This window comes from Peromyscus eremicus, chromosome 4, assembly GCF_949786415.1.
Source record: "Peromyscus eremicus chromosome 4, PerEre_H2_v1, whole genome shotgun sequence".
NCBI lineage: Eukaryota > Metazoa > Chordata > Mammalia > Rodentia > Cricetidae > Peromyscus > Peromyscus eremicus.
In genome coordinates this window covers 66,816,148-67,059,940 of record NC_081419.1, presented here as the reverse complement: position 1 = coordinate 67,059,940, position 243,793 = coordinate 66,816,148, and the positions used below count along the sequence as shown (strand labels likewise).

Here is a 243,793-nt window from a genome sequence, read left to right as displayed (position 1 = left end):
AGGAAAGAGCTTCCAGAACTTGCTAATGGCACTTGAGAGACTGAGGCAGGAGGGTCACCTTGGGTTTGAGGCCAGCCTGGCCTATACGGAGTGAGACCCCGTCGTCACAATGAACAAACAAGCCAACAAAGCCAGGAGCAGCAGCTCATGCTTGCACTCCTAGAACTTGGGAAGCCGAGGGAGGAGACCTTTCCATACAAGTTTGAGGCTAGCCTCTTCTACATAGCAAGATCTGGGCCATCCAGAGGCACACAATAAAACCCATCTGAGGTTGGGGCAGGATGCAAAAGAGAGAGGGAAGGGAACAGAGGGGAGAGAGGAAGAGAAGCAAAAGGGAAAGAAAGATTGAGGATGGGTTGAAGTGATGAGATGTACTTCAAAATGACCCACAACTTGTGGTTCTAGAATAGGACCTTAGTAATACTTGGAAACATGTGATAAGGTGTATAGCTTAGCTGATAGTGTTTTTTAGTGTTAGCTTCTGCATCCCTGATTACACAGTTAATTTTTGTTTTTGTTTTTGTTTTTCGAGACAGGGTTTCTCTGTGTAGCTTTGTGCCTTTCCTGGATCTCTCTCTGTAGACCAGGCTGGCCTGGAACTCACAAAGATCTGCCTGCCTCTGCCTCCCGAGTGCTGGGATTAAAGGCGTGTGCCACCACCGCCCAGCATACACAGTAATTTTGAGACCAGCCTGGGCTACAGTAAGACCCTGTCTCAAAAATATAACCACAGTTGGGGTGGTGGGCTGAAAAGAAGTCTAGCAGTTAAAAGTTCTTACAGCTCTTGCAAAGGACCAGAGTTCGGTTTCCAGCAACTACGTTGGGCGGTCCCCTGTAACTCCAGCTCCAGGGGATCTGATGCCCTCATCTGGCCTCTGAGGGCACTGCACTCATATGCACATACCCACACACAGGCATACATATATATAATTTTAAAAATAATAAAATAAATTTAAAAAATCTCTCTCATGCAATACATCCCAACTGCAGTCTTTCCCTCCCTCCACTCTTCCTAGTCCCCCCCCCCCCAACTCAGATCCACTTCTCTTCCATTTCCCTTCAGAAAAGAGCAGCCCTCCCAGGGTTATCAACTGAACACAGTATAGCAAGTTACAATAAGACCAGGCACAAACCATCATATCAGAGCCGGGCGAAGCAACCCAATAGGAGGAAAAGGGTCCCAAGAGCATGAAAGAGTCAAAGACACCCCACTCCCACTGTTAGATGTGCCACAAAAACATCAAGCTAACAACCATAACATATTTGCAGAGGGCCAGATGCAGACCCATGCAGGCTCTGTGGTTGCTGATTCAGTCTCTGTGAGCACCTATGAGCCCTGCTTAGTTGAGTCTATGGGCTGTGTTCTCTTGGTGTCCTAAACCCCTCTGGCTCCTACAGTTCTTCCTCCCCATCTTCCACAGGGTTCCCTGAGCTCCAAGGATGGATATCTCCAGTTTGGGCTCTCTCTCTGCTTAATGTTTGGCTGTGGGTCTCTGTACTTGCTCCTGTCAACTGCTGGAGGAAGCCTCTCTAATGACAATTGGGCTAGGCATCAATCTATCATTAGGAATCATTTTATTGATTTTTTTTTCTATCATAATCTCCAGGCTATCTAGCCTCCGGTTCCTTGTCATCCAGGCAGTGTCCAGCATGGGCTCCCTTTGATGATGTGGGCCTCAAATTAGATCAGTCACTGGTTGGCCATTCCCACAAGTTCTGCACCCCCATTACCCCAGCACATCTTGCAGATTGTAGTTCGAAAGGTTTTGTGGCTGGGTTGGTCTCCCAGTCCCACCACTGGAAGTTGCCTGTTTACAGAAAATGACCGGTTCAGGCTCCTTATCCTCCATTACTAGGAGTCCTCACTAGGGTTACCCTCATAGAATTTTGGGAGTTTCTACCGCACTACATTTCCACATTGCCCCCCAAATGCTCTCCAACTCCAGTTGTTTGTCTCCACACTCTCGTCTTCTATTTCCCCTCCCATCTTGCCTGTTCCCTTAATCTTAAAAATAATAATGGGAGCCGGGCGGTGGTGGCGCACGCCTTTAATCCCAGTACTTGGGAGGCAGAGCCAGGCGGATCTCTGTGATTTCGAGGCCAGCTTGGACTACCAAGTGAGTTCCAGGAAAGGCGCAAAGCTACACAGAGAAACCCTGTCTCGAAAAACCAAAAAAAAAAAAATTAATAATAATAATAATAATAATAATAATAATAATAATAATGGGAGTGTGCATTAGAATTTCAGGCATGGACCACCATTCCTGGCTTTCATTGTCTCATTTCAAAGTTCTTAATTACATCTGCAAGACCCTTTTTCTAAATAAGTTAGCATTCACAGGCTCTGGGGAATAGGGTGTACACTTATCTTTCCAGAAACTAATCAGTTAAGCCACTGTGCAAGGCTTACTAGGAAGCAGAAGCTGCTGGTCTTGGAAAGCTCATCAAATTTCTTCTTGAGCTTTAAAGATAGGCAGATTTCACAAGTTGTCTTTATGAAGTTTCACAAGTGTGCCTCTTTTTTTTTTTAATTTTTATTTTGCAATACAATTCAGTTCTACATATCAGCCACGGATTCCCTTGTTCTCCCCCCTCCCGCCCCCCTCACCTTCCCCCCAGCCCGCCCCCCATTCCCATCTTCTCCAGGGCAAAGCCTTCTTTTCATAATGGATCAGAGGCCCTCATGCTGCCAACTCAAAGGTGGCTTGGTCATCTATCTAGACTGCCTATAATCATAATAAAACTCTTCAATTCTGAGCCCGTATGAAATAGACAGAGTTAAGAATAAAGGAACAGCTCTTTCCATTCTGCTGCCGCCATGCCATCCAGACTGAGGAAGACCCGGAAACTCCGGGGCCACGTGAGCCACGGCCACGGCCGCATCGGTTAACACCGCAAGCACCCAGGAGGCCGCGGTAATTAATGCTGGAGGCATGCATCACCACAGGATCGACTTCGACAAATATCATCCAGGTTACTTTGGGAAAGTTGGTATGAGGCATTACCACTTAAAGAGGGACCAGAGCTTCTGTCCGACTGTCAACCTGGATAAATTGTGGACACTGGTCAGTGAGCAGACACGCGTCAATGCTGCAAAGAACAAGACTGGAGCTGCTCCCATCATCGATGTTGTGCGATCAGGCTACTACAAAGTTCTGGGGAAGGGAAAGCTCCCTAAGCAGCCTGTCATCGTGAAAGCCAAATTTTTCAGCAGAAGAGCTGAAGAGAAGATAAAGGGTGTTGGAGGTGCCTGTGTCCTGGTGGCTTGAAGCCACCCAGGGAGGTTAAATTAAATGCTAACATTAAAAAAAAAGAATAAAGGAACAGTAAATGTGTCTGTGAGCCAGATGCGTGGTGAATATCTGTAATCTCAGAAATTGAGAGATAGAGATAAAAGGATCAAAAATTTGAGGCTAGGCTTGGCTATATAGCAAGTTCAAAGCCTACCTGGGAGACTTAAGACCCTGTCTCAAAATTCAAAGTAAGCAGAGGCTAGGGAGATGGCTCAGTAGTTAAAAGCACTGCCTGATCTTCCAGGGGACCCAGATACAATCTCGGCACCCATGTGGCAGCTAGCAACCATCTCTCATTTCATTTTGTTCTAGGGAATCCTGTGCCCTCTTCTGGCCCCCTTGGACACAACATGCACGTGATGCCCAGACACATGAAAGCAAAACACTCACATACATAGAATAAATCTAAGTAAATAGTATTCGTGTACCCACTCAGAAGTTGGCATTTCAGAAAGACATATGTAGATTTGCAGAAAACCACTTGTTTTAGTTTCTTTCTTAAAAAATATTTAAATTTTTCTATTTATGTGTGTGTGTATGGTTATGTGAATGGATGCCATGTATGTGGTGCCTGTAGAGGTCAGAAGAGGGAGGGATACTTCAGAGCTGTTGTGTAGTTACAGGCAGTTGTGAGACACCATGTATGGGGCTGGGAATTGAACCTGGGTCCTCTAGAAGAGCAGGAAGTGTTCTTAACTGCTGAGTCAGCTCTCCAACCCTTAGTTTCCTCTCTGTTGCTATGATGAAATATTCTGACAAAAGCAACTTAAGAGAGAAAGGGCTTCTCCTAGTTCACAGTCTGTGGTGGTGGGGAAGGCAAGGAAGACATCAAGACCTCGAGGCCCAGCTCCCAGGTGATTCTGTGGTGTTGACAATAGCACTAACCACTGGACCACCTGGCTAAAGGCCTCACCAGTAAGAACCACAACTAATGAAGCAAATCACTCTTTCCTCTGCATTGAGAAACTTACTGGAGTGGTTTGGGCAGGTTTAATTGTCACATGGTCCAGGAGTTACAATGTCCTAGTAGGGACAGGAGCCAAGGCAGGGCAGTGGAAAGGGGAGTGGGAAGATGGAATTCGAAGGAATGTAAACGCCGTTCTCCCAGCCCCGCTAGCATGTGACTCGTCTCCCATAGGAAACAAAGAAACATTTTCCTTTCTGTTATTTGGGATTTCTGCAGTCCTTGGAAGAGAACTTTGGGTTGGAAGAGTAGAAGGCATCACAGAATTCAACCCCTGTCGTGATGGCTAACCCACCCCACTTCAGAATGACCTTGAACCTTGTATTGGTTAGTTTTATGTCAACTTGACACAAACTAGAGTATTTGGGAAGGAAGATTATCAAGTGGAAAGATGCCTCCATAAGATTGGCCTGTAGACCGGGGGTGGGGGGTGGGGGGGGGGGTGGCGTATGCCTTTAATCCCAGCACTTGGGAGGCATAGGCAAGAGGATCTCTGAATTCGAGGCCAGTCTGGTCTACAGAGCGAGTTCTAGGACAGCCAGTGCTACACAGAGAAATCCTGTCTCCAAAAAAAAGCCTATAGGCAAATCTGTGGAGCATTTGCTTGATTAATGATTAATGTGGGAAGGCTTTGTGGTGCCAACCCTGGGCAAGTGGTATAAGAAAGCAAGCTGAGCAAGCCATGGGGACTGGGGACAGCGCCAGCAAACAGTGTTTCTTCATGGCCTCAGCTTCAGTCTCTGCCTTGAGTTCCTGCCCTGACTTTTTTTTGTGGATTTTTGTTTGTTTGTTTGTTTGTTTGTTTTTGGTTTTTTTGGTATTTTGAGACAGGGGTTCTCTGCATAGTCCTGGCTGTCCTGGATCTCACTCTGTAGACCAGGTTGGACTCAGACTCAAAGATCTACCTGCCTCTGCCTCCCCAGTGCTGGGATTACAGGTGTGCACCATACCGTCCTACTGTCCTGACTTTTTTATAAACCCCTTCCTCCCCAAGGAAGTTGCTTTTGGTAATGTATTGTATAGCAGTTTCTGCCAAGATTGAAACAATCCATCTTTCAGGGAAGCTCCTCAAGACAGAACAACTCAAAACAGCTTCAGGGCTGGTCCTGGTGGCACATACCTGTAATCCTAGCAGAGACAAGCAGATTTCTAACTTCCAGGACAGCCTGGTCTACGGTGTGAGTTCCAGGACAGCCAAGGCTACACAGAGAAACTCTGTCTCAAGAAAGAAATGATACGGACTGGAGAGATGGCTCAGAGGTTAAGAGCACTGCTTACTCTTCCAAAGGTCCTGAGTTCAATTCCCAGCAACCACATGGTGGCTCACAACCATCTGTAATGAAATCTGGCGCCCTCTTCTGGCCTGCAGGGATATGTGCAGACAGAACACTGTATATATAATAAATAAATAAATCCTTAAAAGAAAGAAAGAAATGATACATAGCTTCAGGAAGTCCCTGAAACTGACCAGATTCACAAGGTTCTCTTTCTCAGAGTAAGTAAAAGGCTAAAAGACATTCTCAGACAGGCCGAGCTGCCCGGAAGAGGGTTAAAGCAACTGAGTCACTTGGAAGGGACATTCACCAACCTGTTGAGCTGCCTACAGGCTGTGCAGTGTGCCCCCAGCTTTGTAGCAAGCCAGTAAGTAGCATCCCTTCATGGCCTCTGCCATTAGCTCCTGCCTCCAGGATCCGGTCCTGTTTGAGTTCCTGTCTTGACTTCCTTCAGTTATGAACAGTAATACAGAAGTGTAAGTCAAGTAAACCCTTTCCTCTCCAACTTGCTTTTGGTCATGGTGTTTCATCGCAGCGGTAGAAACCCTGACTAAGACAAACGCTTGATTGGGAGATTGTATAAAAACTTCCATTTGAAGCACGTTACTGTTTGCAAAATACTTTACGTAATTATTAGCACTGAGGCTATTGCTGTGCATGGCTGCCTGGAGGAGATCCTGGGCACACTTACCGTGCCGTTTCATGGCAGGATATTAAGTCAGTGTGTGGACAGTGCCTCACTCCCCCACAGTAAAGACTGAAGGTGTTCATTTATTTTTTCATTTGTTTTTTTACATAGTACCCAAAATTATGAATTGTGTGCATGTAATTTTGTTTTTGTGGCATAGGGGATCAAACCTAGCACTTTATGCATGCTAAGTACATGCTATACCACTCAGGTATTTTCCCAGCCCAAAAATGATCTCTCTATTTATATATACATAAACACACACACACACACACACACACACATATATAATGCATGGAAATGTACTTATATGTCATGTGTATTTAGCAATCTCTTAATATACTTTTATAAACCATGTACAGAAATGGGTAATTCAAAATAGTTTGAGAAAAGATGAAGGAAATAAACTATAATCATTTTAATTGTTACTTAAATGTACCAACTATTTAGGAAGGTTGCTTAAGTAGAGAAGCTTTTGTTTCAGATTTTGTTTTACCTGTTTTTTTCTTTCTTAGTTCTTTGTTTGTGGGTTTGGTTTTGTTGAGACAGGGTCTCATAGAGCCCAGGCCTCCCACCTTCATTTCCCAAGTGGAGAGGCCGGGACAGGACTCTCCTACGCTACGTGTCCTTTCCTACGCTCACTGTCTGGTCACTTGAGACTGGGTCTCACAGGGTGGGAAGCTCACTGTGTCAGCCAGGCTGAGAAACCAGACAGCCCTCAAGATCTGCCTGTGTGAGCCTCTCAGTGCTACTGAGGTTGGGAGAAGCATGTTCGGCCATACGCAGTTTTTTGAATGTTTAAAGATTTGAACTACAAGTTCAAACTACAAACGAGTCCTCTTGCCCACTGAGCCGTATACCCGGCATTTTTTGTTTCCTTCCCGCTTTCTTCTCTTTCTTTCTCTTCTTCCTCTTCCTTCTCTTCTTTTTCCTCTTCCTTCTCTTCCCCTCCTTCCTCACCTCTTCCTGGAACTGTTCATATGTCCTCAAATTCACTACCCTCCTGCATCAGCTTTTTCCAGGCACTCGGATTATAGGTAGAGAAGCATTTTTTTAATCTACATTTTCTAACTTTTGTGATAAAATAATGTAAAGTCGGCCTGGGTCTAAGAGGACCTCATTTTGATGCTTCACTTGATAACTGCCATAGCTAGAAAAGCTATGCAGATCCAAACTGAAAGTCATCATTAGATGTTCTTAATGTCTTCATTGTCTTTAATGTTGGGGAGAGATGGCTCAGCAGTTAAGAGGACTTGCTGCCCTTGCAGAGGACCAGTTATCCACAACCACCCGTAACTCTAGTTCTAGGGGATTGGCTGCCCTCTTCTGACTTGTAAGGCACCAGATATGCATGTGGTGCGCATACATACATGTAGCTAAAACACTCAAACGTGTAAAATAAATACATGTAAAAAAGTTGTGTGTGCGCACATGTGTATATGTATAACGGCCTCAACTGTCATTCCTTGGGATTTGAGACAATGAGTCTATCATTAGAACCAGGAGCTTACTAGTTAGGTGAGGTTGCCTGGTCAACAGGCACCAGGGAGCCTTCTGCCTCTGCTTCCCCAACACTGGGGTTACAAGTGAGTGCCAACATGCCTAGCATTTTCTGTGGGTGCTGGAGATCTGAATTCAGGTCCTCAAGTTCTCACAGTTAGTGTTTCTCTGACTGAGCTATCACTCTAGCCCCAATTAAAAATATTTTCAATAGTTAGGGGATGGTGGTACATGTCTTTAATCTCATCACTCAGGATACAGGGGCAGGCGGATCTCTGAGTTTCAGGACATCCAGAACTGTTACATAGAGAACCCTGTCTCAAAAAACCCAAAAGTTAATAAATAAAATAAAGTATTTTCAACAAAAAATATTCAAAGAAATTTTCAATAAGATGGCTAGTAAATTTTTTTTAGCTTTAATATCTGACTTATTGTTTCCAAAATTATAGTGTTTAATCTCACATTCAATATTCCCAGAGGATTCAGGGTCTCATTTAATATTATTAGGAATTTGTTCATATTTGGACATTTAAACATGTAGTAGAGATGCCAAACAACAAGAACTCTGGATGCTTGAGTTCTGCTTAGTCTGCTTCCTGTTCTTTAGGAGGAATTTGAGTGTTCTGCAAGCTTTGCAGAACGCTGCAGCCTGTCATTTACAAACCACTGCCTGCAGTCGGGGTGTGTGGGAAGCCTCTCCCAGCATCTGTGTGGCTCACAGGAGGCTTTGCAGATTCAGCAGCACTGGGGTTCATAGACAGCCTGAGTGGAGTTGGAGTCATGTATCAGCCTGCTCCAGGACAATGATTCCTACCAGATGAACACCTCCCACAGGTGGTCTGAAATCTTGCTTTTTGCTGCCTGCATGGCAACTCACAAGATCACAGATTTTAAACCTGGGAGGGAAGCAACAGTTCTCCTCCTTCCCCTCCAATCAGGTCCTGATGTGGAAACCAAAGCACAGAAGAGGGAAGTGATGAGTTGCAGGTAAAGTCTAAGCACGGCTTTCATCCACTCTGCTCTATCTGTTCTAGAAAACACTCCAAAGAAGCCACGTGTTGTTGTGCAGATCAAAGACACGGGTATTATTTAGGGCCATACCCATGGTCAGCCCATGGTCAGCCCAGCTTCCAGTGTGAGTGAACACGAGACCATGATTTGCTGCAACTAGCAGCTTTGAAAGAACTGCTTTGTGGTCCCCTATAGTAAAAGTAGTATCAAAAAAAAAAAAAAAAAGAATGCACACACACACACACATAAGTAAAAGTAGTATCAAAAAAATGCACACACACACACACACACACACACACACACACACACACACACAAACACAAAAAAAAAACAAACCAAAAAAAACCCCAAGCTTCTACAAATGAGTTTCATGGCCACAGCCTGACACTGGAGCAACACTACACTGTGTACCCCTTTATCAGATTACCATCTTGAAGATACACATATAAAATACACTTGTGCATCCTGCATCTGGTGGCTCATCAGCTGGGAATGAATGACATCAGGCCACCAGGCAGAGGTTTTATTGTGAAATGAGGAAACAAAGCACACTCTGGGTTAAAGGTGCCTCAAAACCACAACCTGAAACCAAGCGTTTTGTTGGTGTGTGCAAGGCAGGTTTCCATTTGCTCACAATTAGTTCTAGCCATCATGGAAAATATCCCAGTTCTAAAAACCAGATTCTGGGAAAACCTGGCACTAAGTGTTTCTGTTGTTCATGAATCAAACACAGCTCACTATCCCCTTCTGGTCTTTCATTTCCTGTTCTCTCTGCTGGAACACCTTCCCCTTTTCCTCTCCAGTCTTTTACAGTTTTGTAATTCTCTTTCGTGTGTATAGGTGTTGCCTGCATGTGTGTCTGTGTACCACATGTCCTGAGAAGGACAGAACCGGAAGTCACAGATTGCTGTGAGTGTTGATGTGGGTGCTAGAAATTGAACCTGAATTCTTTGGAAGAGCAGCCAATTGCTCTTAACCCAGGCTGGCCTTAAACTCATGGTCCTCCTGCCTCTACCTTCCAAATGCTGAGATTACAAGACAGACAATGAGTTCAAGGCCAGGGTGGGTGGCATGAGTCTCTGTCTCAAAAGGGTGGCAAGCAAGCAAGCTTAGCAGGTAAAGCACCTGTGTTCGCTCCCCAGAACCCCTGTAAAGGAGAGACCCAACTCCACACTGGCCTCTGAGCTCTGCACAGGAATGTGGAGCACATTCACTCATGCACACAATTCTCACTGACAATTTTCTTTTTATGAAATCTCTCCTGTGTGTATGAGTGTTGCCTGTATGTATGTCTGTAGAGCACTTGAGTGTCTGGTCCCCTTGAAGGCCAAAGAGAGCATCGGATCCCCTGGAACTGGAGCTACAGACAGTAGTGAGCTCTCCTGTAAGTGCTGGGAGTCCTCTGGAAGAGCAGCCAGGGCTCTTGACTGCTGAGTCATTTCTCTGGCCCTAATAATAAACTTTTAGAAAATAACCCTGTTGCGTGTCACTTTCTTCCCCCATACTTTAGCCTTTCCCATTTTCACAACGGAGAATGCGTATTACAGGGAAGGTGTTAGATCAGGAGCTGGAGGTGATGTGAAAATAAAAGGAAGCGGCCATCTCCAGAAGCAGAGTTGTTCTTGTAAATGAAGGGCTGCATGCAGTCTCTCCAAGGAAATGAGAGTGCCCAGTGGCCTGGAGCGTCTTGGCATTTTATCGGATAGAAAAGGGGGAGCTTTGGGGATGGAAGGGTCCATCTACAGGTCAGTTCCCCTGCAGTCTGGAAGGGTAGGGTATGTGAGTCTCCTTATTAGAAGTTTCCACGGTGCTCCCTGTCAAGCCAACTTTCCAAGTTTCTCAGTCCCCCTGGGGCTTTTAGGTGATTGACCTTCAGAAGATGGGACATGGCTCTAAGAGGGGGTTGTCCAGTGTTGGATGCTTTGGGGGAAGAGTTCAAGGAAGGAAGGCTTTGCTCTGGATGGAGACCTTGAGGAAACAGGTGTAATCCTCTGGTTAACTATTGACGGTTTCAGAACGTGCTACTCCCAAATGTACCACTTTGGCATAGTGGTTATTTTGAGCTAAGGGTACATAAAACACAGCAGGAAAGCTTCTAATCACACACACAGAAACACAGACACATATCCATCTAAAGCCAAATCAAGATATTTCCTATGAGAAAAGCATCCCCTCCTTGAACCAGAAAGATGGCATTCTCTTTCTTTTGTTTGTTGTTATTTTTGCTTTTGGGTTCCATTGTCGTTTGTTTTGAGACAGGGCCACATTGTATAGCCTAGTCTGGTATGGAACTCACTGTGTTACCCAGGCTAGACTCAAACTCGAGTAATTCTCCTGCCTTGGCCTGGGTGGGATACAGGCATATGCCACCATGCCTGAGTAAGAAAATAACATTATAGGCCAGGAGGTGGTGGTGCAAGCCTTTAATCCCAGTACTCGGTGGGCAGAGGTAGGTGAGTGTGAGTTCAAGGCCAACCTGGTCTACAGAGTGAATTCCAGGACAGCCAGAACTACACAGAGAAAGCGTATCTTGAAAAACAAAAACAAAGAAAACAAACAACAAAAAAGAAAAAGAAAATAACATTATAAGCCAGATGTGGTGGCACACACCTTTTTGTTTGTTCGTTTTTGTTTTTGTTTTTGTTTTCCCGAGACAGGGTTTCTCTGTGTAGCTTTGCAACTTTCCTGGAACTCACTCTGTAGCCCAGGCTGGCCTTGAACTCATGGAGATCTGCCTGGCTCTTCCTCCTGAGTGCTGGGATCAAAGGTGTGTGCCACTTGGCCACACAGCTGCCATGACAGGTTTAGGGGCCCAGACACAGCTTCTGTGACAGGCTTACTGGCAGGCAACACCCAGATCCAGGAAAGCCTTAAGCTGATACCACCCAGGGATGTACCCAGGGGTGAGGAAGTACCTGACATCCCAAACATTCCAACCATTAGATAAGGTGGCCAGGTGTCCTTGAGTCTAGCACACACCTATTTTTTGTTTTACAGATACCCCTAGATAATTGTCAGCCAATCAGGGTCCTGGACCCTGGAAATCCCCTCACCCCAACCTCTGCTATGATAAAAACTCTGCCCCACCTGAGCTCAGGGCTCTCTGCTCTCACGGCTGTGTGGGACAGACAGAGGGACCAAGCTCTGGAGCTTGAAATAAAGGTTCTTTTTACATGCAAGGATTCGGTCTCGGTGGTGGTCTTTTGGGGGTCCCCGCGATCTGGGCATAACACTTCCTACGTTTTTGAAATATACAGCATATGACAGTAAACTACAGTTACCATAGCACACCAGGTTTTCTCACTCTTATCTGACCCCTGTTACAGTGTAGTCCAGGCTAACTCTTCTGCCTCAGCCTCCTCAATCCTGGGAGTTACAGACCTGACACATGCCACCACCTGTCCTTCCTTACCGTATCCGTGAGGTGAAATACATCTGTAAAGTGAGAGCAAACAAGCAAAAGCTGTGGTTGGCTAAGCATAAGCAGTTTTCTTAGTGAGCAAAACAGAGAAATATTTGGCTATTTCCACATTTTTAGACACTTCGATCTTTTTGTTTGTTTTGTTTTGTTTTTTTGAGACAGAGTTTCTCTGTGTTGCCCTGGCTGTCCTAGAACTCACTTTGTAGACCAAATTGGCCTCGAACTCAGAGATCCACTTGCCTTTGCCTCCCGAGTGCTGAGATTAAAATCCACCACCCCGGGGCTGGATCTTTACTCTTCTTAGGATATGAACAGTCTACTTTTACAGGTACAACACATAGACATTCCAGTTCTTAGGGAGTTAAACAAGCCTTCCCAGCCGGCTCCACTTGTTACCCCACGTGCCCCGCCTTCCCGGAAGAGGCGGGGCCGCTAGGGGCGGAGCGGGCTCGAGGGGGCGGGGCGGTCTGGGGGCAGTTCCGGGGGCGGGGCGGGGCCCTGGGTAGCCGTCCCGAGGGGGCGGGGCGGTTCCGAGGGGCGGGGCGGTCCTGAGGAGGCGGGGCGAGGCTAAAAGGGAAGCTGCCCTAGGAGCGTTTGGCGCGAAGTTACCTTAGCTGGGCTACCTGCGTCGGCGCTGCTTCGTACGTAGTCTCTTCCTGTCCTTTCCTCAGAGGCTGTTTAGTCCTCGCTTCGTAATTTTGCCACTGGGCTTGAGAGCTCCTCACGGAGTACGCCATGGCTCCCAAGAAATGCCCAGAAACCCAGAAGCCCCCAGACGTTGCGGTGCGCCTCAAGAGCAAAAGCCGCAGAAGTCCTCAGGAGCTGGAGACCGAAGCCAAGAAGCTGCGTGTGCAGGGTCCCGGTACGGCCTGTGCTGCTGCCTTAGCTTCCCGCTGGTTCAGGGTGCTCACGCCAGAGGCCGAAGCTGGGTGGAGGGTGCTTATGTCTAGGATCCTGGAGCAGTTCCTGGTCCCCGTCGCCTCAGGCTGTGATTTATTTGGGAGGTCTGGGGTTCGAACCCAGGCCTCGAGTACGCAAAGCAAGTGGTTTGCCCCAGAGCTATACGCTTCAGACTGCATTTTAATTGCCAGTTCATTGACACCAGAGAGTTAAGTTTAACCGCCCCCCCTCTGCACGCCAAGTGACAGGAAGAAGCAGATGAGCTCCATCACTGTAGATCCACAGTGCCCACTCTTCTTTATTCCAGAAGTTTTACACACACATCGTTTCAAAGTAATCCTGCCTTCCTTAGCCCCGTGGTTGCTGAATTTCCAGTCAGTGTTGTTAGCTCTATGGCCTTGAGTTTCAGCTGAGAGTCTGAAATCCCATCCCTCCTTTCTTCAGGAAGCTCATTCTCAGAGGTTTACCAGGGCTTGAACCTGGGGCTGTAGGAATGTTCTAAGTTGATGGAGTAGTTTTTATCCATCAGAGGAGAGGAAGATTGGGTCCACGAATTGGTGATTCAGAATTGCTTTATTCTCGTTATACTCTAGTTTACCTCCCCCTCCCTGGAAGCAACCTAGTCAGTTTAGAGCTTATCTAAACCCTACTGGATCCTTCTGGTTTCTCCTTAAGTAACAGTTGCTTGTTATATTATTATTATTTTTTTAAAAATATGGAGTCTTACTGTGTAGCCCAAGCTGGCCTCAAATTCAAGCTGTTTCTGCTGCAGCCTTCAGAGTGCTAGGATTACAGTTATACACTGCTGTATTTGGATACCTCTTACATTATTTTAATATAAAATTAAACAAACGTCTTTCCTAAGCAATTGCTTCTTGCTGCCCTATGTGGTATGTGATTTTAAGATTGTCTCTCAACTCCTACTAATTATGTCATCCCACACAAGAAAAGTCTGCAGTGTACTTTACTGTGTATCTCTTTGGCTCAGCTTCTAGGAACCCTGCAAGGTCATACCCAGGTTAACTTCAGAATCACTGTTTGGAAGGGTGTTTTGGAGAAGGGTTATGACTTCTTTATTGGGTTGAGTGAGACTCACCAGTGCATGGAAAAGGCTTTTAGGAAATGATCAGACAGATTGGCTGTACTGAGTGAAATAGCAAAGGGTTCCAGGGGAAGAGCCTTTCCTGGGGTTGTGGAGAGGAAAACGTGTGTGCGTTCCTTCTTGGCAGTTTCTAACAGGAAATGTGAGTCGTGCTGCCTTTTGGCAGAGTTGTCTCGCCTGCAGATCCCTCCACGGAGTAGCAGCATCATCAAGGATCTTTACCACCATAAGTTGGGCAAAGCCAGCTGGCCATCACTACAGCAGGTGAGATGTTTCCTGTCTGAGGTGCTCAAAGGTTTTCAACTATTGCAAGCTCTAACTAGATTAAAAAAAAAGATTGGTTCAGCAGACTGTCAGAATGGTCAGGCCACCTGGCTATGATGACTGGCCTACTGAACACTAGTCAAGGAGAAAAAGTTTTACCCTGTAAATATCCCGGCTGGAATGCATTCTGCCCTCTTGTTTCCAGGATTAGTTCACATACATTGCAGATATTCCATGCACAAGACTAGAGAAGACTTAATGTTTACTCATGAAGGAGCCAGAGAGTGACAGTTTACCCAGGACCTGACTTAATTTTTATTTATGTTTCTGAGACAAGATCTCACTATGTAGCCTTGGCTTGCCTGGATCTCTGTATGTAGACCTGGCTGGGTTCAGTCTGACAGAAATGCACCTGCCTCTGCCTCCTGAATACTGGAGTTAAAGGCCTGTGCCACATCCCAGCTCCGGACATGAGTTTGTATTCAGTGAATTCAGATTAATTCTATTTTCTCTGTATTAGGGTCTCCAGAAGTCCTTTTTGCACTCTCTGGCTTCTTACCGGGTATTCCAAAAAGCTGCCCCCTTTGACAGGAGGACTACATCCTTGGTCTGGCACCCGACTCATCCCAGTACCCTGGCTGTGGGCTCCAAAGGGGGAGACATCATGATCTGGAACTTTGGCATAAAGGACAAACCTGTCTTCATTAAAGGGGTGAGTGGTTCCAGGTGTCAGATGGTTGCAATGTATAACTGTTTATTGGAGGAATGGAAGGAGTGATATCTAGCAAGGTGGTTGGGAGCCAAAGGAAGTGGGTGTTTTTTTCCAAACTTATAAATGGTAACAAAACTCAAATATGTTTGAATACTGGCCTTTAAAATATTAAAAGGTATAGACTAATCATTCATAGAGTCTCTGTTCCTCTTCCTCCTCCTCTTTTTCTTTCTTTCTTTCTTTCTTTCTTTCTTTCTTTCTTTCTTTCTTTCTTTCTTTCTTTTTTTTGGTTTTTCAAGACAGGGTTTCTCTGTGTAGCTTTGTGCCTTTCCTGGAACTTGCTCTGTAGACCAGGCTGGCCTTGAACTCACAGAGATCCGCCTGGCTCTGCCTCCCGAGAGCTGGGATCAAAGGCGTGCGCCACCACCGCCCAGCCTCTTTTTCTTCTTAATCTTCTTTTTGAGATAGAGTTTCACTGTGTAGCCTTGACTGTCCTGAAAAGCATTATATAGATCAGGCTTGCCTCGAATTCATGGAGATCTGCCTGCCTCAGCCATGCCCTCCTGTATCCCTTCTTACTTAGTCTCAGTTTGTCTGTCTCTTCTGTGTTAGTTTTTCGTTACTCTGACAGTACCCTCGAGAAATGACTTAAAGGATGAAAGACAGTTGTAGAGATTCCATGCTTGTTGGCTCTAGTTTATCTGGGCGTGTGCGCATCGTGATAGAAGAGCATTGTAGAGCAGAGCTGCGCATCTCATCACCGTCAGGAAGCAGAGAGACATTGATTCCTGACCTGGAGGAAGCGATGCATTTGAAATGCATGTCCCCCAGTGGCCGGCTTCCTGCAGCCAGGCTCCATGTCCTCCTAGCCCATTTAGTTTGAAGCCCATTAATAAATTAAGGCAGTGATGAAGTTGGCACCCTCACCATGCAGTCACCTTTCAATGCCATCACCTGGAGACCAGACCTTCAATATATGAGCCTTGGGGGCGGGGCACAATTCATACCCAAACCGTAGCACTTCCTGTGGTTCAGGTACACCAGCTACTTCTATTCCTTTTGTTTTTCCCTTGGGCTGGAGTTCTCTTTTCTGTAGTTTTCTCTTGGCTGGCTCTCACTTACAGTTCAAGTCTCCACTTAATCTGCTTTTCCCTTTTTTTTTTTTTTAAGATTTTATTTATTTATTTATTTATTTATTTTTTTGGTGTGTGAATGTTTTTCCTGCATGTATGTATGTGTACCACATACATACCGGGTGCCTTCAGAGGCCAGAAGTGGGCATCAGATCCTTTGGAACTGGAGTTATATAGATGGTTGTGGGCTGCCATATGAGTGCTGAGAACCAAACCTGGGTCTTCTGCAAGAGCAGTAAGTGCTTCTAACAGCTGAGGCATCTCTCCAGCTCCTAATCTGCCTTCTAATTATTTAATTATTTATTTTTGAAACAGGGTTTCACTATGTAGCTTTGGCTGGCTCAGAACTATGTAGACCAAGTTTGCCTTGAATTCATTGAGACCCATCTGCCTCTGCCTCAAGAGTGCTGGTATTAAAGGCACATACCACCATGACTGGATTGATTTGCCTTGTTAAAGAGCAAGTAGCCCCCACCCCACCCAATCATTACCCCACCAGTAATTGCCCGGCTTCACATGTCCCTTAAATACTTACCAGTATTTGAAATATTGTATTTCTCTATCTTTGCCCATTGGAAATAGTCACGATGGCAGGGACCTTGTCTTTCTATTTTGTCGCCATATCCTCAGGGCCTAGAACAGCCTTTGGCCGAGAGTAGCTGCTTTGTATTTGTTGACTGAATGAGGAGCTTGAAGAACACCTGGACAAAGGGATATAAAACAACTAACAATGCCGATCGATGCCTAATGCTCTTGAACACAAAAGGAGAGCCCCCGTGAGTTAGAGATGATGGTGATGGCTTCATGGATGACTGAGGAAGAGTACTTAATCAGGAGAGAATAAGGAAGGCATGGTGCTCAGGTGTCAGTCAAGATTTGAAGATTTGGTGCAGTTTTTAGGTGTTTTGTTGTCCCACCACCTGCCCCTGCTTCTACTGTTAGGGCTCAAAGGCAAACCTACCACAGAACTACATCTTGACACCCGCCACTTAAGTTTTTATTGTTTACTTTGTATTTGTTTGGTTTGATTTGGGTTTTTTGTTTGTTTTTTGTTTGTTTGTTTTTATTTGTTTGTTTTGAGACAGGGTCTTTCTTTTTTTTTTTTTTTTTTCTGTAAAGAGAAATTTATTTATTTCACAGACTGAGGAGCTAGGAATCCAAACAGGATGTCACTGGGGCTGGCAGTGTCCCACCTTAATGGGAAGCCTTGTGTCTCTGCACATAGACTCTTCTCCCTCCCCAACTATGTCAGGGACTCTGTCCTTAGGGCTCCACTCCGATGATTCTAATCACTTCCCAAAGGTCCGTTTCTAGATACCACAGTCTGATTCAGTTTCTACCCTCTCGCTGCTGTTAGTGCAAGATTTAGAGGAAGAAAGGCCTTGAGACAGGGTCTTTCTATGTAGCTCTAGCTGGCCTGGAACTTTCTATTTAGACCAGGCTGGACTCAAACTCATTGAGATTATCTACCTCTGCCTAATGTGTACTGGAACTAGAGGTATGTGCCACCATGCCTGGCTATTTGATTTGCTGGAAAAAAGGGTCTCATTTTATTCCAGGCTGGCCTTGACCTTTCTGTGTAGCTAAGGATGACTTTGAATCTCTGACGATTCTTCTATATCCATCTCTCAAGGGTGTGCAATTATAGGGGTGTACCACCATGCTCACCAGTCCCCTTAGAAATGGTCTAAGATGCTAAAGTTTATCTTCAGTTGCTGAGATATCTGTTGGGGACTAAGGGGGTCCAGCCCCTCGATAGTCTCTTTCCAGGGTCCAGGAAGAATCTACAACCAGCTGATAATTACTCTTTGAAGAAAAGAAATGAATCTATGTACACGAAATTCCTTATTATTCTCTCTCTACAAGCTTATACTCTGCTCTCATTTTTAGCTCCTTTCTTGCCCAATTTCTCTTTACATTTATCTGTTGTCCCCTCTAGGTTCTATCTTAATTTCTTCATCTTAGTTCTGCCCCATCTAGGTTCTCATCTATCTAGTTCTTTCCCATATCAGCTCCTCTCCCATCTCCTTTCTCTCTCATCTTGTTCTCTCTCATCCTGTTCTTCCTCATCTGGCTCTTCCTCATCTTCCATCTCGTTTCTCTAGTACTCTCTTCTAGCCCTTCAACCTAGTTCTTCCCCATCTCAGTTTGTTCCTCTCAAGTTCTTACCCATCTAGTTCTTCCATTCTCTTTTCTCTTCTCCATCCCGTGCCCTGGAAGTTCTGGTATATATACACTTACAAGCAGTAACCCCTTGGCAGTGCAAAGCCAGGCTTCCAGGGTCAAACAGAGGGGTGATAAGAATCACACAGAGGGGCAATAACTGTTAATTACCATTTGCAACCCCAAAGGGAAGTGACCAATGGGGAAATGAAGTAACTAAAGGCTAAATTCAGGTAATAGCTAAGAAGAGGGATCTTATGTGCTCAACTATAGTCTTAAACGTGATTGGTAGAAAATGTTAAAAATCTGTGAGTTGCTAGGTCAATGGGAGAAAATAAAACTGCCTTCTTTTTTCCTGTGGCTCCTATCTGTCCAAGCTATCTGCCATTTTTCTGCAGGGTGGGGGAAAGTGTGCTTGGTCACTAGGCAACCTGTGTACAGCTAGATGCCTCTGGTGATAGTTAAAGGGAGATCTGGAACTAGAGGTAAGATTTGGGAAAGGAGGAAGTTAAGCTTAGTTGGCACATCCGCCAGGCCTTCTCAAACAGGTAGCCTGGATGCTTAAGTCTGTTCTTAGAGAGTACAGAGGTATCTCTGATAAGGTACTTTCCTCCATCTGGGGATGGACCTGGCCGGATGCTGCCAATGATGATAATTACAGGGAGGCTTGAACTGGGGTTCAGGCTGAGCATAGCTGTTAGCACAGAAGGTTATCTAAATATTCCCAGAAGTGGTTAGGTAAGGAGTTAGAGGTATATAAAGTTAGTAAGGCTGTAAGAAAGGAGGGTCCGAGCTGAATTGTGTAAAGCTATTACTTTACGTCCACCTGACCTAGGCGGTGTCTCCTTGTGGAATTTACCTTAAATCAGGAGACTTGCATGTGGACTGTTATTTCTGTTAGTCCTTGAAAGTGGCTAAGGGAGATATCTGATTCCAGAGAAAGCCTTTCCTGAGGCTGTTCTCCAAATACCTTGAATGTGTATGTCCAGAGAGTGATCAGTCCACACTGTTAGCCCTTCTTAGGGAAAAATCAACTGGGAAAACTATGAAGGCACACATGATTTTCATAACAGAATACAGATGATATATAACAAGCCAAATAACACCAAAAGCTTCTTGGAATTTGGCTTCCTCTGGAGGAATTCCTTGACTTTGCCATAACCAGCTGAATTCTTATGATACATTCCTGCAGCAGATATCGGCTCTCTAGGACATCTGCCTTGTCTGGCTGGTAGCTGACATTGGAGAGTTGTACTATAAAAAGTGACTTTTGGCTGGGCGGGGGTAGTGCACGCCTTTAATCCTGGTACTGGGGATGCAGAGGCAGGTGAATCTCTGTGAGTTCGAGGCCAGCTTGGTCTACAAAGTGAGTTCCAGGACAGGCTCCAGAAGGTACACAGAGAAACCCTGTAACACGAATCTTAAAAGGTCTTATTAATAAAAACAAACCCGGAGCCAGGTATTGGGGTGAACGCTGAATGATCAGAGAAACAGAACAAGCCACATCCAACCTCACCTCGCCAATTCCTCAGCTGATCTTGTTTCCTCAGACTGGAAGCCTCTGAATCCTCATCTGAATGGATCTCAGCTGAACTGCTGCTAAAAGCCTAAAAGCTTAACAAGGGCTCTATTTCCTGGTCCTCACACCTTATATACCTTTCTGCTTCCTGCCATCACTTCCTGGGATTAAAGGCATGTGTCACCATGCCTGGCTGTTTCCAGTGTGGCTTTGAACTCACAGAGATCTGGATGGATCTCTGCCTCCCAAGTGATAGGATTAAAGGTGTGTGCGCCACCATTTTCTGGTCTCTATATCTAGTGACCGTTCTGTTGCCTGACCCCGGATAAGTTTATTAGGGTGCACAGTATATTGGGGGACACAATATCACTACAAAACCCTGTCTTGAAAAACAAAAAAAAAAAACAAAAAAAGGTGACTTTCTAGTTTTAGAATTAAGTAAAAAAACTCCACAGACCTCAAGAAGTGAAACAGGTTGTGGGGGGGGGTGGTGGATATATAGTTAGTAGTAAAGAGACAGTTTTTTTTTGTTTTGTTTTGTTTTGTTTTGTTTTTTGAGACAGGGTTTCTCTGTGTAGCTTTGCGCCTTTCCTGGAACTCACTTTGTAGACCAGGCTGGCCTCGAACTCACAGAGATCCGCCTGGCTCTGCCTCCCGAGTGCTGGGATTAAAGGCGTGCGCCACCACCGCCCGGCTTAAAACTTTAAATTTTTTTTTTTAAGATTTATTTATTATGTATACAGTGTTATGTCTGCAGGCCAGAAGAGGGCACCAGATCTCATTACGGATGGTTGTGAGCACCATGTGGTTGCTGGGAATTGAACTCAGGACCTCTGGAAGAGCAGTCAGTGCTCTTAACCTCTGAGCCATCTCTTCAGCCCCTAGTAAAGAGACAGTTTTAATGCAAAAATGGAAGTCCTAAATTTTTGGATATGGTTGTTTTTTCCTTTTTCAAATAAAGCCTGAAAGTATATGTATGGTCTTTATATATGTGCTGTATGGTTTTTGTTGTTTGTTTATTTGGTTTTGGTTTTCTTTCTTTTTTTATTTGGTTATTTTAAGACAGGGTTTCTCTGTGTAGCCCTGGCTGTCCTAGAACTCACTTTGTAGACCAGGCTGGCTTCAAACTCATTGAGATCTGCCTGCCTCTGCCTCCTAAGTGCTGTGATTAAAGGCGTGCGCCACCACAGCTTGGTTTTCTTTTCTTTTCTTTTTTTTTTTTTTTTGAGACAAGGTCTTATTATGTAGCCCTTGATGGCTTGAAACTTGTTAGGTAGACCAGGCTGTCCTGGACCTCACAGAGATCTATCTGCCTCTCTCTCCAGAGTAGAGGAATTAAAGGCATGTGCTACTATGTCCAGCTATCATTGTTTGAGATCAGATCTGCTAGTAGCCCACACTGGCCTTGAATTCCCTCCTTTTCCTACCTCCTAATTTTAAAAAGTTACACATGGACATAACATCAAAGTACCATTTTTAAAATTATTTTTCAATTGTCTTCAAATAATAGAAAATACCTTATTAACCACTTTATTTTCTTTCTTGAGACAAGGTCTCACTATGTTTCCCTGGCTGGCCCTAAACTTCTAGGTTCCAGTGATTCCTAAATAGATGAGACTTGGACTAGCTCACTGTACCTAGCCTATCCCTGGCACTAGTTAACTAGTCTTCAGAGGTTTTAAATATTTTTGTGGCTAAATAAGATAAAGCACACACCTTACTTACATTCTAGCTTACCATTTCTCCAACTCTAGTTTAGAATTGGAAAAGGTGAAGTTGTATCCCAGATGAGGCCTCTTTAAGTGGGAGGCTTTGGGAAGCAGCTCATGGGAAAGGCCAGCTTGGACAGGCATGGGAGACCAGGAGTCAGGGTCTAAGATGGGTGTCAAGAGGACAAGTGCAGAATTTAGAAGGAAGATGGCCAGATGAGTGCTGAGGAAAGGGCTGTGTAGATTTTCTGCCCCTCTAACAGCGTGGGTAACAAGAAGGGGAAGTTTAAATTTAAGCCAGAACAAAGAATTCCGGCAGGAGATTTCCCTGCCCCCCAGGAATCTAGGACATGGGAGTAGAGAAACGTGGTTCACCTGGAGGTGATAAGCAGTAGTCTAAAATATTCTAGGGGACAGCATCCTGACTAAAAGGAGAATGACGGCTGCCTCGAGCTTGTGCCAGACTGAGCTTGCTTTTGTTTCCACACACACACCCCACCCCACTTTTTCTTGTAGAAGAGGGTGTTGAAGGGGTGCACACATGCTAAGCATACATCTATCCCTGAGCCACACCCCCAACCCCCTGCATCACCTTTATTATACATTTATATTGTTATATATGCCCAGAACCAGAGTTTCCTTACACTGCCATGGAGACCGGTTTGAGCATTTGGAGTTTGTGCCTCACAGGGAGCTAGCTTGGAGCAGAGAAAAGGTATGTTAGTGTTTGTGTACCCCCAGATGCTGATAGAAGGTTGCTTGAGAACAGTTACAGGGTAACAGCAGGGCCATGGTTTGTCACTTCAGTGATCCTGGCTCTGATCTTAACATCTTTCAAACCCTTGGTGAGGAACTATGCATTACATTTTCAAAATGAAGAAATCCTTAATGTATTCTTGTAAAACTTATGTCCATTATAAAATTCAGGTAATAGAAGTTTATAGATTTAAGTAAATATCCAAAATCCCCATTTTTGAACATTTCTTTGTGCGTGTATACACTATCACACACATCCATTCATCTCTTCTAGTATTAGCACATAAATATTCTATCATAGAACATTGCGGTTTACTTATTATGTCAAATACTTCCCCAGTACATCATACTACACTAGTACCTAGGTTGGCCTTGAACTTACTGTGTAAGGATGACTCTGAACTTCTGATCCTCCCTGCCTCAACTAGGATTACAAACATGTGTCATCATACCTGGCTCTGTAATTTTACTTTTTTTCTCTTTCCTTCCTTCCTCCCTCCTTTCCTTCCTTCCTTCCCTTTCTTTCCCTTTCCTTTCCTTCCTCCTTTCCTTCCTTCCCTTTCCTTCCCTTCCCTTCTCTTTCCTTTCCTTTCCTTTCCTTCTTTCTTTCTGTCTTTCCTTCCCCTTCCCCTTTCCCTTCCTTCCTTCCTTCTCCCCCTCCTCCTTCTTTGTCATTGGCAATGCCTTTCATTTTAGTGTCTGCAGTGTAATGCAGACCTCATCAAATGAGTTGGGAAGTACTCTCTCAGCTTCAGTTTTCTGGGTTTGTAGACTTGGTACTATTTCTTCTTTAATTCTGTATATATATATATATATATATATATATATATATATATATATATATGGTGTAGGTGAGTGTACATGTGCATATGGATGCTCACACACATATGTGTGGAGGCTAGGAGTCAACCTTGGGTGTCTTCCTCAGTCACTCTCCACTTTAATTTTTGAGACATAGTCTCTCACTGAACCAGGAGCTCACCAGTGTGGATAGGATGGTGGCAATGAGTTCAGAGCTACAAAATGAGATCTTGTCTCAAAAAAGAAAAGAAAAAGACAAAAGTGACAACAACCCCCACCCCAAAACTACTATTGAATTCATTTCTTTATATTCTTTTTTTTTTTTTTTTTTTTTTTTGGTTTTTCGAGACAGGGTTTCTCTGTGTAGCTTTGCGCCTTTTCCTGGAACTCACTTGGTAGCCCAGGCTGGCCTCGAACTCACAGAGATCCGCCTGGCTCTGCCTCCCGAGTGCTGGGATTAAAGGCGTGCGCCACCACCGCCCGGCGTCATTTCTTTATATTCTTGCTCCTCTCCTTGGAAACTACTGATCTGCTTTCTCTCCCTATAGATTAATTTACATTTTCTTGAAATTTCTTTTTTTTTTTTAAAGATTTATTTATTTATTATGTATACAGTATTCTGCCTGCACGTATCCCTGCAGGCCAGAAGAGGGCGCCAGATCTCATCGCAGATGGTTGTGAGCCTCCATGTGGTTGCTGGGATTTGAACTCAGGACCTTTAGAAGAGCAAGCAGTGCCCATAACCTCTGAACCATCTCTCCAGCCCTTCTTGAAATTTCTTATTTATTTATTTTTTTCCCAAGACAGAATCTCTCTGTGTAACTTTGGCTGTCCTGGAACTAACTCTCTGTAGACCAGGCTGGCCTTGAATTCAGATCACCTGCCTCTGCCTCCCGAGTGCTGGGATTAAAGGTGTATGCCACTGTGCCCAGCTGAAAATTCTTATATAGATAGTCATAGAAAATATACGCTTGATTTTTTGGTTTAGCTGTTTTTACTTGATTTGAGATGCATCTGCCTTTCTATGTGTATCCATAGTTTTTTTTTTTCCTTTCTGGATAGTGTTCCATTATAATAATACATTATAATTTGTCCATTACCTGTTGAAGAATGTTTATATTTTTCCAGTTTTTGATTGCTACAAATAAAAGTGCTATGACTGTTCATGTACAGTATTTGTATGGAAATATTTCTTTTCTTTAGTAAATACTTTGGACTGGTGTGGCTGGGTTTAGTGTAGAAATCTTTTTGTGTGTGCTCTTGAGACCAGGTGTCTCTATATAACTCAAGCTGGTCTTGAACCAACAGTCCCGAGGCCAGCTATAGTGTGGAAATCTTTTACAGGTGTGTGGAGGTTATGGGGGATTGAATCCCAGGCCTTGTGCATGCTAAGCTACTCTTACTAAGCTACAATCCACCCTCCCTTTTTTAATAATGTAAAGTACAATATTTTTTTAGATTTATTTGTTTTATTTTTTATGCATATGAGTGTTTTGTCTACATGAATATATGTGTGCCACATGCATCCTGGTGTCAGGAGGTCAAAAGGGACTTTATTCCCTGGAACTGGAATTACGAATAGTTGTGAGCCACCAGGTGGTGCTGGAATTCAAATCTGGGTCTTCTGTAAGAACAAGTGCTCTTAACTGCTGAACCGGCTCTCTAGCCTACCTCACAACCCTATTTTTGAGATAGGGTCTCTATGTAGCCCAGGCTGTCCCAGAACTACCTATGTAGAATAGGTTGACCCGGAACTCACAGAGATTGCCTGTCTCTGCCTCCTGAGTACTGGGATCAAAGGTGTGCGTCACCATGCGAACTCCAAAGATTTTATTTTTTGAGACAGGATTTCCTTGTGTAACAGCCCTGGCTGTCCTGGAACTCACTCTGTAGACCAGGCTGGCCTACAGATCCACCTGCCTCTGCCTCTGCCTCTGCCTCTGGAGTGCTGGGACTAAAGGCATATGCCACCACCACTTGGCAAAGATTTTTAATTGTAGAAAACATATTTGTCACCAGGCAGTGGTGGCGCATGCCTTTAATCCCAGCACTCGGAAGGCAGAGCCAGGGGGATCTCTGTGAGTTCGAGGCCAGCCTGGTCTACAGAGTGAGTTCTAGGAAAGGCGCAAAGCTACACAGAGAAACCCTGTCTGGAAAAACCAAAAAGAAAAAAAAAAAAAAAAGAAAACATATTTGTCTATCTATTGTTACTTCCAAAGCCCTTCATGCTTTTGTGTGATCTACATTTCTTCTTGGAAACATCTTCCTCTGTCTGAACAAAATCCTTTACTATTTTCTGTAATATAGATTAATTGATGATGAAATTTTTCCATTTCTATTTGCCTAAAAGAGAATTTTGCTGTATTTTTAAGGAAGGTGTTTTTATTATATATAGAATTCTAGGCCTGTATGGTGGTGCACGACTTTGACCCCAGCACTCAGGGGGCAGAGGCAGGTGGATCTCCGTGAGCTGGAGGCCAGCCTAATCTACAAAGCAAGTTCCAGGGCAGCTAGGGCGGTTACACAGAGAAACCCTGTCTGAAAAAACCAACCAAACAAAAAGAATTCTAGTTCCATAATTTTTAGAAAATCAATTAAAAATTTTACCTTTAGTTATTGTTTTTCTGTGAGAAAGAGTACTCAAATATATGAAAATCAGAGGACAGCTTGCGGGAGTCGGTTCTCTCCTCCACATGTGGGGTCTGGGGATTGAACTCGGGTCATCAGTCTCGGCAGCAGCGAGTACTGCCTTTACCTACTGAGTAGTCCCACCAGCCCTACAATTACCTTTTAATTGACAAATAAAAAATTGATATATTTATGTTGCACAATGTGTTGTTCATTCATTTTTCTTTCAGTATTTCAAATATGTTTTCTTTTTTTTCTTAGTTTTACTTTTATTATTTTATTTTAAAATTATGTGCATGTACGTGTGTTTCTATGTGGATATTTGTATATGAGTGCAGGTGCTCTCATAGTCCAGAAGGCATCAGATCCTTTGGAGTAAGAGTTACATACAGGTGCTTGTAAGCTGCTCAAGGTGGGTACCGGGAACCAAACTCAGGTCCTCTTCAAGAACTTTTAACTGCTGAGCCATCTCCAGCCCCTTCAAAGATGCTTTCTAATGAGAAGTTTGCCACCAATCTTATAAATATCTCTATATGAATATTTTTCTGGCTCCTTTAAAAATAGTCCTCGCCGGGCAGTGGTGGCGCACGCCTTTAATCCCAGCACTCGGGAGGCAGAGCCAGGCGGATCTCTGTGAGTTCGAGGCCAGCCTGGGCTACCAAGTGAGTTCCAGGAAAGGCGCAAAGCTACACAGAGAAACCCTGTCTCGAAAAAAAACCAAAAAAAAAAAAAAAAAATAGTCCTCATGTAACCCATGCATGGTGGCACACTCCTGCAATCCTAGCTCTTGAAAGGTGAAAGAGGACCAGGAGTTTAAGGTCAGTCTCAGTCTACAGACTGATTTGGAGGCCAACCTGGCTACATGAAACCCCCGCCTCAAAAAAATAAAAGGAAGCCAGTGGTAGTGGCGAATGCCTTTGATTCCAGAACTCGGGAAGCAGGGGCAGGAGAATCTATGAATTTGAGGCCAGCCTGGTCTACACAGCAAGCTCCAGGACAGCCAGGGCTACATGGAGAAACTCTGTCTCAAAAAAACAAAAATAAATCAATAAAAATAAGACAAACAAAAAATTGTGATATGCTTCTTAATTTTCCAAGTTTTTCTTGCAGTCATTGAGTGTCAATCTCTGGGTTTGTAGTTGGCACTAGATTTGGCAATTTTCAGGTCACTTTTCTTCCAATAGTTTCTCCCTCTTTTCTCCTTCTCCTCATTGTTACCCCTTTTCTACTCCTTCTCCCATCTGCCCACCTCTGCCTCCTGAGTGTTGGGATTAAAGGCATGTGTCACCATGCCTTGAACTTATTTTTTTAATTGAAAAAATGATTTTATACAATATATTTTGGTCATGTTTTCTCTTTCCTCAATTTCTCCCCACCTCCCTACCTCACCAACTTTGCTGTTTCTTAAAAACAAGCAACCCCCCCTGCAAAACATACACACACAAAAATGGAAAAATAAACAAGCAAAAGACCAATAAGATAACAACAACAACAAGAAAAGCCCAAACAGGCAAGCATAGTGGTGCATGCCTTTAATCCAGCACTTAGGAGGCAGACTCAGGCAGAACTTTGTGAGTTCAGGGCCAACCTGGTCTACATAGTGAGTTTCAGGACTGCCAGAGCTATATAATTAGACCCTGTCTAAAAGAAAAAAAAAAAAAAGCCAACCAAATCAAAACAAGACAAAAAGTCTACAAAAATACTCTTTAGTTCATTTTGTGTTGGCCAGCTACTCCTGGGCATGAGGCCTGCCCTGAAGTGTGGCTAGTGTACCCAGTAGATACCCTTTATATTGAGAATGGCTTATAGTGTCATTTCACAGCCTGTAATCTCAGCACTCAGGAAGCAAAGACAGGAGGAGAGTAAAAACCCAGCCCTTTTCATCGGTGATGGAATTATACATTGTTTTGAAGGTAGATTTTCTCCAACTAATTCCTGGTGTTTTTATTTCCTCTAACTTTGTGTAATTGCTTCACATACATTTACACATTAATACTCAGCCAAAGACTGGAAGAAGGTCTCCGAGAGTGTTTGTTCTCTGCCTCCCCAGGACTCTGCCACATTGACAGTCTATCTGCCCATCTCCCTGAGACGTGGAGGCTTTTGTTCTCCCTCCCTAGCCTGGATATATTCTCCAGCAGTAAGCTGGCACAGTTACAGGCCAACCTCATTACTTTTCCATCCTTTTTTGTCTGCCTGTTGTGCATAGTCTTAAAACTTGTTTCATATATTTTGTTCATTTTTCTAATTGTGTAAAGTATGAGGATTATTTGATTCCTGATACTAACATGGCTAGAAGCAGAAATCTACACTTATTAATTGTCATAGTTTATCTGAAGATTTAAATGTTTTTCCTACTCAGGGGCTGGTGAGATGACTCAATGGGTAATGAGGACAGATGTTCAAATCTCCAGCAGGTGGCATTGTATCCCGCCTATAATCCCAGTCTTGGAAGGCAGAGACACATACCCTGGAACATGAGTTCTAGGGTCCAGTGAGAGACTCTGCCTCAACATGTAAGGTAGAAAGCAATAGAGGAAGATGACATACATCAGCCTCTGGTCTCTGCACACATGTGTGTACATATATACACACAAAAATTAAATATCTTCCTACTCAGGCCAAGCTAGGGATGTATATATATCTCCATCATCCCAACTGCTCTGGAGGCAAAGGCAGGAGAATCATTTGAGCTTGTAGTGAGATCCTCTGCATTTTTGTGTTTTGTTTGAGACAAGGTCTCACTATGTAGCCCTGACTAGCCTAGAACATGCTATGTAGACCAGGCTGGCCTTGAACTATAGTGATCTACCAGCCTCTGCCTCCCAAGTGGTGGCATTAAAGGGATGCACCAACACTCCAGCTGATCAGTATAGCTCTTCATCTCATTTGTGTGTGCGTATATGTGTGTGTGTGTGTGTGTGTGAAGGCCGAATATCAAACTCAAGTGTCAATCTTTAGGAGCTGTCCACCTTAGTTTTTATTTTTAATGTAAATTTATTATTATTATTGTGTGTATATGAGTGTGGGCATGTACATGTACATGATCATGGTGTATGGGTAGAGGTCAGAGGACAGTTTGTTGTTTCTGCCTTGCTGTGTACTGCAGGCAGTTCTGTTACCACCTTGCTGTAGGAATGCTGAGATTAAAGCTGTGTGCCAGAGCATCCAGATTTTCTACATGGAATCCAGGGATCAAACGCAGGTCATCAGGCTTGCTCAGCTCTACCTTACTTTTCCTACTGTACCATCATACTGTCCCCACTGTGTTTTTATGAGACAGGGTCTCTGAGTGGCCTGAAGCTTACCAATTAGGGTAGGCTAGACCAGCTGGCCAGTGAGTTCCAAGGATCTCTTCTATGCCTTCCAGTGCTAGTTTGCAAGTGAGCATCATCATCCCGGCTTTTTATACAGGTGCCAGGTGTTGAACGCAGTTTTCATGCTTGTGCAGCAAGTCCTTTCGTGACAGAGAGCCATCCCTCCCTCCTTTTTTATTGATACGGTTTCAGCATGTAGCTCAAGTTGATCTCACTCATGGCAGACTTCCTGCCTTAGCCTCTCAAGTGCTGGGGTTACAGGGTGCACAACCACACCTAACAAAACTCTCTTTAAAACATTTTGTTTTTCCTTTGGGCTGGAGAGATGGCTCAGAGGTGAAGAGCACTTGTGGCTCCTGAAGAAGATCTGGGATCCGTTCCCAGTTCCCACATGGTGGCTCACAACCATCCATAACTCCAGTTCCAGGGAAGTCAACACCCTTTTCTGACTTCCAGGAGCATCAGGTATGCACATGGTATACATGCATAGATGCCGGCAAAATGTTCATAAAATAAATCTGAAGGTTTTGTTTGTTTGTTTGTTTGTTTTCTGTGTGGGGCTGGAGAGATGGCTCAGCAGTTAAGAGCACCGGCTGCCCCTATGAGGATTTGGGTTCAGTTCTCAGCTATGATGTGGGGGCTCACAGCCATCTAAAACTCTAGTTCCAGAGCATTTGACCCCTCTTCTGGCCTCACTGTCACCAGGCACACACATGGTACAAGGACATACATACAGGACAAACACTCATACACATGATAATAAAGTAATAATAAAAAAACTGCAGCTCAACATTTAATTTTTCCCTATATAATCTTATTACCTACACATGATAAAAGTTTCTTTTTTTTAATAAAAGTTTGATTTTTTTCTTTGCCACTCTAGCACTATTTATCCCAATTCTTTCTTTGACATAGACCTCTAGTATGTTGGTAAATATGTGGCTCTGGCATACATCCTTGTCATTTTCTTTTTTTTAAAATTAGGTTCACTTTATTTTATTATTATTACTATTGTTATTTTTTATGAATGTTTATTTTTATTTAAAGGGGGTTGATTATAGATGCAATCTCTAAAGAGGAAAAGGGGATACAGATATGACAGGATGAAAGGGTAGATTATTGAATCTTCTTTTAAAAGGCAACAACTTGTTTGAAATGTTTTACATTGCTGTGGATTTTAGTTTACTGATACAAATTTAAAGTTAATTTTGTTATACTGTATATATATTTCTACTCTTGTTTAAGGTATTATGTTTGTACAACTCATTTAAAATTGTAATATATAATTAAGAAATAGAGATTAATAATTAGTCATCTATGATAATCAAACTTACAGTCATGGTAGTTAAGTTTTTTTTTTTTGAACATAAAAACAGGCTATAATTCAAAAGTCCAGGGTTATTTGAAACTGGAAAATATTTTCTCTGTAGAAAATAGTAAAGCCGGGCGGTGGTGGCACACGCCTTTAATCCCAGCACTGGGGAGGCAGAACCAGGTGGATCTCTGTGAGTTCGAGGCCAGCCTGGGGTACAGAGTGAGTTCCAGGACAGGCTCCAAAGCTACACAGAGAAACCCTGTCTCGAAAAACCAAAAAAAAAGAAAAAGAAAAAGAAGTGAAAATGATAACATTTCCCAATAAGCCCTTTTAAGCCAAATAATAGCTGAATTATACATATAAATATTGATTAGATTCTGGGATACAGAAGAAACCTATCTTCATCTGTTCAGAGAGCTATGCTTTACTTAAGTTGTGTAAGTGAGATTCCTATTCATCTTCCCCTTCACTGTTTGATTTATGGCAGACATTTTTCTATAGGTTAATCCATAATCTAGAAAGATTTTAGCCTCCCCTCCTGAAAGTATAGCCAGCATTTTCTTTCATCAGCTTGATACGGTACAAATTATTATCCTTATAGTGAAATGTTTCACTAAAGCTTGCCCAGTGATTGGGCAAACCCAAAACTTATTATAGGCCACAGTCATCCTAGGGTCCCCCCGCCCCCCAGTACCCTCCCTGGATCTATGGGTTGCAATCTGATTGTCTTTTACTTTATATCTAGTATTCACTTATGAGTGAGTACATACCATGTTTGTCCTTCTGAGTTTGGATTACCTCACTGAGGGTGATATTTTCTAGTTCCATCCATTTTTCTGCAAATTTCATGCTGTCATTGTTTTTCTCTGCTGGGTAGTACAACATTGTGTATATGTACCACATTTTCTTAATCTATTCTTCAGTTGACGGGCATCTAGGTTGTTTCCAGGTTCTGGCTATTATGAATAATGCTGCTGTGAACATAGTTGAACATGTATCTTTGTGGTATGATTGAACATTCCTTGGGTATATGCCCAAGAGTGGTATGGCTAGGTCTTGAGGTAGTTCCATTCCCAATTTTCTGAGAAACCGCCATACTGATTTCCACAGTGGTTGTACAAGTTTGTACTCCAACCAACAAAGGAGGAGTGTTTCCCTTACTCCACATCCTCTCCAACATAGACTGTCATCCGTGTTTTGTTTTGTTTTTTAAAGATTTATTTTTTTATTATATATACAACATTCTGTCTTCATGTATCCTGCACTCCAGAAGAGGGCACCAGATCTCATTATAGATGGCTGTGAGCCACCGTGTGGGTGCTGGGAATTGAACTCAGGACCTCTGGAAGAGCAGCCAGTGCTCTTAACCTCTGAGCCATCTCTCCAGCTGTCATCAGTGTTTTTGATCTTTGCCATTCTGACAGGTGTAAGGTGGTATCTTAGAGTCATTTTGATTTGCATTTCTCTGATGACTAAGGATGTTGAGCATTTCCTTAAACATCTTTCAGCCATTTGATATTCTTCTTTTGAGAATTCTCTGTTTAGCTCTGTAGCCCATTTTTTTAATTGGATTGTTCAGTATTTTGATGTCTAGTTTCTTGAGTTCTTTATATACTTTGGAGATCAGCTCTCTCTCAGATGTGGGGTTGGTGAAGATCTTTTCCCATTCTGTCGGCTGTCTTTTTGTCTTATTGACTGTGTCCTTTACCCTACAAAAGCTTCTCAGTTTCAAGAGGTCCCATTTATTAATTGTTGCTCTCAGTGTCTGTGCTACTGGTATTATATTTAGGAAGTGGTCTCCTGTGCCAATGCATTCAAGAGCACTTCCTACTTTCTCTTCTATCAAGTTCAGTGTAACTGGATTTATGTTGAGGTCTTTGATCCACTTGGACTTGAGTTTTGTGCATGGTGACAGATACGGATCTATTTGCAATCTTCTACATGTTGACATCCAGTTATGCCAGCACAATTGTTAAAGATACTTTCTTTTTTTCCATTGTATAGTTTTGGCTTGTTTGTCAAAAATCAGGTGTTCGTATGTGTGCGGATTAATGTCAGGGTCTTCAGTTCGATTCCATTGGTCCGTATGTTGGTTTTTATGCCAGTACCAAGCTGTTTTTATTACTATAGTTCTATAGTAGAGCTTGAGGTCAGGAATGGTGATGCCTCCAGAGGTTGCTTTATTGTACAGGATTCTTTTAGCTTTCCTGGGTCTTTTGTTTTTCCATATGAAGTTGAGTATTGTTTTTTCCAAGTCTGTGAAGAACTCTATTGGGATTTTGTTGAGGATTGCATTGAATCTGTAGATTGCTTTTGGGCTACAGAGCCATTTTTACTATGTTAATCCTACCTAGTGAGCATGGGACATCTTTGCATTTTCTGATATCTTCTTCAATTTCTTTCTTCAGACTTAAAGTTCTTATCATACAAGTCCTTCACTTGTTTAGTTAGTGTTACCCCAAGGTATTTTATATTATTTGTGGCTATTGTAAAGGGTGATGTTTCTCTGATTTCTTTCTCAGCCCTTTTATCATTTGTATATAGGAGGGCTACTGATTTTTTTGAGTTGATCTTGTTTCCTGCCACATTACTGAAGGAGTTTATCAGCTGTAGAAGTTCCCTGGTAGAATTTTTGGGGTCATTTATGTATACTATATCATCTGCAAATAGTGAAAGTTTGACTTCTTCCTTTCCAGTTTCTATCCCTTTGATCTTCTTTTGTTGTCTTATTGCTCTAGCTAGAACTTCAAGTACTATATTGAATAAATATAGGGAGATTGCACAGCCTTGTCTTGTTCTTGATTTTAGTGGAATCACTTTGAGTTTTTCTCCGTTTAATTTGATGGTGGCTGTTGACTTGCTGTAAATTGCCTTTATTATGTTTAGGTATGTTCCTTGTATTCCTGACCTCTCCAAGACCTTTATCATGAAGAGGTGTTGGATTTTGTCAAAGGCTTTTTCAGCATCTAATGAGATGATCATGTGGTTTTTTTCTTTCAGTTTGTTTATATGGTGTATCACATTAGCAGATTTTTGTATGTTGAACCATCCTTGCATCCCTGGGATGAAGTCTACTTGGTCATGGTGGATAATTGTTTTGATGTGTACTTAGATTTGGTTAGCCAGTATTTTTTTTTTTTTTTTTTTTTTTTTTGGTTTTTCGAGACAGGGTTTCTCTGTGTAGCTTTGCGCCTTTCCTGGAACTCACTTGGTAGCCCAGGCTGGCCTCGAACTCACAGAGATCCACCTGGCTCTGCCTCCCGAGTGCTGGGATTAAAGGCGTGCGCCACCACCGCCCGGCTGGTTAGCCAGTATTTTATTAAGTATTTTTGCATCAATGTTCATGAGGGAGATTGGTCTGTAATTCTCTTTCTTTTTTGCATCTTTGTGTGGCTTGGATATCAGGGTAACTGTAGCCTCATAAAAAGAGTTTAGTAATGTTCCTTCTGTTTCTATTGTGTGGAACAATTTGAAGAGTATTGGTACTAGTTCTCCTTTGAAAATCTGGTAGAATTCTGTGCTGAAACCATCTGGTCCTGGGCTTTTTTTGATTGGGAGATTTTTAATGACTGTTTCTATTTCTTTAGGGGTTATTGGTCTATTTAAATAGTTTATATGGTCTTGATTTAACTTTGGTATGTGGTACCTATCCAGAAAATTGTCCATTTCTTTCAGATTTTCTAATTTTGTGGAGTACAGGTTTTTGAAGTATGACCTGATGATTCTCTGGATTTCCTCGTTGTCTGTTGTTATTATCTCCCTTTTTATTTCTGATTTTGTTAATTTGGATGCTCTCTCTCTGCCTTTTGGTTAGTCTGGATAAGGGCTTGTCTGTCTTATTGATTTTCTCAAAGAACCAACTCTTTGTTTCATTGATTCTTTGTATTGTTCTCTTTGTTTCTATTTTTATTTTACTTATTTATTTATTTATTTTTTGGTTTTTCGAAACAGAGTTTCTCTGTGTAGCTTTGCGCCTTTCCTGGAACTCACTTGGTAGCCCAGGCTGGCCTCGAACTCACAGAGATCCGCCTGGCTCTGCCTCCCGAGTGCTGGGATTAAAGGCGTGTGCCACCATTTTTGTTTCTATTTTATTGATTTCAGCTCTCAATTTGATTATTTCCTGGCGTCTATTCCTCCTGGGTGAGTTTGCTTCTTTTTGTTCTAGAGTTTTCAGGTGTGCTGTTAAGTCGCTAGTGTGAGATTTCTTTATATTCTTTATGTGGGCATTTAGTGCTATGAATTTTCCTCTTAGCACTGCTTTCATAGTGTCTCATAAATTTGGGTGTGTTGTACTTTCATTTTCATTGAATTCTAGGAAATCTTTAATTTCTTTCTTTATTTCTTCCTTGACCCATTGGTGCTTCAGTTGGGCATTATTCAGTTTCCATGAGATTGTAGGCTTTCTATAATTTTTGTTGTTGTTGAACTCTAACTTTAAGGCCTGGTGGTCCAATAAAATACAGGAGGTTATTCCAATGTTTTTGTATCTGTTGAGATTTGCTTTGTGACCCAGCATGTGGTCAGTTTTTGAGAAGGTTCCATGGGGTGCTGGGAAGAAGGTATATTCTTTTTTTTTTTTTTCCTGGAGCTGAAGACCGAACCCAGGGCCTTGCACTTGCTAGGCAAGCGCTCTACCACTGAACTAAATCCCCCCCCCTTTTTTTTTGGAGATAGGGTTTCTCTGTGTAGCTTTGCGCCTTTCCTGGAACTTACTCTGTAGATCAGCCTCGAACTCACAGAGATCCGCCTGCCTCTACCTCCCAAGTGCTGGGATTAAAGGTGTGCACCACCACTTCCCGAAATAATTATTTTCTTTCTTTCTTTCTTCCTTTCTTTCTTTCTTTCTTTCTTTCTTTCTTTCTTTCTTTCTTTCTTTCTTTCTTTCTTTCTTTCTTTCTTTCTTCAAGACAAGGTTTCTCTGTGTAGCTTTGTGCCTTTCCTGGAACTCTGTAGCCCAGACTGGCCTCGAACTCACAGAGATCCACCTGCCTCTGCCTCCCTAGTGCTGGGATTAAAGGCGTGCGCCACCACTGCCCGGCAAGAAGGTATATTCTTTTGTGTTAGGGTGGAATGTTCGGTAGATATCTATTAAGTCCATTTGAGTCATAACATCTGTTAGGTCCTTTATTTCTCTGTTAAGTTTCAGTCTGGTAGATCTGTCTTTTGGTGAGAGTGGTGTGTTGAAATCTCCCACTACTGTGTGGGGTTTGATGTGCAATTTAAGCTTTAGTAATGTTTCTTTTACAAATGTGGGTGCCTTTTTATTTGGGGCATAAATGTTCAGAGTTGAGACTTCATCTTGGTGGATTTTCCCTGTGATAAATATGTAATGTCCTTCCTGATCTCTTTTGATTGATTTTAGTTTGAAGTCTATTTTATTAGATATTAGGATAGCTACACCAGCTTGCTTCTTAAGTCCATTTGATTGGAAAGCCTTTTCCCATCGTTTTACTCTGAGGTAGTATCTGTCTTTGAAGTTTAGGTGTGTTTCTTGTATGCAGCAGAAGGATGGATCCTGTTTTTGTATCCATTCTGTTAGCCTGTGTCTTTTTATAGGTGAGTTGAGACCATTGATATTGATGGATATTAATGACCAGTGATTGTTAATTCCTGTTATTTTTTGGTGGTAGTGTTGTGTTTCCCTTCTTTGGTATTTGTTGGTGTGGGATTATCTATTGCCTGAGTTTTCATGGGGTGTGTCTAATTTCCTTAGGTTGGATTTTTTCTTCTAGTGCTTTCTGTAGGACTGGATTTGTGGATAGATATTGTTTAAATTTGGTTTTATCATGGAATATTTTGTTTACTCCATCTATGATGATTGAGAGTTTTGCTGGGTATAATAGTCTGGGTTGCCATCCATGGTCTCTTAGTGTCTGCATAGTGTTTGTCCAGGACCTTTCATAGTCTCCATTGAGAAGTCTGGTGTTATTCTGATGGGTCTACCTTTATATTTATGCTGCTTGGCCTTTTTCCTTTGTGGTTCTTAATATTTTTTCTTTATTCTGTATATTTAGTGGTTTGATTATTATGTGGCGAGGGGACTTTTTTTTTTTTTTTTTGATCCAGCCTATTTGGTGTTCTGTAAGCTTCTTGTATCTTCATAGGTATTTCTTTCTTTAAGTTGGGAAACTTTTCTTTTATGATTTTGTTGAATATATTTTCTGTGCCTTTGAGTTGGTATTCTTCTCCTTCTTCTATCCCTATTATTCCTAGGTTTGGTCTTTTCATGGTGTCCCACATTTCCTGGACATTTTGTGTTACAACTTTTTTGGCTTTAGTGTTTTCTTTGACTGACTAATCTATTTTTTTCTATTGTGTCTTCAACGTCAGAGATTCTCCTTTCCATCTCTTGCATTCTGTTGGTTATGCTTGCATCTGTAGTTCCTGTTCGTTTAGTCAGATTTTCTATTTCCAGCATTCCCTCAGTCTGTGTCTTCTTTATTGTCTCGATTTCAATTTTTAAATCTTGAATTGTTTCCTTCATCTGTTTAATTGCTTTTTCTTGGCTTTCTTTGATTTCTTCCAGTTTTTTGTTTGTTTTCTTTTTTTCATTTTGTTAAGAGAATTTTTTATTTCCTCTTTAAGGGCCTCTATCATCTTCTTAAAGTCATTTTTAAGATTGATTTCTTCTGCTTCTTCTGCCTTGGTATGTTCAGGTCTTGCAGGTATAGAACCAGTAGGTTTTGATGGTGTCATATAGGTCTTTATGTTGTTGCCTGTATTTTTGCACTGGCGTCTACTCATCTCTTCCTCTGCTTGGTGTAGGCGATGTCTGTGTCTGAGGGTACCTCTCTTGTTCCAAATGGTAGTCTTGGTCCACTGGGAGTTCTTGGTCTAATCGGTGCTGATGGACGCTGTTTCTCTGGGAGCAGCTTAGTCCAATCAGTGTTAGTGGGTTCTGTCTCAGGGAGCAGCTGTTCCCAATTGGTGCAGGGTAGGCTTATGGCTCTGGTGGTTGTTGGTGTCTCATAGGATGGTTTTCTTGGTGAGGGGGCAGGGAAAGAAGCTGCTGTCCAGTCCCTGGGGCTCCAATGGCTGGGGGGAGGGGCACGTAATGTGCCCTTGGGACCTGGGGGCTAGAGACCTGGTCTGCTGGTCTGGAGATGGGGCCTTACCTATTCCCAGTTGGTGTAGGGTGGGCTTATGACTCCCGTGACCTGGTTCGGTGGCTGGATGGCTCCTTCTCTTGTGTTCTCGGGTGGCACTCTGCTCACTCGCCAACTCCTCAGCTGATCTTGTTTCCTCAGACTGGCCACTGAACCATCTTGCTAATCCTGTTGAAGACTTGGTATGATTGAGGCCAAAGCTTTTCTCATTGTTGTCATTTACTTTTTTAATTTTTCATTTAAGATAATCTTGCCAGGTGTGGTGGTGCACACTTTTTGTTGTTGTTGTTGTTGTTGTTGTTGTTGTTTTGTTTTTCGAAACAGGGTTTCTCTGTGTAGTTTTGGTGCCTTTCCTGGAACTCACTCTGTAAACCAGGCTGGCCTCGAACTCACAGAGATCCACCTGGCTCTGCCTCCAGTGCTGGGATTAAAGGTGTGCACCATCAGCCGGGCAGTGGTGGTGCACACCTTTAATCCCAGCACTTGGGAGGCAGAGGCAGGCAGAGCTCTGTGAGTTCAAGGCCAGCTTGGTCTACAGAGTGAGTTTCAGGACAGCCAGAGCTGTTACACAGAGAAACCCTGTCTCAAAAAACAAACAAACAAACAAACAAACAAAAACCAAAACAAATCTGACTAGCCCAAGATGGTCTTAAGCTTGCAGTCCTCCTGAATGCCACCGTGCCTGGCCTTCTCTGATAAGGCTGGATAATATTCCATTACACACCCACATTCCTACATTTTCCTTTGCTTTCTTTCTTTCTCTCTTTCTCTCTTTCTTTCTTTCTTTCTTTCTCCCTTCCTTCCTTCTTTCTTTTTTTTCTTTTTCTTCGTTTCTTCCATAAATTTTATTCCTTTATAAGTGTGTGTGTGTGTGTGTGTGTGTGTGTGTGTGTACAGTGCCCTCAGAGGCCAGGATAGGGTGTAAAATCCCCTGGAACTGGAATTAAAGACAGTTGTGAACTACTATGTGGGTGCTGGAAATTGAACCCAGGTCCTCTTCAAGAGCAGCCAGTGCTCTTAACAGCTGAACCATCCCTCCAGCCTCAGTCCCACATTTTCTTATAGAATGGCATTTGAATTTATTCCACCATTTGCCTATTTTGAATGATGTTGTAATGAAGATAGGTGTGTGCATAGTGTTAGGGTCCTGGAGAAGTCCCACAAAAGACCACCATCCACATGCAATCAGCAAGAACGTTTATTATTCCAACATGCTGGGGCCTGCCATCCCACACAAAGGCAAGATGGTGAAGATCCTAAGAGAGACGTCTGAGCTCCTTTTAAGCACAGCTGAAGGGGAGTTCCTAGGGCAGTTAGGTCATTTTAGATATGATTGGCTCAAGCAAGTGGCAATCATATCAGTACATTCTGATTGGCCAGGGCTAGTTATAGGCTGGTCATGGCTACAGTTTTCCATTTTGGGGCAGGCCTGGACAGATCCCAGGCTTTGTCCTTGAGCTGCTGTGGAGGCTGGCTGGCCTAGTTCGTACTGACTGTGGGGACTAGCTCAGTGGCCCAGGCTTGGTGCATCCTACCTCCCTGTCCCTGTTGTCAGGTGATTAATTACCTTTTGTTCATGGCTTCCTTAGAAACCGCCTGTCCAGTCTCAGGAAACTGAAATTGAGGCCTAATATCTGAGAGAAGACTGAGCATCCTGTTACGCTGTCTGCTCAGTCCTCTCAATAGCTCTTTGAGATAACCTGTGTTCTGTTCTTTGGGATGTATACCCAGAAGTGGGATTGCTGGATCAAATGTTAATGCTACTTTTTGAGGAACCCCTATACTGTTCTCAATAGTGGCTACACCATCTTACATTACATTGCCACCATGAGTGTGCAAGATGGCATAGAAGCCATGATCAGAATATATTATATTTTTTAAAATCTATTTTTGGGCTGGAGAGATGGCTCAATGGTTAAGAGCACTGGCTGCTTTTCTGGAGGTCCTGGGTTCAATTCCCAGCAACCACATCATGACATCTATAATGGGATTTGATACCCTCTTCTGTCATGCAGGCATTCATGCAGACACTGTATACTTAATCAATCAATCAATCAATCTAGATTTTAAAAAATCTATTTTGGCCAGGCAGCAGTGGCGCACGCTTTTAATCCCAGCACTCAGGAGGCAGAGGCAGGTGGATCTCTGTGAGTTTGAGGCCAGTCTTGTTTACAGAGCGAGTCCCAGGAAAGGCACCAAAACTACACAGAGAAACCCTGTCTCAAAAAACCAAAAATAAACAAACAAACAAATAAATAAATAATTTTTAAAAAATCTATTTTGGGGCTGGAGAGATGGCTCAGTTGTTAAGAGCACTAACTGCTCTTCCAGAGGTCCTGAGTTATTCCTAGCAGCCACAGGTGGATTACGACTGTCTATAATGGAATTTGATGCCCTCTTCTGGCATGCAGGCATACATGCAGACTGAGCACTCAAACCAAAAACAAAAAAGATAAATATTTTTTTAAAAAATCTATTTTCAATAAAAATAAAATAAAAATAAAGAATACACAAGAATTCCAGTTCCTCCAAATCCTCCCCAACGTTAGTTATTTTCCATTCCTTTGAGGGTGGCATTGTAAGGTGTGTGAGGTGGTAGCATTGTAGCTTCCTTTGTGTTTCTCTAGATGATGTTGAATTTCTTCTCATATGTTTGTTGGACATCTGTGTGTCCTCTTAGTTGGATATTTGGTTTTTGTTGTTAAGTTATGGTTTTTGAGTTAATAGACGTTTTAATGGATATTAACCTCTTCTCAAGTTTATGACTTCCAAGTATTTTCTCGAGTTCTATAGATTCCTTTTTCACTCTTAACTGTTTCCTTTGATGCTTGACAAAATTCTGTTTATTGTTTTTTGGGAAACAAGTTCTCATTGTTTTAGAAATAAGGCCCAGGATGGCCTTGAATTCCTGGTTGGTGCTGGGATTACAGGCTCATGCCACCATGCCTGGCTTGATTAATTTCTTTCCTTCTTTTGGTTTTTCCAGACAGAGCTTCTCTGTGTAACATTGGCTGTCCTGGAACTTGCTCTATAAACCAGACTGGCTTCAAACTCACAGAGATCTGCTTGCCTCTGCCTCATTGAAGGCATGTGCTGCCACTACCACTCTTATTGTATCTGTTATTTTATTTATTTGAGACAGTCCATTAGCCCTGGCTGTCCTGGAACTCACTATGTAGATCAGGCAGGCCTTGAACTCACAGAGATCTGCCTGTGTCTGCCTATAGAGTGCTGGGATTAAAGGCATGTGTTCCCATGCCTGTTTTTTTTTTTTCATTTGTTTGTTTTTTGTTTTTTATTTGTTTATTTATTTATTTATGTGTGTGTCTGTGTGAGTGTATCCTATGCGTCCAGGAGTGCCTGTGGAGGCCAGAAAAGGGCATTGGGTCCCCTGGAGCTGGAGTTACAGGCCATCTGAGCCGTCCTACATGGGTGCTAGGAACTGAACTCTAGTCCTCTAGACGAGCAGTAGGTGCTCTTCACCACTAAGCCATCTCTCTCGCCTCTATAAAAACAGGTGTTACTCCTCCCCCTTTTTAATTTGTGGGGGTGTGGGTGGGATCCAGCCCAGGGCCTTGTGCTTACTGGGCAAGTGCTCTCACACTTGCCGTACCTCCAGACTCCTCACGTTTGTGTCATCACTGCCCAGAATGTCTGGAAGGAAAGAACACCGATCATTTCCTGCCCTACAAACCTTACCACTCTTCTGAGCTGACCCTCTTCTGAAAAGAGCACACTGTGATTTCCAGAGGTTCAGTTTAAGGGGGTAAATGTGATAAAGTAGGAGAGCCTGAGGGAGCTTTTGTGGGGTTAACAGAAAGTTTCTGCATCTTTTTTTTTTTTTTTTTTTTTTTTTTAAAGATTTATTTATTTATTATGTATACAGTGTTCTGTCTGCACGCCAGAAGAGGGCACCAGATCTCATTACAGATGGTTGTGAGCCACCATGTGGTTGCTGGGAATTGAACTCAGGACCTTTGGAAGAACAAGCAGTACTCTTAACCTCCGAGCCATCTCTCCAGCCCAAGTTTCTGCATCTTAATTTTGGGGGTGGGTAGGCTATTCAGTGTCTTTGTTGAAATTCACAGAACTGTGTACCAGAACCAGTTATGTTTGCTACCTGAAAATATAAAAGTCAAAATTAAGCCATAAAAAATAAAGAGAAGCCGGGCAGTGGTGGCGCACGCCTTTAATCCCAGCACTCGGGAGGCAGAGCCAGGCAGATCTCTGTGAGTTCGAGGCCAGCCTGGTCTACAGAGCGAGATCCAGGACAGGCACCAAACCTACACAGAGAAAATACATAAAGAGTATACTAACATCAGATATCTAAGCTGACCTTGGTGTTTCTGCCTTAGTGCATTCATGTGCCCAGGCCTGATTCCTCACTTGTGGCTCATCATCACTCACTGGCTTTTCCCTTCCTCATGTTAGATTGGAGCTGGAGGAAGCATCACTGGGCTGAAGTTTAACCACCTCAATTCCAACCAGTTTTTTGCTTCCTCAATGGAGGGAACAACCAGGCTGCAGGATTTTAAAGGCAACACTCTCCGAGTTTACACCAGCTCAAACTCTTGCAAGTGAGTAGTTTAACCAGTAAGGAAATAGCTTCTATGCTCTAGATGCAGTTCTGCAGAGAACATACCCAGCCCCATTTCTGTTGCTCAGACCGGGCCCAGGGAAGACAGGGTACTAGCCACTTTGTGGCACCCCTTTTCTTCTTTAGACTGGCTGCTCTGACTTTTGTCCAAGTGGGTCATTGCACTAGGAATGTGCTCTGGATCCTCAGCTCTTGTCTTTGAGGGAAGGATTTAATCACTTCTGTAAGTCATGTCCATATTGAACTAGGCCTTTACTTTCACTGGAGAAGTAGTCAACAGGTCATTTGCTTAGAAAGGCATTTACAGAATAGTGCAGGAATTAAGAACTGAAGTTTAGCCATGTGTGTTGGCACATGCCTTTAATGCCAGCACTTGGGAGGCAGAGGCTGGTGGATTACTGAGTTCAAGGTCAGCCTGGTCTACATAGTGAGTGCCAGGCCACCAGGACTAAGTGAGGGCCTATCTTAGAAAGAAAGAAAGGGCCAGGCGGCGGCGGTGGTGCACATCTTTAATCCCAGCACTCGGGAGGCAGAGCAATGCGGATCTCTGTGAGTTTGAGGCCAGACTGGTCTACAGAAAGGAGAAAAAGAAATGCAAGTTTATTGCCCTCCATTTTCTGGGGTGTAATGGCTGTACTGTTTCCTTGATGGAAATGCTACTGAGTAGAAGAACCCTCTTCAAAGAACAAGTAGCTTGAGAAATTACAAATGCAAGTCCCTTTGTTTCTAGCCAGAGACACAGTTCTGTAAGGAATGATGAGTGAGAGTGTGCAGTGGGTCTAACCAGCTGGAGTGTTGTTCTGGCTGCCCCACGAGGCTGAGAAAGAAGCACACCATCAGGAGAGGGACTGGCCAGACTTGGGGTTCTGGCTGTGAATTTGGACCCATGAAGTAGCGCTTCTCAGTCTCTTGACTTTCACATGGTTTTCAAGAGGAAATGGTTTCTGGTTGTATTTGATGTTTCCCTGAGTGCTCAGAAGGGGGCAGATGTCCACTTCTCGCCATCTGTGAGGAACAGAGCTGGACAGGTCCGAAGAGTGAAGAGCAATGAGTGTGGGAGCAGTGAACAGGCCTCTTGAGAACCCGGGCTGTGGGGAGCAAGCTAGCCTTCGGATGTGCTTTACGGCTTAGGTTTGGCTGCTTCGGGGACTAGCTGAGGATTCCGGGCCCAGCAATAACTGGACCAGTTTCTGAGCTCTGTCACCCTCACCCCTTCTTTCCCCCGGTAGACACGGCTGAGTGTCCTTCCCTGGAAATTTACAGCTCGACAGTTACTCATTGAGTCAACACATATTTGTTGAATGCCTGTTAGATACCGGAGCTGCAACCGGAGCTGGACAGTAACAACCGTAACTATCTCGGTCTCAGTCTTACAGCACTCTCTCCCTCTAGGGTCTGGTTTTGCAGCCTCGATGTTTCTGCCAAGAGCCATGTGGTGGTCACAGGAGACAATTTGGGACACGTGATCCTGCTGAACACAGATGGCAAGGAGGTGGGTACTATGTGGCCCACTCCTGCTCCCCAGCCCCTCTTTGGTTCTGTGTCTCCACCTGAACCAAACTTTTCTCTGCAGCTTTGGAATCTCAGAATGCACAAAAAGAAAGTAGCCCATGTGGCCCTGAATCCCTGCTGTGATTGGCTTCTGGCCACAGCATCCATAGATCAAACAGTGAAAATCTGGGACCTGCGCCAGATTAAAGGGAAAGCCAGCTTCCTCTACTCACTGCCTCACAAGTATCCTGTCAATGCAGGTGTGACATCCGGAACCTCATCTTTCTTATGGACCCTGTCTTTCTCACCACTACCCCCCAACTCAATCCTTTACTCCACCCTTACTAAGCTGGTGTCTAGGACTCTTTCTGGCTCTGGTTGCTCCTTTGACGGTGGAGTTTCTATACTATTTTTGTTCATAGTCTAGATTGACCCCTCCTACCCTAACCTGGAAGGGAATGGAACTTCAGAAGGTTAGGATACCAGGGGCTTAGGGTTCCTTCAGCTGAAGGGCTTTTCACTTTGTCAGCCTGCTTTAGCCCGGATGGAGCCCGGCTCCTGACTACTGACCAGAACAATGAGATTCGGGTTTACTCTGCCTCCCAGTGGGATAGCCCCCTGAGCCTGATCACCCATCCTCACCGTCATTTTCAGCACCTTACACCCATCAAGGTGAGTGACAAATGGAAGGGTCCATGGTGATGGACATGGGCCAGATCTTTCCAAGCTGGGGAGAGGGTCACATATGCAGCCTACAAACTCAGCTGTTGTTTCCCACACACACGCGCACGCGCGCGCACACACACACACACACACACACACACGCACGCACGCACGCACGCACGCACGCACACACGCATGCACGCACGCACGCACAATCCCTTATTCTTTGGCTCTAGCTGCTCCTTTTATCCCATTTCTGTAATTCCATTGAGAGGTCTCTCTGTCTGTTTTTCAGGTAGGGTCTTACTATAGTAGCCCTGGGTGGCCTGGAACTTGCTCCATAGACCAGGCTAGTCTTGACCTAGTAGAGATCACCTGCTTTTATCTCCCAAGAGTTTTGTATCAAAGGCAAGCACCACCATCCACACCAGTCACCCATTGAGTTTTCTTAGTATATCTGATAAACTAATTTCCTAAGTTTTCAGACCAGCATTGACCTTACTGTGGCATTTCTATGACCTTGACCCTTTGTTCTGTCCTCTGTTTCAGTTACCCATGTATACAGCTGACCCATAAACGAACCCAACCTTCTTGGACTGTCTTGCAGGTTTAAGTGGTTCCTAATAATAGAAATAAGACCCTTAGTTTCCCAAATTAGACCTCTGTTTCATCTGTAAGTGAAAATAGCATTTAACTGATAGGGTTTTGTGAGGATGAGTCAGGATACATAAAACATTGGACACCATTCCTAGCACTTAATAAATAACTTAGTATCTCACATACTCAAATCAAACCCAAAATAAACAATATTAAGAACTTTTCTACTGGGAGACAGAAGCAGGTGATCTCCATGAGTTCAAGGACAGCCTGGTCTACAGAGAGTGTTCCAGGATAGCCAAGGCTACACAGAGAAACCCTGTCTTGAAGCAAATAAACAAACAACAAAACAAAACAATTCTTCTGAAACCAGGTGTAGTGGTGCATGCCTTTAATCTCAGCACTTGGGAGGCAGAGGCAGGTGGATCTATGTGAGTTCAAAGCCAGCCATGACTATATATTGAGATCCTGTCACACACACTAATAGATTTTTTTCTGGGGATGTTGCTCAATGAGAGTACTTACATATAGCTTGCACAGTGCCCTAGGGAAGGAGGAGGGCACATGAAATCAGGTGTAGTGGTACTCACTGGTAATCCTAGCACCTGGCGGGTAGAAGCAGGAGGGTCAGGAGTTCAAGGCCAGTTATTGCTCTTGATAGATAGGCTGTGCCCCATCTATCCCAGTGATGCCAACATCCACCTGTGATTTTTTTTTTCTTGCAACTACTTTTTTTTTTTGGGGGGGGGGAATATTTTTACTAGGTTGATTGAGGTGGGAAGACTCCACGATGGGTGGTACCATTCCCTGGACTAAGATCCTGAGATTGATTGATTGATTGATTGATTGATTGATTATGTCGAATGCTGTTTATTGAAGGAGGGAAGAGGTCTTAAATACAGGCTTACAGCACAATGGGAGAACCCCGGAGGGCAGAGCAGAAGTTCCCTACAGATGTTTTACAATCTTGCATCTAAGCTGTTAACGCCCATTATGCAGGATACACAGACAAGGAACTTCCCTTAAGCATTCAGGAGGGTGGAACCCGGCAGGGAATTAGCATAGGGAGGATATGAAGATCAAGGTCAGCAAGCCAGGCAACAGTTACCCAAAACGGGGACTAGAGCCCTACAGGTCCCCCTTTTACTAAAAAATGAGCTTCTGACTTAGGTTTGCAACTACTTCTAAGCCACTCCATGTACCAATTCTTCTCTTAAATATTATTTAATGTGTATGGATATTTTATCTGCATGTATGTCCGTGTACCATGGACACAACTGGTGCCCTAAGAGGTCAGAAGATGGCATGGGATCCCCTGGAACTGAGTTACAGTTGGTTGTGAGCTGACGTTGTGGGTACTAGGAAACCTATGTCCTCTGGAAGAGCAGCCAGTGCTCTTAATCATCGAGTTGTCTCCAGTCCACTTGTCTCTCCCTCCTCTTTTCCTTCTGTCTTCCTTCTTTCAGAACTGCCTTGAAGGCACACAAGGAGCACACACCTATAATCCTGCACTTTAGGTTGAGGGAGGATTGCAGGCTTGAGGACTGCCTGGGCTGTACAGTACAACCCCTGTCTCCAAAAAATCAAGAACTGTTTTGAAATTAGGAATTAGAAGCCCACCCAATTCTGTCACACCACTAACTGCCAGATTCATTTTGAATAATGTGAACCAAGGAATGCACGTTTCCTTTCCTTTTCCCTTCCCACTAGCACTTCACACCCAAGTCTTCGTTATGTGCGGACAGAGGAGGATTAGGAGTGCAGTCACCTCGAACCCAAGTCCTATTTGGTGGTGTTCACCAGAGGCTTTTTTGCTTTGTTATAGGTTTATCTCTTAGGTTTAACTTTGTTAAAGTCTTAACAAAGCTGATGTGAAAACATTTGTTAAGAGCCAGAGGTGTTCAGTGGTAAAGCCCTTGCCTAGCATGGACAGGGCCCTGGGTTCAGTCCCCAGAATTGCAAAAAATAAAACAAACAAACAAAAAACCAGCAACAACACAACAAAAATGTCCAAGTTGGTATGACCTTAAGCACATGCAGGAGAGGAGTGGGAGAAGAGACGGCTCAGTGGTTAAGAGCATATGCTGCTCTCGCAGAGGACCCGGGTTCAGTTCCTGAGTACCTACCTGGCAACTCACAAGTGTCTGTTACTCCAGTTCCAGCTGATCCAGAGCCCTGTTTTGGCCTCTGCAGGTACACATGCAGAACACTTATATACACGCAAGCAAAACACTCATACACAAAATACGTAAATCTTCATCGGATGGTACACACATTTTTTTCCATTCTTTTTTTTTTCTTTTCTTTTTTTTTTTTTTTTTTTTTTTTTTTTCCCACACAGAGTTTCTCTGTGTAACCCCGGCTGTCATGAAACTAGTTCTGTAGACCAGGCTGGCCTTGAACTTACAGAGATCCACCTGCTTCTGCCTCCCAAGTGCTGGGATTAAAGATGTCTACTGCCACCGCTCCACCCCACCTCTGGATGGTGCATGCATTTAATCCCAGTAGTTTAAGGCCATTCTGATACATACATAGAGTATGACATTATCAAAAAAATAAAATATAGACTGGGCAGTGCTGGCCCACACCTTTAATCCCAGCACTCGAGGCAGAGGCCGGTGGATCTCTGTGAGTTTTAGGCTAGCTTGGTCTACAGAGCAAGTTCCAGGACAGCCAAGGCTGTCCTGAGAAACTTTTCAAAAATTAAAAACACTTACTTATTGATTTTGTGTGTGTGACTATACACTCATGCCACAGTGGGCAAAGTGGTCAGAGTTGGTTTTCCCCTCCCACCACATAGGCCCTGGAGATCAAACTCAGGGTATCTGCTGAGTCATCTAGCCAGCCATGTTTGTCTTATATGCAGTATTAGGTTCTTCTTGGCCTATTAATGGTTAAAAAGAACTGGGAAAAAATAGGCATATACACACATGTATATATATATATATATATATATATATATATATATATTACACACAACTCATATGTGTATGATGTGTATGTGGGATTAAACCCACAGCCTCCTGTATGCAATGTAAGTGCTCTGCCATAGAGCTAGATATCCAGCCCTTAAAGAATATTTTGTGTGTGGAGGCCAGAGGTTGACATCAGGTGTCTTCCTCAGTTGTTCTCCACCTATTTTTGAGACAGGGTCTCTCATGAACCTGGAACTCACTGATTTGGCTGAACTAGATGGCTATCAAGTTCCGGGTATCCTGTCTCCACCTCCCCAGGTGGGATTACAGGTGCATCATGACAAGATTTTATGTGGGTGCTGGGGATCCAAACTCAGTTCTGCCTGTGTTGCAAGCCCATTACCAACTGAGCCATCTCCCCTGGCTTCAAAAATACTGATGTCTCTCTTTACATTCTGACTAACCTCTCCATTTCCTAGGCAACCTGGCATCCAAGACACAACCTCATTGTTGTGGGCCGATACCCAGATCCTAATCTCGAAAGTTGCGTTCCCTATGAACTAAGGACAATAGATGTGTTTGATGGAAGCTCGGGGGAAATGATGTGCCAGCTCTACGATCCAGGATATTCTGGTATCACTTCGGTGAGACTTGGACCCTCAGTGATGGGAGGAAGCGGGAAGTCGAGCTGCCTTCCTGATCAGAATTAGTCCCCATGTACCCTTCTGCCTCTGTACTGCCTTCACCCCAACTCCACACTGATATTCTTACCTCTGCAGCTCAATGAGTTCAATCCTATGGGTGACACACTGGCCTCTGCTATGGGTGAGTAGAAGCACCTGTATCTCAGCCTGTAAGACTGACCCTACCCCTAGGTTTTAGTGGAGGCTAAATTCACCCTGGCCCTGCCCTATTCATGCCAGGGCAGTAGGCAGTAGAGACATCTGGGAAACAGTGGTCTCTGGCCCAGATCACCCATCTGGCTTTATGTTGGTCAAGACAATGTCAGGCTCCCATCCAGTCTGCTAGCTCCCCATGACATCCCCCAGCTCTGAGACTAATAACAGAAGGTGTCGGTCAGACTTGTTGTTCCTTCTAGGTTATCATATTCTCATTTGGAGCCATGAGGAGGCCAGGTCACAGAAAGACCATGAAAGACAATGAAGAAGGTGTGAGCCAGCAGCAGCTGGAGCCCACAAGTGGGAAGAAGTTCTGTGAGAGGAGGCAGCTATTTGTTAAGGGACCAGAAGTCCCCAGCTCTCAGGGCTGCCGGGGGACACCTGTGGCGTGGGACACTGTGGGACTAAGACAACTGGCATGTTACTGCTCTAGACTTTGATCCAGAAACAGAGCAAACCACTGCCCTAAGGGTCCCCGCTGTGTTTAGCCTACAGCCACAGTACATCTCTTTTTTCTGATGTGTGGTAGCAGAACAGGCAGAGAATTTTTAAAAATTTATGTTCAATCTTAACGTGGCCAATAAAAGTATATCCTTTGTACATCAACTGAAAAACCCAAAGCCAGCTGGGCTTCTTAGCAGACCTGGTACAACCTGGTAAGAGTGCTACTTGGATGTCGGAAATGGGGAGAAAAGAAAGGCACAGAGGCAGCACTCACAGTCAAACTTCATTTCTCCGAGACACTTCAGCCCTCGGGGGGCCACAGTCAACAGTCCAGTCACCCCTGCACTCACTTCAGGGAGGGTCACTTCACGATGTGTTTCTCTGCTGCCTGTGCCCTCCACTTCTCCAGGTATAGAACAAGTATCCTTCAGACCTCCTGAGACACCTGCTCAGGCCAAGGGTTGACGCTAACAGTAGCCTCAGCCACAGGGAAGCTTTGCTGTTGGACGACCCAGTTCCTTGATGGCCACATTTTATGCTCCCACTGATTCACAGTTTTTGCCTCTGAAAAAGTACCAAGGGACAATGTCCTCTAAGCCATTGCCAAAGATGTGGGCTAGAGACGAAGGCGTGGTGGGAGAGCAAGGCAGGCCAAGCACCGGCCTCTTCGGCTTTGTTTTTTTGTCCCAGGTCCTGAGTGAAAGCTGAATGCTAGTCTGTATCTCAGGTCCTTAGGGAGTATAGAAGAGGCAGATCCCATTGGAGAAGGCCAGTGTCCAACATAGTACATGGTAAACATCAGGCATGGAGGTGGTGAGCCTGAGGTGTCATGCGCCCAGCCGGGCCTCCCTCATTCATTTGGGCTTAAGTAATCAGGGGGGCTAAACCCAGGGACTCCTGTCCGTGGGCTGGGATCAGCAATAGTCATGAGCGAGGACTCAGCCCACCTCCCCTAGGAGGCGGAGGGAAGGGGACTGAGTGGTTGTCAAGCATGGTCTTCCCTGTCTGCAACATGGTGGTAGCCAGGAGGCTGGGCCTGCATGCGGAAGAGGACCGTGAGGAGTAGCACTATGAGGAGGAAGAGGATGGAGCCGCAGACAGCCAAGGCCACAATCACCTCTGCCAGGGGAGGGAGAAGAAAGGTAACATTAGTATTCATCCAACAAATAGAGAGCACTACCCCATGCCAGGGACTCTTCACAAAACGTGGATATACACGGGTGGTCAAGACAACCTGCTCTTACGGAGTTTACATTCTAGAGAAGCGATCTTTTGATGGCGATGACACATTAGTGATGCTATATGAGCAAGATGAGTCACTCAGAAAAGAAATCACTGAGGAAAGAGGAGCAGAGACCTGGGGTCGAAAAGTAAAACAGATCAGAGAGTGGAGTGCTGGGGTGGGGGTAGAAGGACAAGCAAGTACAAAAGACCCTGGTACTGGACTAGGATCGGGGTTCTGGATTCAGCAAGAAAATACCACTGGAGCAGAGTAAGCAAGGGGCACTAGGAAAGAGGAGACAACCAGACCAAGCAGAGGCTGTGTGGTCATGGTAGAGAACTTGGGTTTGGTGTGTGATTAACACATACACACACACATTTAAAAAAAAAAAATGCATGGTCTCATATAGCCCAGGCTGTTTTGTAACTGGCTATGTAGTAGAAAACGACCTTAAACTTCAAATCCTCCTGAGTGCTGGAATTAAAGGTATGCAACACCACACCCAGCTTATACAGTGCTGGGGATTGAACTCAGGGTTTCTTCCCTGTGTGCTAGGCAAGTGCTCTTTCTAACAACTGAGCTACACCTCTAGCCTCAGTTTATATTTCTTTTTTTTTTTTTATTTTTTTTTATAAAATTTATTTATTATATATACAGTGTTCTGCCTGCAGGCCAGAAGAGGGCGCCATATCTCATTACAGATGGTTGTGAGCCACCATGTGGTTGCTGGGAATTGAACTCAGGACCTCTGGAAGAACAGCCAGTGCCCTTAACCACTGAGCCATCTCTCCAGCCCAGTTTATATTTCTTAAGAGATTGACTGCTGCCTTGAGACTGGTAGGGACAAGAATAGAACCAGAAGGAACGTTAGGTTTTGAGCAGTTCAGGCAAGAACTGATAGTGTTAGGGCGGAGAAGCAAGAGCTCAGTATCTGAGAAGCTGAATCTGCTAGTGGACTGGGTGGTGGAGTACGAGGGAGAGAATGCCCAGCGTTCCACTGTGCGACTATGAGACTGATGGGGCATCTATTAAATTGAGGACTTAAGACGAACCGAGGGGAGGAGACGCTGTTTTAGACGGTTTAGGTGCCTTATATGACACCCACGTAGAGAAGAGGCCTCCCTCAGGGTAGCAGTAGCTGGGGGAGAGTCTAACTCAGAAGTCATAATAATAGTAAGTCACACTACACAAGTGGAACTTAACTTGCCATGGAGATAAGGTAGGGGAGCCATGGGCTTGGATGAGGTGCCAGGAGTCAGGACAGACAGGAAAAGAGCTAGGGACAAGCCTCAGGCCAGTCATTGTTTAGTGAAGAGGAAGAACGGTAAGGAAGATGTAGTAAGTGAAAATCAGAGGTCATGAAAACGCTACTGTTCTGCAGTGCTGGGTAGGGGAATGGATCCAGGGTTTCACATGTTAGCCACGGCTTCTACCACTGAGCTATGTCTGCAGCACTCAAAGAGCATGTTTAAGGAAGGAGAGACAGCTATGACTTCTGCTGAGAAGTGAGAGAAACTGACCGAGAACCGTCATTTCGGCAACAGCTTTGTTGAAGCAAAAGATGACACCAAACTGTTTAATGTCAGTCTGAGGAAGTAAAGCCAGAACGTAGGCAACTCTTGGAAGGATTTTACCCAAAGGGATCAGAGAGAGAGAGAGAGAGTGAGTCTCAGAAGTCTTTGTTAAGCTTTGCAATGGGAGTGATCCAGTGGAGAAGAGAACATGTTCTCAAGGAAGGGGAGACGAGACCCAAAGAGTGTAAGTGGAGAGACTGCACCTGAGTACTAGCGTATACAAGCAGGTAAGCTGGGAGAATGACAGTTCTTTCCTGGTGACTCTTATTTTCTCAGTAATAAGAGTATCACCCGAGGGTGAAGAATGGGGAGAATATATAAATATGGTATTAGGGTTGAAGAAGCTGTCCAGGGAAAGGCAGGAAGATGGCTGGAGATATGACTGCTCCCTGAAGACTTGTGGACGTGATTTTTTGTTTGTTTGTTTTGGTTTTTGTTTTTGTTTTTTGAGACAAGGTTTCTCTGTATAGTTTTTGGTGCCTGTCCTGGATCTTGCTCTGTAGCCCAGGCTGGCCTCTAACTCACAGAGATCCACCTGGCTCTGCCTCCCGAGTGCTGGGATTACAGGAGTGTGCCACCACCGCCCGGCTGTGGACGTGATCTTAACACTCACCCAGGACAGGATGAGCACAGAGCAGGTGGCAGCTCACCTGTGTCTGCAGTATCACTTGTTAGCTGGCACTCCTTCTGCCAGTCCTTGGGTATGACAGGCTCTGTGAGGCGGAGGAAGTCCTGTAGTGGGCAGCGGTGAGGGCAGCCAGGCAGGATCAGAGGCCAGGGTGCCTTCTTACTGTCATTCCGAAAGTACATCTCCACGGAGAAATTCCTGAAGAGTTGACAGGAGGCAAGATGGGGGATGCTCACCATGCCCATACCTGAGTCTCTGGGCTGCCTTCAGCCGTCTTAAGTGCCCCTTTAGGGGACACCCTGGTAGTTCCACTTACCCATTGTCTTCCTGATACAGTTCAAATATGTGGCAGGAAGCATAGGGGGCTTGTTTCCCGTTGTAGACATTCAGGGCCATTTGCAGAGCAACCAGGGTGGTATCATGCTGTAGGGAGAGGGAATGCCCAGAAGACTGGTTGCTCCTCTACATCCCCGGGAACTGAATCGGGGAAAGTACCCGGTTCCTGGCTTGACACTTGAGTGTTGGGGGATTTGGAGCTTACCGCAGAGTAAACCAGAAGCTTAGGGAATTGGGAGGTAGTTGCCATCAGTGTCAGGTTCTTCAGTATCTGAGCCAGCAGAACTCCTGAAGAAGAGAAATCCCGAGTGTCAGTGTCTTGAACCGTCCTCGTCTGCTAGTCTGTCTGATCACCAACCCAGAGGACTCTTCCAGTTCATGGAGACCTTACTGGAACTCTACACCACCAACCGCCATGAATTGTCAGGCTGACATAGGACACAGCTAAAGCAAGCTGTCAGTATTTAAACACGGGTGTGAAAACCTGAGCCAGGAGGCCCTGATCACGACTGATTTACAGTGTGCACACAGTGTAAACTTAAGACTGCTTCACAGCACACAAGAGGGTGCTCACGCCAGGGCAACTGCTGTATGCAGGCTCTGAAAACGGCAGTGTCCAAGGTTTGAGAAGGCATGCCCTTGAATGCTTAAATGAAGTAACTGGCACACGTTATTTCCCTCAACCTTTTCTCCAAAGGCCTTAGCAGTTCTCTGGAGGGAGGCATGCAGTTAGGAAAGAGAGGAAAGGTCTTCTGACATGGGTGAAACTTAAGGGAATGGCAGGCCAGGTGTGGTGGCGCACACCTTTAATCCCAGTACTCAGGAGGCAGAGCCAGGCGGATCTCTGTGAGTTCGAGGCCAGCCTGGTCTACATACAGAGTTCAAGCTGGCCTGGCCTGAGCTACATACTGAGACCTGTGACTCAGGCTAAATGTCTGAGGACCAGGAGATCTGGGTGACTAGCAGGGATGGCAAAGGGGAGATCTGCTTTTGAAAGAGCAGAGAATCATCTTAGGCAGAACAGTGTGTGAGAAGCTCCCACAGAAGATTGTCAGTGCTGGAGAGTTTGGGAGGGTGGTGACATGCTGTCTGTGTCACTCACCCCCCTGAAGTCGGGCCTTCTGTACTTGCTCGTGGATCCCGAAGAGGAAGAGGAAGCTGAAATCCTTTAGCTGGCTCAGACGGTGCACCGTTTGGGGTGAGGCCCAGGGTGGCAGGAGCAGCCCATGTGTCTGCTGTGTATCGCAGCGGGCAGGTTAGCTCCCTAGGCCTAGGCCAGAGCCTCTCCAGGGGTGGCTTTCTTCCCCAGGTGGGGAAGGTGCCTGTGTGTGTGAGGGAGGAAGAGGAGGGCAGAGGTGAGGCGGAGGGGTCACTGCAGACATGGCAGGCAGCAGGGTATTGGAAAGGACGCTCAAGCGGGAAGAGCGGACTCAGCAGAAGGAAATCTCACAGCACTGAGCTCTGGATGGAGAAGGGTGCAGACTGCTGACAACTGGTAAACCATTTCCCACTCTGCGGTTCTTTTTACCCGTGAGGGAAGTTCCCAGGTTACATAAGCACTGGCCTGCTGGGCCCTCCCGTGGGGTTGACAGTAGCCAACCAACGTGCTCCGCTGCCCTAGAGATCTGGACCTGCTGAGGAGAGAAGAGCAATCCCAACAGGCACCCAGGTCAGCTCACCTCACAAAAGAGTGTGTCATAAACATTCCAGATGGTCTCTAGGGTCAGGTTCGTAAGCCCTGTCTCATTGGCCACCATGTCCAGAAATTGCTATGAAAAATGGGTCAGGAGATCAGTACTGTTGTGGGGAAAGAGCAGTCTGATGACTTACACCTCAGCCCCCACTCACTGCATTCTGAATACTCCTGTTCTGATACTCTGGTGTCTGCCGAGTCTCATTCTGCAGCTGTTCATAACGGGGACACGGGCCCAACGGAAACTTCAGCAACTGCAAATTAAGGGGGAAACGGGGCAGAGGAGTCTGGGATCAGTATCAGTAGGCCCATAATCATAGTTGTCCCCTCACCACTTCTTCAGAAGGGCTGATCAGTCTTACCCTGTCTTCAGTGATGGGCACAGTGTGAACAGGGATAGGCTGCCATGAAATGTTAGGGTTGAAGCGCTGCACTTCACTGGGAGGGAAGAGTCCAGCCAGGTTGGCCTGAGCACTCATGAGAGATCGGTCAAAGTCAGTGCTTCGGACATAAACCTGTGGATTGGCAACATGAATCTGTCTGTGTGTGTAAAAGCACTCTGGCTGCTCACTAGAGCCCCAGGGAGAACCTGCTCTGGATGGTTACTCAGCACGTTATAAACTTACCATGCATACACAGCTTGTCTGGATCTTAGGGAAGATCCAGGTCCTGTTCCTCAAGGCCCCAAACATTCAGTTATAAGCTACAATTCAGTCTGTGGGAATGAGCAGGCTGGCCTCAAACTCACAGTGATCCATCCACCCGCCTTTGTCTCCACAGTGCTGGGATTAAAGGTATGTGCCTCTAATTCCAGCCTGGTATATACTCTTAATCCCAGAATTTGAGAGGCAGAGGCAGGAGGCTCTCTGAGTTCAAGACTAGCCAGGGCTACATAATGAGAGCCTGTCTAAAAATTAAACAAAAGCAACACCAGAGTCGTAATGATGGATACCACTCCTCACCACACTCCCTTTCCCCCTTTATGAATGAACTTAGAGACCAGGGAGGGGGGGAAAAAGGAACAGAGAGAGGTGGCTTGTGAAAAGAGAGGAAGAAAATAGGGAAGGGCGAGCTCAGGGCAGAGCTGAGTCTTTGGGGAACAGTACCATGTAGAGGGCCGAGACAGCTGTGGCTGAAAGCAGTAAGCACAGAACAGCTCTCTCCATCCCTGGGGTAAGCAGAGGACCTCAGAAGCCAGCACACTTGCCAGTTTTCACTACCCCCCTTTATCTTGGCTCTGCCTGGGACTCCCCTATAAGCTCCAAGAAGACAGAGCTCATAACTCTATGATGAAAAGCACTAACACAGAGCTTGCCCCTTGGATGACAATAAATGTCTTGGATAGAAAGCTTATTTGTTGTTTCACAGAAAGTACTTTACCAAACCCTTCCTTATGCCTGAGTTGGACCCTTGGCCAGTTTTGTCTCTTCCCAGACAAGCAGAGACAATTCAGACTCCAGAGCAGTATTCTAGACAGCTCTTAGATGTTTTGTCTAGGGACCAAAATTTCAGGAGGGAAGCCAGAATGCCTAGCCTCACCCTTAGATTCTCTAAGGTCAGAAGATAATCCAAAGATCCCATTCCTCATGCTGATCAAGCTCCCAGTCTTACCTCTTGGCGGTGGTAAGAGGTGTTCAGAAAGCCTTGGTAGCGCTGCCTCAGAGCCTGGCCTAGCTCCCAGTGCTGCTGCATCCCCTCCTGCGGGCAAACCTAAAGGTTAGGACAATGCAAAGGGAAGAAGGGCTGGCTCACAGGCCCTATGGCATTTAAGATCCTTCCCTTGGCAAGGAGGGAGTTTGATCTCAAAAGTTAAGTGGTCAGTTGTGAATGACATTGTCCTGGGCACAGAGGATTGTTAAGAAATCTGGTCACTGGGCTGGAGAGATGGCTCAGAGGTTAAGAGCACTGGCTGCTCATCCAGAGGACATGGGTTCAATTCCCAGCACCCACATGGCAGCTCACAACTGTCTATAACTCTGGTTCCATGGGATCTGGCACCCTCACACAGATCTACATGTAGGCAAAACACCAACGCACATAAAATTAAAAAATGAATTATTAAAAAAGAAAGAAAGAAAGCTGGTCATACCCAGAGAAATAACTCAGTGTGCTTAGCATAGACAAGGTCCTGGGTTTGATTTCCAAAAACCACAAAAACAAAACAACCGCAAAATAGAAATCTGGTCCATCAGAACCATGTGGGAAACTAGCAGTTCAGGGAGGCTCAGTTTCTGCGCTCCAGACGTGACCCACTCTATAGTACATCCTGAGGCCTTGTAGATTGGCTTCTGACCCACCTTGGTTAGCTGACCAAACCCCTGGGGCCATTTCTCTTCCTGATAGGGGTCCTTGGGATATGTCTTCACTGGTGACCGATCTCCATGTCGATACAGCTGAGTAAAGAAAATGGTTTGTCTACAGATCAGAAGGGTCTTCTGGTTAAGGACAGGGCCCACCTCTGCCCATGTCAGAAAAGGAAATCTCATTCCCTCTGGGAAGCCTTTCCACTAAGCAATGAAAAGAGAACCCCAGTTCAGGAGATTCCTAGCAAGGCCATGCAATGTAACCCGAAATAATAGGCAAAGCCAAAAAGCACAGGTAGAAAAGAAGAATTAGTGCAAGCAATGCATTCTGGGGGAGGAGGCGGGCAACGACTGGGAAAACAAAGATCATCAAAGTCGTCCCTATGGGTGACTCTCAACCTTTTAACTACACTCCCATCCTTAGGAGGAAGCATCCCAGGGAAGAATATCCTCTAACATTACTTGTTTGCCCTGCCCTGCAAAATTGCCTAGGGCTCCAGATCAATTCTGAATCCAGCCTTGCAACCCACCACGGGCCAGCTGCTTCCTAAACCGGTTCTTTCTCCTTGAGAAGTGAGAACCCCGACCCCAGAGCACAAGCCCTGCCCCTCCCTCGACCAGCCGGCCTTTGCCCTTTCAGCTTTGGCGAACCCGTCGATGACTCCGTCACCCATTACCAAGGTAACAAAGCGCAGACTCCGGGCTTGGGTGGGTGGCATCACCGTTAGGCACATGCCAAGAAGAAACTGGAGAAGAGCAGCCTGGCTCCAACCAGACTGCCTGCCCGCCATCACCGTTGTTGGCTGTGCAGCAAAGCGGCCGGAACGCCTTGGGCGGTACCTGCTGCAGACGCCCGGATGCATTCGTAAGAACACTTGCCGGAAGTGCATCTTCGCCATCTTTCTAACGGCAGGCGGGGTGTGTGTGAGAAAGACTAGCGGGCGAAGGCGAAATCTGGGAGGGAATGCTCACGGAGAAGGTTTCCGATCGGCAGTGATGGACGAGCTTGGGAATGTAGCGCGATATTCCGGACAGAACTGGCTTCAGGACCTCGTTTTTGTAGAGGCCCTAGGTCAGGCTTGCCTCTTCCTCTCCCAGGCTGGTGGTGCTTGCCCTGGGCAGGGTCTTAGTCTGGAGAGCGAGCGCCTCCTCTGAGGAGTGATCCCGGAGCCTCAGCTGGTGCAGAACTGGGGTGAGGTGTGGGGAAGTATAGGGCCTCACTTTCTACGCCTGTCTTCTGTGTGTAGTTTGAGCCTTAGCTCTGGCACGGTTTCCCTAAGTGGTCTTGTTTGGGGTGTAGGGTACTGCATGTAAACAGACCTTTGGACTCCCTGTGGCTTTGGGCGTGGTCCAGTCTAGTCTACCATTCATTTCCTGAACAAACCTTTAGTTGCTCTCTCACTCCCCACTTTTATCCCTTTCCCTGTGTTTTTCCAATTCTAAATTAAATTAGGCTCAAAACATCATGTTTCCTCTCAGGGGACTTGGGTTGTATAGGATGTTCAGATTTCCCAAACCCATTGCATCGAATTCCTAGGGGAAGAATTTCAGACAACTGGGGCTGTAGTTTGATGCAGGCATGTAACTGTGGAATTTCCACAGAATCAGAGGATTTAGGGACAGGTAGCCAGCCTGGGTTCCAGATTTTGTGACTCCAAACCTTATAATGACACAGTACAGGTCAGATCTTAGGCCCTCGGTGTGCTTCGATGCAGATCTTCCTACCAGAAGCAAACTCCCCTCAAATTATCTGCCAACAAATCTGATGAGAACTTACTGTCCCAGGACTCCAGGTCAAATTGTGTACTGACTGCCTAAACTTTACTTCCAAAGTCAACCTTGACAGAGACCAAGTGAGCAGAGTAAGAAGGCTTGAAAACTAGTTTTTAACTAAAAACAAAACACACACAGAAAAAACAAACCCCTAGCCAGGAGGTGGTGACACACGTCTTTAGTTTCAGCACACAAGAAGACAGAGGCAGGCAGGTCTCTTGAGTTTGAGGCCAGCCTGGCCTACAGAAAAAGTTCCAGGACGTCCAGGGCTACACAGAGAAACTGTCTCCAAAAACCAAAAAAACATAACAACAAACAAACAAAACAAAACATTTTCTGTGTATGGGTGTTTCTCACCTGCACGTCTATCTGTGAAACGTGTGTACAGTGCCCTCCAAGGCCAGAAGGCATCTGATTCCCTATAGATTATGGGTTTTTGTTTGTTTGTTTTTTCCAGAGCTGAGGATCGAACCCAGGGCCTTGCCTTGCTAGACAAGCGCTCTACCACTGAGCTAAACCCCCAACTCCTCCCTAGAGATTATGAAGAGCCGTGTGGGTGCTGGGAATAAAACTTGGATGTTCTGGCAGAGTAACCAGTTCTCTTAACAACTAAGCCATCCCACCAGCCTTTTTTGTTTTGGTTTTTGTTTGTTTGTTTTGTTGTTGTTTTTCGAAGCAGGGCTCTCTGTGTAGCCCTGGCTGTCCTGGAACTCACTCTGTAGACCAGGCTGGCCTTGAACTCCAAGATCCCCCTACCTCTGCCTCCAGCATGCTGGGATTAAAGGCGTACACCACCACACCCAGCTAGTTCTTAACTTTCTTAACCGCAGGTTCCCTAGTTCTTAACTTTCTTAACCACAGGTTCCCTTATAAGTCACATGAAAAATTAGCCCTTTAATGTGAACATACAATACAGTTTTGCATATAATCTCAAGTGATTCACAAAGATCCTCCATATGTTTATGAGATTAGGAAGCCAATCCAGAGAGAAGTGATTTGCCTAAGCTTACACAGTTAAGAGAATGGACTGAAATTCAAACTTGCTTGGTTTTGTTATTTGTCTTTTGAGACAGGTTCCCCTATAACCCAGGCTGGCCTCACACCTCTGACCCTCCGGCCCGCACCTGCTGAGTACTAGAATCACAAGTGTGTGCTGCCCAACTCAGTAGTCTTCTTTCCCCGGGTTCCCTCCCTTTCTTTCAGATAGGATTGGGATCTTGCCATGTAACCCAGGCTAGCTTTGACCTTTCATTCCTGCCTTATCTCCTAAAGGTCCAAAGCATATGCTGCCACACCTAGTTTGAAATGGAAGTGTCCTGATTTCTAGTATATAATCAGTTGTTTGGTTTTTTTTTTTTTTAAAGTATCTATGTATGTGTTGCATGTGTAGAGGTCAGACACAGCTCTCAGGAGTCCATGCTCTCCTTCTACAGTGTGGGTTCTAAAGACTGAACTCAGGTGGTCAGACTTGACAGCAAGTCCCTTCCCTGCTGAGCCATCTCACCAACCCACAACCTTAACATAAAATGGGCTATGGTGGTACATGCTTCTACTTCCAGACAGCGGCAGGTGGATCTCTGTGAGTTTGAGGCCAGGCCGGCATAGTTAGTTCTAGGACAGTCAGGGCTACACAGAGAAACCCTGTCTTGAAAAAAAAAATAAATAAAGAATGCTTCACAAATTTTCTTGTCATTTTTTTGTGCAAGGCCTATGCAAATCGTTCAGTATTGTTCCAATTTTAGTATATGTACTGCCAAGAAGAGCACTGTAATGGACAGTTTCTTACAGGCTGTTCAATCAGACTGCATATATGGGAGTCCCAAAGTACCTTGAGATTTTTAGCAAAAGAAACCTTTCACATAAGTGGCATCAAATAAAACATGACTAACTGACAAGTGCATAAGTGGGAGTTTTGTGTTTGTTTTGAGACAAGGTCTCATTTTGTAGGTCAGGCAGGCCTACGACTTAAAATCCTTTTTCCACTACTTCTCGGGTACTGGTATTATAGGCAGGCTCCTCCACATTCATCTCAGGGAGTTGTTTTAAGACTATTTTGTTATCCCAGCACATGGCAGATTGATGCAGGAAGATCAGGAGTTCAAGGACAGATTCAGTTACATAGCAAGTTCAAGGCCAGGCTAGGCTACAGGAGACCTTTTAGTATAACTTTTACTCTGCAAAATTATCCAGGCCATTGTGCTTTCAGAATGTAAATCTATAGCTCTCCAAATAGAATAAAAATCCTTCAGGCTTTGCCTTTCTTCCCCTTGCTCAAGTATGTCGGTCCCCTTTGTGTCTGTCTGTAAGCATGTGTAGGAAGGATTGGTGAAGCAGATGTTATTTCAATCTTTGTAGTGTGAAATGATTTCAGGATAATATGGGCACTGAACATTGATGGTAGGAGCAAAGCTTTACTTTTGTGATTTCTCAGCCTTTGCATTATTTTCTACAGATGATTTGAAGTTATCCTCACCTTGGTTTCTTACAGTTGGAAAAAGAAAACATCATGTACATGGATAGATATTTGCGGCCCTATTTCAGACCAAATAAATCTGCTGTGGGATGTCTTTCTGTACGCTGTGAATATGTGTTACTCTGATTGGTTGATAAATAAAGCTGCATTGGCCTATGGCAGGGCAGGATGGAGCCAAGTGGGAAAATCCAAGGGAGATAGTAGTGAAAAGAAAAAAAGGAGAGTGGGGAAGACACTGCTAGCCGCCACCAGGAGAAGCAAGATGTAAAAGTACCAGCTACATAAATCAGTTTCTGAAAGTGAGGTCAAGTTTGAGAGCAATTGCTCTACTCTGTGTTGGCAGATGCAGACCTAAATACAGGTGAGTTAACCATCTCTTTTTCTCATTTTTGGAGACAGTCTTGTATAATGGGATAAAGTAGGTTTGCTTATTTTATTTTAGTTTGAATTTGAGCATGAGCTTATTTTTTACTTCTGTGCTTACATGTGTGTATGCACATGAGTGCAGGTGCTCATGGAGGCCAGCAGAGGGCATCTGATCTCTGGAGCTGAAGTTACAGGTGGTTGTGAGCCACCCAGCATGAGTACAGGGATGTGTTCTGCCTTTCTATATCATGTCTGAACATATGGGGTTAGGAAACGGGTTCCCAGGTTCTTCTTTATTTTGTGATTAGGAGATTGGACAGAAGTCAACGTGAGCAGGTTCCCAGGGCTCTGGAAGATGGTTCCCTCACTTTCTACTCAACTAGAGCACTGAAAGAAGGACCCAGAAACAGTAACTGCCCCAGCCCACCTCTGCAACCCTTACTTTATGGCCTGCTTAGAGGGAAAGATTACCTTTGAGGGAGTTATTTACTAGTACATTTGGCCAGGGCCTGGTAAATGCTGCTATTTCTAAGCCTAGAAGCAACCTTTGGAAGTTTGGGGTGGAGGAATCAGAGATGTGACTTGTAAGATTTCCCAAGGATGTTCCCAGGGATGTTGCTTTCTGTAAGAGCCAAGAAAACATGGGAAAAGCCATAGGACTGGGATGCCTTGGCCTTAATTACACTGTGGGTTGATGGAACTGTGCCATGAGGGTGGGGCTGGTAAAGTAGGACATGTGTGCTTCTAGCTGCTGGTCACCTGATTGCTTGCCCTGGCTTGGGGCAGAAGTCCCAGTGGTCAGCCACTGGAAAGTCTGTGGAGATACCATCAACAGGTTTTAGCCTTCCCCATTTTCCCCCTCTCCCTTCTCTTGGTGCCGAGCTCCTCCACCACCTGAATCCTGAAGGGGTGGGTGGCTGTGGTGGCGAGGTACTGGCAATGTTGCCTCTTTTACAGGAAACAGCTGCACTGCCTCCCTGCCTGGCTTGGGGGAGGACCTGCTTGTTCAGCAGCTGTCTCTAGCCTGGGTCAGTGGGCTCCAGACTGGGTTGTGTATGTGTCTTCCTGGGGCCTAGGAAGCACCCTGGGAAGCGATTAGGGAGTGGGGAAGGAGCGGGAATAGGAATGGATGAGGGAGACATTTTTTTAACCCCTAGAAAAGGTCACTGGGCTTCAGGCCAATGTTACATCTCATGTTCCTTGAAATGAGGTATATCAGGGACATCTCTGAGTGTGCCACTATGCTGGGACATGGGCAAGGGGAGAGAGCTGGATACCTGAAGGGTGCTGGGACTGAGCAGTCCCAGTCTCTGTGGCTGCTGTCCTTGGTTTCTACTTTCCCAGGACGACAGGCCTTGTGAAAATAGGGGAAGGAACACATGAGAAGAATGGACAGCCTTGTGCTCATGATTCATAACTGTCCAGACCAGGGTGGAGGCCTTGTGAGGGGACGACCTTGTGACGAGAAGGAACAAGAGCCAGAGGCAGAAGCTGAAGATGGGGGCTGCCAGAGGGGCTTTTTCTGACTGTGAAAAACGAGTGCATGGGCAGATTTCGCAACACTCCCACGGCCCGCCGCTGTCTTCTTACACGTGTTCCCAGGCTCGGCCTGTTCCCTTGGCTCAGCCTGTGCTTCCTCTCAGCTTTCACCAAACCCCCTTTCTACTTCAGTTTTCTCGTCCTTCCCCACCCTGTTCTTTCGGGCCCGCCCCCACAACCATGTTCACTCTTGCCCTCTTTCCTCTGTTTTCTTCCCTCATGCCCTCCCTGTTCATCTCCGTTCCTGGTCCCTCTGGCGCTTGTCTGGCCCCTGTCCTATCCTTTAATGTGGACCCATGGGAATTGGAGTTCACAGCAAAACAGGAAGGGCCTGTGAGCAGGAAACTGGGAATGGGGCAGGGGGTGAACAGCCAGCAGTAACCTCGACTCCTGCTTCTCACATCTGAATTGAAGCATTTGCAGAGCCCTGCAGCCCACCAGCCCTGAGCCCACCAGCCCTGCAGCCCACCAGCCCTGCCGCCCACCAGCCCTGCCGCCCACCAGCCCTGCTGATCACCAGCCCTGCTGATCACCAGCCCTGCAGCCCACCAGCCCTGCAGCCCACCAGCCCTGCAGCCCGCCAGCCCTGCAGCCCGCCAGCCCTGCAGCCCGCCAGCCCTGCAGCCCGCCAGCCCTGCAGCCCGCCAGCCCTGCAGCCCGCCAGCCCTGCAGCCCGCCAGCCCTGCTGATCACCAGCCCTGCAGCCCACCAGCCCTGCAGCCCACCAGCCCTGCAGCCCACCAGCCCTGCAGCCCACCAGCCCTGCAGCCCACCAGCCCTGCAGCCCACCAGCCCTGCAGTCCACCAGCCCTGCAGTCCACCAGCCCTGCAGTCCACCAGCCCTAGCTTCTTCCATCTCAGAACTTTTCCTCAGACCCGAGAATGCTCTAGACTCGAACACAGGAAGAAAAGATCAGTGGGCCTGGAGGAAGGACATCTGGATTCTGACCTCAGCTTGGCCACTAACTGTGTGGTCTTGGGCAAGCTCTCAAGAGAGCATCAGTAAATGCTGTAAAATGGAGTCATTTACCCTTTCTGCCTCTCCCTTGGAGTTGCGCTCAGGAGCCAAAGAATAGTGAGGAGTTTGTATATGGAAACCAAGATTCAAAGGGTTGACCGTGTTATAGGTTCAAGGTGATGGCAGACAAACCTCTAAAGGAATCGGAGGGGAATGATAACCCCGCCCATCCTTGAACATTAATGACACACTGTGCTGATTCTTCTTTTATGAACATTAGTGTTTTGCCTGCATTTATGTCTGTTTGAGGGTGTTGGGTTCCTTGGAACTGGAGTTACAGACAGTTGAGAGCTGCCATGTGGGTGCTGGGAATTGAACTTGGGACCTTTGAAAGAGCACTCAGTGCTCTTAACCTCAGAGCCATCTCTCCAGGCCCCATTGTGCTGATTTTTATTCTCACATTGATCTTATGTGTCAAAACTATTATTATCCCCACTCAAAGAGAGGTTCAGAGACATTAACTTGAGCAGTCAAGATCAGACAAGGGAATGGGGACGAAGTCCTGCCAAGGAGTGCTTTCCTGGCATAAGCTGTAGCCCCAGCCCTGAGGTTTGAACCCAGAACCCAAATGAGAAATGATTCTGCTGAGTTGAAATAAACTCAAGCTAAAAAGTATGGGATAGGCCGGGCGGTGGTGGCGCACGCCTTTAATCCCAGCACTCGGGAGGCAGAGCCAGGAGGATCTCTGTGAGTTCGAGGCCAGCCTGGGCTACCAAGTGAGTCCCAGGAAAGGCGCAAAGCTACACAGAGAAACCCTGTCTCGAAAAACCAAAAAAAAAAAAAAAAAAAAAAAAAGTATGGGATAGAAGAGGCACATATTTTTCTTCGTTTGTTTACTTATCATTTAACAAACAGAAACATAGTATCTACTGTGTTTCCTCTCTAAGCCAGCTGCTGATCCCCTTGGGAGATTAAATCAATGAAACTTGATGTGCTCCTTCAGGGCTGAATCTCCTGTCCCAGGCAGCAAGGCAGGAAAGCTATGGCTGTAGATTCTGTAGCTCATGACACCACCCCAGATGGGACTGCTCTCTAGATAGGCGACCTGCTTATCTGTGGAGATCTGTACTGGGCAGGCCCCCTGGGTTGCTAGCATCTGCTCTTCTCCCAGGCCTCTGTCGCCTGACCTCTTCCCTTCCCTGTCCCCCCTCAGGGCACACAGACTCAAGCTCACTTGAAGGCCCAGCACCTGCCTGTCTTCACCCTTGGAGTACTACCCGCTTGGCTCAGTCCTGGGGCTAGTGGGGAGAGCTTGGCGCCTTCCCAGAGGCAGGGGAGGAGGGAGGCTGGGAACACAGGCTGGGCCTTGGTGTCGCAATTCCGGGCCGTGCCGGGACCTTTGCTCTGCGAGGTGTCTATGGGGGGAGGGGGGAGGGAACGCTGACTCTGGAGGCTGCTGGGATTAGGGTGGGGGTGCCTGAGAAGCAGTCCTTCTGTACCAGCAAAGAGCTCCCGGGTGAGGAGAGGAAGGAGAGACATGGAACTGGGCCGGTCTGCGGGGAAACGCGACAGTCTTGGTAGAGGGTAGGGGACAAGGTGGCGCCGGCTAAGGGGGTGGCCGGCTGGGGAGGAGTCAGCCTGGTGGGGAAGCTACCTCGTGGGCGGGGGCCTAAGGAGACTAAGGGCTCCGGGTCGCGGGGAGGAAGGACCCCTTGTCAGTCCCTCCCCTCAGCCTTTTCCTACTTTACTGCTTGTCCCTGCCGGCCCCTGTGGGCTCAGCTCTAGTCACTGACTGCCCGCTGAGGCCTCCAGGGCCGGGCACTGCAACACCCTTGTTCTCCAGCAAGGGGGCTCCAGAGACCAAGCAGCCTGCAAGTCTGGTGACCTGGGGATTGGTTTATCTGGTCGGCTCCTAGATAGTGGCCCCCAGGGCTCTGTCCTTGCATCCGGGTTGGGGAGCGATGGGATGGGAAGATATTCTTAGGAAGAATCTCTGGGGAAAATGAGGAATAATGATAACAGGGTTCCGGGCAGGGATAGAGTTTTACTGGGTCTCAAAAGAACTGGAGGGGTTCTGGGAGAGGAGGCCCTGTACTGGGGAGAGTCTTGTGATGCGAACTTTATGCTGGGACTTCAGAAATATTCTAACAAGCAGACTCAGAGTGAGCTTGGATCCAGTCTCGTGGTCCTGCTATCTGGCTCTCTCTACTGTTAGAGAAGGTGGGTGCAGAGAACATAGAACAGTCCTGAGACCTCAGACAATTCAAGATTCTGCTCTTGGTGCTACCACCCCCACCTGTGTGGCCATAGGCGGTTTCTTTAACCTCTTTGAACCTTGGTTTCCTTATCTTTAAAATGGATTTAAGAACAGTCCTGATAAACCGGGCGGTGGTGGCGCACACCTTTAATCCCAGCACCCAGGAGGCAGAGCCAGATGATTTCTGTGAGTTTGAGACCAGCCTGGTCTACAGAGCAAGTTCCAGGACAGCCAAGGCTATACAGAAAAACCCTGTCTTGAAAAACCAAAATAAAGAAAGAGAGAATAGTCCTGACAAGCTGGAGGTATCGTTCAATGGCAGGCAGACCATTGCCTAGCCTGCATGAAGTTCTGGGTTCAATCTCCCGAACTGAAAAAAATAATATAAAAAGTCCTGACTTCTTAGGGATATAACAAAGAAGGCTTCACAAGGATAATTCATGATAAGTGAATGTCAGCTGATAATCTGAGGATGGATGGAAGGTAGCACAGAAGGGAGCCTGGTTCTGGAAGTGTAACCTGGGTCATTCCTGCAGGACAGTGTCTTGGTAATGTCCAGGGCTCCAGGAAGAGATGTCCTTGTGGCTGGAGGCTCCAGGACCTGGTGTTTGTCCTGGTAAGCTGCTTTATTCAAACCTTCTCTCTGAGCCGAGGCCTCTGGCTCCTCTCCTAGCCCAGGAATCAGCCCCCTTCACTGCCTGCATCCCGCACTTCTTAGCAGCACAAGCCAGATCTGTTCTTAGTGTTACTTGCCTCAGACCCTTTGCCCTGGTTCTAGTGTTTGTTCGTGAAGTCCTCGGTCTAGATTTGCTTCTGGGGAGAGCCGACATGTCTCATGCTTAGCTCTCACTGGAGAGTTCTGTCTGATCTAGGAAATAGATGCTCTCCAGCACCCCCGAGGGGACAAAGCTTAGCATCTTCATCTAAGATCTTTTTTTTTTTTTTTTTCTTTTCTTTTTTGGTTTTTCGAGACAGGATTTCTCTGTGTAGCTTTGGAGCCTGTCCTGGAACTCGCTCTGTAGACCAGGCTGGCTTTGAACTCACAGAGATCCACCTGGCTCTGCCTCCCGAGTGCTGGATTAAAGGTGTGCGCCACCACCGCCCAGCTTCATCTGAGATCTTGTGCAAAGGACTGAAACTGACTAGTCCTAGATTCCACATGATCCTGGAATCTGAAAGCATGAGCTGGGGCTTGGGTGCCTTCTTTTTCTGTTTGTTATTTTTTTCGAGACAGGGTTCCTCTGTGTAGCGTGACTGTCCTGGAACTCACTGTGTGGACCAGACTGGCTTCAAACTCAGAGATCCACCCGCCTCTACCTCCCAGAGATTGAAGGTGTGTGCCACCACTCCTGGCTAGCTTAGCTGCCTTCTAAGGGTAGAGTTAAATTCATAGCCAAGACATTTGGGGATGGAGTCTGGATAGGACATGAACCCATCCATACTCGCTTTGTGCCTCTTTTTGGGCTCAGACTCTGCAACGGAATTATGGAAGGCAGAACCCCAAGATGCAAGAGACCAGGGAGGCGGCAGCTGCATCCTCAGGGAGGAAGCTAGGATGGCCCAGTCTGCCGGAAGTGCTTTGAGGATGGGGTTGGAGGCAGCAGAGTCCACAGCCCTGCTCCCCAGGGCAGAGACCTTTACAGAGCCTACAGGTAAGAAGCACCCGGATTTGGAGAAGGTAGGGGCTCCCTAGATCTGAGAGGGGAACTCTGGGGTCCTTTGCCTTCTAAGGTCACAGTTAAATCCCACGTGACTCTGGTGTGAATTTGGTCTGTATCTGAGCCTCAGTTTCTTTGTGATTTGAAATTAACCCTCATGATTGTCCTGAGGATCAATGCTTATAAATTGCTCATGCAGTACCTAGGACATAATAGTCCTTGGTAAAGGACAGCAACTGTTATAGATTAAGCCAGGCACTGTGGCATGCCCTGGTAATTCAAGCTACTCTGGAGGCTGAGGCAAGATCACTTGAGCCTAGGAGTTCAAAAGTTCAAAGCCAACCTAGGCTATATATTGTGAATCTGAGAGATGGGGGAGGAAGGGAGAGAGGGGGGGGGAGAGGGAGAGAGAGAGAGAGAGAGAGAGAGAGAGAGAGAGAGAGAGAGAGAGAATATCATTCAATGAAGGGAAGAGAATAAAGAGTGCCCAGCCAGGAGTGATCAAGGAAGGATCTTGTGTCTGTATCCAGAGCTTCGTCCACAAAAGCGGAAAAAGGGGCCAGCCCCCAAAATGCTGGGGAATGAGCTGTGCAGTGTATGTGGGGACAAGGCCTCTGGCTTCCACTACAACGTGCTGAGCTGCGAGGGCTGCAAGGGATTCTTCCGCCGCAGTGTCATCAAGGGAGCGCGCTACGTTTGCCACAGCGGTGGCCACTGCCCCATGGACACCTACATGCGGAGGAAGTGCCAGGAATGTCGGCTGCGCAAATGCCTCCAGGCGGGCATGCGGGAGGAGTGTAAGTGTCTGGAGCAGGAATTGGGAAGAGCTGATGGGAGACTATTGACGCCCTGTTGTGAAGCAGATAGATGCTTACTCCTGCGGGGCTCTCCCGAGTGTGGGTTAAAACTCCCTTAACCAGGCATAGTGGCAGCATAGGGAAGCCGAGGTGGATCTCTGAGTTCAAGGCCAGCCTGGTCTACAGAGTGAGTTCAGGAACAGCCAAGAGCTACATAGTGAGACCCTGTCTTGAAAAACAAACAAACAAAAAACACCGAAACAAAAACAAAACAAAAAAGAAAGAAAAGAAAAAGAAACACCTTCCTTGCTTTCACACACATTTTGTTCCTGGAGCATAAAACCGTCCATCCCCCCCTTCCCCATCGCTGCCTCTTGTTCACCCTTACCCCGCTTCCTACTTCACATCGGGCCCTGTCTTTAGGTGTCTTGTCAGAAGAACAGATCCGTTTGAAGAAACTGAAGCGGCAAGAAGAAGAGCAGACTCAAGCCACGTCAGTGTCCCCCAGGGTTTCCTCAGCTCCCCAAGTCCTGCCACAGCTCAGCCCGGAGCAACTGGGCATGATTGAGAAGCTGGTTGCTGCCCAGCAACAGTGTAACAGACGCTCCTTTTCTGACCGACTGCGAGTCACGGTACTTGATGACCTGGGGCGAGGTGGCTGTGCCCGAGGCACCAGCTAACTTGCTCTCTGACTCACAGCAATTTGCTTTTTTCCTTCCTTGCCCACCCTGGGTAGCCTTGGCCCGTCACGCCTGACCCTCAGAGCCGGGAAGCCCGACAACAGCGCTTTGCCCATTTTACTGAGCTGGCCATCGTGTCTGTGCAGGAGATCGTTGACTTTGCCAAGCAGCTCCCTGGCTTCCTGCAGCTCAGCAGGGAGGACCAGATCGCCTTGCTGAAGACCTCTGCGATTGAGGTGGCTGAGAGGGAATGGGATGAAGGGAGAACCAGAGTAGGCTTATCTTTGGGGACCTCCAGAGATCCAGCTTGGAGAGTCCGAGCCATTGGGGAAGGGAGTCAACCTCCTTCCAAGGGCCACATACCAAGAGCGGCCCCTTCGTGCCTGTTTGAAAGCTGCCGCTTGTGTGCAGGTGATGCTTCTGGAGACGTCACGGAGGTACAACCCTGGGAGTGAGAGCATCACCTTCCTCAAGGACTTCAGTTACAACCGGGAAGACTTTGCCAAAGCAGGTGAGATCTAAGATGGCCAGGGCACTGGCGCTTTCCATCATGGGGCCCATCAGGAGAGCCGTGGACCTGACGTTTGGGCGGTTATACAGTGAGGACACCACTTGTTTTTCCAAGAGAGAAGTTTGGGATGTTGATCAGTCACTTCAGCTGCTCCAAACAGACCTCTGTCCACTGACACATCTGAGGTTTTTGTAAGCATCTTCTTGGAGGGGACCAGGCCCGGCAGAGCGCAGGGGTGGGGTGGGGGTTCACTCTTGCTTTAACCAATGAAGCTCTACTTAAATCTGCGTTGTGCTTCTGCTGAAAAGTTGAAAATATTGTATAGCTAAGAAAGCGTTTTGAAAACCACTGTATCAGCTTTTTGAGACAAAAGGCAAGAAACCTTTTTCAGATAATGCTCTTTAAGATCACGCAGGCTCAGGGGAGCCTTACTCTCTTTCTGTCTCCCACCCAGTGAGCTGAACAACCAGGGCTGAAGCATGACAAACATGCAGAATAGGAGAGCTGTAGGATCAAATCCATTGTTTCCTCTGGATCGGGTGGAGGTGATGCTGGGGTCTGATGCTGCTCAGTGCTAAGCAGTGGAGGGTTCTCTTATTCAGCTGTTGGGGTTGCTTCTGATGAGACAGGTGGGGCTGGGAAAGGATGCAAGTCTGGAGGAGTGGGGCTGGGAAAGGATGGCAGAAGTCTGGAGGAGACTGAGGACTTGGCAGCTGAGAGATCAGGCCGTGAAACACAGCGAACATTGTGCCTGTTCTCAGGACCCATAGTTCAGGAAGCTATCACTGGCATCTGGTGGCTCAGGCTAACCCCTGAGCCCCTTGTCCCAATGTGGCCCTTCTAGGAAGGCCTCCCTTAACTGCAGGGGAAGGCAAGGCTCTGTCAGCCCTGCTGTGCTTCTTTGTTTTCTGAATGTCGGGGTACTTAGTGGGCAATATGAAGGTGCCGTCCAGACTTAAAACCAGCCCTGCCCCTCTTTCCCACCAAACCCCCCTCAAACGGTTGCTGCCTTAGACTTCCTTAACCCTTGCCTCTGTCAGGACGCGCTCCTTTCTGATCCCTTCCTGTTCTTTCAGCACTCGTGGACTTGTGCTATCTGAATCGGCACCTATTTATAAGATTTCTTTATTTAAGCAGTTTTGATGTCATCGTGTTTTTCATTTCTCATTTTATCAGTGTGTTTTTGGGAAAAAGGAACAGAAGGCTCTTTTTATTTTTTCTTTCTTCTCTTTTTAACCACTTTTTTAATGTTTGTCTATCTTGTTTTTCTCTCTCACTCTGTGTGTGTGTGTGTGTGTGTGTGTGTGTGTGTCCTGCTTTTCTTTCCCCAGAGGCTCTGTTTTGTCAAGTCTCTCCCAGCCCCATCCACTGCCATATGTTGCGTACAATGGCTGACTAATGTGAGCCAATCTCATGTGAGGGATTCCTCCAGCGAGCACTAGCAGACCCTCACCAGAGCACAGCACAATTCCAGAACCTTCTCTTTTTCTTTGTATGGGGGGCTTTTGAGCATATTTTGGAGCTTAAAATTTCATCAAGAAATGCTTTATAAAATGAAGCTGGCCTCTTGACTAGATCAACACATAACGCTGGATAGACATCAGGGTGAAAGTACAGGAAGTGACTCATCAAGAGACCTGGATGGGAAAGCGTAGCAGATGGCTGCTGAAAGAGATCTGAGAAAGCCTAGAAAACAGTGTGGGGCCGAGACATTGACAATGGAGGGGAAGACATGTTCAGCAGGTGCCTGGCTATAGGTCAGGGGTTGTTGCATACTCATTGTCTTCCCTGAAAGAAGACTGGTTGATTATTATTGGGTTTTGTTGTTGTTGTTTTAAGTGGGGAGACAAATATGAAGATCAGTGGTTCAAGTCCATAGGCTGGAGAAGTAGTGTGCATCTGTAACCCCTGTGCTGGGGAGCAGGCAGAGACAGGCGGATGCTCAGGGCTAAATGGTTAGCCAGTCTAGACTAAATGGCTTGCTCCAGGGTTAGTGAGAGTCTGTTCAGACAAAGTGGAAAGCAATGAGGAAGACATCGGAGGTTCACTTCCGGCCTCCACATCGCAAATGGGCATGTGCACCCCCTTTCCACGTACATGAACACACACACAAGTTCAAGGCCATCCTTGGCTAGCCTGGGGACTATATGAGACATTGTCATAAAACAACAACAAAAAACAAAACAAAACAAAAAACAAAACAAACCCAAAAACAAAAACCAAGGTAGAAGCCAGGCATGGTGGCACATGCCTTTAATCCCAACACTCAGGAGGCAGAGAGAGGAAGATTTATTTGAGTTCTAGGCCAGCCTGGTCTATATAGAGTTCCAGGACAACTAAAGGCTATGTAGAGAGACCCTGTCTCATTACACACACAAAAAAAGGTCAACCAAGCTCAGTTGGTAGAGTGTTTTGCCTAAGTGAGGGCCTGGATTCAACTCCCAGTACCACATAAACTGGCTGTGGTAGTGAATATTCATAATAGTACCGCTCATAAGGCCTGAGGTCCAGTCACCCTCAGCTACATAGTGAATTTGAGGCCAGCCTGGGCTCTAAGGGACCTTATCACAAAAATGAAGTCTTTTTAAAAATTTAATGAAGCCAGGCAGTGGCGGTGCACGCCTTTGATACCAGCACTCAGGAGGCAGAGGCAAGTGGATCTCTGTGAGTTCAAGGCCAGCCTAGGCTACAGAGTGAGTTCAGGAAAGGCACAAAGCTACACAGAGAAACCCTGTCTCAAAACAAACAAACAAAAAATTTAATGAACACATAGTAGATACCACATATACATTTATTATTCTAAAAAGTTTAGAAGGTAAATCTTATTATCTCCAGATTACAGGTGGGGACTCTAAGGCACAGATAGGTTAAATAACTTACCACTTCACCCAGCTTAGTAAGTAGCAGATTCAGGGGAGTCAAATCCTGGCAGTCTCGAACTGCAGTCCACACCCTGAGCCACATTCTATCCAAGATGTGCTCTATCAGCTGTAGCCTAGTATTCAGATAAGGCCATTTGCCAGCCAAAAAGGGCTTCTTTATAAGCAAAGTAAAAGATATCTATTTCTAGAAACATGACATCCTTGAGAATCCTAATAATTGTTGTTTAATGCAATACTTTTCATGCTAACCCTTCTGCATACTTACTTTATCATGTAACCATCTGTATTAGTTAATTTTTTCAGTTTCTTGACAAAATACCGGCCAAAAGCAACTTAAGGAAGGAAGGGTTGGGGCTGGAGAGATGGCTCAGAGGCTAAGCGCACTGGCTGCTCTTCCAGAGGTCCTGAGTTCAATTCCCAGCACCCACATGGTGGCTCACAACCATCTGTAATGGGATCTGATGCCCTCTTCTGGCCTGCAGGCATTCATGCACACAGACACTGTATTCCTAATAAATAAATCTTTTTTAAAAAAGAAGGAAGGTTATATTGGCCCCTGGCTTGAGCATGTAGTTCACCATGGGGATAGGTGTAGCAGTAGATGTAGAGCAGTGGTTCTCAACCTTCCTAATGCTTCAACCTTAACTGTAGTTTTGCTACTGTTATGAATCATAATATAAATATCTGATATGCAGGATATCTGATATGCGACCCCCAAGGGGTCACAGCCCACAGTTGAGAACCCCTGATGTAGATAGTCACATGGGATCCACAGTCGGGAAGCAGAGACAGATGAATCGAGTGCTCAGCTTTACTTTTATTCAGTCCCTCACAGACATGCCTAGAGGTCCGTTTTCCGAGTGATTTCAGAGTCTGTCAAATTGACAACCAAGTAACCATCACACCATCGTGATAGGTTTTTGTTTTGTTTTGAGATAGGATCTTGCTATGTGGCCCAAACTGGTTGAAACTTGGAATCCCCTTGCCTCAGTCTTTCAAGTGCTGGAATTACATTCACGCACTACCATTCCCAGCAGACTGGTTTTGCTCGCCAGTTTCCACCTGACTCAAATTTCACAGAGGAGATGTAGAGAAGTTAAGAAGCTTGTTCTTGCCCAGCAGAAACCTGGAGACCTTTCAGTGACTTCCTAGCAGTCCCCCCACATTGAGTTGGAGGATGTTCTCCCCGGGCCCGCCACAACCCTCAGTGTCCCTTCCTCCCCAGGGCTTCAGGTGGAGTTCATCAATCCCATCTTTGAGTTCTCCCGAGCCATGAATGAACTGCAGCTCAACGATGCCGAGTTTGCCTTGCTCATCGCCATCAGCATCTTCTCTGCAGGTGCGGAGGAGGGCCAAGAGGGAAACCGAGTCAGAGACCTTCACCCAGGAGGGCAGGAAGCCTGGGTGTGGAGGACCCTGCTGTGTTACTGTGGATGGGAGGTTGGGTGGGATGTGTCCCTATTTGGGAGTTGTGATTTGGGGTATGGAACCAAGACCTCAGCCAGACCTGCTCCTCAACTTTGTTGGTGACCTATAGACCGGCCCAACGTGCAGGACCAGCTCCAGGTAGAGAGGCTGCAACACACGTATGTGGAGGCCCTGCATGCCTATGTCTCCATCAACCACCCCCACGTGAGTCTCCTCAGTGCCTTTTTCTTCTGCTCTTCAGGCCCCTTTTCAGATATCCACTTTCTTTCAAGACTCTTGCTTACACCTAGCATGGGCAGTTCTTTACCTTTCTTTCTCAAAATTTCCCTGCCCCAGCTCACCTTCTCTAGGGAAGAGCAACAGCTAGACTTCTTTCTTTCTTTCTCTCTTTCTTTTTTCCAGGACCGACTGATGTTCCCACGGATGCTAATGAAGTTGGTGAGCCTCCGGACTTTGAGCAGCGTCCATTCAGAGCAAGTGTTTGCGCTTCGCCTGCAGGACAAAAAGCTTCCCCCGCTTCTGTCTGAGATCTGGGATGTCCACGAATGACGGTTCTTCCTCCATGTCCTCTGTGCTTTGGGACACACGACTGAGGCTTACGGACTGCTTTCTAGAGGTGGAGCAGACTGAGAAGGGCGAACATTCCTGGGAGCTGGGTGAAGGAGATCCTTGCGTGGCATTAAAGGAGAGTCAAAGGGTTGGGTGTTTTGTGGCTGCTGGGCAGTTGGGGACCTACTATCGTAGTGCACATCTGAAGACCTTATTGACCTAACCAAATAAACTAGCCAGGAAGGCCACTTTGCAAGGGTTCTTCAGGGCCCTGCCCATCTTGTCTCTACCACTTCCTGTTTTTCCCCATAGGGCCCCAAAGAAATTCTCCACTCTCATTCTGCAGCCAGGCTGTAACTGCCTCAGGGCTGTTTCACCAACAGGTCTGGCACTTGGAACAGAAAGGCCAAGATAGGGAAACCAGTTTCTGGATCGAGGGTAGGGGTGCTGCGGTGGAGGAAGCCTGTGTCCATTAGAACCTGCCTCCACATTCAGGAGAGGAACAAAAATCACAAGTGACAGCTTTTGTTCACTAGGCCCGCGGCATAAGAGAAATGTTTAGGCTTTGGTGCACCTTCCCCTTTAATGATCAAGGCAGAAGCAGGTGCTCTTACTGTCTGGGGAGGAGTCGGAGCTTCAGCAATAACTCAGCAGTACACTTCACGTGTGTGTGTAACGTCTCACTTTTAACACTGGCATCTGAAAAGGAGTACAGCCTTAAAGACCCCGGGCCGGGTAATACTTCCCTTCGGGCTCTGGGCCCTGGGGGACTCGAAGAAAAGTCCCCGGAGGCTCGTGGAGGATGACCAGTGTTTGAGTTGTCAAAAGGATTGGACTCCATTTCCCAGCGGGCATCGCGGCACCGTTCTCGTTTCCCCCTACCTTGGTGTAGGTGATACCTGGCAGCGCCAGCCTGAAGTGCCCCCGCCATCCAGAATTGGTAGAGTCCAGCGGCCGACTAGTTGGCTTTCCTGCCGGGGCGGCTGGGCACGTCCAAACAGAGTGCAGGGGGAGCCAGATGAGGTTTGAAGAAACCGTCAGAAAGTCTTAGGGGCAGTTTATTTCACGAAGTACCTTCATATTAAACACTGTTTCGTCAAGACGGGCTCTATAACCAAGTCGCATTAAAAGCTGTCTGCGCAACCAAAACAAAACGTGTTCCTTTGGGTCCTCCCCTTAGCACCTCCCGGCACTGGGCTGGCCCAGTGCTTCCCATCGCGTTCCCACTCCCACAGCGATAGGTGTGTGCGTAGCCGCCGTCCTCCCTGCGCTTCCCCGGTGTGGTGCTTCCCCGGGCTGCGAATGGTACGGCCCCGGCCCCCTCGGCCTCCCCCTCCGGCAGCGGGTCTGAGTGGTACGCGCCCCCCGGTGCAGACGCGGAACTGGCGCCCGCTCGCCGCGGCGCCGGGCTCGGAAGCCGAGAGCGCTCCGCGCCGGGGAGACGTCAGGCGGGCCTGACAGGTTCCTGGGATCTGGGGAGGTGGGGAAGAGCGCGCCGTGGGGAGCCCTGGGTGGGTCTTGGAGCGGAAAGCGGCCGCCGAGGGAAGGGTCTCGGAGGCGGCCCCGGAGGAGCGAGCGCGAGGGGGCGTGGAGCCTGCTGAGAAAGTGAGGCGGGGGCCCGAGGCGGGGCGCCCGGGCTGCCGAGGGGCCGCGGGCTCGCGCTCGGCTCCGCTCCTCCGGTGCGGCTGGCGATGCGGGTTCCCGGGTGGGGACGAGGAGCTGTCCAGCAGGTGAGGGGGCGAGCAGAGCTGTCCAGCCCCGGGCCCGAGGAAGGCACCAGCGCCTGGCGCGTGTGCGCCTGCGTGCGCACGCCTTATTTTTGATTAGCGTTTGGAGAACCACGTTTGGTTCGCTAATATATACATCTATATTTACATTTCGTTCTTCAGTATTGACTTGCTGAAGACTAGGCACACCATTTCATCTCTGCTGCAACTGCTCCCCTCTCCATCCTCCCGCAGCTCCATTCTTCCTCGTGCTCTCTCTCTCCTCCTTCCTCAGTCCTAGCCATCCCTGGCTTCGCTGCTCCAGTTCTCCCCCACGCTGGACCAGTCTGCTGATGAGCTTGCAAGGTCACTGCCTGGGGAGGAAGGAGGAAGGGGAGGAAGCCTCCCGTTTGGCTCACGTCAGCGAAGATATCATATCGTTCTTGGGTCGGGTTTCTGTGGTTTTCAGTATGAGATCCTGCCCCAAATGAGGGACGAATCCACAGGGTTCGGTGGTGTGGCCATTGTAGGCTGAAAAGGCATAGATTACCTAAAGGTGTGTGGATTCTAGCCGTGGGCGCTGATGTCGGAGTACAGCAAAAGGAATGCACTTGGAGATTTGGACTACAGTGGGGCAGGAGCTAGGGCTCTACATTAGTAAATAGGATTGAAGCAAGAGGCAGAGTCTGAGCCTGATGGGTTATGAAGACTACATGAGTTATAGGTGTTGTTAGAGGAGGATCTGGCGTCTGTGGGGAAGGCAGAGAAGGAGAACAGCCTTGATTATCTCTGTAGTCTGAGTATCTAAAGTCAGTGGCTATAGATGGGATAGGAATTAAGGCTAAAAATATCCTACCACTGCTAGCTAGGATCATGCCGAGATCTCGGGTTATTGAAACTCTGAACGAGATGAAGAGTGTAGAGTACGACAGTTGGGCTTGAGTTGGGAGAGGGGCTTCACCTCACTAATATTAGGAAGGCCCCCGAAACTAATTCACTAGCAGGAGGAAGCTTCAGCACCACTTTCGGGATTTTAGCCAGAAGATGCTTCTAGTTTTCAGTGTAGACCTTCATAAGGGCTCAGCCTACAGCTCAGGTCCTACAATTCTGGTTTGCGATAAGGTGCTGGAAATAGGTCTTGTTTGTAGCTAGATTTTTCTATGTAGAACACATGACTTTCACCTGTATCCCATTCTATAGCTTTGTTTCTCTCTTTCATTTCTCTTAGGAGAAGGGGAGCTCAGCTCTATAAAGGGCGCCTTGCTTCTGCAGTATACTCATGGCAATGATAGTTGGGAGAATCCAAGGACTGTTTGGGATTAGTAAGAGTGATGAACCCCAGAAATGACTGAATGTGTGGCATGCTCAGAAACGTGGTGCTGAAGAGCTATTTCTATTAAAAGCTGCAAGTGGGATTTAAAACACACACACACACACACACACACAGAAGTGAAGATAACCTGATTCTTAGTAGATGCTGTCAATGGACTAGGAGTCTCCAGAGTTAGGAAGAATGAACTGTTATGGGCCACGGCTGACTTTGGAGTAGCAGCTGCTAGCACCGTTCGGTCACCAAGCAGGGGAGGGCCTATGGCTCTGCTATAAATAGTGCTGGGAGCCGGAGTCGCTATGGAGACCAAACTGAATCCTATTACCTATGGGTCCTGTATTGGGAGCAAGGAGGAAAGAGGGGAGAGCATTTTGAGGACACCGAGGGTATTGTAAATAGGTCTTACTTATGGGTAGAGGAGGTAAAAAGAACTCATCACCTAAATCAAATAGTGCCCTCAGTATTACAGGCAACGTGTGTGTCTGCAATATGGGAGTGTGCACAGCAAGTGGAGTGGAGTGTTTAGGTGTGTGTGGTAGTGTAATAGGAGTGTGTGTGTGTGTGTGTGTGCATGTGCATACAGTGAACATGGTCTCAGTGTGGCCATAGAAGCAAAACCTTGGAGCATTGGAAATACCCTATACTGGAGCAAAACATTTTGTTTAGAAGTCTGTGAAAATCTAATAGGAAATATAGATTCATTAAAAAATATATTTATTTATTTCATGTGTGTAAGTGCACTCCGTGAGCGCAATGCTGAGAAGAGTGAGTTTCCCTGGAGTTAGAGTCACAGGCAGTTATGAGCCATCCAACGTGGGTACTCAAAACTGAGCCTGGGTCTTCTGAAAGAGCCACACACGAGTGGTCTTAACTGTGGAGCCATTTCTCTGGCTCCAGGAAAGAATCGATTTTCAATATGTTTAGAAATTCCCTTGAACACCCCTCCCCCATACTTGCAGAACCCCTAGTATTTTCAGTCCCTAATTTGTAATCTCTTCAAGATAGAGAAAGATCAGGCCTCCCGGGAACATACTGTTTTACTGACTCTGATCCCAAGAGCAGACTAGACAAGAGCTAGTAGTTCAGCACCAAGGGCAGAGGTAATAGCAATGGCTGCTGGCCCCCTTTCTGCCTTGAACTGGGAAAACTGGTCAGAGATGAGTCAGTTGGGACATGGACATTTTTCATGTGAGATCACATGAGCTAGAATACCCAGCTATTGTTACTGTCTGCGTGCAATTAACTGGAAAGTCTATATGATAGTTACCCATCAAGCTGAAAGCTGCTTAGTGAGACAGAATAATTAGGTTTCCATCTAGACAGAAAAGCACAGATTAGTGCTATTCAAAGAGTCTGGTTTGATCTTGATCACCGCTGGAGTAGTCCTGAAAGCGACTTTTTTGTTATCATAATTATTCAGTCTAGATTAGACTGTCTGGGTCTGTTTTTCAGAAGCAGAGCCCCGGGAACGAGGCTGGAAATGAGCTCGTTAGTGCTGAGCCCTTATTTCTCCAGCCCCTCTTCCTTCTCCTTCCTGTGGTGCTAAGGATGGAAACCAGGGCATCATACATACTAGATAAGGGCTCGACCACTGAGCTACACCCTCAACCCCTGTTCTACTTGAAATTTGACTCTCAGAGTCTCTTTGACTCTGGGAGCCCACAAACCTAGACAGCCACCAGTGTAAGCAAGTGTCAGATTCTCTCCTGAGTACTGAAGTGGAAGGCCTTCTGACCTGGGCCCCTGGCGGAGATGAAACTGAGAGGGATGATTCCCTTAGGCATAGCAATGCATATTTATCAGTACTCTTCCCCTGTTGGATTTTTCAGATTCTATCAGAATTCTTCCTGGGAGTGCTGACTTCTTGCTCAGTGCCCCGAAGTTTCTCTGCGATGAACTGACAAATTGGAACCATGGTGCAAAAGAAGTTCTGCCCTCGGTTACTTGACTATCTGGTGATCGTAGGGGCAAGGTAACAAGAAGACCGACACTTGTCTTGTTCTCTGGGGTGGCCTCAGTTATTCCCGGACCTTATTTTCATGTTGCTTTGCATATCTTATTCCTCCCTATGGTCTTACCCTGACGGGAGCTTTGATGTTGGCAGGGCAAGCCACACAGTTGGGTGGTGTGAGAATGTCAGTCTGGACAGAGATAACAGAACTCAGCTTTGTTTTGTTTTGTTTGAGATAAGATTTCTCTGTGTAGTCCTGGCTGACCTGGAACTAGCTCTGTAGACCAGGCTAGCCTCGAACTCAAAGATCCAGCTGCCTCTGACTCTTGAGTGCTGGTACTAAAGGCTTGTGCCACCACACTCAGCTCAAAAACTCAGCTTTGAACTTACGTCTTTGGATTGGTGAGATGGCTCTGGGTAATGGTGCTTACTACCAAACGTAATGAGCCGAATTAAATTCCTGGGACCCATATGGTGGAAGGAGAGAAATTTCTCCTGCAAGGTATCCTCAGACCTCCACTTATGTTCTAGAGTATACATGCTGCCCCTCCTAAGTAAATACATGCTAAATTTTTTTAAGTCATACTCTGTGATTTTGAGCAAGTATACTCTTTGTAGCCAAGTTTTCATGGATTATACGAAGGAGAAAGCACACTTTACTCCTTCTCTGCCTGCACATATTCTTGTGGTAATTTGTTAGCTAAGGCGCTTTGAAGGGTACTGATCATCTTTGGGTGTTGGTGATTTTATTGTTGAAACTTCCAAGATAGCATCTTCCTGACAGCGCATACTCCAGTCTGCCAGTTAAACTTGGCAAGCACTCCCCAGATAGCCAAGGTGCTATAATTAGCTTACTTTATCCCAAAGTATCTTTGCGCTTTATTTGTTGGTTGTGGTTAATGTGTGATGGTGTGTTATCTGCTTTTGGGCTGCTGAGTGTGTCTTTCTGTCCTTCAGGCACCCAAGCAGTGATAGTGTGGCTCAGACTCCTGAACTCCTGCGGCGGTACCCACTAGAGGATCACCCCGAGTTTCCCCTGCCCCCAGATGTGGTGTTCTTTTGCCAGCCGGAGGGCTGTCTGAGTGTGCGACAGCGACGCATGAGCCTTCGAGATGATACCTCTTTTGTCTTCACCCTCACCGACAAGGACACCGGCGTCACCCGCTACGGCATCTGTGTTAACTTCTACCGCTCCTTCCAAAAGCGAATGCCGAAGGAAAAGGCAGAAGGGGCAGCAGGACCCCGCGGGAAGGAAGGAACTCACGTCCCCTGTGCCTCAGAAGAGGTCAGCACTGAGAGCACAGAGAAGAGTGCCTCAACCTTGCAGCCTCCAAGTGCTGACTCCACGCCTGACGTGAACCAGTCTCCTCGGGGCAAACGGCAGCGTGCAAAAGGGGGCAGCCGCTCCCGCAACAGCACTCTGACATCCCTGTGTGTGCTCAGCCACTACCCCTTCTTCTCTACCTTCAGAGAGTGTCTCTATACTCTGAAGCGTCTGGTCGACTGCTGTAGTGAACGGCTGCTAGGCAAGAAACTGGGCATCCCACGAGGCGTGCAGAGGTAGGATTTGCTGCTTATGCTTGGAAGAAAGGGGGGCCGTTCAGATAGTAGTATGATTAGTCTGTGCTCCTTTAGGACTGCTCAAACAGGTTGGTCCCAATCTAAAGACTGCTGAGAGTTGGACCGCCCACTGTAGTCTTAGTTCAAGAAATGCTGAGGAGTTTGGTGTTCGATGGTGGACGTGGCATTGAGTTCTATCACATAGACCATTCTACACCTGTTTTTGTCATCATCCGTACCCTCGGGTCCCCTCTGAGATTAGAGAGTGGGCTTTCCTAATAGTACCCCTCTTCCAGTTATTATTGCGGTTTGATGGGGTTGCAGCGGTATCAGCTGCTAACGTTTCTGTGTCTGAGTCTTGCTGTGTGCTTGCTCCTCAGGGACACTATGTGGCGAATCTTTACTGGATCACTGCTAGTGGAGGAGAAGTCAAGTGCCCTTCTGCACGACCTTCGAGAGATCGAGGCCTGGATCTACCGGTTGCTACGTTCCCCAGTTCCTGTCTCTGGGCAGAAGCGAGTGGACATTGAGGTCTTACCCCAGGAACTCCAGCCAGCTCTGACGTTCGCTCTTCCAGACCCCTCCCGATTCACCCTGGTAGATTTCCCACTTCACCTTCCCTTGGAACTTCTGGGTGTGGATGCTTGTCTTCAGGTGCTAACTTGCATCCTGTTGGAGCACAAGGTGAGAGGGCCAGCTCTGTAGACCTTTCTAGAGAGAGCTATACAACCTGTTGGGAGCTAGATCCTGAGTTTGTGGAGGACAGGAACTGTGTGTCCTTTCCATCTTTTTATTTCCAGGAGGTCATGCAATGGCAGGTTTAGAGCAGGTGTTTGAATGAGTCGAATTGCAATATTGATGTCGTGTGGAATGCTTCGTAGAGTTATCCTTTGTTATGCTGAGTTCATTCTCTGGGGATGGTAGCAGTAGTTCTATTTCAGTGTGTAGTCCTGGGGTGGGGAGGGGCAGAATTAAGAAGGTTGAGTCAAGGGAGGATTACCACAGTGTTTTGGTTGGAAGGTGACTGACAGGGCAGGGACCAGAGCCATGGCGATTGTGGAGATAAGCAGCGGCGGCTGCAGGCTTGGTGAGCCTGAGACTGACGTGTTGGGAGCTGTTTACTGGCAAAGCCTGTTTCCCTCTGCTGAGTGACTTACGGTGTGGCCGTGTGGCCGTGCAGGTGGTGCTACAGTCTCGAGACTACAACGCACTCTCCATGTCTGTGATGGCGTTTGTGGCGATGATCTACCCACTGGAGTACATGTTTCCTGTCATCCCTCTGCTCCCCACCTGCATGGCGTCGGCCGAGCAGGTGAGGCTCGTGGTGTCTTCCCTCTGTGCTGTCCCTGGCTTCTCAAGGGAGAAGGCACAGCACCAAAGAGGACCGGTCCTCTGCCCTCATAACTTCCTAGTCTGCAGTTTTGGATGGATTTGAACCGGATATGTGGTAAAACAATGCTATTTGAAGTTTGGTTGGTTACAGTTAGCGATGATCGATTCCTTGCTGTGGAGCTGTAGGTGTTAATATACTGAAATGCACTGTTAGCTTTCTAAAATCAGAAAAATTCTAAAGTTTGCAATACATCTAGCTGCAAGAATTTGGGGGAAGGGCTTGTCTGAATTTCCTTATCTGGGGAATTCTAACTTGATCAAATGCTCACAATAGATTTTGTCTTTGTTTCTGTCCCTCTTTTACCTTCTCCACAGCTGCTCTTGGCTCCAACCCCGTACATCATTGGAGTTCCTGCCAGCTTCTTCCTCTACAAGCTAGACTTCAAAATGCCTGATGATGTGTGGCTAGTAGATTTGGACAGCAATCGGGTGAGGCATTGGACTAAGGAATTAATTAGGGTCATGTTCTAGGCCCAGTTATGTGTGATAACTGTTGTTTGGATTATTTCTATTACATTACTCATTAAACAATTTTTTTTCTAATGTGACTTTGACTTTAGTGGGCAGATAGGCCATTGGCTATAGAATTTAGTCTGGCCTGAATTAAGAGCTCCTCCTGCATGCTCCAAGAGCCACAGGACGGTTATTTTTTGTATATGTCATTGTGTAGAGTGTAGATAATCAGGTAATAGTTTTCCTATAAGTTTCAAGGAAGAAGCTGTTTCCAGCACACATTTAAAAATATATTAACATTGGGCTGGAGAGATGGCTCAGCCGTTAAAGGCTAGGCTCACAACCAAAAATATATTAACATTCTGTGATGTGAGCATATTAAAACTCTGGTAGAAAGCCTATCCTGTGTTCATTATTAAATTTTAGAAAATAAAATTAAATGTAGGACCAGGCCAGCCAGGTGGTTTAACAGGTAAAGGCACTTGCCTCCAACTCTGACAACCTGAATTCAATACCCAGGACCCACATGGTAGAAAGAGAGACTTGACCCATTTGTCCCCTGTCCTCCACACATGTGACGTGGGACACCTCCTCCCTTCAAATACAAATACATGTAAAAAGGAAAAAAAGTAAGTACAGGGGCTAGAGAGACGGCTCAGCAGTTAAGAGCACTTGCTGATCTTTTGGAGGACCTGAGTTCACTTCTCATCACTCACTTCAGGTGGCTCAAACCCTCTGTAACTCCCGCTTTAGGGAGTTTGATGCCTCTGACTTCTGCTAACGTGCATACACGTAATTAAACATAATGAAAGTAAGTCTTAAAATAAAGTAAATGGGACTGGAGAGATGGCTCAGCTGTTAAAAGCACTGGCTATTCTTCCTGAGGTCCTGAGTTCAATCAAAGTCCAGCAACCACATGGTGGCTCGCAACCTTCCTTAATAAGATCTATTACCCTCTTCTGGTTTGAAGGCATACCTGCAGACAGAACACTGTAGACATAATAAAATAAACATTAAAAAAATTATTTAAAAAAATAAATAAAGTAAATGTAAAGAAGAAAATATCCATAGTCTTATTATTCAGAGATAGCCACCAATGTTATTTAGGTATATTTCTTTTCAGGCATGTAGATAGAGCTCATACATGTATACATAGCTCTCATATGTATAGGATAACATATGATAATATTGTGTGTATCAAATCTCCCTGGGCATGTTATTTGCTCTTATGTAAGCAGAGCTCCTGGACAGTTCATTCTAAGATCATGTGTTTTTCTCTTTTCTCTGCGGCAGGTGATTGCCCCTACCAATGCAGAAGTGCTACCTGTCCTGCCAGAACCGGAGTCATTAGAGCTGAAGAAACACTTGAAGCAGGTAGGTGAGGAAGGGAAGGAAAGAAGGGGAGGGGTCCACAGATGGTTCAGCAGGTGATGGCACCTGCCACCGCCTCTGACGGCTGGGACCCACAGCTGGAAGGAGAGAACCTACCTGCTCCTGCTCCGGCAAGTCGATCTCTGAGCTCCGCAGGTGCGCCGTGGCAAACAGGCACCCACACCTGTACACACACCCAACACAGAATAAATGAAGAGGTCATAAAATGTTTAAATAAAGGCAGTGATAGATGATAAAAGGGTCCTATAGGCAGGGAGCCGGTCCAAGAACCTCCACGTGGGATAGACCTTCTTCACCTTAAACGGGCTTAAGGAGAGGTCCATCCGAATTTCGTGTAGAAAGATGAATCTTAAAAGGTTCTGATTCACTGTTTGCTCTGTTACCCTGTAATGTACATGAGACTATGTACATGGATGCTTCCGGTCAGGGTGGTGGCACTCGCCTGTAATCCCAGCATTCAGGCTGACCAGGGGACTTGTGAGTTTGAGGTCAGCCTGGCCTGCATGGCAAGACAAACTCAACCCAAACAAACAAAACGAAAACCACCATTTTCTGTTGTTTGTCGTCTTTGTCTTTGTAGCCCTCCTTCAGCCTTATAAGGTGGAAGTCAGAAGTTTGGACAAACTTGCTTGTGAAATCAATTCCAAAGTCCCTAGAGATAAATCCCTGTCTTTGTGTAAAGCCCTTCCACCCTTTTTATTGACTGATGCTTTTTCTTCTGCATGCTAAACACAGTACCTGAAGGTAAAACATGACGCAGCACCCTTCCCTTCCCCTGATGTACGTGTTAGGTAGGACCGCCAGTAGGTAACACTGCTTAGTAGTCGTCCCGGTCTCATTTGAAGGCTCTTGGGAAGTCTTTTTTCTGTGTTGTCTGAAGTACCTAGTAGTTCCTCTAGAAGCTAGAGTCTAGATGGTATTGAATGGAGCGGGGTCATTCTGCATCATTCCTCTCACTTTCCCTTTCTTAACCTTGCTGATGTAACATGATGCCTTGTTTCAGCAGAGCCTGGGGAGGGTTGCAAGTTCAGAAGTTCTCCAGCTGTCTTCACTTGCTGTGTCTTTCATTCTTGATGACTGCTTAAGAATGGCTAATATAGGCGGCGGTGGTGGCACACGTCTATAATCCCAGCACTCGGGAGGCAGAAGCAGGCAGATGTCTGTGAGTTTGAGGCCAGCCTGGTCTACAGAGTGAGATCCAGGACAGGCTCCAAAGCTACACAGAGAAACCCTGTCTGGAAAAAAAAAAAAATGAATGGCTAAAGTGGAGCCAGCCTTGGTGGTGCACGCCTTTAATCCCAGCACTCGGGAGGCAGAGGCAGGCGGATCTCTGTGAGTTTGAGGCCAGCCTGGTCTACAGAACGAGGTCCAGGACAGCCAGGGTTATGTAATGAAACTTTGTCTCAAAAAGAGAAGAGGGAGGGAAAAGAGAGTGAGAAAAAGAAAGAAAGTGAGAGAGAGAGAGAGAGGCTAACGTGAAGAGCGAGCGCTGTTTGAATTTATGCCAGCTTACCACTGTGTAGTGCATGGAGCGGCAGCATCAGCAACACCTGGCCTTAAAGCACAGCATCGCCCCAGATGTGCTGATTCCAAATACACTGTAACACCAGCCCAGAGGATTCCTCAGCTCACCCACATTGAAAAACACTGAGGGTTTAGTTAAATGGTTTTCAAAGTGCACCACAGAGCCCCTCAGAGGCTGATCTAAGCTGGGAACCTGAGACTGTTTTTGTTTGTTTTTGTTCTACTGTTTTGGGGGCGTTGTTTTTTTCATAGTTGTGGCTGTCGTGGAGAGGCTCTGGGTTTTTGTTGTTTTGTTAGGTTTGTTTGTTTTTTGGGGTTTTTTGTTTGTTTGTTTGTTTGTTTTCCAGACAGTTTCTCTGTGTAGTTCTGGCTGTCCTGGAACTCTGTAGACCAGGCTGGCCTCAAACTTAGAGACTTGCCTTCCTTTGCTTCTCGAGTGCTAGGATTAAAGGCGTGCACCACCACCGACTGGCAAGGCTCCGGTTTTTTATATCCTTCTAAATAGCTCTGTTTTTATAGTTCACTTGTTAATATTTCTTTGTATATTTCAATTTGAAAAGTAATTCTTGGCTAAAATAAAGAGAAACTGTTGTCTTGGAGGTCAGTTTTATTTAAAATGCCTTGAGCTTGGTCCTCGAGATGGACAGCTACATAATTCTGGCTATTTTCTAAAAGCTAAATTATTTGGATTCTTTTTTTTTTTCTTCAAAGATACAGACTCTAAAATGAGTTGGGCGTGATTTTCAAACAAGCACAGTTCTTTGTAGAGAATTTTGTGAGCAGAGTGACAGGTAGAAGACTTTAAAACAGCCCTTTCCTCGGAGCTGAGGTTGGCGGCCTAAGAACCTGACTTACGTGAGGACTTTTGGTTGTTCCCAGGCTCTAGCCAGCATGAGTCTCAACACCCAGCCTATTCTCAATCTGGAGAAGTTCCATGAGGGCCAGGAGATCCCACTTCTCTTGGGAAGGCCTTCCAATGACCTCCAGTCTACACCTTCCACTGAATTCAATCCCCTCATTTATGGCAATGACGTAGATTCAGTGGATGTTGCAACAAGGTAAGACCATAAGTTCCTAAGTTTGTTTCCATGCTCTCTTGATTTTGGAGGAGACCACTTCCCAGAGCCAGATTCACTTCATATATAAAATGTGTGTGATATCTGGTTATATTTCCTCCCTTAGCAAAAGTAAGGAGAAGAGCTAGTTCATAATGTCAGCATGAAGAGAAAGGCTGATGTTCTTTAAGATCTCTCCCGATGGTGCTGGTGGGAACCTGTTAAACGATGGTGTTAGGAGGTGGCCGAGACCTTGGATCATGGCTGTCCTGACGACACAGGCTGTGGGTCTTGGATTATCTCACCACCCCCTTCTTTCCCAGGGTGGCCATGGTGCGTTTCTTCAACTCTGCTAACGTGCTGCAGGGCTTCCAGATGCACACACGTACCCTGCGACTCTTCCCCCGACCTGTGGTAGCTTTCCAAGCTGGCTCCTTCCTGGCCTCACGTCCCCGACAGACTCCCTTTGCTGAGAAACTGGCCAGGACTCAAGCTGTGGAGTACTTTGGAGAATGGATCCTGAACCCTTCTAACTACGCCTTCCAACGGATTCACAACAGTGAGTCCGCCGGCTTTCTGCTCGCGCCTCGTTGTCTCCGCCCTTGATGGCGTCCTTTGCTTCCCCCCTTCCTTTCTATTGCTTTACACTCCCCGATTTTCCTCTCTACCGCTCACTAGTGTCCTCTTTGGGCAGATATGTTTGATCCAGCCCTGATTGGTGACAAGCCGAAGTGGTATGCCCACCAGCTGCAGCCCATCCATTATCGAGTCTACGACGGCAACTCTCAGCTGGCTGAGGCCCTGAGTGTGCCACCAGAGCGTGATTCCGATTCTGACCCCACTGATGACAGGTGAGAAGTCCCTCGTGTAGGAGGCAAAAATGTCATAGCAGTTGTAGATGTGAGTCTCTGAAGCTTTGCATTATGTTTTAGTTGATTTTCTGCTTTAGAAGAGATGGATTTAGTGTGTGTGTGTGTGTGTGTGTGTGTGTGTGTGTGTGTGTATCTAGTGAGTGTATGTGTGTGTGTGCTCTCTAGTGTGTGTGTAAGCCAGAAGAGGGTATAGGATCCCTCAGAACTGAGTTGTAGGAGTTTGTGGCACACCTAACTTTTTAGGTGGGTGCTGGGATCTGAACTCTGGTCCTCATGATTGTGTGGCAAGCTCTCCTCACCACTGGGGCCATCATCTCTGCAGCCCGTTTCTTCTCCTTTGAATATTTTAAAGTTATTATTTGACAGCTTCACACATATATGCGATATATCTTGGTCATGTCACCTCCTCCTCCCTCCCGCTCCTCCTCCCTCCCGCTCCTCCTCCCTCCCGCTCCTCCTCCCTCCCGCTCCTCCTCCTCCTCCCTCCCGCTCCTCCTCCCTCCCGCTCCTCCTCCCTCCCGCTCCTCCTCCCTCCCGCTCCTCCCTCCTCCTTGTTGTGTTTGTGGTGTTCTTTGTTTGCTTCTGTTGTTTGAGATAGGATCCCATGTGGTCCACACTGTCCTCTGACTCAGTATGTAGTTAGTGATGATCCTCCTGCCTCTACTCCTGGAATGCTGGGGTTATAGGTGTACAGCACCACACCCAGTTGATGTGCTACTGGGAATCAAATCCAGTGCCTCCTGCTTGCTGGGAAGGCTCTCTACCACCTCAGCTACGTCCCCAGTCCTTTGTTTGGTAGGTCACTTATTGTGGGTTGTTTATTTTTATTACTTATTTAATTTCTTATTTTATATGTTTAAGTGTCTTGCCTGATGTGCGTGCCTGGTGTTCATGAACTAGATCCCTTAGAACTAGAATTACTGTAAGGAGTCTTTATCTGTCCTGCCAGCCGGCTCTCAAGTAATGACATGGAGATTTATTATTAATTATGGAAGCTTGGCCTTATCTTAGGCTTGCTTTTAACTAGCTCTTGTAACTTAAATTAACCCATTTCTATCCATCTACATTCTGTCACGTACCACCCATCCTGTTTCTCCATGTCTCCTGGTGTCTCTCATGTTCCTAGATTCATCTCCTACTTCCTCTCTCTCTACCTGGAAGTCCTGCCTATACCTCTTGCCTAGCTATTGGCCATTCAGCTCTTTATGAAACCAGTCACAGCAATATATCTTCACACAGTGTACAAATATCCCACAACAAGTTACAAATGTTTATAAGCGTCCATGTGGGTGCTGGGAACAGAACCTGGGTCTTCTGGAAATGCAGCAAACGTTGCTAACTACTGAGCCATCTCTCCAGCCCCTTGTTTTGTATTTTGAGACAGAGTTTCACTGTGTAGTCTAGGATGGCCTCACACTCACACAGTTCTCCCACCTCAAAGTCTGGAATTACAGCTTAAGCCACCGTAATGTACTCTAGTTTCCTTGACATCCTTATTTCATCTTGTACCCTGGCCTTGAGTTAACTGTGCTCCCTTCTCATTGTTCTAAATACTGATTGTGATCCTTTTTCTTTCTTTTTGTAAAATGTGCATTGATGTCCTGCCTGCCTGTGTGTCTGTGTGAAGGTGTCAGATCCCCTGGAACTGGAGTTACAGACAGTTATGAACTGTCATGTGGGTGCTGGGAATTGAACCTGGATCCTCTGGAAAAGCAACCAGTGCTCTTAACCACTGAGCCATCTCTCCAACCTCCCAATTGTGGATTCTTTTGTCCTCTCCTTTCTGATTTTCTTTGTTTCTGTTTTATTTTGAGAAAAGGTCTCATGTGTCCTAGGCTGGATTAAAATTACTAAGGATAGCCTTGAACTTCTAACCCTATTGTCTCTACGTTCTAAGTTTTGGTATTATAGGAGTGCACTGCCATGCATGGTTTATATGGTGTTAGAGTTGAACCCAGGTCTTCCTGCATGCTAGGCAGGCACTCTACCCACACTGAGTCACACCTTCAGCTTCTTTTCTTTAAAAAAATTTTTTTAAACAATTAATGTGATGTGTGTGTGTGTGTGTGTGTGTGTGTGTGTGTGCGTGTGTGTGCGTGTGCGCGCGTGGGCGCGTGTGTGTGTGTGTGTGTGTGTGTGTGTGTGTGTGTGTGTGTGCATTTGTGTGGCCCTGTGTGTATATGGAGATCAGAGGACAACTTGGAAGAGTTGGTTCTCTCCCACCACGCGGGCCCCAGGGATCAAACTCAGGTTGTCAGCTTGGCGTCCCGAGTCACCTGGACCGGCCCGCTCTTCCTTCCTGTCTCACTCTTTCTACTTTGCAGTGGCAGTGACAGTATGGACTACGATGACTCAAGCTCTTCTTACTCCTCCCTTGGGGACTTCGTCAGTGAAATGATGAAATGTGACATCAATGGTGATACTCCCAGTGAGTAAACTTGGGAAGACTGACCCTTACCAGGCAGGGGTCGGGTTTCGGGGCTGAGGTGGTCTGTGCTTGTCTCTCTTGGTAGATGTGGATCCTCTGACACACGCAGCCCTGGGAGATGCCAGTGAAGTGGAGATCGATGAGCTGCAGCCCCAGAAGGAGGGAGAGGAGCCTGGCCCAGACAGTGAGAGCTCTCAGGGAAAGCCTCCGCTGCGCTCCAGCCCCAGCGCTGCCGCCCAGGGCGCCCACTCTGTACGTGAGGACTTAGGGGGCTGGCTGGTGAGAGGCTGTGGGCCCCCATCTGTTAGGAACACTTTACTGCAGCTGTTTGTCTCTTTCCGTGTTCTTCCCTCCTTGTCTCTATAACCCTCTGACCCAAAGCCTCCGGGATGTAGCTTTAACCCCGAAGAAGGCCATCGGACTTCTTGTAAGCTGTTATCTGCTTACATAGTCTGTAAGTCCAGAGACCAAGAATATCGTAGCTCTTCTCCATTTCATAAGCCAGGAGTCGGACAGATCTGGTCTCTCCCACCGAACTGAGACTACGGGAAGGCATCACTGGGCATCAGGTGACCACTTTTCATTTAATGTGACCCCCAGGAACATGCTGATTCTACAGAGGTGGAGGATAAGGCGGCAGCAGGAAGCTCCAGGCCCCTCGCTCCTGTGCCTCCCAGCAATGGCAAATCTGCTGTGGACAGGAGACAGGCAGAGCCCGGAGAGGGGTCAGTGTGCCCGCGAGCCTACGACAATGCACACTTCCAGCCCCAGTATGGCTCCCCCGCTGAGGAAGATGACGATGAGCAGGGGGAAAGCTACACTCCCCGATTCAGCCAACATGTCAGTGGCAATCGGTGAGAGCCTGGGAATCCTTTGTCGACGGGTGACCCTGGGTGACTCTCGCTATCCCGCCATCCCCGGAGGGTGGTTCTTTGAACTAAGGACTTAGAAATTATGGGACAAGAACAGTCACTGCAGTGTAGCGTAAGACCCACTCCCAAGATCAGGTCCCCTGCCTGGGACTCATGGGTGCCACTGTGCGTTCAAGGGCTCCAAAGCTGCTGCGGCCCAACAGCCTGAAACTGGCAAGCGACTCGGACGCAGAGTCGGACTCTCGAGCAAGCTCTCCCAACTCCACTGTCTCTAACAACAGCACCGAGGGCTTCGGGGGCATCATGTCTTTTGCCAGTGAGTACCTCAAGCCCTCTCATGCCTCTGCTCCCTTTTCCTTTTGGTACATGTCGCTTAGAGCTTGAGATGTAGGGCTAGGTTGACGCCCTGGTACATGCCTTTAATCCCAGCACTCGGAAGGCAGAGCCAGGCGATCTCTGTGAGTTCAAGGCCAGCCTGGTCTAGAAAGCGAGATCCAGGACAAGCACCAAAACTACACAGAGAAACCCTGTCTCGAAAAACAAAAACAAACAAAAAAATTACCTTTAGCCTATGAGGGCTAGAATAGAATCACTTATAGACTGTATTCTGACTAACGAGAGCCACCATAAAGGATGGTTGTCATTGTAAGTGTCCTTAGGACCCAGGTAGAAATATCTCTTCAGATCAAAAGCATATGAACCACTGGCTTTCATGCAGTCTTAGCAGTAAATGAGACTTAGACATTATTACAGGAGGAAGCCAGAGAAAATTATTATTGGGTTTGGAGCAGACCTGGCCCTTTCCTTGTTTACCCTAAGTTACACACCATTGTTTCTGAGATCGAGCAGAGGTTATCTGATCAAGCCATTGGGATGCTGTTTGAGAGGAGGGAGGTGAAGGTGATGCTATAGTTACTAGCTGGGATGCTCAGAATGTCTGTCCTGTTAGCTCATGGCTTTCATCCCCTCCCCTCTGCAGGCAGCCTGTATCGGAACCACAGTACAAGCTTCAGTCTTTCAAACCTCACACTGCCCACCAAAGGTGCCCGGGAGAAGACAACACCGTTCCCCAGCCTGAAAGGTACCCGCAGCCTTTCTTTCGTCAAACCAGGTTTCCCTGAGAGACATGTCAGGTGTATAGATGTTTGTTAGGAGCCCTGTGTACCATGAATCATCTGACCTGGCCGTTGCCTCATACTGCTTATCATGGCTTTCACTGCACACCGTAGACGCCAAGTGGTTGCAGATAGAAATCATCTCTGTAGCTGGAGGAGGCCCTGTTATCTCAGTAGGACAAGAGCAGCTTGGGATTACCTACCTCTGCTTTGGGGAGGACCCTATCAGAAAGAAGTATGTGCTAACACAGGGAAAATCAGCTGCCCCCAGTCTTCTTCAGATTCCCACTGCATGAACTTGGGTAAACACTTTCTCAAGGAGCAAGTCCACAGGAGGATGATTATGGGCAGTCTAGCAATATTATAGAATCTAGCCATTTACTGTGGCTTCATGCCAACTTTTGGTCCAGCAGTGGTATTGATTGGCTTCTAGGGTCAGACCATATTTCCATTTCATCTATGATCTTTGTAGCTTGAGGGGCTTTTCTTAATTTAATTTGACTTTTGTTTGTTATCTATGGATATTGATAACAAATTATAGAAGTAAGTTATTATTAATTAATTAATTAGTAAATTAATTATAGAAGTAAGTACAGTGAGAAGTAACCATTTTATTGACACAGGGTCTTCCTCTGTCGAGCTCCTCAGACTTACAGCCCACCTCCCTGAAGCTCCCTAGTGCTAAGGTTATAGACCTGTACCACCCATCACCTCCAGCTAGAGATATCAGGAGCCTAAGGAATGGTCTTTAGTGGGGCGGGGTTGTGGGGTAGGTGGGTGGAAGGAGGTTAGAGTAGTGATACAGAAAACTAACTCGTATTGCTACCGTGACTCCTCAGTGGATGGTAGATTAGGGATAGAAAGGTGTGCCAGCCTCTCTGGCTCTCATCTGGAACATCTGAAGGGACGAGTAATTGAAACTCCTTCATTGCATGCGACGCTTCATCTCATGTGCTGCACTTAGCCTTTCTCCCCATCCTCACCACCGCACCCCTACTTCCCACGACAGCATCTGCAAGCTGTCTCCTCCCTGTGGGTACCCACAGCCCCTCAGGATCCCTGTGCTAGATATCTCTCAAAACCCATCGTTCCTTCTTTCATGCATGTGCCTGGTTAGTATCTGAAGGCCCTCTGTGTCATTTACCTTGTCCCTGGCTTTGAGAGGTCCCAGGCCTAAGAATGGGCTTTCTTAGAGCCTTGGTTATCTCTTGATCCCTTGGCTTCCAGCTTTGATGTGCCCAAGAACCAAGGTTGTATGCACTCTGCATGCTTTGCGAGAGTGCTCAGGTGATCTGACTTACTGCTCCATCATGGGGTACAGGGGTTCAAGGATTGTGGTGCACCTACTAATTGTGTATTTTTGTCCCAGTATTTGGGCTAAATACTCTAATGGAGATTGTTACTGAAGCCGGCCCTGGGAGTGGTGAAGGTGGGTCTTCCCCGTGAGCTGTGCATGACTTTTTTTTTTACCCCTAGCATCTTCTCTGCCTGCCTGAGGGCCTCCTCATGGAGCAAGCGACGTCACATGAGTGACCTGCCTTGCCTATCCCCCACGACACCCATGCAGCCCATGGGGCATGCTGCTGGTGCATGTGGAGTGGCCTGAATCTCCATCCCTACCTCCTGCACATTGCCATGGCTGCTTTCTACCTGTGTGTGATGTTCTGGTGCCACCCAGCCCAGAGCTGCTGGAGAATGGGTGTGGACTATGGCAACCCAGTGGTATGATAGTGTGAGCCCCTGGACTGGGCCAGTCATGTGCCTCATTCCCACCTTCCCTACTGTAGGAAACAGGAGGGCCTTGGTGGACCAGAAGTCATCTGTCATTAAACACAGCCCAACCGTGAAAAGAGAGCCTCCATCACCCCAGGGCCGGTCCAGCAATTCTAGGTAATGAATGGCAGAGCGGCTTTGTTTTGTTTTAAGTTTTGAGACTGTGTCATGTTGTCTACCTTGCTTGCCTCAAACTCAGTATGTAGCTGAGGATGACCCTGAACTGATCTCTATTTCCAGTCCCCAAGTGCTCAGGTTATAGGCATGCACCACCACACTCAAGTAGCAGAACAGTTTTAAAGTTCTCAGGTAGAGGTAATATTTCTTCTTTTTAAAGTTGCTCAAGATTGGGAGAGCAACTCTCAAAACAGTAGATTTAATCAGTTTTTGGTTAGCACTCCCCCCTCCCCCTTTTTTTTTCTTGTGGTTTTTCGAGACAGGGTTTCTCTGCATAGCCCTGGCTGTTCTGGAACTAACTCTGTAACTCTGTAGACCAGGCTGGCCTCAAACTCAGAGATCTGCCTGCTTCTGCCTCCCAAGTGCTGGGATTAAAGGCATATGCTACCCCTGCCCAGCTAGCACTTCCCATTTTTAACCAGTCCACAGGCAACATTAGTGGTTTAAGGTGTGGAGAAACGTGAGATTGTAGGATTGTAGGAGTTGGCAAACAAGATCCTTGGGGAGATAGGGGTGAGGCGGCCATTTGGGAGACTTAGCTCTGTGCTTTGCCCTGGGGTAAACATCTTGTCTGGTGAAAGAGGGGATGCTCTGCGAAGGATCAGATGACCACAGAAGTGGTTTGTGGGCCCTGCAGCGAGAACCAGCAGTTCCTGAAGGAAGTGGTACACAGTGTGCTGGATGGCCAGGGCGTAGGCTGGCTCAATATGAAAAAGGTACGCCGGCTGCTGGAGAGCGAGCAGCTTCGAGTCTTTGTGCTGAGCAAGCTGAACCGTGCAGTGCAGTCAGAGGACGATGCCCGGCAGGATGTCATCCAGGATGTGGTAAGTATGTGGGCTAGGGAGTCGGAATCAGCTGGGCAGAAGGGTGTGGATGCTAAAGAAAGGTTGCTAGCTCTGGGTCCTGGCTGTCGTTGCAGGAGATCAGTCGGAAGGTGTACAAGGGAATGCTAGACCTCCTCAAGTGCACGGTCCTCAGTCTCGAGCAGTCCTACGCCCATGCAGGTCTGGGCGGCATGGCCAGCATCTTCGGGCTTTTGGAGATTGCTCAGACCCACTACTATAGCAAAGGTAGGGATCCTGCTTGCTGGCTCCACGTCGCTTCCCCGTGCCACGCTCTCACTGTCCCTCCTCAGGACTGTTTCTGGCCTGTTTATATGTAGGAACTCCTTTCCTACCATGAGGAGTAAGGCCTCAGCGTTCTTCCCATGTGCTAACTGCTGCACATCCCCCTGTATTCTGGCTTCTTCCCTCTCGTTTTTCCTGACTATCTGACTCCTCTCTGATGCCTCCTTCAGCCACTTCCTGTGTGTCTTCCTTTCCTCAGACCCAGACAAACGGAAGAGAAGTCCAACAGAGAACGTAAATACCCCTGTTGGCAAGGATCCTGGTCTGGCTGGGCGGGGGGACCCCAAGGCTATGGCACAGCTAAGGGTCCCTCAGCTGGGTCCTCGGGCACCAAGTGCCACAGGAAAGGGCCCTAAAGAACTGGATACCAGAAGTTTAAAGGAAGAGAATTTTGTAGCATCTGTTGGTATGTATCCTTGCGTGGGATGTGTCGAAGTGGTCTTGGCTTCTTGGACATCTTTCCTTTCTCTCAGTTCATCCAGAACCCTGACTTTCTCTTCCCCATGCTCGCTTTTAGAGAGGGGGAGGGGTTTTGTCCATTTCCAGTAGCATTTTCTCGTACGTGTCTGTCCTCCTGCTTGCTCTCCAGCCACCTCACCAGCATCTTCGAGGATGGAGTAACGCGAGTTCGCTTAGAGACCCGTGTGATGCAGTGCAGGGAGTCTGAGCCATATTCTCCGTCCCTTTTTTATTACATCTGAATTTCTTCACATAGAGAAAACGTGTTGCTGGAAACTATTAGGAAATTTATAGACACATCTTTGGGATGTAAAATTATGACCATCTGGGTTCTGCGTCCAGTTTCCCCCATCCAAGCATTATACTGCTCTGGAATGTGTTCCTTCAGGCATGTTTGGTTCCTAGACTCCAAGGCCATAGATTTCTGAACTGACTCTTCTTTCTGTCTTCCCACCCCAGACTCGATTCAGAACTTGCTTATGTCTGGTGTTTCTCCACTTGCTGTCTGTCTGGTGTCACCTCTTTGGCTGACTCCTGCTTGACCTTAAGTAATCTAGGCTACTTTCTCTTTGATTCTCGGTCCCCGGTCTCTATGCTGCACTAAACCGATACTTCTTTGCCATGGCCTCTAGCCATTGCCATAAGTTCTCACAGGAATGAACCAGATCTCTTAGGACATCTCTGATTCTCTGGTTGGCGAATATTCTCCCAGAAGCAGTAGTAAAGCTTGGCTTTCTCCTGCCTGGCATGATGTTCCAGAAAAAAATACTGACCTGTTGTCCTGTAAGTCTTGAATCTACTTGGACAGTTGACTTCCCTATCAGGATCTCTATCACCTCATCTGGGAAATGAAGAGATTATACCTAATAAACTCTGAAGTTCCTTCCGGGGGTGGGGGTGGGGGGCTATGATTGGTATTCCCTGTGCTTTGTTTGACTGAGAAGCAGTCTTGGCCATTTTCTGTTCTCTGTTACTTCTACTGGAAGCATTTCTCCTAGATAGTGACTAAGGATGGGTCTCTGGGTTGAGCAGGCAATAGTTCTGAGGGTGAATTGTTTCTGGGGTTTTTGGTTTGTTTTTTGTTGTTGTTGGTAGCATCAGGAGGAATGCCGATCAAATGCTTGATCTAGTCCTTGTGCAGTCCAGTGTGTCAAGCAAATTTCTGTTCATGTTTCTGAAATTCTTCGACTACTTGACATGATTGTCTCTTATATATAATTTGTAAGCATGGCTATTGCTCAGCCCATTTGACAGCGATATCATGGTGTGTTGGGAGTCCGCTGATCTGTCTCCAGCCTGCTTAGGGTCCAGTTTCTCATACAAGAGCCCTTCCAGCTCCAAGATTCTGCAGAGTGTTTACATTGGAAATAGGGTTAGAAATTTAGAGTCTTTAGTTCATGATTTGGGGTGGTGGAGGGGGGCAAAATATGGATCTCTTGATTCCTCAACCCTACTCAAATAAAGATATCTTTGTATCTCTTAACCAGTAATGCAGTGGTGTCTGAAGCGGAATGAACTCGGGTGGGGGCTCTGGTCCTCTGACAAGCCTCTGACTCTCTGTCTCTCTCTCCTGCTTGCATTGCGTCTGGGGTAGAATTGTGGAACAAGCACCAGGAAGTGAAAAAGCAAAAGGCTTTGGAAAAACAGAGTAAGGAACAAACGCCCTTTCCTGTCCCCCAGTCTCCCATACCTGCCAACTTCCCAGGCCCAATTGGGGCGGGTTCCCTCTGTCAGTTCCACCCCACATTTGTTCTTGGGTGGTATTTGGAGGAAGAGTTGTAAAGACAGGACAGAGGATTCTTGGGGCAGGTGGTGTGTGAATCCTAGGTGTATGGCTTGTGAGCTGCTCCTCGTCCCTCCCTTCGTTGGCCATCAGGAGTCTACATGTAAAATACCTACACTGGTTTTCTATTGCCGCGCGCTGGTGGGACGTACTTCCGCCGGTGGGACGTACTTCCGCCGATGCAGCCCCTCCTTGGCTGGTACCTCCCTCACCTCTAGGCCTGTGGGCGCAGTTGGCAGAGATGGTTGCTGTCCCTCTGTGTTGAGTCTGTAGCTTCCCAGCTCTCTAGTGGCTTGCCTAGGCACACGTTCTTGCTTTCTGTCGTTCTGTCCTTCTGCCATACCATTGGGGTGGGTGAGTTAAAATAGGTAAAATGGGGGCTTGTTGTTGTTGTTGTTTTGTTTTGTTTTGTCTCAAATGTAGATGGTGTAGGGTGGGGGTAGGCAGTGCCCAGGGAAACAGTGTTTCTTTCTCTCTTTTGCCCTAACCTTTTCTGGCCTCTTTGGACACCTTTGTCAGGAATCACTGAGCATCCTGGGAACACTTTAATAGTCTCAGGCACAGGTGGAACTCTGACTTTGGGTGCCCTGGAATGGGGTTTGTTTGTGGGACGTTTTGTTTTAGGATGATTTGCTCTGGATTTTCTCAGGTTGAGAAGATGGCTGCAGAGACCCTTGGCCAGGTCTAATGGACAACTTGGTTCTTAAGGCTTCTGGGGACTTCTAGTGGGTCCCAGTGGTGGGCAGGGGCAGTTCCTGGGAAGTGACTGGGATGTGAGGAACAGGTCTGGAGCAGGCTCTGCTGCTGTCCCACTCTCTTCACCAGCCTGCCCCAAGCTTCTGCATATTGCATGACAGAAATCTTCCCCTACTCAGGGCCGGAGGTAATCAAGCCTGCCTTTGACCTTGGTGAGACAGAGGAGAAAAAGTCCCAGATCAGCGCAGACAGTGGTGTGAGCCTGACATCTGCTTCCCAGGTTTGTGACAGTCCTGAAAACTGTCAGGACTAATTACTATCTCAGAGTTCTACACACACACACACCACACACACACACACACACACACACACACACACACGCACGCACGCACACCCGCACGCACGCACGCACGCACACACACACGCACGCACGCGCGCACACACACACACACGCGCACACACACACACACACGCACGCACACACACCCACACACACACACACACACCCACACACACACACACACACACACGCACGCACGCACACCCACCCACACACACACACACACACACACACACACGCACACGCGCACACACACACACACACACGCACACACCCACACACGCACACACACGCACGCACGCACGCACGCACGCGCACACACACCCACACACACACACACACACACGCACACACCCACACACCCACACACGCGCACGCACACACACACACACACACGCACACACACACACGCACGCACACACACGCACACACACACACATTGGCAGTGGGAATTAAGTTCAGGGTATACATTCTAGGTAAAGACTACCACTAAGTTATACCACTAACCCTTAAAATACTTCTTACAGTCAACAAAAGAAAGAGACAATCTAAATATAACCAATAATAGGGAATAATTAAATAAGTATAATAGAGTCATGGAATGCAATACTGCTATTTTGTGTTTTCAAAAATTTAGCAACACAGCATGATTAAAATATATGTACATATGAGATACATACACACACACACACACACACACACACACATATATATATATATATATGATACATATATGACGGGGGTGTCTTACTGTGTAGCCCTGGCTGGCCTAGAACTTAGTATGTAGACCAGGCTGTCCTTGAACTCACAGATCTGCTTATCTCTATCTCCCAAGTGCTAGTATTAATGTGCTACTCTGCCCAACTTCAACTTAGTTTTTAAAAAATATGTCTAGAAAAAACTAAAAGCCTAACAGGAAATATACTAAAAGTAGACATTAATTTGGGTAGTAGATTTATGACTTATTCTTATTGCATTATTCTTTCTTTTGTTTTCCACAGTGAGCATGTATTTATTTAATGTGTCATTTTATTGTGTAAGTTACATACATTGCAGCTAAGAAAAGAATCAGTTGCTCAGGACCTCTCTAGAAACAATACAGGTGTCCCCTTGTCTCATTTCAGAGGACTGATCAAGACTCTGTCATCGGTGTGAGTCCAGCTGTTATGATCCGAAGCTCAAGTCAGGATTCTGAAGTTAGCACCGTGGTAGGGGGATACCACATTGGCTTCTTTGTGGGTGGCTGTGGGGTCTCCTGGGAAGGGTCCCTTCCCTTTGGACGCTGTTCTTAGTCAGGTCAGCTTGACTCTCATGAGTGTGCACAGAATGTCACTCATCTTCTAAAGGGGAGTTCTAGGAGGCTGTTCGACACACCTGAAAAATGACTCTTCAGTGGTGTATACGGGGTTCTAACTGGCATCGGGAGCCCTTCTCTGGGGACTCTCCCTTACTACGTTTTGTCTTTTCTAGGTGAGTAACAGTTCTGGAGAGACCCTTGGAGCAGACAGCGACCTGAGCAGTACTGCAGGGGACGGGCCAGGCGGAGAAGGCAGCGCTCACTTGACCAGTTCCCGGGCCACTCTGTCGGACAGTGAGATTGAAACCAACGCTGCCACGAGCACCATCTTTGTAAGCTTTATTTACTAGCAAAAGACTCTCTTTAATGGGAGAGGAAGGCGGTTTAGTACAGACTGAAAAGGTAAGAGACAATGAGAGGAAAAAAGTAGGGCTGGAGATGCGATTCGGTGGCAGACTACTTACTGAGCATGTGCATGGTGCTGCGGAGGAAAGGGGAGAACTGCCATAGTCATCCAGTATGTCCGCTGCAGCTGGGATGCCTCTTCTCCCTCCCTCCCTCCCTCCCTCCCTCCCTCCCTCCCTCCCTCCCTCCCTCCCCTCCTCTCCCCTCCCCTCCCCTCCCCTCCCCTCCCCTCCCCTCCCCTCCTCCTCCCCTTCCTTTTTGAGACAGTCTTACTGTGTAACCCAGGGTGGCCTCAAGCCTATGATCCTTCTGTTTCAGTCTCACAAGTGCTGGGATTACAAGTGTGTGCCCCCATACACAAATGAAATAAATCAGTTCTTTTTTTGTTTTGTTTTGTTTTTGGAGACAGGGTTTCTCCGTGTAGCTTTGTGCCTTTCCTGGATCTCACTCTGTAGCCCAGGCTGGCCTCGAACTCACAGAGATCCACCTGGCTCTGCCTCCTGAGTGCTGGGATTAAAGGCGTGCGCCACCACTGCCCAGTGTACTGGTAGGTTTTGCTGAAGGAGGTGGAGGCAGAAGGATCACTCAGTTCTTACCTCGCCCCTCTGCTTTGCAGCATCCACCTGCCTCTTTCGATAGCGTTAACTACTCTGATACCTGTGCCACTTTATGAAGATAACAGTGGTCCTTCAGTATGCCTGTGCCTAGTAGAGCCAATGGAGGCCGGGATAGGCTCAAGAGTTAAAGAGTTAGCAGAGGCACTCAAGTTACGGGGCTTGACTCTGAGTCTACACAGACTGTTTTAGTAAAGTGTTTAAAAAAATCCTTCCAGCTGGGCATGGCGGCTCGTGCCTGTAATCCTTCTTCTCAGGAGGCTGAAGGAGAAGGATTTTAAGTTTGAGGCCAGCCTACATGGTAAGACCTTGTCAAAAAAGGGGTGGGGCACTGAGAGGTGGTAAAGGCTCTTACCCTTCAAGCTTTGACAACCTAGTTCCAACTTTGGAACCTCATGGTGAAAAGAGAAAACTCCTGAAAGATGTTCTCTGGCCTCCACATGCATGCCATGGCACATTTGTAAATCCTCTCCCCAGCCACACATGTGCAAAATGAATAAGTTACTTTAAAAAGTCTTTTAAAGCATTTTTAGGGCTGGAGAGATGGCTCAGTGGTTAAGAGCACCGACTGCTCTTCCAGAGGACCTGGATTCAATTCTCAGCACCCTATGGCAGCTCACACCTGTCTGTAACTCCCATTCCAGGGGATCCGATGCCCTCATACATACATACATACATACATACATACATACATACATACATACATGCAGGCAAAGCACCAATGCATATGAAATCAAAATAAATAAATCATAGCCGGCAGTGGTGGCATACGCCTTTAATCCCAGCACTTGGGAGGCAGAGCAGGTGGATCTCTGTGAGTTGGAGGCCAGCCTGGTCTACAAAGCAAGTTCCAGGACAGCCAGGGCTACACAGAGAAAACCCTGTCTCAAAAAATAAAAAAAATAAAAAAAAAAAGAAAGTTTTTAAAAACTTCCTTCATTGTGCGTTGACTCTGGATGTTAAATCATTCCTGTGGGATGCTCATCAGTGTATGCTACTTTTTCTGGCCCTTCCTACCACACAGCCTTAATTGTCCTGTGCTGGTGAACAAGGGGTATTTGCACAGTTGAGGTGAGAAAGGTTACTTAAATTTCTTGGCTCACTAAAGGCTTTTCTTGTATGATTTGTGTGTGTATAATGTAGAAAGTAATGGAAGGAAACTCCTGATATCCACTTGGGTCCTTACACACTCAGACACTTAAATATACATGTGAATATGCATGTGCACACATTAAATAAACAAACTAATTAATTTAACCATTTCTCCAGTCCTGTGAGGTAAATATTATAATGTTCCTATTATAGACAAAGAAAATGATTCTCAGCAATTAAAAAATTAATAAAAAGTAGGGACCCGAACCTTGGCCAGTCTGACTTCAAACTCTGTGTTCTTTCTACTGTGTCATGCTACTACAAAGGCTTTACCTTGTTTTGTGGGGTGAGGGTGCCAGACAGTATCTCATGTGGCCCACGCTGGCCTCAAACTTGCTATAAAGCTAAAGTTGGCCTTGAACTACTGATCCTCCTTTCCCAACCTCCCACAAGCTGGATTAGAGGCATGCCCAGCTCTAAGAGAAAGCATCACAGAGACTAAAGAATAAAGAGGAGTCAGGATGAGCCCTTCACTTCTTGCTTTAGGAAGCAGTAACAGAAAACAGGATTATCAGAATGACTTTTAGCCAAACATAGTAGCAGAGGCAGGGATAATTGTGTTGTTAATGGATGTTTACTTAGTGCGTGAGCCTTTCAGTAAGGTGCCTGGTTTATTTTGTCTCTATCTGTCTGGCATCTGACCTACTTTGTCTTTCTAGGGTAAAGCCCATAGCTTGAAGCCAAAGGAGAAGCTGGCTAGCAGTCCAGTTCGTTCTTCCGAAGACGTAAGCCAGCGCGTCTATCTCTATGAGGGACTACTAGGTAAGGAATAGACTGGCAGGGCCCCTTGCGTTGGAGGAAAGCTGGGCTCAGCCATGGGAGAAGGTAGCGCCAAAGGCTGCCGCGTGCCTTTCTGCTAATGTCAATTCTGACATCAGATAGCATTTTAAACTCCTTGTTAATATTTATTTATTTATGGGGGTGGCATGTGCTGTGCACACATGTGGAGGTCAGAGGACTTGTAGAAGTTGGTTCTTTATTTCTTCCTCCCATGTGGGCTCCAGGAATTGAACCCAGGTCATCAGGCTTGACAGCGAGCACCTTACCGACTGAGCCATCTCACTAGTCCAGAGAGCATTTTAAAATCTAAACCAAGGAATCTGTGGGATAAGCAGGGGCTGAAAACTAGATGACATTGGGTTTTGGTGTTAATCAACAGGCTATGTCTCTCTGTCTCCTTCTTTCCTCTTGCTACCGTGTCCCTTCCTGCTCACACGTTGGCAGGAAGGGACAAAGGATCGATGTGGGACCAGTTAGAGGATGCTGCTATGGAGACCTTTTCTATAAGTAACTGCTTTTCTTTGTGTGATGTGTTCTTTCTTCCTGCCTGGGAAGGGCTGGGCTTCGCTTGGAGGCCTCTTGGGTTGGTGGCAAAATGTATTAGATCTGGGAGAAAGGTTTGGTTTCCATTGCCCTAGGATTTGGAATGACCTTGTTTTATCTGGGGCTTACTACCTTTTCATTTGTCAGCTATATTCTTGAAATGTTAAGTAAGCCATGCCCCCACCCAAGAAATAACATTATTCTACACAGGCAAAGAGCGTTCTACTTTATGGGACCAAATGCAATTCTGGGAAGATGCATTCTTAGATGCTGTGATGTTGGAAAGAGAAGGGATGGGTATGGACCAGGGTCCTCAGGAAATGATCGACAGGTATGGGACTTAGGAAAGACATGAGAATACCCCTATTCAGTTCTTTCCACTGTCTTTTGTGGTCTTCCACCTGAGACTAGCTTGTGCCTGGTCTTCTGCCTAGGTACCTGTCCCTAGGAGAACATGACCGGAAGCGCCTGGAGGATGATGAAGATCGTTTACTGGCCACACTTTTACACAACCTCATATCCTATATGCTACTGATGAAGGTAATGTTGAATTTGCTTTTGTCCAGCTCTCACTGGACATAAGCTCTATTGCCTAAATTCTGGGACAGTTGAGAAGCTGTCAAAGTATCTGACTGTGGTTCTCCTCCTAACTGAAAGTCCAAGGCCTCTGTCCAGCTTGCACACTATCCATTTAACTGGAGCTACCAGGCTTTTGTTAACGAATGTTATAAAGGTAATTGATTATCACTTGTTACTTGTCTACTTTTAATTTTATATGTATTCCCTTTGTGAAGTTGTTTTAGGATGTAATAAAGCTCCCCACAGAGTGCAACTGATTTAATTCATTTTTTCCAGTAGTATATTATAAACCCTTCAGGGGCTCAGAATTTATTTCCAGCGCCAGCCCTTTGTCCATGCATACTTTTTTTATTGCTGGAAAAAGCTGCCTAACTAGGCATGGTAGTCATGCCAGTAAACAAGGCACTTGGGAGGTAGAGGCAGGAGGATCAGGAATTCAAGGCCAGCCTTGGCTATAAGTTCAAAACCAAATAAAACTATGTAAAATCTTGTCAAAAAATAAAAAAAAATACCCATTATTAACAAATGATAAGTCCTAGTTTGAGTTGTTTGTGCTTTTTGTCTTAGCTGTGGAAAAGTATGTTACCAAGCAGAAGAGTTCTTCTCTGAAAGAGAATGGGTTCAGGTGGGTGGTGGCAAAAAATGGTTGTGAGAACGAGCCTCCTCGAGTTTCTCCTGTCCTCCCTAGCCTCTAACATTAAAGGGATCAGTTGCCCAAATACGGAGATGGTTCTGTAAGCTCTTTGACTTGATTGATCTTGTGTCTTAGTTAGGTTCCTGTTACTGTTATAAGCACTATGGCCAAAAGCAGCATGGGAACGAGAGGGCTTGTTGGCTCACTGGTCACAGTTCATCAGTGGAAGCTGAGGCAGGAACCTGGAGGCAGGAGCTGATGCAAACACTCTGGAGAAGTGCTGCTTATTGGCTTGCTCAGCCTGTGGCCTTTGTTTGGCTGTTTGGTTGGTTTAGTTTTTTGACACAGGGTTTCTCTGTGTAGCTCTGGCTGTCCTAGAACACACTCTGTAGACCAGGCTGGCCTGGAACTCACAGAGATCCCCCTGCCTCTGCCTTCCAAGTGCTGGGATTAAAGGCGTGTGCCACCACCGCCTGGCTCAACCTGCTTTCTTGTATACCCTAGAACCACTTGCCAAGGAGGGCACTGCCAACGGTGTGCTGGGCTCCCTCACATCAATCGTTGATCAAAAAATGCCCCACAGGCTTACCTGCAGGCCAGTCTTACGGAGGCATTTTCTCCATGGAGAGCCCTCTTCCCACATAACTCTAGCTTGTGTCAAATGGACAACAAACTAATCAGCATTTCTTGTATTGCGAGTTTCCTCTATGCTTGAATTCTGTTGAACAGAATACACAGCTGCAAATGTTCTGCCAGGGTCAGTGATACAATTTTTCAGAATTCCATTTCTCTCAGATAGATACGTGGAAACTTAGACATTGTCTTGCCTCTGCCTCAGTTGGGAAGAGAGCAGATCCTTTGCTAAGACCCGTGTCTTACATTCTTGTTCACTTTCCAGGTGAACAAGAATGACATCAGGAAGAAAGTGCGGCGTCTGATGGGAAAGTCCCACATTGGCCTTGTGTACAGCCAACAAATCAATGAGGTGCTCGATCAGCTGACCAATCTGGTGAGCATACCCAGCCATCCCTTGGGCTCCTTCCGCTCTGCTTGTCATCCTTCCCTGCTGCAGAGCTCCCACATGGAACATTGCTGGCCGTGTCACCATGCAGTCCGGTTAATCACTAGTTTCAAGAACGGGGCAGTAGTCCGGGGAAGGTTTTAGCCCTTCTGTTCAGTGTTGGGACTGAGTACTCCAACTATCATAGATAGCAGTTTCCATGGAAAGTCTGTGGACCTCTGGGGACCTACGAGATGAAGTGTGTTCTCACCACAACACTAAAATGCCTCTTTAAAAAACAAGACAGGGTTTCTCTGTGTAGCTTTGCGCCTTTCCTGGATCTCGCTCGGTAGCCCAGGCTGGCCTCGAACTCACAGAGATCCTGCCTCTGCCTCCTGAGTGCTGGGATTAAAGGAGTGCGCCACCAATACCCAGCTAAAATGCCTCTTTTAACTGGTTAATATTTGCACCAGAACTGCAAAATCAGTCTTGTATAGACTGCTGGCACATTACTGTCATGACTAAACTATGTGAGTCCCACCTTCACTTCCATGCATTCTGTTTTTAAAAAAAGACAATTTTATAAACTTGGCGTGGTGGTGCACGCTCTTAATCCCAGCACTCAGGAGGCCAGCCTGGTCTACAGAGCAAGTTCTCGGATAGCCAGGGCTACACAGAGAAACCCTGTCTCTGAGGGGGAAAAAAAAAGACAGTTTTGGGTTGGTGCTATGGCTCAGTAGGTAAAGGCACTTGCTGCTAACCCTGACAACCTGAGTTTGATCCCTGGGACCCACACAGTAGAAGAAGACCAACTCTTGCCAGCTGTTCTCTGGCCTGCCACGAGCTTCATGGCACATGCATGCCCCCACACAGACAGACCTACTCACCCACCCACACCCACACCCACACAAAATGAGGGAATGAATTAATAAGTAAATAAAATGAGTTCAAGGGTCAGAGCTTAAGAGCAGCACTGGCTGCTCCTCCAGAGAACCTGGGTCCAATTCCCAGCACCACATGGCCGCTCACAACTGTGACTCCAGTTCTAGAGGACTTAACACCCTCGGCGTCTGACCTCTGAGAGCATGCACACCAGCCATGCACACACTGCACATAAATACTAATACACATTAAAATAATAAAATCCAGCACTCGGGAGGCAGAGGCAGCAGATCTCTGAGTTCAAGACCAGCCTGGTCTACAAAGCCAGTTCCAGGAGAGGCTCCAAAGCTACACAGAGAAACCTTGTCTCAAAAAACAAACAAACAAATTAAATTAAATTAAATTTAAAAAAAAACCCACAATGTCTTTCATGCTGAACACTAGTGATCCTATTACTCGGATTGATTTATTTTTAGCCTGAAACTGTGTTTTACAATTTTTTAAAATTTTATTATTTTATATGTATCTAATTTGTCTATGTATGTCTGTGCAACATGTGTGTTCCTGGTGCCCAAGGAGTACAAAAGAGCGTGTAGGATCCCCTGGGATTGGAGTTACAGCCAGTTGTTAGCCATCATGTAGGTGATGGGATTCAAACCCCAGTCCTCTGGAGGAATAGCAAGTGCTATTAACTGCTGAGCTATCTCTCTGGGCCCTGAAACTGACTTTTTAAAAATTACAGTTTAATCCCAGCACTTGGGAGTCAGAGGCAGATGGATCTCTGTGAGTTCGAGGCCAGCCTGGGCTACAGAGCGAGTTCCCGGACAATCAGGACTGTTATACAGAGAAACCCTGTCTCAAAAACAAACAAAAGCAAAAACAACAAAAATCCCTACTGGTTGGGACTGGAGAGAGTACACACTGCTCTTGCAGAGGGCCTTGGCTTGATTCCCAGCACCCTCATGGTGGTTCACAACCACCTGTAGTTCCAGTTCCAGGGGATCCGATGCTGACTTTTGGCCTGTGTGTGCACCAGGGACATATGTGTGCACATGTGTACATGCAGGCAAAACACTCATACACATAAAATAAAAATGAATTAAAAATAAAATAAAAATCAAAAAGCCAGTTTCACTTATGAATGTCCTTGATAAATAAGTAAAAAATTACATTTATTAAATTTTAATAATCACTTATATGTCTTTTTAATATTCTCTATAATAAAATGGGAAGTATACATAAAGCATTTCTACTGCAAACCCAGTGTGTTGGTTATTGTGAGGAGAAGCAATCTGTGACAGATGAAATATTAGCTTTGTCCATGAAACACCATTTTCTCTATGACTATTAGGTTGAGTTGGCAGACTTTTTTTCTAAAAGCAATACGGTGAACCAGTTCTTTTAAGGTGGACAATTGACAATATTTGTGGCCAATGATAAGAGTCAATTTTTTTAAATGAAAATGAGAATTTTGGAAGAATTTTTGGATATGAAGCTTTTCTTTCTTTCTTTTTTTTTTTTTTTTTTTTTTGGTTTTTCGAGACAGGGTTTCTCTTTTTAGTCCTGGCTGTCCTAGAACCAGGCTGGCCTCGAACTCACAGAGATCCACCTGGCTCTGCCTCCCGAGTGCTGGGATTAAAGACGTGTGGCCCGGCCTTTCTTTCTTTTTTCTTTTCTTTTCTTTTTTTTTTTTTTTAAGACAGAGTTTCGTTAAATAGTCCTGGCTGGCCTGCAACTCACTATGTAGACCAAGCCAGCCTCAAAGTCACAGAGATCCACCCACTTTTGCCTCCCAAGTGGTGAGATTAAAGGTATACACCACTACGCCTGGCCAGCTGTCTAGTATTTTAAGGCTTTTTTAATAAGATTGATGATGTTTTTTTTAAATATGATATAATGAGGTATTAATATTTGGTTAGTATCTTTCTAATATACTGTGTGATATTACAAATACAAATAAGGGTTCCACTCAAAGTGTAGGGTAAGCAGGTGAACTTTACTGTAACAGTATAAACCATTCATCAGTGTGTTTTCAGATTCACATTGCAGCTCTAAGAAACCACCACTTCTCAGCTGCTGCTGATAATGCTGCTAATCCCAGTGCTTGGGAGGCAGAGGACTGTTGCATTGAGTTTGAGGCCAGCCTGGTCTAGAGATCAAGTTCTAGACCAGCAGGGCATAGTAGCAAAGAAGAATACACCTGCTTACCTGAAGAGGCCTTTAGAAATCCCCCTTTCCAGTGCTCACCTGTGAGGTCACATTTTCTTTATGTTCCTTAGCCTAAGTCACACACTCAGTAGCGTGAGTGCAGAAGCAGGTGTATGGATTTAGCTGTTCTCTCTCTCCTTAATGAGACAGCATCTCAATAAGTAGTAGCTCTGGCTGTCCTTGAACTTGCTATAAAGACCAGGCTGGCCTCAAACTCAGAGATCCTTCTGCCTCTACCTCCCAAGTGCTGGGATTAAAGGTGTGTGCCACCACACTCAGCTACATTTTTTTTTTTAAACAAAGATGACTCTTACTTTTCAAATCGGATTTTTATCTGTTTGTGTGCATGTGCATTAGAGGACAAGCTGCTGGAGTTCTCTCCTACTGTGTGGGTGCCAAAGGTCAAACCCAGGTTGTCACAATCCTTTCTTTACCTGCTGAACTATCTTGCCGACTCTTTTATTTTATTTTGTTCTACTTTATTTTATCTTATTTTATTTATTTTTTTTTTAAAGATTTATATATTATGTATGCAGAGGGCACCAGATCTCATTACAGATGGTTGTGAGTCACCATGTGGTTGCTGGGAATTGAACCCAGAACCTCTGGAAGAGCAGCCAGTGCTCTTAACCTCTGAGCCATCTCTCCAGCCCTCTATTTTGTTTTTGAGACAGGTCTCACTATGTAGCACTGGTTGGCCTGGAACTCAGTGTGTAGACCGGGCCTGCCTCTGCCTCTCTCAAGTGCACTTATTTTATTTTATTTTTGTGATGAGAAGGGGATTTCATGGTTCAAATTTGCTATGCAAACTGAGAATGATCTTAAACTTCTGATCCTCTCGCATTTACCTCCCAATGCAGAGATGACAGGCATGTGTCAGGGCCGGCTCCTCTCTCTATTGCTCTTCTCTCTCTCTCTCTCTCTCTCTCTCTCTCTCTCTCTCTCTCTCTCTCTCTCTCTCTCTCTCTTTCTTTCTTGTGTTTTTAATGTAGCCCAGGCTAGCCTCAAACTTGTGATCCTCCTGGCTTAGCCTCTTGAATGTGTGACACCATGCCTAGCCCAGGAATGCAACTACTTTCTCCTAAACCAAACGTTAAAGAGATTTGCAAATAGGTAAAAACATTGCTACTCTTTTTATTATTGCTATTATTAGGAGAAATATATTTTATAAAAGGTATGTTCTTTTTCATACGTTTGGCTATCAGTAAATTACTTTTAAATGAATTAATAAACATTAAAATGTTATTAATATTTCTAGAATAGTGAGTATAGCTGTAACTCACATAAACAGAAACTCTTTGAGAGCTTCGTTTTATTTTTTTTAAATATGGAATGCTTCACAAATTTGCGTGTCATCCTTGCGCAGGGGCCATGCTGATCTTCTCTGTATCGTTCCAATTTTAGTCTATGTGCTGCCGAAGTGAGCACTGAGAGCTTCATTTTTTTTAAGAGGCATAGGGTCCCTGACTCAAAAAAGTCTTCGGTCCTTCCTTGTGGCCAGTGGCTAGCAGATAGATTGTGCTAAGTGCTGGGCATGGTGGCGCACGCCTTTAATCCCATCACAGAGGCAGAGGCAGGCGAATCTCTGAGTTGAGGCTAGCCTGGTCTACAGAGTGAGTTCCAGGACAACCAGGGCTACACAGAGAAACCCTCTCTCAGGGGTGGCAGAGGGGTAGGAATCGTTCTAAGGAAGCTGTTAGGAATTGAATTGCCAAGTGAGGCATTTTTATTCAGATTTGTGTGTAAGAGCAACATCTGAATGTCTCTAAGCACCTTTTTTTCCCTCAGAGTGGACGTGATCTCTCCATCCGATCCAGTGGCAGCAGGCACATGAAGAAGCAGACATTTGTTGTACACGCGGGGACGGACACGAATGGAGATATCTTTTTCATGGAAGTGAGTTCTAGTTTCCTGTTGGAAAGCCAGAAGAATATTTCAGAGACACAAGAAGCTCCTAGACCAGTGCTAGGCTTTGTTTCCTACTTACCTTATTTATCCTCACAATCCATTCATCATTAATTTATCAAGTTATTATGCAAATAATTAAGTGACTAGATGATTTCTCACCATTTCTTTTATCAATATTGGATTGCGACATAATTGCATTGTTCGTGAATCAGAACACTAGAAAATGATATGCTTGGATGGTGTCTGGTGCATATTCTAATCCCTGCCTCCATCATTTTCTACTGTCCTTGTCTTTTCATCCTACAAGTAATTGTCTTTTGTATCCTCCAGGAGATTGTAGGCAGGCAAGCAATAAGATGTGAACAGAGCTGGGCGGTGGTGGTGGCCACCTTTAATCCCAGCACTCGGGAGGCAGAGGCAGGCGGATCTCTGAGTTTGAGATCAGCCTGGTCTACAGAGTGAGTTCCAGGACAGCCAGGGCAGTTACACAGAGAAACTCCTTGTCAAAACAAAACAAAAGCTATGGACATAAATGATTGTTCTCCCCTTTCTCGTGGGAAGATGGTAGCAGGCCTCCAGTGTGCACACTGGAACGTGCTACTCTGGGTTACAGTAGTGCGACTTTGTTACCTGTCCACTGACTATACCTTGTCTTTTCGTTCAGTATTTTCCATACTTCTCTATGATAGAATCAAAGGAACTTTTTTGTTTTTTCTTTCTTTCCTTTTTAAAAAATTTACATTTGTGTGTGTGTGTGTGTGTGTGTGTGTGTGTGTGTGTGTGTATCACAGCAAGTGTGTGGAGGTCAGAGGACAACTTATAGGAGTTGATTTTCTCCTTCCACCATATGGACTCTGGATCTCAAACTCAGACTCAGTCTTCAGCCTTGATGGCAAGTGTCTCCTCTCTCTCTCTCTCTCTCTCTCTCTCTCTCTCTCTCTCTCTCTCTCTCCCTCCCTCCCTCCCTCCCTCTCGCCCTCCCTCCCTTTCTTTCCTTCTTCCTTCCTTCCTTCCTTCCTTTCTTTTTTTTTGAGACAGTGTTTTACAGTATAGCCATAGCTGGCCTAGAATTCACTGTGTAGACCAGGCTAGCCTCAAACTCACATAGATCTGCCTGCCTCTGCCTCCCTTCAAGTGCTGGGATTAAAGGCGTGCACCATGCCCAGCTTAGATAGTTATTATTCTTAAGCATGTTCTAACATAGGTTCCACCCATTTCCAGTTATTTTGATGAAGAAATTCAATTTCTGCTTTTAGGGCATCTAGACTTTTTGGTGGTCACACCTCCTTGAACATTGACACATTTTTTTTGTCTTTCTTATAAACTATTAGCCCAGTAGAGGTGCTTAATTTCAGATTCAATATTTTGGCAAGAATATCTTCTAAGTATATATTTTCTTATTGTGGCTCCATAGATTCACCTCTCTGTATTTATAGGGTTCCTTTGTGTCTCCTTTTAAGTGTGTGCATGGGAGTGTTTATGACACAGGGTCTCAGCATAGCTGGGCTGTGTGTGCGCGTGACGTTGCTGTGTTAGCCCTCAGCCCTGAGAAACACCTAGCAAAGGGACATAGTACTTCCTTCTCAGCCACGCTGCTGTGTGCACTCCTGCTTCAGAACAAGGAGCTGTGTGCTCCTCCTTCACTTCTGACTTGGGCACCTGCGTAGGTAGTGGTGCCATTTACTACGATAAGACTTAGGAGCTCCTGCCCAGGAGGTGCTAAGTTCTGGTCTGGATGAGTGATGTTTCAGGTCCCGTATATGAGATAACCAGCGAAAGTGGTCAGGAGCAGAGAAGAGAGAGCTTGGAGAGAGAAAGATTCTAAGAGCATAATACGTTAGTAATAATTGTATGTAGTAATTTATTATTTGGGTGTGAATGTGTATGGAGGTCAGAAGACAACTTTGTAGGGTTGGTTCTCTCTTGTTCCGTATTTGTGTGGGTTTGGGGGTCACACTCAGGTCCCCGTGCTTGCTTAGTGAGCACTGTTGCTTGCTGAGCCATCTCACTGCTCCTAACTCTTACATTTTTGTATCACATCTGGATTGTCAAAGCAGCTAACTGGGTGCTCTCCATGTGCAAGTGCTCCATGGTGGAGCTACCTTCCCAGACCCGGGCCTGGGTTGATGCACATTAAGAATCCTGTGCATATTGTGCCAGGCATAGTGGAGCACTCCTTTAATCCCGGCACTTGGAAGGCAGAAGAAGCAGGACGAGCTCTGTGAGTTTGCTGCCAGCTTGGTCTACAGAGCAAGTTCCAGGACAGCCAGGAGTACACAGAGTGAGACACTATCTCAAAAAATAAAACAAAAAAGTAATTTATGGACATCACTACATTTCATAGTGTGGTTATTGCTGTCAACGAGCCCCTCCTTAGCCAGGAGGAGTAGCAACAGAAGAGCTGGCTCACACGACATAACTAGGTACGGTAGAGCTGGGGTCTCAGCCCAAGCACTCTGACCTTAGACCGCTCTTCCCCAGCATGCCAGTGTCACTACAATAACTGAAGTCATGAGGACGGCTGAGTTCACCTGGAGGTGACTGTTGAACAAGAAAAGCATATGCAGGGGACCCTGCTTCTTAACCTTTATCATCCCATATTGAGGTTTTGGGGTTTTTTGTTTGTTTGTTTTGTTTTTGTTTTTGTTTTTTTCGAGGCAGGGTTTCTCTGTGTAGCTTTGTGCCTTTCCTGGATCTCACTCTGTAGCCCAGGCTGGCCTCGAACTTACAGAGATCCACCTGTCTCTGCCTCCTGAGTGCTGGGTTAAAAGCGTGCGCCATCACCGCCCGGCCATATTGAGTATTTTTATGCAATAACCACTGTTCATGTTTCCCTTATGTAATCACAAAAGTATTCTATAGGAGTAGAGAAGAGCTAAAAGTAGAAAATTGATTGCCTCCAACTTTTTCTCTTTGGTTAAGCCTGCCCTGTGTTTGATGATAGAGCTGATTTCTCCACATGATTGTAAGACGGAGGCAGGAGATACACTTCAAATCCTTGGTCTAGAAAGTAGACGTGAGGTGGTACATACTCACTGATTTGGACAATGTGCCTCTTTGTACACAGGCCTCTTTCAAAGATTCCATTTCTGTCAGTAACACTTCTAACACAGTGTGTCCAGCCGTTCAGTGCTTATGATCTCCCCTAGGGGGACCCCGAGTCCTGGGCCGAAAACAATCAGGGGGCTGCTCCTAGGGTCAATCATGTCATCCTTTCCCTGTAGGACACAGGAACGGGAACTGGGACGGGCAAAACTGTCAGAGACCAGAACCACTGATCTGTGTTGTCCATTTTTCCAGGTGTGTGATGACTGTGTGGTGTTACGTAGTAACATCGGGACAGTGTATGAGCGCTGGTGGTATGAGAAACTCATCAACATGACCTACTGTCCCAAGACCAAGGTCCTGTGTTTGTGGCGTAGAAACGGCTCTGAGACCCAGCTCAACAAGTTCTATACTAAGAAGGTACTCGGGTCTCTGTTTGAGCGGGGGGGGCTGGGTAGGCATTTAGGACTAAGTGCTGAGATTCTCAATGGAAAGTTAAAATTCCAAAATCCACACCTGGAGCCATACGTGGAGTAACTTAGGCTGCCCTGAGTCCTGGCATTGCCCTTAGCCTTTGGTAGTGGTAGCCTAGAGTGGGGAACAGTACAGGACACCCCTCCCTGTGCTGCAGTGTCGGGAGCTGTACTACTGCGTGAAGGACAGCATGGAGCGCGCCGCTGCCCGGCAACAAAGCATCAAACCCGGTGAGGAGCGGTCGGCCCCCCCACAGCACCCTCCTCCTGACCACACAAACCTGCCTGGGAAGTCGGGCTGTGGGACTCTTCGCTTTGCCGTTAGCTGACACCTTCCTCCTTCCCACAGGGCCTGAACTAGGTGGTGAGTTCCCCGTGCAGGACATGAAGACTGGAGAGGGTGGCTTGCTTCAAGTCACCCTGGAAGGGATCAATCTCAAGTTCATGCACAACCAGGTAGGCACAAGCAGCAGCCCAAGGCCTCCTGGCCCTAGTGTCCGACCTGTAATAAGATCAGTTTCCAGGCTCTCGGTGCTCTCCCAGTGAGCAAGAGGGAGAGCCTTGGGCCAGAGAGAGGTGAATGGCTGGACCAAGAGCGAAACCAAAGGGGAGGGCACAGTGACCTTGGTGAGACCACCGGGCTCTGAGCAGATGCAGCAGGGAGCCCGTGTTGGGGACCGGGAAAGAGAGTGAGGCTTGGTGGCCGTACCGCCCATCCACTGCTCACACAGTGTGAGTGGGAGCGTCTCACTCGGCCCCTCTTGCGTGTCTCTGCCTTCCTGTATTCCCAGGGTGTGCTTTGCTCGGTGGTTCTGCTTTGAGAGTCTAGACTGGCTGATCTCCTGTGTGCTTCTAGTGTGCCTGAACCGTGGGTGTCTACGTGTGTGTGTCTGTCTGTCTGTCCTCTCAAAGTGTGGGTGTTTGCCTTTCCTTCTGCTGATTCTTGTCCTTTCTCTTCCTCTGGGTGACCCTACTCTGCCTGCCCCACAGGCCTCATGCCCTTCCTTTGATGGGGGTGCTTCAGGATCCTTTCTCCTTATTGTGATTCCACCCAGGAGCTGACATTTCTTTCTCCTTTTGGTCTTTTAACACAGTGCTACTTTTTCTCTCAATGGACAGTCCTTAAGCTAATTCCCTCTGAGGCCAGCGCATCATCCCAGGTCCGTTCCCGGCTCTGACTCCTCACACAAGTGCCTTTCTTCCCCTCCCCTAAAGTCCCCAAGGCTCCGAACTAGGTCTCAATATGATATCTTGAAGCCCCTGGCCAAGCAACAGAAACTCAGGGGAGGTGGAGATCTGACTTTGAGGTAGCTTTGTCCTTCCTTGCCAGTTTAGCTGGGAAGACGTCTGTCTAGCTAGGAAGTTTAGATGCACCGTGAAGTACCTAAATGACTGCCCAGATATCCTGTCCTATTAGTGTATTTCCAACCTGGGACCTAGTGTGGCAGCAGGCCCATAAAGATCCATGGGGTAGAGCCTTTGTCCTTTGTGGACCATGAAGGTGCTAGAGGGGCGGTTTCTGATCCCATTTCAGTGCCCCCCCCCCGCCCCCAAAGATGAACTCTTAGACAACCAGACATCCTGCCCCCTCCTTGTCCAGCCCTCAGTGTTCCCCATCCCAGGCCTTCCACATTAACAGCCGCACACTGTGTCCAAACCGCCCTGTACTGGAAGTCTTGGCTCCTAGAAGTAGCATCCTACAGAGAGAAATAGTGAAGGCTGACTTCTGGGTCTGACTCCATGGTCTGAATTGATGATGGAGCAATGGCCTATGGCCTGACCCATCCTCTGCTGTACAGCAGGCAGCTGGGGTGAACAAAGCTTTGGCCCTCCCAGTGTGGTTATGCAACTTGGAATGACAGATGGGAAAAGCACAGAGTTGGAGTCAGAATGTCCTGGATCTGAGGCCCAGCTTTATTCATAAGCAAATAAATGTTCCGATCCTATTCCTTTCCCATCTGTAAGATGGAGACAGTACCGTAGACTGTACTAGGTAGATAAAAATTGGTAAACTGCCAAGTAGCGCTGAGCACATGGTAGCTGATATTGAATGTTACTGCGTACTTCTTGGGAGGTCCTGGATCCTGTGTCAAGGAAGATCAGATCACCTCCCACCCCAAGGACAGTCTGAGGGGAGCTTTGCACCTGTACCAGCCCTCTGCGCCGGAGGAGGATGTATGGAAGGGTAGAGACCTGATGGACTGAGTCAGCGATCCCTGGGGCACCGAGTCCTATGAGTGCTGCCCTGGGCAGAGGGTGTGGGCGGGGAGCCCAGGCCAGCAGAGGGGCCTCTGGGTTGGGTTTGACCATTAAAACTAATGCCTTCATTTCTCTCCCATGCTTTCTCCTCCGGCCAGGAGCGGAAGGTACTTGCCCTCTCTGCTTTCTTCGCTTCTTAGCGCTTTTGATTGTGTGTGTGTGGATTCTTATGTCCTCCCTTGGGGAACTAGGTTTCCTCAGGGGGCGTGGGGCTGTAGCTGGGAGAGTGGGCTCTATGGGGCAGGGGTGGAGCCTTTGGGCCTTACGCCCCCCTCCCTCCCTCTCTTGCAGGTTTTCATAGAGCTGAATCACATTAAAAAGTGCAATACAGTTCGAGGCGTCTTTGTCCTGGAAGAATTTGGTAATTACACTATTTTGCTCTTAGGTCTGGACTCACATGGCAGTAACTCAAACCTTGGAGCTCCAGAGGAGGGACTGGGGGCGGGACGGACAAAAGGATCTGCAGAGAGGTCAGGAGGCGCAAGAGGGCCAGGGAAGGAAAGGAGCCCTGAGAAGACAGAAGGGAAGGATGGAGACAGGATAGCCAGTGGTCCCTGAAGAGCAGGGAGCCTTGGGCAGGCTGAGTCTAGGGATGCTAATGATGTAGTGCCCTCCTTCCTGGTTTGGCCAGCCAGTGGTCAGAAAGTTCTGGGGCAGAGCAGACTGGTGACCCTCGAGCTCTGTCGTGTCCATGTTGCCTGCTGCCATCTCTCGAGAAGCCCAACAGTGTTCCACCCAGCCTCCCTGGCACCACTCTGGGTCCCACCTGGCCTCAGAGGAGGGGCATGAGGCATCCCAGGCAGACTCAGCTGAGGCCAGCGAAGCCTCGTGGGCCTCAGAGGCAGAGGGGGCAGGTGTGTCTGGAAGCTGGAAACAGCCTCCCAAGCAGGCACTAAGGAATGGTGTAGTGGGTCCTCACCCCGGGGCTTTGAGTTCCTGCTGTGTCTGTGCTTCATTCTTTTGTGCCCCTCATCGCTGCTATGAAAACCTTCGTTCTCCAGCAGGTAAAGTGACCTCAGCCCGTGCTGCCTCTCCCCAGGCCCCAGCCTTGGGCCCTGCAGTCGGGGGGTGGGCTCCTCTCAACCAACCTAGCTGCTTACATGGCCAGTGGTCTCTCCCCCCTCCCCCTCCCTCCTCCCCAGTGTCCCTCCCCCTTGTGCTGGCTCACTGTTCTGAGTTCTCTTCACTGTGCTCCCTTCTCTCTTTTGCCAGAGAGATACTTGGGGAACTCTTCCAGCTCAGGAGAATGATCTGGGGCTTCTTGCTCTGCCTTTTGATGAGTGTATTTCATGCTAACACTGGGTTCCGGGGATTCTACCTCCCAGGGTCAGAAGAAGGTGTGGCCAGCTCTCATTCTACGTTTCCTGCCCCCCTCCCCAGGGGGATGCCATGCCTTCCTCCCAGTCTCCCAAGGCCACACTGACGGCTGGACCTGGGGGACCCTACTCCTTCCTCTGGCCGGGCACAGCCCCTGCATGGCTGGGATGGGGTGACTCCTAATCTTGCATCCTGGGCTGTGGACATGTGTGTATTTGCCTGATGCTCCCTATCACCTCCACCTGGGTGCTCTACTCGCCTGTCTCTCCTGTTCAGTGTGTCTGCTCCAGAGCCCTCTGACGCTCTCCCTCACACGGGCAGGTCCAAGATCCTCCTGCCTCACAGGGAAGGACACTTCCAAGTCTGATGATGGGTTTACTGTTCTCTTACCTCATACAACCTTAGGACTCTGTGTGGCGGTTGTGGGAGGGAATAGTAGTTATCATGACTAGATTTGTGGGCTCTGGTGACAAGGATGGGTTCATGGCATCTCAGCAAGGTGAGGCACAGGCTAGAGATCACTGCCTTCCCTACTGCAGCTCCTCAAAAGCCCTGGACAGTAGCTGTGATGGGGCAGGAGAATGGCTAGCTTTTTTACCTCGGGGCACCCAAAGAAGTGTAGAGATCCCAGCTGACAAGTAAAGAGCCATGGCAGACTTCAGATGTCTGTTTGAGGAGTCCGCCTGGACAGCCCAAGGAATCTGGCTGGACAGGGTGGCCTCTGCCCTGTCACAGCCTAAGCCACTATAGCCATTGTGAGAGGACACAGGGAGAGGGAGCGAGTACCGGGCGCTGCCGCCCGGGGGCGCAGGACGCTGTCGCTCTTAGTTTTGAACTTTCTGTTTTGTCTCTTGCCCGTCCGGTTTTAGTTCCTGAAATTAAAGAAGTGGTGAGCCACAAGTACAAGACACCAATGGTGAGTGTGCTGCTTGGACACAGAGGCCAGAGTGCACAGGGCTCCCTGGGACCCTCGGACAGGGGGACCTTCGGACAGGAGGGGCGGACCCTCGCGGGGGAGCGGTCCAGAGCCAGTGGTCAGACTCAAGTCACCATACATCTTTTATCCTGGGAGGTGGACTTGGGCTGACTCCCTGTCCCAGGAGGAAAGCTTCCAAAGACTTGCTTGATGCTCACACAGCCCAGAGGCCTGTGCTGGTGTTAGGGGAGGCCCTGCACTCTGGGCTGACCCTCCACGTGTGACGGTGTGGGGGTCTCAGTGTGGCTGATCTGCCCGGTCTTCTGTCCCCTTGTAGGCCCACGAGATCTGCTACTCCGTGTTGTGTCTCTTCTCGTACGTGGCTGCAGTTCGTAGCAGTGAAGAAGACCTCCGAACCCCACCGAGGCCTGTCTCTAGCTGAGAGAGAAGGGTTCCACAGCTGGCCCAGCCCAGGGGTCGTCCCTCACCTCTTGCCGCTCTTCAGCACCAAAGCTGCTGTGACAGAGAAGGGGATGCTGTGTGTATGTTCTCTGCAGGCTCCTTCCCATGGTTTAGCTGGTTGCGTTTTATGTCTGAATGTGTCTTTGTGTCCGTCTGTCACAGGGCTAAGCTAGTCCCATTACTTCTCTTCCTCTGATACCAGACTAGCCTACTGTCCCCTCAGGGCTCCAGAGAGTGTGTGTGTCTGTGGGGCCACTGTGAGCCCACCATTGAGTGTCCTTGAGATGTTTGTACTGTGGTTCCATGTCCTTGTCCTTATACCCTCCAGTTTAGGGGTCTTCTCTCCATCCTCCATGGTCTGGCACTATAGGGTACCTGGGACAGTTCCGCTCTGGGAAGTGAGAAACAGACACTTGGGGCCAGCCTTCCTGGCTGAGGGTTGGGCAGGAGGAGAGAAAGAGGATTCCAGGGAAGCTGGAGTAAAATGGCCACCTTCCTGCTTCCTCACACAATTCCTAAACTGGCTGCCACCGGGCATGCTGCTGCCTGCCCCAACTCCGAGTGACGGCCATGTGCTGAGTTGGGATTTTTGCAGTGGTCTTTCTGGCCTTTGAGAGGAGGTGACAGGGGGGTGAGGGTGGTGGTCTTCCAGAGACCACCAGCTACTCTGCCTAAGAGGTGTGTAGTGACCCAGGGAAGGGTGAGTTGGGGCCAAGTTGGGTCCAGCATGCATGCCTGTCTGCAGGCAGCGTCTCCTGGCTTCAGTGACCGAAGGAAGATGTGGACTGAACTGGAGATGATGTAAATATTTCAGCTCTGCATTATTTATAGAAAATGTACAGCTGTGTGATGTGAAATAAATGTCCTTAACTGTGCTAGACTTCCTGGTTGCCTTGCATTATATGATATCACTTCTCAGCTCAGGCCTGAGGAAGGCCGTCCCTAGCTCATCCATATCCAGGTTCTGGCATCCTGAGGCCCTGCTCCAGCCTCCTTCTTTCTGGCCTTCCTGGGATGCCAGAGGGACACCTACCACACCAGGGTTGTAAAGGGCTGGAGTGCCCTGGCCACTAGAGGGGGATGTGAGTTGAGCATCCATACCTGAACAGCTGAATAAAGAAGCCATAGAGCCAGGCAGCGGGCAGAGTCTGGTGGATCTCTGTGAGTCGAGGCTAGCCTGGTCTACAGAGAGACCCAGGACAGGCACCAAAACTACACAGAGAAACCCTGTCTCAAAAAAAAGAAGCCACAGAAAAATGCAGGTGCTTCTCTACATTCCCTGTACAGGTGTGAGTGGGTGTGTTGTGGTGTGACCTGGGCCTCCCATAGGGCTGCGGGCCAGGACTCTGTGCTCTAAGCCAAGTGTGTATCTTATGTTGAGGAGAACTCAAAGTAGTAGCCCTGGTCCAACCTTCACGGGTTATCTATGTCGTGAAAAACCCTGGTACTCTGTGGGCAGAATACCCACACCACCATGACACCACACCACCATGACACTTCTGAGACCTGCTGGCTACCAGATTTGTAAGGAAACTTGGTTTCTGTGGAGGAGGACAGAGAAGGTTCTGATTCTCTGTGCTTGAGCGAGACACGTGGTCACGAGCTGTGGGTTCAGCGGGGTCTCAATGCCACCAGTGTGCACAAGACTCTACTACACTGCCCCGAACAGCCCCCAGCTGCTGTCACCGGGTCACTGGGATGCGGCTCACACCTATGCCTACAAAGGAAAGCCTGTGGCTCCTGAGACTTTGACTTCCATACTCTGCTCACCTGAAGAATGAGTGTGGGGTATGTGGGGGTGGGGGGACTGTCTCCCTTTCTAGTGCTAATTAGTCTCACAAGTACAGGACGCTGATCTGGAAAACGGCATGCCTGCCGAGATCGATCAAGCAAACGCCTGTATGCTTTCCTGTGGAGGGGACCGTGTCAGACAGGAAACAGCAGCCCTCTGTGACTGCACTGATCTTTTATTGCCCTTACACAATGAGCCAGCCAGAGGGCCTGTCCCCAGTCACCATTTCTGAAGACCGCACACTTTATGTCCCCCAAATCAACAACACTCCTCAGGAGCCGTGAAGTCAGTTTCTGCAGAGCCTACCAGACCCGCCTGGTAGAGCCGCTGACCAGTCGGTCCAGCCTCGGATGTACACACAGACACTCATGAAGTAGCAGAAAGGGTTGCTCCTCCAACTTCCTCCTGGACTTGTGGTACATGGGCTGGCATCCATTTGTACCTGTGACAGAGGCTGCCTTGTGAGTGAACTGAGTGTTCCCCATTTCCTGATAGCCACTCTAGGCCCTGAGTCTCAGGTGATCTGGAATACATACCAAGTCATCTCTGGGGGGCCTTCCTGGTCACTGAGGAACTGTAAGAGGAAAGAAGACAAGCCATGTGTCTTTCCAGTCTTCCAGAAGGCAGGCTCCACCGAACACGCCAGGGTCAGTGCTCTAGCAGCCAGAGGTGCTGTTTGAGCTAGGACAGCAGAACCAAGTCCAGGCCCGGCACTGCCCTGCTTTCTCCCAAGCCCTGGTCCAGCAGGCTCCTCACCTCGCACCTCCAGACGGCACTCACACTGTGCCTCGCCCTGCAAGTTGGTGGCCCTGCAGACATAGACACCCCCATCATAGGGGCAGGGCTTTCTGATCTCCAGGGTCAGTACTCCCTGCTTGCTGAACATACGGAAACGAGCATCTTCTCCCAGGTCCAGGCCGTTCTTGAACCAGGAAATCTTGGGCTGTGTGTCAAGCAAAAGGAGGCAGAGCAGGAGGGCGTCTCAGGAGATGGGGGAGCTGATTCAGAGGGACTATTCGCGTTCCCACTGGAGCACAGACTCAGCCCAAGGCTGAGAATGAACCCAGAGCCAACAATGAGAGCTTAGGTCCTGTTGAGGGGGAAGACTGGAAGACATCCAGAGATGGAGAAAAGACCATAGACAAGCTGGGGAGAGGAGTACCCGAAGGGAGCCTGGGAGACCTGCCTCCTGCAGTCTAGCCCAGGACTTGGAGTCCTCCTTACCTTGGGACTACCCCGCACCGCACAGCAGAGGACAGCGTTATAGCCCGCAATGATGGAGCGGTTTGCCAGGGGCTGGGTGAAGCTTGGGGCCTCAGAGAAGTCCAGGGCCTTATACCTGGGTGGCTCATATGTGATGCCTGTTGGTGACAAGTCTTAGGAGGTCACCCCAAGCCAGGCTGGCTCCCTTCCCTTCCCCAGCTTCCCCACAGTGGGAGTGAGGGTGCAGCACCTGGTCTTGGAATAAAGACAGGCTCCTTGGTGACTGCGGCTTTGTCGCTGGAACCCACCATGTTGTGGCTGAAGACCCGGAAGTAGTAACCGTTGCCAATGATGAGCTCTGATACCACACAGTGAGTGCGGCGGTAATGCTCCAGAACGGTGAACCACTCCTGGAGGATGTGAAGGAAGGGGGGCCCTTGGAGGGGCCTCTGCCTTTCTTGGGTACCCCTTAAGCCTCCACCCCGACTCTGGAGGAAACCAGACTAGTGGGTTAAGCAAGGGGAGGGCTCCTGGAGCTAAGGAAACTCTATGGAGGCCCAGGACCCCAGGCTCACCATGGTCTTCTTGTCAGCTTTCTGCACAGTATAACCCCAGATCTCTGTATTACCATCATCTTGGGGTGGCTTCCACTCCAGAGCCACGTTGAAACCCCAAGTCTCGGTGATCCGGATATCCTGGGGAGGGCTTGGCTTGTCTGCAGGAGACGGATCAGATTGGATCACTGAGCAGAAGCAGGGGGATGCTGGCGTACAGGAGCCCCTTCCCTCAGCCGCCTTCTGCAGGGGCTCTGAGCTGGGTTCCCAGGCTCAAGGTCAGGAGACAAGCGTGCTGAAAGAGATGCTCCAGGGCCACATACCCACGATCTGTAGGACCAGCGTGGCCTTGTCCTCCATGTTCTCAATCCGAACTGTCACCTGGTAGGTGCCTGAGTGGGTGCGGCGGGCAGCCCGGATGAACAAGATGGTGTCTGTGGGGCTGTTTCGGATGCTCACCTCATCACATGCCAATGGCTGCCCCTCTTTAGTCCAGGTCACTTGAGGCCGGGGTTTGCCCTGGGGGAAGATGACCAGCCCAACCTAAGCTCATCTCTCCACAAGGGCTGGCACTATTGAGGCCTCGGGGTTCACAACCCCCAGGAGATACTTCCGTTGTGGTTTCTCCCTTGGGACAGGGAAGGGGTCAACCTACCTGGAAAGGGATGAGGAGGTTCACAGGCTCCCCAACTTTCTTCTGGATGGTCTGCCTCAGGTGTCTGGGCAGTTGGAGCCGTGGTCGTTCTGTGGGCCGAAAGGGGGGTGGCTAAACCAGCGCCTTCTGTAGCCCCAGCCCAAAGCATCCCACAGGTCCATTCTCTCTTGAGGCAGGGCCCAGAGCACCATAGCTGAGAAGAAAGCTGCCCTGGGCCAGACCCTCCTAACCCCCAGCAATTCCAGCGTGCTCAGCACCAGATGCCCACCGAGCCTCCGAATAGTCCTATCATTCTGCTTTGTGGTGTGCGAATGGTTTTCATTTTTTTTTAGATTTATTTATGTGTATGACTGCGTGTGTGTGTGTGTGTGTGTGTGTGTGTGTGTGTGTGTGTGTGTGCCTAGTGCTTGCAGAGGTCAGAAAAAGGCACTGGGTCCCCTGGAACTGGAATTATGAATGGTTATGAGCCATGCATGTGGGTGCTGGAAACCAAATCCTGGTCCCCTGCAAGAGCAGCAAGGGCCCCTAACTGTTAAGTCATCTCTCCAGCCCTGGTTTTGTTTTTCCGAGGAGCTTGTACAACCAAGACTGGCAATAAACCCTTCATCCTCCTGCCTCCACCTCCAAGTTCCAGGATTACAAGTAGATGCCACCAAGTCCAGCTTCACTTCAAGGCAGAGGCGGGAAGCAACTTCTCTGGAGTCACCCATCTTATAAAAATGTAAGTCAAGGCTGCGATTCTAGGCTTTTGGACTCTGCCCAGCACTGTTCAAATTTGTTACTCCTTTCTAACCTGGAGAAGCAATCCTACCTTTGTGGAGGTAAGGAACAGAAGGAAGACAGGTGTGAGTGCCACACGCCTTTAATCCCAGAGGCAGAGGCAGTCTGTAAGTTCGAGGCCAGCCTGGTCTACTAACTCCAGGACAGCCAGGACTACACAGAGAGACCCTGTCTCAAACAACAATAACAAAACAACAGCAGAAGAATGGGAAGTGGATCCCAGCTCACCCTAAATGACCCTGAGAAGCCTCACTGCTCAGATCTGTGGACAATACCTATGTGCTGGAGCTGAGACTCAGAACATGGAAGCTATGGCCTAGATTCTCCCTGGTCCAGAACCAGGGGCTGTTGGAAACCCAAGAGAGCCCAAGGCATAGATGAAGGCCCTGGTCCCTTCTGCCGCTGTCCCTGTCCCTGCCCACTGAAGCCCACGCCTCTGGCAAGGTCTCCATGATTGGCAAAGGGGGGTCAGTGGCAGGTCTTGTAGAAGGCACTCACGCAGTATCTCCTGCACTGTCACCGGCTCCTTGGTGACGACAGGGGCTCCAGGCCCGGCCACGTTGTGTGCCCTCACCCGGAACTGCAGCCGGGCCCCAGTGGGTAGGTCCTTCACCAGCAGGGAGGTGCGCTCTGTCAGCCCCTGCAGAGCGGCTGCCCACTCGGAGCCTGGGTGTGGACATAGATGAGGGAGAGTCCAAAATCACACCTCGCCTCACTCCCCCTTCTGAGGGTGTTGGGGCTGGCCCGGGGATGGGGTACTCACAGCCCTCCTCGCAATACTCCACGCTGTAGCCATCCAGGCCACCTGCCCCCACCCGCTCGGGGGGCCGCCACTTGAGTGACACGGTGGTGTCAGATACATCCTCCACGGTCAGGTGGGTTGGTTCCCCGGGGGGGCCTGGGCAGAGACGGGTAGAGGGGGTCTGAGTGAGCCTGCGCCATGCAGGGAAGCTGCCACTGCTGGCCAGGACCTCGGCTGTTTGCTGCTCTCATAGGAAGGACTTCCCTTCTGCTGGCTCCCAGGGATATTTGGCCTGAATTAAAAGACATCTCGGGATTGACTTGCACACCAAGAACAGTTATAAAACAGGGACACAAAAAGGGGAAAGGAGCCAAGAGAATCCAAGGATGCAGAGAGGACTCGTCTGTCAGCGTGGGAAGTGCTAGAAATGTAAGAGAAAGCCAGAAACCAGTGTGAAATGTGCGAATTTCCTGGCAGTGGATGATTAGGTGAGTTGCACAAACCAGAAAGTAGTTCCTTGATAAAAGGGAAGGCTGGGCCGGGCGGTGGTGGCGCACGCCTTTAATCCCAGCACTCGGGAGGCAGAGGCAGGTGGATCTCTGTGAGTTCGAGGCCAGCCTGGGCTACCAAGTGAGTTCCAGGAAAGGCGCAAAGCTACATGGAGAAACCCTGTCTCGAAAAAAAACCAAAAAAAAAAAAAGGGAAGGCTGGGGTCTGGGGCTATGACTCGTCCATTTTAGAGACTTGTTTCTCTCGCAGAGGACTCAGGTTCAGCCCCCAGCACCCACATGTGGCTCACGTGCTCCTGTAACTCCAGTTCTAGGGGATCCGCTGCCCTCTTGTGGCCTCTGAGGGGGTGGTGTACATGCCTTTAATCCCAGCCTCAGAAAGCAGAGGCAGGTGGATCTCTGTGAGTTTGAAGCCAGCCTGGTCTACATAGAGAGTTCCAGGCCAGCCAGGGCTACGTAAGTAAAATCCTGTCTCAAATCATGGAGGGATGAGACTAGCATTCACCAAAGTGCCCATTCTATCAGCGAGGTGACCCTGAGGTCATTTAACTTGTCCAGACTGAGTTTCCTCAAGGCAGGTTATCCCGGACAGCACTAGAGCCCAGGCATGCAAAGGCCTGGCGCAGAGGTTGCTATCAGCTAAGGTTGCTACCATCTGCCCTGCCCCCTTGGCCCAGGTTGTTCTGGGGGTCGAGCATGTTCACCAATAGGCATGAAGGGTTGAGAGGCAGGGCTGGGCCTGGACATTCCCACAGCATTGACTGCGTAGACTCTCATCTCGTAGGCTACCCCCTCGATCATGCGCCTCGCCTCGTGGCTCAGCTCCCGCAGCAGGTCGAAGTTGAGCCTCATCCACCTGTAGCTCTTTTTCTTCTTGCGCTCCAAGATGTAGCCTGAGAGAGGAGAGGAGAGCTCGGTCTGTGCCCAGTCCTTTGGATGCCAGCTGCCCTTGCTGTCCCTGGGCCCTGACACTCACCCAGGACCGGCTGCCCACCATCGTAGGCCGGCGGTTCCCACTGCACCGTACAGGAGTCCTCGCCCACGTTGCTGATCTTGGGGGCCGCAGGAGCATCTGGCACATCTTGATGGGGAAGAGGGACCACGTCAGCTATGTATGTCCCCTTCTCTTCGCCACCCCAGCCAGTACCAGCCATCTGCTCCCACCGCTGCCAGAGCCAAAGCAATCTAAGGTCGATTATGTCACCATCCACCATCTTACCACACTGTCCCTTTCCACCTCACGTACCAGCTCCAGTCGGCTACATCCACCTGACCCCACCCAGCCCTCCAGAACACGGTGATTGTCCCATGCCCGTTTCTCATAGAGAACGATCAATGTCACAGTGACATTGTACACACCCATCTCCCCTTCAAGCACGGCTCCTCTCAGGCATAAAGAAGTCCCAATCATTACCACTGCCTAATTCAGAGTGTCCCTGTGATAACTGCTGAGTAACTAAATGAGTGAATGGATGGTCACTCCCCCGCCCCCCAACCCCCACCCCGTGCTGTCCTGTGTTTTCTGGCCTCACCGATGACCTTGACCGTGAGGTTGACTTGGTCCTCTCCCACAGGGTTCTTCACCGTGACCGTGTAGACTCCCTCGTCTTCTTTCTCTGCCCCTTCAACTGTGAAGACGCTGCGGTCTTTGGTGGTCTCCACACGGACCCGGCCCTCAGTCTCACACAGCAGCTGAAAGGGAGAGAGAGTTGGGGACCCAAGTCAGACCTGAGCCTGTACGGCAGCCATCAGCCCTTCAGGGAGAGGGAAGTTCAGTGCAGGGTCTGTGGAAGTGGTGGGGGCAGAGCCTGGTGGAAACTGTACCCCTGTAAGTGACGAGTTCAAAAATTTCAAGGCAACGCCATAGGCAGGACACAGGCAAGGGCTCAGACTCTAGTCAGGTTTTATCAGGAACCTAGACTCTGTGTGCCTCAGTTTTCCTATCTGTCAAATGGGAAGAACGTGACCCCACAAAGCTATTGTGAGGCTCCAGAAAGACCACGGGTATTCAGACCTTGAGAAAAGGCAGAGCTGGACCATGCCAGGCAGCTGCACTCGCCGCTGAGTGCTGGGGAAGCCACTCTCTCCCTAGTTGGGAGGAGGCACTTAGCCAAGGTCAGCTCTGGAGGCACACAAGCTTTCAGAGAGCCAGAAGTGCTGTGCCGGTTGTTGGGGGAGAAAGGCTACCAATGGTCTTACCCGACACTGGACCCTGCATGCCAAGATATCAGCCTGCCAGGCAAGCGTGCACCAGTGCACTGGCATGACTGTTAGGGGGAAGCTCTGCTCTCTGTCAGGACATGAGGCCTGCTCCACAGCCGGGAGTGCCATGCCTGGTACTGTAATGCTGGTCAAAAGCCCATGGCGGAGGCGGTCACAGGCCCTAGAATTGGGCCTGCTATTGTTATTTTATTAAATGGTCATGTTGTCGAATTGTCTTATCTTTTTACCCACAGACCCGGCCAGTCTCAACCTTAGTCGAGAAGCTTCTTTTTGCAGCAGATAGCAAGCAATCAAGACAGAGATGCGAAAAAAAAAAAAAAAAAATCAGTGCTGCGAATAAGAGAGCGAACGTTCGGCCTTGAGTCAGACATCTCTGTCAACCACGCTCCCCTTCCCCAAAGCTCAGGGAACACCTTAAGAGCCAGAGAATGGAGAGGAGTGCCATGAAACACTATCTTCTGGCCACGCCGCAGCCGTAGCAATCATGAGCGCTCAGCAGCTGTGATTGCCTGAACTTGATAAAGCCAGCTGAAAGTCTGTCTAGGCAAGGAGGAGCTCTCCCAGCCCCACCCTGCACCGAGGCACTGTTGTTACACAGGCTGGTGGTGATAGCTGCTGGCGGGGTGTGGGGGGGAGCGCGGGTGTCCACTGGTAGGTTGGTTGCCCACACTCCAGTGGACAGTCCCACACCTATGCATTTATTGGCAGCACTAATTGAACTTAGTGGGTTAGAGCAACAAAAAACTGAGCACTCCTGAGGCAGAGGCAAGTGGATATCTGAGTTTTGAGGCTAGCCTGGTCTGTATGGGGAGGTCCAGGTCAGCCAGGGCCGCATAATGAGACCCAGTCCAGAAGAAGAAAAGGAGGAGGAGCTGGGAAGAGGGATAGTGGGAGCTGGATGGCTGAAATGATAGATATGCCCATATTTCATTGTGTATATGTATGAAATTCTCAAGAACAAAGGAAAATTATTAATAAAAAGAAGAAGGGGAGAATGAGGCAGGGATCCAGGAACCATTCTAGTTACAATGACTTCCCAGCAAAGTCAAGGACACCAACACCTTGGTAGGGGTCTGGCAGTTCCCTATCTACGTTCATTGTTCCTCAGGGTGGATACTGCGTATGTTGAGAAGAGTGAGGACCACGAGCCACAACCTGGCTTCAGTCTTACCTTCTTATCAAACACCCACTCTTCATCTGCACCTGCGTCTTCTGGGGCATCAGGGGGTGGCCCAGCTGGGGCCTTCTTCCCCTGAAAATAGGACAGAGTGGAATTAGGGGTAGAGGTGTGGCGTCAGCTTTCCTTCCCCGCCCCCCATGCCTCCCACCATGCTCTGCCTGCTGGCCAGTGGGGGGCCTCTGTGCTCTCAGGGAATGGAGCTTGTACCTTCGGGGTGGGGTGGGGTATGGAACAGAGCCTAGCACTCATCTGGTCCCACACATCCATCATAAAGATAGGGAAACTGAGGCAGGAACCACAGTACCTGTGTGACAACCTTCTGCCAGACCACAGTGGGAGCAGGGTCCCCAGAAATAGGGACATCCAGGCGTAACTTGTTCCCAGCAACAACCACAATGGTGTCTGGTGTGCTGCCGGGACAGTCCAAGTGGATCTTGGGAGGTTCTGCAAGGGGAAGTACAGTTCAGAGAAAAGGAAGGGGGCCAGGCCCACAAATGTGGCAGAAGAGGTGCTCAGGTCACTTGGTGGCTGCTAGGAGCTCATGTCCCTGACTGTTGGTTCTTATCATTTTCATCTAGGTATAGTTTACATACAATGAAAAGCACAAATTTTAGCATAGTTAGTCCTGTAGGGTTTTTGTTTTGTTTTAAGACAGGGTCTCAGCCGGGCGTGGTGGTGCATGCCTTTAATCCCAGTACTCAGGAGGCAGAGGCAGGTGGATCTCTGTGAGTTTAAAGCCTGGTCTACACAGTGAGCTCCAGGACAGCCAGAACTATATAGAGGGACCCTGTCTCAAAAGAAAGAAAGAAAGAAAGAAAGAAAGAAAGAAAGAAAGAAAGAAAGAAAGAAAGAAAGAAAGAAAGACAGGGTCTTGATAGTTTATCCCAGGCTAGCCTCAAACTAGATCTTTCTGCCTCAGCCGCCCATGAATTGCTCAGGGTCTATGGGAAGGCATGGGGAGCAAACTGCACCTCAGTGTGGTACCCACCGTTGTGATCATAAGATGTGCCATTAGCCTGACGGCTTTACTATTGTTTGTGCACACGCATGGCGCAGAGGGCGGACATGCCATGGTGTGCATGTGGTCAGAGGACAATTGTGTGGAATCATCACTGCTCTCCATCTACCTTTATGTGAGTTCTGGGGACTGAACTCAAGCCCCAGGCTTGTGTGGCCAAGCCTTTTCCTGTTTAAGCCTTCTCACTGGCCCAGTCGTGAGACACTGAACAAATATATATATGCCCGGGTAACTGCCAACCCAAACAAGATCTAGAACTTTTCACCATGACCTGGAAGTTCTTAGGGAAGCTTATAACATTCTGGTCACCACGTATCACATCTCACCCACTGTGTCTGGGGGGATACCAGATGTCCCACCAGAAAAAAAAAGGGGGGCACACAAGTCGGGAGAATTTTTGTTAAACAGGTCCAAGGGAGTCTTTACCACAAGATTTTTGGGGCCTTCCACACACTAGCTCACCTTCTGAGCCAACAGGTGGTTGGTGTTCAGTATTTCCAAACGTACTCCACCCTGAGCACTTTGTCACATGCATTAACGTGTTGAGTGACCCCACTTTGGACAGCACTGAGCTGGGGAAAGCCCTAGCCTGAGTTAGTCTCCTAAAGCTAGGATTCTGAAATGCCCAATTAAATCTTAGTGTCAAAGAAAAAAAAAGGTGCCAGGCGCTGATGGCGCATGCATTTAATCCCAGCACTCAGGAGGCAGAGGCAGGCGGATTTCTGAGTTCAAGGCTAGCCTGGGCTACAGAGTGAATTCTAGGACAGCCAGGGCTACACAGAGAAACCCTATCTTGGGGTGAGGAAAGGGGGGGGAGGGCAGGAGAGATGGCTCAGAGGTTAAGAGCACTGGCTGCTCTTCCAGAGGACCCGAGTTCCATCCCCGGCACCCACATGGTGGCTCACAAGCACCCGTAATGGGATCTGGTGCCCTCTTCTGGCCTGCAGGCACACATACAGGCAGAACACTGTATACACAATAAATAAATCTTGAAAAAAAAAAGTACGTCAAAAAAAAAAAAAAAAGAGAGAGGTGCACTAACACCTCATGCTGGTGACACCATCCCTGTGAAGGACGCACTGTCACCTGAGTAAATCAGGGCTGAAAGGGACAGCTCAGCTGGCAAAGCCAGATGAGTTCAGTGCCCAGAACCTGAATGGAAAAGCCAGATGTGCAAAGATGTGCACATGTAATCCCAGCACTGGAGAGGTGGAGACAGGTGGATTCCTGGGGCTCAATGGCCAGCCAACCTCACTTAATCAGAGGACCCCAGGTCCCAGTGAGGGCCCCACAGAATGAATGGTACCTGAGGAATAACACTCAAGGTGGACTCGACTCCACATGCACCCCCACGCGTGTGCATGCACATAAATTCACCCGCACGTACATAAATATGCACAAAGAATTTGAAGCCAGAGAGGTTATGATCACCCTATGGTCATGTGTGGTGGAGCTGGGTTGTGCTGGCTAGATATGTCACTTGACACAAGCTATAGTCATCTGAGAAGAGGAAGCCTCGATTGAGAAAAACGCCTCCCTAAGATCGGGATGACGGCCAGCCTGTAGGGCGTTTTCTTAGCGATGGATGGGGGAGGGCCCAGCCCATTGTGGGTGGTGCCATGCCCTGGGCTGGAGATCCTGGGTTCTATAAGAAAGCAGGCTGAGCAAGCCACGGGGAACAGCCAGTAAGCAGCACCCCTCCATGACCTCTGCATCAGCTCCTGTCTCCAGGTTCCTGTGCTGTTTGGGTTCCTGTCCTGACTTCCTTCAGTGATGGACTACAATATGGAAGTGTAAGTCGAATAAACCCTCTCCTCCCCCAAGTTGCTTTTGGGTCACTATGTTTTGTCACAGCAATAGAAACCGAAGACATAGGTCTTAGGTCCTATTCCAAGGCCTTTGCCATCCCTGTCTCTGGAGTGGAAGGGGTTGGGATGGGGTGTGGGGACTGAGACAGCACAGAAGGGTCCCAAGACTCACCCTGCCTGGGCACAAAGTCAATCTTGACCTCTGTAAGAAAAGAAGAGCAAGAAACACTCAGGGAAAGGGAGGGCCCAGCCACAGGGCATGCTGGCCTTGCGTGCACACACATACACACACACACACACACACACACACACACACACACACATACACACACACACACACACACACACATACACACATACACACACATACACACATACACACACACACACACACACACATACACACACACACACACACACACACACACACACACACACACACGCAGTGCTAGCTCACCCATGAAGTGGAGCTTGGCAGACAGATTGCAGGCAAATCCTTCGGGCACAAAGCTGTAGTCAGCCTCGTCGGCAGGTGTGACATCGTCAATGGTCAGTTTGTGGACCCTGAAGGGCAGTGGAAACTCAAGGGACCCTACTGGGTCACACAGTCCTGACCTCTCTCTCCACACACCCCCAACTACAGGAGACTGTGCCTTACCCTACCTCCTTGGTGTCCTGATATTTTAAAACGTGGTTTCTGTCTCTAGTTTCGTGGTTTCCAGCCCCCTCCTGTGTTCCCTGAGGTCAACAGGGCAGAAATGATGTCTGCACAGGGGCATCCCCATGGCGGGGCCCTTGGAGACAGGCAAATGCTGATCTGGATAATCTCTGTGAACTGGAGCCCAGCACGGCCCCCAGAGGCTCTGGGAGGAGCCAGCTCCGCCTCCTCAGTGGCCTCCTGCCTGGTCTGGTCACAGTTGGGGCAATGGCAGGGCACCTGGCCCTGTGTGTGTCCCACACTCTTTCCCGGTACCTCTGCCCTCTGTCTTACGGGACTCTCCCGATGTGATTTCCTCTCATGTCTGTCCCCTCGATTTTGTCTCCCGTCTCTCTCTCCCCATCATGAACTGTCTATGTCTCTCTTCAGCCTGTCTCTCTCACTCACCGCCCTATATGGGACACCTTTATGCGGCTGTCAGGCACCAGCTCCTTCCCGTTCTTCAGCCACACGCCACGCACGTTCTCATCCGAAACTTCACACTTAAACACAGCCTGGTCCTTGGCGCCGACTGACAGGTCTGCGATGCTTTGGTACACCTCCAGCTTCTTTTCTGGGGGACAGATAGAGCCTATGAGCTAAGGAGGAGTGTGGATGCAGTGTGGACCTTTGTGGGGGCATGTGGGCTCGCAGGCAGTGATGTGCAGGCGTCTGGTCAGGTATGTGCATTTGCGTGACATATATGTGTGCCTAAACTCGGGGTGACGCTGACCAGGCCCACCTGACCCTCCAACACTCCACAGTGCTCACCTCAGCACACTCGTTTTACAGATAGGAAGATGGGGTTCAAGGTATCAAAGACTAGCCCAAAGCCTGTTCCCTCCATGTGGCCAGCCAGGCTTGGGCTGGGGGCCCTCACCTTGCACAATGAGCTCAGCCAGTGCCTGGCCCCCGCTGGTGCGTACTGCGTAGTGTCCGGCATCCTCCAGTGTCGCCTCGTTGATGATCAGGTGGTGCTTCCGCCCATCCTTCTTGAACCGGTATTTGAAGGTCTCCTCACGAGTCAGCTCCACCCCATCCTTCAGCCTGCCAGACATGGGACAGTGTCTCCTCTGGGCATGTCCCCATCCTCCAGCCCTGCCTCACACCCCCCACTTCTGCACTCACCATTTGACCTGGGCCCCTTCTTCTGACACCTCACACTCGAACTCCACACGCTGTCCTACCATCACCAGCTGGTCCTCCAGGGACCGCGTGATCAGCACCGGGGGCTCTGTCCAAGGAGGAACAACATGAGGGCTGGTCCCCTCTGGCCTCTCTTCCTCTCGGGGTTCCCCTGGTCCCGGGCCCACCTTTGACAAAGAGCTCTGTGCTGCATTTCTCACCCCCCACCACACATTGGTAGGCTGCATCGTCAGCCAGTGAGCATTGGCTGATGGTCAGGGTGCGCTTGGAGCCAATGGACTCGAAGATGTACCTGGGCAGTACAACAAGGCGTTATCAGGAGGGCCATGGACACCCCTTCCTAAGCTTGGTGCCCTTCACAAACCCCACACCTGCTTCAAGATGTCAAGGAGGAGACTTACTTGCTATGGAACAGAAGGGGCCATTGCAGAGTTCCACGTAGAAGGAAGTGATACACAGAGAGAAAGAGAGATGGGCTAGGTCAAACGGCCTGGGATTAGACCCCGAGGGTGGGAGGGAATGGCGGGAGATACACATGGGGACCAGGAGCCAGAGCCAGGGAGATCTCACAGAAAGAGACAGGGCGGTGCAGCTCTCCCCTAACCCCAGTGCCCAGGACCCCGCCCCACCCCCACCGCACCTGCCACTCATCTGGATCTCCTGTCCGTTCTTCAGCCACTTGACCTCAGCATCTGGGTCGGCCAGTTCCACAGTAAGCCGGATCTTGTGGCCCTTGTTTACCTGGTAGGCCGGCTCCAGCTTCTTCTGAAAGGCTGAACACCACACCTCAGCCTGGCTGCCCCTGGTGCCCACACGTTCCCCCAGGGACCAGCCACAGCAGCCATAGCAGCTGCCTGCATCTTCCACGCCCTGCTCTGTATCCCTGCCACACCCTCTGGGTTTCCATGGTGACCTCATCTTCTCATCTCTGTTCTGTGTCTGTCCATCCCTTTGTCTGTCTCCACCCTGTCTTCCTTGAGGGTCTTTCTAGCTGCTCAGCTCTTGGCAAGGTTAGGGGCATCCAGCAAGATGGAAGCTTGTCATGAGAACTAGGAAGGTGACACATGCCCTTCCTCTCCCTCTTGTTAACACCAAGTCTCACTTTAGCGTCCCTCCCAGCTTCCCTCCTTCAGGGCTGCCATGGCCCAGTCCTCAAGGCCATTATCAGAGGTCTCACGTTGCAGGGAGAGGTGGTGAGTGACCTAAGGCCACCAGCTCCACTGGTCTGCGGTAAGGAGGAGTCTAGCGCTCGGGGCCACCTCACAAATGCCTCCCCTTGCAGCCATGTTGGTAAAACCAGAGCTACGGCTGAAGGACTGAGCAAGCCCTTAAATACTCAGGCTAGGCCCGGAGACAGCTGCAGGGGAACACTGGCGCCCAGTGCTCTGGAGCTTTGAGCTAGTTCCTTAGTGTTTCCTCACTTGTCAAAGTGAACTGAAAATACTTGCTGCACGGTGGTGCTGTTGGGAGAATTCAATTAGGCAATTACGTAAAACACGCTCTACCTCGTTTAACTATTAATCAGATCTTTCTGCTACCAGTACTCTGTCTTGCCCCCAAGGGCCCCCTCTGCCCAGTCTGCAAGCTTTTGTGTGGTGCTCTCTGATCTAGCCACTGTCCTTTGTTGGGGGCCAGCTGGCACGACCTCGTCTCCCATGTGGGGGAAGGGCTAACCTGTGCTCTTCTTTTCGTCATGCTTCATGCCCTTGAGCCTCTTCAGCATGCCGCGCAGATCTGTGACTCCGTGCTGGAAGGCGATGCGCTCATACTCTGATGGCGGCGCCTGTCTCAGGATCTCCCACACGTCCTCCTCAGCAGGTGCCTCCAGCTTTGAGTCCCTGTGCCCCACAGCCCACTGGGAAGCTCAAGGCAGTCCCTCCTGCCCCTTCCTGGGGTGGGGGTTCCTGGATACAGGAACCTGCCTGCCTCTGCCCCCCTCCCTTCCGTTCCTTTCCATCCCCTCCTCCCAGTCTACAGGCCAAGGAGTCTTGGGGGTTGAACTAGGGTGGGCTCTGAGGTTGCCCAGGCGCTTACCTCCGGAAACTGCTGCTCCAGACGAGGAAGAAAGGACAGGGACATGTTAGAAGTCTGGGCACCTCCCTGCCAAGACTGGGGTCCTCCCCAGGGCCTTCACTTCCTTCCTCTTCCCAACACTGTGCTCCTACTTTTCAGGGCAGGCCCCCCAATCTTCTTAATATCGGACAGAGTATGGGGTCACCCTGAGGTGTGTGTTTCACCAAACCCCGGAAGAAAGGGTGCATACCCCCAAAGCCAGCATCTTGCCCCAGGGGCTCCCAAACCCATTCCTTACTCTCTGGGCAGGAGCAGCGGCAGCGGCCGTGAAGGGTGGGTAGGGAGAGAGAAAGGGAAGACAGAAAAAAAATAAAGTCAGGGGGGGACCAGGTCCTCATTGCTACAGCTTTGGGGATCCTCTTCCAACTTCCTGGGTCCTCAGAGTCTACAGAAATGATCTACTGTCGACTCTATGTGGGGCTTTGAGGGGTACACCGAGGATGGTTGTCAGGACAAAACTCCTTTCCACACTGGGGTCCCCCCACTTGACACGGAAACCAGCTCAGAGAGGCGCTTCATCTTGGGCAGGGCCGCACAGCTGGGAAGCCTCAGTGCCGTGTCTTCCTCCCTGCCCTGGAAGATGGGACCCACAGACTCACCTCTTCTTCAGCAAGGAACTGAAGTCCAAAGTCCCAGCCTCTTCATGGCTATCACTATGGAAAGAGGACCCCATGAGGCTTCTGGAGGGCTGGAAGGGGCTTCGGGGGTGGGGTGGAGTAGGAGGAAGGAGCACAGCCAGATGGGGCTCCCACCCATCTCAGGTACAGCTGGGGTCTGTGGATGGGGCAGATGAGGACAGGACAGGGTACCTGGTTCTCCGACCTGCTCCAGCCAGGCTCCTGTGGGGTTAGACAGTGTCTTCAATGACCCAGGGCAGGTTTGTCCCGCCCCACGCAGACTTCAGCTCTGACCCCCACAGGTCCCTATATAAAACTTCAAGGGGACTCGGCCTCTCACACGGGCCTCCCCCAAGTCCTGAGGAAAGAGCGGCACTCACGTGCGGCGGAAAGCTGATCTCAGGTCCAAGTCTGCAGAGCCCATGGCCTCTGTGTACAAAGAGAATGGAGTGATGGGGTTGCTCAGAGGAGGCCGCAGGACTCCACCTTCTCAACTTGTCCCAGGGTCCACGTCCAGAGAGGTGGGTCAGTTTATCATCCCAACCTCCACAGTGGGCCGTCCTTCCCTTCCACTCACCACCCTGCTCACATTCAAAGCGTGTCAGGCAGGGTCACAGACAACGGAAGCAGAGGCCTGCCCTTGATCTGTGTCTAAGCCTCCTGTGACCCCCTCACACCCTGGGCGATGGGCACTGGACATGTGGTCAGCTCTGCTACCTAGCCACGGCTAGTCACCCTCTTTAGTGTTGGCAGACAGAGACAAACCCAAGGGACCAGGACCCATGAAGGCCACAAAATCAGAGCAGACACAGGGCCTCTCTTACCATGGACAGTGAGGTTGAAGTTGCAGCTGTCGAATTTGTCCTTGGTAGACACCTCACAGCGGTAGCCCCCAGCAGAAGTGGCCTGAGCATCTGTGATGTGCAGCTCAAACAAGTAGACCTGTGGGCAGGGGATGGAGGAAGTCGGGTAGGAGAGGCCCTGCATTCCTGAAGAGAACGGGAGTGGTGAAGCCTGCCGACCTCGCCTCTCAGGGTTAACACATTCGGAGCTTTTGTATAATTTATAGAAAGGATCCACTTCTCAAGACCCATGACTGGCACTGGCAGGCACCTGACCGTGATAAAATTCCAAGATGGCTGACTTAGCTGTCTTGTACAGTGTTGAGCTGAACACTCCAGCTCTACCCTGCCTCCCTAGGCCCTGTGCTCCAGAGCTCTCGTGCCCCTGACCAGGGGTCCCACCTTGCTGGCTCGGTCGTAGCTGTCATGGAGCTGCAGGTGCTGGCCCACCTTGCTGCTCAGGTCCACCCACTTGCCCTTGAACCACTTGACCCCAGGCGGTTTCAGGAGGCTGGCCCCAGCCACGCGGGCTGAGAAGACAATGCTGCCCCCTGTAGGAGAGAGGAGACAGGCTGAACTTGGGGTGCTCTGGAGCTTCGTTCCCCTAACACCCCTGAGCACAGAAACCTCCACTCACCCACAGTCACCTCGCCATCCTGTGGCCGCATCAGAAAAAGGCCAATCGGGTCATCGGGGGCTCCCTGACTTTCTGGGGCTGAGCCTTCCGGGGTTACTGAGACTGATCCTGAGAAAGAAGGCCTTTGAGACCTGTCCTGGGACACCCTCCTCCTGTCCCACGTTACCCAGCCCCCTTCACCTTCAGGACTTGGGACGTTTCCTTCCAACTCAGTGGCTGGAGCTGGGACTTCTCTGGGAGCTCCAGGGGCCTCCTCAGGGGTGGGAGCAACTTCAGGCTCTGCCTTCTCTGGAGGGGCTGAGGGGGGGCGTGGCACAATTTCTAACCAGAGACTCCACATACACCCCCTCTTAGACATCAGACCTGTGTCCCACAGCGCCTAAGACGCATCTCACTTGTATACAGTGTCCCCCCACTTTCAGCCACCGGGCTCACATGAAGGAGAGGCGCTGGCCTGCATTTCCTCCTCTCACCCTTACAGCCCACCTGTTCCATGTCCAGGTTTCTGCTCTGAACAGCTCTGAGTCCATCTACTGTCCTCTTCCAGGCTCTGGCCTTGACCCAGCATGCACCCCTCACCCTTACCCCAGGCTCTTAGGATTCCCTGCCAACACACATAGCTAGCCAAGTCCCCATCTGAGTGTGACCATCACTGTGGGTCTGCTACAGGAGAGGACTTCCTAGGTGGCCTTTACATTTCCCCACCTCCACAATTCGGACAGAGCTGCAGTCACGGCTAATGCGCAGAGAGATCTTGGTGCGGAAGAGGCCGTTTGGGGCTTACAGCATCCCCAGGGCAAAGGCGAGCCTCCAGGATCCATTCCCTCCTCAGGGCTACGGCGGAAGTTCAAGCCTTGGGGAAAAGGTCAGCACGCTCTTACCTGCCTCGGTGACCTTGAGGTCAAACTTGACCTTCGAGGAGCCTGCAATGACCGCATAGGAGCCCTGGTCCGCAGGGCCCGCATCTCGGACGGTCAGCGTGTGCCGCTTGCCCTCCGCCGCCACACCGTACTTGTCACCCGCACCGAGGTCGCTGCCGTCCCGCTGCCACCGCACCTTCACGCCTGCCCGTTCCGTCTCGGCCTCGAACACGGCCGCGCTGCCTGCGGACACCTCCGCCGACCGTGGCTTCTTGATGAAGGCTGACACTGAAGAGCCAGATGGAGGCTTCAGCGGCCGGGCTCCCTGCTACCCCATCCCGGCCACCCTTCTTCAAAAAGACTGTGGTGAGCACGCTCCAAGCCTCTCGTTAATGCTCCAGCAGTTCCACGGAGGAGGTGCGGCCATATTTATGTCTCAGGGGAGGAGCGGTTAAGTGACGCAAGATCACAGACGGAAGAGCCAGGCTGTTGTCCTAACCACCACACAGGTCATTCCTACCTTGGATTCTCTCCCTCCTGTCTAGGAACCCCAGTGATAGCCCAGCCCCCCTCTCCCACCATGGGGCCCTTGGCACACCCTCCCACCCTACACCCCTGAACTCTGCCTACTTGGAATATAGCTAAATTTGTCCCCTGAGAGCTTCAGACTAAGAATGAGTGACAGAGATAACGCCAGCCTGGGAGCAGCGGGGGGGCTGGGGGTTGGATCCCCCCCCCCCCCCCCCCCCCGTGACCTCTGCAAGGGCACAGGCCTGGCCAGGCCCTGGGCTACAGTCTCTGTTCTTGGCCGGTTCTTTTCCAGAGAAAAGGAAATGTCCCCCCACGTCTGGAGTCAGGCATGGTATGAGCACCCTAGGGGTTCGGGCTCATGTGGCAGACATTCAAAGTGGAAATGACCACTACCCCCAACACTGTACATTCAGAAACTGAGACCAGAAGGTGCTCAGGGGCTCAGTGAGCTGGCTCCAGGTGGCCTAAACTTGGCCTTCCTGAATGGAGGACCCTGGCTGAAGAAGAAATGGGTCAAGATAGAATGGGGTGTTAACCTGGGTCGTTCCTAACTTAGTGAAGTCTCCTCTCAGTGGCCCTGACACGGAAGGAATGGGAAAAGAAGCTGAGGAGCAGACAGAGGCCAAAGAAGACTATTCTGGCCCTTCCTGGGACCTAGAGGCCTCGTCCTCATCAGGGCCTACCCTGCCCCAGAGTCAGACTCAAACCCACGCATGGACCTAGAGGCCTCGTCCTCATCAGGGCCTAGCCCTGCCCCAGAGTCAGACCCAAACCCATGCATGGAGCTACCTGTTTTTTTCCCTGGCTCAGGCATCTTGAGAACGGTCACACCAAGCACCAAGCAGGTAAGGCCACCGGAGCAGGAACTGAACAGTGTTCTGTGTTCTTACTATTTATGAGATCTGTCCCCCTCCCCATGCCTGCTTATCTGCCTCTGCCAGCCACCTGCTAAATATAGACAAATTCCATCCAGCTGAGGTATCTCCATGGAGAAGATAGGTCCACTTGGTCCTCTGGCTTCTCCTTTCCCTCCCCCTCCCCCAACACGATTAGATGACTTCTGCCCTTCCAACCCTCTGTGGGCCTCAGGAGTAGCCTCACCCTTGTCTGTGTGTCCATCCAGCAGAAAACTACACTGTAGAGGTGCTCTTGGCCTGTGACACCCACAGCGAGGGGGTCAAGGGTACATGTGTTGGGGTGAGGGTGTCCAGGGCTAGGGACTACGGTTCTTTTGATTAGCAGAGACTTGATATACATTGCTGTACCACAAGGGCCAGGGGCTGACCTTGGACTGTGGAATCCTGGGTAGGTTTAGTCTAGGGTCAGACAGGGAGGAGATAATGCTGGGAGTTACTGTCACCACAAGGGAAATTCTAGGTGAACCCGCAGGTGAGGGTGTGGGAAAGACTCTCTAAAAGTACTCCAGAGTCACAAGGACTGCCCAAAGATTATTGCTGGAATATTCTGAACCCCCATCTCCCACCCCACTTCCACTGTTCTCACCCTGTGACTAGACCCTCAGTCACATCAGGTTCATCGAATGTTACAGAAGAAGAGTAAATTATGGGGATCCCCGTCAAGTAACACTAGTAGAACAGATTGTTTATCACCGGAAGGGAGGAATCTTTATATAAGCGTTTTGTATATAATAGAAATTTACCAGCCATGATTGCCATCCAATGTTAGTTACTGTAAAGCCACATCACCTACTCTTAAGTCGTGTGTGTGTGTGTGTGTGTGTGTGTGTGTGTGTGTCTGTCTGTCTGTCTGTCTGTGGTGAAGCTATTACTAGTAATCTAGGTTGGTCTTGTGACAATCCTCCGGCCTCAACCTCCTAAGTGCTGCTATTCTAGGCATCCACTACTGTGGCTATCTGAGTCTTTCAGAGAACTGGTGTGGGGCTGGAGGGATGGCTCTGTGGTTAAAAGCACTTGTTGCTCCTGCAGAGAACCCAGATTCCATTCCCAGCACCCACACGGTGGCCGACTCACAACTGTCTGTAAGTCCAGATCCAGGGGGACCTGACACCCTCTTCCAAACTCAGCAAGCACCAGGAACACACATGGTACACACACATACATGCAGATAGAACAGTCATGTACATTTTTAAAAAATCTAAAAAATGGCCGGGCGTGATGGCGCACACCTTTAATCCCAGCACTCAGGAGGCAGAGCCAGGTGGATCTCTGTGAGTTTGAGGCCAGCCTGGTCTCCAAAGCGAGTTCCAGAAAAGGCGCAAAGCTACACAGAGAAATCCTGTCTCGAAAAAACAAAAAAACAAACAAAAAAATCTAAAAAATGTTTTTTAAAAAACTGATGCTTGGATGATGGAGAGATGGCTCAGTGGTTAAGAGCACTGGCTCTTCCAGAGGTCCTGGGTTCAATTCCCAGCACCCATATGGCAGCTCACAACTGTCTGTAACTCCAGTTCCAGGGGTTCTAATACCCTCAAACCAATGCATAAAATAAAGTTAAATAAATTTAAAAAAAAAAAACAACTGATGCTTGAGGGCCTCCAATAAGATGGCTCAAGTTAGTAAAGGTATCTGTTGCCAAGGCAGAGGACCTGAGTCCAATCCCTGGGATCCACTGGTAGGAGGAGAGAACTGAGTCCCGAAAGTTGTCTTCTGACCTCCACATGCACGGGGTGGTGAGTGTGCCACACTCACATACATACACGCACACACACACACACACACACACACACACACACACACACACACAAATAATAATAATAATAAATGAATTAAAACATTTTTAAAAAGGGGGGGCTGGAGAGATGGCTCAGAGGTTAAGAGCACTGACTGCTCTTCCAGAGGTCCTGAGTTCAATTCCCACCACCCACATGGTGGCTCACAACCATCTGTGATGAGATCTGGCGCCCTCTTCTGGCTTGCAGGGACACATGAAGAGGCTTGCAGGGACACATGCAAACAGAACACTGTATACATAATAAATAAATACATACATACATATATATATATACATACACACACACACACACACACACACACACACATATATATATATCGAAAAAAAAAAAAAACCACTGCTCCTTGGTCGGGTGGTGGTGGCTCACACCTTTAATTCTAGCACTCAGGAGGCAAAGGCAGGCGGATCTATCTCTCTGAGTTCGAAGCCAGCCTGGTCTACAGAGTGAGTTCTGGGAGAGCTGGGTCTACACAGAGAGAACCTGTCTTGAAAAAGACAAATGCCCCACTGGGCTATCCTTAGCTCATATCCCATAGCCTTCTCTTGAGGCTCTGCAGCCTGACTAGGGGGCATCATGTCAAGGAACCCACATGTCCAGGAGGCATGCAAGGATCTTTCCCCCTACAACCACATCCCTAGGGTCTGTGTTTCCCGAGGTGTGCAGACTGCTTTGGGAGATTTCCTCACTCCCTGTCTGCCACCACCTGAATGAAGCAAGATGTTTACAGACATCCCTTTTCTGCTGCCCCTGGGAGCAAAGTGCAGGAGAGACTCCAAGGTTTTGCCTCTGGAGTCTCTGCTAAAAATGCTTTGTGGCTGGGCTTGAGAGGTGATTCAGATGGAAAAGCTCACAAACAAAATGTTCTGAATGCTGGGTTGTGCCTGGAGCTTTGGACTTAACTGAAGCATTTCCTCTTCCAGTAAAGCAGAGCTTCCACCCTGCACTGGAGTGATGGCCACTCCCCCGCTGTGTGACACTGAACCAGTTATTTAACTACTGTGAGCCTCAGTTTCCCATTCTATAACATGGGGAGATACTAGACTTTTCACCTCAAAGCTGACAGATGCTAAATGATCAGAATACCTGGGCCACTGCGTAGTCACCACCATCAATCTCTACCGGGATCATGTCTAACTAGATCATGTCTAACTCAGTAGATCATGAGTTCAAGCTTCACTGGTGCCCAGGGCCTTTCAATAGGATCCCAGCCCCCAATGAACAGCCCAGGACTTGTTTCACTCGGAACAACCTCTGTGTGTCCATGGTCCCCGTGTCTGCAGGGTCCAGACATCTGTGCGCGGGGAGTGCACCCTGGCACCCAGGCACGCACAAACTCTTGAATGAGACTCTGCGCTGGGAGAACAGCTGAGAATAATTTTACTTCTTCGGGGGAGGCTAAGGGGTCGGGGAGGAGGGGAAGGAAGAGCCTTAAGAAGAGCATTCAATATACAAAGATGTACCGACGCCAGACTCCCAGGGAAGCACCGTGGCCACTAAGCCAGGCTGACCCTCGGGTGGGGTCCGAGGCCCAGGCGGCCCTGGGGCCCAGCTAGAGTCCTGGTGGGAGGCGAAGCGGGGCGGGACAAGCCGGGCGTGGCGGGGGCGAGGCCGGGCCCCCAGTCCTGCCTCGGCCCTGGGAATGTCCTCCCTGTGTCCGGGCCCGGCGAGGGGTTAATGCTATGGCCGGCGGGGGCCGGGGGCCTGGCGGGCTCTGCGGGCGATCAGTGGGGCGGGAGGCGCCGCTCGGCCAGCCCTCCGCGGCCCAGCACCTCGCCGCTGAACTGGTAGGTGAGCTTCTTCTTGACCTTCTTCACCTCGCCGGTCTTGCCGTAGTTGCGCAGCGCGCGCGCCATCTTCTGGTAGGTCATCTTCTTGCGGTTGCCCTTCTGGATGCCCCAGCGGTGCGCCAGCGCCTCCTTGTGCTTGGAGGAGAACTGGAAGGTGCCCTTGTCCTTGTCCACCCACCAGATGCTGTCCTTCATGTCGCCGCTGCGCAGCAGGTCCAGCAGGAACTGGTACAGGCGAATCTTCTTCTTGCTGCCTGCGGGAGAGGGGCACTCCGGTGGGGTGTGGACGGGACACAAGGACTCCCCAGAAACCCTCCCAGCAGCCGCTGACCGTGGGAGGTGCGAGCACACGTGTACCCACTCCCACGCGCGTACACACCCCTCTATGCGTGCATGTTCTCGTACCTACATGTCACACGTAGTCATCCGCACATATATCTGTATCTACTCTCGCGTATCCACACGCCTGTCCACAGGCACTTACATACAAGCACTCGAGCGCTTACAATACCTCCCACACTCACAAGCCCTCACGCACTCAAGACCTCACAAACTCACAGTCCATCACACACTCATAGGCCCCCCACACACTCACAGGCCTTCACACACTCACAAGACTTTACACACGCCCAGGGACCCTCACACAATCATAAGACCTTCACATATTCACAGGTACTCACACACTCAGACCCTCACATACTCACAGGCCTTCACATGCTCACAAGCCCCACACTCACGGGCCTGTACACACTCAGGCCTTCACATATACACATACCGTCTCCCTTTCACACACTCACATAATGCTGATGTACACACACACACACACACACACACACACACACACACACAGCTCTGAGACATGGCTGCTGGATCGTTGGCCTTGGCTAGGATCAGCAGCTAGGATCAGCTGGATCAGGGGCTGGACCTTACCTGTCTCCCCATGCAGAAGACCTGGCCCAGGCTCCAAACCATCAGCCTCTCCATCAGACACCTCCAGTGGGGGGCTCTGCCTCTCCCCCTCCTCCTCATCTGAGCTCTGCTGGTGGGCCGGGGACAAGGACGGATAAGGGAAGCACATCCGGGGCATGTAGGAGACCTGCAAAGGGAAGGGAGGGCTCGAAGTCAATAAGGGGTAGTCCAGGGCCGCAGCAGGGGTTGGCTGAGTGCCAGACGGAGTGCCGGGCAGTGGTCAGCAGGGGCAGGAAGACCGAGAAGGGAAAACTAGAGGCGAGTCTGGACCAACACTCAGGAACGCGGGGCATGGTGCAACAGGTTGCTAGTTATTGAGCCTCGCACCCTTCCCACTGGGGCCTCTGGTTCAGGGCAGGCGAAGGAATGCTTTACTCTCACGCATGCCGAGGGGCCATCTGGCCCGGCAGTGGACTGGGAACGGAGGGGAGGTGCTGGGGAGCAGCGAGTTGGTTATGAGGAAGTGGGTGGGGCTTAATAAGCAGCTGATGAGCCAATGAAAGGGCTGTGGAAGTCAGTGAGAGGTGGCAGAGGTCACTGGTTGGGGTTAGGGTCCCTGGAGCAGGGAAGGGTCAGTCATGAAGATGAATGGGGAGCCAGGAGGTCCATAGAGGCTAGCATTCTGTGACTCAGACACTGGGGCCCACCGACAGGAATGGGTGGGAAAGGGTGGCTGAGGGCTGGGGGCGGGGGTCATATGGGGAGGTCCATCCTCTGTGAGATAAAAGTGTGGGTTCATAAGGTCATTCAGGAGGTCAGCACAGCCGTTGGGGTACCGGCTGCCGTTGGCTCTGTGGAGCAGGAAGCCACGTTGAGTAAGAGCCTATGTCAGCTTCCTGTGAAGCTTCCAGGCCTTCACCACAGGCCTGGAGGTCCACGGCACGGAGGACGGCCGGCAGGGCAGCTCGCACCTGGTGGCTGAGGCTGGCGTGGGGTGGTGCCATGGGGGTGTCGAGGACGTGCATCTGCTCCAGCTCCATGTGGCGGTAGAGCTGCTGCAGCTGTGGGGCCTGTACACTCTGCAGCTCCGTGAAGTGGTTCTCGGGGAAGTTCTCGAACTCGTTGTGTACGTGGTGTGTGGGGAAGTCCCAGTAATGATCTGTGGGGACAACCAGGGAGGCGCAGGTGAGCCAGGGTGCCAGAGCAGGTAAAGGACATCACAACACAAAATAACCGTTCAGACTGAGCAGAAAGTTTACATTAAATCAGCTCCTATAATTGCATGTACTACACTGCTGTTTTCTAGAAAGGACTCAGGCTTAGAGAGGTTTCTTATAACATGCCAAGATGAAAGTCCTTAACAGTGGTGGAGCCTGGTCCTGGGTTTCCCGCCATGCCCGGCATTGTTCTCAGTAACTATTTCATCCTGGCACTGGGCCCAGGGACACACAGGCTTCCTCTGAGCCCAAGCCTGAATCCTGGCTTTGCCATTCGTTGGCTGTGTGACCTCAGCACAGGCCTAGGCCTCTCTGGCCTCAGTGGACCCACCTATAAAATAGGTGGCATTATTATTGGGAGAATCCAAATGAGCTCACATTCACAAGGGCTTCTAGCCCCAGAGCAGGCCCCTGGAAAGCTGATTCCTTTCCCTGCTTCTGTGACCTGCCACAGACTCCTGACTACCTAAAGTCACAAGCATGGGCTCTTGTCACATGATCAGGGTATGATTGCAAAGTCACAGGGCTGACATTTCTCACACACCAGAGTGTGCCCAAACCTATGGGCACTGCTTCCGTAAAGCCACAGCCAGGGGTGGCCACACCCAGGTTCCCGGGAGGCTGAAGGAACAGATTTCCCCAGAAAGCCCCCGTGGGTGTCTGGTATCTGTGGCAGGGTGGACCCAACCCCAGGATGCAGTCACTTAGCCCTGGGAAGATCCATGGTGTGGTTTCTCAGGGCACCTTTTCCAGGAACAAAAATTGCTGCCTGTCTGCGGGACTTCTTGGGCATAGTTTGGGGTCCAGAAGAAAGTATGTTAGGGGGCTGGTGAAATAGCTCAGCTGGTAAAAACTCTTACCACCGTGACAACCTGAGTTCAATTCCCAGGACCTAGAGAGTGGAAGGAAAAGCCAGCTCCTGTAAGCTGTCTGCAGACTTCCACATACATGCTGTCGCACGTGCACACGCATATATAAATAAATAAATAAATTTAATAGGAAGAAAGAAAAAAATGAAAATGTGGTGTGAAGAGAGAGATTTCCTTATGTGACCTAAAGAAGGAGCGTGGAAGGTGCTGGATCAGGGCAAGTACACCAGAGACCATGTACATGTGCGTATGTACATGTGTGCATGTACAGGCAAGCGTGCCTATCACCTTCTTTCTTTTTCTTTGTCTCTCACACAAACATATCCTTGTCCACACATCCCCTAACAAATGACATGTGCCTTCCAGCTATGTACTGGGTATAGGACTCCTTTTAAAATTACAGTATTTATTGGGTGGGGGCAAATACGTTGTGCATGTGGAGGTCAGAAGACAACTCAGGAGTTAGTTCCCTCCTTCCACCACAGGGGCCCCGAGAATGAACCCCAAGTCGGGGCAGTAAGTGCCCTTGCCTTCTGAGCTATTTTACCCCCCCTTGTTGGTTCTTGAGACAGGGTCTCACCCAGGCTGAGTTTGAACTTGTGACCATCCAGACATAGCCTCTCGGGGTTCAGGATTACAAGCCCGGCTTTTTCCTCATCCTGCCAGCAGAGCCGTGTTGTGACCCTAGACTTTTTCCTTTTCCCACTGAGCCTCTTCTTCCCCACTTAAGAGGTTGTTACTAAGACCTTGTTCCCGTGCGACATCTTTTGAGCCAGGCAGCAGGGACCCACCTCTGGGAGACCGTGTGATACAGAGACGAAAAAGCACATGCCTTGGAGCTGCATTCAGACCCTGGCTGCAGCATTTACTGCTGCATGGTCCCGGGCCTCGGTGTCCTCATCTGAATAGGGCTAATAATGTATACCCATCTTATCCATATACTGTGAGGGATAAACGAGTTATCTGATGCCTTGGAGTGCTGAGAATAAAGCCTGGCACAAAGGAAGAACATTCTCTCTCTCTCTCTCTCTCTCTCTCTCTCTCTCTCTCTCTCTCTCTTGGTTTTTTTCAAGACAGGGTTTCTCTGTGTAGTTTTGGTGCCTGTCGGATCTTGTTCTGTAGACCAGGCTGGCCTCGAACTCACAGAGATCCTCCTGACTCTGCCTCCCGAGTGCTGGGATTAAAGGTGTACATCACCGCCATCCAGCGAAGAGCATTCACCCTCATCGTGCTCATTTATTCTAAAAGACTATGTCAGCACATCTGTAATCTCAGCCCATCTGTAATCATCTCAATAGTCAGGAAGTAGAGGAAAGAAGCACAAAGGCGAGCCGGGCCTGGTGGCACACACTTTTGATCCCAGCACTCCAGAGGCAGGGGCAGACTGATCTCTGTGAGTTCAAGACCACCCTCGTCTGCAAGTCAAGTTCTAGGCCATGTCTGGACCTTGTCTCAGAAACAAAGGTTTGAAGCCTGAGTCTGGAGAGATAGCTCAGTAGTTAAGAGCACTTGCTACTCTTACAGAGAGTGGGGAGTTGAGTTCCCAGCACCCACATGGCAGCTCACAACCTCTGGAACTCTAGCTCCGGGAGATCCAACATCCTCTTCTGGATTCCTGAAGCATAACTTTGCATGCATAGAGAGACAGAGACAGAGAGACATAAATAAATAATAAAAAGTATGTTTTTAAAGTTTGACGCCAACTTGGGCTAGAAAGCAAGATCTTATCTCAAAACAAAAAGGCCAGGGTTATAGCACAGTGGTAGAACACTTGCCTCCCATGCACAAAGTCCTGGGTTCAAGACCCAGGACCAAAAACAAAGGTCACCAACCCTGAGAGGACAGAGCAGGGCTCTGGGATTTGGATTGCAGACCCAGCTTCCTCTTCAGTAGACCACCTTCAGCACCTTCCTGGCCATCACCATTTACCTTCCCCTCCCCACCGCTCACCCACTCCAGCTCTAGGTTCAGGAACTCTAAAGGTTTGCAGCTCTCTAGGTGTGGGCTGAAAGGCTTCTGGACAAACCCTTTCCAACCACACCACACCTCTACTAGCTCACTGTGCTGTTGGAAGCCTAAGGCTAGCATTTCCCTAAGCTGTTATGGACAGCAGGAATGTGAAATCCCCCAGGGGGAATGTGAGACTCTGCCCCCTGTTCTCAGTCTCCTGAAGGCTGTGGCCAGGACTCCCTGAGCTACAACTGTTTCAAACCTTCACCTTTCTCCCTGATTTGGGTGACGAAGCAATTATGTAACCAATAGTCTGGTAGGCAAACTCATTCCAAATATGGGGTCCCAGAGAGAACGTTCAAGAAATCATTCAGAGAACAAAGGTTAGCCTTTCTGGCCTCCTGATCCTCATTTCTTGTGTTTCACTCTATAGCCCAGGCTGGCCCAGAACTTACCATGTAGTCTAGGATAGCCTCTAATTTATGGTGATCCTCTTGCTTTATTACAGATTTGAACCATCATGCTTGGCTCTAAACAACACTCTCTCTCTCTCTCTCTCTCTCTCTCAAACAGAGTCTCATTTAGCACATGCTAGCCTCAGACTTGCCATATAGCAGAGGATGAGCTTGAAGCCTTGATCCTCCGGTGTCTACATCCTAAGTGCCAGCATTACCCGCATGTGCCACCACACTTGGCTTGGACAACTCTTCATGAGTTCATTTTGTCCCTTTATTGTGACACTTGGCCTCTGCCTAGAGGCTCCCCCAATACCCGTTAGCATAACTGTCAGCTCTTCAGAGGATATCATCATGTCATTTGCATATCTGGTGTCAGTTCCATGTCTGCTTCTACATCCTGTAGGCATCCACCATGCAGAAGCTCTCAATGCTTGAGAGGATCGCTGATGCTAACTTACAGTGTACCAGGCTAAGAATGCTAAGAATGGAACCCACTTTATCTCTTTAACCTGTACTCTAACTCTGAGGAGGTAGAGTGGGCCCTTCCCTTTGACAGTTAAGGAAGCTGTGATTCCAAAGGTTAAGTCCTGCCTTTAATTCAGATCTTGGGAGGAAGAGGCAGGTGATCTCTGTGAGTTTGAGGCCAGCCTGGTCTACATAGCAAGTTCCAGGACAACCAGGGTTACACAGAGAGACCTTATCTCAAAATTGAAAAAAAAAAAAAGAAAGAAGCAAAACAGAGGTTAAGACTTTGTCTACAGTGTAGTGTCATGACCCAAAGCCACTTTTGTGTCATTCTGGAGGCTGAACTCTTACTATGCTGGGCCAGCTCTGGGGATCAAGGCTGTTGATGTAAGTAATCTTGGCTTCAAGGAAGACTGTGGTGACCCTGAAAACCTCTGCTGATGCTCCTTCCGTCTTTCTGTACACATCTGTCCATCCAACCATTATCCATGTATCTAGCCACCCATCACACAACCTCCATCTACCTGTCAGCCGTTTGTAACTCACGCGGCCATCCAGCTTTTTTTTTTTTTTTTCCTGACAGGGTCTTGAGATAGACCCTAGGCTGGCCTCATGTGCTGAGGTCACAAGTGAGCATCACTACACCTGGCAATCCATTTGTCCTGATCTCTTCTTTTTCTACCCCTCATCTTACTTAGCTGTTACTAGGACAAAAACAAAGTGGTATTCAGATCACAAAACATCGAGTCTTAAGAGTCACTCAGCTGACCTTATCCTCAGAACAGAAACCCCAGCCTGAAGCGCAGGGCTATCCTCAGAAGAGCCAAAGTACTCTCAATACAGAATATCAGGGACCAGAGAGATGGCTCATAGGTTAACAGCACTCATTCTCTTTCAACGGACCTGAGTTCGGTTCCCAGAACCCACGTCAGACAGCTCAGAACAACCTATAATTTGAGCTCCAAAGGATCTAACACCCCTGGCCTCTGAGGACATCTGCACTCACATGCATGCAGACACATACACTTACACAAAATTAAAAATAATAAAAGTGAACCTTTACAAAAGAACACCAAAGCCCTCCTGAGCTATATAAGAAGTTCAAGGCTACCCTAAACTATATGAAACCATGTCTCAACAAAACACAAAACAACAAAAACCAAAGATAAGGAATCAAGAAAGGACCCACACACACACCAAAAAAAAAAAAAAAATACTTCTTAGGAAATTATTATCATTGCTGCACAGCGCCTCTCCCGAAAAGCCTGCAGATGTGTTGCCGAGGCCCAGAGAGCAGAAGGCTCATGGCACCTGTTTCTTGCTATTATGTATCCAGGTTATTGGAGTTTTAATTATCCCCTGATACAGAGCTGAATCTGACAGTTCCTGCATCCTATTCACCCCACAGCATCTAGCCTGGCACAGAAAAGACACTTGGTGTATTTATTAGATGGAAAAGTGAACGTGAGCGGGGTGGAAGGTTTGGTAGACAGAGAGGACGGTCGCAAAGAACAGTGAGTGGTTGGTTACAGGGCCGTGTGAATGAACTCCAGCCCTGTGACTACTGTGTTCTAAAAACCAGCAATAACAACAGGAAATGACAATGTCGCTGAAAACACGAATACCTGTGCACTGTAGTTGGGATTGTCAAGCTGCTGCTGCCGTTACGGAAGGTAGCCCAGCAGCTCCTCAAAGGGAAAGAGGGGCTGAGGAGATGGCTCAACAGTTAGGAGCACTCGCTGCTCTTCCAGAGGACCTGAGTTCAGTTCCCAGCACCCACATTAGGTAGCTCATAACTGCCAGTAACTCCAGCTCCAGGGTATCCAGTGCCTCTGACCTCCATGGACACCTACGTTCATGTACAGTACCCACACTCAGACACACACACACACACCACACCTACTACACACAACTAAAAATAATAAAAACAGCCTAGTGTGGTAGTGCAGAGGCAGGTGGATCTCTATCAGTTTGACCCAGCCAGGTCTACATGGTGAGTTTCAAGCCAGCTGGGGCTATAAAGTGAGATCCTGTCTCAAAAATAAAAAAAAAAAATTTTAACACACACACACACACACACACACACACACACGAAAGAAAGAACTATCATAGGACCCAGCAAGTTCATCAACTCCGTTTGTGAGTGTACATTCAAATGAATATAAGCCAGAGTAATGAGATCATGTGAACCCAGGGTCACAGTAGCCTTATTCACCATAGCCAGAAAGCAGAGACAGCAGAAGTATCCATCAATAGACAAGCCATTAAGCAAAATGTAGTGGTCTAGGTGGTGAGCATAGTTGCCTTCCAAAATGTACTGTACTCATACAGTGGAATATTAGCCAACCTTTAAAAAGAGAGAGATTCTGGTATGTGCTACAACACGGGTGAATCTTGAGGACGTTCTCATGGTGAAATGATTCGGTTATAAAGGAAAGTTGCAGATGACTCCACTTACTGGAGGCACAAAAGTAATAAAAGAGAAGGAAGGAAGGAAGGAAGGAAGGAAGGAAGGAAGGAAGGAAGGAAGGAAGGAAGAAAGAAAAGAAAGAAAAAGAAAGGAAGGAAGGAAGGATGGATGTAGGCTGCCAGAAGCTGAATGGGACGTTGTTTAATAGGCACAGGGTTTCAGTTTGGCAAGGTGAGTTCAAAAGACAATGGTGATGGATACATAACATTGTGAATGTATTTTTGTTTTGTTTATTTTGTTTGAGACAGGGCCTAGTAACCTAGGCTAGTCTTGAACTCACTTGACACTGACCTTGAGCTCTTGATCCTCTGTCTTTGGTCTCCCAAGTGCTGGAACTACAGGCATGAACCACCATGCCCACATGTCTAGCCTTTGTGAGTGTATTTTACCAGCACCCGTTACACCCTTGAATGATTATGGCTCTTGCCACCAAACCTGACAACCTGACTTTGATCCCAGGACCCACATGATAGAAGGAGAGAACTGATTCTGACCTCCATGCTGTGGTACATGCATGTCCACACACATGTAGGTAGGAGGGAGACAGACAGACAGACAGACAGACAGATAGACAGATGGTAAATTTATACTATGTGTATATTTGTGATACCTTCAAAACCTCTCCTGAATATGTCTAACCCTTTGTTTCTCTGTGTGTGTGTGTGTGTGTGTGTGTGTGTGTGTGTGTGTGTTGCATATATGTGTGTGTGTAGAAGTCAGAGGGGGACCTCAAGGGTCTTTATCACTCTATACCTTTTTTGTTCTTTGTTTGTTTTTGTTTTTCCGAGACAAGGTTTCTCTGTGTAGCTTTGCGCCTTTCCTGGAACTCACTCTGTAGCTCAGGCTGGCCTTGAACTCACAGAGATCTGCCTGGCTCTGCCTCCCAAATGCTGGAATTAAAGGCGTGCGCCACCACCACCCGGCCTCTTTTTTGTTCTTTGAAGGAGAGTCTCTCTCTGGACATGGCGGTGCACTTGAGAGGAGGCAGACAGATCTCTCTGAGTGCAAGGCCAGCCTGGTCTACACAATGAGTTCAAGGCAGCCAAGGCTACATAGTGAAACTCTATCTCGGTAGAAAGAGGAGGAAGAGGAGGAGGAGAAGAGAAAGAGAAAGAGAAAGAGAGTCTCTCACTGAACCAGACACTCGCCCATTTTGACTAGGCTGGCTGGTCAGGAACACTCGGGATCTGACCCTACTGCTAGGCTACAGTTGCTGGCTCTTATGTAGGTGCCGGGATTACAGCTCAGCCCTTTGCTTGCACAGCCAGCGGTCCTGCTCCTGGGTCATCCCCCAGCCTCCTGTCTGTTCCTTTCGTCTCTGTTGCCACTGCACTTGCCTGAGCTCCCACGTGCCTTGCACTAGGAAAACGCTGGAGCAAAGCCTGTTTTCCTAAGTGCCCCTCACCCACATCCCGTCCTCGTCCCCCGTCTATCTGTTGCCTACCCAGCAGCCAGTGGGACCATTTGAAATGGTTGGATGTGGTGGTGCACACCTCTACTTCTACCTCTTGGGAGGCTGTGGCAGGGGGATAACTGGTTTGAGGTTAGCCTGAATAGATGATGAGACCCACGAAAGAGTGAAAAAAGAAGTGTGGGAAAAGAAGGTGGAGGGAGGGAAGGAGAGAGGGAGAGAGAAGAAAAACCTTTCAGAGAGACAAAACTGTAAAAAAATAAAATTAAAAAAAATCTAGATTCTACCTGGGCGTCTTTAATCCCACCACTCAGGAGGCAGAGGCAGGCGGATCTCTGAGTTCAAGCCTGGTCTACAGAGTGAGTTCCGGGACAGCCAGGGCTACACAGAGAAACCCTGTCTTGAAAAACAACAGCAAACAAACAAATCTAGAGTATAAAAAAGAGAACACCGTGGAATGGTGCCAGACATCATAAGGGAAACTGTAGTAACTAGAAGACATCAGAGAAATGCTTTCAGATTTTCTAAAAACAAAATGGTTTTCACCCTGAAGGTTGACATGGCCACACTGCTGCTTACCAGCTGAGAGCATGGAATAGACAGGAAGAGAGACAACCCCATAGCTCCATCAGCCACACCTCACCTCCCACATGGCCTCACTGGAGCTCTTGACGGAACACCTGCGGTAAGGCCTGTCCTGGGCTTTCTGCATATAATGGCTCACTCTGTCCTTATAAAAGTCCTGAAAAGTGGGTGTCATTGTGGAAAAGTTAAGACACAGACAAGACACCCCGCATAGCCATCTGGGCTCCTCTTGCCTCTCAACAGTACTCCTGAGAAACACAAGGAAAAGGTGGAGCCGGCAAACAGAGGACACTCTGTGGCTCAGCAAATGTCGTCGTCACAGGATCACAACAATGGGAACTCCTGTTCAAATGAGTTACCATGGGACAGTGGGAAGCCTGCAGAGATGTGAGCAGCGTGCTGTGAATGTCTGTTGTCAAATGTCCCTCTTCGGTGTGGTGGCACACGCCATTAATCCCAGCACTCGGGAAACAGAGGCAAGCAGATGTCTGTGAGTTCGAGGCCAGCCTGGTCTACAGAGTGAGTCCCAGGACAGCCAGGGCTACACAGAGAAACCCATCTCGTAAAAACAACAACAACAAAAGTTCCTCTTCACAGCCTGCATGAACAGGTTACGTGTCTCAAACAGGAAGACCAAGCTAATCCATCCCTGCTCAGCAGCTAGAAGGCTCTCAGGAAAATTCAGTGTCTGTGGGGCTCAGGGGATGGCACAGTGGATAAAGCCGTGAGCATCCAACTATGGGCACCCTGGTTCAACTCCTAGTACCCACATAAATTCTATTGGAAGTGGCAGCCCCCTGGAATCCAGTGCTTTGAAGGAAGGGACAGGGACAGGGCATTCTCCAGAGCAAGCTGACTAGTCCTATTAGCAGTATCAAACACCAGGAAGATAGATAGACCACGAAGCTTCTGCAAAGCAGACAGTGTTGTCAGCCGCGGGGAGGTGGGAGAGAGAAGGCTTTACTTCATATGCCGTATTTCTTACACTGTGGCAGGGACAGCTTGTTGTTTTAAGGTTTATTTACATGTGTTTTATGTGCATGTGTTCTGTCTGCATGCATGTCAATGCATCGTGTGCATGTGTGGGGCTCATGAGTCACAGACAGGTATGGGCCACCATGTGGAAACCAAACTTGGGTCCTTCGCAGGAGCAGCCAGGGCTCTTACCTGCGGAACCATCCCTCCAGATCCTGAGTATTTGTCATTTTTGTTTTGTTTGTTTTTCAAGACAGGGTTTCTCTGTGTAGCCCTGGCTGTCCTGAAACTCACTTTGTAGACCAGGCTGGCCTTGAACTCACAGAGATCCACCTGCCTCTGCCTCCCGAGTACTGGGATTAAAGGTGTGCTCCACCACTGCCCGGCTAGTATTTGTCATTTTAATAATTCAAAATTAAGTATTTAAAATTTATTTAAGGCTGACAAGATGGCTCCAACAAGCTGTCCTCTGACCTGTGCGCGTGCACGCGCGCGCGCGCGCGCGCGCACACACACACACACACGTGTGCAAAGTAAATATAAACATAGTAAGTGTATGTAAATTTTCACCACACATAAGCTTATTCAGATCGTGTCATTTCCCTGTTGAGAGCTCTCCAGTGGGGTTACCGTAGCTTACTGGTGGAGAGCTGCCCTAGCAAGTGTGAAGAAGACTCAGGATTCAACTCCTCTGCGGCCTTCAAGCCATTTTCGACCTGCCCCTCAATGGCCACTTTGGCTTCGTTTTGTCTCCTGGCGATCCGTAGCCTTTGTGCTCTGCTGAGGGCTCCCTGCTCTTGAATTTGTCATTCTCTGTCCCCATCTACCTCACTGCGTGGTCCCTTCTCTTCACTCAGATTTCAACTCAGCCATGACCCTCTCAGAGGCTTCCCTGACCGTTCATGTGAGCCGGGCTTCTGAGCACTGGTGAGCAGAGAAGCCATGTAAATTAGTGGACGTAGTTGGGAGAATGGATGTGGGTAGAGTGGGCAGGTAGAAGGGTAAATGCATGGACGGATGGATGGCTATCATCCAGGTCAGTAAACAGTGACACAGAGACCTCTGTCCTCCTCCCATTCCCCTAGCTCAGTGGTTCTCAACCTGTGGGCCGTGACCCCTTTGGGGGCCAGATATCATGAATATCAGATACTTACATTACAATTCACAACAGTCGCAAAATTACAGTTACAAAGAAGCAATGCGATAATTGTATGGCTAAGGAACTGTATTAAAGGTCGCAGCATTAGGAAGGCTGAGAACCACTGAGGGCCAAGCTGCTTGCTCGGGGTACAGTCATGCTAACAACACATACTGAGCCTCCCCTTGTCCTGGTCTCAGCATGGTACATACAACCTCACAGGGGATACCTGTCGCCTCATTGGCCCACTACAATTCTAAGGTGCTCCCCATGTCATTTTCCAGATGAGGAAGGGGCACTCAGAGAGGCTTGCTCCGTTGCTTGCCCCAAAGGGACACAACCGGTGAGTCTGGGCTCAGCACGGAAGCCAGGTCACCCCGAAGTCTTCCCAGCAAGCATCACTTAAAGTGTGGACACAGAAGGCAGGCAGAAATCAGTGGGAGGATGTGAGGGACAGAAGACTTTCCTTGAATCTTCTAACAGTGACTTCCCGTAGGTATTAGGGACAGCACCGATGTTCAGATGAGTAATGATGGCAGAGGTGAGGAGTGGACAGGGACACCCAGAGACACTGGGGGTGTCTGCAGGAATTCTGGGCTCGTGTCTTAAGTAGAGTTCCATGATGACCTCCAAGAGTCATTCCTATAGCCCTGCCCCAGATACAAAGAGCCCACTTAGGACCCTGAGCCAGAAGAGCCCAGGCTTCCTGTGAAGTGCTCATTCCATCGGCCCAGCCTCAGCTCCATTTGCTTTCTAGATATGTGGGTGACTGTGTAAAGGTAAAACCAAAGTGACCAAAGACTTGAAGTAAACCCTGTGGCCTGAACATGTTAGGCCAAGGAGAGAGCACCCTGATGAAAAAGGGGCTCCGGGCCCTGTGTGTTTGCCAGGCCAGGGCCTCCAGGGGGAGCCCTCTTCAAGCCCAGAGGGACCTTGCTTGGTCCTCTAACTGCCCGATGGAAGGGTGGATGTGGGGTCAATGTCACTCAGACCTGGTTCTTACTCTGGGTGAGGGGAACAGCTAGGGATAATGTAGGATGAGAAAGAGCCTATGCTATTGGGATTTAACCCAGGGAGTGTGTGTTTCTTACACACTTGGAATACATTTAAGAACAAAAGAGAGCGTTTGAAAGCCTTTCTAGAACTGGGGGTCTGAAAGAAGAAGCCCGCGCCCTTGAGGTGGGTATACTTCTCTCTAGGAAGAAGACGTCAGGCTGGATGCCAGGTGAAAGTGTTCTCAAGGTTTGGCGTCCAAACGAAAACACCCTAACCGTGTGACAGCCCTGGGTGTGGCTGTCAGGTGGGAGGCCTCCCTCAGCCGTGGCACTTGGTATTTCTCTGCCCTTCAGTCTCCAGATGCAGGCATCACGGAGAGTCCCCCAGTCCAGTCTGGAACAACATGACTATGCTTCTTAGAAGCCAAGATCCATTGCTGGTGGCCTGTTCTCTCCTTGCCCAGGTTCCAGTCACCAAAGTCTGGTCCCTTTCCCCTTAACGTGCTGCAGAACAAGGCTGAGTTTGGGGGGACAGCTGGGGCCAGTCTCATCCCCACCTCCAACAGACTCGGGGGCCTTGGTGTCTGCTCAGCAAGGGAGTCAGAGACTTTCCTTTGGCCCAGCATTGTTCAACCAGCAGGGGACTGCAGAGATGGTTGTCATAATTGGTGGCCCTTCTGGCATCTAGCAGAAGAGCTAAAAGTGTTGCTAAGCCCCTTAGGAACAGAATTACTAAGCCCCAAATCTCAGCAGTGGCAAGTGAGAAGAGCTACTAGTCACACAGTGGGGCGGGGAAGCTCACCAAAGGGGGGTTTGGATAGTCCAGGCCCTCTGTCCCTTGGTCCCCAAAACCTGCCTGGGTGACCTTTGTACAAATAAGTCATCAGCATGACGGTCATCCCAACGGTTCTGTGCCTGCCTGGGGCTGGACTGACAGAGGCTAACAGGGAGGGAGGAGTGAGCGGGGCCGGCTGTGGCAGAGGGACACGATGTTGGACGGGCGAGTGTGCAGGTGGACTGTGGGCGGCTCTGTGAACAACCAGGGCGGGAATGCGATGTGAGCATGTCACAAGAAGAGAGGGAGAGGTGGCGTGAGTGGTCAGGAAAAAGAACCGGCGTGGAGGAGACTGCCTGGACCAGAATCCGCTGGCCTAGTCAAGTCACGCAACTCTCTACCTATCCTCATTTATTAAAAAGTCCCCAAGCCTCTGCCACAGCCGGCCCAGCCCACTCCTCCCTCCCTGTTAGCCTCTGACAGTCCAGCCCCAGGCAGGCACAGGACCGTCGGGATGACCGTCATGCTGATGACTTATTTGTACAAAGGTCACCCAGGCAGGTTTTGGGGACCAAGGGACAGAGGGCCTGGACTATCCAAAACCCCCTTTGGTGAGCTTCCCCACCCCACTGTGTGACTAGGCACAGGTCTAAGCCAGATGGGGTCCCAGTGCTTGAGGGGAAGTGGACGGAAGACCCCCATCCCTAACCCAGAAGCTATCTCCAATTGATAACAGCTCACAAAGGAAAACTTAGTTTTCTCCAATGGAGTCTCACACTGAAGGGCAGGTCCCACGCCCAGCAGTAGACGGTCAACACAAAACAAACTCAAAGGTGTCTTCGGGGAGTTTTTGTCTCACAGTGTTTTGTCTGGGCACTTTTTTTTTTAACCTTATAGTCTTCCGGTTTTGTGTTTTTAATGGGACTTCTGTGTGTGTGAATGTGTGTGTCTCTATGTTGTTTTGTTTGGTTTAGTTTTTCAAGACAGGGCTTCTCTGTACAGCCCCGGCTGTCCTGGAACTCGCTCTGTAGACCAGGTTGGCCCTGAACTCACAGAGACAATGTCTGTCTCTATGTTTGTATGTGTTCCTTGTGCTTTTTCTTTGCCTCTTTTTTCTGTTTAATTGTTTTATCCTGTTCTGGTTTGTTTGTTTTTTATTTTATCTTATTTTATTTTTTAAATGCCTGTTTGTTTTTTGTTTTTTTGTTTTGCTTTTTGGTTTTTTTGGTTTGGTTTGGTTTGGTTTGATTTTTTGAGACAGGGTTTCTCTGTGTAGCTTTGCGCCTTTCCTGGATCTCACTCTATAGACCAGGCTGGCCTCGAACTCACAAAGATCCACCTGCCTCTGCCTCCCAAGTGCTGGGATTAAAGGCGTGCACCACCACAGCCCGGCGCCTGTTTCTTTTCTAATGAGAGAGAGGAAGAGAAGGTGCTGATTTGGGTGGTGGGGAGGCAGGGAGAAGCTGGGGAGAGTTATGGAAGTGGAACCACAACTAGAATATATAGAATGAAAAGAAATCTGTTTTTTAAAAAGGCCTCAAGGATCAGACAAGGTAAATGAGAAAGAAAGAAATTTGCCCTTGACACAGGGAAGGTGCTCAATGGTAAGGCCTGGGGGCAGGAGTTATGGGATACAGGGATGAACTAGCTACCTTCACGTTATTCTCAGAATTCCAAGTAGCCTCGGGAGTCTTTGTCTCTCTCCAGCCCCAGGGCATGCTCAGCGCCCAGTCCAGGCTGGGATGAGGTATGGTGGACAGTGTACTCACCGCTATGGCTGTCTCCATCGCTGCCAATAAAGGAGTAGTAGTCTTGTGTTTGGCGTTGGTATAGTTCAGAATCGTAAGTAACCAGCTCATCCGATGGCTGCTGAGAGAGGAAGGTGTCAGGGCCTGAGCTGTCAGGGAGACTCCAGGAGATTTTCAGCTAAGTTTAAGGCCTGCCTGCAACCTTCCCCGATGGAGGCACCTGGGAGCAGCCCAGCCTTTGCTTAGAATCCAGAGTGCTCAGGGATACAGGGAGTGAGGCGAAGGTGGGAGGTTCAGGAGAGTGTGGTAAGGCAGTGATGGGGTAGAGAGGTCAGAGGTCAGCAGAACCAGGGCTGAGAAGAGGGTGCAGCTCCTCCCTCTCTTCTGCTCATCCTCCATAGCACCCTTACACTTATAGCCATGACTGTGGGGACATACTGCCCTTCCCGTTCACATCTGTACACCCTTGCCCCACATGGACAACTGTGACACACTTATACATAAAACCCCTATGGGGACTCACTCTCACATGTCCACACACTCACTCTTGGGTTCCTGTCTCCACCTCACACGCAGGCGTGCTCACCCTCTCATGAGCCCCACGTCTCACACAAGTCTTTCCATCCACTCTTGGGACCAGTCACGCTCACAGACACACCACTGTGCGCTCACCCGTGCAGGCATGCGTATAGACTGACACACACATGCTCACACACCCCATTCCAGCCATCGCTTGGTTCACAGAGCCGCCCACAATCCACCTGCACACTCGCCCGTCCAACATCGTGTCCCTCTGCCACAGCCTGCCCAGCCCACTCCTCCCTCCCTGTTAGCCTCTGTCAGTCCAGCCCTAGGCAGGCACAGGACCGTCGGGATGACCGTCATGCTGATGACTTATTTGTACAAAGGTCACCCAGGCAGGTTTTGGGGGCAAGGGAAGAAGAGGGCCTTGACTATCCCTCCTTCCTGGGTATCTTTGATGGACAGCTCCCTGCCCCTGTTACTTTCTCCTCTCTCTCCCCTCCTCCTTGTCCTTCTCTGTCTTTCTTCCCTCCCTCCATCTTCTCTTCCCCTCTCTTCTCCCTCTGCCTCCTCCATCTCCTTCCCCACCCTTGCTGGGCACAGGGATATGCACGCCCGAGCCTTCCCGACAGTCACCGGGCCTCTCTCCACCCCCGCAGACTGTGCCCGAGGATTGCACAATAGTTACCCTGGCCCTCAGGGCTTGCTGGGTGGGCCAGTGCTGCCTTGGGAGCCCACCCACTCGAGAGACACTTGGAATGGCCTCTGGGGCTGGAGAGAGGGGAGCTAAGGAGCTGGTGTGGGAGCTCAAGGTCTGCCCCTTGCTATGTCTGCCTGGGGTTCAGGAGGGGGAGGTCAAGGGTCAGGGACAGTGGCTTTTCTTGAGGCAGAATGGACCCTCTCTGGGACAACCTTTATCACCCGAGCTTGCCCTGAGCACCTTCTCCATCCCAGGTGGGAGAAGGTCAAGAGGAGGGTGAGGACCGTGAGGTCTGGCCGGCCCTGTCTACTACACTGTGAGGGGCCAGACGCTGCCCCCCGCCCCGGGTTTCCAGGCAGCACACTGGGCCTGTCCCTGTTGCAGGACATTAGCTGTGATGTCAGGCCTGGGGTGCCTCCTAGGGCTCTAAGGCTGGGTGGGGTAGAAGAGAGATCTGTTTGGGAAAGCTGAGTCAGGTGGCCAGGCCCTGCTCAGCCCTTCCTCACTGTCCAACACCTCCAAGGGTAGGAGAAGGCCAGAGGATCCTCTCCAAGGGACTCTGGACTGCCATCTGCCAAAAGCTGCCACTGTCACTGAAGACAGTAGGGACAGTGAGACCTGGCCACCTGCCCATGTCCCTGCCCTGTTCCACCCCGACTCTAGCGGAAGGCTCACTCCAGGTCCTCCTACTCCAGTGCCAATCTCTGTCCCATCCTTCACCCCATGTCTTACTGAGCTCAACCCTAGCCACAATCTAACTGCCATGTTTCTGCCCTGTGTCTACTCTTGCCCAGCCTGGACCCGAGACCTCAAGCCAGCCTTGGCCACAGCCCCCAGACTCTCAGGTCCACGGAGGCCCAGAGCCGATCCACAACCATTCTTCTATGCCAGGCCACAAACTAAAGGTTGAAGACCCCTGGGTGACCCAGAGTTCTATCAGTCTTTGTCTCAGGAGCCCACAGGTCATGGGTTGGAACTTTTCCTGTCGCCTCCAGTGGCCCCTAGGCCAATTCGGATCTCCTCATCCATGGCCGCTCAGTAGCCGCCCTCACCGTCTTCAGCCCAGTACCCTGCCCTAGAGCTTGGCCTACCACTGGGCCCCACCTATAAATAGCTGTTCAGGCCCCACCGATCACAGCCCCACCATGGGACCAGCCGGCAACCCTCAGCCCGCCAGGGCATGCTCTAAGGAAGCCAATGGCCCCTCACTGGGTCTCAGACCAGCAGCTCCGGGGAGGAAACACCGACTTCCCACTGATAGGGAGCCGGAGGGCAGCGGGTGAGCTGGTGGGTGAGTGGGCAGATGGTCACACATCCCAGGGCCCCAGGCTGGGCAGGTAGTGAAGCCCCAGTACTCACAGGGGGGACGAGGGGAAACCCTTCCATTTTGCACGCCTGTAACATCCAGCTGAGCTCCAAGTTGGTCCGATCCCCTGCCTCGGTGAGGATCAGTGCGGATCCCCTCAGGACCGGGTGCCCCGTCGGGGGGCTGGACAGTCGTGGGTCAGACGCAGGGGTGGGTCAGGCCTGCCCCCTGAGCTACAGGAGCCCTGCGGGAGCCCCCTCCCTCGACATTGCAGGGCCAGCACAAGTTCCTGATTTTATCGAAGGGCCTGCCACTGGGAGATAGTCCCCTTGGGGTGACATCACCGCCCCAGCCCGTTTGCATAAATCTCTTGCGCTACAGGAAGTCTCTGGCCGGCTGGGGCAGGTGGTGCTCAAGGACTGCCCTGGGAGGCTATGGGGCCAGGCCCCCTGCCCAGAGGAAACTGGGGCTGGGAGGGAGAAAGGCTAGCACGACCACAGAAGGCCTCTGCTGGCCCCATCGCTAGGCCTTCTAAGGCTGTCCGTTCTTCCAGCCCAATAATACCAGCTTCTTCTCAGACCCCTAGTGTGGCCTAGTTGCCTCTTTGGGATCAGAATAGTGACGTCCCTAATTTCTAGGGGCGATCTGGCAGGTGGAGGACTTTGATCCTAAGGCTTCCAGGCTTGGCTCTTCCTGTGAGCCCTGCAATCCCTGCTAGGTCTACCTAAACCAGTCAGGGCCCACAGTGGACCTTGGGGCTAGCACATCGTATTTCCTGGCCCCTCAAGTGGGCTTCCCTTCCACCTGGAAAGGGCCTTGGCCTTTTTTTGGGGGGGGGAGCGGTCTAGGCAGGGTTTCTCCGTGTAGCTTTGGAGCCTGTCCTAGACCTTGCTCTGTAGACCAGGCTGGCCTTGAACTCACAGAGATCTGCCTGCCTCTGGTTCCTGAGTGCTGGGATTACAGGCGTGAGCCACCACTGCCTGGCTGGGCCTTGGCCTTTTATATCCTCCCCGCCCAGCTGAGTACCACAGCTGCTTCCAGATCCCTAGAGACAGTGTTCCCAGCCCAGATTTCTCCGTTTCCCCAACCCTGGAATGTGACTATCTATCTAGTCTTCCTAGTTTATAACTCTTGTATGTTCATCCTTTCATATTTTCCTACCCTTATTCTCTTTCTGATTATCTGTTCATCTCTCCAGCTCATCAGACCAGCCATACACTTACTCACCTATCTGTTCATCCAACTGCTCATTTATTTTTCGGCCTGTCAATCAGCTCATCCACTCATCCTTTTGTTTGGAGACAAGTCCATTTAACCACCTGTCTGTCCACATGTCGTCCCATCCATCTGATAGCAGTTTATATTTTTATCTGTTCATCCTCTATGTAATTACCTGCCAATCTGGTCATCTGTTCATCCATTCATTCAGCCATCTACACATACATTCTTCCACCCACACAGCCATCTATTCATTTAGCCTACATATCCATTCATTCACTTGTCTGCCTATCTATCCATCTCCCTGTCTATCTATCCATCTATCTACCCATCTACTAATCCACTTATCCATCCATCCATCCATACACCCATTCATCCATTCATTTATCCCTCCATCTGTAACACGAATTGCATCCATTCATCCATCTATCCATCCATCCATCCATCCATCCACCTGCCTACCTATCCATTAGTCTATCTGTCTACCCACTCATTCACCCACCCACCCATTCACTTATAATATCTACCTATCCATTCATCCATCCACCCACCTACTATTCACTGATCTTATCTGTCTACCCATCAGACTGCCTACCCACATATCTATCTATCCATGCACGCATCTTCCGAGTGTTAACTGAACTCCAAGCTCTATGTTGAATCTGGGAAAGTAAAAAGGTTTCCTGTCCTTCAGAGATCCAATCTCAAGGGTAGAGCAATGAATAAGGGCCCCCCTCTCCCCCCTCTAGTGAGTCTACTCTGTTAAGGGTGAACTTCTTGATCACTCAGTTTCCTCTTGTGTAAACTTGAACCTCTTGTCTTATTTAAAAACTAGCCCCACCCCTCCACATAACCCAGTGGCTTTTCACTGCCACCAAAAAGCAGGGATTCTCAGCCTGAGGCTCACTTGGGTGTCAATTTCACCTCCATCCTCGCTGGGACTCCCCAAAGGGTGCAGATCACACCTCCTCAGGACTCCTAGGAAACCCACTCAGGCCCTTCCCTAAGATGAGGGAATACACAAGGTAACTAAGCTAACCCAGACCATTGTAGTTCCTCACTTCCTCATCCAAAGGCCCAAGCGCCAGGTGACTAGATTATAAGACAAGAATGGTCTGGGACATGAGAACCTAACCCTGGCTGATGTATTCATTCATTAATTCATTGTTTTGGATTGTTTTATCCCAGGCTAGCCTGGAACTGGCTGTATAGACCAGGTCTTCTTCAAATGTTGTCATCCTCTGAGCTTTGCTGGACAGTCCTGGAATTCCAGGTGGGAGCCCCATCTTCCTTCCTTCCTGTCTTCCTGTCTTCCTTCTTTCTTTCCTCCTCCTCCTTTTCTCTCCTCTCTTCCCGCCTCCCTCTGGCCCCTGTCTCCTGCCTTGATAGGGTCTCTAACCTAGGCCATCCTTGAACTTTTTATGTAGCTAAGAATGACCTTGATCTTTTGATCCCCTGCCTTCACTCCGTAGTACTGAAGATGTGAGCCCCTGCACTCAACTGCCCATTTGACGTGGTGTTGGGGGTTGAACTCAGGCCCGCAAGCATAGGCAAGTGCTCTGTCAACTGAGTTTCATCTCCAGCCCCTACCCTGTTTTCTTTATTCATTTTGTTCAGTCATCCATTTACCAGCATGTTACTTAGTGTCTGTCTTCTTTGTGCTGGGCCTATGTAGTCCCACAAACAGGAATGGGGCCTGTTTGGCCCTCAGGAGTTCATGGGCCTGTAGAGAGACGTGCAAACAGAGCGTGGATCTTGGAGGAGAGAATGCAAGAGAGGGAGGCAGTAGGTGCATGTAGGAACAAGTCATTTGGTCAGGGTCACAGAAAGGACATCCTGGGAACAAGGTAAAAGGGTTATCACGAAGAGCATGCCTGGCTGAGGAGGCCGCCTGAGCAGAGGCAGGGAGTTAGAAAAGAACCTGGGACAGTAAGCTGTCATCACTGTGGCTGGGAGAAAGGTATGATGGGAAGGCAAACATCCTTTATGGCTGAGCCCAGGAGCCTGGGATGAATACAGGGCCATTGGCAGAGTTTCTGCTGGTTCTAAGCAGGTAGTGTGAAGGTCTGTCTTATGATCACAGGCAGGAAGCCAGGTAGGCTGTGTTCCCAAGATTCAAAGGCCTCCGGGAAAAGGAACATATTCTATTGTCCTATGTCTGTCCAAACCCAAGCGTAAAGCAGCTCATAAAAGAGATCCAGGGGTGGCCGGAGAGACGGCAGAGTGGGGAAGAGATGTGTTGCTCTTGCAGAGGACCTATCCCACATGGTGGCTCACAGCTCTCTGTCACTCCAGTCCCAGGAGATCTGATGTCCTCTTCTGGCACACACATGGTGCGCACACATACACATAGGGCAAACACTTGCCTGAATAAAATAATAAAACAAATCTCAAAAAATAATTTTAAAATAAGAGAGCGATCCACGGTGGTTGGAAGGAATCTCAATCATAGAATACATGCTTAGTGTTCATAAAGTCTTGAGTTCAGTCCCTATTACAAAACAGACCTGCTGGGACCCAGACTAAAACTCTCTAGGAATGTGTGGACTGGCTCCATCCTCTGGATAACACAGTATCCTGTGGTTGAATACATCTTAGCAACCTTCCACTTCTCCTCCAAAAGGTCTCCCAGGGCTCTTCCCCTCTCACCTCCAGGGACCCCATGTTATTAAGATCTGGAATCCTAGATTCCGAGGAAGCTCAACTCAAGGGCTGCACCTTACAGGAGGAGCTCAGGGCCCACAGGAAAGCTCCTAACACTGTGTTCGCTGTGGTGCTGAGCTGGGGCATTCAGCTGGTTGAGTTAAATGCATCTTCACAGGATGTTTTCAGCTTGCAATGAGTTTACCGGGTTGCAGTCCTCTAGCCCCACCACAGGTTGTGGGGCATCGGAGCTGTGATAGTTTTAAATCATGAGCAATAGTCTGCTAATGCACAGCCCAAGTTAATGGCATCTTTAAAGAGACTTGGGTGAGGCTAATAGCTCAGTTGGTAAAGTGCTTGTTTGCAAGCATGAGGATCTGAGTTCAATCCCAGCACCCACCATAAAAAGCCAGCATGGTGGTCTACCTTATACACCCAGCACTGAGGAGCAGAGGCGGGTGGGACTGTCCCAGGCAAATCAGTGAATTCAAGGCAAGTGAGCAACCCTGTCTCAAAAAACAAGGTAGACAGTGTCCTGGGAAACTATATCTGAGGTTGACCTCTCTGCTCTACATACATGCATATACATGTACATGAGTGTGCACACACACACACACACACACACACACACACACACACACGTTATGAATGTTTCCATCCTTGTGCTCTAATGGGACTAAGGCAACAATGTGTTAGAGTGAGGCCCAGGAGATCTGTGACCAAGCAGAGTCACAGCTTGTGGGTAGAGGCCTGGGCTCCGGGCAGGTTTCCCAGCAGGAGGAAAGGGGCTGGTACTCCACGAAGGGAAAGAGAACTCAAATACAAAGGAGAGAAGTGAGAAGCCAGCAGCTGGAGCCTCAGGTAAGGAGAGAAGAGAGGAGGGAGGGAGAGGGCACAGAGGAACGGAAGAAGATGGGACCGCAGACAGCTGGAGGTCAGGAGGCCACTGGATGGACCTCAGAGAAGGAAGCACACCCCAGCCTCCTCCTGTCCTGCAGAGAGGGTCCTGGACTTTCTGAAGGTCCCCAGGTGCCTCTTGCCCGACTCATTCTCGTTGACAGGAAATTGATTTGGAACCAAAAGTATCGGGGCCTCCAGGGAATGAAAAAGAAAACAAAGTTTTAAATTATTTTTATTTTTGAGCTGATAATGCGGACGTATGATATAGACTTGAAACGGTATGAAAAGGTCAAGAGCATCCCAGTTTCATTTGCACAGGCTGCAGGCAGGCCAGTACAGATACCTAAATGTTAACAGCCCTACCTGTTACAAAACCCTCCTGGGGTCATAATTCAGTCCTTTACAATGTTTACCCGGAAGGTAGTACACCGTGTTCATGATGGTGTGAAAGAGAAACTCTTTCAATGGAAACTTTCAGTGAAGAAATTCAGATGTTGAGTGTTGACCTTTTCTCGGCCAAGCAGTGTGCAGTCTGAGACTCATGGTCCTGTAGGCTGTGCTGGCCTGTTCGGCTGCCAGTCAGCAGCTGACCATGTGTGGGAACATGGTTGCCGAGCTAGGATGGCAGGCAGGCTAAATACATTCAGGGCAGTTTTTTAAAGGATCTATTTGTATTATTTTGAATTGTGTGCGTATACATGGGGCAGTAATGTGCACATGAGTGCTGGCGCCCTCAGACTTCTGAAGAGGATTTTGGATCCTCTAGCATGGTGGTTCTCAGCCTTCCCAATGCTGTGACCTTCAATACCGATCTTCATGGTGTGGTCACCCCTAACCAGACAATTATTTCGTTGCTACCTTACAACTGTAATTCTGCTACTGTTATGAATCGGAATGTAAATATCTGATATTCAGGATATTTGCTATTTTGGGTCAAGACCCACAGGTTGAGAACCACTGCTCTAGAGCTGGAGTTACAGGTGATACTGAGTCACCTGATGTGTGTGCTGGGAACTGAACTTTGGCCCACTGCAAGAGCCATACACACTCTTAACCATTAACTCTCCAGCTCTTTATATGCATGTCTTTTTTGAGACAGGGTTTTTCTGTGTAGCCCTGGCTATCCTGGAACTTGCTCTGTAGACCAGGCTAGCTTCAAACTCAAGAGATCCTCCTGTCTGCCTCCAAGTGCTGGGATTAAAGGCGTGTGCTAACATTGTCTGGCATACACGCATTTTTTATTAAAGCATATTGTGTGTATGTATGTATATATCATGGGGACATGTATGTGTGTCACAGCCCAAGTGTGGAGGTCAGATGTCAACTTTGTGGAGTCCATTCTCCTCCACCATGTGGGTTCCCAGGCCTGAACTCAGGTTGCCAGGTGTGAGCAGCTGGTGCCCTTCCCTGATGAGCCATTTCACTGGCCCTGTTAAATGCATTTTTGACCCTAAGCATTTCCAACTTATGATTACTTTACCAGGATGTAACCTGGCAGTACCAGAGGGGAAAAATGTAGTTTGCTTTAAAAAAAGAATTAGGGCAAGTGAGACGGCTCTGTGGTAAAGGCTCTTTCCACCAAGCTTGACAACGTAATTTTGATCCCTGGGACCCACGCGGTAGAAGGAGAGGACCAACTCCCACACTCTCACCTCCACACATGTGCATGGCACGTGTGCACGCCCCCACCCCAATGCCATGATGCACAAACACTCAATATATGTAAAATTTTAACACTTATTTATTTTATTGAGATAGTGTCTTGTTATGGTTAGTCACAAATTCTTGGGCTCAAGTGACCCCCACTCTCAAAAGTAGCAAGGACAACGGCTGAGGGTGTACTGCAGTGTTGGAGTGCTTGCCTAGCAAGCACAAGGCCACGAGTTTGATTCCCAGGTACTGAAAAACAAAGCAAAACCAAGTAGCAAGGCTACGGGTGTCACCACGTCCAGCTGTGTGCCTGCAGATTAGGGGACACCATTCATAAAACAGAGTACATAAGCTATCTATGCAAAATTAAAGATAATTATAAAGCTAACACCTGTGAAATCATTACCCAGGTCAAGACATAAAACATTGGGCCTGGGAAGGGAGCAGCACTGTTAAGAGAGAGGCAGGCAAGATGAGCCCAAGCTCAAGCGTTCCCTAAGTGCCTCGCTCAGTTCCTTCTAGAAGGGACTCTATCCTACCTTTCATTATTTCCTTTTTCTTCTTTTATTTTTTTTTTCCAGTACTGAGGTTGAATCCAGGGCCTCATGTGTGCTAGGCAAGTGTTCTGCCTCTGAGCTGTATCCCCTAGACCAGGCTGGCCTCGAACTCACAGAGATCTGCCTGGCTCTGCCTCCCGAGTGCTGGGATTAAAGGTGTGCGCCATTAAAGGTGTGCGCCACCGCCGCCCGGCTTCCTATGACATTTTAATATGAGACAAAGTGTCACTAAATTGCCCAGGCAGACCCAGCACTCTCTTTTCTGTGGTACTGGGCATTATAGTCGAGGCCTCACTCATACTGGGCGAGTGAGTGCTCGTCCTGAGTTACAGCCCTGTCCTGTCTGCTCTTCCTTATAAACATTTCTAAAAGTAAATTTTGTTGACTTACGTGCTTATTGAGACCACACAGATCTGGCTAGCCTGGAACTCAGTATATAACCCAGACTGGCTTTCTACTCTATTTATTTTCATAACAGATTTTAATTTTTATAGGAAACTTGCAGAAACTTCTGGTGTTGGTGCATGTTGCTGTGGCCCATTGTACTAGTATCTTGTGGTCACAGTTTCTGTAGCCAAGTCCTTACTAATCTGGGTTATTTGTAGTCTTTTATTCTTTCTTTTTTCCTGGCCTTGAACTCACAGGTCTTCTGGTCCCGAATACCACAGTTACAGGCTCACGTGGCCGTGCTCAGCAGTGTTTCGCTGTTCTAACCGGGGCTGCAGCTGATAAAATACCATAGTTTGTACACATGCAGGGCTATGTCTAGCAAAAGGCCTAAAAGTTGAATTACGAGGTCAAAGGGCAATGCGTTTTTAATTCTGAGAGAGATAATAGACAGACACTGATCAGTTTCCCTTACCTAAATTGTACCTAGTTATCATCCTGTTAGCAGCACCTGACAGTGCCCTTTCCCCACCCTGGACAAAAGTGTGGCCTGCAGGGTGACAGGGAGATCAGGCAGGCCTGGTGGCTGTATATCCCTTTGCCCACTCTGGGCTGGTGGCTGATGGGGGTGGGCAGGGTGCTAACACAATGCAGAGTAGGCCACCTACAGGAAACCCCACTGCACGACCCCCAACCTCCCGGGCCCTTCACCTCAGCCCAAAGGGCTGAAAAGTGAGGGAATTCCCCTTCCCACCTTCCTACCCACAGATCCCCAGGACCTGTGACCAGATGCATGTGAAAACTCAGGCCTCATCACCAAAGGCTGGGAAAGCTGACCAAAACGAGCTGAGGCTGTGTACTGAAATGGCCGTCTTGCAACTTCCTCTCATGGTTGAGACACTGGGAGAGGCTCCTGGGGCCCCAGCCTGTGTCGCTTGGGCCCTGCGGAGCTGCCCAAACTTTGGTCACAACCCTGGGTCAGCTCTTGAGAAAATGAAGAGAGTCAACAAATGTTTCCTTGGGTTCTCTAGGTGCCAGGTGACCAGAAGAGGCAGAAATCTTTTTCTGCCCTCATGGCAAGGGCAGAGAGATGATAAACACCGTAGATGCGTGACTTTGTTAGAAGCAAATAAGCCTTCCTAGGGAGAGAACATGCAGCTGGGAAGGGGGCTCAAATGCTGGAAGTCTGAGGTATTAAACAGGACAAGCAGGGCAGATGGGCAGAGCTGAGCAAGCCTTGGAAATGGGGGAAGGAATGGACCCACTGGGTTCCTGGGAGAAGTGTTCCAAGCAGCGGAGCCATCCAGGGTCAACACCTCAAGGCTGCCATACCTGGGAACAGCAGAGCAGCCTGGAGAGTGGAACCTGTGCTCAGAGGGGAGGTCAGGTGAAGCTGGGGGCTGGAGTTTGGCCTTGATTCTGATTGCGGGGCACAGTGGCAGGTCCAGTCTCACTCAGCAAAATCTGAAGTCGCTCCCGTTACCACCCTGTTGTATCAAGACCTGAGGCTATGCCGTGAGTTGCATCCTGCAGAGTTACTCAGCCAACCCAGCACAGAAAAGGCAGGAGAAAAAGCCTCCAGCAAGTGATTTTTAAGTACTGTGAGCAGCTGGCATTTATTGAGCACCTACTGTATGCCAGTGTTAACTCATCCTGCCTTGCTGTGGTTCTATGAGGCGGGCCTTCTCAGTGCTATTTTGCAGGTAAAGGAAATGAGGCCGGAGGGGTGAGGGTTGTGCAAAGGGCACACACATGGCTGGTGAGTTAGGGGCCAGAGGTGCTTGCAGCTCCGAGTGCCCGGAGGCCTGGGCTTCTGTAGTTATCCCAGCTCTAGAGTTCTTGTGTCTCTCCCTACACCTGAAAGTCTTCCTTAGCTCTTGCCTGTCCAGAGCTGAAGCCCACACCTTGGAGACCTGTGATGGAGCCTCCTATACTGGGAATCTAGCTAGCCCCACCCCCATGCCAGCCAGAAGACACTACTCAACATTCCCAGAACCTCTTTCTCAATCTCCCACAGGCTTCGCTCACAGACTCACCCCTTCCACATCCTGAAGGACACTATCTCTGCGGAGCTTAACTCCTCCAGGCTGCCCTTTTTCAGTTTGTCCTGTCTCTCCCAAGCCTTAATTTCTTCTCCTGTTCTTCTCCAGTTCCTGGTCGTCCCCCCCCCCCCCCCGCCCCGTGTCCAGCACCAGATCAGCCCACATGCCTCTGACTCTTATTCTACCCCGTCTCCTGCTGACCAGGCCTGCAGATGCGGAGCTCACCTCCTGGCCACATCACTCAGCCTCGGGTACCTCAAACCCACCGCCACCCACAGAGACTTCCGTCTGCTCACCACGGGCAGCACCACACCCCCTGCTTGCTCACCAAGGACAGGAGCTGCTTCCCCACTCCTCTGCGAAGCCCCCCTCTACCATCCCTTTCTAAGCTCCTCTGGGCCTTTGCCCCCATGGATTGGCTGTGTGTCCCTCTGTTGGGTTCCTTCCCCCCTCTAGAGCTCAGGCTCATCTCTAAAGAGCGTCAACAAGAACCACTTCCCAGCCTTGTTTCCAAGTGCACATGGCCCTTCCACTGGCCTCTGCAGATGCTTCCTGAGGCCTGCAGAGAACACGCACACAGCTCTGAAGCACTCAGAGTGACTCCTGTCCCTGTCACTCAGTCTCCCACGGCAGAGAGCAAAGAAGCCAGTTCTGGGGACCTTGGGCCCTTCATCCGCAGACGTGGGCAGTAACAGGAGATAGCGCTGGGTATGGAGTTCTCAATGGTGATTGAGGTTGTAGGCCCATCGGCTGTGTAGGACATTCATGCCAGGCATCCCAATCTGGGGAAGAAGACCTAGTCCCGTCTCCAGAGCTCAGCATCTTGCTTAGCCCTTAGTCCTCAGAGGTCCTGGGAAAAGGAGCCAGAGAGTTGGAAGAGGAGAGCTGGGAGATGGCCTCTGTATGCTGTCGGACAAATCCCCACCAAGCCCAAGGCAGTGTCTCTGAGCCCTCTGCTCTCAGAGACAGAAAGCTCATCCAGAAGGCCTGGTCTGGAGCAGGGACCCTGTGACTGGATGAGTGGGCTTTTTAAAAAGAAGGAAAGCCAAGAATGATAGGCTCCCACTGTGGGCCCAGCACACTTGTCCTTTCAAGACTATGGGCAGGAGTGACTTCTACTTTACAGATAAGCGATGGGCTCACCTCAGGCTTTCACACAGCCTTTCCCACACTTCGGTGGGAGAGAGCCCAGTCTGTTGGGCCTGGAAGGAGTTAACTTTGTGAGGGGCCTGAGTGAATCAGACACTCCGCAGGCTGCGATGGAAATTCCCTGTACATGGCATGTGGTCACCCAGAAAAGGGAAACGGTGCTTTTCGGAGCGGAGGACAAAGGGGGCTGGAGCCTGGGAGCAGACGCCTTCCCCGGGTGGGGCCGACCAGCGTCTTATGAACAAGGAGACCTGGCCTCTGGTTCTGTTCAGGCTCTGCGAAGGAGGAGGGAGGTGAGGCGCTGCCAGGCCAGGCCTGGTCATGCTATGGTCTTGTCCGAGGGCCTTGGTAGGTAGGTAGCAGTTCAGCAAAGTCAAAAGCAAAGGAAGGCACCCAGGCCGTGGGAACCCCTGAAGCTGAGGCATGGGGGTGTGACTCAGCATGGAGAACCCATCTGCCTTCCTTGCCTGTCAGACATGGGCCATCCCAAGAGGCCCCTCTCCTGTACCCCTCCCCCCATCCCAGACAACACACATTGCTCCTCTCTTCCTCCCACCGCCTTCTCTTGAGGGTCTTGGGGTTCTGTAGCTCATCTGCCCTTCCCCACTGGACTACAGACCTGTAACCCCATGTTCACCAGGATCAAAGGATGAGTCTGAGCTGCAGAGACACGGGGCACCTGTCACAGGGCTAGCATGGCATACTAGCTAAATGTTTGTGAGGATTCAGAAAACTGGAATCTGAGGCTCAGAGAAGCCAGGTAGGACTCAGCCAGCAGACTGTGAACGAACCAAGTTCGGGCTAGTGCCTGCCCTCAGCCAGGCCACGGCGAGAGAGGAGGATTGGGCAGGCGAAGGCCGGGGCAACTGGGCATGAGTAATGCAGCCAGGCAAGGTGAGGTGGCTCCGTGGTCTAAGGCTTGCTTCCTCCTTGGGCCATCTCTGCTTCTGTCCTTGTCACAGCTGGGATATGTCTGTCCTGTCAGGAGAGAGACTGAGGAGTGAAGAGTGAGGGCCAGGCAGGGCAGAGGCGGGATGTAAATCCCACTTTATGATGGATACTGAGACTGCTTTGTTTCTAAGACAGACAGATGATTATGGACTGTAAGCCTCTGTACCAAGGTGGGGAGGTTGTCTACCCTCAGTAAGGGTTTTTCTTATTATTTGTGTTTGAGGCAGGGTCTCATGTAGTCCAGGCTAGCCCTGACCTTGGTATTTATCAGAGGATGACTTTGAACCCGTGATCCTCTTGTACCTCCTGAGTGCTGGAATAACAAGTGTGCCTCCACGACTGTTTCTAGGGTGCTGGGGACCAAGCTCAGGCTTTGTGCTGGGCAAGCACACTACCTACTGAGCTGCACTCTCAGCCTCCAAGTAGTGGTTCTGTGTTGCCAGTTGGTTGTCTTTTGAGCCTTCTGAAGTACCAGCCTGCCTGCTAGTTCCTGACAGCAGTTGCTAGGCTCAGCTCAAGTCTGGACCACACAAACGCTTGCGACCCTCACAAGCCTGGCCTGAAATCCAACGTCATAGAGTGATGGCCAGAGCTTCCCACCGAGAAACATGTTATGAGGGCCCCGGGGACTCCAGTACCACCCAAATCCCTAAATCTCTTGACCCCACATGTCCACTGTGAAGGCTAAGAATGGCCAGAGAAGCCGCCCTTGGGTGGAGGCCAGAACACAGTGGCGGCCATGGAGGTTGGACCTTTTCCAAGCGTGAAAGGGAACTGAGAACGGTGGGAATGTGTTTGTGCAGGCCAGGGTGGGCTGGTGTTGGTGGGAGGGAACAGCCCCAAGGGCTCCGATTGCTGGGGTCCTGGGATGAAAAGAAGGGGACCCCCAGGAAAGTCCTGGGGGTTAGAGGTCACTGTGAGGTACTTGCAGGGAACCTAGGGCTGACCAGGCAGTGGGAGGTTGGGGAGCCTTCCGGGGAAGGAAAGAGGAAGCCATGGGGAGAGGGGGCTGGGCCAGTGGGGATGGAGTGGGAGAGGGGGCTGGGGGCCTGGAGCCGGTCTGGCCACAGCCACTTCACTTCTCCGGGTTTCGGTTTGTAAATAGCTCCCGGCTCTGGCTCCGCGCAGGAGACATGTGCCCTGTCCCTCTGTGACCTGTGTCCAGAGAGGCTTGGGCCTGAGGGGCCTTGCAGATGCTGCAGCCTGAGATTCGAGGATCACAGGCAGCCTTTGGTCTGAGTGGGTGGATTCTGGTGGGCCTAGCTCTGGGCAGTCCGACCTGTGGTCACTGAGGTAATGCAGCTGGACCGGAGGAGCTGCAGAACTTGATGACCTGGCCAGATGGCGCTTATTTATAACTGGGCCTCCGTGGCCAGGGCAGCTGCTGTGTAGCCAACTCAGCACTCAGGCAGGCCCAGAGCACGGAACTGTGACGGCCAGGCTGGTCCGACGGCCTCTTAGCCAGAGCCTCAGGGTCAGGGAACTTCAAAGTTCCTTTTAACTGGGACTGGTCTCCGTTGTGAATCTTGGGATTAGAGGGGAGTTTCCTGTGGGTACACATCTCAACACATCCTAGACCAACAGGGTGGCTAGCTAACAGCCCGCGAACTGGTCAGTGTCCGGGGGCTTGGGCCTCAGCCTTCTGGAAGCCTTCTTGCTCTCTGCAAACCCCACACTAAGCAGAGTCATCCTCTCCTGTTCTCGAAATACCAGCTCACGAGCAAAACAAACAGCTTCGGGAAGAGGCAATGTCAACCTCAAGGCCTTCCCCTAACGGCAACACCCCCATCGGACTCTGGCGAGCAGGCTGACAGCTAGGGACAGGAATGGGTCTCTTCCAAGGCTCCTGGGTCACATCCCATGGGCCTCCACCCCGTTGGGAGATAGGAACCCTGCAAATGACCGCAAATCTTCTAAGGAAGGATGTGAGGGGTGTCAAACCCTTCCCCCATGTCTGCAGGGATAAGTGTCCTGGATCCACTAGGTACACACAATTGTCCCTTAACACCAGGACTGTCAAACTCGGTCCTGGCGGGTCCCACCGGGCTTTCTCTCTTCCTGTCTCTGCAGTTTCTCTTTCTGCCAAGGTCTATGCCAAGTCCTACCTCTGGGGGGCTCAGCCCAGGGCTGTCCCCAAAGCTGTGGCTCTTGGGATGTGAAGCTCAGTGGATGTCGGAACCAGGGCCAATGTGGGCTAGGGATTTTTACGTGATAGCTGCCATGACACCACACAAAAGCAGAACCCACGGGGTGAATCTTGGAAGAGGCTGATAGTGGCCTTTAGAGTGAGTAAGACAGAATCGTGTGCCCTCACTCCCAGCCCGGCACTGTCACCCCTAGGTGCTGACCAGCTTGTCCAGAGCCGTGGCATGCCTGACCTTTCCCTCCTGACAGAAGATGTTGGGCAAGCCAAGACTAGGAGTCAGTGTGGGTAGGAGGAGACTCATGGCCACCCAGTGCCCAGATCTTCAGTTTGAGGGTGATAGGCCCCCTGAGTCCCTTCTGGGCAGGGTCAGTGTGCCCAGCCAGGAGCCGCCCTGGCTGCAGATGCTCCTGTTTCCACATCGGCAGCAGCAAGGCCGGTGCCTGAGAAAACAGGAAGCGCCCCGGCCACCACAGGAAGCATGTGTGCACTGCCTCCCCACCCCCCGCCCATTGCAAAACGCCAACAGCCCTATTACCACAGGCACCACACACGGGCTGGGAGAAACGCTCCTGCCACCAGGCCTGTGGAGGGGCCGACATGGACCCTGGCTTGCATGGGCAGGGCTTAGGGTGATGTCCCACTGTGACCTAGAGCAGCCTAGAGTTTTCTGGGCCATCAGAACTCAGTTCACTTTTCTTTAAGGTTCTCAGCCCAGGACACAAACTGGTTTGAGCCAGGCCTACCGTGGCTGCCCTTAAATCAGAGTATGGGGTCAGGGGTCACAGAGAAGCCATGTCTCAGATATGGTATTTACCACTTGGAGACGCCTGGCCTTCAGACCCTGACCAAGACCGTTAGGCCTCGAGTCTGCTGTGCCTACCACCCCAGGAAGCCTGTTGCTGTTGAATCCATGCCTGTTTCACCCTCTGCCCAGACAGTACTTTGCCCACCTTAGGGTGGCCTGCCTTTGGGAGACCAGGGCCCCTCCCATCCTACCCTGCCTGCCCGACTCACCTCTCATTCCTGGTCCCCATGCCCTGCCCTTGGAAAGAGATGGTAGTCCAGCAAGGCTGAGGCCGCGGCCGGGGAGGCCTGGGCCTGGGGAGGCCTGTGTTCCTCCAACCCCGGGGACAGCAAGGAAAAGAGAAGAGAGCAGAGCATTTCATGGCTATAATAAATCAAAGGGGGAAGTCGGAGCAGGAGAAATAACAAACTTCCCTAGCCTGGGCACGGGGACCTGCCAGGCTGCAGCACGGGGCACCCCAGGCCCTCTCTCCTTCCTCCCGCTTTCTCCAGCCGGCACCCAGAGCTCTCCTGAAGCTGAGGCTCCTCACCTGCCCAGAGCCTCCTCCACGGGTATCGATCCACCAACCCTCCTCACTGCTCTCTGGGACTAGGCACCCCTGACCAGGAAACTCGGGTCCAAATTTCCACCGAAAAGGCACAGAAATCTCCAGTCTGTGCTCCGGTCCTGGAGAGTGGATGTCAGAGTGCAGGGCAAGAGGTCATGAAGATGGATGGCAGACCTTAAGTGAGGATGGCGCGTCCTGAGAACTGAACGAGATTCCCGGGCCGAATGGACAGATGTCTGGGAGAGAAGATGGCTAAGGCTGAGAGCGGAGGCCGAGCTGGCCCTGTTCTGTGACAACAGGCCAGGCCTTCACCTTGTCTTGTCCCTGCTCTTCTCCCAACCCCAACTGCCAGGGGTCCAAGGTGTAGATGCAGAATGTGCGCAGCCATAGGACGTAGCCATGTGTGTCTCCCTGAAGTGACCCTTAGGGAAAAGGCTGAAAGGGGGTGTTCTTTTTATAAAAGAAGGGTGAAAGCCGGCAGTGGTGGTGCATGCCTTTAATCCCAGCACTCAGGAGGCAGAGGTAGGTGGATCTCTAAATTCTAGGCCAGCCTGGTCTACAGAGTGAATTCCAGAACAGCCAGGGCTACAAAGAAAAACCTTATCTCGAAACCAAAAAGAAAAGGATAAAAACTTGTATGGAGTTGTAAAATGAGGTATTTCACATTTTTTTTCTAGTTTTGGGGTCTCCTATGAGCCATGTTTCCATGGTCAGGAGTCCTTCCTTCTGCTCCACCTCTGCTGTTGGGGTACAGGCAAGGGGACACCGGCCTCCTCTGTTGAAGGCCTTATGATGTGCGAACTCACGCCTACTCCACTTCTCCTCAGGCCCCAGTCTCTCAGTGACATCTAGACAGCTGCTAGCCTGGAGCTCCGGGAGAGTGCCAGAGACTGACATCCTTTGGTGCCTCAGTTTCCTCAGCACTGGAACAAGACCACACCATTTCACTAGCAACCGTGTCAGGCAGGGACCCCTGATGGAGGGCAGGCTGCAGAGCCAGACAGACCCCGAAGCATGTGCCGTGTTGGAGCCTTGATAAGGGAGTTTGCCTCCCTGAGCCTCGGATTCCAAATTTCCAAAAGGAGGAATGCTTACTTCAAAAGTGTGCCAAGAGGGACAAACGGGTTTGGAATGGGGCCTCTGGCGATCCTGCGGCCAGTATCATACCACAGTCTCTTCCTGCCTCCTCCCAGAAATCCCCACTTCCTCCCCCTACACCTGACTGACTTAGGTGAGAACCTTGGCTCCCCATTCTTCTCTGAGCCCTCCAGGGCCCCTGGCCTTGCTCTGACCTTTCCTGGTCTGGGAGAATGCCATAACTGGGCTTCTCAGCCCTCAACCAAGGGGCTCCCCCTTGGGAACAGAGACCTCGGAGGCCTCAGGTTCTGCTGTGGGGGACTCTCCATTGCTGCTGCCACTTCTTGCCCACCACGTCTGTTTAGATGGCCTGTGGCATTCAGTAGTCCTTTCGCACACTAGTATCTTTAGTCCTTACAGTTGTAGGATTAGCTCCATTTTAAAGGTGAGAAAGCTGAGGCCCAGAGCAAAGGCGTGACTGAAACCAGGTGACCTACGCTGCAAAAGGGAGCCAGCTGAGTCCTTGAGCCCACCAGCCCAGGATAAATCCTGGCAAAGAACGGACAGACAGCTCGTTTTGTTTAGACAATTACTCGGAGCCCCAAATCCTACCATCGTCAGGGCCATCGTCAGGCCACTGGCCATCTTGTCCCAGCTCTCTGCTTTGGGGCTATCCTAAGATTCTCCTGCTTCTCCTGATCCTGCCCGGAAGATGCTAGAGTTGGGGAAAGAACAGAGGTTACAAAATCTAGAATGAGAATTGAACATAGTGATATATGCATGCAATCCGAGCACTTCAGAGGTGAAGACAGGAAAATCAGAAATTCAAGATCATCTTAAATGGTACAGCAAGTTCACGAGCAGCCTGGAATATGTGAGACTTTAAAAAAAAAAAAAACAACAACAGGGCAAGGCGCTTGCCACCACCAATCCTGACAACCTGAGGTCAGTCCCCAGGACTCCCAGGACTCCCATGGTGGAATGGAAGAACTGACTCTGTAAGTTGTCCTTTGACTACCATGTGTTTATCGTGGTATGTTCTTGTGCAAGCATACCCACACACCAGCACACACACACACACACTCTAAATGTAATAATAATAATTTGAAAAACAGAATATGCTGGGTGGTGTTGGCCGCGGCGCACGCCTGTAATCCCAACACTCAGGAGGCAGAGGCAGGCAGATCTCTGTGAGTTCGAGGCCAGCCTGGGCTACAGAGCTAGTCCAGGACAGGCTCCAAAGCTACAGAGAAACCCTATCTCGGAAAAAAAAAAAAAAAAAAGAAAAAAGAAAAACAGAATATGAGGCCAGGCATGGTAGTGCACATGTTTAATTCCAACACTCAGGAGGCTGAGGCAGGCAGATATCTGAGTTCAAGTCTAGCCTGGTCTACAGACCAAGTTCCAAGACACTCAGGGCTACACAGAGAAACTCTGTCAAAAAAAAAAAAAAAAAAAGCAAAAAACAACAAAATCAAAACCAGAATACGGAGGTATGGAGCAGCCTCCTTGATTCAGAGACCCCCTTTTACCTCTCCACCTTGGACTTGCACCAGAGAAACAATAGCATCTAACTCTAGACCGTGGTTCTCAACCTTCCCAATGCAGTTCCTCATGTTGTGGTGACCCTCAACCATAAAATTATTTCATTGCTACTTCATAGCTGTAATTTTGTTACTATCATGAACTGTAATGTAAATATCTGTGTTTTCCGAAGGTCAAGGCAATCCTGTGAAAGGATCATTTGCCCCACAAAGGGGTCACGACCCACAGATTGAGAACTTCTACCCTTATATAGGATAACAGCCTGAGGAAGGCGTATTCCCAATACCTGGACTCCAGGCACTGGTACCAAACATTTGTAGGTTTTTTTGGTTCGTTTTATTTTATTCTATGTGTATGGATGTTTCGTCTGCACGTATGTTTGTGTACCACATGCATGCTTGATGCCTTGGAAGGTGAAGGAGGGTGATCGAATCCCCTGGAACTGTAGTTACACACTGTTGTCCACTGAACAGAATCCAGGTTCTCTGCAAGAGCGCCTGTGTATTTGTTTTTGAGATGGGGTCTGTCTGTATAGCCCTGCCTGGCCTTTAACTCACTATGTAAACCAGGCTGGCCTCAAACTTAGATCTGCTGAGTGCTGGGATTAAAGGAATGTGCCACCTTCCCTGGCCTCACTTTCGTGGCTGAGCAGTCCCTGAGGAAGTGACTTGACCCTACAGTAGGGTGGCACAGGAGGAGAGTGCCTAACCTGGCCTGAAAATGTCCTAGAGGAGAACCTGACTTCACTAGCGCCCAACAAAAGCCCTCGGTCCTGCACACTCTCTCGGGTTCAGAACAGCTGTCCCGCTGGTTACCGTCCCTCCCACCGCACCCACAAGGAGGCAGGGGAAGCTCCTCCCCCTCATCCCACTGCCCGCCTGGGCCGTGGGGCTCCTTCTTCCTGTGCAACTCCAGTTTGGTTGATTTCACAGAGGAACCACAAAGGGCCTTCGTTCTCTCCTTGGAATTGTTCACACCCGCCCTTCAGGGCTGGGGACCCTGAGTGACATGGTGGACCTGCAGGGCTGTGGCTGCGGTCCTCAGATACCCTGCTGTTCTTGATAATCGCCGGGCTTAGGGACCACTGTCTGGGCATACAGGGGGTTCGGTGCAGCTGCTCAATGCCCCCTGCCTGTCGCCCCGGCAGCGTGCCCTTGCGCCTCCCTACCCAGCTGCCTGTGTTGGGGGTCTCTGAAGCTCTGCGGAGAGTCACATAAGCCCCCCCGCCCCCGCCCCAGGCATTTCAGGGAGGTGCTGCCTAAGGGAACTGGACTTGGCCTTCTTTCCCAGCGTGTACTCCTTTTAGCCCCGGGAAGGGAGTCTGCATTCTGCATTTATGGTTTTGTAATCTTTTCCTTACACTCCACCCAAAACTGTAAAAACTTGAGGCTCCACAAAGCCTAAATCTGCTTGCAGGCTGTGAATTTGGTAAACCCCTTTTCCCCTCCATACATTGGGGACCAATGAAGCCTGACAGTCAGGAAGGTGTGGCGAGGCCAGTGAGGGCTTCGGGGTACATCAGGCCCCCAAATTAAGACCAGCCCCAAACTAAGGAAACCCTCAGAGGGCTTGCAAGTCGGCCCCTTCATCCCACAGCGCTGTGGGGGAAGTGAGCTCCTGTGCTTCCCAGCTGAGATACTCGAGGTGGGGCAGCCTCAGTCACTTGTCACTTGTCCAGAGGCGAGGGAGCAGGGCGCCCCATCCCCCACTGCTCCCTTGGGTGGGTCCGGCTCCTTCACCCCACCGAGGCTCCTCCCCGGGTGGTAAAGGGTGCGGGGGTGGGACCAGCTGCGTCCCCGCACCGTCTCGCCGCAGGACCGACCCGGGCCTTATCTGCTCCGGCAGCTTCCGCCCCCCCCCCCGCCCTCCCCCCGCCCCGACCCCAGGGCCCTGGGGAGTCGGAGCCGCGGCCCTGCTGCCCAGCCGAGCGGAGAGCGCCGGCCCCCAGCTGGGCGGCGGAAGTGATCACCCCCTAGCAGGGACCCTCCCTGCCACCCTGCCCAACCCAAGCCCACAGGGGCTCCCCAAACCAGACTGCCTTCACCCCCAATGGGAGGGTCCCCCAAAGTCCTGGGAGACAAGGGAGCGGCGAGGGTCCTCAGGGTAATAGGGATTCTGACTGGCACAGCATTCCCTTACACACACACTTGCACGCACGCACACAAGCACGCAGGCGCGCGCGCGCGCGCACACACACACACACACATACACACTCACGCACACACATTCCCGCCCAGCCGCAATGTCTCTGCCCAGTTGTGGGAGGGAAGAGAAAGGTGGAGACACCTGAGAGAAAGTGAACAGAGAACCACAGACGAGTGATGTGTGCTGTGTACCCGCAGGGAGCACACCCCCCAGAAATCTATACAGCACCCCTGCACACAGGAAAAGATCAAGGAATCCAACAGAGACAGCTACAAAAGAGGAAACACAGCCCGCCTTTAATCCCAGCACTCAGGAGGCAGAGGCAGATGGATCTCTGTTAGAGGCCAGCCTGGTCTCCAAAGAGAGTTGTTCCAGAACAGCTAGGGCTACACAGAGAAACCTTGTCTCGAAGAAAAAAAAAAAAAAAAAAAAAGAAAAAAAAAAGAGGAAACACATACATTGTCCAGCAAACATTTAAGGAGGGAAATGCAAGTGAAGACCACTGTGACCACTGTGAGATGCTATTTTACCCCGTTTGTCAGGCAAGGCGACCTAGCCTATCAGGCACGGTGGCTGACGGTAAACCCTGCACTCTGGAGCTGAGGCAGGACTGCAGTGAATTCGAGGCCTGGGTAGGCTATATAATGAGTTCTAGCTAGTCTGGGTTACAGAATGAGGCTGTCCAAACAAACAGCAACAAACAAATAAATAACACCCCTCCCCAAAAAAAATGAATAAAAAAATAAAACCAGGAACACACCCAGCAGACTCTAGACCATGAAAAGAGGTGGGACAGCAGGATGCCCATGATGCTGTCAGACAGAGCCCAGCCCAAACAGCTACTAGGAAAAACCACCTGCCTTCCCTCACACAGCTGAAGCATAGCCGAGTCCTAAGCCAGCCAGCAGTAAAGTCTAGAAACGTTGCCTGTGCTCCAAGACCAGATTCCCAGCCACGTCACCAGAAGCAAATGTCAGAATAGCCAAGTGCCATCGACAAGAGAATGTATAAATCAATTTGAGTGGATTCATTCAGAGAAGTAGCGTTCAGTTCAACACAGTATGTGAATGACCCGAAACTGCACAGAATGTCACAAGTGACTCACTACCACAGTGTGTAATGAAAAAAGGGCACTTCCCAAAGACGGGTACCAAGTCACATCTTCATAAATAGCGATGTTGGCTCCTTATGCTCCTACTAGAGATTATCCACTCAAAAGACTCAACTGAGTGTTGAAAACTATTAGAACTCAGAAAATGGGGTTAGTTAAAAGGTATCAAAGGAATAGATTAAAATAATTTGCCTTCTTGGGAGATGGCTCAGTGGTCAGAGCACTTGTTGATCTTGCAAAGGACCTAGGTTCAGTTCCCAGCACCCACAACCACCTCTGACTCCAGCTCCAGGGGACCCAGTGCTCTCTGGCCTCCTCAGGCACCTGCATGCACATGATGTACATAAACTCACGCAGGCACACACAGACATTCAAAAATATTGATACTAAAAGAGAATACTGCGCGTAGTGGTGCACACCTTTAGCCTCAGGACTTGGGAGGCAGAGGCAGGTAGATTTCTGTGAGTTTGAGGTCAGTCTGATCTACATAGCACGTTCCAGGACAGCCAGAGTTACACAGAGAAGCCCTGTTTCAAAACACAAAAATAAATAAATAATAAATAGTAAACAATTTTCCTTCTTTTTTTTTTTTTTCTACAATTGTCTTTCAAAGCCTAATGTAAAAATCTATTTAAAATATTCTCCCAAATGGCACTTTGGCTCAGCGGTTAAGAGTGATTATTGCTCTTGCAGAGGCCCTGAATTTGGATGCCAACACCTACATCTGGTTTACAACTTCTTCTAACTCCAGCTACAGGGGGGTCTGATGCCCTCTGGCCTCCTTGGGCACATGCGTGAACATCATGTACATAAACTCACACAGGTACACACACGCACACAAATTTAATGATTTGCAGGACGCATCTGAAAACAATTGTAAAACTATCTAAATAATGAGAAGAAACCTTAAAATAGTTTCTTTTCCTTATAAGGAAACATTAAATCAAACAGCATTGTCCAAGCATACATACATAAGAACTTTATGGAAAGAAAGAGAGCTAAGCGCTGAGCTCTCCTGTAATCCCAACACTAAGGAGGCTGAGGAAGGATTATATTCCAAATCTGCCTGAGAATAATCATTGTTCAGAGAAAGAGAGAGACAGAAAGACAGAGAGAGACAGAGAGATGGGAGACACGATGGATCAGTGGCAGAGTGTTTGCCTGGTACACACAAGGCCCAGGGTTGGATTCCCAGTGCCAAAAACAAACAAAATAGAACACAACCAAAATTCTGGTTACCTCAAGAAGGGGGCAGGAGACAGGACTGTGTTTTACATGTGCAAAAAATGTAAATAAACACAGAAATTAAAGAAGACCCTGAAAGGGCCAAAATGACTTGCATAAAAGTGTAACGATTTCACCCCAAATTAGCATTACCTGGGGCAGTAAATGAAGAGAGACATTATTGTATACATTTATGTTCATATAGGCAAAGCTTGTCTTTTCTAGAAGGCTGTGTTAGCAGGAGAGGCCTATGAGTATAAAGGACCCCCAAATTCTCAGGAACTGAGAGCCTTCAGGATGGATGTATTAAGAAGGCTCCAGGGAAGAGGAAGCCTTAGAAACAATCTGAATTTTGTTGTTTTGTTTTTTGAGACAAGAGTCTCACTGCGTAGCCTTGGTTGGCCTGGAAGTTGCTATGTAGACCAGGCTGGCCTCAAACTCAGACAAATCTTCCTGCCTCTGCTTCCTGAGTGCTGGGATTCAAGGTCACCATGGACAGCTAGGCTGGATTTGGATGGACAGATGGTGTCAGGGCAAATGTCAGCATGGGCAAGGAAGCTGGGCAGGAGGAGAGGGGTGGCCCCACATGGAAAGGTTGCTGAGTGTGGAGGAAAGGAAAGCTCTGTAGTCACAGCACATGTGCCTCAGGACTGAGAGAAGAAAGCCTCCCAGGAACTCAAAAGCAGCGTAGTTCACTCTGAGTACAGTGACCCAGGACAGCACTCCAGAGAGGCAGGTGTACTGTCTGTGGCCAGGGAATACCTGGCTGAGCCACAACGCAGCTACAGCCCAGGGCAATGACATTCCATAACATGTTGCTGCCTGCCTACTGACCCACACAGAAGGCCTATGATAAGGAAGACTGCTTCTTCTTAGGAGGCCACACTCCAGAATCACTTAACCCCAGCCCGAGTGTGCAGCCTTGGGTATCAGGTGGTCAGGGCACCAGGCCAGGGAGGCCCCACCACCACTTCATGAGTAACATGCCCAGGGGTGCTCCCAGCTTCTGAGTTTCAGGGATAGAGGCCTGGCTGGCTGCCACATGCTTGGGTAGAGGTGTGGAGACAGAACCAAGGTGCTGAAGTCAAATGCTGGACGTTCCAGTCGGGGGAGCTATCTCCTGGCCACACAGATCCACGTCAATTCCCCTGTGCTGAGGTTTGTCCAGCACTTGGCCCAGGAAGCCCTTAAGGGCCTTCCGATAATTTGGTACGCACCAGGAAATGTTCGTATTTGCTCAACAAGAAAGGACAAACCTACCTTGTTTCTTGATGCTGCCTGTTCTTCTCATTTAACATTTTCTTTGCATATAAAAAAGCATATAAAACTAAGTATATAACAACTATTAACATCTAACCTTGGGAGCTGGAGAGATGGCTCAGTGGTTAGAGAGTGTGTTGCTCTTGCAGAGGACCAGAGTTCAGATCCCAGCACTTGCATCAGGCAGCTCCCAACAGCCTATAACTCTGGCTCCAGGGCATTAACCCTGCGCTTCCGGCCTCGTCAGGTACCTGCACGCATGCCCCCAGCACCACATGCACAAATCATTTTACTCTAACCCTTATGTAAATCTTCCCACGGTTACGCGTCTGCATGAGTGAGTGTTTCCGTTTACTCCTCACGACAATCCAGCACAGAACAAGAGTGGTGGTGCAGACCTGGGATCCCAGGATCCAGATAGCGTTGGCAGGAAAGTTCAAAAGTGCAGGGCAAGCCTCAGCTACAGAGTAAACCCAAGGTGAGCCTCATCTACAGGATAGCCTGTCTAACAATCAAAACAAAACAAAACTAAACACCCCAAACCACAATCTATCTACCACATTTATCTGTTTTACAGATCAGGAAACTGAGGCATGGAGAGTTAAGTAATTTGTCCCAGAAAGTCTGGATTTATTTATTTATTTATTTATTTTTTTTTTTGAGAAAGGATGTCACTGTGTGTTCCTCTTTGGCCTCAAACTCACTATGTAGAACAGGCTAGCCTCAAACTCAGAGGCCTGCCTGCTTCTGCACATATACCCCATATAAGTTTTTTTGAAGAATAAGTCTTTTTTCCCTTTTATATGATTTCCTGAGAATTTATGATACCCTCCTAATATGTGAGTAATCATTCATACTCATGTTTTTCTTTGAGACAGGGTATTCTATATTTTTAGCTCTGGCTGTCCTGGAACTCACTCTGTCGACCAGGCTGGGCCTCATGGCTGCCCTCCTCTGCCTCCTGAGTGCTGGGATTAAGAGAGTGTGCCACCCCACCGGACCTCACCGGACCTCATACTTTTTTCTTTTTCTTTTTTTTTTTCTTTTTTTTTCTTTTTTTTCTTTTTTTTCTTTTTTTTTCTTTTTTTTCTTTCTTTCTTTCTTTTTTTTTTTTTCGAGACAGGGTTTCTCTGTGTAGCTTTGCGCCTTTCCTGGAACTCACTTGGTAGCCCAGGCTAGCCTTGAACTCACAGAGATCCGCCTGCCTCTGCCTCCCGAGTGCTGGGATTAAAGGCGTGCGCCACCACTGCCCGGCACTTTTTTCTTTTTTAAGGCAAGATCTCACTATGCAGCTCTGGATGGCCTGGAACTCACTCTGTAGACCAGGCTGGCCTGGAACTCACAGAGATCCTTCTGCCTCTGCCTCTCAAGTGCTGGGATTAAAGGCGTGCACCACCACGTCCAGCTCTCTTGCATATTTTTTATTCACTCCTCACTACACATAAACGCAGAGACCTAACATTTCTAACTACATATACATACACAAATTTTCTTTTTGTCATTATTCGAAGGTAGCAAATTGTAACAAATAAACGGTCTGCATCTCACTTTTCTTGCTCTTTCCCTGGAAGCTCCCGGCAGTCGATGTAGTGTTTATGACTGAAGTGCCGAGAATGACCCCCAGGCTTCCTGTTGGCTAAGCAGACATTCTGCTACTGAGATGCACATCCTGGGCCCACAATACCTTTAAAAGTTATTTATGTTTTCAATTTTTATTATTTTATGTGTATGAATGTTTTACTTGCATGTGTGTGTACCACGTGTGTGCCTGGGGAGGCCAGCAGAGGGCGCTGGATCTCCAGAAACTGGAATTCCAGATGGTTGTGAGCCACCATGTGCATGCTGGGAAACAAACCCGGGTCCCGTGCAAGAGCAGCCAGTGCTCTTAACCTCTGTCATACCGTTAGCTCATTTTTTTTTAAAAAGATTTGTTCATTTTTATTTTATGAGCATTGGTGTTCTGCCTGCATGTATGTCTGTGAAGGTGCCAGATCCCCTGGAACTGGAGCTACAGACAGTGAGTGGTGTGCCGCCATGTGGTTGCTGGGAATCGAACCCAGGTCCTCTGGAAGAGCAGCCAGTGCTCTTCACCACTGAGCCATCTCTCCAGTCCCCAGTCCATTTTTTTTAAATTAACATTTCACAACTGTACATATTTGTGGGATGGTACGATCATTCAATACGTGCAGGCAATTACCAACAGGTCAATTACCATTTCTGTCTTCTCTATAAAATACGAAACAAGTAGGCTGATGAGATCGCTCAGTGGTTAAAGGGGCCTGCCTCCAATCCTGACAACCTAATTCAGTCTCCAGAACCCACAGGCAGAAGGAGAGAACTGAATACTCCAGGTTGTTCTCTGGCCACCATAGCAGTGTTCGGGAGTGCCTTCCATACTCAAAGTGATGGTGGTTATTGTTGCTGCTGCTGCTGCTGCTGGTGGTGGTGGTTTTTCGAGACAGGGTTTCTCTGTGTAACCCTGGTTGTCCTGGAACTCTTTTTGTAGACCAGGCTAGCCTCAAATTCAGAGATCTGCCTGTCTCTGCCTCCTGAGTGCTGGGATTAAAGGTGTGTGCCACCACATCCGGCTCAAGATCAACTTTAAAATATACATAAACATACATACACAAACTCACACACATGTTTTATGGAGGAAGAATGGATTTGGGGAGATGGAAGGTGGTGGGGAGGGACTGGGAAAGAGGAAGAAGGGGAAACTATGTTCGGGATGCAATATATGACAGAAGAATAAAAAATATTTTTTTGAACTGGGAGTGGTGGCGCGCGCCTTTAATCCCAGCACTGGAGAGGCAGAGGCAGGCGGACCTCTCTAAGTTTGAGGAAAGCCCGACCTACATAGTGAGTCCCAGGCCAGCAGGAGCTTCATAGTGAGACCTTGTCTTGAAAAATTGGAGACAGGGTTTCACTACGTAGCCTTAGCTTGCCCGGAATCCATTATGTAGCCCAGGCTGGCCCTGTGCCTGTGTGGATGTATGTGCACCACATGTATGAAGAGCCCATGGAGATCAGAAGAGGGCATCAGATCCCCTGGAGCTGGAGTTACAGGTGGTTGTGAGCTACCATTCGAACTGGCTCAGTTTCATCACTGGAAACTGAACCCAGGTTTTCTGGAAGAGCAAGCAGCCAGTACTTTTAACCGCTGAGCCATCTCTCCATCCACCCAAGATCAACTCTTTTGTTACTCATAATACAAAATTTTATTTGCACTTCATTAGTGTAGAAAGACCACAATGCTTCTCATACTACAACACTTAGGACACACCAAGTTATTCAAGTACATACTTATTTACTTTGACTAAACAAAACAGTGCAGTTCAATAAAAGATATACCAAAGATAGAGTTCACAAATTCCTTATCAAACCCCCCCCCAAAAAAACCCCAAAACAAGAAAACTTGAACAGTCTAGGCTTCATAGGAATAAGCTTTGCCATCAGTGGGAGAGGTCCATCATTACAAAGATACAGGATGCTTGGGCAGATGCATGTGTGTTCATTGATAGAGTAAAATGCAACTCTTAAAAATCCCTTCAGCTGGGCGGTGGCGGCGCACGCCTTTAATCCCAGTACTCGGGAGGCAGAGCCAGGCGGATCTCTGTGAGTTCGAGGCCAGCCTGGGCTACCAAGTGAGTCCCAAGAAAGGCGCAAAGCTACACAGAGAAACCCTGTCTCGAAAAACCAAAAAATAAAAAAATAAAAAAAATCCCTTCAAACAGGATTTGTGTAGGACAGCAGTGTGGTTTTAAAATCTTTTCTATGGCTTCAAAAATGTGTCTTCTTTATTTTTATTTCTTTTATTCCCTCTCGTGATGCTGGGGATTGAAGCCAGGGCGTCATGTGCTGGGCAAATGCTCAAACCCTGAGCTACAATCCCTGCCCGACAGTCTTTTCTCTATTGGATCTTTGTCGTTCTTAAAAGCGTGTCTCGGCCACTGGGAAACCCTCAGATTCTGCAGCCACAGGACCCAGTCCGATCCAGCCCGCTACCTAGGAAAACCTCTCAGGACCTTACCCCATAGAAAAACCCGTGGCAGCTGGGGAGGGAGCTTTGCTTTGGGGCAGACACACCCTAAACCTCAAGATGCTACAGCCAGAAAGGCTCGTAAATAAAGAAAAAGCAGTTGTCATATCTCCTTCTTCCAAGATCAACTTTTTAAAGTTCCATATCAAAGCCAGTGTTCCAACAATGGATCTTCTCACCTGATGACCCTGCTCATGTTTCTGTCTCCATGCTTGCTTCTTTAATTCAGTATGTTCTGATGTTGGAAATTCCAGGCCAGGGGGGAGGAAAGTATATAGTAAGTAGTATTTCTAGCGGAGTCTTGCTGGTCCTGTCCTGGGTGGCCAGGAGCCCCTTGACCTCTAGAGACAGGAATGCTGACAGTATAATTGTGAAATCATTTGCATATTGTGAGGTGTTTTGCATAAGATGGCATGATTTGCATACAGGGAGGAAGACATCTTTAAAGTCTCAGTGTGGCATCGCTAAACATCTCCTGGCAACGAATCTACTGGGCATTCTGTTTCAGAACTTCCGTAAGGGCTCAAAAGCACATCCTGGGAGACATATGGGGCTGGTGGGGAAAGCCAGACAGGAAGCATTTGAAAGGAGCTGGTAGTCTAGAAAGATCAAATGTAAAGAGTATATTAGCTGGGCATAGTGGTGCACACCTTTAATCACAGCGCTTGGGAGGCAGAGGCAGGCGGATCTCTGTGAGTTTGAGGTCAGCCTGGTCTACAGAGTGAGTTCCAGGACAGCCAGGGCTGTTACACAGAGAAACCCTGTCTTGGTTGGGGGAAGAAGAAGAGTGAAAAGTGTTGTGAATGTAGCTGATCGAGTGCTTGTTCCCTGGTATGCATAATGCCCTTGGTGCCAGCACGGCATAAATGGCGTGTGGGAGTGCACACCTATAATCAGGAGGTCCAGCAAGTCTAGACCATCTTCTGCTACAGATCAAGTTCAAGGATGGTCTAAGATGAGACCTTATATCAAAAAATATAAATAAATAGACCAGGGGTGGTGGCACAAGTCTTTAATCCCAACACTGAGGAGGAAGAGGTAGGCAGATCTCTCTGAGTTCAAGGCCAGCTTCATCTACATAGCAAGTTCCAGGACAGCCAGGGTTACATCGAGAGAACCAGTCTCAAAATAAAACAAATTAAACCACTAAACAATGGACAAACATATGTAACACACACACACACACACACACACACACACACACGAGGTAGGTGAAGCATCAGCTGCGATGTGTTCAGTCTGCTCTCAGAGCTCCCAGAAGGAAAAAAGTGACCAGCCACAGATATAGAGAGAGCTGCCATGGGCAGTGAGGGCTGAGCCCAGGGACTTAAGAGACCCTCATTCTGTCACAGTCTGCCCAAGGGAGTACTCATTTGGCCTCGGCTAAATGTTCTCCTGTGCCGGTTGCTGGCTAATTCCCAGGTAGGAAGTAAAGGGGATTTTAGGCCACTCTTGCACCTGTGTTCAGGCTTAGACCTGAGGCGGCTACCACATGCCCTAGGTAGAGGTACATCCAAGTTGAATTCTGGCCCTGCCATCTGTGTGGCTGCCTGGCCCTAGGCCAACAGTCAGTAGCCATCTGGAGGCTAAAAATGAGGATTTGCTGAGATAACTCTAATTACTGAGTGGCACATAGTGGGTGTTCAGTAAAGATACACTAAATCAGAGGACTACAGAATTATTGCCATTAACTGCTCCGGTAGTCTAAGAGTTCAGGTCCAGCTTGTGTCGGGTTAAGAGAACACAGAGCCCATTGTGCCCGGGTTTGGAATTCCAGGGCACAGGGTCTAGAAACATGTATTGGACCTCAAAGGGTTACTGTCCTGGAGACAGTGGCCTGAGGTTCCAAGTGAAAAACCAAAGCATAAAAATAATTCGATGAGTAAGAATAAAATTCCCTCTTCTGAGGTAGCGGGGCCAGGCCCCTCCTTGCGGCAGGCACTTCCCCTTTTCCTAGCTCGTGGAGGAGCCAGGCCCGGCAGGCTGACTCAAGAGAACCACAGCCATGCCCTTATCCCGGGACGGAGCGGTCTGGCAGCCGCGCGCGCCCTCGTGTGGCCACTGCTGGGACTGCATCCCCAGAGGGAAGGCGGCTGCCACTCTCAAGCCCCGCCGCCCCGCGGACCGCGGTCCCCGCGTGGCTGCCGCCCTCACCCCGGCTTAGCTTGACTCAACGGCGGTGCCCGTGGGGCTACCCACTTCCGTCCTGCCCTCTCCGCGGCCCCGTAATCCGGCCCGAGCGGAAGTGCGCTGACCGTGCGGGTCCCCCTTTCTAAGAAGCGGAAGCGCCCCCCCGCCGCCGCTCCGTCTAGCCCCCCGGTGCCGGGCGCGTCGGGTTCCGGGCTGTCCCGTGTGACGTGGCTGCGCGCCGGGGGTGGCTCCGGGCCGGGGGCCTGGTGGCGGGGCTGGGCGAGGCAGAGCCGGGGCGGGGCGCGAGACTGCAGCTGGATGGCCGGGCCCGCCCGGAGCGCTGCAGCTGCCGCCGCCACCGCTGCCACCGCACGGTGAGTGATCGCTGGACCCTCAGGCCCGCGTCCGGGGCGGGATGGACCGTGTCGATTCCCAAACCGGTCGCGGCTCGTCCAGAGTCTAGGAGTGGAACTTGCCTGCTTTTGACGCTTCCTTACCCCTGTCGTCCCACACTCTGCCCCCCATCTTTCCCCGCTGCCCCGCTTCTTGTGCCCTCCTTCCACCAGACACTCTGTGGCTCACTTTCTTCACTCCTTTCTCTTGCTTTCTCTCCATACCCTATACTTCTCGGCTAAATCTGTGGTCCCCTCGCCTCTGCATGACCCGCCAAGGACTTGACCTGGCTAGGGCCTGCCTTGGTCCAGTGAAGCTTTGCTTTTTTTTTTTTTTTTTTTTTTGGTAGTGGTGGTGGTGGTGGCTGTAGGGGGTCTCACTAATTAAGGCCTGAAGATCACAGACATAGGCTTCTAGTCCACCAACCAGAGGCAGATGATTTCTCTCTTCCCATCCATTAGCAAATGAGGAAACTGAGGCAGTTCAAGGTCACAGTCAGTATAAGACAGGGCAGACCACATTTAAACTTTCCAGAACTTCTTGCTTGGTTGACTCACATCCCCATCCGGTGATCTGTCTGCAGAGCACATTCCTTCAGGGAGTGCTTCAGGCCTCCTCTGGCACACAGAGGGCTTATGTTCCCTCCTCCAGGCCAGCAGCTACCTGCATTATCAAGCTCATCTCATATCCATAGCTCTGTGAGGGAGGCATTACCCAGCTCCATTGCCTGATGAAGACACTGAAGCTGCACGAATTGCCTACAGTCACACAGCTTAAAATCTAGATCCCCAAATTAATTAGCCACAAGTCACCATATCTTGTGGCTCTGGCATCTGTGAAGCATCTCTTCTCCTCTGCCCCACTTGTCTCTTGGTACCCAAGAGATCGTTTAGGAGGAAGAGGTTTGGACCACTACTCAGTTTCCCCACCTGTGCTCCTCAGTGCTACCCCATCGAGCTAGACAGTGCTGGCCTTAGACCCTGGAGTGTCTTCACAGGCACATCCTGGCAGCCAAGCCTCTCCTGGCAGCTAGAGACACCCAGCAGGGATGGGCCCTCCGGTGACTGAAGAAAGCCCAGCCAGTGCCTCACCCAGTCATTAGGGAAAGCTTAGCCTCCGGCGGACACATTGACACACAGGCTGGAGCCAGCTCAGAAGGAAAGTATGTGTGGTTCTTGGAAGAAGTGTAGAGGAGCAGAGAACCCCTTTGCTCTGTGAACCCACTGTTGGGATTCTGTGTCCTCTGCGGAGCAAGCAGGAGGGTGATGCCACGGCCACTTGAGACGGGGGGAGGAGATGCTGTGCTTCTTAAGTGGGTAGGTGGTCCAAGGAGACAGCTCACATAAGCAGTCTTTTTGTTTTCTAGCACCTGGCATGCCTGGATGTTCCTGCCCTGGCTGTGGTATGGCAGGCCAAAGGGTCCTCTTCCTCACTGTCCTTGCCCTGGAGCTCTTGGGAAGGGTTGGAGGTTCTCAGCCAGCCCTCCGGAGCCTGGGGGCTGCAGCTGCCTGCCGCCTGGATAATAAAGAAAGCGAGTCCTGGGGGGCTTTGCTGAGTGGGGAGCGACTGGACACCTGGATCTGCTCCCTCTTGGGCTCTCTCATGGTTGGGCTCAGTGGGGTTTTCCCCTTGCTGGTTATTCCTCTGGAGATGGGGACCATGTTGCGCTCAGAAGGTGAGTGACCCTTCAGTGGCCCTGAGAATCAGCTAGAAGCCGGGGAAATATACTGCTTGCTCTTGGGAAATGCTAGGTCTCACGTACCAGATACAGTATATCTAGGATGGAGAGCAGTGTCACCTTGGTCCTGTGGCAATAAGGTGTCCATATTCACCTGTTCATCCATGCATGCATCTGTCTCTTCTTTCATTCAGCAACCACTCCCCAGACTCAGTATGAACAGTGGCTGGCAATATGGCTGCCACATTACCTGGGCTCAAATCCTGGCTCTGCCACTCACCAAGTAGAACATGAGGCAAGTTACTTAACCTCACTCTGCCTCAGTCTGCCAGACTTTAAAATAGGGATCATAAGTCGGAGCATGTAGTTCAGTAGTAGAATGATTGCCTACGTGTTCAAGGCCTGGGGTCAATCCCCCACACACACACTGAAAATAGTACCTTTACTAACTGGTGAGTTTTAGATGGAGCACTTGGAGGGTTACCTGGTGCAGGGAAGGGGTAGGTGTTGAACCCTGGGTACCAAGGGGAGCAAGTGCTGCCTCCCCTCCAGTTTTGGTTAGTGCTGTAAAGGCTAGGGATGTAACGCAGTTGGTACTGTACTTGCCTGGTATGCGGGACTTCAATCCCCAGCACTGAATAAAACTGGATATGGTAGCACATACTGGAAAATCCCAGAACTGGAGTGAAGGCAGAAGAATCAGAAGTTCAAGGTCATCGTTAGCTACATAGCCAGGCAGAGGCCAACCTGTGCTACATGAAATCCTTTCTCAAAATATAAAAAGAATGTAGGGGCTGGAGAGATGGCTCAGCTCTTAAGAGCACATTCTGCTCTTGCAGAAGATCCAGATTCAGTTCCTAGCACTCATGTCAGGGAGCTCACGACTGTCTGTAACTACAGTTCCAGCAGGATCCCCTGGTCTGGGCAGGCACCTGCACACGTGTACATGCATGTAATTTAAAAAGAACAGATCTTTAAAAAAGAAGGGCTGGTGGGATGGCTTAGTGGGTAAAGGTGCTTACCCCTTACCCTACAAGCCTGGCAAACTGACTGCATTCCTGAAACCCATGGAAAGGTGGGAGGAGGGAACAGACTCTGCACCCATGTGTCCGTACACACACCTCATGGGCACACATAATAAATGAGTAGAGTGAATGCCCTTAGCCTTTGCCCATCTGCCATGCTCAGGAACCATTCACTAAACCAGAGGGCTCCTGGATGATGGTGTCTGTCTGATGGTTGCTACCAGCTGTGATCCATACCCTCCTGGAGCCTCTCATGCCCAGGCAACAAGTGTCCTCCTTCAAACAGCCCAGGGGTAGCTCTGTGGTGGAATGCTTACTTGGTATGCGTGAGGCCTGGGCAGGCTCCGTGCAGGATGCGCTTGGAGTACTGGCTACATTTTACAGGTGGGAAGCACTGGACATCGCAGTGTCGCCTGAGGGTCGCCCCACCACCTGCTGCATCTGTCCTCTAGGCCTCAGTTGCTTTATCAACTGACAAGCACTTCCAAATCTGGATATGCAAGCCGTAAAAGTCCCCAAAATTCTGTCAGCTTTCTGCAGGTGGCACTAGTTGAGGAGAGAGATTCCCATTTAATGAACATTTGCTTTATTCTTTGTTGTTTAATTCTGACAAGATCCAATTTATACACGGGGAAACTGAGTCTCAGAAGTTATCTTCGGGATGCCAGCAGATGGGCTGGAGAGCTGGAACTTGCCAGGGTCCAAGCCCATCTCTTAACCAATATGCAGTAGCCAGTGAGTCCACAGTGGTTCCTCAGACTGTTGCATGTTCCTCCTGAGCGCTCTGCCCTTGTTGGCTGGGCCTGTGGGTTTAAGAAGAGCTACCCAGAAAACCAGTAGCCCAAATCCAGCCTTTGGAAGCTTGCAGTCTAGAAATGGGTGAGCTTGGGAGCAGAAGCTCGGCCAGGACCTCATGTCTTTGCTTTGCAGCTGGAGCCTGGCGTCTGAAGCAGCTGCTCAGCTTTGCCTTAGGTGGACTCCTGGGCAATGTGTTTCTGCACCTGCTGCCAGAGGCGTGGGCCTACACCTGTAGCAACAGCCCCGGTGAGTGAGACCGCCGGGCAGGATAGGAATGCAGAGCTGGTGTCCATGCCCAGGGTTAGCCTAAGCCCTGCTGGTTCTGCAGGGTCTGGGAGGGATACGGGAAGAGAGACCCAGAAAACCTTGTCTGAGAGGGAAGGTCTAATCCTGACGCCCTGGCCTCTTTGGGAGTCCTAGGGCCCAGGTTCCGTTCAGTAGGCCCCCCACCCCAGCAGTCCCCCACCTCCTCCCTGGACTAGCTCTGACCTAGGTCCCATTCCAAATGGCTCCCTTCTAGCCACTGGCTTGGCATGGCCTGTTAGTGCTCCCCCTGCAGGTGGTGAAGGACAGAGTCTGCAGCAGCAGCAACAGCTGGGACTATGGGTCATTGCCGGCTTCCTGACCTTTCTGGCATTGGAGAAGATGTTCCTGAATGGCAAGGAGGAGGGCCCCAGCCAGGTGAGCCACAGGCCCCAGAGCCTGGATATGTCACTTTTGGTTTTTGGTTTTTGTTTTTCTAAAGTAAGTACCCAGGGCCTGGAGAAGCCCAGGGTCTGAGTTAAATCCCCCCAAAAGTATCTCCTGGCTCTCTGTCCTGAGAGCTGTGGAGTGTGGACCAGCTTCTTTAGGAAACTCCTGAGTGACAGTGTCAGCCTCTGAAGTAGTTTGATCTTATAGATGGATAATGACAGTAGTGTGGGGTTGAGGTCTGAGTCTGGGGAACCTAGCTGATGGATCAGCAAAGTCTAGCCAGATCAAAGGTATTCGGTGTCTCTTGCCCTTCTCTCTTTCTGTCTGCCTGTCTGAGTGGGGGGCATCTAATGTCACCTCTTTCTCCTTCTTCTGGCCGTAGACCCCCAGCAAAGACCCCACTGCTGCCGCGCTCAATGGAGGCCACTGTCTGGCCCAGCCGGCTGCAGAGCCCGGCCTGAGAGCCGTGGTCCGGAACCTCAAAGTGAGTGGCCCATGAGGGCCCCCCTCCTGCAGCTGCAGAGCTGAATGGCCAGCTCAGCTCTGCCTGCCTGGCTCAGCCCGACTTTCTCTCCCTTCCCCCAGGTCAGTGGCTATCTCAACCTGCTGGCCAACACCATAGACAACTTCACCCATGGGCTGGCTGTGGCTGCCAGCTTCCTTGTGAGCAAAAAGGTAAGGAATGGGGCAGGTAGAGTTCTGGCATTTCTGGTGGGAATGATACCAATGTCTACCAATTTGATCAACCTTCAAAACAGTCTCTCTACTTCTTGCTTTTATTACCAGTACCTTTGGGAAGCCCCCATTCCTGACCCTCTGCTCGATGCTACAGTCTCTTCATCCTCTCCCTTCACCTTTATTGTCCTCAGAGACTTCTTTGCATGTGCGTGCTGGTGTCACATGCTTGTGTGCTCTTGGAGGCGAAAGATCCTCCAGCTGGATTTGGGTCCCTGGAGCTCAAGTTATAGACAGTTGTGAGCTACCTAGTGTGGGTGCTGGGAACTGAACTTGGGTCCTCTGGAGGAGCAGTAAGCACTCCTAATCTCTAGGCCCCCACCCCCATCGCACCTTCTGTCCCACTCTGTTCTTGTTGCCGGCACGCCTCCTCTGGATGCCTCTATCAGGCTCCTAGACGTGGCCTTGCCCTCTAGCAGATGCTTCTTCTCCCTTCACTTCCTACTGTCTTCTGTGCCCCGGCCCCAGTGGTCCCTCTGCCCCTAACACTGGCTAGTCACTGTGCCTCTTCCTGGAATGTCCCTCCTCCCACTCTTGAACAGCTGACTCCTCATCCCTGGGGCCTCGATTTAAATGTACTTCCAAGAGGCACTTGTCCTCCCTGCCCTGTTCTCCAGAGCACCTGTCAATATTCCTCACAGTACTCCTCCATGTGGAGCCACATCCAGCCTGCAGCTTAGGGGCTGCACGTGTCCCGATGTGCTGTGGATGCAGCCAGCACATCTGTAGATGATACCCTGCTGCAGTATTAAGGCTTTGTCTCCTTTAGTCTCTCCACTGTCTTTCCTATAGCTACAGTGTCCCGCCCAGAGCAGACTCAAATACATGTTTGTAGAGGGACTGGGTGTGGGGGAAGCCTAGTTGCCCAGCAAAGGCATCAGACTCAGACTCCCATCTCTGCAGATTGGGCTCCTAACCACCATGGCCATCCTCCTGCATGAGATCCCCCATGAGGTAAGTGCCCAGAGGGTGGCCCCAAGGCCAGAGATCCCAAGGTTCCCATGATCAGCATGGGTGTGGAACTTGGCCAGGGCTTTGGGTGGGCCTTGCCCACAGAAGTGGGCTGGGGGAAGACACAGCAAGGTACTGGCCCAGAGGCAGGACAGACAGGAGGCTGGGTGTTCATGTGGTCTGGTTCTGGGTGACCATCTGGGCCTTTCCTCAGGTGGGTGACTTTGCTATCCTGCTCCGGGCTGGCTTTGACCGATGGACTGCAGCCAAGCTACAGTTCTCTACAGCCTTGGGGGGCCTTCTGGGGGCCTGCTTCGCCATCTGTACACAATCCCCCAAAGGAGTAGGTACGAGTGGTGTTCAGTAGAGGTCCAGCAGCCAAAGGCACCATTGCCCTGCTGCTAGTGGGCTAGTGTCTGCCTGGTCTCCCCTGCAGGAGAGGGTGGGTACGCACAGTCCCCAGAGCTCACTACCAGCTGATCCTTCCCTACAGAGGAGACAGTGCTCTGGATCCTGCCCTTTACCTCTGGAGGCTTCCTCTATATTGCTCTGGTGAACGTGCTGCCGGACCTCTTAGAAGAAGATGACCCGTGGTGAGTGACCTACTGGACTGGCCATTGCTGGGACCCAGGAGCAACTACTACCTTGGCCCACCCTGTCCACGAGCCTAAATCTCCCTCTCCCAACAGGCACTCCGTGCAGCAGGTGCTGCTGCTCTGCTCGGGCATTGTGGTGATGGTGCTGCTTTCCCTGTTCGTTGAGTAGCCATTCCTGACATCCCACTCCGCATAGCAAGCAATAAGAGAACCAACTTGTCCTGTGACTTTGTGTGTGCGAGGCAGAGGGTGAATGCTAGAACCAGCCTCACTGGACAAGGAGGGTGTGGTGTGCACGTGCAGCCAGATGTGTGCGAGACCGACACTGTGACTGACCCCTGTGTGCAGAGCCCAGAGCAGCACCTGCCCAGCCACCCCACTGTCATCTAGCAGCAGGAATGTCAGCACTGGTGCCAGCTCAGGCCTCACCTCTCAAAGAAAGCGGCCCACGGAGCCTGGGCTACAGGGAAGCCCGGAGTTGTCCCTCCTGGGCCTCTAGCCCAATAGCCCAAGAGTAATTAAAGCTGTGCTCATACATCCAGGCCCCAAGCACCTTAGAGGCAGAGGCTGCACAGCTCTTCTCTGCTATCCATTTTCCCAGGCCTTCCTACACCACCTCTACAGCCAAAGAAAGGGGAGGTGGGTGCTCTGTAGCCCCAGCCCCACTCAGCACTGATGCCCTACCCTTCCCCAGCACTGAGCAGGCAGCCTCTCCAGGACATCCTCCTAGGGGCTGCCAGTCTGGCTGGCTCATGCTTCCCTAGCAAATGCTCCTGGGCCTCACAGGCAGCTCTCACCACCTCTAGCTGCCAACAGCAGTCTGCAAGGCAGCAAGTAGTCCTCAGGCAGGCAGTCTCCTATGACTCCAGGATGCTCCTGCCAGCACAGGGTCCAGCAGACATGCCCAGGGCGGAGAACGAGCCTTGTTGCCCTTCCCTGCTCAGGCCCCTGGTCCTCTGGGTTGAGAGTAAGGTGTGGGTGGTGAGGGCTCCACATTGTCAGTGCTCAGGAATGTGAACTGGGAGACTGCTGAAGCCATAATCCCCAACTCTTTCCCTTGGCTGACATCCAGGTACTCAGCTGGCCCACTCTACAGCCAGACTCCAGCCCTGCTGCTCAACTGTGGGTGTTAGAGAAGTGGCCACTGAAGAGTCTGAATGATTCCAGAGCAGTTATGCTGTGGTTCGTCTTTATCTGTAAATACCTGTTCTGTAGATATAAATAAATATTGCCTAGACTGCTGCCTGTTCCACGTACTAGGGCAGTCAAGCAGAGCTCTTGCTACGTGCTCCAGCCAAGTCCGTTACACTTGCTGTGCATCTCTGGAGGTTTCTCATCTCCCTGCCCGGTCTCATTGTTAGCGTTGTATCACAGGAATGCCTGAGCACCCATCTGAACCTTCATCACCATCGCTGATCTTAGGAACCTGAGAAGCTAAGGGTATTTATTTCCCTGTTCTTCCTTAGCAATTCTTTTTCTTTCTTTCTTTTTTTTTTTTTTTTTTTTGGCTTTTCGAGACAGGGTTTCTCTGTGTAGTTTTTGGTGCCTGTCCTAGATCTTGTTCTGTAGACCAGGCTGGCCTCGAACTCACAGAGATCCGCCTGGTTCTGCCTCCCCAGTGCTGGGATTAAAGGCATGTGCCACCACCGCCCGCTAGCAATTCTTATCAAAGGGGTTAGGACATGAAGTCATCTCCAGCTCTGACTTCAGTAGGACTGCAGTTCATTTAAGAGAGCCAGGTGTGGCGTCCCACTATAACCTCAGCATCCAGGAGTGGTGGCACAAGGATCTGGAGTTAAAAGGCCAGCCTAGGCTACATGAAACCACCATTTTGAAAAACAAGGGGGGAAAAAAAGAGGTCATGGGGAAGCATTGGATAAATCAGAAGAATGAATTCAAGGCCAGCCTGGGCTACATGAGACCCTGCCTCACTTGCGCCTCCCCACACCACCCACCTCCCATATACAGTCAGGAGGAAAAAGGGTCTTTACCAGGCTCCCTTCCCGACTGCACCCTTCCCATCACACACCGGGGGGCACTGCTTCTCCATCAGCAGCCCACTGGCTGGGACAAGCTAGCTGTGCAGTGTCAGAGTCCGGTGCAAGCAGGTGGGAACAATCACCTACCCCTTAGCCGGGAATGCCCAGCTGTCAGCGGTCTTCAGCACATCCGTCAGAGATCTGTTCCACCTGGCTGACATGGTAAGCTCACCATCCAGGACCTCAGGACTGAAGGGTAAAGCCCAGCTGTCCTTCCTGCCAGCAGGTGCTCAGGGCTGCTACTGTGGTGTGAAGCCCTGCTGGGAGGCTGACAAGCACATGCCAAGGATCACTGCCCCCCACTGCACTCGGCCTGCCCGAGGGGTGTAAAAGGGGCTCTGTTAGAGTGTAGAAGCCAGCAGAGGAGGGGTGGTGCCTGCACATTCACCTCTGTCCTGGCCAAGAGCAAATTCTATCTGGGTAGAAAGGAGGAGGGGCACCTAAGTCCAGGCCGGACCGGAGGACCAATCAAAAACACTTGAGCTGCTCAGCTCCTGGAGCAAGACATAAACCACAACCACCAGGCAGCATGCACTGCTCAGTGAGCCAGCACGTGGGAGGGTCACACCAGAGAGCTGGCACGGTGGCCCTGTGCAGGTGTGACAGAAGCTTGCTATAGTAATGTCCACTGGGAAGAGGAAAGAATAAAGTGGAATTTTGAGGATTAAGTTTTAAAAGGCCATTAAGGGCTGCCAAAGCCACTGGTAAACAGCTCAATGGAAAGATGATGGGCCAGACAAGGTGGCACATGCCTTTAATCCAGCACTCTTGAGACTAATCTCAGAGGCCACAAGCCACTGAGTTCAAGGCCAACCTGATCTACATAGAAAGTTCCAGGCTGACCAAGACTTCATAGTGAGACCCTGTCTAAAAAGAAAGAACGTGATGGATGGGTCTGAATCCCTGCTATGCCACCTCATTTCATTATGCTATAATTCCAGCCCAGTTGCTCACTTGCATCTGTAAAATGGGTACACCCAGGTCAGGGAGATGGATCAGTAGTTAAAGGTACTTACTGCGCAAGCTTGCTGATCTGAGTTCAATCCCTAAAGCCCAGGTAAACGTGGAAAGAGAGAACTGACTCCAGAGTTGTCTTGATGGCCATGTGTCTTGACCACAAGCACGGGCACAAAGTAAAAATGATATATGAACTCTACAGTGGCTATCCTGATAAAAATTATGCATTAAGACCTATACAGGGGCAGGGATGTATCTCAGGTAGTAGAGTGCTTGCCTAACATGGACTAAACCCTGGGTTCTATCCCTATGCCACATAAAACTGGGAATAGTGGGGGCTGGAGAGATGGCTCAGAGGTTAAGAGCACTGGCTGCTCTTCTAGAGGTCCGGAGTTCAATTCCCAGCAACCACATGGTGGCTCACAACCATCTAAAATGAGATCTGGTGCCCTCTTCTGGCTTGCAGGGACACATGCAGGCAGAGCACTGTACACATAATAAATGTTAGAAGAGTTGGGAATGGTGGGACATGCCTATCACCTCCGCACTTGGGGGCTGGACTGAAGGCTGTGGGGCGCCATACAGAGCAGGGCAGACAGCAGGGTAAGGCTGGCTGAGAACAGCAGGATGGAAGGTTAGACCTGGATGGCTTTCAGGGTGGATCTTGCTCGAGGTTATTTTGTGAGCCAGAAAAATTGGACTGAAGGGTTAATAAGACCTGGTGAGAAACAGGATGCCCACAAGCCATGACAGTGGGGTTCATTTCAAGAATCCACACCCTAATCTTGATTTTATAAGGCAACAGGAACTAGATTCGAGCACTGAGATGCAAGAGGGGAATTCTAGCTCCTCTTTAGGGTCTTCCTTCTGAACTCCAAGGCCACAGGCCTCTTAAAAGGGCAGAGCCGTGGCAGGGAACAGGGAGAGAAGACTTAAGGAGACTCCAGGCAACAGCCATGCCCTGTAACCCCCTGCCACAGGGCCTCACCCAGACAACTCGTTGGGGCCCATGGCCATCTGTAGGATTTTGAGACTGCAGTTCCTGAGGAAAAGACCTTCTCCATACATGCCACTCGCACCGAGTCCATGGAGGGTAAGACAGACAGGTGGCAAGGAACAGAAAACACCTTTTATTACCAACTTCAGCCCACAGACCAGCGGGCGGACTAGACGTACTCCTAGGCATAGTACTGCAGGTTGGCTTTCTTCTTGGCCTGTACCTCTAAGATGCCCTCCATGTAGTCCTCGTGCGTAAGCTCCGTGGCACCCCTGCGCAGTGCGATCATACCCTGCAGCCAGGACAGACATGGTCTAGGGTGCCTCCCTGCACCCTGAGCCCAACTTCCAAAGGCCTGGGCCCCTGACCTATGCAGGGAAAGGGCAGGGCTGAAACAATCCACCTATCCCCTGACCACTCACCGCCTCCACACACACAGCCTTGCACTGGGCACCATTGAAGTCATCAGTGCAGCGGGCCAGCTCCTCATAGTTGACGTCAGGACTGGAGAAAGGACAGACACCACAGAGCTTGGTTACTCATGGGGAGGAAAGGGAATGGGAGGCTGTCCTACTATGCACTCATTAGGCAATAAAGTCAACTCGCTTTCTGCTGAAGGCAGGTTTCCACCCACCCTGACCTTTCTTCTCAGTATAAAACAAGGGGTTGAAGGTTAATGACATTAAACAAAGTTACTTATAGGATCCCTGATACTCCAGCCTTCTAGAACCCTCCATCTGAGATCCCAGGAACCAAGTTTGCCTGAGGCAAGGGAACAAGGGGTTATAGACACAAAAGATAATATAACTCCACAGAGCCCTGCATCAGCCAGCACAACACAGCTGCCACATCTGTCCTCATATGCCCAGCACTGTGTTTTAAGACCTCATCATGGAGGGGTTGGGGATTTTTTAGCTCAGTGGTACAGCACTTGCTAGAACCCTGGGGGTTCAATCCTCAGCTCTGAAAAAATAAAAGACAAAATAAGACACCATCTGCCGGGCGGTGGTGGTGCACGCCTTTAATCCCAGCACTGGGAAGCAGAGCCAGGCGGATCTCTGTGAGTTCAAGGCCAGCCTGGTCTACACAGTGAGATCCAGGACAGGCACCAAAACTACATGAAAAACCAAAAAAAAAGACATCATGGCACTGGGTGGTGGTGGCTCACACCTTTCATGCCAGCACTCGAGAGGCAGAGACAAGCCTAGTCTACAGAGCGAGTTCCAGCATGGTCAGGGATGCACAGAAACTGTCTCAGGGGGAAAAAAAAGACATCATCATAGCCGGTTCTCAAAGTGGAGTAATTGTCCCCAAGTTTCCAATAACAGAACATGCTTAGAGCGTTAGGCCACTTGCTGAAAGTTGTACAAGTCTGAGCTCAGATCACTGGTCCTAGTCAGTCTCCGAAAGCATGCCTGGACTGTGCCCACCTACTGGGCTGTGCAGGTCTACGTGTCTTCAGACGGGAGGATGAGGTGCAGGTGACTTTGAGTACCACAGCACCCAGAAGTAGGGTCTGAGCCCCAGCAAAGTCTACCTCAGGCAGTGGGGGAGAAATGGAGGGTACGTGCATGCATAGGAAGGGAGGGGTGGTCAGCCTGTGGTCAGGCTGGGGACCACAGCACAGGAGTGGTGAAAACCAAGGGTCCAAAAACGCTGTTGCAGCTGACCTGACATTCATCTTCCGTGAGTGGATCTGCATGATTCTGGCCCGGGCCTCCTCGTTGGGCATTGGGAACTCGATCTTCCGGTCCAGGCGGCCTGATCGGAGCAGGGCAGGGTCTAGGATGTCTACTCTGTTAGTGGCTGCAATTACCTAAGGACGAAGGGAAGCAGCAGCCTGAACTGAAGAGCAGTACATCCACCCACAGGCACAAGTCATGGTTGTAACAGGAGGCAGCCCAGTGTGTGGGAAAGACAGAGTCCCAACTCTGTCAGTACCGGAGCCCACCTCAGCCCACTGCTGAGCTGCATTTTCTTTACTCACCTTTACTTGGGTGTTGGGCTGGAAGCCATCCAGCTGGTTCAGAAGCTCCAGCATGGTCCTCTGTACCTCCCGGTCCCCTGCCTTTTCACTGTCGAAGCTGCAGGGCACAGGAGCATAAGCACAGGCTATTCCAATTTGTCCAGGGAAATGGTTGCCTCAACTTGAGGCTCCCAGCCCAGGGACTAGCACAGAGAAAAGTGTCACCAACAGTTAACTGCAGCATTCAAAGCTTGCAGAGGTTTCTGGGATCAGATGCTGGGCTAACAACAAACATTGAGCTGTAACAGCCAGGGCTAGGGCTCTGAGCAATGCATGATCCTAGGAATACCTAGGCTCAGAGTCAGGAGCCCAGGCATCCAACCCCAAGGAAAGGTTCTTAAGTCTGAAGACAATGGCTGTTCACTACCAGTGAACAGGAAAGAGCAGAAAACCAATCAGACACTGGGAGGGTGTCAAGGGTGTCCAGGGTGGGGGCAGAGTGAGACTCTAAGTACAGGCCACATAAATCTAGTACTTATGCTAAGGAGCAACGGGGTGACCTAGGAAGGGTTTTAAATAGCTCTCTGTGTACGACAGACTTTGAATACATGTGAGATGACCAAATTTCTCTTTTGAGAGCAATGTAGCAGCTGTGAGAATTTAGGAAGCAGACAAACAGAAGAGTTACTACCCAGGAAGAGGGAGGGAGGATGGGAAAGAGCCGGAATTTAGCTGAGTTGGGAGTTCAGCTCCCACCCCATCCCTCACCCCCAGGAACCCTTGGAAGTCCCTAGCACTCCCTTACCGCTTGGTGCCAATGGCATCCAATTCATCAATGAAGATGATAGATGGCGCCTTCTCCTTGGCCAGGGCAAAGGCATCACGGACCAGCTTGGCACCATCTCCAATGAACATCTGCACCAGCTGAGGGCCTGCCAACTTCAAGAAGGTAGCCTGAGAGAGAGAGGGAGGGAGGGAGGGATAGATCAGCCCAAAGGCACAAGAGGCTCCAAGAACCTTCAAGCCCACCCACGTCCTCCTCACCGCCCTGCACACACCTTGGTCTACAGCTTCAGCCCACCCACGTCCTCCTCACCGCCCTGCACACACCTTGGTCTACAGCTTCGGCCCACCCACGTCCTCCTCACCGCCCTGCACACACCTTGGTCTACAGCTTCGGCCCACCCACGTCCTCCTCACTGCCCTGCACACACCTTGGTCTACAGCTTCAGCCCACCCACGTCCTCCTCACCGCCCTGCACACACCTTGGTCTACAGCTTCGGCCCACCCACGTCCTCCTCACCGCCCTGCACACACCTTGGTCTACAGCTTCGGCCCACCCACGTCCTCCTCACCGCCCTGCACACACCTTGGTCTACAGCTTCAGCCCACCCACGTCCTCCTCACTGCCCCTGCACACACCTTGGTCTACAGCTTCAGCCCACCCACGTCCTCCTCACTGCCCTGCACACACCTTGGTCTACAGCTTCGGCCCACCCACGTCCTCCTCACCGCTCCTGCACACACCTTGGTCTACAGCTTCAGCCCACCCACGTCCTCCTCACTGCCCCTGCACACACCTTGGTCTACAGCTTCGGCCCACCCACGTCCTCCTCACTGCCCCTGCACACACCTTGGTCTACAGCTTCGGCCCACCCACGTCCTCCTCACCGCCCTGCACACACCTTGGTCTACAGCTTCGGCCCACCCACGTCCTCCTCACCGCCCTGCACACACCTTGGTCTACAGCTTCGGCCCACCCACGTCCTCCTCACCGCCCTGCACACACCTTGGTCTACAGCTTCGGCCCACCCACGTCCTCCTCACTGCCCCTGCACACACCTTGGTCTACAGCTTCGGCCCACCCACGTCCTCCTCACTGCCCCTGCACACACCTTGGTCTACAGCTTCGGCCCACCCACGTCCTCCTCACCGCCCTGCACACACCTTGGTCTACAGCTTCGGCCCACCCACGTCCTCCTCACTGCCCTGTACACACCTTGGTCTACAGCTTCAGCCCACCCACGTCCTCCTCACTGCCCCTGCACACACCTTGGTCTACAGCTTCGGCCCACCCACGTCCTCCTCACCGCCCTGCACACACCTTGGTCTACAGCTTCGGCCCACCCACGTCCTCCTCACCGCCCTGCACACACCTTGGTCTACAGCTTCGGCCCACCCACGTCCTCCTCACCGCCCTGCACACACCTTGGTCTACAGCTTCGGCCCACCCACGTCCTCCTCACCGCCCTGCACACACCTTGGTCTACAGCTTCAGCCCACCCACGTCCTCCTCACCGCCCTGCACACACCTTGGTCTACAGCTTCAGCCCACCCACGTCCTCCTCACCGCCCTGCACACACCTTGGTCTACAGCTTCAGCCCACCCACGTCCTCCTCACCGCCCTGCACACACCTTGGTCTACAGCTTCAGCCCACCCACGTCCTCCTCACCGCCCTGCACACACCTTGGTCTACAGCTTCGGCCCACCCACGTCCTCCTCACCGCCCTGCACACACCTTGGTCTACAGCTTCAGCCCACCCACGTCCTCCTCACTGCCCCTGCACACACCTTGGTCTACAGCTTCGGCCCACCCACGTCCTCCTCACTGCCCCTGCACACACCTTGGTCTACAGCTTCGGCCCACCCACGTCCTCCTCACTGCCCCTGCACACACCTTGGTCTACAGCTTCGGCCCACCCACGTCCTCCTCACTGCCCCTGCACACACCTTGGTCTACAGCTTCGGCCCACCCACGTCCTCCTCACCGCCCTGCACACACCTTGGTCTACAGCTTCGGCCCACCCACGTCCTCCTCACTGCCCCTGCACACACCTTGGTCTACAGCTTCGGCCCACCCACGTCCTCCTCACTGCCCCTGCACACACCTTGGTCTACAGCTTCGGCCCACCCACGTCCTCCTCACTGCCCCTGCACACACCTTGGTCTACAGCTTCGGCCCACCCACGTCCTCCTCACCGCTCCTGCACACACCTTGGTCTACAGCTTCGGCCCACCCACGTCCTCCTCACCGCCCTGCACACACCTTGGTCTACAGCTTCAGCCCACCCACGTCCTCCTCACTGCCCCTGTACACACCTTGGTCTACAGCTTCAGCCCACCCACGTCCTCCTCACCGCTCCTGCACACACCTTGGTCTACAGCTTCGGCCCACCCACGTCCTCCTCACTGCCCCTGCACACACCTTGGTCTACAGCTTCGGCCCACCCACGTCCTCCTCACTGCCCCTGCACACACCTTGGTCTACAGCTTCGGCCCACCCACGTCCTCCTCACCGCCCTGCACACACCTTGGTCTACAGCTTCAGCCCACCCACGTCCTCCTCACTGCCCCTGCACACACCTTGGTCTACAGCTTCGGCCCACCCACGTCGTCCTCACCGCCCCTGCACACACCTTGGTCTACAGCTTCGGCCCACCCACGTCCTCCTCACCGCCCTGCACACACCTTGGTCTACAGCTTCGGCCCACCCACGTCCTCCTCACTGCCCCTGCACACACCTTGGTCTACAGCTTCGGCCCACCCACGTCCTCCTCACTGCCCCTGCACACACCTTGGTCTACAGCTTCGGCCCACCCACGTCCTCCTCACCGCCCTGCACACACCTTGGTCTACAGCTTCGGCCCACCCACGTCCTCCTCACTGCCCCTGCACACACCTTGGTCTACAGCTTCGGCCCACCCACGTCCTCCTCACTGCCCCTGCACACACCTTGGTCTACAGCTTCGGCCCACCCACGTCCTCCTCACTGCCCCTGCACACACCTTGGTCTACAGCTTCGGCCCACCCACGTCCTCCTCACCGCTCCTGCACACACCTTGGTCTACAGCTTCGGCCCACCCACGTCCTCCTCACCGCCCTGCACACACCTTGGTCTACAGCTTCAGCCCACCCACGTCCTCCTCACCGCCCTGCACACACCTTGGTCTACAGCTTCGGCCCACCCACGTCCTCCTCACCGCCCTGCACACACCTTGGTCTACAGCTTCGGCCCACCCACGTCCTCCTCACCGCCCTGCACACACCTTGGTCTACAGCTTCGGCCCACCCACGTCCTCCTCACTGCCCCTGCACACACCTTGGTCTACAGCTTCGGCCCACCCACGTCCTCCTCACCGCCCTGCACACACCTTGGTCTGAGCAGCACAAGCTCGGGCAAGCAGAGTCTTCCCGGTACCAGGCGGTCCGTACATCAGCACTCCTTTGGGGGGCTGGATACCCAAGTTCTCAAACTTCTCTTTGTGGTTCATAGGCAGGACAATGGCCTCTACCAGCTGCCAGGAAGAAGTCCTGGGTGAGGAGAGCGATGCCCTGAGGGATCCTACAACCCTAATCTAATCTGCATATTTCTCTACTCTCATTCTCCTACAACTGAAAGACATGCAAGTCCCCATTTCCCACCCTAAGGGCCGCCACTCTAGAACAGCAGAATGAGGACAATGGGCTGGGCACATGGCTGTGCAAGCATGAAGAACTGAGTTCACATCTCCAGCACCCACGTAAAAATCCAGGCATGAACATAAGCCTATAACCCCAGTGCTGTGGGGACAGTCAGGAGGATCACTGGGGTCTGCTGGCTCCCCACCTGGTTTCAGGTTCAGGGAGGGACCACATCTCATAGGAAAAAGGTGGAGAGTGACAGATGAGGATATTCGACATTTCCTGTATATGTGCACTCACACCATACATATCGAGGGAGGGAGCAGGGAGGCAGGCAGACAGGCAGACAGGCAGGCACTGGGGCAAGAACAGGAGCCTGAGTGGAGTTTTTGCACTGGCCCTTTCTGGCCTTGGGCAACCCCTCCAATCTCTCTGGAAATCAGGCTACCAGCACTTAACACTGATTTTTTTTTTCCTCCCCAGGCAACTACTCCACAAGGATAAAGGCACAATAAGGGAATACAATCTGGTCAAATAGGGGAAAACATACAAAAGGCTGGCGAGGCTCCTGGCAGTGGCCTTGCCTCCCTCACCTCCTGGATCTGCTTGTCCAGGCCCCCGATGTCACTGTATTGCTCTGTGGGCCTCTCGTCCACCTCCATGGCCTTCACCCGAGAGTCATATTCTGTGGGCAGGGTCTCCAGGATCAGATAGGAGTCTTTGTTCACACCCTGAGGACAGAGCATAGAGTCTCTGCATTTGTCCCAGCTCTGCCCAATGGGCTGGGGGACAGTTACTTATAAAAAGGAAGCTACAGGGCAGGGGAAATTCAAGAATCACAGACTGCAGAGAGAATTTCTGCAGCAGTGGCCAGTTCAGAGGCCACAGGGACCTAAGGCTGTATAAGAAGCTCACTGGGGAAGCCCTGCCTGGGCTCAGGCAACACTCACCACCAGGTCTCCCGGCTTCAGCTTTTCTGCGTCCACCAACCCAATCACTGGCAGGAAGTATGTCTTCAGGACAAATCAGAGGCAGTGTTAGCTCCTTTCCCCATTGACAGCCCAATGCTGCCCCTTGCCCTCTGTCCATTACTAAGCCAGTCTTACTTGTCGTGTGGAAGTTTTGATCACAGCACACTTGCCCTTCCTCTGTGAGTCCAGGTCAATGTTGGCACCATCCTCCTCCTGGTCATTGGGATCAACGTCCAGCAACTAAGAAAGAAAGTAAGCCCCGTCCCTTGAAATTCCGAGTCCACTGCTATGTGGGCCAGAACAACTCCCCACACTCATGAGGCCACAAGCCCTACTTCGATCCCCAAACTAGCCTTAAGCTTAATAAAATACATTTGCCAGGCGGTGGTGGCACACTCCTTTAGCCCCAGCACTGAGGAGGCAGAGGTAGGTGGATCTATGAGTTCAAGGACAGCCAAGGCTACACAAAGAAACCCTGTCTCAAAAAAAAAAAAAAAAAAAAAAAAAAAAAAAAAAAAAAAAAAACCAAAAAGATAAATAGATGAATGAATAAAAAATTAAATACAGTAGATATGCTAGAGGGTTGATAAAATATTTGTTTAGGTGCTGCTTCTGATGCAAAGTCCATCACGTCTTTGCAGGCCTATGTCTAGGAAGTGGGTCTCAGGTATAAGGTGTAATAGAGTTTGGCTTCAAAGCTTGTACCAACTCTACCCCTTTGGGTCCCATCCCAAGATGCCCTACTGCCTCCCCCTTTTCCCATCCACATCCACACACACCTCAATGACGTTGGAGACAAGGTATGGCAGGGTTTTGTTGACTTTGATTTTCTCACTGTTCTCTTTGATTTTGTCTTTCATGGCTTGGAGCTCATGGGTGACACGCAGCACTTCACTCTTCATGATCTGGGGCAGGAGAAAGCAAATGACCAACCCTGATTCAGCGTGCATTAATGAGGGGTCTGGTATTGATGAGGCCAGACTGCCCCTGAGACCCATCCAACCAGGTCTAAGGCTTTCTGAAGGCCCAGCCTGTCTGTGTCCAATCTGCAGAAGTCAAGATAAAAAGCCAGTGTGAAAGCCTCCTGGCCGGGCGGTGGTGGCTCACGCCTTTAATCCCAGCACTGGGGAGGCAGAGGCAGGCGGATCTCTGAGTTCGAGGCCAGCCTGGTCTACAAAGCAAGTTCCAGGAAAGGTGCAAAGCTACACAGAGAAACCCTGTCTCGAAAAAACAAAAAAACCCTCCTGGTGAAGGAGCTGTGGAATGGGGGGTGGGGTGGGGGTGGGGTCGATGAATCCCTCTCTGAGCCTGTTTCCTCTTCTGTAAAATGGAGACTTATTTTAAAACAGTGTCATTATGTAGTCCAGGCTGGCCTGTTACACGGATCCTTGAGAATACTTTGAAGACCTCTTTGGGAACGATAACTCCTCGTCTCGGGGTGGTCCCCAAGCACCCTGTCCCTTCTCCCCTTTCAAGGCTTAGCTTTCTTTCTTTTTCTTTCTCTGGTCCCAGGAGACAGGCCCACAGCCTCCTGCATTCTGACTGTAAAGCAAGTAGACGAGTCTGGGGTCGGCAGGCGGGTCTCGCTGGGACTGCAGACTGCACCCCCTCACTGGAGCCAGGCGCCCACCTTGATCTCACTGTCCAGCAGCCGCGTGCGCTGGATGATCTCTTCTGTGGACATCTTGAGCACCTCCTCGCCAATGCCATCTTGCTGTTCAAGGGAAGGAAGACGTACTTTTTTACTGTTACGAAGGGCTGCCGTCCCTCGTCCCCACAGCCCCTCACAGCCGAATGAAGACGTCGGGACTTCTGCCCACGTCCCAAGAGGCACCGTGCTCAGTCCGAGCCGGACCTGAATCCCCAGGCACCTCCTTCCCAGCCCTCCAACAATGTCTCGCCCTCTGGCCCAAGCTCAGGGACGCCCCTCAGGTCTCCCAGCACTCACCTCAGCTTCATCCCACACGGTCGCCATCTTCTCCTGCCGAGTCACTGGACTCTCGGGCGTCGGCAGCAGATTCATTTCCTGCATGAAAAGGCCGACACTGGGAGTGCGCCCGAGCCCCTGCGGGAGCCCAGGGCAGTCTCTCTCAGCGTCCTCTCTCCACCAGTGGCAAACTTCACCCACGACTCCTGACTCGACAGAGTTAGCTCCTTCTCCAGTGCCGAGCGAATCTGCCGCTCGGACTCCACGAACCAAACCAGGCCACAGGGCCCGCCCCGTGGCTCGCTGGTTGCTCCGGTTTGTGCGGGAGCGATAGGTGGGCTGCTATTGGCCGGCGCGAGCGGTAGGGCGGGGCCTGGTGCACAACCGGAAGAGGCGAGAGACAGGTGGAAGTCGCGGGGTCTTCCGGGAAATGTAGTTTTAACCGGGCGGGCGACTGAAAAGGCTTTTGCGGAGGCGCGTGTTCAAGCTCAGGATTCGGATCAACTCGAATAGAAAGATCTGTAAAATGCCGGGCGTAGAAGCGCTCACCTTTTTTTTAGTTCCAGCATTTGGGTGGCAGAGGTGGATCTCGAGAGCAGCCTGATCTCCAGAGCGAGTTCCAGGACAGCCAGGACTACAAGGGAAATCCTGTCTCGAAATAAAAAAAAAAAAAAAAAAAAAAAGAGGAGGAGGAGGAGGAGGAGGAGAAGGAGGAGGAAGAGATTAGTAAAATGGCACTGCCTCCCCAACCATAAACGACACATCCAGCCATGTGCAAAGGACCAGAAAAGAGGAATGCCATGCCACCTTAGGCCAAATTTTTACTATATACAAGTTGCCCTGGCCCCCACCTCCAGGATTACTGAAGAGAAACATCAGCCACTTTTTAATATTATTGTTTTATCGTGTGTGTGTGTGTGTGTGTGTGTGTGTGTGTGTGTTTGCATGTAGGGGGAGGCTGACATTGTGTGAGTACAAGCGCATGCCCGAGGTTGGCATCAAGTCTCCTTCACTTCACCTTGTGTACTGAGGCAAGCTCTTGCTGAACCTGCAGCTCACCAATTTGGAGAGTTAGCCAACTTGCCTGAGGATGCGGTCTTTGTCTCCTGAGTGCTGCGATTGGCATTTACATGGGTGATGGAGATCGGATCTCAGTCCTAATGTTCCCAATACTTTGGAAGCAAGCAATTTGCCCACAGAGCCATATCTCAGCTGCTTAACAGAGAAAATGGCTGGCTGTAACGGCACAGGCCTTTAAACCAGTACTAGGAAGACAGAGGAAGGCAGATCCCTGTTTGAGTTGGAGACCAGCATGATATACATAAGGAGTTCGACACCAGGCAGCTTACTATGACCTGTTGTGGGTTTTTTTGGTTTTTTTGTTTGTTGTTTTGTTTTGTTTTCGAGACAGGGTTTCTCTGTGTAGTTTTGGTGCCTGTCCTGGATCTCACTCTGTAGACCAAGCTGGTCTCCAACTCACAGAGATCCGCCTGGCTCTGCTTCCCGAGTGCTGGGATTAAAGGCGTGCGCCACCACCACCCAGCTTACAATGCCATGTAACTCCAGTTTCAGGGGATCCAACAGCCTCTTCTGGCTTCTTCAGGCACTACCCATATATCATGCACATAAATCACATCGGTACCCACCTATGTACATTAAATAAATAAGCCATGTCCAAGCAGTGTTCTCTGGTGAATACCCCCAACAATTGCTTCTACTACTATTGTTATTTTTTCTTTTTTCTTTTTCTTTTTCTTTTTTTTTTTTTGTGTGTGGGGTGTTCGAGATAGGGTTTCTCTGTGTAGTTTTAGTGCCTGTCCTGGATCTAGCTCTGTAGACCAGGCTGGCCTCTAACTCACAGAGACCCGCCTGCCTCTGCCTCCCGAGTGTTGGGATTAAAGGCGTGCGCCACCGCACCTAGCTGCTTCTACTACTGTTAATGCAGATCCCCCAGACTGTCCACATAGGAAGAGCTCAGTCGGCAACGCCTGTGCAGTCACAAACAGGACTCAAGTCTGCAGCGGTCTGTGTTCATAGTGACCTTGGTGAGCATGACAGGTCTCCTTTGAAGATTTATTTTATGAGTATGAGTTTTTAGCCTACATGTATGTCTGTGCACCACATGAATCCAGTGCCCAAGACGGCCAGAAGAGGGCATCAGATTCCCCTGGAATTCCAGGTGCAAATGGTGTAAGCGGCCCTACAGGTACTGGGAAGCAAACCCAGGTCCTCGGCAAATGCAGCGAGTACCCTTAATTGTGAGCCATCTCTCCAGCCTGTCTTTTGAACAGCACGAGACTGGTGTGTTGTGCTTGTGTCTCTTACTCAAGAGGATCTCTGGATAGTTTGAGATGAATCCTAGGCCCCTGTATTATCATCTTCATGGAAGTCACATAGCTTATATGCTCTAAATTGGGGGATGTTTGCAGTGGTTGCCTTGGGATACAGCTGAAGGCAGATCTTTCTTTAGGTCTCAGCGGTGGCAGTTGCCTTTCCAGACAAAGCACCTCTCGGTGCGTGTTAGTCTGTCCTCTCAAACACGCTGCCCTGTGGACAGGTCACTGCCAAGTTTAGATAAACACACAGAGGCTCAGAGGGTTGGATGATGGACCCAGGGTCACTCAGTGAGTCACTGTCAATACTGGGCCTATTGACCTCAAATTTCTCCTTCCAGCTGGGATCAGCGGCATGCCCAGGAGTTTGAGGACGGCCTGAGAATTGTGGCAAAAGTTTGTCTCAAATGAGAGAGGAGAAAAGTGGGTGGGTGGGGGGCTGGGAGATGGCTTAGTGGGTAAAATGAACAGTCCGCAAGCATGAGAGCTTCAGTTTGGGTCGTCGAGTGTCCGTGGAAGAAGCTGTCAAAATGTCTGTCTGTACTGAGGGAGGGACTGAGAGTCGGCAAACAGGCAGATCCTGGGGGACCACCAGCCAGCCAATCTGTTGCCGGATATTTGACCACGCTGTGAACCCCGAGATTGCATTATGTACTGGAAAAAACTCTTTCTAGTTGTGGTGTGGCTCAGCCCTAGCACACATGTTTAATCCAAGAGTTTTCTGCTTGAATATTGTCAACAGGATTAAATAAAGTCAACCACGGCTTAAGAGGCAGAGCAAGCAGCCAGTTGACAGGGAAAAAAATAAAACTACAGAGAATAAGGAGTCAGGAGGATGGATAGGTAGACACACAGCAAGTGGAAGGGAGGGACATTGAGTGTAGGGAGTTTTGTTTGAGACGGGTGTAGGAAAAATCTCTTTCTGGGATGATGGCAGAGGAGGAATGTCAGCTGGGTGCTTTCTCTGCCTCTCTGAGTTAGCAGGTTTTTATCCCAGCATCTGGCTCCCGAGTCTATTGGTAAAATGAATGATTGACATTTAGTAAAAAAAACAAAACAAAACAAAACACCACCAGTCTAGCCTAAAAAGGCTCCAGGATTAGTGAAAGACCCTGTCTCAGACAGGGAGGGGAGGCAGACAGCAGGAAGATACCCTATTTAGATCTCTAGGGTAGATCACCCTAGAGATCACCCACACAGAGACACACCACACACACACACTCTCTCTCTCTCTCTCTCTCTCTCTCTCTCTCTCTCTCTCTCTCTCCTCTCTCTCTCAGGAAGGGCAGGACAGGAAGAGGGAAAGAATGAGAGAAGTAGACTGGATTTCTCATATGAAGAATATCAGGACTGATCAATTCTTTTGAGAGCAAAGGAGTAGGATGTCTTGGGGGAGCCGGGAAAGAAAGCTCACTTAAGAAGGCTGTGGCGCTGAGGGAGATTAGGACTTACGAGGGGACCATCTCAACAGGATACTGAGATTCTAAGCATGGCCTCAGGGAGAAAGAAACTAACCCAGTTTGGGGCCTCAGGTCCATCTAGGCCTTTCAAGGGAAGAAAAGGTCCAGAGCAAGGGAGGCAGGAGGTCCTGGAGTCAACGCACTGGTGCCAATAGAAGCTGGATTCAGGATGGCATCCGGACCGAGTAGTTCCATTTTAACCCTGGGCTCCTGTGAAGGGACTGGAAATAGAGAAGATGGCCCAGTGTGCTTGGGCAGCTCTGGTCCCCTCGTGCTGACCACACAGAGCTCTGGTCCCCTCACGCTGATCACACAGAGCTCTGGTCCCCTCACGCTGATCACACAGAGTTGTGGCGAAGGTAAAGCAGGGTGGTGGATGTGGCTGTTCTTTGAGAACAGTAAGATAGTGGAAATTTTTCTGACAGCCTTAGGCTGGGGTGAGATCCATCTCTTCTTTTCTTTTCTTTTTTTTTTTGTGTGTAGTAGTTTGAATGTAATTGGCCCCCATAATTTCATAGGGAGTGGCACTATTAGGAGGTGTGGCTTTGTTGGAGTGGGTATGGCCTTGTTAGAGGAAGTGTGTCACTGTAGGGGTGGGCTCTGAGGTTTCCTATGCTCAGGATACTGCCAAATGTCTCAGTCAAATTCCTGTGGCCTGCATATCAAGATGTAGCCAGCACCATGTCTGCCTGCACACCGCCATGCTCCCCACCACGATGATAATGGACTGACCCTCTGAAACTGTAAGTGAGCCACCCCAATTAAATGTTTTCCTTTATAAGAGTTGCCACGGATATGGTATGTCTTCACAGCAACAGAAATCCTAAGACATTTTGTTTCTCAAGACAGTGTTGTTTACATAGCCCTGGCTGTCTAGAACTTGCTCTGCAGACCAGGCTGGGAGATCAACCCCTTCTAATCTGTTCTCCAAAGACTATCCAGGGACATCAGGCTCAAGCTAGATCTGGTTATGGTAGCTGTAAGTGTTACAGCTCTGGAGGGAAAGGTATCCTGGCTGTCGGAAGCCAGGTGATAACAGCCAAGTGATACAGGAATGTAGCAGTTCTGTTCTCTCCGGGAGAGAGCACAGCTCTGCTCTGCTCTGCTAAGGGAGTTTCCCGCAGAAATGTAGCAATTCTGCCCCGGCTCCAGCAAGAGCCATTACAGCTCTGCTTTGCTAAAAGAGTTTTCCCTTCAGCAAAAGTTGTTCTCTGCCCTGCTCCACTCTGGTGAAAGAAGGTGGTCACCCAAACCTCATTCAAGAGACTTACTGGGAGGGAGGAATCCAGGAGAGCGGCTGCCTCTGCCAGGATGGAAAAAGGCAACCCCCAAACTGAACAGGTACAGGGCTTATATGTGATTTCTTTCGGGGTGGAGTTTTTTCAGGGAGAAGATTTTCAGGGTGGGAATTGATCAGATTTCAATCCCTGAGCTTGGACAAGCTCGGAGATTGGCTGGATTTTGTACTCAGGGATTGGCTGGTTTTCCTGCCGAGCTGGTCAGGGGCAGAATGTGTTTATTTGGCTGGCCCTTTTACCTTACAGTATCCATTCTCTCAAGAAGAAAACAAAAACAAAGCCTTCTCTTAGGATAAAGAGCCAAGTCTGGCCGGGCGGTGATGGCACCCGCCTTTAATCCCAGCACTCAGGAGGCAGAGGCAGGCAGATCTTTGTGAGTTCGAGGCTAGCCTGGGCTACAGAGTGAGATCCAGGAAAGGCGCAAAGCTACACAGAGAAACCCTGTCTCGAAAAACAAAAAAACAACAACAACAAAAAGAGCCAAGTCTGGTCCCTGACCACATCTTGTCCACATGCTACATCTTTTCTTGCCACATCAGTACCTGGGCCTCTGCCCTTTGGTGTCTCAGACCCCCAATAACTCATCCCACATCTGTGCTTCTACTTTTCCTATAACTCTGTGTCCCCACTGAATATCAATGAACTCTCATGTTCTTTAATCAGCCCCAAAGACTAGTCAAGTCTTATTCCGTTTCCCACACTCCCCTTCAGGGCACTTACCAGACATACCAGGAAAATGCCCTGGCACGAAACATATTCTTTTCTCCACTCCCTTTTAGAGGGAGTTTCACTACATAACCCAGGCTGGTCTTGAGCTCACAAAGATCCAACTGTCTTGCGTCCTGAGTACTGGGATTAAAGGCTCACAATTGGCCCAAGTGTGTGTGTGTGTGTGTGTGTGTGTGTGTGTGAGAGAGAGAGAGAGAGAGACAGACAGACAGACAGACAGACAGACAGACAGAGACAAGGCTTCATATCCCAGGCTGGCTATGAACTTACCATATAGCCCTGGATGCCCTGGAAGTTCTGATTCTCCTGCATTCAAGCATTGGGATTGTGTACTGATTTTTTCCCCCACCAAACCTGGTTTCTGCAGCACTGGGAATCAAACCTGAGGCTTCCTCCACGCTAGGGTAGCACTCTGCCAACTCAGCAACACCCCGAAAACAGCCTGCTCTCCTTTGGCAAAATTTGACACCTGTCACACGAGCCTATCCCTAACATCTGGATCTCTCCCTCCCCCACAGCACCTCCCCACACCCTCCCTCCCTATGTCTGGGTAACATTTCCTAAAATTTACCATTTGGAAAAACAATTTATTTTGAAAAGAAAAAGTAAAAATTACAAGTTGAAAGAACAAACAATGAAAACCTGCCTTTCCCATAAATTTGCCAACTGGTAACATGTGCCACATCTACGTGTGTGTGTGTGTGTGTGTGTGTGTGTGTGTGTGTGTGTGTAGACAAGATCTCACATTGTACCCCATGCTGCCAGTCTGGAAGCATTCAGGCCAGCTGTCCTGGACCTAGTCTGTTCTCTACATAGTACCCAGTGGAATTCCTTTGGAACTGCTCAGATCATGTCACTCTGCCTAAAACCCCAGCAGCTGCCTGCCCTCAGAGTAAAACCCAGTCCTCACAACAGCCTGTACGGCCCTGTGTGTCTGTACTCTCTGGTTTCCCAGCTCTCAGGCCATGGTGACGAGCTTCCTTGCTGTCCCTTGACTGTATCAGGCAAGCCCTTGTTCCTTTTTTCTAGAATGTACTTTACTGATAATTGGGCTGCTTGACCCCATCCCTATTTTTAATTTTTTCTTCTCTTGTAATATTTGTTTTATTTAAGTGCACCACATGGGTCTGTATGTGTGCATTCATGTGAGTGCTGTGCCCTAGAAGGCCAGAAGGCAGGCGGCATTTGGGACTCCTTGGAGCAGGAATGAGGGGAATTATGGGTTGTGAGTCACCAACATAGGTGCTGGGAACTGAACTCTGTAACAAGTCTTTCTCTGTTCCGACAGCCAGCTCCCAAATAATGACACAAAGACTTCTTATTAATTATGGAAGCTTGGCTTTAGCCTGGGTTTGTTTCTAATTACCTCTTATAACTTAAATTAACCTATTTCTATTCATCTACATGCTGCCATGGAGCTTGTGGCTTTTTCCTCTTCTCCTGAATGTCCTGCTTCCTCTGCATCTGGCTGGCAACTCCCCCTTTCTTCTTTCCAGAACTCTCTCTGTCCGGAAGTTCCATCTATATCTCCTGCCTAGCTACTGGCAATGTAGCTTTTTATTAAACCAGTCCCAGTGACATGTCTTTACATAGTGTAATCAAATACCTCGCAACAGAACTCAGGTCCTCTGGAAGAGCAGTAAGCACTCAACCACTGAGCAATTTCTCCAGCCCTATTTCTTTCTTTCTTTTAAAATCAGGACCTCACTCTGTAACTTAACTGGCCTAGAACTCTCTGTTTAGTCCAGGCTGACCTCGATCTCAGAGCAATCCTTCCTCCTTAATCTTCTGAGGGCTGGCATTACAACCGCAAAGCACAACACCGACCTTCTCCCTTTTTCTCTTCTCTTCAGTACGGGGGTTTGAACCCGGGTCCTCCCAGGTGCTAGACAAGCCCTATACCACTGAGATGCATCCCAGCTTACTGCTTGTGTCACCTCTCAACACCACCTTCTCAGAAAGACCACCCCAAGAACCACTCTAACTCTAAGCCTGCCCACCCCGCTGCCTACTCCCTACTCCACTCTACTCCTTTGAAGAAGTTAGCTATTTTGTTTAAAGAAAAAAACAAAACAAAACAAAACAAAAACAGGCTGGAGAGATGGCTCAGAGGTTAAGAGCACTGGCTGCTCTTCCAGAGGTCCTGAGTTCAATTCCCAGCAACCACATGGTGGCTCACAACCATCTGTAATGAGATCTGGCGCCCTCTTCTGGTGTGCAGGAATATATGCAGACAGAACAATGTATACATAATAAATAAATAAATCTTAAAAAAAGAAAGAAACAAAGAAAGAAAAAAAACAACCTGAAGATATGGGATAGTTCCTTGAATTCCTACACTGAAGCAATCTTCCTGCCTCCTGAGGAGCTGGGACCACAGGTTATGTCATCCGTGCCTGGCATTGTATATATGTGAGGTATATATGCATATACATGTGAGATACATATGCATATATATCACACACACATATATATTATATATATATATATATATAAATATAATTTCCAAAAAACTTAGAAATACAACACTAGTAACTTCTCTTGGGGAGACGGCTGTTTTCAAAACAGGGTTTCTCTCTGTAGCCCTGGCTGTCCTGGAACTCTGTAGACCAGGCTGACCTCAAACTTAGAGATCCGCCTGCCTCTGCCTCTAGAGTGCTGAGACTAAAGGCATGCACCACCACCGCCAGACTTGTAACTTCTTTTCAGGAATCAAATGAAGTCGAGGGCTAGTATCAGCTTGGATACTTCTGTAAGAATTTCCTAAAAGAACTTCCACCTGGGCAGTGGTGGTGCACGCCTTTAATCCCAGGGCTCAGGAGGCAGAGGCAGGTGGATCTCTGAGTTTGAGGCCAGCCTGCTCTAGAGAGCAAGATCCAGGACAGCCAGGGCTACACAGAGAAACACTGCCTGGATAAAACAAACGAACAACAACAAGAACAAAAAGAACATCCTCCTGGGCTAGGGGGATGTAGCTCAGTGGAAGAGTATTCCCAAAGCCCTGCATCAAATCAACAGAACCGGATCAAAACCAAACAGTCTCCTGATTAACCACGGCATTGCCTGGAACAGGGGGATGTGAATATCAGTAGCTTTCCACAACTTCATCCTCAGGCTTCCTCCTAGCTTCACTGGTTGTCCTAGCAACAGCCTTTACAGTGAAGGAGTCCAGCAGAGAAGGGCTGCGTGCACTCAGTGCTTCTATACAAGAATTAAGTCTAAACAACCTAATCAATTACATATAGTTAAAACTGGCATTCGAAACTGAAGCCATAAAGCTTCCCATTAAAGTTTGCACTTTCAATATTGCATACATTTAATGTACTTGTCTATCACTGAATAACAAAATGATAGACTAGGAAAACAAAACAGAAACAAACAAACAAACAAACAAAAAACAGAAAAACGAAAAGCACACACACTCACAAAAAAGAATTTCCCAGACTTTCCTTGCATCCTGGTTAGTTTTAACCAGCTTGACACAAGCCAGGGTCGTTTGGGAAGGGGGAATTTCAACTGAGGAAATAACTCCATCAGCTTGGCCTGTAGGCAAGACTGTGGGGGTTTTCTTGATTAATGACTGATGTGGGAGGGCCCAGATCACTGTGGGTGGTATCAGCCCTGGACTGGTGGTCCTGGGTCATATGACAAAGCAGGTTGAGCTAACCGTGGAAAGCAAGCCAGTAAGCCACACTCCTTCAAGGTCTCGGCTTCAGTTCCACCCTCTAGGTTCCTGCCTCGAGTTCCTGCCCTGACTTCCTGCCCTGACTTCCCTTGGTGAGGGACTGTGATTGGGACGTGTAAGCCAAATACATCTTTTCCTCAAGTTGTTTTTGGTCACAGTAGAAAACAAACGAATACACCTTGATTTCATCTCTGGACACTTTCAAAAATCACAGTTACTCTGAGGGACGTTTCTAACCGTGTCCCCCTTAGTGTTGTGCCTTTCAGGTGGCACACAGTTTCACCTTGTCCTGGAGGTGAACTGGGCCAGCCAACCATCTCCACTGAGACGTAGCTTTTCCTTCCCTTTAAAATTAATACCCATGTCTGGAGAGATGGCCCAGTGCTTAAGAGCACTGGGTGCTTTTCCAGAGGGCCCAGGTTCAATTCCCAGCACCCACATGGCAGCTCACAACTGTCTGTAACTCCAGTTCCAGGGGATCTGACTCCCTTGCAGACATACAAGCAAGCAAAATACCAATAAAATATATTTTTTTAAAGTATAGACTAGGTAATCTAAACACAGAAGCTAATTTCTTTTTTAAAAATGTTTTATTTTTTATGTGTATGGGTTTTGTGCTTGTATGTGTATCTGAACACCATGTGTGTCCTGGTGCTGTGGAAGCCATAAGAGGGTTTGGGTCCCTGGAACTGGAGTTGTACAGACAGCTGTCATGTGGGTCCTGGAAATCAAACCTGAATCCTCTGGATGAGCAGCCAGTGAGCAGAGAAGAAATCATGTAGCCACTGAGCCATCGCTCCAGCCCCAGAAGCTAGTTTTCTCGCTGTTTTAGAGGCTGCAATTCCCAGAAGAGGGTGCTAGGAAATTCAGTTTTGGGTGAGGTTCCTTTTCCTGGCTGGCAGAAAACCATGTCCTTACTGTGTCCTCAATGAGAGGCTCTTTCTGCATCACGGGGAGAGGGGAGAAAACTCTCCTATTTCGCCAATGTCTCTCTTCTTCTCCGGACAGGAGTCCTGTTTGATGAGCATCCCAACCTTAGGACTGAGATGAACTCATTTTATTTTGTTTTTGAGACAGGGTCTCATGTAGCCCAGGCTGGCCTTAAATTTGCCATGGAGCAGAGGGTGACCTTGAACTTCTGATCCTCCTACCTTCATCTCCCAAGGGCTAGTACCTTTGGTTTGTGTGGTGTTGGGGAGTAAAGCTAGACCCTCAAGTGGGCTAGGCAAGCGCCCTACCCACTAAGCTATCTTCTCAGGCTTTCACTAGCCTGTTCAAGGCCTCATCTTCAAATATACTCACAGTAGGGGCTTTTTTTTCCATCCAAAATTCACATGTTGAAATAGAATGCCTTGTGTTGTGGTATTTGTAAAGAGGCCTTTGGGAGGTGGTCATCAGTCCCTTCTAATAAAGGTGACAGAGCCAGGCATGATGGCACACACCCTTAATTCCAGCAGTCAGGAGCCAGAGGCAGGAGTTTCGTGAATTTGAACCTCCACACTGATTTCCAGACCAGCCAGAACTACATAGTGAGACTCTTGTCTTACTGAATAGACAGATCCTGTTTAAAAGCATTTGCTAGGCAGTGCCTTTAATCCAAGCTCTTGGGAGGCAGAGGCAGGCAGATCTCTGTGAGTTCCAGGACAGCCTGGTCTATAGAGTGAGTTCCAGGACAGCCAGGGCTATGCAGAGAAACCCTGTCTCGAAAAAACCAAAAACAATTAACAACAGAAAAATTGGTGGGGTAGGGGCCAGTGAGATGGCTCAGCATGTAAAGACATTTGCCTCCAAGCCTGAGGACCTGGGTTCCACCCCCAGGGACTCACACAGTAGGACAGAACTGGCTCCCTGAAATTGTTCTCTGACCTCACATTCACACTGGCACATGTGCACACACATGTGCACACACATGCAATAGATGTAATTTTTAAAAACTGGTGGGGCAGAAGTTTACAATGCAATCCATGCAAGTTTCTAGCACTTTCCACATTGCTTGCCTATTCTGCTTATTATCTAGTAGTCCCCTCTCAACTCCTCACACTGGGGGTAGGCATCCCAGCAGCAAGGTAACTGAGTTGCTAAGAAGGTGGGCGGCTGGAGGGTCTCACACGGAATATGGAGTGGGGCTTGTGTCTGGGGAAGCCCACGTGAGGAGGAAAGGCCAGCACCACCGGCACCAGGTACAAACATTTTATTTTTCTATAAAGAACGAAATACAAAGAGGCAGGGGAGGGGAGCTAGGCCCAGAGGAGCAGCAGGCAAGCCCCCGGCCCTGAGTCGGCAAAGGAGGCCCTGGCAGCTACCCTAGAATTTCACCAGAGCCTTCAGCTTGATGGTGGAGAAGGAGCCAAGGGAAGCGATGTCAACGCCGAAGACGGCCACTGAAGTCACACGAATCCTGGCTTCATGGAGGCGCGGCGGCAGTTGGGACAACTCCGAGTGCCATTGTTCTGCAGGCATCTGCGGAGGCAGAGGGCTCTGTCCACTCACCCATGCCAGGCTTTCTCCAGGCTCTGGCTTCTGTCTTCCTCCCTTCCAGTCCAGGGGTCGCTGTCCAGTGGCAGAGGAGGCTCTCCAGGCCCGCTGCTCACCTCCTGCCTGCCCTGCATCAGAAGCTTCCACCCTGGGGCAAGCCTGGTCCTGGAAGGGGACGCTCTGAATTCCCCCTGGGATGGTGGTAAGAATAACCCCTTCATGCGGTTGGAGGCAAGTCGGTAAGTAGGTGGGAAGTTCTTAGAACACACCAAGCCTGGGGAAGGCACCCAGGAGCTTGCCTCTAATATTGTTAGTGTGATCTGGGGGTCGTGCCCACCCAGCCTCACCTGAGATGAAAGATGTGGGAGCAGGGCAGGGCCTGCAGCCGGCTGTTCTTCTCCCCGATGGACTCGCCACACAGGCCACAGTAGAGCTCCGTCTCCTCCACGCACTCATGGAACCTCACTACGTGCGCGCGCAGCTCACGCTGCAGCCCTTTGCTGCGGTAGATGCCCTCACTCAGGCAGTGCAGCTTGAGCTGGCTCAGCTGAGATGCGGGGGGGATGGATGCCGTGAGAGGCTAGGCAGAAGGCAGGGCTGGGAAGGTGCTGTCCCTGTCACACTCCTGCCTTGCTGGGGGACCTGGGAGAAAGACCCTGCCCACCCCCAAGCCTTGGATTCCCTTTGGACAGAGAGTGGGTGGGGTAAGAGACCAGAACATGGGACCCCATGTTTTTGTTTTGAGATAGGGTCTCACATACATAGCCTAGGCTGGCCTCAAACTCACTATATAGTCGTGGCTAGCCTAGAACTCCCGATCCTTCTGCCTCCACCTCCCAAGTCCTGGAACAGGTGTGCCCCACCATACCATGTTTCTGAAGGATTTTGTTGACCAAACCTGTTGCTGTTAGATATTAGATATTGCCTCTACGGTATCTAATTTGCTTCCTTATTTTTACTGAGTATTCATTTCTGATCAATGTGATAGCTGAGTGAACATGAGTGGCTGCGGTCCAGCCCAAAGCACATACACTTCAACATCTTAGTTGGGCTGTGCACCAGAGCCTACAGAGATGCACGTTTTCTAGAAGACTCTGGGAAACACTAAGCCAAAAAGCATTAAGGTCTGGATACAATTAAGACATCTGAAGAAGCTACATATTACTATGGACTTTAGCATTAGGTCACAGCAGCTGGTAGCTGGGGGCCCTTGGGCCTCATCTATAGTATGAGATCACTTAGAGCGAAGGCTGTGAGGATACCCAGCTCTTGATGCCAAGTACCCAGCTATGGAGAAGTGGAGGACGTTGTGAGGGCTGGTATTTTGGCTTTATTTTTAAGATTTTAAAATGTGTACAAGCATTTTTGCTTGTGTGTATGTTTGTGTACCATGTGCATGCCTAGTGCCCATGGAAAAGAAGACATCTAATCCCCGGATCTGAAGTTAGTTACAGGTGGTTGTGAACTGCCGTGCGTGCTGAGAACTGAACTCAGGTCCTCTAGAAGAGCAGGTAGTGCTCTTAACTGCTCAGGCATCTCCAGCCCCTGTTAGGGGTTTTTAATGAAGAATAAAGAGGCTACCAGGGACTCACTGCTTCTCCAAGCTATGAAATGCCTGCCTAGCCCCAGAAATACTCTCTGGGAGGAAGCTGGAGATCCAGGGGGTTGGGATGGCTGCAAGTACCTTCCAGAGGATCAGAGGAGCTCGGAGCTCTAGCAGGGTCTTATGTATCCCAAGCTGGCTTCCAACTCACTATGTAGCCAAGAATCACCTTGAACTCTGATTATCCTGTTTCCTCCACCGCCACACCTAATTTTCCTCCTTTGGTTCTTGATCCCATACCCAGGAGACATAACCATGTCTGACCTTATTTCCAACCTCTTCAGCCAGGTCCTGGGCTTTCTCAATGGCATCCAAAGCCTGAAAGGTGAGCAGAGGCCAGAGATGTAGGCAGTCTGACTGCCTTGGCTCATAGCAAAGAAAAGGAAAGTGGGGGGGAGGGGATGGGTGGAACCATTGCTCTGTGAGAAGGCAGGAGAAATTGTATGAGCAAATTACATCCCGCCTTAGTTTATGCAGACACAATGGGCAGAACATGACTGCCTCATCGGATGCTGTGAGACAGCGGAAGGAAATTTAAGAATCTCAGCTCCAAATGCCAGCTTTGGCCCTTTAGAAGCTGTGGGCCCCTGAACAAGGCATGGGCCTTCTTTGAGGGTAGAGAATTACTGGGAATGTCTGGGCCTCATGGGAACAGAGTGAGGCAGATGTTAAAAAAGGGGGACAAGCCCAGCACCATACTCCCAGTGTTGGCTGAGTAGCCCCAAACTGGGAGCCCCTGAGAGAGCTTTCGCTCCAGGAAAGGGCCTGACCTCACCTTGTCCAACACCTTCCTGGCCATCCAGCACTTGGCCACACCCAGCAGCACATGCACCTGCCCCAGGCGGTTTCCAATCTCTGTCATGATGCTCATAGCAGAGTCGTACCTCGGGAAGGCTGTCTGCAAAGTCGGGCAGGGTTGGAATTGAGGTGATCCAGGCCCACGGTCCCCCCTCATCCTGGTGATCTCACCTCGAGGTCCCCCCGGCTCCGGTGGATATCGGCAAAGCAGAGCAGACACAGTGCCTGCAGTGGTCGGTCACCATGCTGCAGAGCAATCTTCATGGATTCCTGCAAGGGAGGCTGGTCACTCAGGCAAGCTGATCCTACTGCGGGGTGTCCTATACCCAGCAGTCCCTCAGAAGGGACAGCTAGGGTCACCACCTCCTCAGAACCGAATACATTCTTGAAGTTGGTGAGGCCTCTTGTACTGAACCACTAAGATCATAGTATTGTCTGACCGATGGAAACTGAGACCCAGAGAGAAGTACCTTTACTGGGATCAGAGGAAGAAGCAATGGGTTTTGAGCCTGAGTGGGGGAACTTCAAGACTCCTATCTTTCTCTCATTTTTTTTTTTTTAAAGACAGAGTCTCATGTAGCCAAGGATGGCCTTGAACTTCTGATCCTTCACCTTCCAAGGGTTGGGATTATAGGCATACACCACCAAGCTGGATGGGTTTTATGTAGGACTACAGATTGAATCCAGGGCTATGTTGTTGTTGTTTTGGTTTTGGTGTTTCAAGACGAGGTTTCTCTGTATATTCCTGGCTGTCCTGGAACTCACTCTGTAGCCCAGGCTGGCCTTGAACTCACAGAGATCCACCCGCCTCTGCCTCCTGAGTGCTGGGATTAAAGGCGTGTGCCACCACCACCTGGCTGAACCCAGGGCTTTGTGCATGTCAGGCAAGCATTCTACCAACTGAGCCACATCCTCAGCCCTTACATTTTACTTTTCAAAGTGTCCTACAGAGGCTCTTGTCCTGAGGATGGACTGGAAGGGAATAAAGTCTGGGGCACAGTTTGTGATAGAAATACTCTCTTCAGCGACTCAAGGGCAAGCTTTGTGTGTGTGTGTGTGTGTGTGTGTGTGTGTGTGTGTGTGTGTGTGTTTGTGTATTCTGTGGACTGTTCTAGAAAATTGGGGGCCCAGTGTCCTGGGCCTGAGGTCCTCCCCCACCCCCACCCCCACCGATTGCTTCCCAGCTCCCCCACCTCACAACACTCCATGGCGCTGCCCAGGTGGCCTAGCAGACGGTAGGCCACAGCCATGTGGTACTGGCTCATGGCCCGATACTTGAGGCTCCAGCCTTTGCCATAGTCGTTGACAAGCTCTGCAGCCTTGCAGGGGAAGAACAAGGCTTTCTCATAGTCCTGCAGGGACACAGAACAGGAGGGGAACACACTGAGTGGTAGGAATTGCCCTAAACCCAGGGCTCCAGACTTGGGTTCTCTGACAGCCAGGGAACCCCATTTATTTTTAAATGTTGCGCGAGTTATAATCTTCCCGAACCATGCCTCCTGAGTGCTAGGATCACAGATATGCACCACGGTGGTCATAGTCAGCTCATTCTTTTTAAGTTTTTTTTTTTAATATTTATTTATTTGTTATGTATACAGTGTTCATTCTGCCTTTATGTATGCCTGCATGCCAGAAGAGGGTACCAGATCTTATTATAGATGGTTGTGAGCCACCATGTGGTTGCTGGGAATTGAACTCAGGACCTCTAGAAGAGCAGTCAGTGCTCTTATCCTCTTGAGCCATCTCTCCAGCCGTGCCCCCCCCCCATTCATTCATTTTGGCCTCCAGTGGTAAACATGATCCAGGAAGGAGGGGAAGCCAGTGCACAGGTATGGTCTCTTAGGATGGCTGTGTGTGCCAAGTGCCTAAAACAGTTCTTAGACTTGGCTGATACGTAATAAATATTTGTTCATTGAATGAAAAGGCAAAACACAGCTGGCTTCTCCTCTCATCCTGTCCTAGACGGGCTTCTGAGGGGTTTACCAGGAGCAGCTGCTCCTGAGGGCTGAGACAGTTCTATCGCATCAGCACCAGAGAACATCAGAACAGGCTTGGCATGCCCATGAAATCCTTCTCGAATGCTTCCCCCTCAAACTCACAAAAGCCCCTCATAAAGAGCCAATGCCACTCATCAGGAAAGCAGGAGCTCAGAGGACCGCCCTGTCTGTCCACTCTTAGCCACATCCTCTGCCCTACATCTTGGTTCTCTTCCTGTTCCTCCACCCATGCCATGGGAACCAATCCCCGGGCCAAAGCCCCTACGTCTGCATCTTTGAAGTCTCTCTACCTAATCATCTACTACATACAAACAAGTCCTGACATTTCTCACCTCATTTAAAACTTAACAGCAAGGCTGAATGTGACATTGCTCACTTGGAAACCCAGCACCCAGAAAGTAGAGGCAGGAGAATCAGGAGTTCAAGGCCAGCTTTGGCTATATGTAGAATGTGAGGTCAGTCTGGATACATAAGACCTTGTCTTTAACCAACTAACCAAACAAACAAATGGACCAAAATTTTCTACTTTGAGAAAGAAGGACTGAGTTTACAGTCAGTGGAGAAGAACCCCTAAGCACTAGGTGTTACTTTGGGTGGAGCTAGCCCTGCCGTGTGAACTCCAGCTGCTCTGGCATCTGAGAAGATTGAGCAGCACAGACAGAGGCAGCTGTGCATACCTGGGGACCCACAGCTAGACTTCAACCACCAATGCCCACTGAAAAGAACCCGAGGGAATGGTAGGCTTCACACCTAGCCCAGAGGATGTTCAAAACGAGCCCGTGGCTCTTTATTGTGTTAAATAAACAGGGCAGTAAATAAAACACTTGTCAAAAGGATATGGGGTCAAGGTTGGAGGGACTTCCACTGGGCAAGGTTAAAATAATACAAGCCAGGCAGTGGTGGTGTACACCTTTAATCCCAGCACTCAGGAGGCAGAGGTAGGATCTCTGAGTTCAAGGCCAGCCTGGTCTACAGAATGAGTTCCAGGACAGCCAGGGCTACACAGAGAAAGCCTGTCTCAAAACAAAACAACAAAACAAAATACAAACAGGGCTGGGAGATGGCCCAGTAGCAAGCCAGCATGTCTTGTAACACATACACCACCCCACACACAAAATTTTAAAAAGAGAATTCAAACTACAAAAAATAATAATGGAGGGCTGTGGATATAGCTCTGTGGGAGATTTGTCTACCATATTGGAAGGTCCTGGATTCCTTCCCCAGCGCTGGGAGAAGAAAAAAAAAAGGGACCCTGTGATTTCACAGCGATGCACCAAAAGGAGAAGGCAGAGGTAAGCATGCCCTGAATACAGCCCTGATGTCCTTACTCCAGCAGCTAACTGAAGAGAAAGCCTTTGGTTTCCATTGGCTCTGCACTTCAGAGTACCACCTAGCCCTCGCTGATGAAGGAAAGGCCTTCGAGATAAAAGAAACCGCCACTAATCAATCGAGAGGGACTAAGAGGGTGCAGATGTCAGCATTTCATCAGCATTCACACCAAACTGTGGACTGGTAAACTTTACCATCACATTTATCTCAGTTGCCCATCAGGCACAATCAAATACAGAGGATACACATCCCACTCTCTCAAACCCTAGGTATAGGCATGGTAGAAGTGGTCCAAAGCTCCTCAGAGATCCTTACAGCCCTAATATCTCCCCTTTTAGACAATATTGACCCTACCTCACTGTCACAGCATCTCTTGTTTCAGACTTCAACCTCTGCATATCAGCTATTGAATAATGCTTTGCCTGACTGCTTTGGAGAATGGTGGTAGTGTGTCCCTCCTGGGTCAAACTGACGGCCACCATTTGTGGCCTCGCCCATTGTCTTATTAGACTCTCTCACCTTGCCTCTCTTTAATTGTTCTAAGCCGAATATCACTACCACCCCTTATCTCTCCCATACCTCTCTTCGGTATCGCAGACTATGGTGATATTTTATTTGTACTGAAATGTGATTTTATTTGTATGTTAATAAGTAAAGTTGCCTGGGGGTCAGAGCTAATAGCAAGCCTTAGCAGAAGCTGGGCGGTGGTGGTGCACCCCTTTAATCCCAGCTCTTGGGAGGCAAAGCTAGGTGGATCTCTGTGTGTTCAAGGATACAGCCAGCATGGAGACACACGCCTTTAATCTCAATACCAACCATAGAAGACCTGGAGGTCTGTACAGACAGGTAGTGACGAGGAGGTCATGTGGTTGGGTTTACAACCAATGAGAAGGCAGAACAGAAAGTCTATATAAAGACAAACACACAGGAAGTAGGTCTCTTGGCTGAAGAGGACAGCAGCAGCAGTGAAGAGTAAGGTTTTTAGCTCTTAGCTCTGACCTCTTGGGCTTTCATCTCTGCATTGGCTCTGTGTTTCTTATTTAATAAGATGATTACTTCTACAACAGACTGCTTTAGCTCTTCAGGAACATACTTTGTGGGCACACTGGATTCTGCAGACTACAATAATTCCTTAACCCTTAGTACTACCACCCAGCTCCTATGCCCAAACATTTACAATGACTCAATTCTCTACAACACTCAAGTTTATTGCTGCCTACCTGCTCAGGGTGGTCTGGGATTTGTCCCCTGGTTTTCCTTTTTCCAAAACTGGGGGTGGTACCCAGTGAAGAACTCTTGGCTGATTCCCATCACAGGGTTTACAGCAGTCCTGGGTATAACTGCTGGTGTCCCCACTGGAGCAGCAAGACTGACTACTTCCCTAGCTATTTACCATCAGTTTTTCTTAGTTCATCCAGGACCCCCAAATGGGTGGCTTACCATCCTTACCTTCCAGGGCCAAATAGACTCTCTGGCCGCCGTAGTGCTACAAAAATTGGTGAGGATTAGATTTACTAACAGCAGAGAGAGGTGGTCTTTGTTTCTTCCTCAGGGAGGACTGTTGCTTTTGTGTCTACCAGTCAGGTAAACTTTACTATATCATTTATCACATAAAAGGCAAGATCTGACAACTCCAGATGGATCTCCTAGAATGTAAGATACAGCTTGATGCCTCTGGCCAGTGGCTCACTGACAGTCCAATACAAAATTGGATACTACGTTTCTGTAGTAGTTTGAATGTAACTGGCCCCCATAATCTCATAGGGAGTGGCACTATTAGGAGGTGTGGCTTTGTTGGAATGGGTATGGCTTTGTTGGAGGAAGTGTGTTACTGTAGGGGCGGGCTTTGAGGTTTCCTATGCTCAGGATACTGCCAAATGTCTCATTCCTGTGGCCTGCATATCAAGATGTAGCCAGCGCCATGTCTGCCTGCATGCCGCCATGCTCCCCACCACGATGATAATAGACTGACCCTCTGAAAATGTAAGTGAGCCACCCCAGTTAAATGTTTTCCTTAAGTTGCTGTGGTCATGGTATCTTCACAGCAATAGAAACTCTAAGACACCTTCTTAACCCCCTTTCTACCCTCCCCCCTTTTTTTGTTTTTTTTCGAGACAAGGTTTCTCTGTGTAGTTTTGGTACCTGTCCTGGATCTCACTCTGTAGACCAGGATGGCCTCAAACTCACAGAGATCTGCCTGGCTCTGCCTCCAGAGTGCTGGGATTAAACGTGTGCACCACCACCACCTAGCCTCTCCCCCTTTTCTTAATCCTATTTGTGACTTTGTGGTATTCCTTGGCTCTCAACTGCCAGGATACCTAAATTTCATACAGAACTATTTCAGGGTCAAATATGAGATGTTGGGCAGAAGAGATGGCTCAGTAGTTCAGAATACTTGCTGTTTTTGCAAAGGACCTGGGTTCAATTCCCAGCTCCCACAACCATCTTTAATTCCAGTTCCAGGGAATCTGACACCCTCCTCTGGCCTCCTGGGGCACCAGACACACATGTAGTGCACATACACATACTCTTACACAGGAAATAAACAAAGTCTAAAAAATAAAATATAAAAATAGTGACATGTCAACAATTTTTCCTCCCTCCCTCCGACAGATCTCATGTACCCCATGAGATCTTCAAACTCATTGTCAGTTACAAATGACCTTCAAGGGGCTGGAGAGACAGCGCACTGTTTAAGAGCACTGGCTACTTTTTCAGAGGATCTGGGTTCCATTCCCAGCACCCACATGGCAGTTTACAACTGTCTGTAACTCCAGTTCCAGGGGATCTGACACCTGCACACCAAAGCACATAAAATAAAGTTAAAAAAAAAAAAAGAATGATCTTCAACTTCTGATCCTTTTCTGCCTCCTCAGTGCTGGGATCACAGGCATGTGCTACTACACTCAGTTTATGCAGTACTGGGAACTGAACTTTGTGAACACTACAAAAGACTCTGCCAACAGCCCTACATCCTCAGTCTGATGTCAGTAACTTTCTAATACAATAGTAAAATGCATAAACCAAAAGTAGCAAAATAGGAATAATTGGTCCATCTAAGTGGTGGGTATATGGGAACTCACTGTGTTATTATATTTTCTTACATTATTTTCTCACTTTGGGGGACAAAGTATTTATCATGTGCCAGGAGTTAAAATTCCACCAAAGCTTGGGGCTAGAGACATGGCTCAGTGGTTAGGAGCCCTGGCTGCTCTTCCAGAGGACCTGATTTTGATTTGCAGCACTCCCATGACAGCTCACAACCATCTGTAGCTCCAGTTCCAGGGCATCCAATGCTGACCTCTGGTGTCCACTAGCAAGTCACAGGTGGCACTCAGACACACACGTAGGCAAAACATCCACACACACAAAATAAAAATTAATCTTAAAAAAATCCCCCACGGCCGGGTGTTACACTGGGCCATACGAGACCATGTCACCCCCTCCCCACTAAAATCCTGGTGATGGGAAGTGTTTGGTCCCCGACTCTGCCATCAAGTTCACACCCACCCTTCTGCATGGCTTCCCACCTCCTCATACACCTCTGGCCACTCCGTGGCCTCCCTTCCTCTTGGCAGGGCTTGGGCTGATGATCATTCCCGGGATTTCTGCATGGCTCACCCCTCTCTTCCTCCATCACTCACTGAGGCCTTCTGATCCCTGTCTTAACAATGGCACCACTACCCCACATCCTGGTGTTGCTACCTTTCTTCACATGATGCATAACCACCTTCCTGATTGTGTTCACTGCCATTCTCCTCCAGATAGAACAGGGCTGCCAGATAGAGATCCCACCATTGTCTCTGTTGCTACAGACACACAGTCCAGCGGTGCCTGGGATGGAGTGGATCCTCAGTAAACTGGTTTCTTTTTTTTTTTTTGGGGGGGGGAGTTTTCCAGACAGGGTTTCTCTGTAACTTTTGGAGCCTGTCCTGGAACTCACTCTGTAGACCAGGCTGACCTCGAACTCACAGAGATCCACCTGCCTCTGCCTCCCTGGGATTACAGGCGTGTGCCATCACCACCCGGCTCGTTTTGGTTTTTTATTTTTTTCCTTTTGGTTTTTTAAAGACAGGGTTTCTCTGCACAGCCCTGGCTGTCCTGGATATCACAGAGAACTGCCTACCTCTGCCTCCCAAGTGCTGGGATTAGAGGTGTGTGCCACCACTGCCTGGCTCAGTAAGTATTTATTTGATATTGTGTGTGTGTGTGTGTGTGTGTGTGTGTGTGTGTGTGTGTGTGTGTATCTGAATGTATGTATGTGCAGCAGGTGCATGCAGCAGCCTGCAGAGGTCAGGAGAGCCATGGGACTGTAGTTAAAAGCAGTTGTGAGCCACCATATCAGTGCTGGGAACCAAACCAAAAAACGATCCTCTTCAAGAGCAGCAAGCAGCAAAGCAGCAAGCAGGGCTTTTAACCACGGATCCATCTCTCCAACCCCCTTCCATAAACATTAGACAAATAAATCTTTACACCTCATCTGTGAGTCTTGTTCTTCCTCATTTATAAACAGACCTCTTAGGGTTCAGAGAAGGTAGGTGACTTGCTGAAGACCGTACAGAAAACACAGCCTATGCCTTGTTCTTACAAGGGGCTTCCCTGTCTCCTAGGTCACCTGAGAGATGGAGGTGAATGGCTCTACCTTCCCTGGAGTCCTGTCTCATTCACCACACCACTATCTAGAAGGAGGGCTGAGGGCAGTGCCCAGCAAGATGAGTGGTCCTAGGAGACTCTCGGGGCTTGTGCTGAACCTGGAGGAGGCAGGTGCAGCCTCTATAAAGCATTGCCAGTGGGTTTTTGGACTTGTCCATGCAGGGAAATGCTCCTGTGCCATGGACCACTCATCCACCCAAGGGAATGTGAAGCTGACAAGGTCACAGGCAGGTTCAACAGCCACCTTAAAACCTATGCCATCTGAGGGACCATTTGCAGGATCTGCAAGTCTGATAGTTCTATTCTCTAATTGGCTAAGGCTGATGGCATTGTCTCAAAAGAACTTTTGGCCAGAGGAAATCAGGGAATAGCTATCATAAACAGTGAGAACCCTCCCCCCAGAACTCTCAGGGAGCCCCAAACCCCCATTGTCCTCCCCCCTAGGGCCCAGGCCCACCTTGACCTGGGCGTAGAAGCTGCCCAGGCTGCAGCAGACACGGCACTCCAGCATGGTGTCATCATTGTTGTGGGCATAGCGCAGGGCCTTCTCAAAGCTCTCTAGGGCCTTCTGGAAGAGGCTGAGGCCCAGGAAAGCATTGCCCATGCTCAGGCTGACCTGGCCCCCAAGCTGGGCACCAGCCCTGGTACCAGGCAGGCCAAGGCAAGTCTTGCAGTAGGAGATGGTTTTGTGGAACTCACACAGTTTCTCATTGCTGCGTGCCAGGTTCAGGTAGCTTTCCAGCAGGAAGTCAGCATCCTCCAGCTCCCGTGCAGTGTCAATCTGGACCACAGCAAACTGACCCCGGGGTAGTAGGCAGACAACATTCAGCCAAGGCTCAACCTGTACCCCCTGGGGTGCCATATCCAGCCCCACCTCCCAGCCAGAGCAGCCGACCCCAAAGCTCAGACTCAGAGCTTCCACTATCTCAGATCCATCCTCCCGGGCTCCAGCCACAGCCTATAAGCTTGAACTGCAGCTCAGACCTGTAGACAACACCCTTTCACCCCCAGCCTCAGATCTGGAGTCTACCACTGACCAGCCAGACCCTCAAATGGAGCCTGTATCTCCAGGCAGCAAGCAACAGACCAAAACCTAGGCTTGGAGGTCTGGTCTTGAGATCCCTGGACTCTAGCCCTGATGCCTGAGAACCTCAGGCTCGGAGGCTCAGACACTGAAGCTGAAGGCCACAGGCCTGAATCTGAAGATACCCATCCATCCAAGTCTCAGGGTCTTCCACGCAGATTGAAAACCTCAGACCCAGCCACTAGCCTGTTAAGATAGAGGATTCTCAGGAAGCTACAAAGGAGCCTGGGAGTTGGGAGCCACCCAGCCCTGTTCCAAGCCCTTTCACAGCACCCGGGCCCTCCCATGGCACCCTGTGAAGGTACATCTACCTTCAGCATCTCTTTGTAGCGGCCCATCTCTGAGTGAGCTGTGACCAGGCAGCCTAGCACCCGGAAGCGGCCCACGAGGTCGGAGCCTTTCTCCAGCACCTTCATCCACACCTGCAGTGCCTTCTCTGTCTGGTTGGACTGGTACAGCTGCAGTCCTTTTTCGATCTGTTGCTTTGTCTGGTCCTGCCCCATCCTCCCACAGCCCGGCCACTCGGAAAGACTGTGGTTGGCTACGTGCCGCTAGACCCTCATGGTGTTGGCTCCACGGCACCGGCTGCCCACTGAACGCTGGGAGGGGAAAGCAACACCAGGAGCGGAGCAGGGCCTGGATGGACAACGGGCGCCACCCTGGGAACAAGGCTGGTTCAGCCCCTGTCTGCAGCTGTCCCTGCCAGTTGGGACCACGTGGCTTCTGAGGAATGTCAGCAGCAAGGTCACGAGGGTTTCTGCCGCACCCACCCAAAGCTGAGAGGTGGCTCCTCCAGGGACGCAGGCATTCTGCCGCCTGGGAACCTGTCTGGGTGCCCCCTTGGACACTTCTGACACCAGCCTTGATGACCCCAGAGGTTAGACTTTCCTGAAGCCTTGCCAAAGGCTGTCTGTCGGCCAGGATGTGGGCAAGCCTCAGGACAGGGGTTCTGACAGCAGGAAAGAAACAGACAAGACGCTGGGCACACAGGCATCAGGGAGGAGGGGTGAGTGCCCAGCCTGCTTATTCCCTTTTCCTCTCACCTCTGCTTTTCCTTTTTTCAGTTTTTGTTTTTAAGACAGGGTTTCTCTGTGTAGCCCTGGCTGTCCTGCATCTCGCTCTGTAGTCCAGGCTCGTCTCAAACTCACACAGATCCATCTGCCTCTGCCTCCCGAGTGCTGGGATTAAAGGTATTAAAGGTGCTTTTCTTCCTTTCTTGTTTTTTGAGACAGGGTTTTTCTGTGTAGCCCTGGCTTTCCTGGAACTCACTTTGTAGTCCAGGCTGGCCTTGAACTCAAGAGCTCCACCTGCCTCTGCCACCAGGGTGCTAATACTAAAGGTGTGGGACACTACACTCAGCTAATGGACACCTCTTGTTTTTCAACAGGGTTTCTCTGTGTAGCCCTGGCCGTTCTGGAACTCAGACATCCACCTGCCTCAGCCTCACAAGTGCTGGATTTTAAAGGCCACCACCACCTTGCTGTGGGATGGTCTGTATGTCAAATGTGTTGCTGATTGGTCAATAAATAAATCACTGATTGGCCAGTGGCCAGGCAGGAAGTATAGGCGGGACAAGGAGGAGAATAAAGCTGGGAAGTGGAAGGCTGAATCAGAGAGACACTGCCAGCCGCCACTCCACCTGGCTTCACCTCCGCTTTTCTTCGCAGTCCCCCCAACCCCATCACTTAGACACTTACCCGGGCACATGACCACACTGATCCTGACACCTCACCTTAGCTGGTGCCTGCTTCCTTCCTAATTCCCTAAGCAACTCACTCATGCAGCTCTCTGGGCCTGATTCCACAAGGCGAGGATAAACTCTCACAGCAGTGCAGTGGCTCACACACAGCAGAGCACGGCACACTGGCTACCGGCCTGGCTCTGTTGCTACATTTCTGTATTAGCTGTGTAAGCACAGAAAATTTGGGCAAACTACCGGCCTGAGGAAGAAAGGTTAACCGCACTCAGTTCACAGGATTGTCACAGAACTCGAGGACTAGTCAGCTGACCAGGACTCAGAACAGTCTCTGGTGTGAAGGAAACACTATGTGTTAGAGAGAAAGGATGACATTACCCCAATGACAAAATGACAACCGAGGGCCACCGCTTGGTCCATAAAAAGTGTCCCAATTCCAGGGACTGATGAGATGGCTCAGCCAGTAATAGCATTTGCTGCTAAACGAACAACCTGAGCTCCATCCCTGGGATCCACGCGATAGGATGGAAGTGACTCCCACAAACTGTTCTCTGACCTCTACATGTGCAGGTGCATTACACACGCACACACACTGAATAAGAAAAAATTTAAGTGCCCCAGTTCTAATCCCAGCCCTGGTCTGACAGCACAATAGTGAATTTAATGCCAGACACCAGGTGGGGGGGGGTGTCTTATAGAGAAAGTAGTTATGTTAAATTCTACACTCCACTAGAGCTGTGCAGTCCAGAGTAACTGCAGGGGGGCTGACAGGGCTCACTGGCTCGACTCATCCACGCTCCTCCAAGTCACTTCTGGCCTCAGTGCAAATTTCATTCTGCTAGAGCGGGTAATTCAGTGGAGTTTTAGCATAGTCTCAAAGTTGTGCATCGACTGCCACTACTTCAGAAAGTGTGTACCCACCAGCAGTTCCCTTCAGTCCTCCCTGGTTATGGCTGAACTGTCTTCTAGATTCATGGGGTGAAGTCCTAACCCCCAGTTCCTCACAAGGTAGCTCTATGTGGAAATACTGTCTCTAAAAAGCTAATTAAGGTACAGTGAGGTAAAGTGTGACTTTTTCTGGAGAAATATGAAGTGTCTTTTACTAGGTAGACTTGGGTGGAACTGCCCTTAAAAGTCTACTTAGCCGAGCAGTGGTGGCACACGCCTTTAATCTCGGCACTCAGGAAGGCAGAGACGGGTGGATCTGTGTGAGTTTGAGGCCTGGATGACAGATTGAGTTCCAGGACAGCCAGAGCTACACAGAGAAACCCTGTCTTGAAACACATCTCCCCCCCCCAAAAAAAAGTATATTTAGCTGGGTGTTGTGGGATAAATGTTTGTATGGCCATTCCATTGTACCCATAAATCCACCTTGAATCAAAGGACGGAGTCAGTGATTGGATGACTGGGATTAGCCATAGAGTTCTTGGAGGACTGAGGAGGTCTGCTAGAGAAGACAGGAAAGGAGAAGAGAGAATTTCCGGGGAATTTCAGGTGCTGGTGATTCAGGAAAAATGTGAAGAGAAGGTCAGCCAACTGACTCTCTTATCCTTAGATTTAACAGGTCTTTATTTCAATTTCTGACTCTGAAGTTTTCATTATACTGCAACAATTTAGGTATTCATTACTTCTGGCGCCCAACATGGGGCATTATTAAACCACACCAAGGTGGTAAACTGTCCATGCTGCTATCTGGGATGAAGGGTTCACCGCTTGTTCAGAGAAGAATTGCCAGAACCATCGTGTTACAAGAAAGCATCCGCAAAGGTCAGTTTGGAAAAGTTTGGCAAGACAAATGGTGGGGAGAAATTGCTGTTAAAATATTCTCTTCTAGGGAAGAACATTCATGGTTCCAAAAGACAGACATTTATGAGACTGTGATTGCTCCAAACTACAGAGGCACAGAAATTAAAAAAAAAAAAAATTCTAAAGGGAACCATAACCACACCTAACAGCGACTTTGAAATCTTCAAAAGGATGACAGGATCCCACAATGATGATTCCACGTGGACTATGGTAAAACCATTAAACTGACTAACACCATGGAAAGATGGACTTTGGACTACAAACTGTTGAGGACAATTTCGAGATGGCTAGCTGAGATGATCCAGCCTGACAGACTACTTGAACAAGGACTTGAAACAAGCCCTGAACTTCCCTATTATGCAGAGACTGGACAAATGATACAGGACTTGACAATTAACCCAAAAATTTTCTTTTCAGGATCCCCTAAAGATTCTTCACCCCCAGAAAGCAGGAAGTAATTTTAAGAAAACGACACCCACAATCCCAAGAGGTGGGATGGGAGGTTTATTAGTCATTTAATGAGTTATGGATATTGTCATTGTTTATGATGGTTGGTTACAAGTTGTTAATTGTTAGTGGTCAGGAAAAAAGCTGAAAAAGGAGGTTAGGTTCAGAGTCTTTGTTTGAAAAAAAAAAGAAAGAGAAAAAAGATGAATAATAGGATAAACGGGTAGATGACTCAATCTACTCTAAAAAGAAAAAGGGGAAGATATAAAAATGACAAAAGGGGGGCTGGAGAGATGGGTCAGTGGTTGGGAGCAGTGGCTGCTCTTCTGGTAGACCCGGGTTCAATTCCCAGCACCCACATGGCAGCTCACAATTGTCCCATTTCCAAGGGAACAAAGACTACTCACCCATCTCTCTCTAGTTCACTAAAAAAAAAAAAAAAAAAAAAAGACAAAAGGTAGATTACTGAATCTATTATGAAAAGAAAAAAAATACTTTTAAAAAGGAACTACTTGTTTTAAATAGGATAAGTAATGAAAATTTTTTTTGTCTGAGTTTATCAAATGTTACTGGACTAGACATTGTTAACATATATAATGGAATTTTTTTGTCTAAATCTGTCAAATGTTAATGGACTAGACATCATTAATGTAATTCTTGACTGTATATATTGTATATACTTATTGGATAGTTTTTCTTGTATTAGTTATAAGCTTTTTTAAATTGTAGACAAAAAAGGGGGGAAATGTGGTATTGTGTTCCCCAAAATATTGTGTACCCTAATAAACATATCTGGGGTCAGAGAACAGAAAAGCCACTAGATACTTAGGCTAGAAAATGGTGGCACTCACGCCTTTAATCCTAGCATTCCAGAGGCAGAAATACCTCTGGATCTCTGTGAGTTCAAGGCCACACTGGAAACAGCCAGGCATGTGACACACGCCTTTAATCCTAGCATTCCAGAGGCAGAAATCCATGTGTTCAAGGATACAGCCAAGCATGGTGACTCACGCCTCTAATCCCAGGGAATGGTGGTAGAAAGCAGAAAGGTATATAAGGCGTGAGGACCAGAAACTAGAAGCATTTGGCTGGTTAAGCTTTTAGCTGGTTAAGGCTTTCAGGCTTTGGAGCAGCAGTTCAGCTGAGACTCATTCTGGATGAGGACTCAGAGGTTTCCAGTCTGAGGAAACAGGATCAGCTGAGGAACTGGTGAGGTGAGGTAGCTGTGGCTTGTTCTGCTTCTCTGATATTCCAGCATTTACCCCAATACCTGGCTCAGGTTTAATATTATTAATAAGACCTGTTAAGATTCCTGCTACACATGCCCTCCATGCCAGCACAATCGAACATCAGAACTGTAGCTGATTAACCCTGCATATCTCTGCCTACACTGTCAGCATCATCAGATGTGGTAAGATGCTTGGGAATTTTTAAGTGGGGACTCAGGTTAAAAAAGGGAGGTGGTTAAGAATAAAACATATCACAATGCAGGGAGTTAGGACCCTGTTTGGTGCTACTATGGATGGCTTGCAAACGGAAAAAAATAAATGAGTTGATAAACAGCTTAGCTGGGATTGACATAATGTCGATCATAATTCTCATCACTTGAGTAGTTCATATTTTATCCTTAAAAAAGTGGTTTGATAACTGTGCCAAATATGATAATTTGACTGATAAGATACAAGCCTTAGAAAGACCTACTAATCAAAATAAAAGAAGGAGCAGAACCTACCACACCATTAGAGGAGCAGCCCAATGTTACTAGAAAACCAACTTTAAGCTGGGCAGTGGTGGCACACACCTTTAATCCTAGCACTCAGGAGGCAGAGCCAGGCGGATCTCTGTGAGTTTGAGGCCAGCCTGGTCTACAGAGCCAGATTTAGGACAGGCACCAAAATTATGTGAAGAAATTGTCTTGAAAAACAAAAACAAAAACAAAAAAAAACAACCCCCCCCAAAAAAAACCCAAAACAAAAAACAACCCCCCCAAAAAAAAAGTAAAAAAGAAAAACACATAGAATTAAAAAAAAACACATTTTGGATATAGTAAAAAAGAAAGAAATGTTAGATTTGAAGAGATTTAAGCAGTTGTTTCATATTATACATTCACCCTTTGTAAAGAAGATGTTAAAATCATGGGCAACTAGAAACAGAATTATTACACAAGATTAATAGCAGTACTGGAAGCTGGCCCTCAGTTACAATGGAAAACATGGAGAGAGGAAGCCAGGGCTATACAACAGCAAAAAGGGGCTAGAGGTATGGAAATTTCTCAAGACCAGTTTCTCGATGAGGGCGACTACACTGGTTTGCAAAGACGATTTAGATGATGATTACACCTTGGTGCAATGTCATATAGCAGCTTTGAATGCTTGAGACATAGTTGAAGAATCAGGAACGAGGACTGGTTCATTTGCTAAAATTTTACAAGGCCCAAAGGAAGCTTTTTTTACACAGATTGACTTCAGCTGTAAATAGAATGATATCAGATCCAGAAGTTAGACAGATATTAATTAAACCTTTGGTTTTGAGAAAATGTCCCAGGAAAAAAACAAATTATCCTAATGGTACAATGCACTTCCAATAGGATAAAATCTCATACATGTTCCCAAATGTTTGTCTCTACTGTTCTCTACAGACATATAAGGCAAATGGTCTTTTTGTAGTCCCAATTCAATTAAAAATTAAGGCTGGCATTGGAATTAGAGCATGGCTCACTCTTTCTCTAAACCGAAGCATGCTCGTTAAAGGAAAAATCCAAAATCTCTCCTTCATGTCAAAAGAGCCATCTGGTGTGGGATAGAAAAAAACCCAAACTAGGGACTATTATTCTATTGTCACTGATCTGATAATATTTTGAGTCTAAAGCAGGTAACTAGGAAATAAGTTTGTATACCTCAATGTATTTAATAGGTTGTGCTCTTTTTTTTTTTTTTTTTTTTGAGCTATGGATCGAACCCAGGGCCTTGTGCTTGCTAGGCAAGCACTCTACCACTGAGCTAAATCCCCAACCCCAGATTGTGTTCCTTTAACCTATCCAGTATCTGCTACATATGACATTCACAATGTTTAAGTTTCCTGCAGTGAACCATGACCATTTCTTTTCTTTTTTCCTCCTGAAAGTACGGCCAGCATTTTCTTTCACCAGCTTGATACAGTACAAATTCTTATCCTAATAGTGAAATGTTTCACTAAAGCTTGCCCCAGTGATTAGGTAAAAACAAAACTACTTATAGGCCACAGTCATCCTAGGGTCCCCCCTGCTAGGTAGCCTCCCTGGATCTGTGGGTTGCAGCCACTACCATTTGTAACAGCGACCTTTGAAGTCTCCAAAAGGATGTTGGGGCACCACAATGATGAATCTACCTGGATTGTGGTAACACCAACTAAGCTGACAAACACCACTCATAGATCAGCTATGGACTGCAAACTGCTCAGGACAACTTCAAAGCAGTTAGCTAAGACAGTCCAGCCTTGTAGACTACTCCAGTCAGGACTTCAGCTAAGCCTCATACTTTCCCATGACACCGAGACTGGACAACAGCTGGCCCTCCTGGGACTTGATCTTTATCTCATTTTTTTTTTCAGGGTCCCCAAAAGATGCTGTCACTTCCAGACAGCAGGAAGTAATTTTAAGAACACGACGCCCACATTCCCAAGAGGTGAGGTGGGTGGTTTTTGGTCGTTCGATGGATGTTTGTCATCGTTTGGGGGGAGGGGTTGGTCAGAAGCTGTTATTGGTCATGGTTAGGGAGGAAACTAAACAACAGAGTATAGATTCAGGGATCAGGTTCTGAAAAGAAAAAGGGGTGGATATAGAAATTATAGTAAAAAAGGGTAATTATTGAATCTACTTTCAAACTAAAAAAAGTACTAGTGTCAAATATTTGCCATTGGTATGGATTTTTGTATACTGAGACAAATTTAGGGTGCTTTTTGTTATACTGTATATATGTTTCTACTCTTGTTTAAGGTATTTTTGTATATGGATATAAACTTAAGGTTATTTTTGTTATACTGTATTATGTTTCTATTTCTTGTTTAAGGTATTGTACCTATGCAGCTCATTTAAAATGTAAAGTTCTAGTCCTTGAAAGCTATTTTGAAAAATAAAGAAATACAGGTTAGTAGCTAGTCATCTATAACAATCAAACTTAGAGTCATGTTAGGTATGTTTTCAAGGTCAATCAGAGACATTTTAAATAGAGAGATGGTCTTCAAACACTTCAGAGACTTACAGAATATGGTATTTTAATAACATACGGATTTTCATGACAGCAAGACATGTCTGCTCCTGGCAGCACTAATTTATTCCAAAAGATGATAGGCATTGAAAAACCTCAATATAGTTTCACTTGTGGCGAGGTTAGGCACTGGACAAGGAGACTGTCCTTGCCTTGGACTGCTGCCAGTATGCTGTCCAAATTGGACAAGCAGGACACAAAAGGCATATGCCGAACTTTGCCAAGAGAAGGTAGGACAGTCCTTCAAAAATTCCTGCTTCACAGAAGATGAATGCTTCAATGCTGTAAAGGAACCCTGGGGTGACTGTCAAGACAGCCAGATGTCTCTGTTGTTTCTTAGTTTTAGAAGTTG

The 243,793-nt window shown here is 49.1% G+C and overlaps 9 protein-coding genes, 2 non-coding genes and 1 pseudogene across 29 annotated transcripts; 5 read left to right on the top strand and 7 right to left on the bottom strand.

The window, feature by feature from the left end:
• Positions 1-2,803: 2,803 nt before the first annotated feature.
• On the top strand, positions 2,804-3,280 carry LOC131908379 (large ribosomal subunit protein uL15-like; annotated as a pseudogene).
• Positions 3,281-12,665: 9,385 nt separating this feature from the next.
• Ddb2 (damage specific DNA binding protein 2) lies at positions 12,666-49,080 on the top strand. 2 transcript variants are annotated; one of them, XM_059260904.1, is made up of 10 exons: positions 12,666-13,013; positions 14,320-14,417; positions 14,938-15,129; positions 42,008-42,153; positions 43,566-43,665; positions 43,747-43,924; positions 44,194-44,336; positions 48,319-48,483; positions 48,619-48,664; positions 48,939-49,080. In XM_059260904.1, the coding sequence occupies exons 1-10, from the start codon at positions 12,887-12,889 to the stop codon at positions 49,001-49,003; spliced, it is 1,260 nt and encodes a 419-aa protein (XP_059116887.1). In that variant the 5' UTR covers positions 12,666-12,886; the 3' UTR covers positions 49,004-49,080. The 2 variants fall into 2 exon arrangements, with proteins under 2 accessions (XP_059116887.1, XP_059116886.1); XM_059260903.1 differs by having other exon boundaries at positions 14,281-14,417.
• Positions 49,081-49,452: 372 nt separating this feature from the next.
• Positions 49,453-57,593, bottom strand: Acp2 (acid phosphatase 2, lysosomal). Its single transcript, XM_059260902.1, has 11 exons — positions 57,469-57,593; positions 56,933-57,028; positions 56,247-56,333; positions 54,998-55,150; positions 54,791-54,889; positions 54,622-54,711; positions 54,045-54,177; positions 53,148-53,230; positions 52,923-53,029; positions 52,629-52,804; positions 49,453-49,746 (listed from the first exon to the last, which is right to left on the bottom strand). The coding sequence occupies exons 3-11, from the start codon at positions 56,325-56,327 to the stop codon at positions 49,610-49,612; spliced, it is 1,059 nt and encodes a 352-aa protein (XP_059116885.1). The 5' UTR covers positions 56,328-56,333; positions 56,933-57,028; positions 57,469-57,593; the 3' UTR covers positions 49,453-49,609.
• On the top strand, positions 57,581-75,087 carry Nr1h3 (nuclear receptor subfamily 1 group H member 3). 9 transcript variants are annotated; one of them, XM_059260896.1, is made up of 10 exons: positions 65,449-65,563; positions 66,841-66,920; positions 67,774-67,956; positions 68,493-68,759; positions 69,183-69,391; positions 69,496-69,675; positions 69,851-69,950; positions 74,058-74,171; positions 74,370-74,464; positions 74,663-75,087. In XM_059260896.1, the coding sequence occupies exons 2-10, from the start codon at positions 66,878-66,880 to the stop codon at positions 74,807-74,809; spliced, it is 1,338 nt and encodes a 445-aa protein (XP_059116879.1). In that variant the 5' UTR covers positions 65,449-65,563; positions 66,841-66,877; the 3' UTR covers positions 74,810-75,087. The 9 variants fall into 9 exon arrangements, with proteins under 9 accessions (XP_059116876.1, XP_059116877.1, XP_059116883.1 ...); XM_059260895.1 differs by having other exon boundaries at positions 65,479-65,631; XM_059260898.1 differs by lacking the exon at positions 65,449-65,563 and adding an exon at positions 67,539-67,637.
• On the bottom strand, positions 60,370-60,477 carry LOC131910125 (U6 spliceosomal RNA). Its single transcript, XR_009378991.1, has one exon. It is a non-coding gene; the product is annotated as a U6 spliceosomal RNA (small nuclear RNA).
• Positions 75,088-76,044: 957 nt separating the features above from the next.
• Positions 76,045-120,168, top strand: Madd (MAP kinase activating death domain). 7 transcript variants are annotated; one of them, XM_059260888.1, is made up of 34 exons: positions 76,045-76,114; positions 79,675-79,817; positions 80,754-81,356; positions 81,737-82,040; positions 82,537-82,668; positions 83,064-83,177; positions 84,495-84,575; positions 86,997-87,175; positions 87,496-87,731; positions 87,867-88,023; positions 90,369-90,472; positions 90,558-90,724; positions 91,073-91,326; positions 91,521-91,660; positions 92,324-92,425; positions 94,247-94,349; positions 95,047-95,233; positions 95,329-95,479; positions 95,736-95,942; positions 97,590-97,643; positions 98,654-98,754; positions 99,939-100,010; positions 100,285-100,443; positions 102,942-103,044; positions 103,816-103,936; positions 104,040-104,145; positions 105,717-105,827; positions 110,697-110,804; positions 114,117-114,281; positions 114,493-114,565; positions 114,684-114,790; positions 116,885-116,954; positions 118,780-118,826; positions 119,164-120,168. In XM_059260888.1, exons 2-34 carry the CDS (start codon positions 79,759-79,761, stop codon positions 119,266-119,268), a joined length of 4,782 nt encoding a protein of 1,593 aa, XP_059116871.1. In that variant the 5' UTR covers positions 76,045-76,114; positions 79,675-79,758; the 3' UTR covers positions 119,269-120,168. The 7 variants fall into 7 exon arrangements, with proteins under 7 accessions (XP_059116871.1, XP_059116870.1, XP_059116868.1 ...); XM_059260887.1 differs by having other exon boundaries at positions 99,939-100,019; XM_059260885.1 differs by having other exon boundaries at positions 99,939-100,022.
• Positions 110,230-110,336, bottom strand: LOC131910214 (U6 spliceosomal RNA). The gene has a single exon (XR_009379065.1). It is a non-coding gene; the product is annotated as a U6 spliceosomal RNA (small nuclear RNA).
• A 955-nt stretch (positions 120,169-121,123) lies between the features above and the next one.
• Mybpc3 (myosin binding protein C3) lies at positions 121,124-139,969 on the bottom strand. The gene is made up of 33 exons (XM_059258901.1): positions 139,945-139,969; positions 138,646-138,912; positions 137,945-138,061; positions 137,765-137,872; positions 137,530-137,678; positions 137,110-137,227; positions 136,666-136,714; positions 136,478-136,507; positions 136,268-136,321; positions 135,630-135,644; positions 135,270-135,433; positions 134,236-134,368; positions 133,997-133,999; positions 133,763-133,887; positions 133,578-133,683; positions 133,330-133,496; positions 132,858-133,023; positions 132,210-132,316; positions 131,925-131,954; positions 129,231-129,370; positions 128,918-128,998; positions 127,056-127,215; positions 126,500-126,604; positions 126,228-126,416; positions 125,036-125,170; positions 124,771-124,938; positions 123,493-123,581; positions 123,161-123,356; positions 122,859-122,998; positions 122,534-122,693; positions 122,305-122,441; positions 121,837-122,023; positions 121,124-121,197 (listed from the first exon to the last, which is right to left on the bottom strand). The coding sequence occupies exons 1-33, from the start codon at positions 139,967-139,969 to the stop codon at positions 121,124-121,126; spliced, it is 3,894 nt and encodes a 1,297-aa protein (XP_059114884.1).
• Positions 139,970-143,238: 3,269 nt separating this feature from the next.
• Spi1 (Spi-1 proto-oncogene) lies at positions 143,239-162,420 on the bottom strand. The gene is made up of 5 exons (XM_059259435.1): positions 162,202-162,420; positions 159,642-159,738; positions 145,536-145,723; positions 144,586-144,751; positions 143,239-143,909 (listed from the first exon to the last, which is right to left on the bottom strand). Exons 1-5 carry the CDS (start codon positions 162,244-162,246, stop codon positions 143,590-143,592), a joined length of 816 nt encoding a protein of 271 aa, XP_059115418.1. The 5' UTR covers positions 162,247-162,420; the 3' UTR covers positions 143,239-143,589.
• A 27,530-nt stretch (positions 162,421-189,950) lies between these two features.
• Positions 189,951-199,823, top strand: Slc39a13 (solute carrier family 39 member 13). 4 transcript variants are annotated; one of them, XM_059260882.1, is made up of 11 exons: positions 189,951-190,059; positions 193,434-193,742; positions 195,701-195,814; positions 196,089-196,249; positions 196,644-196,745; positions 196,847-196,936; positions 197,900-197,950; positions 198,162-198,294; positions 198,441-198,540; positions 198,637-198,699; positions 199,616-199,823. In XM_059260882.1, the coding sequence occupies exons 2-11, from the start codon at positions 193,442-193,444 to the stop codon at positions 199,674-199,676; spliced, it is 1,176 nt and encodes a 391-aa protein (XP_059116865.1). In that variant the 5' UTR covers positions 189,951-190,059; positions 193,434-193,441; the 3' UTR covers positions 199,677-199,823. The 4 variants fall into 4 exon arrangements, with proteins under 4 accessions (XP_059116865.1, XP_059116864.1, XP_059116866.1 ...); XM_059260881.1 differs by lacking the exon at positions 189,951-190,059 and adding an exon at positions 190,799-190,966; XM_059260883.1 differs by lacking the exon at positions 189,951-190,059 and adding an exon at positions 191,916-192,048 and having other exon boundaries at positions 196,128-196,249.
• A 2,823-nt stretch (positions 199,824-202,646) lies between these two features.
• On the bottom strand, positions 202,647-212,148 carry Psmc3 (proteasome 26S subunit, ATPase 3). The gene is made up of 12 exons (XM_059259434.1): positions 211,826-212,148; positions 211,508-211,591; positions 210,657-210,782; positions 210,013-210,117; positions 209,857-209,919; positions 209,500-209,637; positions 208,657-208,800; positions 205,308-205,456; positions 204,524-204,620; positions 204,207-204,352; positions 202,959-203,040; positions 202,647-202,828 (listed from the first exon to the last, which is right to left on the bottom strand). The coding sequence occupies exons 1-12, from the start codon at positions 211,907-211,909 to the stop codon at positions 202,718-202,720; spliced, it is 1,329 nt and encodes a 442-aa protein (XP_059115417.1). The 5' UTR covers positions 211,910-212,148; the 3' UTR covers positions 202,647-202,717.
• Positions 212,149-223,485: 11,337 nt separating this feature from the next.
• Rapsn (receptor associated protein of the synapse) lies at positions 223,486-235,985 on the bottom strand. The gene is made up of 8 exons (XM_059260880.1): positions 235,560-235,985; positions 234,622-234,960; positions 227,379-227,537; positions 226,357-226,455; positions 226,163-226,285; positions 225,652-225,705; positions 224,132-224,331; positions 223,486-223,769 (listed from the first exon to the last, which is right to left on the bottom strand). Exons 1-8 carry the CDS (start codon positions 235,749-235,751, stop codon positions 223,697-223,699), a joined length of 1,239 nt encoding a protein of 412 aa, XP_059116863.1. The 5' UTR covers positions 235,752-235,985; the 3' UTR covers positions 223,486-223,696.
• Positions 235,986-243,793: the final 7,808 nt, after the last annotated feature.

Bases quoted from the DNA above. Each gene is read 5' to 3' on its own strand.
- Slc39a13 (XM_059260882.1), top strand. From the start codon at position 193,442: ATGCCTGGATGTTCCTGCCCTGGCTGTGGTATGGCAGGCCAAAGGGTC. The intron at 197,951-198,161 runs GTAAGTGCCCAG...GCCTTTCCTCAG, and splicing joins TGCATGAGATCCCCCATGAG to GTGGGTGACTTTGCTATCCT. The intron at 198,700-199,615 runs GTTCGTTGAGTA...GCTGACATCCAG, and splicing joins GTGATGGTGCTGCTTTCCCT to GTACTCAGCTGGCCCACTCT.
- Rapsn (XM_059260880.1), bottom strand. From the start codon at position 235,751: ATGGGGCAGGACCAGACAAAGCAACAGATCGAAAAAGGACTGCAGCTG. The intron at 227,538-234,621 runs GTGGGCCTGGGC...GTGTCCCTGCAG, and splicing joins GCTTCTACGCCCAGGTCAAG to GACTATGAGAAAGCCTTGTT. The intron at 226,286-226,356 runs GTGAGATCACCA...CCGACTTTGCAG, and splicing joins GGAGCCGGGGGGACCTCGAG to ACAGCCTTCCCGAGGTACGA.
- Spi1 (XM_059259435.1), bottom strand. From the start codon at position 162,246: ATGTTACAGGCGTGCAAAATGGAAGGGTTTCCCCTCGTCCCCCCT. The intron at 159,739-162,201 runs GTGAGTACTGGG...CTCTCTCAGCAG, and splicing joins GGTTTCCCCTCGTCCCCCCT to CCATCGGATGAGCTGGTTAC. The intron at 144,752-145,535 runs GTGCGAGCTGCC...TTCCCTTTGCAG, and splicing joins ACGCCAGCCTCAGCCACCAG to GTCTCCTACATGCCCCGGAT.
- Psmc3 (XM_059259434.1), bottom strand. From the start codon at position 211,909: ATGCAGGAAATGAATCTGCTGCCGACGCCCGAGAGTCCAGTGACTCGG. The intron at 205,457-208,656 runs GTGTGTGCAGGG...TCTCTCTCTCAG, and splicing joins CTTGTGCTGCTCAGACCAAG to GCTACCTTCTTGAAGTTGGC. The intron at 202,829-202,958 runs GTGAGTGGTCAG...TCCTGGCTGCAG, and splicing joins AGGCTGTGTGTGTGGAGGCG to GGTATGATCGCACTGCGCAG.
- Mybpc3 (XM_059258901.1), bottom strand. From the start codon at position 139,969: ATGCCTGAGCCAGGGAAAAAAACAG. The intron at 131,955-132,209 runs GTGAGCTAGCAC...CTTTTCTTACAG, and splicing joins TGCCAAGCTCCACTTCATGG to AGGTCAAGATTGACTTTGTG. The intron at 124,939-125,035 runs GTGAGTACCCCA...GTCCACACCCAG, and splicing joins GGAGTATTGCGAGGAGGGCT to GCTCCGAGTGGGCAGCCGCT.
- Ddb2 (XM_059260903.1), top strand. From the start codon at position 12,887: ATGGCTCCCAAGAAATGCCCAGAAACCCAGAAGCCCCCAGACGTTGCG. The intron at 14,418-14,937 runs GTGAGATGTTTC...TCTCTGTATTAG, and splicing joins GCTGGCCATCACTACAGCAG to GGTCTCCAGAAGTCCTTTTT. The intron at 42,154-43,565 runs GTGAGTAGTTTA...CTCTCCCTCTAG, and splicing joins ACCAGCTCAAACTCTTGCAA to GGTCTGGTTTTGCAGCCTCG.
- Nr1h3 (XM_059260893.1), top strand. From the start codon at position 57,596: ATGACTCCGTCACCCATTACCAAGGTAACAAAGCGCAGACTCCGGGCT. The intron at 74,172-74,369 runs GTGCGGAGGAGG...GGTGACCTATAG, and splicing joins CATCAGCATCTTCTCTGCAG to ACCGGCCCAACGTGCAGGAC. The intron at 74,465-74,662 runs GTGAGTCTCCTC...TCTTTTTTCCAG, and splicing joins TCTCCATCAACCACCCCCAC to GACCGACTGATGTTCCCACG.
- Acp2 (XM_059260902.1), bottom strand. From the start codon at position 56,327: ATGCAGCAGCACTGGGAGCTAGGCCAGGCTCTGAGGCAGCGCTACCAA. The intron at 54,712-54,790 runs GTGAGTGGGGGC...CATTTTTCATAG, and splicing joins ACAGGAGTATTCAGAATGCA to CAATTTCTGGACATGGTGGC. The intron at 52,805-52,922 runs GTAAGTGGAACT...TCAACTCTTCAG, and splicing joins CTGTATCAGGAAGACAATGG to GAATTTCTCCGTGGAGATGT.
- Madd (XM_059260885.1), top strand. From the start codon at position 79,759: ATGGTGCAAAAGAAGTTCTGCCCTCGGTTACTTGACTATCTGGTGATC. The intron at 87,176-87,495 runs GTAAGACCATAA...CTTCTTTCCCAG, and splicing joins TCAGTGGATGTTGCAACAAG to GGTGGCCATGGTGCGTTTCT. The intron at 103,937-104,039 runs GTATGGGACTTA...TCTTCTGCCTAG, and splicing joins CCTCAGGAAATGATCGACAG to GTACCTGTCCCTAGGAGAAC.